Source organism: Heloderma suspectum, chromosome 2, assembly GCF_057233095.1.
Source record: "Heloderma suspectum isolate Gila_16-S chromosome 2, 16-S_ref, whole genome shotgun sequence".
Taxonomy (NCBI): Eukaryota; Metazoa; Chordata; class Lepidosauria; order Squamata; family Helodermatidae; genus Heloderma; species Heloderma suspectum.
The window spans coordinates 405032588-405319366 of record NC_139459.1 but is presented as its reverse complement, the minus strand read 5'-3'; the positions used below and the strand labels follow the sequence as shown (position 1 = coordinate 405319366).

Genomic DNA, 286779 nt, shown 5'->3' with positions numbered 1-286779 from the left:
CAGATCTCTCTCGCAGTGAGCAAATGCAGGATTTGTCTCCAATATATCCAGTATCCCCCCCCTTCCATCGCTATCACTGATGGGAGACTGCTGGGTTCCGTTCAGCACTAATTTGGCAACAGGAGTTGCCATTCCCCAAAGTTCCCTCCCTCCCTCCCTCCCTCCACCTCCTCCTCCTCCTCCTCTCAGAACTCCTCAGTGCTGGTCTGATTTGCTTTGGATCACATGGAGGCACCCCCAAAGCACCCCGATTCATTTCAGTATTCGGATTTGGCACCAAAGCAATGTACAGCATAAATCATTACAACTTATGGCAGCGGGTTCCACAAAGTTTAATTTTGTGCTATTCGAGCCAGTCCTTTCCTTTGAAAGGCTGGCCTTGATGCTTATTAACCCAGCAAGCCTCCATGTCCACCACTCCCTGTTTACTCTGTAACTGAACTGAGAAGATGCCTGCAGCTGTAATCGGAAACTCGCTTGCCAAGTAATAAATCCTGCTCAACTCAAATGGACGTGCTTCGAAATGAACCTTCATAGGAACGCAGTGCAGCGGTTACCTACGGGTCGCAACAGGGTGTAGGCTTTCCAGAGGGCTGAAGGCATTTTACATCTCAAGGGAAACCTCTCTCAAATCACTTGTGGCCCTCTTAAAAACTATATCTCCAGTCTCACGGGGTCATCCAGTGCCCACCGTTTCAGTTGTCTGAAATTAGACTCAGTTGCTACATGGAATTAGACTCAGCTTGCGTCTGGCCCATTCTTCTCTGTCCCCACCTGTGGGATTTTGTAGATGCCCAACACGGTTGAAATCTGGATGGAGATGTCAGAGTCGGATCCCTCAATGACAGCCACTGGGTGATTCTGCCTTCCACATTTGTAGTTGGGAACATTCGCGTGCCCAACAGAGAGCAGGCTGAATGAGGCATCTGAAGTCATCCGTTCATCAAAATAGTTCTCATGGATGTTGTAGCCCAGGGTGATGTTCGGTAAGAGGCTGGGATTCTGGTTGATCTCTCGAATGGCAAAGAAGAAGGACAGGATCCCCCAGTAAAAACTGAATACTTTACTGAAAAAATATACAAGGGAAATTTCCATAACATAATCATATCTGAGACAGATAAAAGGGAGGACTTCTTCGCACAGCTCAGAGTTAAACTACGGAATTTGCTGCCACCAGATGTGGTGATGGCCACCAACTTGGATGGCTTTTTTATAAGATTAGACAAATTCACAAATGGTAACACTATCAATAGTTAGTGATGTTAGAATAGTTAACCAGTAATGGGAGGTTACTGTGCCCGGTGGAAGGAGAGGAACAACCAGTTGAGTCTGCCTCCCTCCTTATCTCCTTTCATAGTGTATAACCCAGATTCAGTCACGAAAAGACCTGCCAGTTTGAAGACCAGAAGCGAAGGCTATCCCACGTTGGTCCAACCTCCACAAAGCCAGGAAATGGGAGGCTAAGGCCGATGCCTTATCTGACATGCCCCGTGATTAGACTTGATGTTGTGCAATGTCAGAAATTGTGCTTGCTTACAACTTACACTCCATGCACCTGCACTTTTCCTGGGTCATTCACTGCGAAATCCAGATTGGGAGTATGGAGTGCCTGGGACCAGCAAAGATGCTCCACATGGTCGTGGTCCTGTATTGCCTGATGAAGCATCTGAGCCTTACGGTATTGCCAGAGGAATCCTACTGTGAGGCGCCTCACACCTTTGTTCTGTGTGTTGGCCCATGCCTCAACATTCCAGCACTCTGCATTATGAGACTCCCATAGACATTCATTATACAAATAAAAATATTTTTTTAAATCAGCAAATTGAATTTTTAAAAAAGGAATTCCATTCCACCAACTACAATAAAAAGGGAATTGGAACACATCAGTCCATAAAGTAAATAACTTATCCTTTTTCCAAAATCATGGCACAAATGGTAGCCAACACATGTTTTCAAGAAGACTTTTGCATGACTGAGGGTTTTTTCCCTCTTTTTTCTGTTAATTGCCCTTTCTCCCTCGATCTTTTACCAATCTTCCAAACTTGTTCAGGTTATGTAACAGAGACATTTCCACAACAATTGGTGAAACCTCTCAAATTTTGTTAAGTTTACAATGACCCACCCACCTCTTCTCTACTCTTCTCTTCCCATGCTGTTCAGTATCTATATGAAGCTGTTGGGGGAGGTCATTAGGCGTTTTGGGGTGGGTTGCCAGCAGTACGCTGATGATACTCAGCTCTATTTCTCCTTGTCATCAGAGTCACCTGAGGCAGTGAAGGTGCTGGACCAGTGCCTGGAGGCTATAACGGGCTGGATGAGGGCCAATAAAATGAAGCTAATCCTGACAAGACAGAAGCTCTGTGGATTGGGGGTTCCCAAGTCTGGAAAGTGGGTAGGCGACCTGTCCTGGATGGGGTTGCACTCCCCTTGAAGGAGCGGGTGCGTAGCTTGGGGGTCCTTCTAGATCCATCCCTGTCGCTGGAGCCCCAGGTAGACTCTGTGGCCTGGGTACACGTGGACAGCTTGGGCTGATCCACCAGCTACGGCCTTTCCTGGACAGGGATAACGTAGCCACAGTCGTACATGCGCTGGTAACTTCCCAATTAGACTACTGCAATGCACTTTACGTGGGGCTGCCCTTGAAGATGACTTGGAAGTTGCAGCTAGTGCAAAATGCAGCAGCTGGACTGCTGACCGGAACTCCTCATAAAAACCATGTAACACCAGCTTTAAAGGGATTGCACTGGCTGGCGATAATGCTTCTGGTCAGAATTCAAGGTTTTGGTGATGACATTTAAGCCCTAAGCAGCCTGGGACCTCGATATTTGAGGGAGTGCCTCACCCTATCTATGCCTGCCCAAGGACTGAGATCTGTTGGAGGGGCCCTCCTCTGCGTACCACCATTGCAAGACATGCACTATGGTGGGACGTGGGAGAGGGCCTTCTCTGCTGTGGCACCCCAGTTGTGGAAGGCCCTCCCCTTGGAGGCCCAATTGGTTCAGACATTGGTTTCATTTTGGTGCCAAGTAAAAACATGGCTTTTTACCAAAGCCTTTGAGGGCTAAAATGTATCCCCTAAAGTAGCACACTGTTTAACTATTTTATTGTTTAGATTTTAATTGGTATTCACTTGTCTAATGGTTTAATATGTTCTTAGGTGTTTAAATTATTTATTGTTCTATACTGCTTAAATTGGTTTTATCTGTACACTGCGTTGAGATCTTAATGATATAAGGCAGGATACAAATGTTTGGGGAATTAGATTTTAAATGTTTGGGGAATTTGATTTTAATTGGGGAAAACCAAGTAAAAACATGAACCTCTGTCCAATCAGGAAAAGCAGCTTCAGATAAGACGTTGGAAAGACAACTGCTTACGGGTGCTACTCTTCATATCTTTGGCTTATGTCACACGTGAGTAAAAGGAGTAAAAATGACAAGAAATATTGTGAGAAGCAAATAGAACAGAAAAACACTTCATGTTTAAAATAGCGACACAACAGATCTGTGGAAAGGAATGCAAAGGGAATTCTGTCCTGAAAACCTAAGGAAATGTGTTGGGTACCAGGGCTGACAAGGAGATGAAATATATATATATATATATATATATATATATATATATATATATATATCCTGCAAATCCTAGGTGAAAATTGGGTGGGGGGGAGAGACTAATAACTAATTGTTACCGTGTTTTGTTCCTGAGATCCATTCTTTTTGAAGCATCGCTTAAGAGCTCATAAGAAATCGTATATGAGATCCAGACCTGAGAACAAGTAGAACGATAACCCCGTCCTCATTATCTTCTCTACTCCTTTTGGAAAAGCTCGTCAATGTCCTGTCTTATGAGCAATGCTCCATAAACAATTCACGGAGCAATTTTTGAAATGTGGTTTACTTCCTACAACCAGTTTGCATTTTTATATGCGGTCTGTGCTCTTATAGCATATTTTGTGTTGAAGTAAAGATTGCTTGGAAACTTTGAAGTAGAAGATGAAAAGGCTCACCTGATCTAGATTCCGTTACAAAATAATTTCTGTGTCAATAATAAGATTCAAGATTACCCTGATTTCTGCTATGGTGTCATTTCCTTGATGGCATATTGTTCTTGGGAAATTATTTTATAATATTTATTTATTTCCGTTCCACCCAATAGCCAAAATTAGGTGGAAGTGGGTGCCTGGGTGTCATGGAACAGCTGAATACCGAAATTCAAGCTCACAGAATCCCTGGGCAAGGACAAATTTGTTGCACACACGATTTGGATATTTACCTTCCTCTACGCACTCTCTCCAAGGGGCAGTATAAAGCCAGACTGCTCACTTGAGGGGATGATATTAAAGGCAAAACTGAAGTACTTTGGCCACATCATGAGAAGACAGGAGACCCTGGAGAAGATGCTGATGCTAGGGAGAGTGGAGGCAAAAGGAAGAGGGGCCGACCAAGGGCAAGGTGGATGGATGATATTCTGGAGGTGATGGACTCGACCTTGGGGGAGCTGGGGGTGGCGACGGCTGACAGGAAGCTCTGGTGTGGGCTGGTCCATGAAGACACGAAGAGTCAGAAGTGAATGAACAAATAAACAACAACAACACCCTCCACCTGCAAAGACAGAGATCCTGGGCCCGTGGAACTTTAAGGAAACTTCTTTCCATATAAGCCATAAGCATATTTTAAAGTGCAGATTCTTAAAGCCTTTCTAAATACGGGAAAAATAAGCTTGTATAAATACTGCTGCAGTGTGTGAACAACTTTCATATGCCTGTCCCAGAAAAAAACATTCCATATCCCCATTCAGTCTTAACTCACAAGAACACAAGAACTTCCGGTAAGGAGCCAGGTCGTTCTGGCAGTGACTTGCGGGGATCTGCAGGTCGCTTCTTTCAAACAGCTGTGAAAAGGTTGAGAAACTTTTTTCCCCCCCCTGGAAAATAAAGGGGAAGCCTGCAGTACCATCTGGATGAAATTTTAGAAGAACAGCTACCTTTAGGGAGGATGCAAAGGAGCTCATAACTGAGGTCAGTCACCGGAGATAAACACCTACTGAAACGCTGTTTTGAAACTCTTGATTAATTAGGAGAATATAAGGAGGACGTGCTCCAATCTTAGATAGTATTTGGAAACTTAAAGTACCAGCAAGCACCACTTACACAGCAAAAAGCGAAAGTATGGCAGTTGTATAAATCTAACCTGAATTAAAATCAAGGAGTTGAAGACTTTTACAAAGTGAATTTAGCTCAAGAGGTTCTTTCAAAAGAAGAAAAAAAGAAAGAATACTAAGACTGTTTGCATTTTGAATAAGTATTACAATCTAATTAACTTTCTATTTCTTTAAATCATTGTTTGAAGGTTTTAATGTTTGAATTTATATGGCTGAAAGCTATGTTTTTGTCCAGTTCCCTTTACCTTTTGCATGACCTTGAGAAAGTGACGAAGCCAAAATAAATAAATCTTTGGCAGAAAGCCTCGAATAGGTTGGAACAATATCATAGGGATGGCGGAGAATTTCTCCACGAATCTCGGGGAGGCCGAATGCCAACGCATTTGGCCCCCCGAAAAAGTTGGTGAAATTCTCCGCCACCCCCCCGCCACCCCCCCGGGTTGGGACTTACCTCCCTCGAATGTCCCTCTCGGCGGTGGGTCCCGGTGGGAGTTCGGGGGCGGTTCGGCGGGGACGGGGGCGGCGGCCAGTCTTCCGACCGGCTGCCGCCACCACCATTACAAAATAAAGTAAAAAAAAAACACCACCCGTGATAGGCTACGTAACGATTTACGTAGCCTATCATGGCTAGATTTCCAAAGTCAGCCGTGATAGGCTACGTAAATCATTACGTAGCCTATCGTGGGTGCCCATGGGCGCCGCCATTTGCATACGCGCTTTTTTTTTTTTCAAAGTCACCCATGATAGGCTACGTAACGATTTACGTAGCCTATCACAGCTGACTTTGGAAATCTAGCCATGATAGGCTAAGTAAATCGTTACGTAGCCTATCACGGGTGGGGTTTTTTTTTCACTTTTGTATTTCGCAGCCAGGGAGACGGGGCGCTTCTCCCCGGCCTGAATTTTGGCCGGGCGAGGTGGGGCGCCTCCCTCCCTGGCCTGAACTTCGGGGGGAGAACCGAAGCGCCTCCCCCCCACCGCGAAGCAAGCTGTGGGACCAGGTAAGTGCCTTTCGTACATCCCTACAATATCAACTGAATAAAGAAGGAGTATTGCTGACACCTGTTGGATGCTAAAAGACCAGCAGTTTATGAAAAATCTTTCTTCTTTTCATATTCCTTTTTTAAAAAATCTCTTTTTCTCTTTTTGATACTGAGAGAGATCTCTTTTGGCATTGGAGATCAACAACTTAGTGGATACCCAGATGGACTAATTTATAAAGGAAGTAATGAAGAAGATAATTGAATGAGTGCTATTAATTTGGATAAACCAGCAAAGGATATCAGAACAACTCATAGTAGAGCAAATACCTGGAAGATGCCTACAGAACAATTAAGTAGAAATATGAAATCCAGGAAAGGCTCCCTAAAAGAGATTCCAACGGGAGCTGCAAAATTATCAGTGAAAGCAACAGCTATAAGCAAGGAAGAGGTACCTGAGCAGAAGCAAGATATACAAAAGATGGCCTTGGATGAACAAACACAGAATATTATAGATGCTATAAGCAAAAAGATGGAGGCTTTTGAACTATGCATAGAACAAAGGATGGGCACTTTTGAACAACGTATAGAAAAATGGATGGAAAGGCAAGTGTTGGAAGCAAAGGGGAAGATCAAAGACACGAAGGAAGAATTGAGACAAGAATTTAAGAAATTAGATGATGCATTAAATCAAAGAACAGAAGAATTTAAAATAATGACAAACAGAGTGGAAGTACTAGAAAATAATGCAGAAATTGTAACTACGGAGTTAGAACGTGAGCAGGATGCCTTAGCTTGGCTTGAGCTTAAAGACAAGGAACACTCATTATGTCTTAGAGGGGTGGTGGAAAGTTATGGCAGTGCAGAACCTGATCTCAGAACTGAATTGGTAAAGACTATAGCAGCCTTTTTGAGTAAAGATAAAGAAGAGAAAACCATGGAAATGGAAATGGAAATGGAAATGGAAATAGATTGAGCTATTGGGACTAACAGATAAACACATAAAAGAGAAGGGGGAACCCTCCTTCTCTACATGATAATGGCTGCAAGGTTATTGTATGCACAAAAGTGGAAGAATGAAACAATGCAAACTGGTAGCGAGTGGATCAAGAAAATGATGGAGCTGGGAGATGGCAGAACTTACTATTCTAATTAAAGAAGGGTCAAGAACTAAATTTACGTTAGATTTAGAAACCTTTTCTAGAATTTGTACAAGAAAAAGAGGAAAATGATATCTGTGCATGTGGATTTTGAACTTTGAGATGGTTGATTCTCTTTTTTCTGTTCTTGTTAAAATTAGGAGAAAGGGGATAATGTTTGTAAACTCAATGTATGATATACAACTAAGATAAGAACTAGAGAATAATAATAATAATAAGCATTGGTTGTGTAAGGGGAGCCAAAGGTAGATATCTTACAGTCTTAAGAGATATTTTAGTGTATGTGTATTGTTGTTGTGTTTCTGTTGTTGTTGATGTTGTGTTGTGTTTTTCTTTTTTTTAAATAAAAAAATATTATATCTAAAAAAACATACACACAAGAACACAGGAACAACACCAAGGGTCCACCTAGTCCAGCATTCCGATCTCTCCGTGTCCAACCAGCAGTCGGCTGGAAACCCACATGATGAACGAAAAGAGAAGGTTCCCGAAACACAGTCCATACGAATGACAAAGCACGGAACCAAACAGTTATACAGTGGGCATCATGGAGATAGTAGAATATGAATACAACGTGTTCGTTATCAGACAACCACGACAATTCCTCTGGTAGGTGGAACAGTTGCTATTATTTACTGACAAGACCTCTGGAATACATCCCATTCATTCCTACATCAAAACCAACTTCAAACCAAAAATTCCTCCATTAAAGCTACATCAGAATTTGTTGAGTTTCTTTTGTTTTTCTTATCACCCCAAACAAAGTGGTAATGAAAGTAACATTAAGAGCATCTGTCTATGGTTTCCAACGCAAAAATAACTCAACTTCACGTTACTGACCCTGAATGCGGGAGACAAAACGAATCTCTCCCCACAGTGTTCACTGGGGTTCTATTGCTTTTTCCTACTGCCCCACAAAGAGCTCCAAGGAAGGAATGTTGCAGAACCCAGAGTCAGAGAGACCACGGAGTGAAGGAAAAAGAGATTCTTCTTTATTTAACGCGCGGGCTTAAGGCTGGAATCATTTCCAAAGAGCCAGAAGCCCCGATTTACATTAGCACATTGTTTTTATAGACATTGTGACACATAGGAAACGGCTCCTCCTCCCCCTCCCGTGTGGGGTTGCAGTCCTCAACATTTCTTCTCCTAGCACCATTGTTTATAATACAAGAACTGGGTTATAGGGTAGCCGTGATAAGGAGAGAACAGAAGAGAACAGCAGAGAACAAGATATACAATTGTATGACCTTTGACAAGATAAGGAATTCCTGTGTCTCGTCAGCTTACAACAATATATTCAAGGGAGAAAGAGCTCAGCAAGAACATGAAGCATGAGACTGCATGAGGCTACTTAGACTGACCCCCGATATGGCTGCTACATTCCCCCGTTAAATGCATAATTTCATTACAATTATAGCATTTCTGATAACCATACAAAGCTTTTTGTGACATACATATTACTTAGCCTCTTGTTGGGCTATTAGAGCGTAGAGGGCAGCAGTTTTACTAGCTGAGACATAAAACAGATTGGTTAAACAGCGCATAAGACAAGGAACGCAGAGACATAACAGAACTTGTATGAACAACACTGGTAGAATTAGGATGAACAATGCTTCAAGCCAGCTAAGATCTGGAAGCCAAGGGGCTAACTAATTGAGCTAATTTTTTTGTCTTATTGCTTTGTTAGCTACTATATTGTGCAGCTTGTTGATTTGTTCATCTACAGCATTGCTATTATCAGTTAAGTTAAAACAACAGAGCTTTTAGTGCGTCTCACAACTTAAATGATGTAGAAGGAAGAGGTAATCTATACCAGCTCTATTTTCTAGAACTGCACCTCTTAGATCACGCAACTCTTTATTTAACAATGACAATGCTCGTGAGGTGGCATTTATGCTTTTGGCTAAGCTGCAAGCTAACCAGTTGATCTCCAGACCATTAGCCAAGGCTAAACCTGGAACCCCAACTAGTGACATTGTTAAGGCCAGTTTTTCTGAGTCAGAATATAACTGCACATGACTATTACAATTTTTAGTTAGTTGGAGTGCTCGAGGCTGCCGTCGACAGATTTTCTCAGGCTACAGGGGAAGAATTGGCACCAGTTCAATTGGCGGCTGAGGCAACATGGGTGGTTATTAGACAAGTTGGCAGGAATGAATGACCAAGTGCGGGAACTACATGTCTAAAACCATCCATGAGGCAAAAGTATGTGGACATCATTAAAAGATATGTTTTGAATTTTATTACAGTGGAAGGGGGCTAGGGATAGCTTTGTATTTTCTGGAAAATTTTTGACAATTAAGCATTCGTGCACACGTAGCATTTGTTTCAGCAACGATGGGGGTGCATAGAGTGAACTCTGTAGGGGGTAGGATCTTTGCAACCATGCCCCAATTGGCATTCTGGGAATAAGTTAAACTTACACCATAAACTCTTAACATGGTATCTTTTTGAATTTTCCCAGGATGTCTACAGACAGGTATTAGGCAAGAGCTAATAAGCCTGTTTGCAGGTATACCTCTTGGCAAACAAAAATGTTTTACTCTTGTGATGTTAGCCAGGTGAAGCCAGTAATTATCAGCAAATCGCTGGGACAAACTTTCTCTTTCAGGGGCTGGCCCCCCTTTTTGCACCTTATTAAGGAGACACAATGCAACACTACTAACACTACAACACACATGTTTGATCTTCTTTGGGATCTGACCGTACGCTGGGCAGCTATTCACCTGGCAAGCTGCAGTAGGGTCTAGTCCCCTTCTTCAATTCTCCAGTTGCAGGTCTGACCGTACGCCGGGGGACAGTCTCCCAGTGTGTCCACAGTAAGGTCTAGCCTGAGTCTTCTTACTGCTTTTTCAGAATGATTTTTAAAGGATTTTTGAAAAGGAAAGAAATCCTTTCAAAGGATTTTTAGGATTTTTGTTCATAGTCTACTCTCCCGCTCTCGCTCTCTTGACTCGTGTCCAATGTATCTAGGGTTTAACTCCAGCTGCTTTCATAGCTGCGGGGGTGGAAAGTATGACAGTTGTCAGTCCTCTCCATCTGGGAGTCAAAGGGTTATTTTTCTCTCTTTAACTCATACTTTAACTCTTGGTTGGAAAGGATGAACTTCTGTGATGGGAATTGGGGCTTATTTTCTAAGACAAAGCGACACTGGGCTTGAAGAACTTTGCTCAGTGTTTGGACTTCTTGTTTAAGGCTAACGTTTGCTTGCTCTTGATGCCACTCTAGTGTCAATCATGAAGTCAATGTCACGGCCCCTCTCAAGCTGTCTCCCTCTTCACCTATTCTGGCCCCTTTGGTTTTCTCTTTTGTGTATTTGATTTATTTTATTTGGGCATTCATGCCACTAATGTCCATCTTGTCCACACTGGGCACACTGGTTCTTTTTTAAGAATCTTCTGCCTCTGCCGGGTCTTCTTTTTTTCTTTCGTCCACGTCTTCTTGGGCCTCTGGGTTGAGGGGGGTATACTGGCGATAGGCATTTGAAAGACACTCTAAGTAGGCTCTGGGGCCTCAGTGGCACCTTGCAGCACTTTAGACACTTTGGTCATATTAACTGACTTCTTCATACCTGCTTTTATGGCTTCTAACAGCAGGGTTTGATACTGGGTGAGGTGCTCCAGCCCCACTTGTGTTTTGGGATTTCAGCAGGGGGGGGGGGTTACTTACAAGGAGACTTTATTGGGTAACTTACAGCACACAGGCGTACTTAATGGTTGGATCAGACACCTTCTCTGAACCACGAGCTATTGGGCTAAATGGGTTATTTATACCATACATGTTACCCATGAGGCAGCACAACACTAGCAAGCATTTTCAGCATAGGCTAGAAGTGTTTGGTTCTCAGGCACAGCTTCCTGTAAACAACTTCGCTTCCCAAAGTGCTTGATAACACTTTTATTCATTAGTATGGGAAGAGAAATTTCTCTCTCTTTCTTTTTTCTTACTGATCTGCCTGTATTGCAGAACATGTTTCAAACTTTTTACACAAAACTTTCTGCTCCATGCACCAGCCTTGTCTCTTTATTTGTCTTTTTCAAGTTAAACTCACTTACTTAAACCTTTCTGCCTTACACTAGTCCCAATGACACACATTAGGGATAGGCTCTTCTTCTCCTTCTAGTTACATTTTCTTCATCTTAAAGAACTATTACATTATTGTGGCTACTTTACCCCAGGTAATAAGCTCCAGGCACAATCAGCTGCTTTTAATTTACCCTGGGGGCAACTATGGCCACGCTTCTTTTCTACAAATGTTTTTTTTTCTTTGCCTCTTGCCTTTTCTTTTTTCTTTTTTTCTCTCTTCTCTATCTGTCTGCTACTTTCTCTATTCCTTCTTTTTTACTTGCTTTTGTCTTTCTTTCCTTGTCATCCATCGGGAACCACACTTAGTATCATTTGGAGTTGCAACTAACACTAATCTGCAAATATCACATATATTTTATGATATTTAAGAAATCATAAAATATATACAACAAACTTTTTCTGCAATTTAACACAATGAATGGAAAACACTTCTTGCATGGTAAGGCATGATGGAGCAGATCCAGCAATCATACTGCTCTTCTGGCTGAAAGCTCAGGGCCCATTAAAATTAAGGGATGGGCATACCCACACACGCAAAGAGTTCTAGGTCACCATTTTTGAATCGGCAACTCCATGCTGCATGAGTTCTGGCAGAAGGAAATCTAAAAGTCACAGATCAAACTCAGCCTGCTGTACACTGAGCTGACTACAAACACAGACACACGGTCCACAGCGATGAGAGTTCAAGTTTATCAAAAGCTTCACAGCACTGTCCATGGCAAGTCTTTGACAATTTAAAATTTTAGTCCATGTGCAGAGTGTCTCTAAAAAGCCCAGACATTGATGGAGGCAACCAGAGAAGGCTCTGGGCAAAGAAGATGCGATGTTTCCAGCAAAGGCTCTCCACTTCTGCATCAGTTTAAGAAGGGGAAATGTGGCCCTACACCCCTTCTGACAGACAAGGGCCTTCAACTTTTTAGCAAGGCCTCTGTCTAAACAGAGCGGCACAGCTCAGCTCTTTAGCCGTGACGCTTTAACCTGGGCAACTCTTCTGTAAATTTTATTTTACTTCTGTCAGGTTCTCACAGACATTTTAAAAACTTACTCTTTTTTTTCTCTTCTAACCTGGTACACGAAAGCACTGAAACACTGAGTGCCGAAACTCAGGACGCTGGGGGGTGATGGGCATCGCCTTATACTTGCATTTTTCAGGCAGCCATTAATCTTCGGGGAGGCGGTGGGGTGATTTGCAGGACTTCAGAGGCAAGCTTCCCAGTTTGTTTGTATTTGTAAATCCCAAGCTTAAAACAGGACACGATGAGGTGCAGGGCAGCCAAATCTTTGCTTTGGCAGGGGCAACAAATAACTCGGGTCAGCTTTCTTCGCTGGGGTCTCAAACAGGAAAACAGTCTTAATTTAAAGTTGTAACATCACTGACAGCGTCAGCCAGCCAGCTACACAGATCTCATTGTTTTTTAAGACAGTTGCTCCAATATCTTCTTTTCTTCTCAATCAGGTTGGGTCTCCCAGCTTACACAGTTTATTGCAGCTTTTAGGAGCACGGTAGTAGCGCGATTTTGGCTTGGCCAGGAACATGCTGTCTGGTTTCTCGGTCTCTTCAGCACACACACTCAGGCAGCGTAACACTGGACACTCAAATCAGTGGGATTTCTTCATTGCAGGGAATCCCACGGCAAAAGCTGAATGGTTATGCTCTTCAGAAATCATATAGCCGGTGGTCAGTAGCTACAGGCTCTATGCAATTCTAACACAGTTCAAAGCTAAACACGGCTACCTTGACAGAGATCTTCAACGTGGTCTCTCCGCTTCATTCTGCCTTGGGCCAGTCTTATGGCACACTTTCCACTCGAAGAGGGGTCTAGCCTGTGCTCTGGGGGCTGATTCTTCACCTTTATTTCTATTTTGCCTTCATCTTCTGGGTCTTCATTTTCAGTTTCCATTTCTTAGGGATTTCATCTCAATTAGGCGAGGTGATGAAGTTGCACAACTCAGAACGCTGTGGGCAATTTTCCTGCCCCCCCCCCCTCGGCGCGCTAGGCTAACAGCTACTTCTTCGGCCTCACACTCTCACGCTCCCACGCTTCGTCAAAAGCCAGGCTGTCCTGCAACATTTCTCTAATTAACAGCCTCAGATCTTGTTTTTTTTTTTTCCTCTCAGCTCGACCTTGAGCTTTTTGCTGTTTTCTCTCTCTGTTCTGACTCTTTTAAAAAAACCTTTTTCCTTCTTTGTTTGACATACATCCCAAGGGGGTGCAAGGTTTGCTTCCCCCACCACCCATAGCCTCCCTCCTAAATTGAAGACAGACACAATTAGGGAATGGGAATTGGTCAGTGAGGAAGGGGTCTCACTGGCCGACACAAGAGGATTTTTCACACCACGCACTTTGCTACTGGCCTGGGCACCTGGACGGTCAATGGTATGCGTCGGAAACCACAGTAGCCACTCGCACAATCATCATTCTCTCCACTGCATCCATATGTCCCTGCCACCCACTTTTCCCACTTTTTACCAGAGCGGAAAGCGGCTTCCCCAGCTTCCCCAGCTTCCTACTGAGTACTGGCGTGCTGGGTACTGGCGCCCGCTCGGGGGTGTGATCAGGCCCCCCTTCTACCCGCAAGGAGTAGGTTCTTTTGCATACGTGTACCACCAACACTGGCCTTCTTCATGAGGCGGGGCCCTCTTTTTTTCTGCCCAGTGGCCTTTCTCCCTAAAGGCAGGTCCCTCTTTTTCCCATATACTTGCCTTTCTCCTGAAGGCTTCCAATGTGGGTTTCAACTCAATTGCAGCTGCGATACAGGCAGGGCTCAAGTTCCTTCCTCCGCTTCCCAAGGTTCTCTTGCTGCTCGCTACCGTTTGGGCGATCCCGGCGCAGGCCTTCTCCCATTCACTCGACAAAAAGGTCGGTGGCGCCAAGAAAGGGAGGCATGCGCCGAGCTCGTCTTCCCGGTGCGGCGATCAAGAGCAGGCAACTGCCACCTGTCTGGCTCAGAGCCTGCCACATCCGAGTCACGGCACCATTTATGTTGCAGAACCCAGCGTCAGAGAGACCACGGAGTGAAGGAAAAAGAGATTCTTTATTTAACGTGCGGGCTTAAGGCTGGAATCATTTCCAAAGAGCCAGAAGCCCCGAAATACATCAGCACATTGTTTTTATAGACATTGTGACACATAGGAAACGGCTCCTCCTCCCCCTCCCGCGTGGGGTTGCAGTCCTCAACATTTCTCCTCCTAGCACCATTGTTTATAATACAAGAACTGGGTTATAGGGTAGCCGTGATAAGGAGAGAACAGAAGAGAACAGCAGAGAACAAGATATACAATTGTATGACCTTTGACAAGATAAGGAATTCCTGTGTCTCGTCAGCTTACAACAATATATTCGAGGGAGAAAGAGCTCAGCAAGAACATGAAGCATGAGACTGCATGAGGCTACTTAGTCTGACCCCCGATATGGCTGCTACAGGAAAAGAAACATTGACCGCATCTGTGTGTTATTTCCGATGGAAAGGAAACCTTGCTAATCCACGCTAACCTTAAATGAGGGAGACCAAGCAAAGTCTCACAGACAAGTGTGTGGGGGGGATATCCATGGCGACTGGTTTAGTTCACTCTCCACTTTGCTGTGGTTTTTACTGGAGAAGAATCTGCTCCATCTGGGGACACATGGAAGTCGAAAGCCTGCATTACCCCAAAGCCAGCCTGGGGTCTCAGCAGGTCACACAGGAGTATACCGTGAATTGTTTTGGTGGCTACCGGGAGGAGTCTCATCCAGGTCATCGCTTAGAGAGCCTGTTCCCTCCCACCCACTCCCTCCCACTCTCGCCTTGTTCCACCCTTTCTGCCTTCTCTGGCCAGTGTGTGTTAGTGCCCACCTCCCCAACCCATGCCCGACTCGCTCCCCCATTTTTTTATTTATTTTCCTCTAAAACCCCAGGAGCGCATTAGCAACTGCTACCGAACAAATGCACTATTTCTCAAGAGATATTTCGCAATAGCGCTATAGTGCTACAGGGGTATAGCTACTCCCGTTCAATGTGCAAAATGGTGGAAACGTCTGGGAAACACAGGCAGGGAAAACACTGGGGAAACACCCCTTGACAGGCCAGGTGAAAAGCACCCCCCTGGGCAGAGCGATCCTGCCAGAGTGAATGCAGATGGCTGGTGCACATTGCAACAGGAGCGCAGACAAGCTGAATTAAGGAAAGGAATCGGACTAAGAATAGTCTCAGAAAAAAAGAGGGTTTTGGCACAAAACTCCATGGCAGCTGTGGGATGGCCACAAAGTCTTGTGACCTGAACAACCTCCAAATGCAGCAAACGCACAATAAATCGCTCATGGAGACATCCCCTGGGATATACACTATGACAGGAGGGGAGGGGAGAGAGGGAGACTTGACTGGCTGTCAGTCTCCTCCCTCCAGGCTCACTGCAGGTAAGTATTTGGTGCAATGGGATGCTTCCAAACACATTCCCCAGCAACAGGTGTACATAGGCTTACTGCCTCTGCTAAAGGAGGTAGCACAAAGCCCTCAGGGCTGGTAGCTGTGCATAGCCTTCTCCTCCAGGAATTGGTCTAAACCCTTTTAGAGCCATCCAAATTGGTGGCCATCACTTCTTGCGGTAGCAAATTCTGTGGTTTAACTATGCGCTGTGTGAAGGAGTCCTTCCTCTTCTGGCCATCCATGGTCCCTTCATATCAGCTCACTCCTACTTTACTACAGCATAGCTGCAGCTCAAACGCATTCAGCAACACCGACCATCTTACCTGGCAGCTCTGTGTTGGGGGGCGGGGGTGAGGAGGAGCGGCATCTGCTCACAGGGCTTTCAAGAAAAGTGGGCCTTTCTTCTGTCCGTCGAAGCTGTGGCAGAAAGATCCGATTGCCCTATAATAGGTCACTACATTTTCCCAAAGAAACCTGGCCAGCTGCAGCACATGAAATGGCAGGCTGGGAACCAGATGGGGCTTTACTTTTGATGCACCTGCAAAATCTTCCCACAAAAGCAACAGTGGAAAGGCTTTTCGCCTAAGGAAGGCAGCAGATGATGGGGGAAATCCCTAGCAAATAAAGCATAATTGTAACTAATGAAATCACAAGAGAGCAAAGGAGCTGAAAGTCACTCTACCACCATCGCTGCATAATGACTTACTCGAAAAGATGGCTGCTAGAAGGCGGCTCCTCGAAATTGCTTCCACGTGAAAAAGCCTGCATTTCTGCAGAGATGACCCCACCAATGGAGAGTTCTCCTGGCCTGTAATAACTGACTGGGCTCCTTCCACCCCTTTCCAACGTCAAGGGACATTTGGCCTGGAGTGTCCCACAGGCCGCCTGGGGCAGCAGCAGCAGCAGCAGCCAGAGAAGAATCATTCTGGGAACGCCTGGCACAGCCTCCGCCGTAGCGTCTGCTCCTCCCCACGAATTAGAAGAAGAGATAGAAGACACCAAAGCCCCCTTGCAGGAACAAGGCTTTGTGGCTTCCCAGGATAGATGGAGCCCAGCCAGCCAAGGTGTCGCAGCTGAAGGGGATAACAGGAAGTCAGCCTCAGGCCCACACAGGCCTCCTCACCTGCCCTGAGCCTCCCCCCAAGCGCTCAGTGGCACAGGAGGCATTTACGCACCAGTCCTTTGCGCCTGGATGCCTGACTTCAGCTCATGTTGCTCTTGAATCTGATCTTTATGCCAAAAGCAAACTTAGAGGTGGGGGAGGAGGTGATGAGCCTCGAGCTTTCATGAGAATAATAATAATTACAAATAATTATAAGAGCATCACCTCCGCAACATCCTGAGGTCTCTATGCACTTTCATGCACAGCTGGAGAAAACGTATTCATGAAAATTCACCTTTGGGGCTCCATCTTCTCATGGGATTACTGAGGGGGCAGACAAGCTTGACAAAGTACTCATGAAAAGACACATTGACAAGAGCCAGGATCAAGATATCCGTTCGGGATACATAGTGCTATAAGGTGGAGGGTCTGGTCAGGAGAGGGTTAATGGGCTGAAAGGTCCCAACCTGCTGCCCTCCGTTGTGTTGGACTGCAGATCCCACAATCCCCAGTGGTCAGGCTGCCTTGGCCATGACCACAGGGTGAAACCTTTCAGCCAGTCAAGGCGGCCTGAGCGCCATAGCAGAAGAGGCGAAGAGGGAGCCTGCAGGGCACAAGGGTCCAGGGTATTTTTATTTATTTTTATTTATTTCATTTCTATACCACCCAATAGCCGAAGCTCTCTGGGCGGTTCACAAAAATTAAAACCAAACAACACACAATAAAACAATGTAAAATATATAGAACATTAAAACCACAATATAACAATACAACCACAATAAAACCCAGCAGCAGTGCAGGAGTTTAAAATACAGATTTAAAACAGCAAAGATAAAAATTTAGAAAGCTAAAATGCTCAAATGCCTGGGAAAAAAGCATGAGGAAGAAGCTCCAGGGCAGGAGCGTCTTCCTCACGGTGGCTCATTCCTGGCCCGCCCAGCCACTCGCTCCCATGCCGGGCGGGGCTGCCCCTCTGGCTCCACCTCCTGCAGGCCTCTTTCCCATCCCTGTAACTCTTTGTGCAACTTTCATTTAGCTCTCGGTTGGCCAGTTTCCAAGTTGACCAAAGGCTCTCGGTTCCCAGCTACTGATTCAAATGTCTTGCAACCCAAGGTAGTCAGTCTGAAATCCACCCCCTCAATTGCCCTTGCCAGCCCAGATCGGGAGCCCTGTAACTGGGCTTCTTGCTCCGTCTGAACTCCTTCTCGGTGATGGTCTGTCAGGGTTCCCCTTCTGACCTGGACCCCCTGAGCAACTCCCAAAGGATCTCTTGCCTCTCAAAGAGTCCCGCCTTCCTTCTCTGAACTTCCCCTCTCCAATGATGTGAGATTTAGGCTGGAGGCACGTGGTGATTGATACTCTAGACACAGGGCTGAACCGCAACACTGTTTATTGTCTCTCTTTGAAAGTCTCCAGTCTGTGGATTGTCTGCTATCATGGCATTTTTGACTGGCTATCTTCTGTTATTGTAGCACGTGGCCTATTTCTACCCCATCCACAGAGTGCTACCCTGTTGGTACTTCTGGACCTCTCAGTGGCTTTCAGTACCATTGGCCATGGTACCCTTCTGGATCTTTTATCTGGACTGGGCTTGGGAGGCACAGTTTTAAAGTGGTTCCAGTCCTTTCTGGAGGAGTGGTCTCAGGAGGTAGTGCTGGGGGACTTCAGTTCCAACCCATGGCCATTAGCCTGTGGGGTGCTGCAAAGTTCTGTCTTGTCCCCAAAGCTTTTTAACTTCTAGATGAAACCATTGGGGAAAGTCATCAGGAGGTTTGGGCTGAAATGTCATCATTATGCGGATGATACTCAGCTCTACCTCTCGTTTTCATCCCCACATCCCAGGGAGGCTGTGGAACTCTTGAACCAGTGTCTGGGGGCTGTTTTGGGATGGATGAGGGTGAACAAGCTCAGACTTAGTACAGACAAGATGGAGGTGCTGTGGGTTGGGAAACCAGCTGCTTTGGATGGAGGTTTACAGCTGGTCTTAGACGGGGTTGCCCTCCCCCTGAAAGACCAAGTGCGCAATCTGGGAGCCCTCCTGGACTCTGGGCTAACTGGGGAAGCCTAGGTGGCTGCAGTGTCCAGGAGTGCTTTTTCCAGCTTGGGCTGGTACGCCAACTGCGGCCCTGTCTGGGGAGGACAGACCTTGCCTCAGTTATCCACGCACTAGTCACAGCCAGGCTGGACTGCTGTAATGTGCTCTACATGAGGCTGCCTTTGAAAACAATTCAGAAACTCCAGCTTGTGCAGAATGTGGCCGCCCAAATCTTGCGGGGGGGGGGGGAGACGATTCGATCATATAATGCCTATACTGCACCAGCTGCACTGGTTACCAGTGCATTTCTGAGCCCAATTCAAAGTGCTGGTTTTGACCTTTAAAGTCTTAAATGGTTTGGGACCAAGTTACTTGAAGGACTGCCTACACCCATATCAGCCTGCCCACACTTCAAGATCAGAAAGAGAGGCCCTTCTCCTCTGCCCACCCATGAGAGCAGTCAGGTGGGTGACCACACATGAGAGGGCCTTCTCTGCAGTGGCCCCACACCTTTGGAACAAGCTGCCATTGTGGGCCCGTCATGCTCCGTCATTGCAGACTTTCAAGAACACCATGAAAACATCTTATTTTACATTGGCCTTCTATTGATATGACGGCTATTGTTGCTGTTGCTGCTTTTAACATCATTGTTGGCTTCTGTTGCTTTATTGTTTTTATATTTTTATCACTTTAATTATTTTAATTGTTTCTATGTATTTTACTGTTGTAAGCCACCTTGAAGGGGTTCTGCCCTGAAAGGCGGCCAAGAAATATTTCAGAAAATAAATAAATAAATAAATAAATAAATAAAATTTAAAAAATAGATTTGTGGGGAAATTGGATTCCACTTTCACAATCTTGGAAAGTTCAAACTGTGTACTTTCCAGAAGAGAGAACACCGTCTCAGTAGCAGCACTCACCCTCTGGAAAACCCTCCGCCATGCCGTTCAGGGGGCAGAAAATGTGGCACGTTTCAAACAGTTATCCTAAGAAAGCCAATTGTGATTCTGACCAAAAAAAAGTTTTTTGGAAGTAACTTTCAAGCATTTTTCTCTAGTTTTGAATTAACCTTTATTTTGTACAGTTAGTAATTATAGTAATATTTTTCTTCTGTTCCTTTTAGGAACAGTTTGCTTTCCCATTAAACCTTTCCTGGAACTCCCTCCAAATCTCACAAAATACCAACCCAAATCACGCCTCCACATCACGGGGGGACTGGGGGTGGCTCTTAGCCCTTGCAAGCTACAAGTGGAATTGCAATTGAGTTTCCACATTTCAGCAGGTATTGAACTTTTCCTGTGTGTATATCCTGTCACATTCCATACATATTACTGTGCTAGTAAGAAAGAAGTCTAATTCACCTGAGCGGCCATGTTTTTAAAACTCCTCTCCCCTCCCACCGGATTTTTTTTTTTAATCACTCAGTTATTGTATTTGTGCTATAACACTTCTGTTTTAAAGAGTATTTGCCCAATTTATGTCATGGCTTGTGTGTGCATGTGGGTGTGTGAGAATGTGTGTGTTTTTTTACACATAATTGAATGTCTAAATGTAGACTAGCAGTATATTATCTTTAAAAAGGGACATTATCTGAAACATCCATGGGGGTGGGGGTGAGGCAGAAACTTACTAAAGGACACCCCTACAAATCAATTCCAAAAGAATCAGATGCCCTCTTTAGTTTTGGTTGTTAGATGCTCCTTTGTATTCAGATTAGGCCTCAGTACAATAATGTAGCACTTGGGAAGAAAGATGCAGCCCAGTAACCCAGCACTGGAGGCCAAGATGGAGAAGACCTGCACGGCCACCATGTATTTCCCCTTCGTGCTCAGGTAGGTGGGCACAAACGACACTCACATGCTGAGGAGACCAGCATTCTGAAGGTGATCAGCTTGGTTTCATTGAAGGCCCCGGGCAGCTTCCTGGCAAGGAAAGCCACCGTGAAGCAGATGGCAGCCAAGAAGCCCATGTAGCCAAGGGCAGCATAAAACATGGCGACAGACCCTTCACTGCATTGCAGGATGATCTCTCCAGGTTGGGAATGCATGTCAGAGTCAGGGAATGGGGGAGAGAGGCCCAGCCAGATGGTGCAGATGACAACTTGGACAGTGGAACAGGAAATGACAATGGCATTGGCCAAACTCTTCCCCAGCCATCCCCTCACCCAGTTCACTGGCTTTGTGGCCAGGAAGGCCAGCACCACAGTGATCGTTTTGGCCAACAGCGAAGAGATGGCAACCAAGAAGATGATGCTGAAGGCTGTTTGTCGGAGGATGCAGGTAGCTGCCCTTGGCCTCCCAATGAAGAGGAAGGAGGACAAGAAGGAAAGCAGGAGAGAGACGAGGAGAATCTAGGAGAGGCCCCGGTTCTTGGCTTTGACTATTGGGGTTTCGAGGAATTTAAGGAAGATTCCTAACACAAATCCCATGCTTAAGGACAAGAACAGGGCAAAGGAAGCAAGGATGATCCCCAGATACTCTTCATAGGACAGGAAGGTTATAACCTTGGGGATACATTCATCTCAGTCCTGGTTTGGATGCTGATCATCCGGACACTTGCTGCAATGATCTGCATCTGAAAAGAACAAGAGTAACATTGCTTTTCAATGTTCATAATTGTCGTTGTTCTATGATATTCCATCCAATATATTTTCAGGTGAGCTTATACCCGAGAAGAAGAAGAATGAAGTGGGCATTGGAGCAGAAGCAGGGAGAGGTTGGGAACTGAGAGTTTGTAGTAGGACTGTGATGTGGTGGAGGATGTGTTCACTGAAGAATCTCTGAAGACCATAGGATACTATTGGGCTGGACAGAGCAATAAAGCAAATCAGCATAAGGCAGCATTTCTCTGTTGTTCAAACTGCAGTGGGGTGGTCAGTACCCTAACCCGCATTGCTTAGGAGGACAAGGGTCAGAAACAATATTCTTTATTAAATGTGAATCCTACACTTCCTCCAATGTGCTTTGGGTGGGTGGTAAACATGCAGCTATCCCATTTTAACCCAGCAACACCTCTGTGAGATCGCTGGGGTGAGAAATAGTTTCTGGCCTAAAGTCACCCACTCCTACGATCTTCAGTGAGGATGGATGAGAACCCAGTTCTCCCGAATCCAAGACCTACACTGGGGCTACTTCTTCATCCTGCTAATGGGTTCAAAGGAAAGGAATCAGGGATCAAGTACCAACTTCCTATCAGAATCAGGAACTCTGTATGAATTGTAGCATCCTCAACCTGCCTCACTAGTTTAAGAATTATTTTGTTAGAGGAATAGATGTTGGAAGGCCAATCTAAGTAGAAGTGGGGATTTATTATCTGAGTAGTAAGTGGGAAGTAACTCCATGGCAGTGTTTTTCAAGACTTTATCTTGAGTGATTCATTTTCCCATCACCACCTGTGCCAGGAAAAGTTACAGAGCAACCTCGGCTATACCCTTTTCCTTTCCTTTCCTTTCCTTTCCTTTCCTTTCCTTTCCTTTCCTTTCCTTTCCTTTTTGTTTGTTGTGTTTCTTGTCGATTTCCAGTTATACATGCCCACACACCTTAAAGGGGGCGCAGAGATAATTATACATACAGTATCTCTAAGCTGCCTTTCTATAAAATATACAAAGAAATTAAAACAAACCAAGAGTTTTACAGGATTGTTAGCCATAAGAACAACTTCCCACATTTCTTAACAATTAGCTCTTTGTAGGTTTGATTTATGATTTTCTTTTCTTCTTTTTGCAGATATGTTGTAAGGCACATACTCACTTCATGTGGGGCACAGACAGGGCTGCTGTGCCGCTCCATTCGCCTGTGTGAGCAAGCCACATTTTGTGTTCCATGTCTTTAAGCAAAGGTGTATTAAACCATTGCTGAGTCCTGACGGTGCATGTGAAATTCTCATCTTCCCAAAGCAGAGAAACCATGTCAACAGGATGGAGAAGATGCTCTTCAGAGGTGACTGTGGGGTTGTGGAAAACTCCAGGAAAATCATTGGGGGCCAGCCACTTCTCTTTCTTTGTAGAGCAGCCTTCCCCAACCTGGCACCCTCCAGATGTGTCGGACTGCAACTCCAAGCATTCCTAAGCATTGGCCATGCTGCCTCTGGTCTCTTCGGAGATTTGAACCATAAAAATGTTGCCAGCGTCAATTTGGACAATGGCGGGGGGGGGGTCATTGCTGTTTGTTTTTCAGCAGCTCTTTCTCCCTCAGATTCCACCATTTCTCTTGAAATTTCCAAGGTATCTAAAACGATCCTTTCTTTCTGGAACCTGAGAATTTCATAAAGATTGCTCAACCTGTTTTGATTCTATACAGGTTATAGAAACCACCACCAAACATCACTGAACATGGAGGAATACTCAGTTTCCTGAAGGGCCTTAACAGGGCCATTCTGCTGTGACACCAATAATACACAAACCAAGAAACGATCCAAGTTCAGGGATTCCTCTAAAATACCTTCACAGAAAATGTCTGGGTGCATCTTTGCCCTCCTCCCCAGGGGCTGCATTCTCCTCTGGAGTCACCCACCTTCCTGGGTGGAGATGGTCCCTTCCACGCAGGGAGCACAGTTGTAGCAGCAAATGGGTTCTCCTTCCTTAACCACCTTCTTGAATCCAGGGCGACAGCTTTCCACGCACCTGGAACAGGGCAGGGGCTGAACACAGAGACAAGGAGCATCAAGGAAAAAGTGTCAGGACTCATTCGTCTACAGAAATGAGAGACAGGGTTGGAAACAACCCGACATGGCCTCTAGCCAGAGGTTAAACTTGAGGCCTGTTACCGGGTCTGCGTGAGTGCTGGCATGGGAAGAGGTCCTTATTTCTTTCATTTCTATACTGCCCATTAGCCGAAGCTCTCTGGGCACTGTTCTAGACAAAGCTTAAATGATAATATACCATAACATAGTAAATAATAATAATTTAAAAAAAAAACATAAGTTTAAGACAGGACCAAAATAAAAGTAGTAAGCAAGATGAAAGCCAGCAGCGGAGCAAAGATTTAAAAATGCACTGACTCCCTTTTTGAAACAGAATGGCTGGAAAGCCTGGGAGAATGCAAAGGTCTTTGCCTGGTGCCAAAAAGACCACAATGTGGGCAGCAGGAGAGCTTCTCGGGTGGGTGGGGGTGTCATTCCCCCACCTGGGTGCCACCACTGAAAAGGTCCATTCCTTAGTAGCCACCTTCCTCACTGCATTTGGCGCAGGCACCCTTAGAAGGACCTCTGAGGATGATCTCAGCATCCGGGGCAGGAGGTGTGGAAGGAGACGAGGCTTCAGTTAACCTGGGCCACATCTACATGGCACCGATTTCATTGTTTGCTCGGTAGGAGCTGCAATTAGTGCTGTGAATTTACAGCTGGGGCAGGAGATGGAGGGTTAATGCGGACTTGCCAAGGCAGGGAGACAGAGAGCGCAGCGCTGGGGAGGGGGGTGCATGACTAGCATGGAGGACTGAGCAGGTGCTGAGAGCTGAGAGCGTGCAGCTGGGGAGGAGAGAGCAGGACGAGGTCTCTTCACTGCCCAATCCACAGCCCCCCCCCACAAACACAGGCTCAACGAAGTGCTTCTGAGTCCCTGTTCATGAAAATCCTCCGCCCTGACACCTCCCTTCGCAACTGTGCAGCTTGCCAGCTTCAAATCCACAGGCCTCCAGCATGTCCCAGCTGCGTTCCTTTGTAGCCAAATGTCTCCACTCTTAAGCTCCATGCTTCAAGTTGCAGACGCAGCGACGTGGAACTGAAGGCAATGAGTTACTCCCCATGTTTGCCCCTCTGCTCTATCCCTGACCCAGGCCACGTCCCCCCCCATCAGCACAGCTTCCACCAGCCCGCTTCTTCGTGCCTCTGTAACTGCGCAGCTGCGAAGGAGGGACAGGGAGGGGCAAAAAGGCGGCACATAGTGACGCCATCATGAAGGATGCTGCGATTTCAATCCGAGGAAGGGACAAAAAGCTCAACCCCTGCAGCGAACCTGAAGCAAATGAAAACTTCGCACCAAAGGGACTCTGGGAAAACCCGGCGTTCTCCGTGAAAACCACGATTCGGCTGCGAAGAGGAGACTGCATCATCTGGCGCAAAGCTCTTCCATTCTAAGCAGACCGGGGCAAATGGCTCATGTCGATGGGGCCCTGGACCCAGCCTCTGGGGGCTGTGGGGGTTAATGCCAGTACTCCGAATCTGGCCCAGAAGAGGACTGGCAGCCGGTGCAGATGGAACAGACATGGTGTCACATGATCACGCTGGCCAGGCCCCGTTAACAGTCTCGCTGCCCTAGTTTGGACAGCTGGGGGTTCCATTTCCAAAACCAGCCCCACATACAACACACTGTGCTAATCCAAATGAGTGTTTCCCATGGATAATTGTAGCTGGGCTGTCTCTGTCCAGCTCAGATCGTAGCTGGTATATCAGCCTAAGCTATGTACCTATTCCTGCATACATTCGTTGCTGGCGAACATGGGCAGGAGAGTACTGTTGCACTCCTGCCCGCTTGTGGCTTTCCCCTGGGCAGCCGGTGGGCCACTCTGTGAACAGGATGCTGGGCTCAATGGACCCTTGGTCTGATCCAGCATCAGGGCTCCTCTTACGTTCTGAAGCTGAAGAAAGGTGCCCTGTGCCATCCAGGCCACCTGCACCTCAAGTAGGGCTGATGGAGAAACCTCTCCGGGGGGTTAACGTTTGCCAAGCTTTGGGCAGCTCCCCACCCCCACCCTCAGACTTAGGCTCACCTCCCCCCGAGCTGGCCCAACCCGACCCCATCAAGTCAGACCAGCTCTCAGATTTTCCGTCTGACTTTTTTGATAAACACCAATGACCAGTAATGACAGGAGGAACCTTGCCTTTTTCCTTGTCCATGAAAGCATGCCTGAGCAAAGCTAGGCTAAGGCAGGGAAACTGAAAGCCCCTGTGGACTTGCTAATATCCTTGAATTCCAGAGGAGTCCCATATGAAAGGTAAAATTGCATTACACCATTGAAGCTAGAACTTCATGCCACCAGGCAGCTTTGGGTCAGGTGAATGCTATTTGGATCATGCAAGCGTATTCCAGCCTAGAGCGATCTTCCCAGGTATGATTATGTCATTGGTCCTTGCGCAACAGCGGGAATTTCCCAACTTTTTGCTCACCCTCAAATATCCCTTGGGACATTTGTAATGATTCTGAAAGAAAGAAAGAAAGAAAGAAAGAAAGAAAGAAAGAAAGAAAGAAAGAAAGAAAGGGCTCTGTTTAGGAGGTACATCAGCTGGCCCTTTCTCACAATACCTATCACAGGCTTGTGCTCAGTCTCAGAACATGGCGACAGACCCTTCGTTGCATTGCAGGATGATCTCTCCAGGTTGGGAGTGCATGTCAGAGTCAGGGAATGGGGGAGAGAGGCCCAGCCAGATGGTGCAGATGACACCTTGGACACCGGAACAGGAAATGACAATGGAGTAGGGATGGCAGAGAATTCCACCACGGATCTCAGTGAGGCCGAATGCCAGTGCATTCAATCCCCTGAAATCTGTGGCGGAATGGCCTGCCCCCCCCCACGGATCCCCCCCAGGATGAGACTAACCTGGGGAGGATCTTCCAGGTGGTGGCGGCTCTGGCGGTCTTCCGACCGGCTGCAGCCACCACCATTTGCAGGTTGTTGTTTTTTTACCCAGACGTGATAGGCTACGTAAGTTTTTACTAGGGATGTACGAAAGTCACTTACCTGGTCCCGCAGCTTGCTTCGCGGTGGGGGGGAGGCGCTTCGGTTCTCCCCCCGAAGTTCAGGCCGGGGGGGAAGCACCCCGCCTCGCCCGGCCAAAATTCAGGCCGGGGGGAGAGACGCCCCGCCTCGCCCGGCCAAAATTCAGACCGGAGAGAAGTGCCCCGTCTCCCCGGCCACGAAATAAAGAAGTGAATTTACGTATCACGGCTGACTTTGGGAAAAAAAAAGCGCGTACGCAAATGCAAATTTGCATTCCTTGTTTGGGCCCGGGTAGTCTACGTAAAGATTTACGTAGACTACGGTGAAAATAAGGGCAACGCAAAGAGCGTTGCCCTTATTTTCGCCATAGTCTACGTAAATCTTTACGTAGACTACCCGGGCCCAAATAAGGAACGGAAATCGCGGCGCCCATGGGTGCCGCCATTTGCGTACGCGCTTTTTTTTTTTCAAAGTCACCCGTGATAGGCTACGTAACGATTTACGTAGCCTATCACGGCTGACTTTGGAAATCTAGCTGTGATAGGCTACGTAAATCGTTACGTAGCCTATCACGGGGGTGTGTTTTTTTTTTAATTCACTTTGTAATGGCGGCGGCGGCAGCTGGTCGGAAGACCGGCCACCACCACCACCCCCGCTGAACCGCTGTCGAACCACCGCCGGGACCTGCCGCCAAGAGGGACATTCAAGGGAGGTAAGTCCCATCCCGGGGAGGGGGCGGGGGGCTGGCGGAGAATTTCACAGCCAATTTCGGGGGGCCGAATGCGTTGGCATTCGGCCTCCCCGAGATTTGTGGAGAAATTCTCCGCCATCCCTAGTTTTTACGTAGCCTAAAACGTCTGGGTAAAAAAAAAAAAAAAAGGCGTACGCAAATGGCGGCGGCTACGGCTGCCACCATTTGCGTTCCTTATTTTGGGCCGTCTTAGTGTACGTAAATATTTACGTAGACTAAGACGGCGAAAATAAGGGGAACGCAAATAGCGTCCGCTACGCTATTTGCGTTCCCCTTATTTTCGCCGTCTTAGTCTACATAAATATTTAGGTAGATTATGAAGGCAAAAATAAGGAACGCAAATGGCGGCAGCCGTAGCCGCCACCATTTGCGTACGCAGTTTGTTTTTGTTTTTTTTCCCCAGAGCCCTCCACGGCCGGAAATCCGGCTGTGAACGGCTCTGGCCTGGCTGGGCCTGGCCGGCTGCTCCGTGGAGCTGCTGCAGAGCACAGCCAGCCGTGGAGGATTCTGGGGGGGAGGAATGGAGCGCCTCCCCCCCCATTGAGGATTCCGGGGGGAGGGACGGAATGCCTCCCCACCACCACCATCAACATAATCCGCGAAAGGTAAGTGACTTTCGTACATCCCTACAATGGAGTTGGCCAAACTCTTCCCCAGCCATCTCTTCATCTTGTTCCCTGGCTTTGTGGCCAGGAAGGCCAGCACTACAGTGATGGTTTTGGCCAACAGAGAAGAGATGGCAACTGAGAAGATGACGCTGAAGGCTGTTTGTTGGAGGATGCAGGTGGCTTTCCTTGGTCTCCCAATGAAGAGGAAGGAGGATAGGAAGGAAAGCAGGAGGGAGACGAGGAGAATGTAGGAGAGGTCCCAGTTGTTGGCTTTGACTAGTGGAGTTTTGAGGAATTTAATGAAGATTCCCAGTACAAATCCCGTGGCTAAGGACAAGAATAGGGCAAAGGAAGCCAGGATGATCCCCAGATAGTCTTCATAGGAGAGGAAGGTTATAACCTCGGGGATACATAGATCTCGGTCCTGGTTTGGATGCTGATCCTCTGGACACTTGCTGCAATGATCTGCATCTGAAAAGAACAAGAGTAACATTGCTTTCTGTTTAATGACCAAGTAGCAATGGTAAGAACAGACCATGGACGAAGGTGAAAGAAGAAAGTGCAAACGCTGGGTTGCAGTTCAACCTCAAAAAAACCAAGATTATGGCAACCAGCTTGATTGATAACTGGCAAATCGAGGGAGAAAACGTGGAGGCAGTGACAGACTGTCTTTCTAGGTGCAAAGATTCATAGAATCATAGAATAGTAGGGTTGGAAGGGGCCTACAAGGCCATCGAGTCCAACCCCCTGCTCAATGCAGGAATCCAAGTCAGAGCATCCCTGACAAATGGCTGTCCAGCCTCATCTTGAAGGCCTCCAGTGTGGGAGAGCCCACCACCTCCCCAGGTAATTGGTTCCATTGTCGTATTGCTCTGACACTCAGGATTTTTTTCCTGATGTTCAGCCGGAATCTGGCTTCCTGTAACTTGAGCCCATTATTCCGTGTCCTGCACTCTGGAATGATCAAGAAGAGATCCTGGCCTTCTTCTCTGTGACAACCTTTCAAGTACTTGAAGAGTGCTATCATATCTCCCCTCAGTCTTCTCTTCTCAAGGCTAAACATGCCCAGTTCTTTCAGTCTCTCTTCATAGGGCTTTGTTTCCAGTCCCCTGATCATCTTTGTTGCCCTTCTCTGAACCCTCTCCAGTTTGTCTGCATCCTTCTTAAAGTGTGGTGCCCAGACTTTAAGATTGCTGCAGAGACTGACTATAGCCAGGAAATCAGAAGACGTTTACTTCTTGGGAGGAGAGCAATGACAAATCTTGATAAAATAGTGAAGAGCAGAGACATCACACTGACAACAAAGTTCCGCATAGTTCAAGCAATGGTCTTCCCCGTAGTAACCTATGGCTGCGAGAGCTGGACCATAAGGAAGGCTGAGCAAAGGAAGATAGATGCTTTTGAACTGTGGTGCTGGAGGAAAATTCTGAGAGTGCCTTGGACTGCAAGAAGATCAAACCAGTCTATACTCCAGGAAATAAAGCCAGACTGCTCACTTGAGGGAAGGATATTAAAGGCAAAACAGAAGTACTTTGGCCACATCATGAGAAGACAGGATACCCTGGAGAAGATGCTGATGCTAGGGAAAGTGGAAGGCAAAAGGAAGAGGGGCTGACCAAGGGCAAGATGGATGGACCATGAAGGGCTGGTCCATGAAGTCACAAAGAGTCGGAAGCGACTGAATGAATAAACAACAACAACTGGGGGAGTCAGAGGGGGAGGTCTCCTCTGTGGAGCTGGAGGGTGTGTCACTCCCTCTGTTTCCTGACAGTGTTGTGCTGGTTTAGAAGAGGAGCTCTTGAGAGTTGGTGGGGCAGCACGCAGATCCAGGAGAAAGGGAGCACCATCATCCCAAAGAAAAAGAAATGCAAGAAAGCCAAGTGGCTGTCTGATGAGGCTTTACAAGTAGCTGAGGAAAGAAGGGAAGTGAAAAGCAAGGGAAAAGGGGAAGATATATCCAACTGAATGTAGAGTTCCAGAGAATAGCAAGGACAGACAAGAAGGCCTTTTTAAATGAACCATGCAAAGGAATAGAAGAAAACAACAGAATAGGAAAGACTAGAGATCACTTCAAGAAGGCGAGATGGCTGTCTGCTGAGACACTGGAAGCAGCCCAAGAAAGAAGGAAAGCAAAAGGCAACAGTGATTGGGGGAGATATGCCCAATTAAATGCAAAATTCCAGAGGTTAGCCAGAAGAGATAAGGAATTATTTTTAAACAAGCAATGCGCGGAAGCAGAAGAAGAGAAGAGAATAGGAAGGACAAGAGACCTCTTCCAGAAAATTAGAAACATCAGAGGTAAATTCCAGGCAAAAATGGGTATGATCAAAAACAAAGATGGCAAGGACCTAACAGAAGCAGAAGAGATCAAGAAAAGGTGGCAAGAATATACGGAAGATCTGTACAGGAAGGATAATAAGATCGGGGATAGATTTGACGGTGTGGTCAGTGAGCTAGAGCCAGACCTCCTGAAGAGTGAGGTTGAATGGGCCTTAAGAAGCATCGCTAATAACAAGGCAGCAGGAGATGACGGTATCCCAGCTGAACTGTTTAAAATCTTACAAGACGATGCTGTCAAGGTGATGCATGCCATATGCCAGCAAATTTGGAAAACACAAGAATGGCCAACAGATTGGAAAAAATCAACTTACCATACCAAAAAACGGAAGCACCAAAGAATGTTCAAACAGTGGCAATAATTTCACATGCCAGTAAGGTAATGCTCAAGATCTTGCAAGGTAGACTCCAGCAATTCATAGAATCATAGAATAGTAGGGTTGGAAGGGGCCTACAAGGCCATCGCATCCAACCCCCTGCTCAATGCAGGAATCCAAGTCAGAGCATCCCTGACAGATGGCTGTCCAGCCTCGTCTTGAAGGCCTCCAGTGTGGGAGAGCCCACCACCTCCCTAGGTCATTGGTTCCATTGTCGTATTGCTCTCACAGTCAGAAAGTTTTTCCTGATGTTCAGCTGGAATCTGGCATCCTGTCACTTGAGCCCATTATTCCATGCCCTGCACTCTGGGATGATCAAGAAGAGATCCTGGCCTTCTTCTCTGTGACAACCTTCCAAGTACTTGAAGAGTGCTATCATATCTCCGCTCAGTCTTCTCTTCTCAAGGCTAAACATGCCCAGTTCTTTCAGCCTCTCTTCATAGGGTTTTGTTTCCAGTCCCCTGATCATCTTTGTTGCCCTCCTCTGAACCCTCTCCAGTTTGTAGGGATGGCGGAGAATTTCTCCCCGAAACTTCGGGGGGCTGAGCGCCAACGTGTTTGGCCCCCTGAAGAAGTTTCGGGGAGAAATTCTCCGCCCCCCGCCCGCCCCCCGCACCCCCCCTGGGACGGGACTCACCTTTCCCGAATGTCCCTCCCGGCAGCGGGTCCCGGCGGTGGTTCGTCGGGTCTTCATCAGGGGTGGGAGCGGCAGCCGGTCTTTCGACCGGCTGCCGCCGCCGCCATTCCAATAAAAGTAAAAAAAAAAAAACGCCCCCGTGATAGGCTACGTGACGATTAACGTAGCCTATCACGGCTAGATTTGCAAAGTCAGCCGTGATAGGCTACGTAAATCGTCACGTAGCCTATCACGGGTGACTTAAAAAAAAAAAAAAAGCGCGTACGGCTAATGGCGGGCCCCATAGGGAGCCGCCATTCACGTTCCTTATTTGGTCGCTGTAGTCTACGTAAAGATTTACGTAGACTACAGCGACCAAATAAGGAACGCGAATGGCGGCTCCCTATGGGGGCCGCCATTTGCGTACGCGCTTTTTTTTTTTTAAAGTCACCCGTGATAGGCTACGTGACGATTTACATAGCCTATCACGGCTGACTTTGCAGATCTAGCTGTGATAGGCTACGTTAATCGTCATGTAGCCTATCACGGGGGCGTTTTGTTTTTTTTTTACTTTTTATTTTGTGGCCGGGCGAGGCGAGGCGCCTCCTCCCCGGCCTGAATTTCGGCCGGGCGAGGCGGGAAGCCTCCCCCCCCCGGCCTGAATTTCGGCTGGGCGAGGCGGGAAGCCTCCCCCCCCCGGCCTGAACTTCGCGGGGAGAGCAGCGAAGCGCCTCCCCCCCACCGCAAAAAGCTGCGAGACCAGGTAAGTGGCTTTCGTGCACTCCTACCAGTTTGTCTGCATCCTTCTTAAAGTGTGGTGCCCAGAACTGGACACAGTACTCCAGATGAAGCCTAACCAGTGCTGAGTAGAGGGGAACTAGTACTTCCCGGGATTTGGAATTCATGGAACAGAATTGCCAGATGTACAAGCTGGGTTTAGAAAAGGCAGAGGAACTAGAGAACAAATTGCCAATATCCGCTGGAGAATGGAGAAAGCCAGGGAGTTTCAGTAAAACATCTATTTCTGTTTTATTGACTATTCTAAAGCCTTTGACTGTGTGGATCATAAAAAATTGTGGCAAGTTCTTGGTGGGATGGGGATACCAAGTCATCTTGTCTGCCTCCTGAGGAATCTGTATAACAACCAAGTAGCAACGGTAAGAACAGACCACGGAACAACAGACTGGTTTCAGATTGGGAAAGGAGTATGGCAGGGCTGTATACTCTCACCCTACCTATTCAACCTGTACGCAGAACACATCATGCGACGTGCTGGGCTTGATGAAGCCAAGGCTGGAGTGAAAATTGCTAGAGGAAACATTAACTATCTCAGATGTGCAGATGATACCACTTCGATGGCTGAAAGCGAGGAGGAGCTGAGGAACCTCATGACGAAGGTGAAAGAAGAAAGTGCAAACACTGGGTTGCAGTTAAACCTCAGAAAAAACAAGATTATGGCTACCAGCTTGATGGATAACTGGCAAATCGAGGGAGAAAACATGGAGGCAGTGACAGACTTTGTCTTTCTAGGTGCAAAGATTCCTGCAGACACTGACTGCAGTCAGGAAATCAGAAGACGTTTACTTCTTGGGAGGAGAGCAATGACAAATCTGGATAAAATAGTGAAGAGCAGAGACAGAACACTAACAACAAAGGTCCGCATAGTTAAAGCAATGGTCTTCCCCATGGTAACCTATGGCTGCGAGAGCTGGACCATAAGGAAGGCTTAGCGAAAGAAGATAGATGCTTTTGAACTGTGGTTCTGGAGGAAAATTCTGAGAGTGCCTTGGACTGCAAGAAGTTCAGTCCAGTCCATACTCCAGGAAATAAAGCCAGACTGCTCACTTGAGGGTAGGATATGAAAGGCAAAACTGAAGTACTTTGGCCACGTAATGAGAAGACAAGATACCCTGGAGAAGATGCAAAGTCAGGAGTTAGTTGACCGATTCTCATGCTTTGACTTGGATTCCTACATTGAGCAGCGGATTGGACTCGATGACCCCTTCCAACCCTACTATTCTATGACCTGTTCTCATGAAACACACTTCATTGGAAAGCCACTCATATTCCAGAAATAACAACAGTTTTCACTATAATTCAAAGTCAGGAGGTTTTTTAATGTGTATAAATCTTCTTTAAAAAATGGGGGGTGGGTGGGTGACGCTTGTGGAAAATGCAGGCCCTCAGCAGGGGGGCAAGGATTTACCCGCACATGTTCTCTGAAGTTTCTTGTGAAGGCAGTTTCAAACTTGGAGCCTTTCTTGTTTTGCCTAATTTGTTTCGTAAGGGAAGTTCCAGATACAAGCTTGGAGGATGGACTGTGTCGGGGGCGGGCAGTGGATGGGGCAGGATCAGCACCACCAGCAGACAGAATACCCAAGTCGCATGACTGACCACAGCATTAGTCAGGGTTCAGTAACACCCAGGGATGCCCCCCTCCATGAAGCGAAAGCGAGCTCTTCGGAAGAAAATCGCATCCCATTTATTGTGGACTGCCACCCTCCTGCCCCCACTCAACACAAGATAATGGAAGAGAGTTCGCCTGTTATCTCCTACTGTGCTCCTTTAATGGGAGCCATTAATCCTCCATCCCGCATTGCATTCAGAAAACCACCCAATCTGCATAAATGGTTAGTTCCAGCTCCACTTAAACAAGCTATTTGCAACCCAGGATTTCACCAGTGCAAACCAGTGCATTACATTACCTGCAGTTACCTCCAGGTAACCACTTCTTTCAGGAGCACAGTTATTAACAAAACCTATTGCACTAGGCAATCATTGAACTTACTGCATTTGTCTAATCAGCATTAGATGAATGTGGTCTATTGGACTGAATGTAAAAAAAGAAAAGAAAAAGGATACAACATGCAATATGTAGGGAAATATTGTAGATATTTCATATATGCAGGTCACTGTTTTGCAGTGGCTCCATTCCTTCCTGGAGGGGCGGACCCAGAAGGTGGTGCTGGGGGACTCCTGTTCGACCCCCTGGCCATTGGCCTGTGGGTTTCCTCTGGCTTCTGTTGTGTCCCCCATGCTGTTTAACATACACATGAAACCATTGGGAGAAGCTCTCTGGAGTTTGGGGGTTCGGTGTCACCAGTATGCTGGTGACACCCAACCCTGCTTTGCTTTTCCATCTAATGCCAAGGAAGCTGTTGGGGTGCTGAACCAGTGTCTGTCGGCGGTAATGGACTGGATGAGGGCAAACAAACTGAGGCTTAATCCAGACAAGACAGAGGTGCTCCTGGCCAGTCAAAAGGTCAATCAGGGAATAGGGAACCCGTCACTTCCAATACAGAGCCATGCCCTTCAGGCTGATGTCTTCTCCAAGGATGTTCACCAAAGTCCTGGTAGCCATGGCTGCCTGTTTGACATTTGCTGTACCTGTATTTGGACAAAATCCTGATCCATTCCCCATCCAGAGAGGAGGTGGAGGGGGATGTTTGAACCTTTCTGGCAGCTCAGCAGTTCATGGTAAACATAGAGAAGAATTTGTTCAACCCAGCCCAAAGACTGGAGAACCTGGGAGTCATTGTGGCTGTACTGTTTCCTGGATGTTTTCTGGCTGTGGAAAGACAGGAGAAAATACTAGGGGTGGTCTGTGCAGTACAGAAGGTGAAGACCTGCTCTTCCTAGCTCACTGCCCAGGTCTTCTTGTAGTCAGCCAGGATCTAGTGTCTTGGTCTCATCTCCACACTAGATGATTGCAGCGATGGCTGCTCCCATTCCAAGATGGCATTACAACCTGGTCACTGAAGTGGGTTCCCTTTCCTTGCCCTCAGGATGGACATGGTGGCTCTCCACAGGAAGAATAGCCCAGTGGACCAGCCTGGCAGTGCCAACCCATCTCGTCATCACCATGGATGCCAGTTTGATAGGCTGGAGGGCTGATCTGGGACAGCTTACAATGCAAGGTCTGTGGTCTCAGCCAGAGACCCAGGAAAGCATCCATCTATGATAGCTGAGGGCCACCAAGTTGTCCCTGCTGTTCATTGAGGAGCACACAGGGGGCAAACACGTGCCGATTCGTCCTGACAGCATGTCAGCAAAAGCTTGTATAGAGAAGCAGGGTGGCATGAAGTTGTGGAAGCTCAGCAGGGAGGACACTGAGATTCTGCTGGGGACAGAGCTTCACCTCCAGTCCATCTCGGAAGTTAATCTAGCATAAAAACATAAGCCCTGAAGTGGGGTCAGAGCAACATTCCATCTAGTCCATGCATCATTTTGTACAACTCTCTCATGTCTCTGCTTGCTAACATTTTCTCTAAGCGAAACAGTCACAGATGCTGTGACGTTTCCTCCTCATAGGAGAGTTGTGCCAGCCCTTTGACTATTTTGATTGCCCCTTGCTGCACTTTTCCCAACTCTACAATAAATGGTTCTTGGTGCGATGATCAGAACTGTACACATTTTTCTAACTGTAGTCACGCCGTAGATTTGTATCAGGGGAATATGATCTCGGCAGTTTCATTTTCAATTCCTTTCCTTATTATGCCAAACATGCAATTTGCCTTTTTCACAGCATCAACACTCTGAGTTTACATTTTCTTTGCGTAGTCCACCAATTTCTGATTGCATTGTGAAATGTTGTGCACGCCCTTTTCTGCACTTTTCCCAGCTCTGCAATATCCCTTTGTAGGTGTGGTGACCAGAACTGTACACAGTATTCTGAGTGTGGTCACACCATAGGTTTGTATGAAGGCAGTACAATGGGGTCAGTTTTGCTTTTGATTCCTTTCCTAGTTATGTCTAACCTGGAATTTGCCTTTTTCACTGCAGCCACACATTGGGTTGACAACTTCATCAGAGTGCCCACCACAACCCCAAGTTCTCTTTCTTGGTCAGGCACCATCAGCTCCAGTGTCTACCAACAGGGCTCTTCCTGGGCATTCCAGCCATGGTGCAACAGAGCAGGGAGGGGGCCTAGGCATGAGGACATTCATTGCATTCTGGAATTCTGACAGGGTGGGTTAGAGAAGGGACTTGGCACAAGGACCTTGAGGAGACAGGGGACCGTCCTGAACAAAGTCTTGGGTTGCAAGAGACAAAATTCCCTGACATTTAACCCTGATGTGAAATGGTTCCTAAGGGGCTGGATACGGGTGATCCAATTCATGCAGAATGCCTGATTCCGGCTGGGAACTGGTGCTTCATGAGCCATGATGAGGCCCCTTCGAATTCTAGAAGGATAAAAAGGTAGCTCTAGTGAATGTCTTGGGTTGGTTGAGACCTGCATTCTGATCCCTCCTCATCAAGGGGTTTTGGACTGGGTGTCTTTAGACCAGCCATTATTTCTCACCAAAATAATCTTACAGAATTATTGCTAAGGTAAAATGCTAGCTGCCAAATGTTGAACATTCAATTCGAGCACCTTGGAGGAAGTGTAGAATTCAGATTTAATAAATAACGTTGTTTCTGCCACTGTCCTCTTAAATGAAGTGGGTTCAACTTATCTCCCACCTCACTGTGATTTGAACAACACAAAAACACTGCCTTATACTGAGTCACTTCACCAGTGTGTCCAGCCCGCTCTTACCTTTGGTCCCTGGGAGAGGTTCTTCAATGAACTTGTCTTCCCCCTACGCCATCATTTCTCTCTCTCTCTCTCTCTCTCTCTGACTCTCTCTCTCCCCACTCCATAAACCCACTCCATAAACCACACTCCATAAACCACTGGCTCTTCCAGCTCCTGACTGTTTTGGCTCTTGGGTAAAAGATCTCAATCCAAAAGATATCTTTGACAAAATGTTAAAAAAGAGAGACAGTTATGGATGTAGAAAAGTGATGTTACTCCTGTTCTTTGCAGATGCAGACCATTGCAACAAGTGTCCAGATGATAAGCATCCAAACCAGGACCGAGATGAATGTATCCCAAAGGTTATAACCTTCCTGTCTTATGAAGAATATTTGGGGATCATTCTGGCTTCCTTTGCCCTATTCTTGTCCTTTACCACCAGCTTTGTGTTAGGAATCTTCATAAAATTCCTTGAAACTGCAATAGTCAAAGCCAACAACCGGGACCTCTCCTACGTTCTCCTCATCTCCCTCCTGCTTTCCTTCTTGTCCTCCTTCCTCTTCATTGGCTGGCCAAGTAGAGTGACCTGCCTTCTCTGACAAACAGCCTTCAGCAGCATCTTCTCTGTTGCTGTCTCTTCACTGTTGGCCAAAACAATCACTGTGGTGCTGGCCTTCCTGGCCACAAAGCCAGGGAATAGGGTGAGGAGATGGCTGGGGAAGAGTTTGGCCAACTGCATTGTCATATCCTGTTCCAGTGTCCAAGTTGTCATCTGCACCATCTGGCTGGCCATCTCTCCCCCATTCCCTGACTCTGACATGCACTCCCAACATGGACAGATCGTCCTGCAATGCAATGAAGGGTCTGTCTCCATGTTCTATGCTGCCCTTGGCTACATGGGCTTCCTGGCTGCCATCTGCTTCACGGTGGCTTTCCTAGCCAGGAAGCTGCCTGGAGCCTTCAATGAAGCCAAGCTGATCACCTTCAGCATGCTGGTCTTCTGCAGCGTGTGGATGTCCTTTGTGCCCACGTATCTGAGCACCAAGGGGAAATACATGGTGGCCGTGCAGATCTTCTCCATCTTGGCCTCCAGTGCTGGGTTACTGGGCTGCATCTTTCTCCCCAAGTGTTACATTATTGTACTGAGGCCAAATCTGAATACGAAGGAGCATCTAACAACGAAAACTAAAAAGGGCATCTGATTCTGTTAGAATCGTGTTGTGGGGGTGTCATTAGCAAGCAACTGCCTCCCCCTACCCCTGTTGGTGTTTCAGATAATATTTAATCTCTCCTCTGGGAAACCTGTATCTCTGGCTGCTTTACTGGTTCTTCACCCTGGGTGATGGTTGTTTATTTCTGATCTAAAAATGCATCGAGATTATATAACTAGGCAATCCGTCTTTTATGCATAAGTGCGTTAAACTGGCCTTGTGTGTCCAATGAATTATATCAGGGGTACCCAACGTGCTGCCCAGTGGTGTCATGCTGTCCTCAGGCAGCTCCAATGGTACCCGTGAAGGGCTCCCCTATGTGGCACCTGTGGGCACCCATGAAATCCCCCCCCATTTCTTAAAATATATTGTCATGGATTTGTATATATGTATAACAGTTAATACATATGAAATACATACAGCATTCTACCAGTTATACATATGCTTCAGCAAAAGTGGATCCCATATCCAAATAAGTATCCATTTCACAGTGGTGTCTATATGCTACCCATTCAAATATTGAAAGAGTTATCATGTCCACAAACAACTGAATTTTAGGAGGTCACTGTTTATCCTTCCAATGTTGTAAGACCTTTTAGGTGTCAAAAGGGTGCTTAGAAACCATTTATGCTGACCGTGTCTTAATTTTAGGAGTGAACAAAAGTCACTTACCTGGTCTCGCAGCTTGATTCGCGGTGCGGGGGAGGCACTTCGCTGCTCCCCCCGAAGTTCAGGCCGGGGGGGGGAGGCTTCCCTCCTCGCCCAGCTGAAATTCAGGCCGGGGGGAAGGCTTCCCGCCTCGCCCGGCCGAAATTCAGGCCGGGGAGGAGGCGCCTTGCCTCGCCCGGCCGCGAAATAAAAAGTAAAAAAAAAAAAAAACGCCCCAGTGATAGGCTACGTGACGATTTACGTAGCCTATCACGGCTAGATCTGCAAAGCCAGCCGTGATAGGCTACGTTAATCGTCACGTAGCTTATCACGGGTGACTTAAAAAAAAAAAGCGCGTACGCAAGTGGCGGCCCCCATAGGGAGCCGCCATTCGCGTTCCTTATTTGGTCGCTGTAGTCTACGTAAAGATTTACGTAGACTACGGCGAAAATAAGGGCAACGCAAATAGCGTTGCCCTTATTTTCGCCGTAGTCTACGTAATCTTTAGTACAGTGACCAAATAAGGAACGGGAATGGCGGCTCCCTATGGGGGCCGCCATTATCCGTACGCGCTTTTTTTTTTTTTTTAAGTCACCCGTGATAGGCTACGTCACGATTTACATAGCCTATCACGGCTGACTTTGCAAATCTAGCCGTGATAGGCTACGTTAATCATCACGTAGCCTGTCACGGGGGCGTTTTTTGTTTTTTTTAGTTTTATTGGAATGGCAGCGGCGGCAGCCGGTCGAAAGATCGGCTGCCGCCCCCACCCCTGACGAAGACCCGACGAACCGCCACCGGGACCCGCCGCCGGGAGGGACATTCGGCAAAGGTAAGTCCCGTCCCGGGAGGGGGTGCGGGGGTGGGGAGGGGCGGAGAATTTCTCCCCGAAACTTGTTCGGGGGGCCGAACACGTTGGCACTCAGCCCCCCGAAGTTTCGGGGAGAAATTCTCCGCCAACCCTAGTGTTAAACCAAGATTTTCAAACATAATGAAGCATCTTCAATCATACTGCTGTCGCTAAAGATGGTATTGTTAATAATACTTCAATGAGAGCAAAAAGGGGTTTTCTACCGTTAATAAATAAAATAATTTTAAAATATTGTATATTTCATCTTTATCTTTTTTTTAAAAAAAAAAAGTCTTTTGTGTGTGTTTTATAATGTACATAATATATTGGTACAGTAGTACATGTATATCATTGAGATGATCAGGGGACTGGAAGCAAAGCCTGATGAGAAGAGACCGAAGGAACTGGGCATGTTTAGCCTGGAGAAGAGAAGACTGAGGGGAGACAGGATAGCGCTCTTCAAGGACTTGAAAGGTTGTCCTAGAGAGGAAGGCCAGGATCTCTTCTTGATCATCCCAGAGTGCAGGACACGGAATAATGGGCTCAAGTTACAGGAAGCCACATTCCAGCTGAACATCAGGAGAAACTTCCTGAGTAATCTGACAATGGAATAGGGATGTACGAAAGTCACTTACCTTTTTGCAGAACCTTTCATGGTGGGAGGGGGAGGTGCTCCATCCCTCCCCCCAGAATCCTCAATGGGGGGGGAGGTGATCCGGTCCTCCCCCCCGGAATCCTCGATGGCTGGCTCCGGGCCATCCGCAGCCAGATTTCCGGCTGTGGACGGGCTGCTGCGGACGCAAATGGTGATAGGCTATGTAAGAATTTATGTAGCCTATCACGGCTAACCCCCCCCCAATAAATGCGTTCCTTATTTTTGTCCATCTTAATCTACGTAAATATTTATGTAGGCTAAAACAGCAAATCGAAAAGGACATTTTAAGGACATTTAGAATTTAAGGACATTTTCCTGCAAAAATACCCACAATGGCAATAACATGTTCAGAACTTTCTTCTTTGACGCCAGAAGCCTTTCCAGGAAACATAGAATTCTGGATTCAATTTCTCGAAATGTACTCGTCTTAACAGTGATCCAAAACGGGATCATTTAAATCTGCATTTTAAATCTCTGTATTGCGGCTAGGTTTTATTCTGGTAGTGCTGTGGTTTTAAGCTTTCATATTTATATTGTTTTATGCTGTGTTTTATGTTTTTAATTTTTGTGAACCGCCCAGAGAGCTTCGGCTATAGGGCAGTATAGAAATGAAATAAAAAATAAATAAATAAATAAACGGAAGTCAGAAGCACAACAGCCAATCACAGTTCATGGTTTGTGTGTGTCAGGGCTAGCGGGGTGTGCGTGGAATATTCTTATTCCAGGGTCAAATAGTCAATTTGAACATTAAACCAAGGCGTAAGTGCACTCCAGTGCTGGAATTTGGCATACACAACCTTTCAAAGAGCAAACAGATATGTGCTGGAAAGTGATGGTGCAGGTGACTGGATGTGTTTGTACAATAGAGCGCTCCCTCGAGCTGCAGCCTCTTCACTACATCTTCACTCCTCTTCAATACAGCCCGCACTACGTCTTGCGGAATTTGCCACCAAAAGGTGTAGTGATGGCCACCAAGCTGAATGGCTTTAATTGGGGATTAGACATATTCACGGAGGAGAAGGTTATCAGTGGCTATAAGCTACCTCCGGTATCAGATGCAGTAGGTCTGTATACACCAGTTGCTGGGGAACATGGGCAGGAGGATGCTGTTGCACTCCTGTCCTGCTCCATTGTGTGAAGCTGGTTGGCCACAGAGTAAGGAGAAATTTGGACTAGATGGCGTTTTGGTCTGATCCAGTATGGCTCTTCTTATGTTCCTGTGGGTTGGTACCTCAGTGCTATATAGGATGAAATGCTTGAAAAATTGATGAACCAAATTGTATATTTAGCCATGGAGTGGACTCTGCAATTTCCCCCCTCTCCCCCAACCCCTGGCCAGTGTCTCCTGTTCAGGGATGGAAGACTCTCACCATGCACTATGGAGAGAGAGTAGAGAGGTATTTGAATGATAACCAGCTGCAGTTTTTAATTTTACCAGAACTCAGGTTTATCAGAACTCCATTCCTTTTCTAAAAAAATAGTAATTATTTTAACACGTTTTTTATTCTTTTAGTCTATCTGCTGTTCACTGCTCTGAAATCTTTGGATATGGAGATATATATATATATATATATATATATATATATATACACACATACATACATACATACATACACATACACCCACACACACACACACACATACACAAGCAAACAAATAAAAAAATAACAGCTTCCTCTCCATATGAATACTTTGCTTTTATCCAGCACAGCTTGCCTTAAGTTATTATGTTATGTTCTCTTCCTCTTATGATATGCTCTGCAACTTCTTTGCGATTTCTGCCCTGTTCCCTTGGTTTGAAGACTTTGATAAGAACAGTGGGCTGTGGTCCATGGTTTTCTAAGTCACTTTGTCTCAGCTTTAGCCCCCAGTTGCCTACAGGTTAGAATATATATATTATTTTAAACACAACAGCACTGAATTACATAGAATCATAGAATAGTAGGGCTGGAAGGGGCCTACAAGGCCATCGAGTCCAACCCCCTGCTCAGTCCGGGAATCCAAGTCAGAGCATCCCAGACAGAAGGCTGTCCAGCCTCCTCTTGAACTCCTCCAGTGTGGGAGAGCCCACCGCCTCCCTAGGTGATTGGTTCCATTGTCGTATTGCTCTGACAGTCAGGACGTTTTTCCTGATGTTCAGCTGGAATCTGGCTTCCTGCCACTTGAGCCCATGATTCCGTGTTCTGCACTCTGGGATGATTGAGAAGAGATCCCGGCCTTTCTCTCTGGGACAACCTTTCAAGTCCTTGAAGACTGCTATCCTATCTCCCCTCAGTCTTCTTTTCTCAAGGCTAAACGTGCCCAGTTCTTTCAGTCTCTCTTCATCGGGCTTGGTTTCCAGTCCCCTGATCATCTTTGTTGCCCTCCTCTGAACCCTCTCCCGCTTGTCTGCATCCTTCTTAAGGTGCGGTGCCCAGAACTGGACACAGTACTCCAGATGAGGCCTAACCAGTGCTGAGGAGAGGGGAACTAGTACTTCCCGGGATTTGGAAGCGATGCTTCTATTAATGCAGCCCAAAATAGCATTGGCCTTTTTTGCAGCCACATCACATTTGCAGCCACATCACATCACATCACGGCTGGTCTCCTGGCTGTCCTTGCAGCCGTGATAGGCTACGTAAGAATTACCCCCCAAAAAAACCCGAGCGTACGCAAATGGCAGCGGCTACGGCAGCTGCCATTTGCATTCCCTATTTTTCGCCAATTAATCTTATGTAAATATTAATGTAAGATAAATACATGGGGGGGGCTATATAGCGTCTACGCTATTTGCGTTCCCCTTATTTTCGCCATCTTAGTCTACGTAAATGTTTACATAGACTAAGACGTGCCAAAATAAGGAACGCAAATGGTGGCGGCCATGGGCGCCGCCATTTGCGTACGCGCATTGTTGTTTTTTTAAGTCAGCCGTGATAGGCTATGTAAACATTTACATAGCCTATCACGGCTGACTGCAGGGACGCAAATGGCTGCGGCTACGGCCGCCGCCATTTGCGTCCCTGCTAGCCAGCGGCCGGATGTCCCTGTGGAGCGGAGCTGGCCGGCCAGAATTTCAGGGGGAGGGACGGAGCGCCTCCCCCCCACCTCGAATCAATTTCGCTAAAAGGTAAGTGACTTTCGTACATCCCTAGAAGGAACAGCAGGCATTACAAAGACAGCAATTCACATGACTTGCCCATCCACTGTTTTGCCTGAAAAACACAATGGGTAAGTTCCCCCCTACTCTAACCTTGTCTGCAGGGGGGTTAGTAGACTCCCCCTTCCCATAGGAATGAATGGCAGCCATATGCTTATAGTTGAGAAAGCAAAGAGGGGTACTCAGTTTTTCAGTGTTCTCTCAGAATATGGCCTGAATATTTTATTTATCATAAAATTAAGATAATAATGAAATGTGTTGCAGAGAATCTATTTGTTAAGAGGTATAATCTGGCCCCATTTCAGAAATATATAATGAAGAATGAAGACACGGAATAATGGGCTCAAGTGACAGGAAGCCAGATTCTGGCTGAACATCAAGAGAAACGTCCTGACTGTTAGACCAATACGACAATGGAACCCATGACCTAGGGAGGTGGTGGGCTCTCCCACACTGGAGGCCTTCAAGACGAGGCTGGACAGCCTTCTGTCAGGGATGCTCTGACTTGGATTCCTGCACTGAGCGGGGGGTTGGACTCGACGGCCTTAGGCCCCTTCCAACCCTACTATTCTGTGATTCTATGATTCTATATGAATAGTTGAATTATAGAAGCTGCCACATTTTATACTGATATCCACCAATGGAGCCCCCAGGCGAGGAGGTACAATCTTGTGTGAGCAGAAGAAATAGAGAAGCACTATAGGGTCCACCTTGTAATAGATGGGAGCACCCTCCATCACAACAACTAGCATTTCTCAAGTCATTGTTAATAATACTATTAATGGATGAATGGATTATTATCACATTTATATTCTGCCTTTTTTCCTCCAAAGAACCCAAGGCAGCTTACATAATCCCTCTCCACTCCATTTTATCATCACAGCCCTGTGAGGTAGGTTAGGCTGAGTGTCAGTGACTGCCCCCAAATCACCCACTGAGTTTCATGGCTAAGTAGGGAACCCAGATCTCATGAGTCCTAGTCCAACACTCTAACTGCTACACCACACCACACTATACCATATTATGAGGTTTGAAGGAACAGGACTGTCTTCTAATTAGGGATATACGAAACTCTTACCTGGCTCCACGCCGGGCAATCCACGGTGGGGGGGAGGCGCTCTGTCCCTCCCCCCGGAATCCTCCCCAGCTGGCTCCATGGAGCCGCGACTCCGCAGAGCCACCGGCCGGGGCTGCCCGCAGCCGGACATCCAGCCGCTGGGCTGCACAGGGATGCAAATGGCGGCTGCCGTAGCCGCCGCCATTTGCGTCCGTGTCTTTAGTCATGATAGGCTATGTAAATATATGTGTAGCCTATCACGGCTAAAGGCATGGATGCAAATGACAGCGGCTACGGCGGCCGCCATTTGTGTTCCTTTCTATTGCCGTGGTAGGCTACGTATATATTTATGTAGTCTATCACGGCAAAAGACAGGGACGCAAATGGCAGCTGCTATGCCATTTGCATCTCTGCCCTGTGCCATGATAGGCTACGTAGATACTTATGTAGCCTGTCACAGCTTGCCAGGGATGCAAATGGCAGCCGGCATAGTGGCCGCCATTTGTGACTGCAGCCCAGCAGCGGCTGGAGCCGCCGGAGCTGCCAGGTAGGCTCCGTTTTGTGGGGCTTTCGCAGGGTGGTGGGGTGGGTTGCTCCATTCTGCCATGGATTCCGGGGGGGCAAATTCACTGGAATTCAGCCTCCCTGGGACCCGTGGCGGAATTCTCTAACATCCCTACTTCTAATTTTACATATAGTTTGGTCTGTGTATTAACAGGTTAATTCCTTTGCTGTGGTTGCTAAAACCAAAAGGTCAATAGTTCAAGCAGTCAAGGGTGGCAGGTGCCAATAAGGAAGAGGAAATTTGGTTTGGCTAAAAGACAGGGGCCTTGCTCAGCTCTTTGGAACTGAAATGTCTGTCCTCAAGGGGGGGGGGGTTCAGTTCTGCAAGATGCAAGAGCATTTCCCAAAATGTGTGAAGAGCTCAGCAGAAGAAACTAAGGGTAAAGGTGAATCCTCCTGATTAGTCTATGAAAAGAGCACAGGCTAGCTTTAACATATAAAAAAGTTGAGAGAAAAAGGTAGGTTTTAGACAGAGGAAGGTTGGAAGGAAAGAAGAGTTAGAAAGAGAGAGAAAAAAACCAGAGAGCTGCTGGTGACAAACTGAATGCTTAGAAAAGCTTAGAACTCCGACAGTAAGATATTGCTGGAAAGAACTTAGAGAAAATAGAGACCTAGACTAATCAGGCTAGCTGGATGCATTTGACCCTGATTATTTTCTTACCCTTTTGCTCTTTCAGTTTTGGTGTGTGTGTGCTATAACTATTCAGATGATGATGATGATAGAATAATAATATCTTTTTACTAAACTTTTAAAGTTTTGTTCTATAAACATTGTGGTCTCCATTTTGGTGGGTTAACCACACCTGAATGCCAAACCCCACACTGTCTAAAAATATGTATAAGAGACCCAGAGGGTTTTAAAGCTGTTTGGTGGGGGCAACCAGGGAAATAAAGAGTTGCACCTGGTGGGAGAGGAAAGTCTTATTGGAAGGCAAGGGCAAACAGGAGGGGTGCAATCTATTCGGCCTGGTCTCTTTTCCACACATCAGTCAGGGCATAGCTGTTTCTGTGACATGGGCTAACAAATATTTGAACTTGGACCTGAAACAAAATATAACTTTAATATCTTCCTTTCTTTACCAGGTCAGTTACGCTTTTGTTTCTCAAGTTCAGAATGATAAAGCTCAGTTCCCTTTTTTCTATCCAATACTCCCCAAAGGAAAAAAAAAAAAAACATACCCAAAGATTGTCAAACTGTTCCTTCATTTCAGGTGGACGTTGATAGGACTCATTGCTCCAGACACTGACAATGGGGATAGATTCATGAGGAGCTTGATGCCTGAGCTCATCAGGAGTGGTCTTTGTGTTGTTTTCACACAAAGAATCTCAAGAATGTTTTCAGACAAAATACAGATCCATCAGGCTTCATTTTGCAGGTCAGGTCAGGTCAATGTTTTTGTTTATGGTGCAGAAAAGAATTCCTTCATCAATGGGATATATCTTATACAAAGGCACAGTGATTACTTTAAAAAATACAATGCAGGCACAGTCTGGATCACAACCGCTGTGTGGGACTTCACCTTGGAGTTGATGCGTCATGAAATACCTTTGGAGTCCATTCATGGTATATTTTCCTTCCTTATCCAGTAAAAAAAAGGACAAGATATGATGATTTTTGGCCATTTTACAATTTCATTGAGAAGTTTGTGGAGAAAGCATTTAATTGTTCATACTCAAAGTATGCATTTTCTGTGAAAGACTGGACAAGATGCACAGAGAAGGAGAACCTGGAGGTCCTGCCCAAAAAGGGCCTGAAGAGAATCCTATCTGCAGACAGCTACATCATTTACAACACCATCCAGGCTGTGGCCCGTGCCTTGGATGCCGCTTATTCCTCCAGATCCAAGAGGAGGGGGGTGGAGGGGGGAGGCAGGCTGGATGTTCAGAGGCTGCAGCCATGGCAGGTATTCCCTTTCCCATCTCAGATGTCCCTGCTGAACATGGTGATCGATTGTACTATTCCAGCATAATTGCCTTGGATTTAGCATCTGAGAAAATGTCAAATGCAGTGGTATGGGGAAAAGCTGTGTATTTATGGGATGAACTCGGAGGACACAGCCCATCTGGTCAAAGCCCCCATCACTGCCCAATTCCTCTGTGTCTGCATTGGACCTTTGCCCATGCTCTGCCACTTGAGTCAGCCATCTTGCTGCCTCTTGTCTGCTCCTTCCTGTCTTTTGACTGTGCTGCTACATTGGCACCTCCCTGGATCCACTGTGACATTTCCCCTCCCTCCCCCAAGTGCCCTCTTTTGTCTGTGGGAGTCTGTATAAGCAGGTGAGGAATCTATGGGCCTTGGTTTAAATACATCGGACATTCTTTTGCCTGTGGGAGGGTGTGTGCTGCTGGAGCCTTTAAAGAGCCTTTCTGGTTGGCTCATGTGATAGGACTGAAGATCATTATTCATTATTATAGATCCAGTCCTCTGATCAACAAAGATGATCAGAGGACTGGAAACAAAGCCCTATGAAGAGAGACTGAAAGAACTGGGCATGTTTAGCCTTGAGAAGAGAAGACTGAGGGGAGATATGATAGCGCTCTTCAAGTCCTTGAAAGGTTGTCACAGAGAAGAAGGCCAGGATCTCTTCTTGATCATCCCAGAGTGCAGGACACGGAATAATGGGCTCAAGTTACGGGAAGCCAGATTCCGGCTGAACATCAGGAAAAACATCGTGACTGTTAGAGCAATACGACAATGGAACCAATTACATAGGGAGGTGGTGGGCTCTCCCACACTGGAGGCCTTCAAGACGAGGCTGGACAGCCACCTGTCAGGGATGCTCTGACTTGGATTCCTGCATTGAGCAGGGGGTTGGACTCGATGGCCTTGTAGGCCCCTTACAACCCTACTATTCTATGATTCTATGATACTTGAAAGGTTGTCACAGAGAGGAAGGCCAGGATCTCTTCTTGATCATCCCAGAGTGCAGGACACGGAATAATGGGCTCAAGTGACAGGAAGCCAGATTCCGGCTGAACATCAGGAAAAACATCGTGACTGTTAGAGCAATACGACAATGGAACCAATTACATAGGGAGGTGGTGGGCTCTCCCACACTGGAGGCCTTCAAGACGAGGCTGGACAGCCACCTGTCAGGGATGCTCTGACTTGGATTCCTGCATTGAGCAGGGGGTTGGACTCGATGGCCTTGTAGGCCCCTTACAACCCTACTATTCTATGATTCTATGATTCTATGATACTTGAAAGGTTGTCACAGAGAGGAAGGCCAGGATCTCTTCTTGATCATCCCAGAGTGCAGGACACGGAATAATGGGCTCAAGTGACAGGAAGCCAGATTCCGGCTGAACATCAGGAAAAACTTCCTGACTGTTAGAGCAATATGACAATGGAACCAATTACCTGGGGAGGTGGTGGGCTCTCCCACACTGGAGGCCTTCAAGACGAGGCTGGACAGCCACCTGTCAGGGATGCTCTGACTTGGATTCCTGCATTGAGCAGGGGGTTGGACTCGATGGCCTTGTAGGCCCCTTACAACCCTACTATTCTATGATTCTATGATACTTGAAAGGTTGTCACAGAGAGGAAGGCCAGGATCTCTTCTTGATCATCCCAGAGTGCAGGACACGGAATAATGGGCTCAAGTGACAGGAAGCCAGATTCCGGCTGAACATCAGGAAAAACATCGTGACTGTTAGAGCAATACGACAATGGAACCAATTACATAGGGAGGTGGTGGGCTCTCCCACACTGGAGGCCTTCAAGACGAGGCTGGACAGCCACCTGTCAGGGATGCTCTGACTTGGATTCCTGCATTGAGCAGGGGGTTGGACTCGATGGCCTTGTAGGCCCCTTACAACCCTACTATTCTATGATTCTATGATTCTATGATACTTGAAAGGTTGTCACAGAGAGGAAGGCCAGGATCTCTTCTTGATCATCCCAGAGTGCAGGACACGGAATAATGGGCTCAAGTGACAGGAAGCCAGATTCCGGCTGAACATCAGGAAAAACTTCCTGACTGTTAGAGCAATATGACAATGGAACCAATTACCTGGGGAGGTGGTGGGCTCTCCCACACTGGAGGCCTTCAAGACGAGGCTGGACAGCCATCTGTCAGGGATGCTCTGACTTGGATTCCTGCATTGAGCAGGGGGTTGGACTCGATGGCCTTGTAGGCCCCTTCCAACCCTACTATTCTATGATTCTATGATTACAAGTTTGTGTACCTGCTTCGTACTCTGCCAACTGGCCTTTTTCTTGATTCTTGTCTATTAAACGTACTTTTTTTCACTGTATATAGCAGTGGTTCTTGTATCTGTTTTTATAGAGAGCAGATACAAGTACAGAAAGGAAAGGAAAGGAAAGGAAAGGAAAGGAAAGGAAAGGAAAGGAAAGGAAAGGAAAGGAAAGGAAAGGAAAGGAAAGGAAAGGAAAGCAGGCAGTCCAGGGAGCACTTTTCATCAGTGTGTACAATTTGATGATTCCTGGGCCAAGATATTCAATTGTCTGCCAAGCACATATGAAAAAAATAATATTTACAGCACAGTCTTATGCAGGTCTACTCAGATGTCCCATTAAGTTCAGTTGGACATACTCCCAGCTAAGTTTGTATAGTGACTTGTTTTGGAATAAATCCCATTGAATTCAATGGAGCTTATTTCTGAGTAGACATGAAGGCATGCACACTGCATACTGGACAACGGACTTTTGTTTTGGCCTTCTAATAGTGCTCAAAATGTACCCCAGGCAGTGGCCAGTTGTTTCAGTTTATTTCTGTGCTGATATTTGGCCAAAAAAGTGGCTCAAATCAAGATACAAATACAGTATTCAGACAATACAATAAATACACGTTTAAAGTGGAGATATCACAATAACCATTTAAAAGTAAACACACACACACACACACACACACCCTAAAGCTCAAACACACATTCTTCATGTCCCAAAGTGAAAACCAGTTGGCAACAAAGCCAAAGGAGAGCTGGAACCATGGCTGCTCCCAGGCAGGAACATGGACCAGACTGAGCAGGTGACAAGAGCGTCTCTCCCCTGAAGCACAGCCAGGCTCAAATCAGGCCCAATTTGGAGAATTCTCCTTAGGATGCAAACCGAAGTTTGTGTCCAATGTTTATGTCTTAATGCAGACAGAGGGGTGATTCAGGAATGAAACCAGGTCCCTTGTGAAGATTAGGGCAACACATGCAGCCACTTCAGTCTGGAACCAGTCCTGGGTCACTGGACATGTTTTTCTGTTTACTAAATGCCGGTGTTTCCTCTACCATTCTAGCTTGACTCTTTCCTGAGAAACCCCCAGTATTACAATACTTCCTTCATGGATGGAATGTATTTGGATGACAATGGAGACCTGACAGCTAGGGGTGTACGAAACCCCGCTTACCTGGCTCCACCAGGTTCTGCTGGTGGGGGGGAGGAGATCCGTCCCTCCCCCCGGAATCCTCGCTGGGGGGGGATTCCGCGGAGCCACCAGCTGGCTCTGCCAGCAGCCAGACATCCGGCCGCTGGCTAGCAAGGACACAAATGGCGGCGGCCATAGCCACCGCCGTTTGCATCCCTGAATTCAGCCATGATAGGCTACATAAAGACTTATGTAGCCTATCACGTCTGGGTTAAAAAAAAAAAATGTGTTCCTTGTTTTTGGCCATCTTAGTCTACGTAAATATTTACGTAGACTAAGACGAAGACAAGAAAGGGGAATGCAAATAGAGTAGCGGATGCTATTTGTGTTCCCCTTTATTTTCACCATCTTACTCTACGTAAATATTTACGTAGACTAAGACGGCGAAAATAAGGGGGAACACAAATAGCGTCCGCTACACTACTTGCGTTCCCCCTTATTTTCACCATCTTAGTCTACGTAAATATTTACGTAGACTAAGACGGCCAAAAATAAGGAACGCAAATGGCGGCGTCTGTAGCCACCGCCTTTTGCGTACACTTTTTTTTTTTTTAACCCAGACGTGATAGGCTACGTTAGTCTTTACGTAGCCTATCACGAATGGGGGGGGGGGAACAGACTGCAAATGGCGGCGGTGGCGGCAGCCGATTGGAAGACCAGCCGCCGCCACACCCACCACCGAACCCACCGCTGGAGCCACCGCCATCCAGAACATCTGCCCCAGGTAAGTCTCGTCCCGGGGGGGATCCGCGGGGGAGTGGCAGGCCGTTCCGCCACGGAGTTCGGGGGGGCGAATGCACTGGCATTCGGCCTCACCGAGATCCGTGGCGGAATTCTCTGACATCCCTACTGACAGCTGACTTTGACATTGTGAATTGGGTGGTGTTTCCCAACTGGACTGTTGTTTGAGAGAAATTTGGGAGTATAGAAAGAAAAGGATCCCCAGACCAAAAGTTCTCCATTGACTAGGATGCCACTGTGTGGCCCAAACGGCTCAAAAAGGTGGGGAAAATCATTTCTTGCATCTCATTGTACTGACCATCTCCTAAGCTCTCATAACTGTAATGTGGTCTGCATGGGACCATCTTTGAAGAGTCCCTTTGAAGACTGTCTTTGAAGAGCACTTTGTTGTTAGGCACATAGGAAGGTGTTTTATAGTGTGAAAGAACGAGAACAAAGGTAGACCACTTCTCAGGATGCTGGGAAATAATTTTTGTATTCCGAGCTCGATGTGTTTCATCCCAGCTTTATTTTAGGCCCTTCAGCAGAGGCTAGAAGACAAACAATATAATAAATCAAATGTTTCACACAGAAACATCCAAAGTAGAAACTCAGCTAGGGAGTAGGGATGTACAAAAGTCATTTACCTTTTCGAAGGTGACATTCGCGGTGGGGGGGGGGAGGCACTCCGTCCCTCCCCCCGAAATTCTCTCCAGCCGGCTCCGCTCCACAGAGATTCCATGGAGCCACCTGCTGGGGCTGCCCACAGCTGGACAGCCGGCCACTGGGCAGCCTGCAGGGACGCAAATGGCAGCTGCGGTAGCCGCTGCCATTTGCGTCCCTGTATTTTGCCATGATACGCTACATAAATATTTACGTAGCCTATCACAGAAAAAAAAAACAGCCAACGCAAATGGCAGTGGCTATGGTGGCCGCCATTTCCGTTCCTTTTTTTTTTTTTTGCCGTGATAGGTTACATAAATATTTACATAACCATTTGCGCCCCTCTTTTGTCGTAATAGGCTTTGTAAATATTTCTGTAGCCTATCACACGGGGAAAAAAAGGGAACGCATATGGCGGCCGCCATCGCCGCCGCCATTTGCGTTCCCTTAGATTTGCCGTGATTGGCTATAGAAATACTTACTTAGCCTATCACGGCTTCCACAGGGATGCAAATGACGTCCCTGCATTAGCCGTGATTTATTTATTTATTTATTATTAAATTTATTGATCGCCCATTTGGCTGGTCACCCAGCCACTCTGGGCGATGTACAACATACAATAAAAACAGTTTAAAACAATAAAATTCTACAATAAAAACATTTTCTAAAATACCCTAACCCACCCCAAATGCCTGCCTGAACAACCACGTTTTTAATGCACGACGGAAGCTCATTAAAGAGGGGGCATGACGGAGTTCCCTAGGGAGGGAGTTCCACAGAGTGGGGGCCACCACAGAAAAGGCCCTCTCCCTCGTCCCCACCAGTCTAGCTGTCCTGGCTGATGGCACAGACAGAAGGCCATCCGAGGCTGATCTTGTTAAGCGGCCTGTCTGGTGCTGCTGGAGGCGCTCCTTAAGATAGGCTGGGCCGGAACCATATAGGGTTTTAAAGGTCAAAACCAACACCTTGAATTTGGCCCAGAAAACAACTGGTAACCAGTGCAACTCCTTCAGCACTGGAGTGATGTGATCTCGCCGGCGGCTGCCTTTAATCAGGTGAGCCGCCGCGTTCTGTACCAGCTGCAGTTTCCGAACCGTCTTCAAGGGTAACCCCATGTAGAGTGCATTACAGTAGTCTAAACGAGAGGAGACCAGGGCATGTACTACCGATGGGAGCCAATGGTCGGGAAGGAAGGGGCGCAGCCGCCGTATCAGATGGAGTTGATACAGCGCTGTCCGGCTCACAGCTGACACCTGAGCCTCCATGGACAGCTGGGAGTCCAAAATGACCCCCAGGCTGCGGACCTGGTCTTTCAAGGGTAGCCGTACCCCATTCAACACCAGGTCGACATCCCCCAGCCTCCTCTTGTCTCCCACCAAAAGTACCTCAGTCTTGTCAGGGTTCAGCTTCAGCTTATTCCTCCCCATCCAGCCACTCACCATCTCCAGACATTTGGACAGGGATTCTACGGCCAACCTTGGTGAAGATTTGAACGAGAGGTAGAGCTGCGTGTCATCCACATATTGATGACACTGCACCCCAAACCTCCTGATGATAGCCCCCATAGGCTTCACATAGATGTTAAATAGCATCGGGGAGAGGATGGAACCCTGTGGCACCCCACAAGTAAGTGGCCACGGGTCCGAAACCTCCTCTCCCAGTGCTACCCTCTGGTACCTGCTGGAGAGGAAGGACCGGAACCACCGCAATACGGTCTCCCCAATGCCCAACCCCTCCAGGCGGTCCAGGAGGATACCGTGGTCAACGGTATCGAAAGCCGCTGAGAGGTCGAGGAGAACAAGGAAGGAGCATTCACCCCTATCCAGAGCCCTCCTCATATCATCTACCAAGGTGACCAAGGCCGTTTCTGTCCCATGCCCAGGCCTGAAGCCCGACTGAAATGGGTCTAGATAATCAGTTTCTTCCAAGTGTGCCTTCAACTGCACCGCCACCACCCACTCAATCACCTTGCCCAAAAATGGCAGATTTGAGACTGGGCGAAAGTTGTTCAGAACTTGAGGATCCAAGGAGGGCTTCTTTAAGAGCGGTCTTATCACTGCCTCCTTGAGGGCTGATGACATCGCTCCCTCCTCAAGGGAGGCGTTCACCACCGCCCTGATCCCCTCACCCAGTCTCCCTCTGCAGCCCATAATGAGCCAAGATGGGCAAGGATCAAGTAAGCAGGTGGTCGATGGGCAAGGATCAAGTAAGTAAGATGGGCAAGGATCAAGTAAGCAAGGATCAGGAGGAAGAAGCTGGAACCGATCCCACAAAACCGGTTTGCCACAGGCCGCCTCTTGCTCACTAACTGTATCCACAGCGTGCAGAGTAACACACCTAATCTGATCAATTTTATCTGCAAAGTGCCTTGCCAAAGCCTCACAGGAGACCTTAGAATGCTCCAGTGGTTCCGGAGCCACAGGACCGACCAGGCTCCGGACCACTTGGAACAGCCTCCTGGGGCAGCACTCTGCAGACGCGATGGAGGCAGCATAATATTCCTTTTTTGCTGCCTTCACCGCCACGTGATAGGCTGAAGATACAGCTCTAGCCCATGTCTGATCGTCTTTGGAGCGAGACTTCCGCCACTGGCGCTCTAGCCGTCTCACCTCCTGTTTCAGAGCTCGTAACCGCGGATTGAACCATGGTGCAGTCCGAGCCTTGTTCAGGGGGAGAGGGCATTTCGGAGCCACCCGATCTAATGCCCCAGCGATTGCGGCATTCCAGCCACCCACCAGGGTCTCGATCGAGTGGCCGTTAGCGTGCTCCAGAGAATCCACAAGCGTGTTCAGGAATCCATTTGGATCCATAAGACGCCTGGGGCAGACCATTTTAATGGGTCCTCCACCCCTGCGGAGGGGCTGTGGAACCGAGAAGTCCAACGTCACCAGATAGTGATCTGACCATGACAAAGGGGTGGTGGATATACCCCCGACTTCCAGATCACTCCCCGCTTCTCCAGAAACAAACACAAGGTCTAGTGCATGACCGGCTACATGGGTGGGCCCAGTTAGAGTATGGTGCAGCTCCCAGGAGGCCATGGTCTCCATAAAGTCCCGAGGGGCTCCTGTGAGGATGGCCTCCGAATGTACGTTGAAGTCCCCCAACACCAGTAAGTTAGGGGACTGTACACGCACATCAGAGACCACCTCAAGCACCTCGGCCAGGGAGTCAGTCGTGCAGCGGGATGGACGGTACACGAGCAGAATCCCCAGACTGCCCTTCGGGCCCAACCTCCAGTACATGCACTCAGCAACCTTGGTCTCCCGGAGAGGGGGTCTGGTGAAGACCAAGGACTCTAGGTAGATAACAGCCGCTCCCCCTCCCCGATCCCCAGCCCTCGGCTGCTGTGCATACGAAAATCCAGCTGGACACATGGCTGCAAGGGTTGGAGCTGCAGCCTCGGCCAGCCAGGTCTCCGTAATACATGCCAGGTCTGCACCCTCATCCAGGATCATGTCATGGATGAGGGAGGTTTTCTGGGTAACAGACCTGGCATTGCAGAGCAGCAAACGAAGGCCAGAAGATGGGGTCACGCCTCCCCCAGCCATCCTTTGGCTCTGGGCAGGCCCGGAGCAGGGGACAGATACTACACATCTCTCCCTTGTTCCCCTTACCTGGCATGGCCTGCCCCTAGCGCTCTGCCAGTGCCTGCCGCCCAGCCTCGGTATCTTCTGGCACCCAACACTACCCCCACTGCCTCCATCAGGTGGACACATGCCCCCTCACTCCTGCCTATCAGGCAGGCTACCCACCCCTAAAACCACAACAAAATCCCCCAGGAAACACACACACACAAAACAATTAAAAATCCCCTTAAAAATAATGCCAGGCCAGAGCCCACAGGGAAGGCCAGGTGGTGGTGATGGTGGTGGTGGTGGCGGCGGCAGTGGCGGTGGCGGCAGCAGCCACAGGCCCAGCAGCAGAAGGCACACCTCTTCCCTGGGGGTGGTGGTGGCCTGTCCTGCAGGCCCTGGCTCTCCCAGGCCACCTCAGCCATCCAGCTTATGTAGCCCCTCCAGGGAGGGCAGGTGGAGCAGCACAGCTGGCTCGGTACCTGGGGGCCTGGTCCTGCAGGGACTGGCGGTCTGTCAGGCAGAAGTCCACAAGGAAGGCCTGGTGGTGGTGGCAGCGGCAGCAGCAGCAGCAGGCCCAGCAGCAGCAGGCCTTCCCTGGAGACTTAAATACGTAAGTATTTATGTAGCCTATCATGGCTATATGGAAGAAGTGAATGGCAGCCGCAGACGCGGCCGCCATTCACAAGTCAGCGTGGACAGCAGTAGGTAGGTGCTCCATTCTGGGCCCATTTCACAGGGTGGGGGGCTTCGTTCTGCCACGGATTTCGGGGGGGCAAATGCACTGGCATTCAGCCTCACCGAGATCCATGGCGGAATTCTCTGACATCCCTACTAGGGAGGTAGTTGAATCATTGAACAATTGAGTTAAAGGAATACTAAAGAAGGATAAGAAGATGGTGGAGAAGAATTGTTATCTGTCCTTGATACAGAAGATATAAGACAGATACCTGTGCCTGAACTGATGTTTTCAGGAAGGGAGTCTGAGGAACTGAAGCAAATAGTGCTGACAAAAAATGAACTTCTCAAACTTATTGACAAATTGAAAGTAAATAAATCACTGGGCCCAGATAGTATCCATCCTAGAGTTCTTAAAGAACTCAGACATGAAATTGCTGATCTTCTAATGAAAATATGCAACATGTCCCTAAGATCAGCCCCTGTACCAAAGGACTGGCAGATGGCCAATATAACACCAGTTTTTTTAAAAAGGGATCCAAGGAGGATCCAGGAAATTACAGGCCTGTTAGTGTTAACGTCTGTTCCGGGTAAATTGGTTGAAAGCATTATTAAAGATAAAATTAGTAAGTATATAGGAGGACAAGACCTACAGAAAGAGAATCAACATGGCTTCCACAAAATCCTGTCTCACTAACCGTTTAGAGTTCCTTGAGTGTGAATAAACATGTAGACAGGGGTGTTCCAGTAGACATGTTTACTTTAGGGATGTCAGAGAATTCCGCCACGGATCTCGGTGAGGCCAAATGCCAGTGCATCTGGCCCCCCAAAATCCATGGCGGAACAAAGCCCCCACCCCAGAAAAGGCGCGCGAAACGGAGCACTTACCAGCTGCCGTCCACACTGACTTGCGAATGTCAGCCGCGCTGCGGCCACCATTTCCTTCCTCATCATAGCTGTGATAGGCTACGTAAATACTTACGTAGCCTATCACGGCTAATGCAGGGACACCATTTGCATCCCTGCAGAGGCCATGATAGGGTACATAAGTATTTACGTAGCCTATCATGGCAAGCTAAAAAAAAAAAAAACAGCATACGCAAATGGCGGCAGCTACGGCGGCTGCCATTTGCGTTCCCTTTTTTCTCTGTTTTAACCTACATAAATATTTACGTAAGCTATTACGGTGAAAAAAGGGGAACACAAATAGCGTAGTGGGCGCTATTTGCGTTCCTCTTTTTTTTTGCCGTAATACCTTACGTAAATATTTACATAGGCTAAAACAGCGAAAAAAAGGGAAGGCAAATGGCGGCCGCTGTAGCTGCCGCCATTTGCATACGCTGTTTTGGGGGGGGTTGCCTGCAGGCTGCCCAGCGGCCGAATGTCCGGCTGTGGGTGGCCCCGGCCGACTGCTCCACAGAATCTTCGTGGAGCAGAGCCGGCTGGATTAGGATTTTGGTGGGAGGTGCGGCGCGCCTCCCCCCCTCCGCAAATCACCCCGTCAAAAAGGTAAGTGACTTTCGTACATCCCTAGTTTACTTGAATTTCTAAAAGGCTTTTGACAAAGTCCCTCACCAAAGACTCATGAGCAAACTTAGCAGTCATGGAATAAGAGAAGTCCTCTTATGGATCAGTCACTAGGGATGGGCGGACAGCTTACCTGCCATTCCGGGGGTGGTGTCCACAGCGGGGGGAGGTTATCTGTCCCTCCCCCCAAATCCTGGCTGGCTGGCTCCACTCCACAGCGATTTCACGGAGCCACCAGCTGGCTCCGAAGCGCCAGCAATACTGCTGCCATTGCCGTATCGCTGGCTGGGCCGCTTAACAAGATCAGCCTCGGATGGCCTTCTCTCTGTCCCATCAGCCAGGACAGCTAGACTGGTGGGGACGAGGGAGAGGGCCTTTTCTGTGGTGGCCCCCACTCTGTGGAACTCCCTCCCTAGGGAACTCCGTCATGCCCCCTCTTTAATGAGCTTCCTTCGTGCATTAAAAACGTGGTTGTTCAGGCAGGCATTTGGGGTGGGTTAGGGTATTTTAAAAAAAAATTATGGTAGAATTTTATTGTTTTAAATTGTTTTATGGTATGTTGTACATCGCCCAGAGTGGCTGGGTGACCAGCCAGATGGGCGATCAATAAATTTAATAATAGATAGATAAATAAATAAATAAATAAATAATTGACTGCAGATGCAAATGGCGTCCACTACGCCATTTGTGGCCATAAAGGTCTTAAGGTAAATGCATCCGTAAATGGCGTACTGGATGCCATTTGCATCCAACAACGGTCCCCCCTCAGCCAGCGATACAGCAATGGCGGCTGTATCGCTGGCACTCCGGAGCCAGCTGGCAGCTCCTCAGGATCTCCGTTACGAGGATCCAGCTCCGGATGGGTCCTCAGGGAGGCGGAGGTGAGTGGTGCCATTCCGCCACAGACTCTGGGGGGGGCCTCATTGGGGTCTGTGGCGGAATTCTCCACCATCCCTATCAGTCACTGGTTAAAGATAGGGATGGACGAAAGTCCCTTACCTGTTCTCGAAGCTTGCTTCGCGGTGGGGGGGAGGCGCTTCGGTTCTCCCCCCGAAGTTCAGGCGAGGGGGGGGAGGCGCCCCGCCTCGCCCGGCCGAAATTCAGGCCGTGGGGAGGCACCCCATCCCTTGCCGGTGAAATTCAGGCCGGGTAGGAGTGCCCCGTCTACCCGGCCGCGAAAAAAAGTAAAAAAACAACAACACACACACACGTGATAGGCTACGTAACGATTTACGTAGCCTATCACAGCTAGATTTCCAAAGTCAGCCGTGATAGGCTATGTAAATCATCACATAGCCTATCACGGGTGACTTTGGGGGGGAAAAAAAGTGCGTACGCAAATGGCGGCTCCCATGGGGACCGCCATTTGCGTTCCTTATTTTGACACGTCTAGTCTACATAAAGATTTACATAGACTACGGCGAAAATAAGGGCAACGCAAATGGCATTCCCTTATTTTCGCTGTAGTCTACGTAAATCTTTACGTAGACTAGACGTGCCAAAATAAGGAACGCAAATGGCGGCGCCCATGGGCCGCTGCCATTTGTGTACGCACTTTTTTTTTTTCCAAAGTCACCCGTGATAGGCTACGTGACGATTTACGTAGCCTATCACGGCTGACTTTGGAAATCTAGCCATGATAGGCTACGTAAATCGTTATGTAGCCTATCACAGGTGTGGTTTTGTTTTGTTTTTACTTTACTTTTTTTTTTGCAATGGCAGCGGCGGCAGCCGGTCGGGAGACCAGCCGCAGCCCCCGCCCCCGACGAAACGCCGCTGAAACGCCGCCGGGACCCGCCGCCGAGAGGGACATTTGGCAACGGTAAGTCCCATCCCGGGGGGGGCGGGGGGCCAGCAGAGAATTTCCCCACCAATTTCGGGGGGCCGAATGCGTTGGCATTCGGCCTCCCGAAGATTTGTGGAGAAATTCTCCGCCATCCCTAGAACTTAAAGAACAAAAAGCAGAGAGTAGGAATAAATAGTAAATGTTCTCAATGCTGGCTTGCTATGGTCCATGGGGTCACGAAGAGTCGGACATGATTTAACGACTGAAAAACAAGAAATAGTAGGGTCCCACAGGGATCGGTATTGGGACCAATGCTTTCAACTTCTTCATAAATGATCTGTAACTAGGAGTGAGCAGTGAATTGGCCTTGTTTACTGATGACTAGGGATGTACGAATTGTGTACGTTCCATGCCCCTTGACTTCCGCAGTTTGCAGCCAGTGCTCTGTACCGTCGTTCACAAGCCCCCGGAATTCTCCTCTTTTTTTCCGCTCTGAAAATTACAAAGATAAATCCATACCAGCAGCCGTAATTCTGCATAACTTCCGTAAGAAAGGCTATTTTTCATAGATATATATGTATTTTTTCCCCTGCCCTGAGACATGCAGTGATTACTTTCAGCCAAAACACTTCCTCCTCCTCGGGGCTTCCCAAAACAAGGCTGCCCTAGGTGTGCCTGAGCGATGCACCCTTTGTTTAAAGCAACGCTGTTGAAAGAAAGAAAGAAAGAAAGAAAGAAAGAAAGAAAGAAAGAAAGAAAGAAAGAACCTTTTAAAATGACCATGCCAGTCTGGAGCCCTGCACGAGTATTATTCCCCCTGCTAGGCTTTCTATTTCCACATCCAGCCTTGTTGGTGACATGATAAGGCTAAAATGGAGAGGAGAACCAACGCTGTGCATGTCTACTCAGAAGTAAGTCTTACTGAGTTCGATGCGACTTACTGCTACACATGTCAGCACCCCACTTGCCCCCAGCTCAGCTTTGTAATTCCACATCCAGCTCATTAGCAAACCTCCTGTTAGTTATCTCACTGGGTGACTTTGGGCTGGACTCTAAACACTAGATCATACTTCTGTTATGAAACTCATGAAGAAAAAGAGACAGTATAATGGAAAGTTCTTTCTGAAGCAGTCACACTTCACTTGTACGAATGCAGCATGAAGGGAAAGATCAGCAACCTTCTCTTTGTTTGAATAAAAAGCACACTCTGCACATGCTCAGGGAATGGACAAAATGAGGAATAAACATACCAGGGAATATGAAGAACTATATTCTTCTAGTGTGGCTCAGGAGTGCCTAGTTACACCTTAAAGTGTTACCCCACTACATGTACTGTCCCTTAAGCCTCTTCCCCACAACATCCCCCCCAATATACACATATAAAAGATGCAGAGCCCAAGAAAATCCTTTCCAGCCCAACTTCTATTATGATTTTCTCTTCAACACCACTCCATAAGCCATGAGGCCCCTTGGAACTAGAAGGAATTAGAGGGATGAAAAAGTGGCTCCATTGAAGGAGTTGTATTAGAGAGACCTGAGTTCTAATCCCTCCTCATTAGGGATGGCGGAGAATTCCACCACGGATTTCAGTGAGACCAAATGCACTGGCATTCGGCCCCCCAAAACCCGTAGCAGAATGGCCTCCCACCCCCCGCCAGCCCGCGGAATCCCCCCAGAATGAAACTTACCTGGGGCTCTGGCGGTGGCGGCGGAGGCAGCTGGTCTTTCAGCCAACTGCTGCGGCTGCCATTTGCATCCTGCCAAGCTGCCGTGATAGGCTACGTAAGAATTTACGTAGCCTATCACAGTAAAGGCAGCCACGCAAATGGTGGCCACTATGCCATTTGCGTGGCTGCCTTTACCGTGATAGGCTACATAAATACATACGTAGCCTATCATGGAAAGAGGAGCGGCAGAAACAGCATAGCGGCCACTGTTTGCATCCCTACTCTTTGCCGTGATAGGCTACATAAATATTTATGTAGCCTATCACGGCAGCCTGGCAAGACGCAAATGGTGGCCGCTATAGCATCTGCCATTTGTGTCTGCAGCAGCCTGGCCGTGGCCAGAACTCCAGCTATGGATGGCCCTAGCCGGCAGCTCCGCAGAGCCGCAGTGGAGTGGAGCCGGCCAGGGAGGATTCCAGGGGGAGGGACGGAGCACCTCCCCCCCCCACCGTGAATCACACCTACGAAAAGGTAAGTGACTTTCGTACATCCCTACTCCTCATCAAGGAGCTTAGGGCTGGCTGTCTTCTTTAGCCCAGAGATTGTTCTCATTCAAACAATCTCGGAGAGTTATTGCTAGGATAAAATGGGATAGCCACAAGTTTACCACCCACCAAAATCCCCTCGGAAGAAGTGTAGGATTCAAATTTAATTAGGAATATTGTTTCTGCCTTTTTCCTCTTAAAAAAATATGGATTCAGCTTACATACCATCCCATTGTGATTTGAACAACACATAAATGCTGCCTTATACTCATTCACCTCACTGGACCGTCCAGCCCAATCCTATCCTACGGTCCCTGGCAGAGTTTCTTCAGTGTCCTTCCCACTCTTGCAGGACCTATTTAGGTGCAGATGAGCAGGAGTGGTGAGGTTTCTGCAAAAGAAGCAGGAAGTCCTCACAACCCCGAATATCTTTCAAGGAATGTAAAGAACAGAGACTGTTCTGGATGTATTAAGTAGATGTAACTACTTTGCTTTCCAGATGCAGATTATTGCAGCAAGTGTCCGGATGATCAGCATCCAAACAAGGAGCGAGATGAATGTGTCCCCAAGGTTACAACTTTCCTGTCCTATGAAGAGTATCTGGGGATCATCCTGGCTTCCTTTGCCCTATTCTTGTCCTTAACAACCAGCTTTGTGTTAGGAATCTTCATTAAATTCTTAGAAAGTCCACTACTCAAAGCCAACAACCGGGACCTCTCCTACATTCTTCTTGTCTCCCTCCTGCTTTCCTTCCTGTCCTCCCTCCTCTTCATTGGCCAGCCAAGGAAAGTGACTTGCTTCATCCGACAAACAGCCTTCAGCATCATCTTCTCAGCTGCCGTCTCTTCACTGTTGGCCAAAACGATCACTGTGGTGCTGGCCTTCCTGGCCACAAAGCCAGGGAACAGGGCGAGGGGGTGGCTGCGGAAGAGTTTGGCCAACACCATTGCCATATCCTGTTCCACTGTCCAAGTTGCCATCTGCACCACCTGGCTGGGCATCTCTCCCCCATTCCCAGATTCTGACATGGACTTCCAGCCTGGACAGATAGTCATGCAATGCAACGAAGGGTCTTTCGCCATGTTCTATGCTGCCCTTGGCTACATGGGCTTCCTGGCTGCCATCTGCTTCACGGTGGCTTTCCTTGCCAGGAAGCTGCCTGGTGCCTTCAGTGAAGCCAAGCTGATCACCTTCAGCATGCTGGTCTTCTGCAGTGTTTGGGTGTCCTTTGTGCCCACCTACCTGAGTACCAAGGGGAAATACATGGTGGCCGTGCAGGTCTTCTCCATCTTGGCCTCCAGTGCTGGGTTACTGGCCTGCATTTTTATTCCCAAATGCTACATTATTATTCTGAGGCCTGATCTAAATACAAAGGAGCATCTCCTGATGAAAACCGAATTATAAATCTGATTTTTATTGTTAAAGAACACCCCAATGTTCTGCTATTTTTGACCAGGTAGTCTGTGCTTGGCAAAAGAGGCTTCATTCCATCTTTGGAAAAGCACCAGAGAAATGTGTTTTTTTTGCCAGTTTTATCCTGTTAGCTATGGTTTTATTTTTAATACTCGCTGTTTTTAACTCTTTTGATATTTTAGCAATGTAAAACACTGTGACGGCCCTTTTAAGGGCTGAAAGGCCAAATAAAAATGTTTCTATATGTAACCTTGCCAACTGGCTAACAAAGTTCACACATTAGTTTGAATATCTTGTATTTGGGGCTCTAAAATAATAAAGTTTCTTCTAGAAATGTATCCAGCAAATCAAATATCGAAAGGGACATTTTATCACAAATTTCTGAACATCAGTAACTTGCAACATGTATAAAGCAACATTACAGGTCCAATTTCTTCAGTATCCCTCCACGAGTACCCTACATACAAACTGAAGTGTGTGTGTGTGTGTGTGTGTGAGTGTGTATGAAATCCACCAGAGGAACAAAAGAAAAATACACAACACAGTTTAGACACCCTCAGTTCAATGTAAGTCCGCTTTCCGCCCTTGGGGAGGAGGGCTCCTCTTCCTGTTAATGGAGCTTGTCCCTTTATTCTGTAAAATTAGGGACAAATCTCAGCCAGTAAATCCCAGGCCTCAAGGCTTACTCACTTACGTGGTGTTTCTTCTACTGCTCGCTTGGGTGACTGAGGTATCCCCCACCCTGCCTGCCACCTCCTTACAGGTGATGATGTGGCAACAGCTTCAACAGGATTACATTCTCCTCCACTAAACACTGATGTCCCGACCATTATCAATGAACCCTTGCAAAGGTAGTGTAACATTATACTAGGGCTATGCATCACTTTGGTCTGAATTCGAAGTGGGTCTGGAGCAGTCTGAAGCAGTCCGAAGCAGGTCAGAGAGATCCGAAGTGCTTTGGATCACTTCAGACAATTCTGAAGCTCAGACAGCCTGTCTGAGCAAATGTAACACCTTGCCTGGGAAGGGAGGAGGAGAGGAGGGGTTGGGAAGTGGGGACTGAGCTTTGGGAAGTCACATCTAGGTGCTAATAGGGCTGAACCTTTTACCCAACAGTTTGTTTCCTTGCTTTGTACATTTTGTTCTTTGGCTCCCCCACCCTTCTCAATTACTATTCCTTACTATCTGTATTCTTACAAAACACCAAAGAATGCAAAACAACAACAACATTTTCTTTTCTGTTAGGCTTTAGTGTTATTCCCTTTCCCCTCACCCCTTAGCTTGTTGGTAGTTTTTTCTTTCTGTATCTGCTTTGGGTTTCGGTTTGTCTCTGTGTGTGTGCTCTGTGTGAGCGCACCATACACATTATTGTGCACAAGCAAACAGTATGTGGCCAAAACAGTACATACATAGTCCAATATATACTGTGGGGCAAAGCATGACACAATACACATAAGATGAAGCATCATCACTTTTGCTAATTTCCCAAGACACATTGCCTGTCGTTTGTTTTCCCTTGTGTACATCAAATGACCATAAGAAGAATATGGTCAGGCTAGGCTGTATTATGTTTTTAATGTTTGCTTCATCTTATTCTTCCGGGGGGAAAGGACTGCCAAAACGATCAGGGGGCTGGAACAACTCCTATAAAAGGCTTCAGTGTTTGGGCTATTTAACTTAGAAGAAAGGCAACTAAGGGGGAAGGTTTATAAAATTATATGGGGTAGAGAAGGTGCAGCAGTGCAATTAATAAATGAGCCCCATTGAGTTCTGACTTTTCCAGGTAATGTGTATTGCACTTTGCAGCCAAAGAGATCTTTAACTTTTCTTTCTTCCCTTCATGAGAACCTCAGGTCAGTGGCAGATTCAGGACAGACAAAAGGAAAGTACTTTTGCACTTCAAAACGAACAAACAAACAAACAAAAACCCTACACCAGAGATTAGGGATAGGGCCTTCTCTGCTGCGGCACCCTGGTTGTGGAATGCCCTTCCCTTGGAGGCTAGGTGCTAGGTGCAGGTAAATTTTGATTTTTTCAACAAAAAGTCTCAAAGCAAAGAGCTATAACTTTTCACGTGTTGTACAGAAGGGTCCCAGCAGCACCTCAGTCACCTCTGCCTCTGCCAAGACCCCGAAGATGCTTCATATTGGGCTAGCTTTGCCATACAGTGTGGTGTTAAATTTAAATGATGTATGTTAATGTGTGTAGTGCTTTGCCCACTGTATTTTGAAATGTGGACTTGCGTGTAGTTCTTTGCCACATGCTGTTTGCTTGACCACAACAGAAGCACATGCACGCATGCACGCACACACGCACGCACACACACACACACACGCAGAAGAAAAGCAAATACAGAACTATCTACAAGCACAGGGTTTTTATTTTATTTCTGGGGTGTGTGTGTGCAGGAATTGAGATGGGCCAGTGGGGAGGGGAGAGACAAGAACAAGGAAAGGAAACCAAAGTACTTTTTAAATGTTTTTGGTTTTTTAAATAAAGAATCTAGAAAAGAAAGAAAGGGAATAGTTGAATTGAGGAGGACTGGGTGGGAAAGAAGAAGAATAACAAAGCTGCAGTACAACACACACACACACACACACCACAGATCTACCCAAGTAACCAACTCTAACCAGCTCTCTTTCACACAATGGAACAAAGGTAGACTGATCTCCAATATATACAGTATCTCACACACACATACACACACACACACACACACCATTGTCACTGACTGGAGACTGCTGGGTTTCATTCAGCCCTAATTTGGCAACTAGAGTTGCCATTTGCCAAAGCTCCCTCCCTCGTCTTCCTCCTCTCTAGGGATGGCAGAGAATTCCGCCACGGATCTCGGTGAGGCCGAATGCCAGTGCATTCGGCCCCCCGAAATCTGTGGCAGAACCGCCTGCCACCCCCCCGCCACCCCCCCGCAGATCCCCCCCGGGACGAGACTTACCTGGGGCGGATCTTTTGGGCGGCAGCAGCTCCAGCAGCGGCTTCAGCGGCAGTGGCGGCGGCGGCTGGTCTTCCGACCGGCTGCTGCCACCGCCATTTGCAGTTTGGGGGGGGGTGTTTTTTTTAACAAGACGTGATAGGCTACGTAAAGATTTATGTAGCCTATCATGGCTGGGTAAAACCAAAACAAGAACGCATACGCAAATGGCGGCAGCTACAGCCGCCACCATTTGCATTCCTTATTTTTGGCTGTCTTAGTCTACGTAAATATTTACGTAGATTAAGACAGCCAAAAATAAGGAACGCAAATGGCAGCAGCCATAGCCACCGCCATTTGCGTACGCAGGGTTTTTTTTGTTTTTTTTCCCAGAGCTCTCCGCGGCCAGAAATCCAGCTGCGGACAGCTCTGGCCTGGTCTGGGCCTGGCCGGCTGCTCCGCGGAGCTGCCACGGAGCACAGCCGGCCGTGGAGGATTCCAGGGGGGAGGAACAGATCGCCTCCCCCCCGTCGAGGATTTCGATCCCATTGACCATGGTAGCCTTCTGGGACGATTGTCTGAGCCAGGAGTGGGAGGCACAGCATTGCAGTGGGTTCATTCCTACTTGGATGGTCAGCGCCAGAAGGTGGTGCTTGGGGAATATTGCTCGGTCCCATGGATTCTCCAGTATGGAGTTCCACAGGGGTCATTTCTGTCCCTCATGCTACTTAACATCTACATGAAACCATGGAGTGTGGTCATCTGGAGTTTTGGGGAGCTTTGTCATCAGTACGCTGATGACACACAGCTCTATTTCTCCGTTTCATCTTCTTCAGGTGAGGCTGTGGATGTGCTAAATCAGTGCCTGGCTGTGACAATGGACTGGATGAGAGCTAATAAACTGAAACTCAATCCAGACAAGACTGAGATGCTGTCAGTGGGTGGTTCTGCTGACTGGATGGAGGGTGCTCAAACTGTTCTGGTTGGGATTTCGCTCCCCCTGAAGGAGCAGGTTCGTAGCTTGGGGGTCCTCCTGGAGCCATCTTTGTCACTTGAGGCTCAGGTGGCCTCAGTGGCATGGAGTGCCTTCTGCCATCTTTGGTTGGTGGCCCAGCTACATCCCTATCTGGACAGGGATGACCTGGCTTCAGTTGCCTCTGCTCTTGTTAGATTACTGCAATGCACTCTATGCGGGGCTAGGGATGTACCAAACCCCGATTACCTGGCTCTGCCAGGTTCCACTGGGGGGGAGGCGCTCCGTCCCTCCCCCTGGAATCCTCACCGGGGGGGAGGCGCTATGCAGCCCCCCCTCGGAATCCTGGCAGGCAGGCTCTGCTCTACGGGGATTCCGCAGAGCCGCTGGCCGACTCTGCCACCAGCCGGAGATCCGGCTGCTGGCTAGCAGGGACATAAATGGTGGCGGCCATAGCCGCCGTCGTTTGCATCCCTGTATTCATATGCTTTTTTTTGTTGTTGTTTTTTAACCCAGACATGATAGGCTACGTAAGTCTTTACGTAGCCTATCACGAATAGGGGGGGGGGGGAAGACTGCAAATGGCGGCGGCGGCAGCCGGTCGGAAGACCACCTGCCACCGCCGCCAAAGCCCCCATCTAGAGCTGCCGCTGCCCGGAACATCCGCCCCAGGTAAGTCTCGTCCTGGGGGGGATCTGCGGGGGGCGGAGGGTGGCAGGCCGTTCTGCCACAGAGTTCGGGGGGCCGAATGCACTGGCATTCCATGTGGTGGAATTCTCTGACATCCCTATGTGGGGTTGCCTTTGAAGATGGTTCAGAAGCTGCAGCTCATGCAAAATGTGGCAGCCAGATTGCTAATGGGGACCAGAAGGACCAAACATATATGACCGACTCTGGCCCGCTTGGACCGGCTGCCTGCATGTTTCCGAGCCTGACTCAAGATGCTGGTCTTAACCTATAAAGCCTTACATGGCCTGGGACCACAATACCTGATGGAGCGCCTCTCCTGAGATGAAACTATCCATAGACTACTCTCAACATCTGAGGTCCTCCTCCGGCTGCCTACACCGAGGGAAGCTTGGAAGATGGCAACAATGGAGAGGGCCTTCTTGCTGGTGGCCCCCAAATTATGGAATTATCTCCCCGATGAGGCCCACCTCGCGCCAACTTTGTTATCTTTTCCATGCTAGGTTAAGACCTTTCTCTTCTCCCAGACATTTGGCAGTATATGATAAGTTTTAATCGACCCTGGAACGTCTTATGGTTATGGTTGTTTTTGAGATTGTTTGTTTGAAGTTGTTTTAGATATAAGTTTCTTTTGTTATATTGCCTGTTCATATGTTTTTTATGTAAATGGTTTTAATCTCTGTATACTGTGTTTTTAATGTTTGTAATCTTTGTAAACCACCCAGAAAGCTTTGTCTATTGGGTGGTATAGAAATTAGGGATGTACAAAAGTCACTTACCTTTTCGAAGGGTGACATTCGTGGGGGGGGAGGCGCTCTGTCCCTCCCCCCGAAATTCTGGCTGGGGGGGAGGTGCTCCGTCCCTCCCCCCCGAATCCTGGCCTGCCGGCTCTGCTCTGCAGGGATTCTGCGGAGCCACCGGCCGGCTCCGCCAGCGGCCGGACATCTGGCCGCTGGCTAGCAGGGATGCAAATGGCGGCGGCCATAGCCGGCGCCATTTGCGTCCCTGCAGTCAGCCGTGATAGGCTACGTAAATGTTTACGTAGCCTATCACGGCTGATTTAAAAGAAAAAGAAAACAACGCACGTACGCAAATTAAGGCATTCCTTATTTTGGCACGCCGTAGTCTACGTAAACATTTATGTAGACTAAGACGGCGAAAATAAGGGGAAAGCAAATTGTGTAGACACTACACTATTTGCGTTCCCCTTATTTTCGTCGTCTTAGTCTACGTAAATGTTTACGTAGACTAAGACGTGCCAAAATAAGGAACGCCTTAATTTGCGTACGCACGTTTTTTTTCCTTTTAAATCGGCCGTGATAGGCTACGTAAACATTTACGTAGCCTATCACGGTGTTTTTTAAAAATCTAGCCGTGATAGGCTACGTAAATCTTTACGTCGTAGCCTATCACTTTTTTTGTTTTGTTTCATTTTGTTTTTAACTGGAAATGGCAGCGGCGGCAGCCGGTCAGAAGACCAACCGCTGCAGCCGCCGCCGCCGAACCGCCGCCGAACCGCCGCCAGAGCCGCCGCCACCAGGAAGATCCGCCCAAGGTAAGTCCCATCCCGGGGGAGCGGGGGGGCAGGCCGTTCCACCACCGATTTCAGGGGGGGGCAGAATTCTCTGACATCCCTAATAGAAATGTAATAAAATAATAGTAATAACAACAAGAACAACAGCAACAACAACTTCCTTTTTACCAGTTCCCACATTTCAGTGAAGTTTCTTCTTTTGAAGTAAGTTGTGACTCTGTTGGATTTACTTGGCAATTTCCCACTGAAATATACATTTAATCTGATAGCACTGTGGTCACTGGTTCCAATTAGTATTTTTATTATTCTTGAATAGATTTATATGCTGTTCAGCATATTTAAACATATCTCTAAGCGGTTCACAAAACATTTAAAATACACTAAAATACAATTAAAATTCATACTAAGTTCTAAGACATTAATAAAACATTCAAACCAATTAAAACCAATACAGCACCAAATTACAAACAGACCAGGCTGTTTTCTTTACCCAGGGAAGGGCTGGGTAAAGAAATGGGACTTTCATTGCCCCCCAAGGCATGACACAGTTGGTGCCGCCTGAATACTGTGGGGGAGGTAATTCCATAAGGGGTGCCACCACAGAGCAGGCCCGCTTCCTGGTTGCTGCAAGATGCCAATCCGCAGGTCGTGGTACAACCAGCAAGACCCCCTCTGATGCTCTTAATGATCACACAGGTCTGTCTTGGGGAAGGCGACCTGTCAGGTAACCTGGTCCCAAGCTGCACAGGGCTTTATATGCTAATAACAAGACTTTGTACTCGGCCAAGAAGCTAACAGGTAGCCAGAGCAGCTGCTTCAACACCACTCTAATGTGGTCAGGTGCTCCTCTCAGCAGCCTGTCTGCTGCATTCTGCCCCAGCGGCAGCTTCCAGACCAAGCATGAGCGAATCACCACATAAAATGTGGGGATGGATGGACTCACCTGCGCCCAGCTTTGTTGGGAGTTTGACGAGCAGCTGCAGCCGCCTGCCCCTGGTCAGGGTGCTGCGCGAGCTTTGTTATGGTCCGGCAAGTGCCCGCTGCTGCCGGGCTGCCCACCCTCCTACAGAACCACCATTTACGCAACATGACAGGCATGCATTCACCATTCACACCAATGCTGTCATGCACCTGGGCCCTTTACGCCCATTTGTGCAACATTGCCTACCCAGAAGCGCTCGAGCTGCTGTTGTTGAGCACAATGGTGGCTCACTAGGAAGCAGCTGCTGGGTGCTTGCCGAACCACCAGGCGCTCGCAGAGCAGGTCCACGAACGCCCCGCGATAGGCTACACAAATTATCTTTACGTAGGTATTTGCGTAGTCTACCGCGTGAAAAAAAAGGGACACAAATGGCGCAGTGGATGCCATTTGTGGCCGTAAAGCTGTTAGATTAACCTAAATTAACCAGCTCTACCTCTCATTCAAATCTTCACCAGGGTTCGCTGTAGAAGCCCTGTCCAAATGTCTGGAGACGGTGAGTGCCTGGATGGGGAGGAATAAGCTGAAGCTGAACCCTGACAAGACCGAGGTACTTTTGGTGGGAGATAAGAGGAGGCTGGGGATGTTGACCTGGTGTTGAATGGGGTATGGCTACCCTTGGAAGACCAGGTCTGCAGCCTGGGGGTCATCTTAGACTCCCAGCTGTCCATGGAGGCTTAGGTTCAGCTGTGAGCCGGACTGTGCTGTATCAACTCCATCTGATTCGGCGGCTGCACCCCTACCTTCCCAACCATCTGCTCTCTTTGGCCCTGGTCTCCTTTCATCTAGACTACTGTAATGCACTCTATGTGGGGTTACCCTTGAAGACGGTTCGGAAGCTGCAGCTGGTGCAGAACGCAGCAGCTCGCCTGGGTAAAGGCAGCCACCTGCATGATTGCATCACTCCAGTGCTGAAGGAGTTGCAGTGGCTACCAGTTGTTTTCTGGGCCAAATTCAAGGTGTTGGTTTTGACCTTTAAAACCCTATATGGTTCCAGCCCAGCCTATCTCAAGGAGTACCTCCAGCAGCACCAGATAGGCCACTCAACAAGATCAGCCTCAGATGGCCTCCTCTCTGTGCCATCAGCCAGGACAGCTAGACTGGTGGGGACGAGGGAGAGGGCCTTTTCTGTGGTGGCCCCCACTCTGTGGAACTCCCTCCCTAGGGATCTCCGCCATGCCCCCTCTTTAATGAGCTTCCGCCATGCATTAAAAATGTGCTTGTTCAGGCAGGCAATTGGGGTGGGTTAGGGTATTTTTAGAAATACAATGTTTTTAATGTAGAATTTTATTGTTTTAAACTGTTTTTATTATTGTATGAGTGACCAGCCAGATGGGCAATTAATAAATTAAATAAATACGTGCAGCTGTTAATGGCTGCATTTACGTTAACCTAACAGCATTACAGCCGCAAATGACTCAGTGGACACCATTTGTGTCGGGAGTTAGCCCAGCGATATGGCACGGCAATGGTGGCTGGCTGTATCGCCAGCAATGTGGACCAATGTGGGCCAAATTCAAGGTGTTGGTTTTGACCTTTAAAACCCTATATGGTTCCAGCCCAGCCTATCTCAAGGAGTACCTCCAGCAGCACCAGACAGGCTGCTCAACAAGATCAGCCTCAGATGGCCTCCTCTCTGTGCCATCAGCCAGGACAGCTAGGCTGGTGAGGACAAGGGAAAGAGTCTTCTCTGTGGTGGCCCCCACTCTGTGGAACTCCCTCCCTAGGGAACTCCGCCATGCCCCCTCTTTCATGAGCTTCCACACTGTGGCTCTGCAGGATCGCTGCATGGAGGAGCCGGCCCGGACAGATTCCGGAGGAAGGTGGAGGTGAGTGCCCCATTCCGCCACGGACTCCGGAGACTGGATTCTTTGGAATCCAGCCTCATTGGGGTCCATGGCAGAATTCTCCGCCATCCCTAGACAACACCCACATCTCGTACAAAGTCCTGGGAAGCACCACTTAAAATTAGATGCAGGAATGCCTCCCCTTTGGTCAGTTCCGTGACTGTTTTAGGGCACAGTCATTTACAGCATCAAGGACTTTAACCTCTGTTGTGACTGGTGTAATTTTTATTTATTTATTTATTTATTTATTTATTTATTTATTTATTTCATCTCTAATTGATGTTGCACATTATTGCAACATTTCATCACCTGAATGCCTCTGGCTTTCATTTTTCATCTCAAGAATATCCTGAGCATTCTGGTTTGGGGGATGACAGCATGTCTCCAGTAGTAAACGCTGCGTTGCCCTTATTTTCGCTGTAGTCTACGTAAAGATTTACGTAGACTACAGCGACCAAATAAGGAATGCAAATGGCAGCTCCCTATGGGGGCCGCCATTTGCGTACGCGCTTTTTTTTTTTTAAAGTCACCCGTGATAGGCTACGTGACGATTAACGTAGCCTATCACGGCTGACTTTGCAGATCTAGCCGTGATAGGCTACGTTAATCGTCACGTAGCCTATCAGGGGGCGTTTTTTTTAAAAAAAAAAAAACTTTGGAGTTCGCGGCCGGGCGAGGCGGGAAGCCTCCTCCCCGGCCTGAATTTTGGCCGGGCGGGAAGCCTCCCCCCTGGCCTGAATTTCGGCCAGGCGAGGCAGGAAGCCTCCCCCCCGGCCTGAACTTCACAGGGGGAGCAGCGAAGCGCCTCCTCCCCACCGCGAAAAGCTTCGAGGACAGGTAAGTGACTTTCGTCCACCCCTAGCTCAAGTTCATAGATCAGGCTTAGCTTGTCCCAAAATGTTTCCCAGTGCCTAACAAATCTGAACCCCTCCTGCCTACCCCACCATCTCACCCATTTATTGAGACTCCTCAGCTTCATCTGTGTAGCTGGCCCTGCATGTGGAACAGGTAGCATTTCAGAGAAAACCACCTCAGTGCTCCTGGATTTCAGTCTTCTACCTAGTAACCTAAATTTGGCTTGCAGGACCTCACAACTACATCTCCCCGCATTATTTGTACCATGACAACTGACTCCACCACAGCACTACCTACAAAGCTGTTTTGATGGTGTGTGATATCCACAGCCTTTGTACCAGGCAGGCAATTTACCATGCTGTCTGCACATTCATCAGAAGCACAGCTGTCTATATGTCTAATTCTTGAATCTTCCATTACCACCAGCCACCCACCCCTCAGCAGAAAATCTTCAATGTGAGAGGATACTTGTTCATCTTCTGTGGAATGGGTCCCTTCTAAGGGATCATTTCCCTTTTCCTCAGAATAACACCCTCCTTCCCCGAGACCCGCATTCTCCGTGACAGCAGAGGAGCGGTCACCCTGGGAGTGGGACCCAGCTAATGGGTCCCTGGAGGTCTCATCCACCCACCTCTCTGCCTCTCTTAGCTTCTCCAGGTCAGCAACCTTGGCCTTGAGGGAAGGGCGCTTGTTCCCTGGGAGCCAGCACACACCCACAACTTCTGCTAGCAGGCAGGTAGTCATACATGCAGCACTCAGTGCAATACACTGGAGAGCCCCCGCCCCCTGGCTGGCTTTCTACCCTCATAGCTAGTCTTTGTTGTTGTTGTTGGGTTTGTTTACCTGGAAAACTAAGTTATTTACTAGGTTTGTTTGTTTGTTTGTTTGTTTACTAGGTCTATTTACTTTGGTCTGTTCCAGCAGTGCACTTCTTTTGTCAAATACTTTTCTGTTCTTTAATTGGTAGTAGTTTGTTGGTTTTATGTATTAGTATATTGTATTTGGTCTGCTTGCTGCTAAGGCTTCATGTACTTTTTTTATGTTTAAGTTCATTTTGCTGTTAAGAAGTTTGCTGACCCCTCAACAGAATACGGAGCTTCAATCATGAGTTTGCACAAATACGTTTTTCTCCAGCCATGCACTCACACTTGGAGCCACATGGAGTCTGTGATGTTTTTTTGTTTTTTTTTTTTCCAGAAGTGATGCTGCTTCTCCCTGTAATTATCAAAATCATAGTGATTCATTTTACTCTTGCTAAAGCTCAAGGGTCCCCAACACACCCACGTTTGCCTGGGAGCCCGGTGACATCGACTTCAGTATCAAGAGCAGCATGACGCAACATATTAAATGGACCCTGAAGAACTTTGTGAAAAACGTTGGTGCCTAAATGACCCTTGTGCCACTGAGAGCCTGGGGTGAAGTTTAGGTCAGCTGAGGGGAGGCAGGTGAGTGGGTGTCTCTGCCAGAGTCAGGTTTCTTATTATTCCCTTTGTACCTGAAGCCATGGCTGGACTCCCTCCTTGTGAGTGAGGGCCCTTCAGACAGCTGAGGGCATCAGTGTCGATTACAAGGGCGAAGTTGGTTATGAGTTCCCAGTGCCTTACTCACAGTTGCCTTTTTCCATCATTGTGCCAAGAAGGCTTCAGGAACACACGTCAGAAGCATCGGTCTGTGTGCGGGACGATGGACGTGAGGGAGTCTGCTGAGGAGAAGTGGGTGTCGAGGGGACTGCAGGGTGTTGCAGGCCCCAGTCCATTAAACCCGGATGCCTCACCTTGTCTCTCTCCTCACTCACCTTTTACTGGCAGTAGACATGGGGGGACTTGCGAACAGGAGTAGAAGGCCAAAGGATTGGGGGTAGGGGTGACAGGGACAGGGACAGAGCGAAAGCAAGAAAGAGGTGGGTCTTCACATTCGGTACCCACGTGGTTGTCTACTCCCCCAACCCCTGGCTCATCTTAGAGGAGTTGGGGGAGTGGGTTCATTCTCCCTCCTGCCCCCTTCCTGTGAAGTAACACAGGACGTGGGGTGTGGTGCCTTCTGCTGCACACGCAATGGCCCAATTCAAGGGCTTCCCCCCTTCTTTTTGAGGGGAAACGTTTGTGCCTTGATGTGTGCGGTGGAGGGGACCTTGGCCCTGCTCTTCTCCCACCATGCAGCACCATGGACAGGTGGGTGAGTAAGTGTACGGACCAGCCCTTTGTGGCCACCAGGTCACGGCCCCACAAAGCCAGAATGCCCTTGCCTCTCACTGACTGGAATGGGTACTCTATCCCAGTCTCAGACTGTGTGTACACCCCTCCCCACCTCTTCTTCCATGTCTGAGCTCCTCTTGGGCAGTATTTGCCAACGTAAGGAGAACCCTAATGCCAGCCGGCAGGAGGCCGCTGCCCCGGGCCCTGCAGCTGTGCCATCGTCCATCTGGGTCAGCTCACCCCACTTCCCAGAGTGGAGGTGAGTTCCAGGGGTGCAGTGCTTGGCCAGGTTCGACTTCCTTTGCAAGGAGGGCACTGCAGGCTCCTTGCTGTTTCAACATGTTTGGCTTTATTTGCAAACGTTCAGGCTGGAGGCAGCTTCAGCACTCCAGCAGACATCCAGATCCACTGCCCCACATCTGATCTCCATGGAGGCATCCACCTTCCCCCCACCCAAATGCCTCTAGGGCTTGCAGCTCAGCATTCTTTGTCTCCTCCCCCCCCCCGCCTTCTCGCAAAAATGCTTCTATTGTTTTCCACCTCTGGGGAGGTGGAATCAGGATGGGTCACCTCCTCCAATTGTCTCCACCTGGGGCATGGTGCACCTCGATGAGCCACGCCCCCTCGCGTGGCCCGGACCTGCTTGGTGAACCTCCCCGCTCATCCCACCCCTGCCAGCCGATCTGCCTGGCTCTGTGCGCTGAGGACTCCGGCAGTCAAGCCCTGGTGCACACAAGGGGTTGACCGCCAGCGTCCTCGGCACGCATGCCCCAAGCACTCTACCCATCTCTCCTCCTGCCGAGGAGGAGACGGCCAAAGCGGCTGGGGTGCCAAGGCCTCGTCCTGGCCCTGCCAGCTGTTAAGGGCTTCCTTGAGAGATGGCAGGGCAGGATGAGGACTTGGCATCACGCACGCCCCAGCCACTCTTGCCATCTCCTCCTTGGAAGGAGGAGATCACGAGAGTGGTTGGGGCCCATGCAGCGACAGCTCTGGGCTGTTCCCAGCAGCTCCAGGGCACTCGTTGGCCAGGCCCATCAGTGCCCCATGGCTCGGTGAGCAGGGGCCAGGGAGCCAGGCACGGGGGAGTCTGCTAACCTCCCGGATAAAGGCAGGAAGTCCTGCCACCTCGATAGATAGATAGATAGATAGATAGATAGATAGATAGATAGATAGCAGCATTAGCATTAAAGAACTACAGAACAAAAAACAACATTAAAAGTTCAATGGAACAAAACCGTCCTTCACCTCCCCCAGAAGGGAGATCCACAGTTGGGGTGCTGCTACTGAAGAGAACCTCTCCCAAGTACCTGCCAACCAAACTTCTCTAGATGGCGGGATGTATAATGTATAACAGGCCCTCCGATGGTGCTTGCCAAATCTGGGCAACTTCATACGTAAAACTGTGCCCTGCATTTTGCGCCAAGAGAAGATCCTGGACCTGCTTCAGGGGTAGCCCCATGCAGATGCAACCATGGATCACTGTTGCCAAGTCAATTGTGTGAACACACTCCTCGCCACTGCAGCCACCTGAAGATGAAGGGACAGTGTAGGAGCCAGGAGCCCTCCCAAGCAGGGATGTTGCAGGAGTCCAAGACGGGGGTGGAGTTTGGTGGACTTCTCCCTGCTCAGCATCCCGGACCATGCTTGATGCCAAGCCACCGTCCGTCACTGGACTCGTTCGCCAGGCACTTGGTGCCAACAGGGAAGAAGGGAGACTTTTCTGTGCAACGACCAGCAGAAGGTAATTTCAGTGCCTGCTCGTTGTGCATCTCCCTTCTTCCCTGTTGGCACCCAGCAGGGAGAAGAAGGGAGGTTTTACGTACAATGACAGACAGCGGGATATTCCAGCAGCACCCATCATTGGGCATAAAAGTTTCTCTTCTTCTCTCTGCTGGGAAGAAGGGAGACTTTTCTGCACAATGACCAGCAGCGGCAGGACGGGCAGCACCACAGCTCCTTCCTTCCCTCTCTGCCACTACTGCCTTCCATGGCAGCTTGCTAAGGGGACAGGCAGCCCCGTGGCCCTTGTCAGGCGCTCTTGTGGCCCTTGTCAGGCACTCACCAGGCTGTCCAGCTGCTCACGCTGCAGGGCGAGCATGGCAAGCATGGCGAGCAGCACTGGCAGATGAGCGAGCACCCAGTGAAACCAGACAGAGGTGAGTCCATCCATCCCTATTCCCAAGCTATGAACCTGGTCCTTCAGGGGGAGCGCAACCCCTCCCAGAAGAAGCTGAACCCCAGTCCCTGAGCCAGGCCTTCCACTGACTGACAACACCCCTGTGTTGTCTGGGTTTTGCCACATCTGGTTCTCCCCCATCCAGCCCATGATCGAGCCCAGGAAATATTCAGGGCCTTTGAGTGCTGCCTTGGTGTTTGGTGACTGAGACAGGACCATGGTTGCCCTGGAAGGAGCCATGACATCCTGAGATGCTGCACCATGGGAGGGTGGCTTGTATGACTGTCCAGAGTCAGTTCAGGGGAAGCCAACACCACCTTCAAGGCAATCTCCAGCAAGAAGATCATTGGTAAGCTGGGAAGGTGGTGCACAAAGAGACCCCCTGCCTCAGCCTTCTCCAACCTGGTGTCCTCCAGTTGTGTTGGACTGACCAGGCTGGGAATGATGGGAGTTGCAATCCAACACATCTGGACGGCACCTGGTTGGGGAAGGCTTCCCTCTCTTGTATGTTAAGGGCCCTTTGCCCTCCAACTCATGACCCCATATTCCCTAAAAGATCCTGGCTCTTCTGAACGTACTTTTTCACAGACAGTTAGCCGAGCTCAGTGACCCCTCGGTAATCCATGTCAGAGTAGGAGACACACTTGGGGATTTCTGCAAGCATGTTTTCCCCTGCTGCGCATGAAGCCGCACAGAGAGTTCAGGATGTTGCAGAGGTGATGTTGCTCTGTTTCTCGTGATCAAACCATCATGATTGCTTCTTCTTCTCCCCAAAGCTCCAGGGCCCCCCCACCCCCAAAGGTTGCCTTTGACATAAACATCAGAATCCAGAGCAACATGAGGCGACGTCTCGCATGCGAGCCTGAACGGGCAGGGACATAAGTCATTCCTGTGCCACTCAGGGCTTGGGAGGATGTTTAGGGCAGGTGTGGAGGACTGTGGGGGTGTGAGGCTGGCTTCCTCTCCTCCCCTTCAGGTGTGAAGCCTGGGCTGGCTGGGCTCCATCTGTGCTGGGAAGCCACGGAAGCCTCAGTCTTGTGAGGGGCTTGGCTTCCCCTAACAATTCTTCTAATTCGTTCAGGGGAGCTAGGCGGAGGCTGTGCCAGGAGGACCCAGGATGATCCTGCTCTTGCTGCTGCTGCCCCAGGCCACCGGTGGGATGCTCAAGGCCAAATGCCCCCTGACGTTGGAAAGGGGCACCATACACTCGCTGACTTTTTATAGCCCAGGAGACATCCCCGTTAGTGCGATCGTCTCTGCAACACATCCAGATTTTTCCGAGGCAGAAATTTTCAGCAAGCCACCCTCTGGCAGCCATCGTGACGGGCAAGTCATTACGTGGTGATGGAGTGTGCATTTAGTTCAGTCTATACTGGTTTCATCAGCTCCAATTATCCCTAAACTATCAGGGATTTCCCCTGTTGCGTGGGGCTTGCTTCAGGCAACTGGAAGAGAAGCACCCACTTTTCTTGGAAGCCCTGTGAAAAAAATGCAGGAGGCCTGTGGCTGAGATGATTCTGTCTTACTCTTCCAAGTACAACAAGCCAGACCACCCCCCACTTCCATACCCCAGCCCATTGAGGCGATCAGTGTTGTGTGATGCATTTCTGCTGCTTCTATTCTGGAGTAAATTAAGATCTGTAATTGGAGATAAGAATGGAGAACTAGGCATGCTGGAGCACAGTGAAATTACCCAAACTTTTATTCAGAGCTAGGTTTGCCACATCCCCATTCCTGTCTCTGACTGGTTTTTTGTTCATTTGAATGGGGGAAGTGCACTTTAAAAAAAAGTTGTAAGTTTTTAAAAGTGCCCACTTTGCAAATCAAAATTCGGGGATGTGTGAAGATTTTCAGAGAACATGAGCTCTGATTCACTTTTGGGCTTGCGAATAGGGCATTTTTGAGTGTTTTGCAGACCGAAATGAAATTCTCATACATCCTAAGTTGTTGGGCAGTGCACAGACCAGAGATGACAACAGGGTTCCTCTCCCACGCTCCTCACCAAGCCCCTTTAGCCTCCAGGGCTGGGGCAGGGCTTGGGGAAGGGCCCAGGGAAGCTGTCGAAGCCCCTGCAGTCTGGATGGGGAACTCCTGCAGGCTGGATGAGACCCATCTGCCAGGGGCTGCCTGGCGCCATTCAATTTGAATCAGAGAGCAGCAAATGTTCCCAGTCATGTAATGACGCTTTTGAATATTTGCTCTTATCGTATCAACCTAAGGGAGTTGAGCTGGGTCAGACCAAAGGTGTCTTTATTCCAGCATTCTGTCCCCACAGTGGCCAGCCAGATGCCCTGCTGGGAACCCACAAGCAGGACATGCTGTCTTTGATAGCGGAGGTAATATAGAGCCATCATGGCTAGTCACCACTGATAGCATTATCTTCTGTGAATTTTTTTACAGACCTCCAAGTTAGTGGCCATCACCACATTTTGCAGTGGGGAATCCCATAGTTTAACTGTGTGCTGTGTGAAAAAGTCCTTCCTCTTATCTGTCCTGAATCTCCCACCAGTCAGCTTCATGGGAGTACCCCTTTGGGTTTTAGTATTATGAGAGGGAGCAAAATGTCTCCCTCTCCACATTCTCCCCACCATGCATAATTTTGTACAACTCTATCATGTCTCCCTTCACCCTCCTTTTTTCCAAGTTAAACAATCACAGCTGCTGTAACCTTCCCTCATAGGGGAGATGCTCCAGCCCCTTGATCATTTCAGTTGCTCTTTTCTGTAATTTTTCCAGCTCTACGATCTCCCTTTTTAGGTGTGGTGACCAGTACTGTACACAGCATTCCAAGTGTGGTCGCACCATAGATTTGTATAACAGCAGTATGATGTTGGCAATTTTATTCTCAGTCCCTTTTCTAATTACACCCTACATGGAATTTGCCTCTTTGATGTCAGCCGCACACTGTGCTGTCATTTTCACTGAGCTGCCCAGCACATTTCCGATCGCTCTTTGAAAAGCTGTTCATGCCCAGTCCCAGCACTGGAAGGAGCCTATGCCCTGGCGTTGTTTTCAAAGTGATTATGACTATTGATCTGGATTTATTATTTATCATATGGCACATTTACATCTCATTACAATAAAAACATAGAGCATAATAAATATGAAATGTAAAATATAAAGTATAGACAGGAATATTACAAATGTATGCCTAGGTTACAGATATAGTTTTTCACTTCTGTTGTCACAGCCAGGAAATCTCCATTGTAGGCTCGGTTTTGACACTCTGTCACTATATGTTGGATAGTTTGTTTTTCAACCCCAGAATCACAGTTGATGATGTTGTTTTGCCCCATTTATAAAGGGCATCTGCACATCTACCATGACCCGCGCGAATTCGGTTCAAGGTTGTCCATATCGCACAGGCTGGTCAAATCCAGGTGGTTTTTCCAAGATGCAGGGCAAGCTTCGGCATTGCGGAGGGCAATTTCCGAGCCACTGTTGTTTCCACATGTGGATCTTGAAATCATCTTCTAGAAGAGCTTTAGCGGTAGAAATGGCTGGATGTCTAGATCTTAACCTGTTTCGCTCCAAGTAGGTTACGTCATTTAATATTGGTAGCTGGAGATTGTTAATAATCTTCCGGTATTCTTGAAGAAGGGTGCTCTTTTGTCTTGCATCCAGAGGTGGTATATGGCTCAAAACAGGCAGCCAGTATGTGGGAGTAGATCGTATCATCCCACTAGGGATGGATGAAAGTCCCTTACCTGGCCCCGCAGCTGTTTTCGGTGGGGGAGGAGGTGCTCCGTTTCTCCCCCCAAAATTCTTGGCAGGTGGGGAGGCGCCCCGCCCCTCCCCGCCAAAATTCTGGCCGGGGGGGAGGCACCCCATCCCTCCCTGTCGAAGTTCTGGCCGGGGGGGAGCGCCCCGTCTCCCCGGCCGCGAAAGAAAAAAGTAAAGTGTAAAAAAAAAAAAGTGATAGGCTACGTAAAGATTTACTTTACTATCACGGCTGACTTTGAAAAAAAAAAAAGCACGTACTCCCAATGCAGCATTGCCCTTATTTTCGCCATAGTCTATGTAAATGTTTACATAGACTGCCCGTGCCCAAATAAGGAACGCACATGGCGGCGCCCATGGGCGCTGCCATTTGCGTACACGCTTTTTTTTTTTCAAAAAAAACTTAGAAAATCTAGCCGTGATAGGCTATGTAAATCTTTACGTAGCCTATCACATTTTTTTTTTTTTACACTTTACTTGGAAATGGCGGTGGCGGCACCGAAATGCCGCCGAAACGCCGCCGGGACCCGCCACCGCGAGGGACATTCGGCCACGGTAAGTCCCATCCCGGGGGTGTTGGAGAATTTCCCCACCAATTTCGGGGGGCCGAATGCGTTGGCATTCGGCCTCCCGGAGATTCGTGGAGAAATTCTCCAACATCCCTACATCCCACTAACAGTACTCATTGACTCATGCAGTTGTGTATCTAGCTTTCTCATGTGTGGACTATTAAGCCACACTGGGGCACAGTACTCTGCTGCTGAGTAAACCAGGCTGAGTGCGGTCGTTCTCAGCGTATTCACTGTCGAGCCCCAGCTAGTGCCGCATAGTTTGTGTAGAATGTTATTTCTCCTTCTCAGTTTGGCAGCAGTCTTCATCAAGTGTTTTTTATAGGAAAGTGTCCTATCCATTGTGACCCCTTTGGGATGCATGTTGTGATTGAGCCGGTTTCCCTTAAATTGAACACTGAGCTCTCTGCCTGCTGATCTATTACAAAGGTGGAAGCATGTTACTTCCGTCTTTGTTGGATTGGGCTGTAACCTCCACTTACAGAAATATTTATCCAGCATGTCTAGATCAGAAGTGCGGACATCTTCAGTTGTCTCAAAGGATTAATGTTGTGTGGCTATAGCCCAATCATCCGCGTAGCCAAACTTCCTCGACTTTGTGTGTGGTATGTCAGCTATGTATAGATTGAAAAGGAGAGGTGCAAGAACCGAGCCTTGTGGTAGTCCGTTGTTTAAAGTTTTAGGGATGCTAGTATCCTCTCCTATAGTCACAGAGAAAGTTCTTCCAGCAAGCATATTATCAATAAGTCGGGTAGTTTTTAGGCACGAGGTTCCTTGTATTAATTTATAAGGTAGTTCCTGTCTCCACACTGTATCATATGCTGCACTTAAATCTATAAAAGCAACTGATGTTTTTTTGCTTTGCCTGATATCTGGCTGCTTCTATATAGGTTGTTAGTGAAAGCACTTGGTCAGTGCAGCTTCGTGCGGGGCGAAATCCAGCTTGTTCCAGTGGAATTATCTGGCGTATCTTCTGGCTGATTATGTTATGCAGAAGCCTTTCGAGAAGCTTATAGACAGTGCTTAGCAGGGCGATTGGTCGATATTTCTTTGGTTGGTCATTTGTTTGACCAACCAAAGAACTATCTGGAAAGAAGGATATTTCATCCACCTCCCCTCCAACCTCCCCCAACATAGACACACCATTCACTGGGACTGGTTGTTGTGCTTCTGGAGTTTTGGATCAGTGCTAGCTTGAGTAAAGTTCTGGAAACTGAATAGAGAGCTCTATATTTCCTAGAAAGGCTTCTGGGATCAAAGAAGCAAGAGCTGAATATGTTATTTCCATTGTATATTGTTGCAGGGAAGTACTCAGAGATTACTCGAGCATCCTGTCCTTCCTGTTTGCCATTCAGGAGATCAACCAGAACCCCAGGCTCTTACCCAACCTCACCCTGGGCTACATCCTCTATGACCACTATTTCGATGCAAGAGTGACTTCTGAAGCCTTGCTAGACCTGCTCTCTCCTGGGCTAGCAAACATTCCCAACTACCAGTGTGGAAGCCAGAATCACCCACTGGCTGTTCTCGAAGGATCTCCCTCTGATATCTCCATCCAGATTTCAACCCTGTTGGGCATCTACAAAATCCCACAGGTGAGGATAGAGATCAGTTGGCCATACACAGGTTATGTCTAAGTCCTGACCTTCGGAGGCAGGCAGGTGCCAACGTGGTGTTGCTTTTGGCACCTCCTGAAGACGTCGTTATTCCGAAGAGCTTTTCCTGAACGACCAGCCATGGTTTATTATCACGTTGCATTGATATCCAAAGACAGGGTCCGCATGGAAGGAGGTACTATCATGTGTGAGATGTTGGGCATCTACAAAACCCTACAGGTGAGATCAGTGGGGTGTACACCAGCTGAGACTCAATGAGGCCTCAGAATGTTATTCATCATAAAATTAAGACCATCTGTTCCATCATCATGAAATGCAGGACAGAGACTCTTCCTGTTAAGTATAACCTGGCCAGTTTTCAGAAATACCAGATGAAGAAGGTCTGACTTAGAAAAGCTTGCCCATGCTGTACTGATGTTCACTGACAGGGACTCAATGGGAGGAGGTACAATCCTGTGTGGGCAGAGCGAGTGGGGAAGCTTTGTCCCCAGCAAAGGGCCCTCCTTGCAATAGATGGGACGCCTCCCTCTTCTCCAGTCATTCTTGATAATTTGGGGTAACTATTATTTGAACTTTGATATTTTTTTTAAAAAAATACTTTTTATTTTATTTTTGTCTTTATAAATGAAATGAACAGTACCAACAACCTAATCGGTAACTAGAGTTTCCCAACAATACAATATTCTTAGGAGGACACAGCAATAACAAAAAGTCGAAGAAAGGGGAAAAAAATATTTAAAAGGATTAAATTTAAACTCCAATACACACAGACTTCAAATCCCATTCTACTTAAAAATTATACCTATAACACTGGCAATATTACAATTCAATACAGCATAAATAATCAACCTTACATTTCAATATCGTATCATCAGTCTTATAGCAAGGAAGCAGGCCTACAATTCATTTCCAGTAACCATATGTTGCCCTTCAGTTAACATATAATAGTAAAGCTTAACAATTTAACCAGCCAAAAATATTACTAATCAAAGTCTCATAATAATGATAATAAAAATAATAATAATAATAAAGGGAGGAGTTTAAAAAGGGTAAATAATAATAATAACAACAAATCACTAAGAAATTTTATGTTATATAATACTAAAGCTTAAAAGCAACCTTACAAACAATCAGTAATATATTTTGTACGAGATATATAAATGAGTGTGCACATTTCTATACACCCTCAAACAGTATATTTAAGTACAGTATATCATATCCATTTTAAAGAGAAAGGGGTTTTTTTTAAAAGGAGAAAAATGAGAGAAAATAAATGGATATATGTATAAGCAATTATCTCTGGCCTAGCCTGAATCATACAGACTAAACATAGCCAGTTAACAAAACATGTTTGTAGATTCCAGTTCATGGGGCTGGAACAGAAATCTCACGTATTTTTGCATTTAGCCACTCCTCTGCCATTTCATGATTTAGGAACTTATTCATCTGACCTTCAGAAACAATGCAAAATGTAGCAGGATATTTTAAGTGAGATTGTAAATTTATTTGTTATGCCAGATTTTTTGCCTTGATGAATTGCCTTCTTTTATCAGCAACTTCTTTGGTGTAATCCAGAAATAACATAACTTTATCTTGTTTCCAAAAAAGATTTCTGCCCCCTCTTGCCAAATGCAGGATATAATTTTTTGTGAAGATTCTTACAAATTGGACTATAATCGTATAACCAGTCCCTTTGGCATTTCGCACACAGAATGCCTGCTCAATATCAAGTAAATAATCCGATGGCACAGGGAGTATCTCATGCAAAAGCTTATCTACAAAAGTAGACAAATTTACATCATTAGGCAAATCTTTAATACCAATGATACGTATGTTTGCCCTGCACGTAAAAGCCTCCAGTTGGGAAATTCTGACAGAAAAATTGTTGAAAAAAACTTGTGTTGCAGTTTCGTTCACTGCCACCCAATCTTCCAGCTGATTAACCTTCACTTCCATTTTTTGCCAAGAAGTATTAATTAAATCCACAGCCCCTTGCAGGGAAGTGATGGAATTTTCAATTGTATCCAGCCTCTTACAGCAAATTGCGAAGACAAGGTTTTTATCAGAGTAAGTAACTCTCCTCTATCTGCTCTTGCCTCCCCTTTTAATTCCAGGGGAGAGATGAAAAGGTTTTTCAACCTTTTAAAAAGCTGTTTGAGATAGCGTCCTGAGGAGACTCCACGGAATGCTGCCAGGGCAACATTGGCTCCAACCGGAAGTTCCATTTGAACTTTGATCTAAAGCACAATCAAACATTTATCTCTTCCTTTCCTTGACAGGTCAGTCATAGTTTAATTTCTCGTGTTCTGAACGATAAAGTTCAGTTCCCTTTTTTCTATCCGATGGTCCCCAAAGACCAAACCCAGTACCAGGCGATTGTCAAACTGCTCCTGCATTTCCGATGGACGTGGGTTGGCCTCTTTGCTGCAGACACTGACAATGGAGAGAGGTTCATGATGACCCTGACACCTGTATTACTAAGGAATGGGGTGTGTGTTGTTTTCTCACAAAGCATCACAGGACTGAATACGAACTTAATCGAGTTCCCTCGCGCTTCATTCGGCAAGTGGAGACTGGTGAATGTCTATGTTTATTGTGCAGAGACTCTGTCCTTCTCAGCTGGAATATCCATTATACAACAATACATTGACTTTGATGTTGAACCCATTCCAGGGAAAGTCTGGATCACAACAGCTTTGTGGGACATCACCACGGAGTTGGAACTGCATTTTCAGTCTTCTGAGCACATCCATGGTATTTTTTCCTTCTTGGTCCAGAGAAATAAAAAGCCCCAGTATCGTGATATTCTAAATCTTTCTTCTGATATTGAGTATTTTCTGTCCATGTGGTTTAACGCTTCCTATTCAAAGCATGCACTATCTGTGAAAGGCTGGAAAAGGTTGACACGGAATGAAAACTTGGAGGCAATGCCCCAAGAGGACATAGAAAGGAACCTGTCTCTAGACAGCTACGTCATGTACAACACTGTCCAGGCTGTGGCCCGTGCCTTGGATGCTGCTTGTCCATCGAGATCCAAGAGGAGGGTGGTGGAGAGGGGAGACAGGCTGGACGTTCAGAGCATACAGCCATGGCAGGTATTCCCTTTCCCATCACAGGTTTCTCTTTTGAATATTGCGATCAGTTGTACAGTTCTGGCATAGTTGTCTTGGAATTAGGCTCTGAGAAAATGCCCAATGTAATAATCGGGTGAAAAGTTGTGTATTTATGGAGCAAATCCAGTCTGGAACTCCCTGTGCTTGTCTCTCTGGACACAGAGGACACAGTCCGTCTGCTAATTGCCCCACACTGGCTCAGCTCACCATGTCTGCGCTGGGTCGTTCCCTCAGCTCCCCCACTGGAGTCAGCTGTCCATAAGTTTATGGGCACATCCTGCCAATCGCCTTTTAAAAAAAAAATGGCCATTGGCAGGATGTGCCCATAGACGTATATGCATAATAGAGCTGTGAATCTTGCATCTATGTCTATGGGCGCATCCTGCCGATGGCCATTAAAAAAAAAAAAAAAGTGATCAGCAGGATTTGCCCATAGACGTATACGCAAAATAGAGCCGTGAATCTTGCATATAAGCCTATGGACACATAGACTTAGACGCATGATTCATGGCTCTATTTGCATCTAAGTCTATGGGCACATCCCACCGATGGCCTTTAAAAAAAAAAAAGACATGGTGATGGGCAGAGAGGAGGCGAACGGCTCTGGCTGGCAAGAAGCAGCCTAGTGCCGTTCCGCCTCCAGTCCTCCTGGAGTGGAGGTCAGTGGTCCCGATCCGCTTCAGATTCCTGAGGCCAGCTTCCAAAGAATCTGGCCTCATTTGAATCTGCAGCGGATTTCTCTGTCATCCCTAGTTGCAGATAGTGCGAAGAGAGCTACTTTGTAACTGACAAATGTGTCTATGTCTGCCAGCAGCCATGTGGTCTTAAGATCATCAGATAAGCCTTCTGGAGAGGTCTGAAAAGGGAGAATGAACTTAACCCTCAGTGAATTATATAATGCACTACATCTTCCATTTGGCCTAATCCACATACACAGAACCAAACTTTTGCTGGCTTTTTAGAAAATCTGCCGGCCAGGTATACAGTGGGCATCAGTTGAAATCTGAGCTGAGTAAAAGCTCGCCTTACAGGGAAGAAGGTTAATTCCCGCAGAGAGGTGGCCCTTTCATGGTCTAGCTTGATTTTGGCATACCAAATAGAAGACTTACACTTCTTTACATATTCAGTATCTCTCTTAGCATCTTCAACAAAGATTATATCCCGGATCTTAGGAACAGATGCATCTTGCATCATCATTACTGGGGAGATCAAATAGAGCAGTGTTATAGCGGTGTTTTAATTAAAGTGTTTCTTGTATCTGTTTTTATATAGAACAGATAATCCTTTTTTTCTCAAAAATGATTTGATGATGCCTGAGACAAGACATTCAGTTCCTTCCAAGGCACATACTAATGTTTACAGCCCTATGCATGTTTACTCATAGAATCATAAGGGGCCTACAAGGCCATCGAGTCCAACCCCCTGCTCAGTGCAGGAATCCAAGTCAGAGCATCCCTGACAGGTGGCTGTCCAGCCTCGTCTTGAGTGCCTCCAGCGTGGGAGAGCCCACCGCCTCCCTAGGTCATGAGTTCCATTGTCCTATTGCTCTAACAGTCAGGAAGTTTTTTCTGATGCTCAGCCGGATGTTGCATTAAGCACATCAGAACAGCCCTGATGCTGGATCAGACCAAAGGAGGTCCAACAGTGCTCAGTCAGCTGCCCCAATGAGAAGCCCCCAAGTAAGACAGGAGTGCAACAGCACCGCCTCACTCCTGTTCCCCAGCATACTGCCTTTGATCCTGGAGGTAGCACAGAACCATAGAGCCCAATGCATCCCAGCAGCCACTAGCAGCACAGTGCAGTTGCCAGGACGGCAGAGAACCAGGTGGTGGGTGGTACGCTAAATCATCTGGAGCCTGCTCCTTATTAGCTGTTGCTCTGAGGGCCAGTAACATCTTGGCTAGCAGCCCCCCCACCCCTTGCCAATTAACGTCTCCTGGACATTTGAGGTGGGTGTATTTCTGTTGGCTGGGGGCCAATATTTTATACTGGAATTTGAATATGTGCCTGGGAAATCCTCTAGTTAAGGGCTGGAGGAACGGGGGCGCCCCTATTAATGTGGTTATGTGTATGGGGAGTTATGGTATTGGGGGATTAATGGGACAGTCCAGGAAAAAGAGGGGTTAGACACCTTGCGCCTACCCCCCTTCTGGTTTTACTTCCGACCAGATGGCCCTGGCAGCCTTACCAGTCTGCCCTCGGGTCTGGTGGTGGTGCTGCTGAATGCCAGGTCAGTCCAAAACAAAATCTCCCTCATCCATGACGTAACTGTGGATGAGAGGGCCAACCTGATGTGTATTACTGATACCTGGGTCAGCGAAATGGGAGGGGCTAGTCTCTCCCTGCTGGGCCCTCCTGGATATTTAGTGCAGCACCATCATAGAACTGAGGGTCAGGGAGTGAGCATTGCTGTGGTCTACAGGAATTCTACCTCCCTCTCTAGGCTTCCTTTTATTTTGGTGCCAGTTTTGAGGGTTTGCACTTTGTACTATAACAGGGACAGACTAGGGATTAAGCTGATGTACTACCCACCAGTATCCCTGCCTGAACTGATGGAGGTGGACTTGGTGTTGAGGACTCCTAGGATGATGGTTCTAGGGGATCTCAACTTCCAGGCTGAGATCACCAGATCTGGGTGGCTCAGGAGTCCATGACCGCCATGACAACCATAGGGCTCTCCGAACCTGCTATCGGTCCCACACATTGTCACGATCCTTCGTCCTCCCACTTCGCAATCAACACACTCCAGGATACCAGGCTTCAGGCTCACTACTTTATTAGTTACTGACTAGCTTCCTTACAAATGCAAATTCTAGGAAACCCTCAGACAGCAGTGAAAACAGCTGATCCACACATTTATGAATATCAACAGAGGAGCTGAAGTGGAAGTTAGAGAAGTTGCCAGCAGTCTGAACAAGAACTTCTCAGCCAGGCTAGGTTTAGAGCGATGCCCCTCCCTAAGGTGGCTCCCTCCTATGGAGGTTTTCACATGTAGCCAACTTGATGGAGTGTCTGAGCTCCGCCTCTAACTTTTCCTGCATCACTCCATGATGGACCCTAGCATCCCTCAAGTCACACCCCACACTCTCCTCTTCCCCAGAAATCTGGGTTCTCATGGAGGAGGAAAGGGAGGGTGTTTAGACTGAGCCATCTGTGCACCAAGGTGTTGGGAAGAAGGCCTTGTCATATCTGAGCTCACTAGGGAGGGAGCCTCCCCCTGTTCTGGCTGTTCCCATTCTGAATCTGAGCTGCTAGACATCTCCACACACTCAGATTCATTCCTGACACACATATCGGAGGACAGATGCTTGATTTGTTTTGGTTTTTTGACTGGGCGTAAGGATGATTATCTGAAAGTGTGGAATCCCCTTGTCACGGTCGGATAATTTCCTATTCAGGTTTAGACCTTGAGCAGCTTTTCCCATCTGCAAGGGTGGGGGACCTATGAAAATGGTCAATACCAACAGATTCCAGAAGCTCTGGGCGGTTTCCTGCTGATATGGCTGGTGGCCTTGTCAAAGCCCTGGCCAGTCTGGAGAACATGGAGATGACTCAGGCAGTTGACATGATCATGCCCAAATGCCCTCTCCCTTTGAGCAGAGCTGGGCAGGTCCTTGGAATGCACCTGAGCTGAGGACAATGAAGCAAGAGGGAAGATGGCTAGGATGCAGGTGGAGGAAGATGTGCGCTGAGTCTGACCCAACATAGCTTAGAGTTCACTATCAAGCCTACTCTGTGGCAGTGAGGGGAGCAAAGAGGGAGTTCTTCAGTGTTGTCCAGCAGAGCTCTCTTGAGTGGTTCACGGCCTATTGCGATCTGGAACAAACATTAATAAAGGCCTTATCTTAAACCAAAGTCAATACACAAAGCAAAATGGGTTTAAGAGAACTTACAAAGTGCAAGACTAGGATGCAACTACCATTAATAAAATTAGATACAATAACAAATCTGTAATACAAAGTGTAAAAAGCAGGTATAACAATTTAATTATATGACAAACCATATAAAATTGTACCAAAATGGAAAATCGACAGTCCCAAAACTTATTTAACATTCCTGATTCGAAATACTCATATTGTAGGTTATACTAATACTATCAACCTGTCCCAGACACGTTTCAACCCCAAGGTTGAACCACTTGGGGAGGTTATCTGGAGATGTGGGCTGAGGTGTCACCAATGTGGAGATGACACCCAGCTCTAACTCTCCTTTTCAATTAATCCGGGTGAGGCAGTGGGTGTTCTGAATTGGTGGCTGAGTGCACTAATAGACTGGATGAGGCCCAATAAAGTGTGACTCAATCCAGGAAAGATGGAGGTACTGTAAGTGGGTAGTTCTTCTGCCTGGATGAGTGATGTTCAACCTATTCTAGACGGGGTTGCATTCCCCCAAAGGATCAGGTTCATAGTTCTTTGATCCAGCACTGTCATTGGAGGCACAGGTGACCTCGGTGCCACAAAGCACCTTTTATCAGCTTAGGCTGATATACCAGCGACATTCTTATCTTGGTATAGATTAGGGGTGTATGAAACCCCCTTACCTTGCATCTGCTGGGGGGGGTTGGGGGTGATCCGGTCCTCCCCCCGAGAATCCTCCTGGCCGGCTCCGCTCTGTGGCAAGTCTGCGGAGCCGGCTGGCTGCTGTCAGACTTCCAGCCACAGCTGGTCTCTGGACACGAATGGCGTCCGGCCTAGCGGATGCCATTTGCGTCCCTTCCCCTTCCGTGATAGGCTACGTAAAGCTTTACGTAGCCTATCACAGGAAGGGGAAGGGACGCAAATGCCGTAGCTAGGCCAGACACCATTCACATCCGAAGACCAGTCTCGGATGGACCCGGCCAGATCTGGAGCTGGCGGTGCCAGCCTGCCAGGTAGGATCCGGCTGGGTCGGACTTTGGGGGGGTGGCAGGGTGGGGTGGTCCATTCCTCCATGGACTCTGGGAGTTATTTAACATTCCCACACGGAATCCGTGGCACAATTATATATAGATAGCCTAGCCACAGTTATCCACGCTCTGGCAATCTCTTATTTGGATTATTGCAATGCATTATACGTGTGGCTGACTTTGAAACTGAGCCAGAAACTTCAGCTGATCCAAAATAGGGCAGTGACACAGTTAACCGGGACCGGTCGATACAATATTATGCAAATGCTCTGTGAACTGCAAGGCTTCCAGTCCATTTCCAGGCCCAATTGAAAATACTAATTCTTTGAATTGGGTAGCAATTCCGGTATGAACTTTTAAAGCCCTAAAAGGCTTAAAGGCAGGTTACCTGAGGGATCGTATCCTCCCATATATCATACAGTTCTAGAAGAGTTGCCTTGGAATGTCATTGGAAGTACAGGTGCCCTGGAAGAACAAAGCACCTTTTATCAGCTTAGGCTGATATACCTGCTTCACCCCGATCTCCACAGAGCTAGCCTAGCTAAAGTTATGCACACTCTGGTACCCTCTAGATGATCAAAATAGGGCAACAACACAGTTGTCTGGGACCGGTCAATACGATGATATCATGCAAGTGCTCTGTGAACTGCATGGCTTCCACTCCATTTCCAGGCCCAATTGAAAATATTAATTCTTTGAATTGGGTAGCAATTCTGGTTGCATGTTGCATGATGTGTTCTGCATACAGGTTGAATAGGTAGGGTGAGAGTATACAACCCTGCCGTACTCTTTCCCCAATCTTAAACCAGTCCGTTGTTCCGTGGTCTGTTCTTACCATTGCTACTTGGTCGTTATACAGATTCCTCATGAGGCAGACAAGATGACTTGGTATCCCCATACCACCAAGAACTTGCCACAATTTGTTATATCCACACAGTCAAAGGCTTTAGAGTAGTCAATAAAACAGAAATAGATGTTTTTCTGAAACTCTCTGGCTTTCTCCATTATAGAACTGTGGTCACTGTTTCCAAATGGTTTGACAACACTCACATCTCACACTAGGTCCTGGGGGGCACCACTTAGGATTAAATCCAGGGTTGCCTCCTCTGATCAATTCCATGACCACCTCTTCTCGTGCACAGTCATTTAGTGCATTGGGGAAAAAATCACCTCTCTGTCATGGCTGGAACATGCATTTATCCAGTCGAGGTGGGGGTAATTGAAATCACCCATTATTACAAAACTTACTCATTTGGAGGCCTCCCTGATTTCATTTTCCATCTCAAGATCATTTTGACTGTTTTGGTCTGGGGGATGATAGCATGTCCCCAGTACTAAATTACTTTTAGAGCCTGGTTTTGTCACCCAAAGTGCTTCTGTGGAGGAGTCTGCCCTTTTTTAGGATTTCTAGTCTGGTTTACACTATGCCTTCACTGATGAACAGAGCAACACCTCCTCCAGGATGCCATTTCCGGCCCTTCTTATTGAGTTTATATCCATATATACCCATATCCCACTGGTTCTCTCCATTCCACCAGGTTTCCATGATGCCCAATATATCTGAGTTCTCCTTTAAAACCAGGAAGTTCAACTCTCCGGTCTTGGCTGGAAGGCTTTTAGCATTAGCATAGGAACACCTGTACATGGTGTCCTTCCCCAGATATCTGTGACATGGGCATCTTCTGCTATGCACCCTTCGGCCTCTTTGACTGGCTATCATGTTTCACCATATGCCCCTGGCCTATTTTCTCCCTATCTCCATTTGGGCAACTGGAAATATTTTCCTCTTCATCACCTAGGGATAATTCAACTATCCCTAGTTAGCACTGGAAGCACTGGATGCTTCCCAGCTGTCAGCTTTCCTCCAGGGTTCAGGTTAAAAGCTGCTCTGCCTGCCACAGTTTGGCTGTTAAGTGCCAGCAGTCTGGTTCCATTTTGGTTCAAATCGAGCCCATCCCTCCTTGTACAGGCCCAGATTGTCCCAAAATGTGTCCTAGTGCCTAACAATTCTGAACCCCTGCTCCGTCCCCCACTGTCTCATCCATGCATGGCCCTGCATGTGGAACAGGTGGCATTTCCAAGAAAGCCACCTTGGAGGTCCTGGATTTCAACCTCCTACCTAGCAACCTAAATTTGGCTTCCAGGACCTCAAGGCTACAGTTCCTCACATCATCTGGACCAACATGGGGGACGACCACTGACATTACACGCATCCTGTCTGCAAAGCTATCTGTATGGCACGTGACATATGCAACTGTCACACCAGGCAGGCAATTTACCATGCAGTGCACATGCCCATCACAAACCCAGCCATCTATGTGTGTCCCAAAACCACAAGCCCCCACCCCCCGGAGGTACACCCTCAGTGCAAGAATCTATTTGTTCATGTTCCAAGGATTGGGTCCCTTCTAAGGGATCAGTTCCCTCTTCCGGAAAATGATGCCCTCCTTCCCCGAAACCCCCATTCTCCGTGACAGCAGAGGAGTGGTCACCCAGGAATTGGGACACTACTGTTAGGTCCCTGAAGGTCTTGTCCACCAACATTTTTTCCCTGTTTACTCAGCGCTGCTGCTTCCTCTGCCATTCTAGCTTGACCCTTTCCTGAGAACCCCCCAGTTTTACAATACTTCCATCATGGACGGAGCTTATTTGGATGAGAACGGAGACCTGGCAGCTGACCTGGACATTGTGAACTGGATGGTGTTTCCCAATTGGACCTTTGATAGAGACATATTTGGGAGTATAAAAAGACGGGGATCCGGAGACCTCGGCTTCACCGTTGATGAGGATGCCATTGTCTGGCCCACGCGGTTCAACAAGGTGGGGAAAATCTTTTGGTTTTTTCATAGGATCATAGAATAGTAGGGTTGGACCATCAAGTCCAGCCCCCTGCTCAATGCTCAATGCATTTTCTCATTGAGTTGACCATCTCCTAAGCTCTAATACATTTAATGTGCTCTAAACGGGACTGCCTTTCAAGGTTCCGTTCATAGGAATATGAGAAGCTGCCTCGCACTGAGTCAGACCCTGCCTTGCTCCATCCAGGCCAGTATGGCTGACACTGACCGGCAGCAGTGGCTCTCGGGGGTTTCAGGCAGGATTCTTGCCTGCCCTACGGAGATGTCAGGGATTGAAGGTGGGACCTTCTGCATGAAAAGGAGGGGCTTTATCACTGAACGATGCACCCAGACTGTTGCCCACATCCGACAACAGGGCGCATGTGACTGTCATGTTTCGAAGCTTCACTGTCTAACAGTGCATTTCAAGGCACAATATGTGATAGTGCTGTTTTGTTTTGTTTTTAAACTTATGAAACTCTAAATTACTTGGGCCCGGGTCGACTGAAGAACTGCTTTCTGCCATACAAACCTGCCTGTGTTTCAAGATTTTACATTATGTGTTATTTATTTATTTATGTATGTATGTATGTATGTATTTTCATTATTGCATTTTTATACTGCTGCCCAATAGGAAAAGCTCTCTGAGTGGTTCACAAAACTTGAAGCCACAAGATACGATGATTTTTAAACAGAATATATTCCTTGGTTGTGTAGAAAGGCGGAGTATATGTTTAAACAAATGAAAATCAAATAGTTGTTTAAATACCATACATGGAGCAAAATGATATCGTTCCCGCCCATTTGTTTGTTTATTTATTTTGTTGCACTACAAGAAAAATGGTCCTCAAGGCAATTGGTTCTGGGATAAAAACACTGGGGTTATGAATGCCGGATGGCACAATGGGAGAGATGCTCAGGGATAGGCTGGGAAAGACAGTTGTTTCTGGTAGGGCCTGACATGGACATTGCTGGCAGATGGAGAACCTGAAGTTTGAACCACAGCAATCAGGCAAAGGCAGGAGATCAAAGGTCAGGCTCCTAATGGGCATTCGAGAGAGAGAGAGAGAGAGAGAGAGAGAGAGAGAGAGAGAGAGAGAGATGCATGCATTGGTGTTATTATCAGATGCATCATCGTCGTCATACAGCCGTTAAGTCGTGTCCGACTCTTCGTGACCCCATGGACCATAGCACGCCAGGCCTTCCTGTCCTCCGCTCTCTCCCGGAGTGTGCTCAAGTCCATATTCATTGCATCGGTGATGCTATCTAGCCATCTCATCCTCTGCCGTCCCCTTCTCCTTTGGCCTTCAGTCTTTCCCAGCATCAGGGTCTTTTACACAGAGTTTTCTCTTCGCATTAGGTGGCCAAAATATTTCAGCTTCAGCTTCAGGATCTGTCCTTCCAATAAGCACTCAGGGTTGATTTCCTTTAGGATTAACTGATTTGACCTCCTTGCAGTCCAGGGGACTCATAAGAGTCTTCTCCAGCACCACAGTTAAAAAGCATCAATTCTTTGGCGCTCAGCCTTCCTTATAGTCCAGCTCTCACAGCCATACATTACTACTGGGAAAACCCATAGCTTTGATTAGACGGACCTTTGTCGGCAAGGTGATGTCTCTGCTTCTTACTATGCTGTCTAGGTTTGCCGTAGCTTTCCTCCCAAGGAGCAAGCGTCTTGTAATTTCATGGCTACAGTCACCGTCTGCGGTGATCTTGGAGCCCAAGAAAGTAAAATCTGTCACTGCTTCCATTTCTTCCCCTTCTATATGCCAGGAAGTGATGGGGCCAGATGCCATGATCTTCGTTTTTTGAATGTTGAGTTTCAAACCAGCTTTTGTACTCTCCTCTTTCACCCTCAACAAGAGGCTCTTGAGATCCTCTTCGCTTTCTGCCATTAGGGTGGTATCGTCTGCATATCGGAGGTTGTTGATAATTCTCCTGGCAATCTTAATTCCGACCTCTGATTCATCCAACCCGGCATTTCTCATGATGTACTCTGCATATAAGTGAAATAAGCAGGGCAACAATATGCAGCCTTGTCGTACTCCTTTCCCAATTTTGAACCACTCGATTGCTCCATGTCTGGTTCTTACTGTTGCTTCTTGACCCTCGTACAGGTTTCTCAGAGGACAGGTAAGGTGGTCTGGTACTCCCATCTCTTTCAGAATTTGCCAGAGTTTGTGGTGATCCACACAATCAAAGGCTTTAGCGTAATCAATGAAGCAGAAATAGACGTTTTTCTGGAATTCTCTTGCTTTCTCCATGATCCAGCGAAAGTTGGCGATTTGATCTCTAGTTCCTCTGCCTCTTCGAAACCCAGCTTGTACTTCCAGTAGTTCTCGGTTCGCATACTGCTGAAGCCTAGCTTGTAGGATTTTGAGCATCACCTTGCTGGCATGTGAAATGAGCGCAATTGTGCGGTAGTTTGAACACTCTTTGGCGTTGCCCTTCTTTGGAATTGGAATGTAAACTGACCCTTTCCAGTCTTGTGGCCATTGTTGAGTGTTCCAAATTTGTTGGCCTATTGAATGCAGCACTTTAACAGCATCATCTTTTAGGATTTGAAATAGCTCAGTTGGAATACTGTCATCTCCGCTAGCTTTGTTGTTACTAATGCTTCCTAAGGCCCACTTGACTTCACTCTCTAGGATGTCCGGCTCAAGTTCAGTGACTGCACTCTCATGGCTATCAGGGACATTCAGATCTTTCCTGTGTAGTTCTTCTGTGTATTCTTTCCACCTCTTCTTAATCTCATCTGCTTCTGTTAGGTCCCTGCCTTCTTTGTCCTTTATCATGCCCGTCTTTGCACAAAACATTCCCTTGAGATCTCCAATTTTCTTGAAGAGATCTCTAGTCTTTCCCATTCTGTTGTTTTCCTTGATTACTTTGCATTGTTCATTTAAGAAGGCCTTCTCGTCTCTCCTTGCTATTCTCTGGAACTCTGCATTCAGTTGGATAGATCTTCCCCTTTCTCCCTTGCTTTTCGCTTCCCTTCTTTCCTCAGCTACTTGGAAAGCCTCATCAGACAGCCACTTGGCTTTCTTGCATTTCGTTTTCTTTGGGATGGATTTCGTTGCTGCCTCCTGAACAATGTTACAGACCTCCATCCATAGTTCCTCAGGCACTCTAATCCCTGAAATCTATTCCTCACCTCCACTGTATATTCATCAGGGATATGATTTAGGTCATACCTGAATGGTTTAGTGGTTTTCCCTACTTTCTTCAATTTAAGCCGAAATTTTGCAACCAGCAGCTCATGATCTGAGCTACAGTCAGCTCCAGGTCTTGTTTTTACTGACTGTATGGAGCTTCTCCATCTTTGGCTGCAAAGGACATAATCAATCTGATTTCGATATTGACCATCTGGTGACGTCCATGTGTAGAGTCGCCTCTTGTGCTGTTGGAAAAGAGTGTTTGCTATGATCAGCGTGTTCTCTTGGCAAAACTCTATTAGCTTTTGTCCTGCTTCATTTTGTACGCCAAGGCCATGCCTGCCTGTTATCCCGGTGATTTCTTGACTTCCTACTTTAGCATTCCAATCCCCTATGATGAAGAGGACATCTTTTTTTGGTGTTAGTTCTAGAAGATGTTGTAGGTCCATTCCTTATTTGGTCGCTGTAGTCTACGTAAATGTTTACGTAGACTACGGCGAAAATAAGGGCAACGCAAATAGCAAATAGCATTGCCCTTATTTTCGCCGTAGTCTACGTAAACATTTACGTAGACTACAGCGACCAAATAAGGAACGCGAATGGCGGCTCCCTATGGGGGCCGCCATTATCCGTACGCGCTTTTTTTTTTTTAAGTCACCCGTGATAGGCTACGTGACGATTAACGTAGCCTATCATGGCTGACTTTGCAGATCTAGCCGTGATAGGCTACGTTAATCGTCACGTAGCCTATCACGGGGGCGTTTTTGTTTTTGTTTTTAAACTTTGGAGTTCGCGGCCGGGCGAGGCGGGAAGCCTCCCCCCCGGCCTGAATTTCGGCCGGGCGAGGCGGGAAGCCTCCCCCCCCCCGGCCTGAACTTCGCGGGGGGAGCAACGAAGCGCCTCCCCCCCACCGCGAACAAGCTTCGACGACAGGTAAGTGACTTTCGTCCACCCCTAGTAATTTTAAAAGCCATTTTCGAGTCCAACCCCCTGCTCAATGCAGGAATCCATGTCAGAGCTTCCCTGACAGATGGCTGTCCAGCCTCGTCTTGAACGCCTCCAGTGTGGGAGAGCCCACCTCCTCCCTAGGTAATTGGCTCCATTGTCGTATTGCTCTAACAGTCAGGACGTTTCTCCTGATGTTCAGCCGGAATCTGGCTTCCTGTCACTTGAGCCCATTATTCCGTGTCCTGCACTCTGGGATGATCGAGAAGAGATCCTGGCCTTCCTCTCTGGGACAACCTTTCAAGTACTTGAAGAGCGCTATCATTATCTCCCCTCAGTCTTCTCTTCTCTAGGCTAAACATGCCCAATTCTTTCAGTCTCTCCTCATAGGGCTTTTTTTCCAGTCCCCTGAACATCTTTGTTGTCCTCCTCTGAACCCTCTCCAGTTTGTCTGCATCCTTCTTAAAGTGTGGTGCCCAGAACTGGACACAGTACTCCAGATGAGGCCTAACCAGTGCTGAGTAGAGGGGAACTAGTACTTCCTGGGATTTGGAAGCTATGCTTCTATGAATGCAGACCAAAATAGCATTTGCCTTTTTTGCAGCCGCATCACATTGTTGGCTCATATTCAGCTTGTGATCGACAACAATTCCAAGATCCTTCTCACTTGTAGTTAGGGGTGGACGAAAGTCACTTACCTTTTCTCGCAGCTTGTTCGCGGTGGGGGGGAGCGCTTCGCTGCTCCCCCCGTGAAGTTCAGGCCGGGGGGGAGGCTTCCCGCCTCGCCCAGCCGAAATTCAGGCCGGGGAGGAGGCTTCTCGCCTCGCCCGGCCGAAATTCAGGCCGGGGAGGAGGCGCCTCGCCTCGCCCGGCCGCGAACGCGGAAGTAAAAAAAAAAAAAAAAAAAGCCCCCTGATAGGCTACGTGATGATTCACGTAGCCTATCACGGCTAGATCTGCAAAGTCAGCCGTGATAGGCTACGTGAATCGTCACGTAGCCTATCAGGGGACGTTTTTGTTTTTGTTTTCTTTTATTGCAATGGCGGGGGCGGCAGCCGGTCGAAAGACTGGCTGCCGCTCCCGCCCCGCTCGAACACCCGACAAACCGCCAGCCAGACCCGCCGCCAGGAGGGACATTCAGGGAAGGTAAGTCCCGTCCCGGGGGGGGGCGGGGAGGTGCGGAGGATTTCTCCCCGAAACTTGTTTGGGGGGCCGAACATGTTGGCGCTCGGCCCCCCGAAGTTTCGGGAAGAAATTCTCTGCCATCCCTACTTGTAGTGGTGTTGAGCCATGTATCCCCCATCTTGTAAGTGTGCCTTTGGTTTCTTTTTCCTAGGTGCCTCCAAAGCAAGTGGGTGGGTAGGGTCCCTGCACAGCTCTACTTTCCATACATAAATTGGCCCTAACACCTTTTCCTTAATGGTTCTTGTTTCTGTGATTAGCCCCTGCCCCATTCCCGGTGCGTGGAAAGCTGTCACCCTGGATTCATGAAAGTAGTTAAGGAAGGAGGGCCAGTTTGCTGCTATGACTGTGCTCCCTGCGGGGAAGGCACCATCTCCATTCAGGAAGGTGGGTGACTCTTTTGGAAAATACAGGTCATGGGAAGGAGGGCAAAGATTTATCCACACGTGTTCTCTGAATATTTTTCTTAAGGCAGTTTTAAACTTGGATCCTTAATTGTTTGTTTGTTTGTTTGTTTGTTTTTTCATAAGTTAAGTTGCAAGGTATAACCTTGGAGGATGGACTGGACATCTGAATCTGCAGATTCAGAACTCTTAGTCCAAATGGCCTTAATCTGGAGGACAATTCATAAGGATTATATCAGCCATACCTCTGTTTTTTCTCCCAAGGAATTGTCGTCTCCAGGCATATATTTATTTCCAAATATATATTTTTTAAAATCTTCTGTTGTTAGTCTCTCTCTCTGAAACTACAACTACATCAACTTCAAGGCAGACCAAATATCCATATAAGTATCTATTTGCAATTGGCAAATATATTGTTGTTGTTGTTGTTGTTGTTCAGTCGTTAAGTCGTGTCCGACTCCTCGTGACCCCACGGACCATAGCACGCCAGGCCTTCCTGTCCTCCACTCTCTATACCACCCATTTAAATGTTGAAAGCATTGTTAGGTCTTTAATCCATTGCATTATAGGAGGTGAGCATTTATCCTTCCAAAGTTGTAATATCTGTTTTTTAGCTGGCAAAAGGGCGCAGAGAGTCCATTTTGCTGACCATGCATTAACTTCCAGGAAGCAGGTAGATGGTTTAGGAAGACATGTTAGTAAATATTTAAGAGTGTTCCAATACAAGGTTTATCTGTATAATAACCTCCTCTCCCAAAGAGGCAACTATTGTGCATTGCCAAAATGTATGATTAAAAGGAACATTCTCTGTGTTACACCTCTAGCAATTAGCCAACGTAGATAAACCCTTATTAAAGAGATGTTGTTGCATCCAGTAGACATGGAACATGAGTTTTTGCTGAAGAAGGCATAGCCTGAGATCCATAGATGCTTCAGATACAGATGCTAAAGTAGTAATCCATTGATTAGGCACAATGAGACAGTCTAGTTCCCTATTCCATTCCTGCTAATTTCATTAAAGCTAGTACGATAAGCACATTTTGCACACTTGCACAAATCCACATTAGTTCATGCAAATTAGCACTAATGTGAATTAGCACATTTGTGCAAGTGCACATTAGCACGCATCCCCCCAAAAGTGAAAAGTCAGTCGGCAAGTCCACAGAATCCATGTGACCCAGATAAAGCCAGTCTGTGTGGAATCTTCCTGTTGGATTCAAGGAAATCCAAACTCATTTGAATCAGTTGCAGATTTCTCTGACATCTCTACTTCTTGATGCCACTTCCCATGCTTTAGATGTGGGTGAGAGGGCACGTAGGTCAATTTGCTCTGGTCTGGGCAGAAGTTTCCTCACATGCTTGGGTGCAAGAGACAGTGTCCGCTGGGTATGCCTTACAGTTATTCTGGAACCCTCAGGACAGATTAATTTCCTCAACCAGGTCTTGCAACCCAGTCAAGCATCCTGCAATTTGGAGGGACATCCAGTACTCAGTAGACATCGAGTCCTTTCCCCAGTGCGATGGTGCTCCAGGTTCTATTTGGTGCTTTTCTTAGTGCCAACAAGGAATGGGCATTTTAAAGCTATTTTGGACCTAGATTGGCTTAACAAAATGCTTCTCCAGAAGCACTTCTGAATGGAGATGCTCCACTCTTTTGTGGTGACCAACTTGGAATGGGATTCTCTGGTGTCGATGAACTTGTCCAAAATTTACCTACATCCTGTTTTGAAACATCGACAGGAGGTTTTTGAGGTTTGTGTGTATCAGCTCGCATTTCCAATACAGGGCCATGGGCTTTGGGCTGATGTCCACCCCAAGGGTGTTCACCAAAGTCCTGGTGGCTCTGGTATTTGGAGAAAATACTAGGGGTGGTCCATGCTGTACAGAAGGTGAAGGGACAGGCCTGCACTCCCTAGCTCACTGCCCATGTCTTCTGGTATCCAGCCAGGATCTAGTATCTTGGTCTTGTCACCACACAAGACAACTGCAGAGATTGCTGCTCCCCTTCCAGGATGACATGATGACCAGGTCACTGAAGTGGATTCCTCTTCCTTGCACTCAGAATTGAAATGGTGGCTCTCAGCAGGGAGAATAGCCCAGTGGACCAGCCTGGCAGTGTCAACCCATCTAGTCATCACCATGGATGCCGGTTTGATAGGCTGGAGGAATGATTTGGGAGAGCTTACAGTGCAAGGTCTGTGGTCTCAGCCAGAGACCCAAGAAAGCATCCCTCTATGATAGCTGAGGGCCATCAAGTTGTCCCTGCTGTTCTTTAGGGAGCGCATAGGGGGCAAACATGTGCTGATTTGTACTGACAGCATGTCAGCAAAAGCTTGTATAAAGAAGCAGGGTGGCATGAAGTTGTGGAAGTTCAACAGGGAGGCCACTGAGATTCTGCTGGGGGCAGAGCTTCACCTCCAGTCCATCTCAGCAGTTCATCTAGCATAAAAACATAAGGACATAGGAAGAGCCCTGACACAGGATCAGAGCAAGAGTCCATGTAGTCCAGCATTCTGTTCACATAGTGGCCAACCAGCTGCCCACGGGAAACCCACAAGCAGGACACTAGTGCAACAGCACCCTCCCGGTCTTGTTCCTCAGCAAAAGGTGTACGTAGGCACACTGCCTCTGATACTGGAGGTAGCATATAGCCATCAGGACTTGTAGCTTTCGATAGGCTTCTCCTCCATGAATGTGTTGAATCCCCTTTTAAAACCATCTTAATTCGTGGCCATCATTGCATCTTTTGGAAGAGAATTCCATAGTTCGACTCTGCACTGTGTGAAGTCCTTCCCTTTCTTTATCTGTTCTGAATCTCCCACCAAGCAGCTTCATGGGATGACCCTTTTGGGTTCTAGCATCATGAGAGAGGGAGAAAAATATCTCCCTATCCACTTTCTCCAGACAATGCATCATTTTGTACAACCCTATCATGTCTCCCCATGTTCACCTTTTCTCTGACCTACACAGTTGCAGATGTTCTAACCATTCCTCGTAGAGGAGTTGCTTCATCCCATTGATCATTTCAGTAGCCCTTTTCTGCACTTTTCCCAACTCTACAATATATTTTTTGGTTTTTGGAATTTGCCTTTTTCACAGCATCAACACTCTGGGTTTACATTGTCATCGATCTCCCCACCACATTTCTGATTGCTCTTTGAAAGGATGTGAGTGCCCTTTTCTGCACTCTCCCCAACTCTACGATATCCTTTTGTAGGTGCAGTGACCAGAACTATACACAGCATTCCCAGTGTGGTTGCACCATAGATTTCTATGATATGGGCAGTTTTACTTTTGATTCCTTTCCTAATTATGTCTAATTATGTCCACCAATAGAGCACTTGCAGGGCATTCCTGTCCTGGTGCACCAGGGCAGAGAGGGTTCCTAGGCATGACAACATTCATTGCATTCTGGAATTCTTACAGGCTGGGTTAGATAAGGGACTTAGCACAAGGACCTTGAGGAGACAGGTGACTGTCCTGAAAGAAGTCTTGGGTTGTACTTGTAAGAGACAAAATTCCCTGACATTTAACCCTGATGTGAAATGGTTCCTAAGGGGCTGGGGGGGGGCGTTATTTTATCTGCCAACTATTCATGGCCCCTTCATGGATCACTGCCTTGTTGCGGCAAAGGGGCTTGCGTAGCTCAGTGAAGCCATAAGCTATGCCATGCAGGGCCACCCAAGACGGACAGGTCATGGTAGAGAGTTCTGACAAAATGTGGTCCACTGGAGAAGGAAATGGCAACCCACTCCAGTATTCCTGCCAAGAAAACCAGGGATGTACGAAAGTGACTTACCTTTTCGAAGGGTGGCATTCATGGTGGGGGGGAGGTGCTCCGTCCCTCCCCCCAAAATTCTCTCCAGCCAGCTCTGCTCTGAGGCAACTCCGTGGAGCCGTCGGCTGGGGCTGCCCGCAGCTGGACATCCGGCCGCTGGGTAGCCTGCACAGGGACGCAAATGGTGGCCGCCGTAGCCGCCACCATTTCTGTTCCTTTTTTTTTTTTTGCCATGATAGGCTACATAAATACTTACAGAGCCTATCACGGCCTCCACAGGGATGCAAATGGCTTCCTAAGTGCTTCGTTTCAGACACAGCAGGTAAGTGCTCTGTTTCACATGCCTTTCGCGTGGTGGGGGGCAGGGGGCTTCATTCCACCACAGATTTTGGGGGGCCGAATGCACTGGCATTTGGCCTCACTGAGATCCGTGGAGGAATTCTCTGACATCCCTAAGAAAACCCAATGGAACGTATCACAAGGCTAAAAGATATGACATCGGAAGATGAGCCCCTCAGGTCGGAAGGTGTCCAATATACTACTGGGGAAGAGCAGAGGGAATTTCCAAATAGCGCCAGAAAGAGTGAAGCGGCTGGGCCAAAGCCGAAAGGACACTCAGCTGTGGATGTGTCTGGTGGTGAAAAGAAAGTCCGATGCTGTATTGTTTAGGAACACTTCGTGACCCCAGGGACCATAGCACGCCAAGCCTTCCTGTCCTCCGCTCTCTCCCGGAGTGTGCTCAAGTTCATATTCATTGCATCCGTGATGCTATCTAGCCATCTCATCCTCTGCCATCCCCTTCTCCTTTGGCCTTCCATCTTTCCCAGCATCAGGGTCTTTTCCAGGGAGTTTTCTCTTCGCATTAGGTGGCCAAAATATTTGAGCTTCAGCTTCAGTATCTGTCCTTCAAATGAGCAGTCAGGGTTGATTTCCTTTAGGATTGATTGATTTGACCTCCTTGCAGTCCAGGGGACTCGGAAGAGTCTTCTCCAGCACCACAGTTCGAAGGCATCAATTCTTTGGCATTCAGCCTTCCTTATAGTCCAGCTCTCACAGCCATACGTTACTACTGGGAAAACCCATAGCTTTGATTAGACGGACCTTTGTCGGCAAGGTGATGTCTCTGCTTCTTACTATGCTGTCTAGGTTTGCCATAGCTTTCCTCCCAAGGAGCAAGCGTCTTGTAATTTCATGGCTACAGTCACCGTCTGCGGTGATCTTGGAGCCCAAGAAAATAAAATCTGTCACTGCTTCCATTTCTTCCCCTTCTATATGCCAGGAAGTGATGGGGCCAGATGCCATGATCTTCGTTTTTTTAACGTTGAGTTTCAAACCAGCTTTTGCACTCTCCACTTTCACCTTCAACAAGAGGCTCATGAGATCCTCTTCGCTTTCCGCCATTAGGGTGGTATCGTCTGCGTATCTGAGGTTGTTGATAATTCTCCCGGCAATCTTAATTCCGACCTGTGATTCATCCAGCCCGGCGTGTCTCATGAAGTACTCTGCATATAAGTTAAATAAGCAGGGCGACAATATGCAGCCTTGTCGTACTCCTTTCCCAATTTTGAACCACTCGATTGTTCCATGTCTGGTTCTTACTGTTGCTTCTTGACCGTCGTATAGGGAAGAACAAATCCCTTACCTGGCTCCGCACAGGGGCATCCGCGGTGGGGGGGAGGCGCTCTGTCCCTCCCCCCAGTATCCTCAACGGGGGGAGGCGCTCCGTCCCTCCCGCCAGAATCCTGCTTGGCCAGCTCCGTCGTGGGCAGCCCTGCAGGGACGCAAATGGCGGCTGTCGTAGCCGCCGCCATTTGCGTCTCTGTATTGAGCCGTGATAGGCTACACAAATATTTACGTAGCCTATCATGGCAGGGGGAAAAACCCCAGCGTACGCAAATGGCGGTAGCCGCCGCCATTTGCGTTTGCTGGGGTTCCCCCCCCCCCCCGCCATGATAGGCTACGTAAATACCTTTGTAGCCTATCACGGCCTCCGCAGGGACACAAATGGCGTCCCTGCATTAGCCGTGATAGGCTACATAAGTATTTACATAGCCTATCATGGCTAGGAAGAAGAGGAAGCGAATGGCGGCCAGGACGGCCGCATTCGCAAAGCAGCCTGGATGGGAGCAGGTAAGTGCTCCATTTCATGTGCCTTTTGTGGGGTGGGGGCGGCGGAGACTTCGTCCCACGCGCCTTTCATGGGGTGGGGGGGCAGGGGCTTCATTCCGCAATGGATTTCGGGGGATCTGTCGCAGAATTCTCTGACATCCCTACCCTCATACAGGTTTTTCAGGAGACAGGTAAGGTGATCTGGTACCTCCATCTCTTTCAGAATTTGCCACAGTTTGTTGTGATTCACACCTTCAAAGGCTTTGGCCTAGTCAATAAAGCAGAAATAGAGGTTTTTCTGGAATTCTCTTGCTTTCTCCATGATGCAGCGAATGTTGGCGATTTGATCTCTAGTTCCTCTGCCTCTTCGAAACCCAGCTCGTACTTCTGGTAGTTCTCAGTTCACATACTGCTGAAGCCTAGCTTGTAGGATTTTGAGCATAGCCTTGCTGGCATGTTAAATGAGTGCAATTTAGGGATGGAGGAGAATTCCGCCACGGATTTCAGTGAGGCCAAATGCGCTGGCATTCGGACCCCTGAAACCCGTGGCTGAACGGCCTCCCACCCCCCGCCACCCTGCGGAATCCCCCCGGGACGAAGTTTACCTGGGGCAGATGTGGAGGTGGTGGCGGCTCCGGCGGGGGCTGGTGTCTCGGCTGGCTGCTGCGGCTGCAAATGGCAGCCATCGTAGCAGCTGCCATTTGCGTCCTTCCAGGCTGCCATGATAGGCTATGTAAGTATTTACGTAGCCAACCGCAGCAAAGAGCAGGGGTGCAAACGGTGGGTCTGCCGCGGAGCCGGCCGGGGAGAATTCCAGGGGGAGGGACAGAGCACCTCCCTTCCACCATGGATGCCCCAGTGCAGAACCAGGTAGGTGTTTCGTACATCCCTAGTGCAATTGAACGGTAGTTTGAACACTCTAAGGCCCACTTGACTTCACTCTCTAGGATGTCCGGCTCAAGTTCAGTGACCGCACTATCATGGCTATCAGGGACATTCAGATCTTTCCTGTATAGTTCTTCTGTGTATTCTTTCCGCCATTTGCATCCTGGTCTTTGCCATGATAGGCTACGTAAGTATTTACATAGCCTATCATGGCAAGCCAAGCAAAAAAATAAAAGAATGGCGTACACAAATGGTGGCGGCGACAGCGGCCACCATTTGTGTTCCCTATTTTTTGCCGTTTTATCCTACGTAAAAATTTACATAAGCTATTAGGGCGGGGGGGAAAGGAACGCAAATAGCGCCCACTACACTATTTGCGTTCCCCTTTTTTTTGCTGTAATAGCCTACATAAATGTAATAGCCTACGTAATAGCCGCCGCCATTTGCGTACACGGTTTTTTTGCGGGGGGTTGCCCAGCCGTGATAGGCTACGTAAATACTTACATAGCCTATCATGGCAGCCTGGCTGTATGCAAATTGCAGCTGCTACGGCGGCCGCCATTTGCATCCGCAGCAGCCCTTCCTCAGCCAGAACTCCAGCTGTGGACGGCCCTGGCCATCCGCTCCGCAGAGCCATCGTGGAGCTTAGCCGGCCGGGCAGGATTCTGGGGGGGAGGACCGGATTGCCTCTCCCCCGTCGAGGATTCCTGGAGGACGGACGGAGCGCCTTCCCCCCCACTGTGAATCAGTTCTGCGAAAATGTAAGTGGCTTTCGTACATCCCTACTTATTGCTAGGTGCCAAATGTTTACCATCTACCTGGAGCACCTTGGAGGAAGTGTAGAATTCAAATTTAATAAAGAATATTGTTTCGGACCCTTGTCCTCTTAAACAATGTGGGTTCAACTTACCTACCACCCTCCTGTGGTTCGAACACAAAAACTCTGGCTTATACTGATTCACTTTCCAGTGCATCCAGAACAATCCTATCCTGTGGTCCCTGGCAACGGTTCTTCAGTGAATATGTCTTCCCTGCTCCTCACTGCCCCAAAACAAATTGTCAGTTCCCAGCCTCTTCCACCCCCACACCCCTCCATCAACCACACATGGCTCTTCTAACTCCTGGCTCCTTTGGCTCTTGGGTATGTATAAACTCTCACTTCAAGAAATTATCTTTGACAAAATGTAAAAGAAAGAAGACTGTTATGGATGTCGAAAAGTGATGTTACTCTTGTTTTTTGCAGATGCAGACCACTGTAACAAGTGTCCAAAAGATCAGCTTCCAAACAAGGACCATGATGAATGTATCCCAAAGATTATAAGCTTCCTGTCCTATGAAGAATACTTGGGCATCACCTTGGCTTCCTTTGCCCTATTCTTGTCCGTAACCACCAGCTTTGGGCTAGGAATCTTCATTAAATTCCAAGAAACCCCAATAGTCAAAGCCAACAACCGGGACCTCTCCTACATTCTCCTCATCTCCCTCCTGCTTTCCTTCTTGTCCTCCTTCCTCTTCATTGGACAGCCAAGTAAAACCACATGCATCCTCCGACAAACAGCTTTCAGTATCATCTTCTCTGTTGCTGTCTCTTCACTGTTGGCCAAAACAATCACTGTGGTACTGGCCTTCCTGGCCACAAAGCCAGGGAACAGACTGAGGAGATGGCTGGGGAAGAATTTAGCCAACTCCATTGTGATTTCCTGTTCCAGTGTCCAAGTTGTCATCTGCACCATCTGGCTGGCCATCTCTCCCCCGTTCCCTGACTCTGACATGCACTCCCAGCATGGACAGATCCTTCTGCAATGTAATGAAGGGTCTGTCACCATGTTCTATAGTGCCCTTGGCTACATGGGCTTCCTGGCTGCCATCTGCTTCACAGTGGCTTTCCTAGCCAGGAAGCTGCCTGGGGCCTTCAATGAGGCCAAGCTGATCACCTTCAGCATGCTGGTCTTCTGCAGCGTGTGGGTGTCCTTTGTGCCCACCTACCTGAGCACCAAGGGGAAATACATGGTGGCCGTGCAGGTCTTCTCCATCTTGGCCTCCAGTGCTGGCTTGCTGGGCTGCATCTTCCTTCCCAAGTGCTACATTATTTTACTGAGGCCTGAGCTGAATACAAAGGAGCATCTAACAACAAAAACTAAAGAGGGCATCTGATTCTTTTGGGATTGTTTTGTAGGGGTGTCATTTAGCTAACATCTGCGTCACCCCACCCCTGTTGTTGTTTCAGAAAATATCCAATAATTCTTCAGGGAAACCTATATCTCTGGCTGCTTTGCTGGTCCTTGGCACTAGGTTATTGTTGAATACTTCAGATCTAAAAATCATCCAGGATATATAAATGGGTCATCCCTCTTTTATACATACATGCTTTTGAACTGGCTTTGTATGTCTAATGAATTATATCCATGGATGTCATGCACCTGCTGGCACCTCCACTGGTGCCCATGAAGGGGTCTTCAATGTGGCTCCCATGGGCACCCACAAAATCCCCCCCCCATTTTTTAACATATGTTCACGGATTTGTATATACCCGTAACAATGAATATATATGAAATTTTTCTTTCATCTTTCTAGTAATTATGCATAGGCTTCAACAAAAGTGGATCCAATACCCAAATCAGTATCCATTTGCTATTTGCGCTGCCCTTATTTTTGCCGTAGTCTATGTAAAACTTTACGTAGACTACCCAGGCCCAAATAAGGAACGCAGATGGCGGCGCCCATGGGCGCCGCCATTTGCGTACACGCTTTTCTTTTCTTTTTGCCAAAGTCACCCGTGATAGGCTACGTAATGATTAACGTAGCCTATCACAGCTGACTTTGGAAATCTAGCCGTGATAGGCTACATTAATCGTTACGTAGCCTATCACGGGTGTGTGTGGTTTTTTTTCATTCACTTTGTAATGGCGGCAGCGGCCGCCAGTCGGAAGACCGGCCGCCACCCCTGCCCCCGCCAAAACGCCACCGAAACGCCACCGGGTTCCGCCGCCGAGAGGGACATTCAAGGGAGGTAAGTCCCATCCCGGGGCGGGGGGGGGCGGAGAATTTTACCAACAATTTCAGGGGGCCGAATGCGTTGGCATTCGGCCTCTCCGAGATTCATGGAGAAATTCACGGCCATCCCTACGATATACACTAACAACATATAATTACAAACAACATTGAACTATCAGACATAACTAAAGACACATCCAGGACCGATTAAAACGCACCATGCGCTGCCAAATGCCTGGGGAAAGTGAGAGGTCTTAACCTGGCGCTGAAAAGATAACAATGTTGGTGCCAGGTAGACCTCATCAGGGAGCTTGTTCCACAGATGGGGGCCACCACTGAGAAGGCCCTCTTCCTTGTTGACACCTTCTGAGCTTCCCTTGGAGGACACACTCAGAGGAGGACCTTAGGTGCTGAACATAGTGTATGGGTAGGTTCATTTTGGGAGAGGCGCTCTGTCAGGTATTGTGGTCCCACGCCATGTAGGGCTTCATAGGTTAAAACCAGCACCTTGAATTCAGCTTGGAAGCATATGGGCAGCCAGCACAAGCAGGCCAGAGTCGGTCTTATATGTTCGAACCTTCTAGTCCCTGTTAACAATCTGGCTGCTGCATTTTGCACAAGCTGCAGATTCCAAACTGTCTTCAAAGGCAGCCCCATGTAGAGCTCAGTGCAGTAATCTAACTTGGAGGTTACCAGAGCGTAGACAACTGAAGCTCGATTATCCCTGTCCAGATAGGGTCGTAGCTGGGCCACCAACCAAAGTTGGTAGAAGGCACTCCGTGCCACTGAGGCCACCCCAGGAGGTTCCAGGAGGACCCCCAAGATACGGACCTGCTCCTTCAGAGGTCGTGCAACCCCATCCAGAACAGGTTGAACACCCTCTATCCGGTCAGCAGAACCACCCACCAACAGCATCTCAGTCTTGTCTGGATTGAGTTTCAATTTATTAGCCCTCATCCAGTCCATTATCTCAGCCAGGCACTGATTCAGCACATCCACAGCCTCACTTGAAGAAGATGAAAAGGAGAAATGGAGCTGCGTGTCATCAGCATACTGATGACAACACACTCCAAAACTCTGGATGACCACACTCAGTGGTTTCATGTAGATGTTGAGCAGCATGGGGGACAAAACTGGAATATATAGAATTTGAGGTCCTGGCAGCCCCCATGGAGGGAACTCCACCTGCCAAATTCAGACAGTTTGGCCCAGTCGTTTTTGTGATAGGAGTTAAAAATGGATGTTTTCAACAAAAACTCTCAAAAGCAAAGAGCTATATCTTTTCACTGTTTCTGCAGAAGTGCATGAAATGTGGGGACCACTCAGCCCCCATGGAGGGGATTCCACTTGCCAAATTGCAGACAGTTTGGCCCAGTAGTTTGAATACTAGGCAGTGTTGAAATGTTCTGTTCTCGGAAACTCATGCCAAAAGTCTTAAAGGGATGATCAGAGAAGTTAGGTGTTTAAGCAGTGATTAGGAGGAGGTCACTATCCCTAATCTCTGCTGTAGGTTTCGTTGTAGTGCAAAATAAATGACCCCTTTCCCCTAGTACTACTCGGAATCACAGTCAATGACCTCAGGCTCTCTTTGCCTGAATTGCCTGGGAAAACACTGGCTGGTTGGCAGGAAACAAACAAAGACAGCAATCCTGCCAGGTGGGCACATTGACTTGAACTTCCCCCACCCCATCTCCTCCATGGTGGCCTGCCTGAGCCTCTTCAGGGTGAGAGATGGAGAGCTTGCAGGACTTCCGGCACCACCAGCCTTCTGCATGCCCCTGTTGCCTGTGTGCTGGGACGTGGGGCTCTTCCCCGAGCAAGACTGATTGGTGCTGCCTCCTCAAGTGCAGGAGCAGGCTGCTGGCGGTGTAGTGCCCTGGCTTTCCCCCCCTGCTCAGAGACGCCTTGCAGAGGCGGCACATGGCAGTGCTGGGATCCACTCCCACCTCAAAGCGGTCCCATGCGATGCTGCCCTGACGTTTCGGTGGAGACAGAGACTGCCTGCCTTGAGTCGCAGGGGTCACCACGCAAGCAGAAGGAACCATGGAAGAAGGGTCGGGTGCTGGAGCCTCTGCCTGATGCTCATCCTCCCCAACATCCTGGAGGATCTCCTCCTCTTGACCTCCACCATGCTGAGGACATCAGACACCTCTGACGTAAGGTCCTCCAGCGGCTCCCCTCTTCCACGAGCAGGAAGCCCTCCCCTTTGCCTCGTAAAGGTGCTCGCTTTGCCACACAGTGCAGTATTGTATTATTTAAATAATGGCTCTTAATGTGTGTGCAGTGCTTTGCCCAAGGGTTTTGGAAATATGGGCTGTGTACTGCCTTGCCCCACACCGTTTGCTTGTCCACACAGCACAAGCACGTGCGCGCGCGCACACAATAGCAAAAGAAAAGCAAACGCTGAACTACCTACAAGCAAAGGGGGGGGGACTAACTAGAATCCTAACAAAAGAGAAAAGGGTTTTTTATTTCTTTAGGAGAAAGAGATCAATGAGAAGGGAAGGAATACAGGAACTGAGAAGGTGGGTGGAGGGGAGCCAAGGACAAGGATGAGACTCCCTCCATCCCTCCCTCCCTCTCTCTCTCTCTCTCTCTCTTCTAGACAGAATGAAAGTAAGGGCAAACTAATGGTTGAGAGAGAATTGAGAAAGTGGGGGAGGGGGAGCTGAAGAATGAGGCAAAGCAACTAAAGCGGAATTTTCCATTTTTTTAAATGAACAAACAAGAAGAATGAAAAGTAACACCTATCACAGAAGGGTGCAGGGGCGGGGAGATTAAGAACCAGGAAGGAAACTCAAACTAAGTACTAAATGTCTGGTTTTTAAAATGAAGAATCTACTAAAGAAAGAAAGAGAATAGCTGAGAAGGCTGGGTAGGAAAGAAAGTCCAACGAACACACGAACACGCGAACACGCGAACACGCGAACACCCCCCCCCCCAGATTTAAACAAATAACTTCAGAGCCCTCTCCAGTGGCACCACCAGATCTCTCACGTGCCATGAGCAAATGCAGGGTTTTTCTCCAACATAGCCAGTATTCTCCACCCACCCACCGTCACTGATTGGAGACTGCTGGGCTCCATTCAGCCCTAATTTAGCAACTACGGTTGCCATTCCCCAAAGCTCCCTGCCTCCTCCTCCTCCCAGATCTCTCTCAAGTTGATACATTTGGAGCTGCTCAGAAGGCATCAGAAGAGCTATGAATCTCGGAGGTGGACCAAGGCACCTTGTTGATGAGCCGCTTCACTTCGGGGTACCTCGGCGCTGTTCTGATCCACCTCGTATCACTCCGGGACACCTCTGAAGCAGCCTGCTTCCCTTCTTTATCTGGGATTCGAACTGAAGCAGTGCACAGCCCTAACTGGTGATCACGCCGCAGTGGTTGTGGTTTGCAAAGTGCCTATCTGCCTCTGCGCTGTTTCCCAGGCGAGGCATTGGAGTCTCTTTCTCTGAAGCTTTCACAAGCGTGGTGCCCCATTTCTTCTCCAAGTACTCCTCTATATTATAATAAGTTGTTTGGGTCCCATGGGGGCAGGTAGGTGCTGTACAGTCGCCCTTATTCACTTTGAGTGAGAACCCTCATCGAAGAATACACAGTCTGAACTTTTCAGTATTGTCCCAAGCTTCCCAACAAATCCCTCAGGCGAGAGATGGGAGTCATCACAGAAGTGTACAAAATTATGCCTGGTGCGGAGAAAGTGGATAGGGAGACATTTTTCTCCCTCTCTCATAATGCTAGAACCCAGTGGGGTCAGAAGAGATGTTCCCTGAAAAGACAGGGACTCAGAAGGAGTGCTAGACTGAGCCAGAGGGTCTCTTGTGAGAAAAAGTCTACTTGCGCCTAGAGGGGTTCCTCACAAGGAGGACCTTTTCAGCTGCAGTCATTAACAGCTCACAGCTGAAGCTGGGGTTGGCACTGATAGCCTCTGCAGGAAAACAGTAGTCTAAGGTTGGGGGAATTGCTGGAAACAGCATCAGCCAGGCTTTCTGAACCCTTTACTCTGGATGGCTTCTGTGGCTGAGTCCTGGAGTGAGTACTTCTGGGCTGGGCTCAGGCTCTCTTCCAGCCTTCTCCTTGTCTGCTCTGTTTCCTTGAGACCTTGTTGCTTGTTAGCAGGACTGGATTCTGACCCACCTCCTGCCTGCTCCTTGTCTGCTTGTTTTCTTGTTGCCTGTTACATGCACTTTTTGTTTATTTATCTATTTAAAATATTTCTTGGCCACACTTTAGGGCAAAAGCCCTTCCAGCAATGAAATACATGAAACTGGTATGATGTAAAAAAAAAAAAAAGATAAAAAGATAAAAACACAGTAAAAGCAGTAAGAATACAATGAAACCACATACAACCAAAAACAAAAGCAGCAATAAAAATAGCAACAACAGCAATCATGTCAGCAGAAAGACAGAGTAACAAAAAAAAATGTTTTCAAGGCCATCTTAATGGTCTGCAATGTTGGGGCAGGGGCAAACTTCAATGGCAACTTATTCCAGAGGTGTGGGGCTACTGCAGATAAGATGTAGAATCATTTGTTGTTGTTCAGTCGTTCAGTCGTGTCCGACTCTTCGTGACCCCATGGACCATAGCACGCCACGCCTTCCTGTCCTCCGCTCTCTCCCGGAGCGTGCTCAAGTCCATATTCATTGCATCCGTGATGCTATCTAGCCATCTCATCCTCTGCCGTCCCCTTCTCCTTTGGCCTTCAGTCTTTCCCAGCATCAGGGTCTTTTCCAGGGAGTTTTCTCTTCGCATTAGGTGGCCAAAATATTGGAGCTTCAGCTTCAGTATCTGTCCTTCCAATGAGCACTCAGGGTTGATTTCCTTTAGGATGCACTGATTTGACCTCCTGGCAGTCCAGGGAACTCATAAGAGTCTTCTCCAGCACCACAGTTCGAAAGCATCAATTCTTCGGCGCTCAGCCTTCCTTATAGTCCAGCTCTCACACCCATACATTACTACTGGGAAAACCATAGCTTTGATTAGACGGACCTTTGTCGGCAAGGTGACGTCTCTGCTTCTTACTATGCTGTCTAGGTTGGCCATAGCTTTCCTCCCAAGGAGCAAGCGTCTTTTAATTTCATGGCTACAGTCACCGTCTGCGGTGATCTTGGAGCCCAAGAAAGTAAAATCTGTCACTGCTTCCATTTCTTCCCCTTCTATAAGCCAGGAAGCGATGGGGCCAGATGCCATGATCTTCGTTTTTTGAATGTTGAGTTTCAAACCAGCTTTTGCACTCTCCTCTTTCACCCTCAACAAGAGGCTCTTGAGATCCTCTTCGCTTTCTGCCATTAGGGTGGTATCGTCTGCATATTGGAGGTTGTTGATAATTCTCCCAGCAATCTTAATTCCGACCTCTGATTCATCCAACCCGGCCTTTCTCATGATGTACTCTGCATAGAAGTTAAATAAGCAGGGTGACAATATGCAGCCTTGTTGTACTCCTTTCCCAATTTTGAACCACTCGGTTGTTCCATGTCTGGTTCTTACTGTTGCTTCTTGACCCTCGTACAGGTTTCTCAGGAGACAGATAAGGTGGTCTGGTACTCCCATCACTTTAAGAATTTGCCACAGTTTGTTGTGATCCACACAATCAAAGGCTTTAGCGTAGTCAATGAAGCAGAACTAGACGTTTTTCTGGAATTCTCTTGCTTTCTCCATGATCCAGCGAAGGTTGGCGATTTGATCTCTAGTTCCTCTGCCTCTTCGAAACCCAGCTTGTACTTCCGGTAGTTCTCGGTTCGCATACTGCTGAAGCCTAGCTTGTAGGATTTTGAGCATCACCTTGCTGGCATGTGAAATGAGCGCAATTGTGCGGTAGTTTGAACACTCTTTGACGTTGCCCTTCTTTGGAATTGGAATGTAAACTGACCTTTTCCAGTCTTGCGGCCATTGTTGAGTGTTCCAAATTTGTTGGCATATTGAATGCAGCACTTTAACAGCATCATCTTTTAGGATTTTAAATAGCTCGGCTGGAATACTGTCATCTCCGCTAGCTTTGTTGTTAGTAATGCTTCCTAAGGCCCATTTGACTTCACTCTCGAGGATGTCCGGCTCAAGTTCAGTGACCGCACTATCATGGCTTTCAGGGACATTCAGATCTTTCCTGTGTAGTTCTTCTGTGTATTCTTTCCACCTGTTCTTAACCTCATCTGCTTCTGTTAGGTCCCTGCCTTCTTTGTCCTTTATCATGCCCGTCTTTGCACAAAACGTTCCCTTGAGATCTCCAATTTTCTTGAAGAGATCTCTAGTCTTTCCCATTCTGTTGTTTTCCTCAATTTCTTTGCATTGTTCATTTAAGAAGGCCTTCTTGTCTCTCCTTGCTATTTTCTGGAACTCTGCATTCAGTTGGATATATCTTCCCCGTTCTCCCTTGCTTTTCGCTGCCCTTCTTTCTTCAGCTACTTGTAAAGCCTCATCAGACAGCCACTTGGCTTTCTTGCATTTCTTTTTCTTGGGGATGGATTGAGTTGCTGCCTCCTGAACAATGTCAAGGGATTCTTGCCCACAGTAGTAGATATGATGGTCACCTGAATTAAATTCGCCCATGCCTGTCCATTTTAGTTTGCTGATTCCCAAGATGTCAATGTTCAGACTTGCCATCTCATGTTTGACCACCTCTAGCTTACCTTGATTCATTGATCTGACATTCCAGGTTCCTAAACAATATTGTTCTTTACAGCATCGGATTTTCTTTTCACCACCAGACACATCCACAGCTGAGTGTCCTTTTGGCTTTGGCCCAGCCGCTTCACTCTTTCTGGCGCTACTTGGAAATACCCCCTGCTCTTCCCCAGTAGTATATTGGACACATAGAATCATAGAATCATAGAATAGTAAGGTTGGAAGGGGCCTACAAGGCCATCGAGTCCAACCCCCTGCTCAATGCAGGAATCCAAGTCAGAGCATCCCTGACAAATGGCTGTCCAGCCTCGTCTTGAAGGCCTCCAGTGTGGGAGAGCCTACCACCTCCCCAGGTAATTGGTTCCATTGTCGTATTGCTCTGACACTCAGGACATTTTTCCTGATGTTCAGCCGGAATCTGGCTTCCTGTCACTTGAGCCCATGATTCCGTGTCCTGCACTCTGGGATGATCAAGAAGAGATCCTGGCCTTCTTCTCTGTGACAACCTTTCAAGTACTTGAAGAGTGCTATCATATCTCCCCTCACCTTCCAACCTGAGGGGCTCACCTTCCAGCGTCATCTCTTTTAGCCTTGTGATACGTTCCATGGGGTTTTCTTGGCAAGGATACTGGAGTGGGTTGCCATTTCCTTCTCCAGTGGACCACATTTTGTCAGAACTCTCTGCCATGACCTGTCAGTCTTGGGTGGCACTGCACGGCATAGCTTATGGCTTCACTGAGTTACGCAAGCCCCTTCGCCACAACAAGGCAGTGATCCATGAAGGGGTGTAGAATCATATGTAGAATGATTGAATGTAGAATGTAGAATCATAGAATCATAGAATAGTAGGGTTGGAAGGGGCCTATAAGACCATTGAGTCCAACCCCTGCTCAATGCAGGAATCCAAGTCAGAGCATCCCTGACAGATGGCTGTCCAGCCTCGTCTTGAATGCCTCCAGTGGGGAAGAGCCCACCACCACCCTAGGTCATTGGTTCCATTCTCTTCTTGCTCTAACAGTCAGGACGTTTGTCCTGATGTTCAGCCGGAATCCGAATTCCTGTCACTCGAGCCCATTATTCCATGTTCTGCACTCTGGGATGATATTGAAGAGTTCCTGGCCTTCCTATCTGTGACAACCTTTCAAGTGGTTACCTCTCCGCAGTTTGAGAAGATCCCATTGATAAGCACTCTTTGAGTCCAATTCTGTAGCCAACTGTGGATCCACCGGATCATTGCATCATCTAGCCCACTTTGAGCTAGTTTGCTCATCAGGAGATCATGGGGCACTTTGTCGAAAGCTTTGCTGAAGACGAGGTATATTATGTCCACAGCATTCCCACAGTCCACAAGGGAGGTGACCTGCTCCGAAAATGAAATCAGATTCGTCTGGCAGGATTTGTTCTTGACAAATCCATATTGGCTTCAAGTAATCGCTGCATTGCTTTCAAAGTGCTTAACATTGGCCCTCCTCCAATCATCTGGCACTTCACCCGTCCTCCATGATTTCTGAAAGTTAATAATGGTTCTGAGAGTTCTTCTGCCAGCTCCTTTACTACTCTAGGATGCAGTTCATCTGACCCTGGAGATTTGAACTCATTCAAAGTAATTAGGTGTTCCTCGACCATATGCCTATCGATCTCAAGCTGCAGTCCTGCCTCTTCATCCTGTACTTCACCTTTGCCAGGGGGCTCCTAGACCGTCTTTCATGTTGTCATCCACCTAACTGCTCCCACAGGTGAACTAATGAGAAGGGGCTCTCTTGCTGATCTTACATTGCAGGCAGGCTGATATGGGCAAAGGCAGTCCTTATCAAGTAATATGGTCCCAAACAGTATAACTCCCTTACCACCACTTTCTGGGACTGCTCCTCCAAGAAGGATTGGAACCACTTTAAAACCAAGCACATCCAGATAAACAATCCAGCATGAAACTATGGGCAATGGTATCAAAATCTGCTGAGGGACCCAGAAGTACCAACAGGCTTGAACTCCCCCCATCCATTCCTTGGCGCAAGTAATCAACTAGTAATCAACAAGTAATCAAGAAGGATCTCTTCTTGATCATCCCAGAGTGCAGGACACGGAATCATGGGCTCAAGTTACAGGAAGTCAGATTCCGGCTGAACATCAGGAAAAACTTCCTGACTGTAAGAGCAATACGACAATGGAACCAATTACCTGGGGAGGTGGTGGGCTCTCCCACACTGGAGGTCTTCAAGACGAGGCTGGACAGCCATTTGTCAGGGATGCTCTGACTTGGATTCCTGCATTGAGCAGGGGGTTGGACTCGATGGCCTTGTGGGCCCCTTCCAACCCTACTATTCTATGATTCTATGATTCTAGGACAACCAAGGCCATTTCTGTCCCATAACCAGGTCTGTAACCACATTGGAATGGATCTAAGTAATCAGTATCATCCAACGTGTCTTGGAGTTGTGAGGCCACCACATGTTGCCCAGGAATGGCAGATTGTATACAGGGCTGCAGTTGTCCGAAACCACAGGGCCTAGATTTGGTTTCTTCAACAAGGGCCTCACCGCTGCTTCTTTCAAAGCTGTGGGAACATCACCGTCCCTCAAGGAGGCATCAAACAGTTATCCACCCCAGCTCTGGTAGGTTTCACTAGCCAGGATGGACAAGGATCTAAAGAACAAGTAGTAGGCCTCAGTCCTCCAAGCAGTTTGTCCACATCCTCAGGTTGCATAAGCCAAAAAAATATCCATAAGGAGAATGCAGAGAAGCTGAACAAATTCTTTACGTTAGTCTTCCCTGCAGAAGATGCAGGAGAGATACCTCTGCCTGAAGGGATGTTTTCAGGAAGGGAGTCAGGAACTGAGGCATATGGGGCCAAAAATCCTAATTTCAAGTATACACTGATGGGGTCTGAGCCCCATCAGTGGAAGTCAAACCCTCCTGCGATAATAAGTCTTCGGTGGCTTCCCAATTCAGATGGAGTTCATCCAGAGATTCATATCTGAAGGGAATGACAGTAAGTAAACCTTATAACTGCATGGTCCTCCTCACCTGCCCAACATTTCACTCAAGCTCTCCTTGGCACAGGAAGTATTTATGAGCTGCTCCTTTCAGAATTAAATGCAAAACATCACTTCATGATGCTCTCTCTGTTCTGGAGTTTATGTCCTTGTTTTCAAAGGGGATCTTTGGAAAGATCCCTTGACATCTGGCAAGAAGAAGAAATCGCCATGGATTTCATAGTGCTTTTGGCAAATACTTCCCAAGAGAAGGACTGATGTAAAAAGAGAGACCTGCGGGGAGGAAGGGAACAATTGGGCAAATTTGTGCAAATTCCAACTGAAATTTGCACAAATCTCAGCTGAAATTTGCACCAATCTCTGTTTGTGCAAATTGTGCATGACAAAAAGTATGTTAAAAGTCACCAGAACTTGGGGAAACCATGTGGCTCAGGTCACAAAAGGAAGCTGAGTCTGGTCACCCCCAAAAGGGCTGGATTTCATGGCGACAGGTATCCATAGACTCAGGGCCATTGGGAGGTGTCACCCGCTGCTTCCAAGGAATAATTTCAAGCCAAGGAGGAGACCTACCTGTCCCCACCCATTGGCCACAGAAAGAGCAGTTTCAGGGAGCTCGCTCCCCTCTCCCTGCAAGAAAGAACTCTTGGCTCCACTGGGCCGTTGCCCTGCTGGCACTGCAGAAGGGGAAAGGCTGCTGTGGGCCCCTCCACTGGCAAAAAGAACAACAGCCTCGTCCAAGGAAGAACCCCAGAGAGGGAGATCAGCCTGGCTGGCTTACAGGTCACCATTTTGTTCTGACCTTGAAAAATGGATCTCCCTCCCCTTCCTGACAGCACAGTGAGCTCTTCTCCAAATCTGCACAACACATTTCTAGAAGAGGAAACAAGAGGAAGGCTCCTGAAGTAAATGGAAGAAGTTGTGTTTTTAATTCATTTGTTTTGTCTTAAGTTGTACTTGTGTTTTTGTTTGTAATCTGTATTGTATAGTTATCCGCCTCGAGTGCCATTTTTGGCAAAAAGATACAAACAAACCACCCCCAAATTGGAAGACTCTAGTGATCAGGGTGTGTTCGCTGGAGTATGTGTGTTCCAAGTGTTTTGCCCTACACCCCCCTCTTTCTCTCTCTCTCTCTCTCTCTCTCATTCACACACGTACACACACCATCCTTTTTGCTTTGACTCCTGTTCTGGCTCCTACTGCCAGCAGGAAAAGAATAAGGAGAGAGAGGGTGTTCACATCTGATCTCAAAATGCACCCAGAATCTTATTTATTCATATATCACACACACACATACACACACACACACACAAGCCATGACATAAACTCTGGAATTACTCCTCTGCTGTAGCACAAAGAAAAGTATTGATTTTTTTTTTAAGACTATTCAGGGGGAAAAGTTTTCAAAAACATGATTAATTGTTCCACATCCTTGCCTGCCCACTAGTGTGGATGGAACATAACAGGATATTCACATAGAAAAAACTCAATACCTCCTGTAGTGTGGGAACTTGTACTTGCGTAGAACCTTTCACTTGTAGCTTACAAGCTCTAGGAGCCACCCATCTAGCAGTACTATCCGTCTTGGGGTTATGTGGGCATTGGGAAAAAGAGGTTATTTGGGGATGTCCAAAAGGGCATAATATACAGCAACTAGAACCCCATAAAATTATAAACATTAGTCCTTAGGGTGACAGAATATTGGATCCCAGTTTGCAAGATTTGGAGGGAACATTAGGGAAGGCTTAATCAGAAAGGGTATGGTTCCTAAAAGAAACACAAGGGGGGAAAGTTACTGAAAATGTAAATGTAAAAAAAAAAAAAAGGGTTTAGTTCAAAATTAGAAGGAAATACTTCAAAGCTATTTCTGAGAAACATTTTTATTAGAATCACAATTGGCTTTGTTAGGATAACTTTAGTGTTTATATTTTTTTGAAAATGGGTTATTTGCATCTTTGACCCCAACGGCCAAGGATCCACCTGAAGCCTACACAGATGAGCCTTCTCCTATTGAGTCTGCTGTCTCCTCCTACCTCCATCTAAAGCCTGGGAGGAAATGCAGACTTTGTGGCTTCAATATCAAGCCAGCTTCCTCCTCACCGTACCCTAGCCTCCCCCCCCCCTTAAAACCCAGCCTGAGGAAAAGTTCTGGAGAACTAAGAAGCTTTGTGACATTTTGATGGGCCCTAATAAACATACTGCCAGGCTGGAAATGTTGGCATTATTTCTAGTAGACCAACACACCTCTTCCACTGCTTTTTAGTTGGCTTTGTGTCTCATGGATTATATCTTGCCCTGATCCAGGAAGCTCTGCAAGATCTGGTGGAAGAAGCTGAGGAAGTCATTGAGGACAAGAGCTCTGAGCCGTACACGGGCTCCCCCGCCCCCACCCCCCTGCCCGCCCACCACACACACACACTAGGCACACACTGTTCATCTGCTTCAGAGGAGATGTTTTGAATCAGAATCTCAGCACAGGCTGATCCACACAGTGGTGTGCAGCCAGGCTGTTACTAGAGTCACACTCGCCACTGATGACCAGATAAAGAAGAAGGGCTTCCCAGGGGCAGAAGGGACATCTGCTTTATGACTCTGCGGAAGTCCCTCCCTAGGGAACTCCGCCATGCCCCCACTTTAATGAGCTTCCGCCATGCATTAAAAACGTGGTTGTTCAGGCAGGCATTTGGGGTGGGTTAGGGTATTTTAGAAAACGTTTTTATTGTAGAATTTTATTGTTTTAAACTGCTTTATCACTGCCTTGTTGTGGCGAAGGGGCTTGCGTAACTCAGTGAAGCCATAAGCTATGCCGTGCAGGGCCACCCAAGACGGACAGGTCATGGCAGAGGGTTCTGACAAAATGTGGTCCACTGGAGAAGGAAATGGCAACCCACTCCAGTATTCTTGCCAAGAAAACCCCATGGAACGTATCACAAGGCTAAAAGATATGACGCCGGAAGATGAGCCCCTCAGGTCGGAAGGTGTCCAATATGCTACTGGGGAAGAGCAGAGAGTATTTCCAAGTAGCGCCAGAAAGAGTGAAGCGGCTGGGCCAAACCCGAAAGGACACTCAGCTGTGGATGTGTCTGGCGGTGAAAAGAAAATCCGATGCTGTAAAGAACAATATTGTTTAGGAACCTGGAATGTCAGATCAATGAATCAAGGTAAGCTGGAGGTGGTCAAACATGAGATGGCAAGATTGAACATCGACATCTTGGGAATCAGTGAACTAAAATGGACAGGCATGGGCGAATTTAATTCAGGTGACCATCATATCTACTATTGTGGGCAAGAATCCCTTAGAAGAAATGGAGTAGCACTCATAGTCAACAAAAGGGTGGGAAAAGCAGTACTGGGGTACAATCTCAAAAATGATAGAATGATCTCAGTACGAATCCAAGGCAAACCATTCAACATCACAGTAATTCAAGTCTATGCCCCAACCACTGAGGCCGAAGAAGCTGAGGTTGATCGCTTCTATGAAGACCTACAACACCTTCTAGAACTAACACCAAAAAAAGATGTCCTCTTCATCATAGGGGATTGGAATGCTAAAGTAGGAAGTCAAGAAATCACCGGGATAACAGGCAGGCATGGCCTTGGTGTACAAAATGAAGCAGGACAAAAGCTAATAGAGTTTTGCCAAGAGAACATGCTGATCATAGCAAACACTCTTTTCCAACAGCACAAGAGGCGACTCTACACATGGACGTCACCAGATGGTCAATATCGAAATCAGATTGATTATGTCCTTTGCAGCCAAAGATGGAGAAGCTCCATACAGTCAGTAAAAACAAGACCTGGAGCTGACTATGGCTCAGATCATGAGCTGCTTCTTGCAAAATTTCGGCTTAAATTGAAGATCGTCGGGAAAACCACTAAACCGTTCAGGTATGACCTCAGTCATATCCCTTCTGAATATACAGTGGAGGTGAGGAATAGATTTCAGGGATTAGACCTGATAGACAGAGTGCCTGAGGAACTATGGACGGAGGTCCGTAACATTGTTCAGGAGGCAGCAACAAAATCCGTCCCAAAGAAAAAGAAATGCAAGAAAGCCAAGTGGCTGTCTGATGAGGCTTTACAAGTAGCTCACAAAAGAAGGGAAGCGAAAAGCAAGGGAGAAAGGGGAAGATATACCCAACTGAATGCAGAGTTCCAGAGAATAGCAAGGAGAGACAAGAAGGCCTTCTTAAATGAACAATGCAAAGAAATCGAGGAAAACAACAGAATGGGGAAGACTAGAGATCTCTTCAAGAAAATTGGAGATCTCAAGGGAACGTTTTGTGCAAAGACGGGCATGATAAAGGACAAAGAAGGCAGGGACCTAACAGAAGCAGATGAGATTAAGAAGAGGTGGCAAGAATACACAGAAGAACTATACAGGAAAGATCTGAATGTCCCTGATAGCCATGATAGTGCGGTCACTGAACTTGAGCCGGACATCCTAGAGAGTGAAGTCAAGTGGGCCTTAGGAAGCATTAGTAACAACAAAGCTAGCGGAGATGACAGTATTCCAGCCGAGCTATTTAAAATCCTAAAAGATGATGCTGTTAAAGTGCTGCATTCAATATGCCAACAAATCTGGAACACTCAACAGTGGCCACAAGACTGGAAAAGGTCAGTTTACATTCCAATTCCAAAGAAGGGCAACGCCAAAGAGTGTTCAAACTACCGCACAATTGCGCTCATTTCACATGCCAGCAAGGTGATGCTCAAAATCCTACAAGCTAGGCTTCAGCAGTATGCGAACCGAGAACTACCGGAAGTACAAGCTGGGTTTAGAAGAGGCAGAGGAACTAGAGATCAAATCGCCAACATTCGCTGCATCATGGAGAAAGCAAGAGAATTCCAGAAAAACGTCTATTTCTGCTTCATTGACTACGCTAAAGCCTTTGATTGTGTGGATCACAACAAACTGTGGCAAATTCTGAAAGTGATGGGAATACCAGACCACCTTACCCGTCTCCTGAGAAACCTGTACGAGGGTCAAGAAGCAACAGTAAGAACCAGACATGGAACAACCGATTGGTTCAAAATTGGGAAAGGAGTACGACAAGGCTGCATATTGTCGCCCTGCTTATTTAACTTATATGCAGAGTACATCATGAGAAATGCCGGGTTGGATGAATCACAGGTCGGAATTAAGATTGCCGGGAGAATTATCAACAACCTCCGATATGCAGACGATACCACCCTAATGGCAGAAAGCGAAGAGGATCTCAAGAGCCTCTTGTTGAGGGTGAAAGAGGAGAGTGCAAAAGCTGGTTTGAAACTCAACATTCAAAAAACGAAGATCATGTCATCTGGCCCTATCACTTCCTGGCATATAGAAGGGGAAGAAATGGAAGCAGTGACAGATTTTACTTTCTTGGGCTCCAAGATCACCGCAGACGGTGACTGTAGCCATGAAATTAAAAGACGCTTGCTCCTTGGGAGGAAAGCTATGGCCAACCTAGACAGCATAGTAAGAAGCAGAGACATCACCTTGCCGACAAAGGTCCGTCTAATCAAAGCGATGGTTTTCCCAGTAGTAATGTATGGCTGTGAGAGCTGGACTATAAGGAAGGCTGAGCGCCGAAGAATTGATGCTTTCGAACTGTGGTGCTGGAGAAGACTCTTATGAGTCCCCTGGACTGCAAGGAGGTCAAATCAGTCCATCCTAAAGGAAATCAACCCTGAGTGCTCATTGGAAGGACAGATAATGAAGCTGAAGCTCCAATATTTTGGCCACCTAATGCGAAGAGAAAACTCCCTGGAAAAGACCCTGATGCTAGGAAAGACTGAAGGCAAAAGGAGAAGGGGACGGCAGAGGATGAGATGGCTAGATAGCATCATGGATGCAATGAATATGAACTTGAGCACGCTCTGGGAGACAGCGCAGGACAGGAAGGCCTGGCGTGCTATGGTCCATGGGGTCACGAAGAGTCGGACACGACTGAACGACTGAACAACAATTATACGCTGTACATCACTCAGAGTGGCTGGGTGACCAGCCAGATGGGCGATTAATAAATTTAATAATAAATAATAATAAATAAAATGATCTCACTGTATAATTTACTCCAGACAGTATTATTCTGGATTGTTTTGTCTTCTTGCTTTAAATAGCTTGTTCTTGCTAATAAAATCTTTAGCCTTCATCCATTAGTGTGTTCACTGTATTCTGAATCCTTAAAAAGAACTGTTTCCCTTTTGGCAAAACTACATCACACTAAACAATATCAAAATATATCAACTCTTCAGGATCCTTCCTACAGACCAGTCGGTGGCCGGTTTTCACTGGACAACAAATAATTAGCGATCATTTAGTGCTTGTGGTTTGCAAAGTGCTTTTCTGTCTTTGCAGTGTTTACCAGGGGAACTGCTGGATTCTCTTTCTCCCTCTCTCATAATACTAGAACCCAGTGGGGTCATCCCATTAAGCTGTTTGGTGGGAGATGCAGGACAGATCAAAGGGAGGACTTCTTCACACGGAGCAGTTAAACTGTGGAATTTGCTACCACAGGATGTAGTGTTGGCCACCAATTTGGAAGGCTTTAAAAGGGGGTTAGGCAAATTCCTGGAGGGAAAGGCTATCCATGACTACTAGTCCTGATGGCTCTGTGCTCCCTCCCATATCAGAGGCAGTACACACATGGATGATATTCTGGAGGTGAGGGACTCGACCCTGGGGGAGCTGGGGGTGGCGACGGCCGACAGGAAGCTCTGGCGTGGGCTGGTCCAGGAAGTCACAAAGAGTCAGAAGCAACTGACTGAATAAACAACAAACACCTAAGTACACCAGTTGCTGGGGAACATGGGTGTGAGGGTGCTGTTGCTCTCATGTCCTGCCTGCAGGTTTCCAGTGGGGTTTGGGGTGGTTTGGGGTCCCTTTTTTTTTTAAGCCTTTCCTCAATACCTTGGCTTTGCACTGCTGATCTTTGGATTAACTTGCCTGCCTCAGTTTCCATTTCCTGTGCTACGGATTGTAGCAAAACATGGAGAGTGTTGTAAGGCTGGCAGCTCTGGCTCTGGGGACCCCTTGGCTTTGCCACACCCTCCACCCTTCTGAAGAAAGTTGCTGTGAAACCCACTGAGAATCCTGCGGGCAAGTTGGTCTTCCACATCCTGACCGAAAGGGGACATCCATCCCACACAACCCAAGTTCCTCCTTGGCCAGCTCCGCCTGAGTCCCTCATACAGGCAACATGGAGCCCATAGTCACAGGTAGGAGGGCTGTGTCACGTTTCCAGAGTGTGAGAACTTGCAGGTTCAAAGGTCCAAGAGTTCCAAGGTGGTCAGCACAAACAGGGCTCAGGCAAAAGGCGAGGTCACAGCAGTCATATTGCCCCTGACACTGGAAGTAGCACAGAGCCATCAGGACTAGCAGCCATCGATAGCCTTTTCCTCCATGAACTTGTCCAACCCTCTTTTAAAGCCATCCAAACTGGAGGCCATCACTACATCTTGAGGGAGTGAATTCCATAGTTTAACTATGCACTGTGTGAAGAAGTCCTGCCTTTGATCTGTCCTGAATCTCCCAACAATCAGCTTCATGGGATGTCCGCAGTGGGTCCTAGTATGATGACAGAGGGAGAAAAATCTCTCCCTATCCACGTTCTCCATACTGTGCATAATTCTGTACACCTCTATCATGTCTCCCCTGACCCTCCTGTTTTCCAGGCTGAACACTCCCAGCTGTCGTAATCTTCCCTCACAGGGGAGATGCTCCAGCCCCTGGACCATTTTAGTGGCCCTTTTCTGAACTTTTTCCAGCTCTACATGTAAGCGGATTCCCTCCATAGCCGCCATGAAGTCCAATCCCTATGCTTGCACACTCTGCTGTACTGAAAGGCACTGCTTTTCCCGAGGCACACACCGCTCTGTGGCAATAACACACCCTAATTGCACCTGCCTTGATGTCACACCGCTGCGAAGTCCTCTTTTGCCTCCATGGATGTTGGGGTGACGACCACAGCCAATGCCAGCCCACAGACTTCTGAGGGGTCCAGCATGGAGCGAGAGTGCCGCCCAGGTAGGCTCCCCGTCTGCACAGCCCAGGGAGCTGGGGCAGGGGTGCCTACCCTGAGGGAGGTGCCTGTGACCATGAACCCAAGGCCCCCTTTTGCACAGACCCTTTACACTGTTTGTTTCCCCACCTCTGGAAGGCCCCAGCATCCCAACCCACACAGCCACGCTGTCCCCTGCCCACGCCTGGCAGTGGCCCGTAACCGGAGGCCGGGTCGCTCTGCAGCTAAGACCTGGATCGGCGGCTGCGACACACCCCTTCCGACGAGAACAGGCTGCTCCGTGTGTCCGAGTGGGACACCCACGTGGGTGAAGGAAGTGCTGGGGGCACAGCAGCAGAGGAGCCCGAGTGCACGAGGGACAGACGTGCGCTCCTGGCTGCAATCGGCAGGCAGCCGGACCTGCTTGAGACTGGTGGGGAAACTCGTCGGGGAGGCTGGGGAGGTCAGGGTGACTTGAGCCGCCCACCGACACAGAGGGGGGACCCCTGACCTGGGCATCGAGGAGGAGGAGGCCGCAGCATTGCCTCCCCCCAGGCAGCGGGTGATCTCCAGCCCTCCGTGCAGCTGCTGTGCTGCCACTGCCTGCCCCCCCCAGGAGTCCCTTCCTCCCCAGCCGCCCTGCGTGCACATCAGGAAATACTCGGAGGCCGTGATTTCTTGTCCGAGAAACGTGTTTTCCCTTATTTAGAAGGGGAACGGGGAAATTTACAGGCAGCATAGGGGGGACTGAAGGGGCTACGTCCAAAGGGTAGAAGGATGGGGGACGACAGGAAGCTGGGGGTGTTTACATAGGTGGGGGGCAGGGCGGAATGCAGCTCAGGGCGGGGGTCCCGCAGGGCCTGCTGGTCCTGGGACTGCCTCACCTATGCCTGCCCCTCCTCAAGGCCGCCACCCCGTCTGCAACAGCGGTCACTGGGGGAAGGAGGGGGAGGCTGGCTACAGCCTGGCTTCCCCGCGCTTTCTCAGGGCAGTGCGACCCTGAGCACCTCTGCAGTGCCCGTGGGGGTCTCTGGGACTGGAGGGATGTTGTGGGGGGCTGCCAAGTGCCCAGAGGTGCTGTGTCTGCCACCAGAGAGCTGGAAACAAATGGAGACGGGGAAGGCTGGACCCAGCGTGACCCGTGTGTGTGTGTGCGTGTGCGCGTGCGCGCATGCATCTGGGTGTGCCCTGCCCTCCCCTTCTATATAGCTGGAAAGAGTTCCAGAGTGGTGGAATCTCAGGCTCTGACTCTGCAAGCCACCCCCCTCCCTCGCTTACTTCTTTTCCATTCAGTTCCCAGTCTCAGAGAAGCAGCATCTGCCACAGTGAAGTGGGAGAGCAGACTAACTCCCTGCAAGTAGAAACTTAGCACATCAGGGAGAAAGGTTGTCCTTCAAACTGTGGCATAAGAAGAGCCCTGCTGGATCAGACCAAAAGGCCCCTCTAGCTCAGCAGGCCGTCTGGGCTCTTTATCTTCCAAATAAAGTCTGGAAAATTAAGGTTCAGTGTGGCATTACACACACTTAATGGGTGGAATATGGCCCAAAAGAGAGAGAGAATTATTTATCTTCTGTTACAAAAATACAAAGATTTACATAAATGCACAATGACAACAACACTAAATAGGAACTTTTAAAAAGAAGTGAAACCTAAATAGGCCCTCTGAACAGCAGCAGCAAAAGTAGTTTCTTATGACTGCAGGAAAAGGCTCTAGGAGAATTAACATCCATTTCGTGATGCCTGTTCAGGAACAAGACAAACTGGTCCCGGCGTGCTTCACAGGGTTCCCAAGGCTGTGCACAACCCCATGAACAAAGTGGTGAGTTCAGTGGGAGTGCAAAACGCCACGTCTCTTGCATAAGAATACAAGGAGAGCCGCGCTGGATCAGACCACAGGCCAGCCCAGTTTGCCACAGTGGGCAACCAGAGGCCCCAGTGGGAAGCTCAGGCAGGGTGTGAATCCAGTAACACCCTCCCGCTCGTGTTCCCCAGAAAATGCAGGTACTATATAGCCTCCATGACTACTTTCCTATCTGCAGGAAGGGGTTTTTTTCCATGGAGGGGAGCTTTTTTTTTTTTAAGTGACCCACCAGCTGAAGTGGTACAGTCCATTCTACCACAGTAGGAGGACTCTACCACCTCATCCTCTCCTCATCCCTCCCTAGAAAACTAGAGTGGGAATTCAGTTTGAATGCACAAAATCCAAATATTTTAACCTTGACTCATCAGGGGGTATTGGGGGCGGGAGTGGGGGTGGGGGAACTGGGCCATAGCACAGCCTGCTTTGGACCTTGACCCCCAGGGCATGTGGCACGAGAGATGGGCTATCTCCTGCTAAACTGCTCCCTCCCACGCCCTCCTGGCACCCTGTCAAAAACGCTGCTATGCTGATTGGTACTGGGGCTGTGCACCACTTCGGTCCGAATCCCGAATCCCGAATCCTACTGCTTTGGAGGTGCCTTGGCATGATCCGAAGCGGATCAGAACAGCACCAAGGCACCCCGAAGTGAAGTGGCTCATTGCTGAGGCGCCTCAGTCTGCCTTGGGGGGGAGGGGGGAGGAGGAGGGAGGTTTGGCGAATGGCAACTCTAGTTGGCAAATTGGGGCTGAACGGAACCCAGCAGTCTCCAGTCAGTGACAGGTGGAGGAGGGAGGGGAATACTGGGTATACTGGAGAAAAAAGCCTGCGTTTGCTCAGAGAGAGAGAGAGAGATCTGGAGCTTCATAGTTATTTGGCTAGAACTGTGTGTGGGGGGGACCCTTCCCCACCTAGCCTTTCTCCCTTTCTTTCTTCAAGATTATTTCTTTAAAAACCCACAACATTTAGTACCTCCTGCAGGCTCTCACCCCCCCCCCCCGCCCCTGCCTTTCTGAATTATTCAACCATCTCATTTGTTTTCTCTGTCTTGCTAGTTTATTTTTTAAATAAAGCAAGAAATATTGAAATAGTTGAGTTTTTCCTTGCCTGGCCTTTTCATAGAATAGTATAGAATAGTAGGGTTGGAAGGGGCTCTCCCTGCCCTCCCCGTCCCGCCGCCATTCTCAGGTCAATTATTTCTTTGTGGTGTTCTGGCTAGATCTGTGTTTAAAAACCACAAAAAATATATAGAAAAAGTATTACCCTTTCCTTGTTCTTGGCTCTCCCCCCACCAGCCCTTTCAATTCCTGTATTCCTCCCCCTCCCCTTTTTGGAACTATATCTGGAATATAATCCCTTTGCTTCTAGATAGTTCTGTGTTTGCTTTTCTTTTGGTGTGTCTGTGTGTGTGCTTGTTTTGCATTCAGGCAAAGCACGACGTCCACATTTCAAGATACAGTGGGTGAAGCACTGCACACACATCGACATCTATTATTTCCGCAAGATGCTACACTGTGTGGCAAAGCCAGCCAGCCCAACATGAGGCCTCTTCGGGGTCTGGGCAGGGACAGCGGAGTGCGGAGGCAAGTTGCAGCGCCCGCCTGGCAGGGCTGCTGTGTTTGCGTCCTGCCTCGGCCAGACAAGAGACCACTGTTGTTGTTCTTCGATCAAGTCCATGTGAAGCTGAAAAGGAACGTAGGACTAGGGGAGAGGAAACCTGCAGCAGAGATTAGGGATCGTGACCTCCTCTGAATCACTGCTTAAGCACCGAATGCCTCTGATTACCCCTTTCTGTCCTTTGGTTTGAGTTCCTGAACTACTGGGCCAAACTGTCTGAAATCTGGGAGGTGAAATTTCCTCCATGGGGGGCTAACAGGTCGCCAAATTTCATATATTCATCGTGAAAACCAAAGACGTTACGGCCTTTTCTACTTTCCAGTGCAAGCCAATGGGAAAACTTTTTTTCCACCTGCAGGCTGGCTGGAAAGCAGAGTACCCCTGAGCATGTGCAGGGTGCATAATTCACAGCCAGTGCATGTGCCTCTGGGATTAAGGGCAGGGGGCCCTGGCAGGCTCTTGCCCGACACCTTTCCTTGTAGGAATTTGGATCAGCCAGCGCCACTCTGAGCCCTCCTGCCTTGCTGTGTCCAGCCAGAGCCTGCCGGCAACTGGTGATGTCGGCCTCAATCTATTAGCAGATTGGGCAGAATGGGAGGCGAAGGGGGGCTGTCCGGAAAAGCCACGGGGCTGGGAGGGGGCGGCAGGAGGGAGCAAGATGGGGCAGAGAAATTCTGTGCAAAAGGAGCGTGTTTGTTCGCTCAGCAAACTCTTGCATGGCCTCCTTCCTGAGACGCCTGAGGACGCTCAGACAGAGTCCTGCCAACCTTCATTCCTGCCCCTGGGAGATTAAAATCCGGATGCTCTCTGACCCCCCCCCCTCCCTCCACACACACCTTCTGCCTGATCATTTGCTGGGCAGCATAAAAACAGTACACTGAAAGTGATCAAAGGTGGATCAGGTCCTCTTTTCTTGGTTTCATTCTTAGTCGCAGCCCCTTAACCTGCCCTGGGCGCCATCAGGACCACCAACACGGCGAACCCCCATTTCCCCCGGAGGCACAAACACAAGGACACAAGAAGAGCCCCAGAGCTGGACCAGACCCAGGGACCCCTCGTCCAGCACTCTGTTCCCACTGTGGCTGACCAGAGGCCCCATGGGAAGCCCACAAGCAGGACACAAGCGCCAGGGACCCTCCCATCCATGTTCCCCAGCAAGTGGTGCTGAGCGCTGTGCTGCCTCGGATCCTGGCCGCCATCTCAGGACAGCAGGTGCTTTACACTGAGCCCCCCCCCCCCGATCGTAGTAGCCCTTGACAGCAGCGGCCATCCCGAGGCACGTGGGGGCCAGTTCCTAGTGTGACTCCGTGCTGCCGTGGGAAGGAGCCCTCCCCTTCGTCTGTCCTGAGTCTCCCACCTTCAGCGTCATGGGACGACCCATTGGGTCCTGGGATCATGGAGAAGGGCCCTGGCTCAGGGGCTGAGCACCTGCATGGCACGCAGAGGCTTCATCCCCGGAAGCATCTGCAGCTGGGGCTGGGCAAGACCCCCCAGCCCTGTGAGCCCCTCCCAGACCCCAGAGACCATCCTGCGGTGGAAGGGCCGAGGCTTCAGTCGGGCACCAGGCAGCTTCCTCCGTTCCACTTCTCAAGGGGCCCATTTTGCCACCGTTCCGTTCCATGCTGAGTCCGGGCCGGTCTCACCCTGGGAGCCTCCTGCTCTTCAGCCATTTCTGGGCCAGTCCCACCTGGCTGCTTCCCTCGGCCCGCTTGCACAGCCCGGTCCCTCTATTGCTCACCTGTGATGTGGCATCGGGGCTTATTTAATCTGAGCCCCAGGCTGGAAACACTTTTCCAAACTAGCATTCACCTCAGGATCAAGCATGTGTTGGTAATACAAAAGTGCCCCTGAGCATGTGCAGAGAGTATTCACTTCCCTCTGGAGTAGCCTCAACAAGCTCATGCACAACTATGGGATGGGTGGAGGATGTTGGTTTTCCCAAGGAAGCCAGAACTGCTTGGCCCAGGCCTGGGGTGGGGGAGCAGGTCGGGTGCCGGCCTGGCCTGGCCTGGCCTTTCCACTCACCCCGGTCTGCACGCTCGCTCTGTGCTGGGGTTTTCCAGGCCTGGCTGGTCACCAGATGTGGCCTTTGTGAGTTTGTCGAGGTTTCTGTTTTGCGGGGACTTTCGTCGAGTCGAGACTTGAGCTGCGCCAATCACAGGCTCTGGGACAGCCCTGGTCATCAGTTGCTGGGCAGGGAAGACCTCGCCTTTGCAAATCCGTCCCTTGAACGGGGTCTTTACAGGCTCCCCTGAACTTCTTGGACTCCTGCAGGCTGGGGAGACTCACGCTGGGGAGGGGGGAGGAGACCACGAATGAGCCACTGCCAAGCCGCCCCCCCCCCCATTTCTCTGGGCCAGGGATTTTCACGTGTCCTGCTTCGGGCATGAAACAAGCAGGGGTGAAACCCACTGAAGGTCTCCCACTGACAGGCCCCCAGAGCAGATTCGGGGGGCATGCAGGGGTCTGCAGGGGAAGAGGAGAAAGTCTTGGTGTGCCAGCAGAAGCCCCTTGTGCAAAATCGGATCCTGCCCCAAGAGTCGCGGGGGTCCTGCAGGGCTCACAGATCGATTGGGGTCCGTATCGGCCTGGCTGCTTCCTCAGAGGCATGAGGGGTCTCCTCGGATGGCAGCGAGGGGTCTACACGCACATAGGCACATGGAGACAAACAGCAGCCCCCAGAACAGGCTCTCCTTGGTTGGGGGCAGTGGAGGTGCAAAGCGGCCGGGGGAGGCTGGATGGCCTGCCTGGCCCAGGGCTCCTTCTTGCATCTTTGAACAGAACCTCAGAAGGGCCCAGATGCTGCTCAGGCCCTGAGGGCCCATCCAGTCCAGAACCCTCTTTCCCACAGCGGCCAACCAGGCGACCCTGGGGAGCTCACAGGGAGGGTCACATCCAGGGGGCAGCAGGGAATGGGTGGCGCTTGGAGGGTCTTCAGTGGTGGCCCCCCAGCTGCAGAATGCCTTGCTTCCCCACCGAGGGAGGGGCTGCAGCTCAGTGGTAGAACACCAGCTTTGCAGGCAGAAGGCCCCATCCCAGCCCCAGGCAAAGACCCTTTTATTTCCCAGGGCCTTTTAAATCTCACTTACTTTGGCTTGTTTGTTTTTTTGCCTGCTGTCACTTGGGGGTTCATGCTGCATTTCGCTTTTATACTTCTGTGTTTTAATGTAATGTGATAAGTTTTGAAATATTGAAAATTTGTTTTATTCCTTGTCCTCAGCTGGCTGAGAGCTCTGTGATAGGCCTGTCCTGCCCTGATTCATGGAGGTTCCCAAGCGCAGCTGCTCCATTGGAGGCCAAGGGGCCCAGGCTCAATCCTGGCAAACGCAGTTCAAAGGGCCTCCGGGAAGCAGGGATGGGAAACGTCCCCCCTTCCGCTGGGCATCAGAAATGGCCGCCCAGGAGCTTCTCCGCAGCTTTTCAGGCCTTGGGCTGGTGGGTGACTTGGTCCGGCTGTGCTGTTCCCCAGTAGACCCCCACACAGAAACCCCTCCCACAGGGCTTGGGGGGGCGTCCAGATCCGTCCCAAGGGGTCCCATCCCAGTAGGACAAGCAGGTGGGGGCAGCCGGAGGGAGCAGCCCCAGAGTGGGAGCAAGGAAGAGCCGCTTTGGGTGGGGGGGGGGAGACAGAGCCTGCCTGCCAGACCCTTCAAGGAGCAGAGAGAAGTCCGGACCCATTGGTGAGAGGAGCCCCACTTCTCCTCCCCACACACCCCCGGCCCCAATCCCAGGTCACGGGGCCTGCTGGGCATCTCAGGGCTGCTCGTCGCCAAAGATCATCAGACCAGCCGGCCGACTGACACTCTGCTCGAGATGTGGCTTCCGCCTGGAGCCTCCTCGGCTGCAGCCCCCCTGGCTGGGTGGAAGGAGGAGGTGGGGGGGCTCCTTAATTCACCCCCCTCCAACACAGACACAGAGAGAGAGAGAGAGAGAGAGAGAGAGAGATGCAGAGCCTCCTCTGCCTCCAAACCTCTCTCCTCGTAGAAGATGAACCAGCTGTGCTTCTGCTGGAGACGGATGACGCGGCTGAGGAGCGAATTCTCACTGGTGCTTCGCTCGCGAATTCTCACTGGTGCTTCGCTCGTGAATTCTCACTGGTGCTTCGCTCGCCCTCTCCGGGACTTCAGAGAAACATCGCTGCCCCCCTTCCCCATCACAGACCCCAAAGTTTCCCTCTGGGGCTGGAAGCTGATTTTCTCTCCCGTCCTTGTGGGGCTGCAGCCATGGGGCCAGCTTGGGCTCTGCCGGGGACGATGGTGCTGCTGATGGGGCCGTCCTTGGTCCCTGGGGCTGGAGGAAGGAAGTAGCCCCCAGGTAAGGGAGGAGATGGGTGAAGGGGGGTGTAGAAAGACCCCTCCTGATGCCCCTCACCATCCCAATGGGACCCCCGTGAACACAAAGGCAGGTGGTCCATGGGGAGAGAAAAGGGGGCAAGAGGGACCCAGGGAGCCTCCAAGGCCCAGGGAGGGTGGGTGGAAAAGTGAAGCGGGGCCCCCAGGGTCCTCACCCACCCACCCCACCCACCGCTCCTGCCTCCCCCCATTGCCTCTGGAGCTGCCTCGAGAGGAGTCGGGCACTGGAGGTCTGTCACCCCCAAGGAGGCCCCCTTGGAAGGGGGGGAGTGAAAGAGGAAGAACAGAACAGGGCAGGACAGGGGCAGAGAGGAGCTGGAGGGGTCTGTGCTGAAACGGCGCACTGCTCACACTGTCCTTGCTGGATCAGGCCAAGAAGGCCCTTCCAGCTCCCCCCCTTCTCCAAGTGTGGCCCCCCACGTGGCCCCCGCAGGCTTACAGAGCCACTGCCAGCTGCCCTTCCCCCCTCCAGAGTCCACAGTCGAAGTCCAGCTGCAGCCAACAGTTCCAGCCGGGAGGTGCAGTGATGAGGGACGTCTGCACCTGCTGAACCTCTGTCTGGCCTGCAGCTCTTAAGGGCAGAAGAGCCCTGCCAGGAAAGGGATGGTGGCCCCAACCCTTCTCCCTTTCACGCCCTTCCAAACTCCCCTCTGCCTCCCCCCCATCCCAAAATGGGCAGAGCCCAGAGTGAGGGAGTTGTGGGCTGGAGGGTGGAACCCCCCTGCAGGGTCTGCCGGTGGTGGTCCTGGGAAGGCACTGCTTAACCCCCCTCCCCACTCTGCTGCCCTCGGATGGGGTGGTGTCAGGGCCAGTACTTTTGGGCCTGAATTGTTGTGTTGGGTCCTGACTGCAGGCTGGGAATTCGGCTGAGGGAGTAACTGACATCAGCCCTGCAGTGTTGCCCAGTGCTGTTGTCCTTACGCTGCAGTTGGGGGAGACAGCTGTCTAGGACAGCCCTGCAGTGCAGATCAGTGTTATTATGCGTCTGCCAGACTGGAGGGGCCTTTGGCTGTGCGAGAAGGGCGTGGGGCAGCCCTGCGGTGTAGTCCACTGCTGGGGCGGAGGCTGGTGGGGTCCCTCAGCCAAAGCTCCTCTTACAAAAGTGCCCTCAGCTTGCAGCACAGGCCCCCCACTTCACTGGCAGCCCCTCAGCCCCCTCCCGAGTCCAAATCAAGCCCTGAGCTGCAGGCAGAATCTTCTTCCTCCATGGACTTTTCAGTGTTCAAAAGCAAAACAGGAATGAATTGTTTTCGCGTAAAAGGGGACCTGAGCGAGGGGGGTGGGGGGCTCCTCCCTCTGCTGCTGCATTATTTTCTGTGGGGAGAGGGAGCGACGTTCTGGGCATCGTCCCCTTCTGCCCCGCCAGAGAAGGAATCATGGAATAAGGTCTACTCAAACTGGTCCTTGGAGGGACGTGTCCCGGGCCACCCAAGACATTTTGTTGCCTGAGGGGAACCAGAAAATCCCCCCCCCGGCTGTGCTCGGTGCGCCCCGCCTCCCCATGCACACACTGTCACACACTCCCCAGATGTCCGGTCCAAATTCCAGCTTCCCCATGAAGCTCCTGGGATCCCCTTGGCCCAATCGCAACCTCTCAGCCTGACCTACCTCACAGGGTTGTTGCGACGATAAAAATGGGGGGGGGAGGATTTGTACACCACCTTTTGTTCCTGGAGAAAAGGTGGAATATAAATATAATCACATAAAGTTCAAAGTAGCTGCAGTTGAAAGAACATGATTCTGACAATATGCCATAAATAGTTCAAAACAAGCCACCCAAGTGTGCAAAGTGACCATGTGTGCATTGCACGGCTGCTTATGATGCGCACGCAGGGACACCCATGCACAAAGATGAGATGCATCAAGCGATTCTTAATAGCCCAGATGGAATTTGTCAGTTAGATGGTATATAAAGCTAAGGAAGCAATGCATTAAAATACCGGACTTTGAGATTAAATTTACATAGACCTCGGGAAGGCAGCTAAGGCTGCAATCCTGTGCACGCTGACCTGGCAGAAAGCCCAATTGCTCAGGCATCAGGAGTTTTAGGCGTCAGGAGTTTTAAGGGCGATGCAGTCGTGAGAGGCCCCCCCCCCATCTCAGCTAAGAGTGTGCAAATCAGCTTTATGAGTTTGCTTTTTAAATAAAAGCATCAAATGATGGGGGCATATTTGCAAGAGGAGGACAAGGGTCTGGCCATTTGCAGCTCCAGACCCTCACTTCCTAAAGGCACATTAAATCTAATAGGGGTGACCAAAAGGAGTAAATATACTAAGAGTAATACTAAAGTTTATATAACCCAAAATTAAGTTTCAGACAGCTGTGCAACTTTTTAAACATGCATGCGACTGGGTTAATAAGGACACTATTTTGTTTTTTAAATACGTGAATGCCTCCTGCTCCCTTTACAGTAGCATTTCTCTTGGAAATGAATTAAGCAAACACAGAAACAACGGTGGTGTTGGGGACTTAGAAGAACAAAGATGCAGCAGGAGGAGAGAGTTGCAGCAGACATTTATTTGTCCGAAGCTGAATGTCAGACAGCGATTATTTTTGCTCTCTGGAGAAGGAAGGACACTAGTTGAGGGCGCCAGTCGCTTATTCTTAAGGTGTTCTCTTACGTCGCCTCTCCCTTCATGCTTCCGTGTGCTTCTTTGCCCTGCTGGGGCCCTCCGGATGGCTTGGACTTCAACTCCCATCAGCCCCAGCCAGCATGGCCAATGGTCAGGGATACTGGGAGCTGTAGTCCAAAACACCAGGAGGGCACCAGGTTGGGGGAGGCGAGGGTCCACCAGGGCTTCTGTCTGTGTTGGGTTTTTCTGCTGCTGCTGGTTGATTTGGGTTGCATTGTGTGAGATTATTTATAGTGTATCTATACACACAGAGAGAGGGAGAGATAAAGGTTTTCCCTAAAAGGTGCATTAAAAACGTTTAAGGAAATAAATAAAAATATGGGATGATATGGCTTGAAAGGGGGGTTAGTCAAAGCATGGAGGAGAAGCTTAGCAGTGGCCACTAGTCATCACGGCTATTTGCTCCCTCCCATCTCAGAAGCAGCATGCAGGGGAAGGTGGGTGGGAGAGGGGGCGATTCCTCTCCTGCTCTGCCTGTGGGGCATCTGGCCAGCCACTGTGTGAACAGGATGCTGGACTAGAAAGGGCTTTGGTCTGATCCAGCATCAGGGCTCTTCTCATGTCCTTAGTGTTGCATTTTCCTTCCTCTCCTCTTCTCTGCAGCCCCTCCCCCATGGCCCACGATCTACTCCGGAGGGTCCCCAACTAGTGTCCCCAACCCCCTGGAGAGTCATGGATGATGTTTTGTCATGTGTGTCGGGGGGAGACACTAGTTGGATACTCCCCCCCCCACATATCCCACATCATAAGGGGATGTGTAAAAGCCAGAACGAAACAGGTTAGAATGGACCCTTTATTTTTTAAAAAAAAACACCATGCCCCAAATAGTGGCCTGTGTCAGAGGCACTTGGGGAGAATATTTTTTGCCGTTACAGGCAATAGTCCATATTCAGAAAAACGGCCCAGGACAGCAACTTGTAAGTGCGCCAGATCAGCCAAACTCACCAGTCACACATCGCTATATGGGACTGATAGACAGTCACAAAATGTCCATAGGAACCGTGTTTCTGCAGCCGCTCCAGGCAACAGACGGCACTCCAGAAAAATAGGCCGGAACGGCGCCTCCCAAGCAAGCCAAATGCACCAAATCCACCACATCCACCACTCAGACGTGACTCCATGGGAGGGATGGAATAAGCCGTTGAACCTCAGCAGAAACCTTATTCTAGCCTCTGATCAGAGGAATGGTCCATATTCCTAAGAACCACCAGGAATGATAAGTTCCAAGTGAGCCAACCCTGTATGGGACAGATGCAAGAAGCCAGAAACCCTCCACAGAAACCACGTTCTGGTACCAGGGAATAAATGGCCCATCACACCTAACTGCTGAGTGAACCAACCCAACCAAAATAACCAGGGACACACACTGGATGGAAAACCTCCACACAAACCAGGTTCTAGGATTTGTTCCAGGCAATAAATATTATTCTGGGAAAATGGGCCAGAATGCAAATTTCCTAGTTAGCCAAACTAAATTCCCCCACGACAAAAAATCAGAACACATCCTCAGGAACCACATTCTGAGATCTGTTGCAGGCAACTTAACATATTCTTGAAAAATGGTCTGGAATGCCAATTTCCCAGATGGTGAAACCAACCAAATTCAAACATTGGACACTGACTGAAATTATCTATGATTTAAATAAGGGTATTTGGGGCAATAGGCCATTGAGGAGGTCAGATTGCCGGTTCCCGATGCATCCTTGCCCAGAAATTGACATACAGTATTGAATCCAATGGGAGTACGTAGCCTAAAAGGCTCAGGTTTAAAGCCTCCCAAGCCATTTAACTTTCCACTATCTGACTTACACACGCAGGGAAAGATTAAGGAGACATGTTGGACTTGTTTTCTGGGGTTTAATAGACACATTTAATCTGATGATGTCAAATGCTACTTAGTAAGGCCAAGCGTTAAAGGCAAATTTCTGTAAATGTTTGAGTGTTTTGATTCTGTTATATTACTGCAATAGCCATTAAAGGTGGCTTTTCAGTCTGACAACGAGTGGTTTTTCTGGACGTCTTGTGGCTTATTGTATCGATCCCATCCAGTCTGGTGGGCCTTGTGAGTTTGGTTGATTTGACTGACTTGGAAGTTGCCGTTCCGGGCTGTTTTGAAGAAGATGGCCCGGAACGGCAAGTTAAACGTGGATTTCTTTGAACAGGGATTGTTGCCCAGAATGGATACTAGAACGTGGTTGCTGTGAATGTTAACAGCTGCCACTATTTTTGGCATTGTTTTTTTTTCTCCTAATCCAGGGCCCTTTCTGGCCGGTTGTGGCTTTCACATCGTCCCCGTTGTCAGTGTGCCTGGGGCTTCACAGAGCACAAGCGGGGAGGTCCCTGCGCCAAGGAGCTTCCAGTCCCAAACTGGGCCTGGGGAAACAGCAGAGGGAGGGGAGGGGAGGCCAGGGGGGCACAAAGTGGGGGAAAGGTGCCTGTTCCAGCTGGAGGTGCTTCAGCTCGGCCAGAGGCTCACGAGAGGAAGGACAAGGGTGCCCAGTGTTGTCCTGCCCTCGCCTGTGTCCCGGGAGGGGCTTTGCTTCTGCCGAGTTGCAGCAGCAGTAAAATCCCGGAATTCTTGAGGCCGTTTTCTGCTTCAGAACATTAGGATACCTGAAGAGCCCCGAGGCTGGATCAGGCGCATGGTGCGTCCAGTCCAGCGTTCCGTTCACACTGTGGCCACCCAGCTGCCCGCGGAACCCACCAGCAGGGCCTGAGCACGGCAGCACCTCCCACCCATGCTCCCCGGCACGTGCCGCACACGGGCTCGCTGCCTCTGGTCCCGGGGGTGTTCTGACGACCTCAGACGTGCCTTCCTGAACCACAGGTGTGTAGGTCTCTGGGTTAAAAACCTCTAGGGGTAACAGCCCTCGCTTTGGTGTCTCCCACGGGCTGAGGGCGCTGAAGGGTGGGCGCAGGTTCCTGCCCACAAATGGGCTGGCCGGAGTTGGTGGATGTGGGGGGCAGCATGGTCTCCCTGACGGCCCCTCCCCTCCCTCCGCAGCCCTCCAGTTCCTGCACTGGGACAAGCAGCGGCAGCCCCTGCAAGGGTGGTGTGCGGCTGAGGGGCGGGGCGAGGGGGGCGAGGGGCCTCCCAGGAGCTCTCGCCCCCCTGACCCTCCTCTCCCTCCCCCCCCGCTGCCCCTCCCCAGGGCATTTCCTGTACCAGGCCAAGGCCGAGTGCCGCTACGCCAATGGGATGGGCCAGCAGCCGCAGGCGCGCTACTTCGACAGGTACGTCTACGACCAGCAGCAGTTTCTGCGCTTCGACAGCGACCGCGGGGTCTACAAGGCCCTCACGCCGCTGGGGGAACCCGACGCCACGTACTGGAATGGCCAGAGGGAGCTTCTGCAGGCCAAGCGGGCCGCGGTGGAGAACTTCTGCTGGCACAACTACGACAAGATCTATGGGCCTTTCACCCACGCGCGGCGGGGTGAGTGGGGAGCCCGGGCAGGGCCGGCAGGCAGCAGGAGGGAAGAGGAGGGGGTCTCTTGGAAGCATCTCTGTGGGGGGCAGCCCTCTCTCAGGCTGCAGGGAAGACTCCTGTGAGGAAAGCCCCCCCTCCCCGAAAGATCAAAGGCGGGCGTGGGAAGGGGAGGCAGAGGCGGGGTCGCTGGGTGGGTGGGAAGGGTCCCTCCCTCCCTCCCTCCCTTGCCCTTTCCCTGCTCTGCAGTTACTTGGGCCGTCTCTCCATGTGGGGGGCACCTGTAAGCCCCCCCAATACACAGATCTGCACACAAGCCGGCTCAGAACCCCCCCTGGAGGCCCCCTCCCCACGGGCCGCACGGCCGGGCAAGAGCCACCACTTGCCGCATGGCACCCTCAAGGGGACCCTGACAGCCCCCACCCCACCCCCAAGAACACAGACAAGTGCAGGATCCACCAGGGTCCCTGGGAAGGGCCTCCTGCCTGGACCGTTTCACCGTATAAGGGGGTGAAAAACACATTTTCCCTCTTTCTCCCCCACTCATCTCTCTCTGACCTGGAACTCGTGACACCACAGCCCACCGTGGCTTCATTGAACCGTGGGGGCTGTTGCATCCTGCCACGTGCCCAGGGCACCATTTTTGCACAGTGCCCGTGGGAGGCTAGCTTGCCGTGGCTTGCTATGACATACGAACCCAGGCAGCACGGGTTGTTTGAGGGTTAGGCGACCGTCCAGTAGCCCTGAAACAAGCCAGGGCTTACTCCCTTGGGGCCAGGGCCTAGAGAACAGGCATTTCCTCCCGGAACGCCCTTGCCGGCCAGAGATTCCCCGTGGCTGTTCCAGATGGTAAAGTAGCTTCCTCATGCCAGAAGCAAAGCCAAGCCCCACCTCTGTGTGTCGATGTGGCCTCATAGCTAATGTGATCTTCTGATGTGGAGCGGCATAGAAATATTGTAAATAAATAAATAAATAAATAAATAATCTCCTCTCCCATAAATTTGAGCTCACAGTCTCAACTCTTAGAAGATTCCCATAAGATTAAGAGCATAAGCAGAGCCCTGCTGGATCCGACCAAGGTCCATCTAGTCCCCCATTCTGTTCACACAGTGGCCAACCAGCTGTCGACCAGGAACCCACAAGCAGGGCATGAGTGCAGCAGCACCCTCCCGCCCATGTTCCCCAGCAACTGGTGTACATAGCTCGCTGCTCCTGGTACTGGAGGTAGCACATAGCCATCAGGGCTAGAAGCCATGGATAACCTTTTCCTCCAGGAATTTGTCCAACCCCCTTTTAAAGCCATCCAAATTGGCGGCCATCACTACATCCTGTGGTAGCAAATTCCATAGTTTTAACTATGCACTGTGTGAAGAAGTCCTGCCTTTGGTCTGTCCTGCATCTCCCACCAGTCAGCTTCGTAGGATGACCCCGGGTTCCAGTAATTCGAGAGATGCTGCAGCCCCTTGATCATCTCAGTTGCCCTTTTCTGCACTTTTTCCAGCTCTACAATACCTTTTTTTAGGTGTGGTGACCAGAACTGTACACAGTATTCCAAGTGTGGTCGCACCATAGTTTTGAATGTGGCAGTATGATCTTGGCAGTTTTATTCCTTTTCTAATTGTGCCTAACATGGAGTTTGCCTTTTTTTACAGCGGCCGCACACAGGGTTGACATCATTGAGCTCTCCACCACAACCCCACGATCTCTTTCCTGGTCAGTCACCGCTAGCTCAGATCCCATCAGGTTATACTTGACGCTGGGATTTTTTGCCCCAACATGCATCACTTTACACTTGCTTACATTGAACCGCATTTGCCATTTGGATGCCCTTTCTCCCAGTTTGGAGAGATCCTTTTGGAGCTCTTCACATTCCCTTTTTGTTTTAACCTCCTTAAATAATTTGGTGTCATCGGCAAACTTGGCCACTTCACTGCTCACTCCTAATTCCAGATCATTGATGAACAGGTTGAGAAGCATTGGTCCGAATACAGATCCCTGTGGGATGCTGCTATTTGCTTCCCTCCCTTGGGAGAATGTACCATTTATTCCTACTCTCTGCTTTCTGTTCTTTAACCAGTGAGTGATCCATAAGAGGACCTCTCCTCTTATTCCATGCCTGCCAAGTTTGCTCAGGAGTCTTTGGTGGGGGACTTTGTCAAAAGCCTTTTGGAAGTCCAAGTAAACAATGTCTACCAGATCACCCCTGTCTGCATGTTTATTTACACTCTCAAAGAGATCGAAAAGCTTGGTGAGACAGGACTTACCAACCGTGCGGAAGCTGGGTCAATTCTTTCTCAGCAGGGCTTGTCCTTCTGTACGCTTACTAATTTTATCATTAATAATGCCTTCAACCAATTTGCCTGAAACAGACGTTAAGTTAAGCGGCCTGTAATTTCCCAATCCCCCCTGGATCCCTTTTTGAAAACTGGTGTTACATTGGCCAACTTCCGGTCCTCTGGTATAGAGGCTGAACTTTGGGACAGGTTGCATATTTTGGTCAGAAGATTAGTAATGTCATATTTGAGTTCTTTGAGCACTCTAGGATGGATACCATCTGGGCCCGGTGATCTCTTTGCTTTCAGTGTATCAATCAGGGCGAGGACATCATCCTTTGTCACCACCATTTGCCTCCGTTCCTCAGACTCCCTTCCCGAAAACATCAGTTCCGGCAAGACTTCCATTTTCTGAAGAATGCTCTCTTTTCTCTAGTAGCTTCGTTCGCGCTGCTCGTGAACCATGCTGGAGACCTCTTGGACTTGGTGCTCCTTTCCTAACCTGTGCTACACATGTTAGCTGGGCTTCTATTATTGTGGCTTTAAACCTCCAAGCATTCTGAAGGGATCTAATCCTCTTGACTGCCCCTTTCAGCGTCCTTTTCACCAGTTCCCTCATTTTAGAGAGGTTTCCTCTTTTGAAGTCAAATGTGACTGTGCTGGGCTTCCTGGGCAATTTTCCACTTAAATATACATTCAGTCTGAGAGCCCTGTGATCACTGTTTCCAATTGGTTCAGCAACATTTACATCTCACACTAGGTCCTGGGCGACGCCACTTAGGATTAAATCCAAGGTCGCCTCCCCTCTGGTCGGTTCCATGACCAACTGTTCTAGAGTTTAGGGCGTCGAGAAGCGTAACGTCCCTGTCGCGGCCGGAACATGCATTTATCCAGTCAATGTGGAGCTGATTGAAGTCGCCCATTATTACAACACTTCCATGTTTGGAGGCCTCCCTGAGTTGCTTTCCATTTAAGGGCCACTCCGAGCATTGTGGTCTGGGGGACAACAGCATGTTCCTAGCGCGACATCAGTTTTGGAGCCTGGTGTTGTCACCCACGGCGCCTCTGGGGAAGAGCCAGCCCTTTGAGGTGCTGGACGCTATGCCCGTTGACGTACAGGGCAACCCCTCCCCAGTACGCCCTTCCCCGTCCTTCCGATAGAGCTCATATCCAGCGATGACCGCATCCCACTGGTTCTCTCTGCTCCACCAGGGTTCTGCAATGCCCACAGTATCCAGGTTTTCCTTTAAAAGCGAGCACTCCAACTCTCCCGCTTGGCTCAAGCCTGCTAGCATTTGCATCGAAACACCTACACGCAGTGTCCCTCCCCAGATGCCTCTGGTGTGTGCATCGCTTGCTGTGGGACTTTGGCCGCTCTGATTGGCTATTATGTTCTGCCACGTACTCCTGGCCTATTTCCTCCCCTCCTACATTTGGGCAATTGGACACATTTTCAACTTCATCCCTTTGGGATGATTTAACCCGAACCAGATGCTTCCCAGCTCTGGTCGGCTTCCCCCAGGGTTTAGTTGAAGAGCTGCTCTGCCACCCTTCTAATGTTTAGCGCCAGCGGTCTGGCTCCATTTTGGTTCAAGTGGAGCCCATCCCTCCTGTACAGGCCCAGCTTGTCCCAAAACGTTCCCCAGGCCCTAACAAATCTGAGCCCCTCCTCCCTGCACCACCATCTCCCCCATGCATTGAGGCTCCTCAGCTTTGTCTGTCTAGCTGGCCCTGCGCGTGGAACAGGTAGCATTTCCGAGAAAGCCACCTTGGGGATCCTGGGTTTCACCCTCCTACCTAGCAACCTAGATCTGGCTTCCAGGACCTCACGACTACATTTTCTCGCATCATTCGTACCAACATGGACCACAGCCACTGACTCTGCCCCAGCACCATCTCCTAGGGTATCTAGAGGACTCGTGACATCCGCAACCTTCGCACCAGGCAGACAATTCACCATGCGGTCCACATGCCCATCACAAACCCAGTTGTCTAAGTGTCTAATCATTGAATCTCCCGCTACCACAACCCCCCTCCCCCAGGAGGCACATCCTTGGTGCGAGAGGATACTTGTTCGTCTTCCGAGGAATGGCTCCCTTCCACGGGATCATTTCCCTCGTCCTCGGAATGACGCCCTCCTTCCCCTGGACCCGCATTCTCCGTGACAGCAGAGGAGCGGTCACCCTGGGAGTGGGACAGCTGATGGGTCCCTGAAGGTCTCATCCACCCACCTCTCTGCCTCTCTTAGCTTCTCCAGGTCAGCAACCTTGGCCTTGAGGGAGCACACTTGTTCCCTGAGGGCCAGCAGCTGGTTACACCGAGCACACGCCCAGGACGCCCATCCAGCAGGCAGATAGTCGTACGTGTGGCACTCGGAGCAGTGCCCTGGATAGCCCCCACATACCAAAACATGCCAAGAAGGCTTCAACAGGAAGGCTTCTTTCAGGCTAGATACGTCCTGAAGTTTACCTTCGAGAAATCAACACTTTCCTCAACCTTTCTGTATTAAACCTCAGTAAATAAATATTTCTAAACATCTGTATACCACACTTTTTAGTGATCATGCCTTGCACAATATTATTTGCTCATTAATGGGTAAGTCAGAACAGTGCCCCTTTGGCCCTGAGTGAGGCGTACACACGGCCCGCAACCCCCCACCCACCCGCCGGGACGGGACTTACCTTGGGCGGATCTTCCTGGCGGCGGCGGCGGCGGCTCCAGCGGCAGCTGCGGCGGCGGTGCGGCAGCTGCGGCGGCTGGTCTTCCGACCGGCTGCTGCCACCGCCATTTCCAGGTTAAAAAAAACAACAACAACATGATAGGCTACGAAAAGATTTACATAGCCTATCACGGCTGACTTAAAAAAAAAAAAAAAAGCACGTACGCTATTTGTAGACACCATGCTATTTGCGTTCCCCTTATTTTCGCCATCTTAGTCTAAGTAAATGTTTACGTAAATGCGCCTCCAGCAACACCAGACAGGCCGCATAACAAGATCAGCCTCGGATGGCCTTCTCTCTGTCCCATCAGCCAGGACAGCTAGACTGGTGGGGACGAGGGAGAGGGCCTTTTCTGTGGTGGCCCCCACTCTGTGGAACTCCCTCCCTAGGGAACTCCGTCATGCCCCCTCTTTAATGAGCTTCCGTCATGCATTAAAAACGTGGTTGTTCAGGCAGGCATTTGGGGTGGGTTAGGGTATTTTAAAAAAAAAATTATGGTAGAATTTTATTGTTTTAAATTGTTTTATGGTGTGTTGTACATCGCCCAGAGTGGCTGGGTGACCAGCCAGATGGGCGATTAATAAATTTAATAATAAATAAATAAATAAATAAATAAGACGTGCCAAAATAAGGAATGCAAATGGTGGCAGCCATGGCTGCCGCCATTTGCGTACGCGTGTGTTTTGGGGTTTTTTTGTTTTTAAATAAGCCGTGATAGGCTATGTAAACAATATCACAGGATATGTAACAATATTGTTACATATTGATATGTAACAATATCAGGAATTTGTATTATCCACCATTCCAAATTTTCAATCACGAATCATTCAGCATTTTCAATAGTGCTTCTGCTGGCGTTTCATAGCTAGACAGGCTTTCTTGCTTTGAGGGAGGAGAGTTAAGCATTTATCCCTAGATGCCCTAGCAATTCCGATACAGCAAAATCAGCCTTTGCCTTAAAATCTGTGACAGTCCCACCTGCCAACACCTGTGAGGCCTGATAGATACCTGCAGCCTCCCTGTGCAGTGCAGCTTCCCTCTGAAGAAGGCCAGGTGCTGGGGAAGCCAGAGGGAAGGGCTGCGACCTCCCTGCCCCATTTTGGACCTCCCAGAGCGTGTCTGGGTGGCTGCAGAGGGAAAGAGTTTGCTGCTGTTGGTCTCCTCCATTTTCTGGATCTTTCTCAGCTTCTCCTGTTTCCTCCCCTCCCTCCCCCCACCATGACGTCCTTCTTCTTCCCTTCCAGTTAAGCCCACAGTCTCCATCTCCCCCACCAAGGACAACCCCCTCTCCCCCCACACCCTGCTGCTCTGCACTGCGGCCAGTTTCTATCCCCTGGAGATCGAGATCAAGTGGCTGAAGAACGGGCAAGAGGAGAAGGAAGGGGTCGCCTATGGGGAAGAGCTCCGGAACGGAGACTGGACGTACCAGACACAGGTGATGCTGGAGACGACACCCGAGCGGGGAGACGTCTACACCTGCCAGGTGGAGCACCCCAGCCTGGAGACGCCCATCATGGTGCAGTGGGGTACGAGCCTCCCTCCCCCTTTCCCCTGGAGACCCAATCCTGCAAAGAGGGTGGGAATTCCACATTCCTGTGTCACTCCTGACCTGCTCGAGAGGCTGAAAAAGAGGTCCCAGCACTTCTCAGGAGGTGCCCCATTCTGATGCATGTGAGCAAAAGCCAAAGTCTGGAGCTCCATGGGAGATCATTGCACCCACGACTTCCATCCAGCAGGCAGATCATCTTGCATGTGGCACTCGGTGCAATACACTGGATAGCCCCCGCCCCCCTGCCAGCTTTCTACATTCATAACTGGTTTTTTAGTTGGGTACGTTTTCCCTGGAAAACTTAGTTGTTTACTACAAGAAGGTGGGGAAATTATTTATAGTTATTTATTTACGTTACTTACTGTGAGTATGGAATAGGGAGGAAAGAGTTCACTGCTTTGGCTTCGTCGCACTGTTGCTAAACTCACACAGTTGCTTAACTCGCTTGTTTGCTGAAGCCTTGTCCCTGGGGCTGAGACGCTTCGTCCCTGGGGCTCCTCGCGCAGGGAGAGCTTGCTCCTTCACACGCATCCCTCCCTAAAGAGACAGGCCCAACTGCGGCTGCAGTGAATCTGATTGGAGGGCCTCGTTTGAAAAGCAAGGGAGGCTGTGTGCAAACTCCTGATCAGCCCTGGCTTCCAGTGGCTGGGAATGTAGGCAGTTGCCCCCCAGGGAATGATGATTCCTATCTAGCAAGGAGGACCATTAACAATATTGAATGGGAGACCTGTTGAGGGGAGATCCTCTGTATCGTCGTTGGAGGGGACAGCAGACAAAGGGGAGGCGATTTGGGGAGGCTGTGGGTTGCGAGGTCTGGATACTTTTCTCTGTGTTTTTTGAAACTTAATTGATATGCTGAACTCTTAAACTTGCTTTATTTAATGAACTGCTCTTTCAGGCCTAAGCATGAGCCTAAACTGATCCCAAACGGAAGCTGGCCTGCACTGTTTCCTGCTTGAAGCACACTCTTCCATTGCTTACTTTGTAAAAAACTTAATTGATATGCTGTGTAAATTCAGTCCTGCTTAACTTCAGAAAGGAAGGAAAGGAAAGGTTCCTCCTGTGCAAGTCATTGCTGACCCCTAGAGGGACGCCGCTTGCGCTGGCGTTTTCGTGGCAGACTGTAGTGGGCTGGTTTGCCCTGGCCTTCCCCAGACGTGACCACCTTTCCCCCAGCAAGCTGGGTCCTCATTTTACTGACCTCGGAAGGATGGAGGGCTGAGTCGACCTGAGCCGGCTACCCAAGACCCAGCTTCCGCTGGGATCGACCTCAGGTCGTGGGGAGAGTTTCGGTTGCAATACTGCCACCTACCACTCTGTGCCACACGAGGCTCGACTTAACTTCAGAACCAGCACTAAATGGGTCTGAAGCACCCCGGTGGGTAACCCAGCCAATTTCAACAGACAGACATTACTACAGACAAAATTGTAGATTGAAATCTATGTAAGGCTTTATTTCAGGAAAATACAAAATATAAAGCAAGTGGCAGGGTGGTTATATGAGCGTTAGAAACTTTCTCTATAATTACAGGGAAAGAAAGCAACACAAATAGAATATTAATTAAAGGAATTGCAGTTGCCAAAGCTGGTATTACGAATTTGGCTGATAGGGTAACGGCTTGAGCTTCTCGCCTTGTTATGCCTCCTCCGTCCAACTTTCTCCTGTTCACTGCTTGCGGTTTAAAGCTAAACTAAAACTAAACTTAACTAAAAGGTGTTAACTCTCCCACTACTTCCTCCTGCACTTGACTTGAATATGAACACTATGCTAGAGCATTACTAAGTTCCTCGAGGCCTGTGAAGAATGGAGGTGGAAGTTAGCGTGAAAGGAAAAGCCCAAGACTTGGAAATAATTCTAAGTCCCACCTTCAGACACAACTCCCGAGAATCAAGCTCAGAAATAATTCTAAGTTCTGCTTTCAGAAAATACTCTTAGTCCTTAGTTCAGAAAATATTCTAAGTTCCAAATAATAAGAGTCTCAGGAGGCCCACAGTGACCCAAATCCTCGGGCCTGGTGGCGAGGCAGAAAGAGCGCAGTGAAGCAGCAGCAGGAACAGCAGCGGGGATGGGCTCTCCCTGCCTGTCCTTCTGTACCCTCGCTCTGGTCAAAGGTGGGGCCCGAGGAGCAATGACAGACTCCTCTCCCCATCAAAATGGGGCGTGTGTGGTTGGACCACCTGCTCACCAATCAGAGGTCCGGGGCCTCCTCTGTCTCCCACAGTTTCAGGTGTTTGGGAAACATCTCTGGCACAACTGCAAATGGGTTACTTTGAAATGTCCCCAAACGTGGCCCGCAGCCCGCCACCTGGGCATGTGACCTCGACTGACACATTTCTCCCTGGTGCATCTCCTTTGATGCCACGGCCACCTTTGCCCGTCTTTGGCCATCTCCGCCCAAACACCTCCTGCCAGCTGTCGCTCGTGCGCAGGGCTACAGCTCCGCCGCCCGACTCGCCTCAAGGAAGGCCGCTCTCGTGTCAGCAGGTGTGCACCGCGAGATGCCGAAGCAGCCCTTCTCCTCCTCTTAGTGGGCCCCTGAGCAGGCTCCGTTCTGCCGCTCATCTCACTCACGCGCTCTGCCAGCGCTCCGTGGCCTGGAGCAAACCCTGTGAAGCCACCTGTGAAGACAGCTGCATTTCCCCGCCTTCCTTCAAAGACAGTCCTGCCAAACCTTAAGAGTCTTAGCTAGTGAGATAAAATCCAGCAGCACAGAATCAGACCTCAAGGTCTTTTTGCCCAGGGGCCAAGAGCCTGGAATAGAAGACTGATTCGTAAATCCGAGTCTGGGGTCTTTCAGGGGCTCTTCTTGTAGGTCTCCCCAAACCCTCACTCAGGTCATTCAGCCATCCCAGATCAAATGGGCCACCCCAGTCTTTGTCAGCAATGCTATTTGACCCTTTCAGTGCCAGATTAACACCCTGTACTCTTAAACTTGCTTTACTGAATGCAAGAGACTGAGGAGAGGGCAGCAGCGTGGGCTGAAAAAGGCCCTCCCTGTGTGTAGCGCATGGAACGGATCCCCCTTTCGAAAGCTGGAGGCTGAGAGGCCAGACCTGCCCCGATCCTGCTGCTCACGTGAGGCTCCCCTTCTCCTCCTCCCACAGAGCCACGGAGGTCGGACTCTGCCAGGAGCAAAGTGTGGACGGGGGTCGTGGGGGCCGTGCTGGGCGTGGTCTTTGTGGCCGTGGGACTCGCCCTCCACCTGAAGAGCAAGAAAGGTAATCGTGTGTGTGTGTGGGGGGGGAGAAGTGGTGGCACCAGAGGAACTTTGTGGCGAAGGGATGAATGAATTTTGGATGCGGGTTGCCTGCCTCGTCCACATCCTCATCCCCCAGCAGAAGCTGCCCAGGATAAGGTTTTCTAGCATCCCCCTGCAGAAGGCCCTTCTAAAAGCTCCATGGGGCCTGTTCCAAGGGGAGAGGGAGAGCACCCCCCTCCAAGCACAGTGGCTTAGAGGTTGAGCTCTGAATCGGGAAGCCCCCAGGTGGAATCTCACCTCTGCCATGAACTCACAGGTGGCCTTAGGCAAGCCGCTCTCTCTCAGCCTCCGTCCTCCCACCTGCAGCATGGGGGACTACCTGACAGGGTGGAGGTGGTTGTCGTAAGGACGACAGCTGGGCAGTGCATGTGAAGCGCTTCGCATAGTTCAAAGCGCTGTGGAAATGGGAAGTGTTCTTGTTGCACAAAATGCTAGTTTCGCCCCCTGGAGGCTAGTCCAATTTGCCCCAAAGAGGAGAGTCAACTTCAGGCTGGGTCCAACTCGATTTTATTGTTTGCAAACAGTTCGACAGAGGAGCTCACGCTCAAAGCAGAGTCGGCCCTGGGCAACCTCCGCGCTGCAGTTTTATCACTTAGCTTGCATTCCTCAGCCAGCGTGTCACTTTTGATTGGTTGCCAGTGGTTTGCCTAGCAACCTTATCTTAGGGTTACTGTCTGCTCATTCCAGGCATGCGCAGCTCTTACAGTACTATGTGCTGCTTAAGACACATACAATGGCTTTTAGCCTGTGACCCCAGGAAGGGGGTCCTTGTGCTTCAGCGCCATCCCATCCGCCAGGACAACAGGACCCTCTGAGGAGGGTTTGCTTGGAAAGATCCCCCTCAAGCAGAGTCAGGTCAGCTGCTGGGTCGGGAAGGCAGGCTGCGTCTTGCCACAATCCCGGGTCTCAGCTGGGCAGAGAAAAGAGGCAGGAGGGGTTTGTGCCTTGAGGGGCAGCTCATGGTGGAGGGAAGGAGGGTCTCGCTTTCCTCCTCCCCTAAGCAGCACCCCCCCTCCATGGATGTAACTGTGTCTCCGTCTCTCTCTCCTTTTAGCAACGCCCATCCAACCACCTGCAGGTAAGGTCTCCGCACCTCTCCCCCAATTCCTTGTGTTCATTTTCATCCTGCCCTTTCAAAAGCATTTGTCCAGGGTAGTTTCCAAGTGTTTCAAAAAGACCCCGCAAAGCTGGCATCCAGACTGCAGCCGCCCTGCTAGTCTCTTGCAGGCGAAACAACCAGGAGTCTTGTGACACTTTGAAGAGTTTACAGATTTCTCGTGGCAGAACCTTTTATGGGCAGATGCCAGATAGGCTGTCCTCAGTGTGTGTGCTTATTTGTTTATTCTGAATAAAATAAAATCTCTTGAGTGGATTACATATAACAGTATTAAAATCACAGCTTAAAATACACCATAAAAACAATTGCAGCTACAACAGGAAGAACAATACAAAAACAGGAAATGGAGCAGCGTCATGAATAATTCCGATTATTACAGGCCAGATTAATTGCAAGCCTGTTGACGGATGTAGATGGATTCAGAGGGGGGAAATCCACTCAGAGGGGCCCAAAGAGATCAAAATGCAAGGTGCTTTCAATATAAGCACAGTGACAACTCACAAATTGAGATAATTTAGCCTTCCTAGTTTTGCTATGCTAATTTAACACTTCCAAAAGGGGAGGTACCTCCTTCGTCCCAATTAAGTCCTAAAAGGATAGAATCAAACTTGCGGGTCATTCTAAGATAGCCACTTCATTCTGGAGCCTGTCCAAATATTGTCTGTCAAAAATGTCGACCTTTGGGTCAGCAGCAGAGCATCCGAGGAGGCTGATGGGGTGGGGTCCCCCTCACTGGGCTGCAGCCCCCTGCCCTGCATAGCCTGCCAGTCTGGAAGGTCCGTCAGTCACTCAGAGTGGGCTGGTGGTGGCATGTGAGGGCTGCAGTGGGGAGGGGGGAGATGGGAAAGCCCCTGGGCAAGTCAACATTCCCATCCCTCCCCTCTTCTTGCACATCATCCAAACATGCTTTTTCCTATTCGTTTATGTGTTTTACTGTACGTTTTCATTTTTCCCTCCCAGCACTCATCAGCTAGTCCGTCCAGCTTCGAGCCCCAACATGGAAAATAACTCTTTTGAAAGCTGCTGGAGCTCTTTCCTTCCTGGAAGATGCAAAACTGGAGGGGGTGAAAAAGAGAGCCTGCCGCCTGGACCTCCTCCTGCCGCCACCTCCAGCACTGGCTGCCTTCTCCTGTGTCTCTGAATGTGTTTCTGGGGCTTTCTTTTGGGGGGGTGGGGTGGAGTGGGATTCGTCCTGCCAAGTGCTGAGAAGATCCCTCTCCTTCCCTGGATTTCTGATCAGGAGCAGAGAACGGGTCAGAGTCCATTCCTCACCTGGCAGGACCCCTCAGATGACCCCCTTCCCAAGCGGGGGGAGACTCGCTCCGGGGTCAGCTGTCTGCATCCAGCCGGAGCTGCTGCGTCTGCATTGCAGGCGGTTCTGAGCAGCATCCCTGGGACCCGCCAGCAGATTCCGGTCTGTGCTGCTTCACCGCTGATTAGAACTGCTGCTGCCTGCTGCTGGAAGTCACAAGGCTTAGTCGAAAGGCACTGAAAAAACTCTCCGCCTTGTACTGTTAGGGGAGGGGCCGTAGCTGCGTGGTAGAGCCCTTGCCTAGCGTGCAGAAGGCCCCAGGTTGAGTCTCCAGCAGCGTTTCCAGGCCGGGCCAGGAGCTGGCAGCCTGGGCCCCTCGGATGTCTCGGACTCTGACTCCCGCCGCCCCCGAGCACTGGCCATGCTGGCTGGGGCTGGTGGGATTGTAGTCCAACGCATCTGGAGGGCAGCGCATTGCCTCCCCCGGTGCAGACACTGCTGAGCGAGGTGGACCAGGGGCCTGACTGCGCACGGCCGCATATCTGCGTTAGGCCCGTCCTGTCGCCCGTGTGATAAATGCGGTTAAGCCTACAGGCGTTAAATACCAGTGGGAAATGAATCTGGAATGTTTTTCTTTCAGGTTTGTGCTAATAGTTTGCTGTGATACATTATTGCAGATCCATCCTCACCGTTGTATCCTCACAACAACAACAACACTAAACCATTCAGGTATGACCTAAATCATATCCCTGATGAATATACAGTGGAGGTGAGGAATAGATTTCAGGGATTAGACCTGATAGACAGAGTGCCTGAGGAACTATGGACGGAGGTCCGTAACATTGTTCAGGAGGCAGCAACTCAATCCATCCCAAAGAAAAAGAAATGCAAGAAAGCCAAGTGGCTGTCTGATGAGGCTTTACAAGTAGCTGACGAAAGAAGGGAAGCGAAAAGCAAGGGAGAAAGGGGAAGACATACCCAACTGAATGCAGAGTTCCAGAGAATAGCAAGGAGAGACAAGAAGGCCTTCTTAAATGAACAATGCAAAGAAATCGAGGAAAACAACAGAATGGGAAAGACTAGAGATCTCTTCAAGAAAATTGGAGATCTCAAGGGAACATTTTGCGCAAAGACGGGCATGATAAAGGACAAAGAAGGCAGGGACCTAACAGAAGCAGATGAGATTAAGAAGAGGTGGCAAGAATACACAGAAGAACTATACAGGAAAGATCTGAATGTCCCTGATAGCCATGAGAGTGCGCTCACTGAACTTGAGCGGACATCCTCGAGAGTGAAGTCAAGTGGGCCTTAGGAAGCATTAGTAACAACAAAGCTAGCGGAGATGACAGTATTCCAGCCGAGCTATTTAAAATCCTAAAAGATGATGCTGTTAAAGTGCTGCATTCAATATGCCAACAAATCTGGAACACTCAACAGTGGCCACAAGACTGGAAAAGGTCAGTTTACATTCTAATTCCAAAGAAGGGCAACGCCAAAGAGTGTTCAAACTACCGCACAATTGCGCTCAATTGCCCACAGATACCAGTAATCCATTTGTCCTGGATATTTTCTTCCAGGACTAGTCTCAAATCTCCCGAAGTGGATTGATCAAAGGATCCTATGTTTGGCCAAGTATGTGCTGTCACTGGCCATCCTTCACTACACAAAATGGACATGCTCCTCTTTGACAAACCAACAGTACCAGATAAAGTATTCCAGATTCTCACCATTACATCCAAAGGCGACCCCGAAGGAACGCTACATTTGTTCCCCATTCTTCAGGTTAATAATTCGTAATACACATATTTCAGTCACAATATGAATGACAATTAGGATTATTAATAGGAATAGTCACTGAGGCGCCAATCTGAACAGAATCCACTCACCCTTTAGGACCTGGCCTTATTGAAGTCCCTCTGTCCCTCCATCTCCTCCAAGTTACCCTCAGGTGAACTCACCTAGTGCTGGCTGGGTCTTTGACCGAGTTTGGAAACAGAAGAACGATGAGCTGACTGGTCCTGCCATGGTCACCAATTGTGGCAAGAGGGGCAAAGGCCCCTAGGTATTCGATGGCCAGCTGATGTTCCAATAGATCAACTAGACACGGGTAAGCTTCTGGATCAAAAATGCATTTATTTGCTTGAGCAAAGGCAGAAGTTCTCAAGGAGAAGATTAGCCCTGAATATGGGGCGGTTTGTACCTTTATACTGTGCAGTAAAGAAGTCGCTTTGAAACAGAAGATCGCAGTTTCTAGGCAGTTTGCAGATGTTATCTCACAAGCATCAGGCTGTGGTTAACAAGTCACTTAAGCATAACACTTCTTAGAAAAGCTTCAAATTGTTGGGGCAGTCTCTGGCACATAAACAATCCCATCAGCCTCAGCTAAGGTTATACAGCAAACAAACATGGAATCACTTTGGTCAAGCTAGAAATCGCTTCCAATCAAGTTAGTGGTCGGTTTTGGTGACAGTTCTGCTCAGCGTCTAAAGAGGTTACCTAAATCCGTGGGCCTGGTGGCACAGCAGAAAAAGGGGAATGGAGCAGCAGCAGCGGGGACAAAAGCACCCCCCCAGAGCCCCCATTCCCTGGGCTTTTATACCCCTGCTCTGGTCAAAGGTGGGGCCTAAGGAGCTATGAGACAATCAGCCTCCAATAGGAAATGGGGTGCACGTGGTTAGAGCATTTGCTCATTAGTCAGAAACAAGGTGTCCCATCTACCTCCCATAATTCCATGTGTCTGGGGAATGTGTCTGGCACCATTACAAACGGGCTACTTTGAAATGTCCCAACATATGACTGAAAGTCTACCATCTGGGCATGCTATCTTGATTGATGCATTGCTCTTCCGTATATCTTCTTTGACCTCCCTGTCATCTTTGGCCATTTTGGGTCATATCCTCCCAGACACCTCCTCCTAGTTGTCGCTCGTGCTCAGGGCTACACTTCCCCACCCAACTCGCATCGAGTCGGGACATCCTCTTAGCAGCAGGGGTGCACCACGAGAAGTCAAAACAGCCCTTTTCCTCCTCTCAGGGGGCCTCTGAGCAGGCTCCGATCTGCTGTTCCTCTCACTGGGACACCCTGCCAGCACGTCGGGGCCTTGAGCAAGCTCTGTGAAGCCGCCTGCAAAAACTGCTCAACTTTTTCCCCTTCTTCAAAGACAGTCCTGCAAAATCTCAGTTAGAGTCTCAGTTAGTGAAATAACATCATTTACTATAGAATCAAACTTCACGGTCTTCTTGCCTAGGGGTCAAGAGTCTGGAATATAAAGCTGGTTACGAGTCTGGGGTCTTCTAGGGGATCTTCTTGTAGGCCTCTCCCAGATTAAATCAGCCAACTTCTTGTTCAGTCATTCAGTCGTGTCTGACTCTTCATGACACCACGGACCATAGCACGCCAGGCCTTCCTGTCCTGCGCTCTCTCCCGGAGTGTGCTCAAGTCCATATTCATTGCATCGGTGATGCTATCTAGCCATCTCATCCTCTGCCGTCCCCTTCTCCTTTTGCCTTCAGTCTTTCCCAGCATCAGCGTCTTTTCCAGAGAGTTTTCTCTTCGCATTAGGTGGCCAAAATATTGGAGCTTCAGCTTCAGTCTCTGTCCTTCCAATGAGCACTCAGGGTTGATTTCCTTTAGGATGCACTGATTTGACCTCCTGGCAGTCCAGGGAACTCATAAGAGTCTTCTCCAGCACCACAGTTCGAAAGCATCAATTCTTCGGCGCTCAGCCTTCCTTATAGTCCAGCTCTCACACCCATACATTACTACTGGGAAAACCATAGCTTTGATTAGACGGACCTTTGTCGGCAAGGTGATGTCTCTGCTTCTTAGGTTTGTCATAGCTTTCCTCCCAAGGAGCAAGCGTCTTTTAATTTCATGGCTACAGTCACCGTCTGCGGTGATCTTGGAGCCCAAGAAAGTAAAATCTGTCACTGCTTCCATTTCTTCCCCTTCTATAAGCCAGGAAGCGATGGGGCCAGATGCCATGATCTTCGTTTTTTGAATGTTGAGTTTCAAACCAGCTTTTGCACTCTCCTCTTTCACCCTCAACAAGAGGCTCTTGAGATCCTCTTCACTTTCTGCCATTAGGGTGGTATCATCTGCATATCGGAGGTTGTTGATAATTCTCCTGGCAATCTTAATTCCGACCTCTGATTCATCCAACCCAGCATTTCTCGTGATGTACTCTGCATATAAGTTAAATAAGCAGGGTGACAATATGCAGCCTTGTCGTACTCCTTTCCCAATTTTGAACCACTCAGTTGTTCCATGTCTGGTTCTTGCTGTTGCTTCTTGACCCTCGTACAGGTTTCTCAGGAGACAGGTAAGGTGGTTTGGTACTCCCATCACTTTAAGAATTTGCCACAGTTTGTTGTGATCCACACAATCAAAGGCTTTAGCGTAGTCAATGAAGCAGAACTAGACGTTTTTCTGGAATTCTCTTGCTTTCTCCATGATGCAGCGAATGTTGGCGATTTGATCTCTAGTTCCTCTGCCTCTTCGAAACCCAGCTTGTACTTCCGGTAGTTCTCGGTTCGCATACTGCTGAAGCCTAGCTTGTAGGATTTTGAGCATCACCTTGCTGGCATGTGAAATGAGCGCAATGGTGCGGTAGTTTGAACACTCTTTGGCGTTGCCCTTCTTTGGAATTGGAATGTAAACTGACCTTTTCTAGTCTTGCAGCCATTGTTGAGTGTTCCAAATTTGTTGGCATATTGAATGCAGCACTTTAACAGCATCATCTTTTAGGATTTTAAATAGCTCAGCTGGAAGACTGTCATCTCCGCTAGCTTTGTTGTTAGTAATGCTTCCTAAGGCCCACTTGACTTCACTCTCGAGGATGTCCGGCTCAAGTTCAGTGACCGCACTATCATGGCTATCAGGGACATTCAGATCTTTCCTGTATCGTTCTTCTGTGTATTCTTGCCACCTCTTCTTAATCTCATCTGCTTCTGTTAGGTCCCTGCCTTCTTTGTCCTTTATCATGCCCGTCTTTGCACAAAACGTTCCCTTGAGATCTCCGATTTTCTTGAAGAGATCTCTAGTCTTTCCCATTCTGTTGTTTTCCTCGATTTCTTTGCATTGTTCATTTAAGAAGGCCTTCTTGTCTCTCCTTGCTATTCTCTGGAACTCTGCGTTCAGTTGGATATATCTTCCCCTTTCTCCTTTGCTTTTCGCTTCCCTTCTTTCCTCAGCTACTTGGAAAGCCTCATCAGACAGCCACTTGGCTTTCTTGCATTTCTGTTTCTTTGGGATGGAGTTGCTGGTCTAATACCTTGAATCTATTCCTCACCTCCACTGTATATTCATAAGGGATATGATTGAGGTCATACCTGAATGGTTTAGTGGTTTTCCCTACGTTCTTCAATTTCAGCCGAAATTGTGCAACAAGAAGCTCATGATCTGAGCCACAGTCAGCTCCAGGTCTTGTTTTTACTGACTGTATGGAGCTTCTCCATCTTTGGCTGCAAAGGACATAATCAATCTGATTTCGATATTGACCATCTGGTGATGTCCATGTGTAGAGTCGCCTCTTGTGCTGTTGGAAAAGAGTGTTTGCTATGATCAGCGTGTTCTCTTGGCAAAACTCTATTAGCTTTTGTTCTGCTTCATTTTGTACAACAAGGCCATGCCTTCCTGTTATCCCGGTGATTTCTTGACTTCCTACTTTAGCATTCCAATCCCCTATGATGAAGAGGACATCTTTTGTTGGTGTTAGTTCTAGAAGTTGTTGTAGGTCTTCATAGAACCGATCAACCTCAGCTTCTTCGGCCTCAGTGGTTGGGGCATAGACATGAATGACTGTGATGTTGAATGGTTTGCCTTGGATTCGTACTGAGATCATTCTATCGTTTTTGAGATCGTACCCCAGTACTGCTTTTCCCACCCTTTTGTTGACTATGAGTGCTACTCCATTTCTTCTAAGGGATTCTTGCCCACAGTAGTAGATATGATGGTCACCTGAATTAAATTCGCCCATGCCTGTCCATTTGAGTTCGCTGATTCCCAAGATGTCGATGTTCAGTCTTGCTATCTCATGTTTGACCACCTCCAGCTTACCTTGATTCATTGATCTTACGTTCCAGGTTCCTAGACAATATTGTTCTTTACAGCATCAGATTTTCTTTTCACCACCAGACACATCCACAGCTGAGTGTCCTTTCGGCTTTGGCCCAGCCGCTTCACTCTTTCTGGCGCTACTTGGAAATTCCCTCTGCTCTTCCCCAGTAGTATATTGGACACCTTCTGACCTGAGGGGCTCATCTTCCGGCGTCATCTCTTTTAGCCTTGTGATACGTTCCATGGGGTTTTCTTGGCAAGAATACTGAGTGGGTTGCCATTTCCTTCTCCAGTGGACCACATTTTGTCAGAAGTCTCTGCCATGACCTGTCCGTCTTGGGTGGCCCTGCACGGCATAGCTTATGGCTTCACTGAGTTATGCAAGCCCCTTCACTACAACAAGGCAGTGATCCATGAAGGGGTAGCCAACTTCTACTCTTTGCTAACCCTTTTTAGCACCAGATTAACACAAGGGGCTGGAGGGATGGGGTGTATGTCAGAGTGGACCGAACCAGGGTCTCCCATAGCCTGCCTCCCTGCAGGCTCCCCTCTTGGCAGCATCCTCTGGAGAAAAGCTCACCAGAAGTGCAGGAGATGCTCTTTGGCCCACACTCATCACCTGCCCTGGCATCAGCCAAGAGCTCCTTGAACAGCCAGGGAGCCGGGCAGATGTCCAAACTCTAGTTTGGCCCCAACAAGCTTTTTGTGAAGCCACATAGGCTTTTTCTGTTGTCTTCCACCTTTTTTTCTTGTTGGAATTGTTTGTAATTGTGCCTTTAGAAAAGATTCATATAATCAAAGCTATGGTTTTCCCAGTAGCAACATATGGCTGTGAGAGCTGGACTATAAGGAAGGCTGAGCGCCAAAGAATGGATGCTTTCGAACTGTGGTGCTGGAGAAGACTCTTACGAGTCCCCTGGACTGCAAGGAGGTCAGATCAGTCAATCCTGAAGGAAATCAACCCTGAGTGCTCATTGGAAGGACACAGACTGAAGCTGAAGCTCAAATATTTTGGCCACCTAATGAGAAGAGAAAACTCCCTGGAAAAGACCCTGATGCTGGGAAAGATTGAAGGCAAAAGGAGAAGGGGACGGCAGAGGATGAGATGGCTAGATAGCATCACCAATGCAATGAATATGGACTTGAGCACGCTCCGGGAGAGAGCGCAGGACAGGAAGGCCTGGCGTGCTATGGTCCATGGGGTCATGAAGAGTCGGACACAATGACTGAACAAAAATGCGAAGAGAAAACTCACTGGAAAAGATTGTGATGCTGGGAAAAACTGAAGGCAAAAGGAGAAAGGGATGGCAGAGGATGAGATGGTAGATAGCATCACTGATGCAATGAATATGGACTTGAGCACACTCTGGGAGAGAGCGCAGGACAGGAAGGCCTGGCGTGCTGTGTTCCATGGGGTCACGAAGAGTCGGACATGACTGAATGACTGAACAACAACAACAACAACCCATCTTGGACTCCCTTTCTCACTACAGTCGCTTGCCATGGGATCTTACTTCTCTTGTTTTCATAGAATCATAGAATCATAGAATAGTAGGGTTGGAAGGGGCCTACAAGGCCATCGAGTCCAACCCCCTGCTCAATGCAGGAATCCAAGTCAGAGCATCCCTGACAGATGGCTGTCCAGGCTCATCTTGAAATAAACGTTCTGAGTTTATTAAAATCAGCTTTCCTAAAATCCAGGGTATGCGTTTGGCTACACTCAGCTTTTGCTTCCTTTAGAACCAAGAACTCAAGTATAGCATGGTCACTTTCCCCCAAAGTTCCTGTAACTGCTACTTTACCCACTAAGTCATCTCTGTTGGTTAGGATCAAGTCAAGGAGAGCCAATCCACTAGTTCCTTCCTCTACTTTCTGTAGGAGCTTCCTGGAGGGGCCATGTTTTGCAGAATTTGTCTCCCAACAAATGTTGGGGAAATTGAAGTCCCCCATTGCTACTACATCATGCTTCCTTGAAACATCGGCTATTTGCTTTTCAAAAGTTTCATCCTCGTCTTCTCCTTGATTGGGTGGCCGGTAGTAGACTCCAACCACCATGTTCCTTTTATTCTTTGCTGCATTTATTTTAACCCTGATGCTCTTGATGGGGCTACCAAGCTCATCCTCCTGCATTTCTGTGCAGAGATAATTATTTTTCACATCTAGTTTTACACCTCCCTTTCTGTCAATCATGTTCTTTTTGAACAAGTATCTATTGCGATGATTTGTGACTAAATTTCTGAAACTGAGCCTTTTGTATTAACTATATGTTCCAATAATATACCTTCAATTTAAGGGTAGCTTAAAAAAAAAAGGTGACCCACCAGCTAAAGTGGTACAGTCCATTCTACACATCAGGACGACTCTATCACCTCATCCTCTCCTCACCCATCCCTAGAAAATTAGAGTGGGAATTCAGTTTAAATGCACAAAATTCAAATATTTTAACCGTGACTCATCAGGAGGTATTGGGGGTGGGACTGCGGGGGGAAATGAACAAAGGTGCAACCTGCTTTGCGCCTCAACCCCCAGGACTTGTGGCAGGAGAGATGGGGTTATCTCCTGCTAAACTCCTTCCTCCCATGCCCTCCTGGTAACCTGTCAAAAATGCTGCTATACTGATTTGTACTAGGGCTGTGCACCACTTTGGTCCGAATCCCGAATCCCGAAGTGAAGCGGGCTGCTTTGGAGGTTCCTCGGTGTGATCCGAAGCAGATCAGAACAGCACTGAGGCACCCCGAAGCTAAGCGACTCATTGCTGAGGCACCTCAGTCCACTTCAGAGATTCAGAGCTCTTTGATGCCTTCTGAAGCCCAGAATGCCTGTCTCCAAAATGTATGAACTTGAGAAAGAACAGGGAGGGGGAGAGGAGGGGGAGGGAAGGAGCTTTGGCGAACGGCAACTCTAGTTGCCAAATTAGGGCTGAATGGATCCCAGCATTCTCCAGTCAGTGAGAGAGGTGGAGGAGCGAGGGGAATACTGGGTATATTGGAGAAAAAAGCCTGCGTTTGCTCATTGAGAGCGAGAGGGGGAGAGAGAGAGGGGGAGAGAGAGAGAAATCTGGAGCTTTGTAGTTCTTTGGCTACATCTGGCGGGGGGTTGTTGGACCCTTTCCAACCCAGCTCTTCCCTCGCTTTCTTCTAGAATATTTCTTTAAAAACCAAAAACCTTTAGTACCTCTTGGCTTGTTGTTTGTCTCCCCCCCCCCCGCCTTTCTGAATTATTCAACCATCTATTTGTTTTCTCTGTCTGCCTTGATTCTTTATTTAAAAAGCAAGAAATTTTGAAATAGTTGGGTTTTTCCTTGCCTGGCCATATTCTTTGGCCCTCATTCTCCCCCCCCCCCCCGCCGCCATCCTGTTCTAAGTCAACTATTTCTTCGTAGTGTTCTGACTAGATCCTTTCTTAAAAGACACAAACATATATAGAAAAAGTATTTCCCTTTCCTTGTCCTTGGCTCTCCCCCCACCCGCCCTTCTCAGTTCCTGTATTCCTTCCCTTCCCATTCTGGAACTCTGCTTGGAATATAAACCCCTTGCTTCTGAGTAGTTCTGTATTCACTTCCCTTTTGCTCTGGTGTGTCTGTGTGTGCGCGCCTGTTGTGTTCAAGCAAAGCGCTGGGCCCACATTTCAGAACACAGTGGGTGAAGCACTGCACACACATCAACAGCTCTTGTTTCAGTAACATACGACACCGTGTGGCATTGATTCCTGGTGGTGAAGGCTGAGGAGGGGACCCCCCCGCAGGATTTGCTGGCGGTGTTCCTGGGAAGGGGATTTTTACACCCCCTCCCCACTCCACGGCCCCCTCCCCTGAGTGGGACGGGGTGATGGCAGGGCCGGCCCAAGACATTTTCTTGAGGTGCTGTGTTACGTCCAGATTGCAGATTGGGGTTAGGCTGAGGGAGCAACTTACAACAACCCTGCAGTGTTGTCCAGTGCTGTTTTCCTACCCTGCAGGTTGGGGGAGAGAGTTGTGTGGGACAACCCTGCAGTGCAGACCAGTGGTATTATACATTTTCCAGAATGGAGGGGCCTTGGCCATGAAAGAAGGGCGTAGGGCAGCCCTGCAGTGTAGTCCACTGCTGGGGCTGGTTGGGACCATCAGCCAAAACGCCTCTTATGAGATAAATAATAAATAAATAAATATAAATAAATAAATAAATAAATTATGAGACAGGGCTCAGGTCCGCCCGCTTCACTGGCAGCCCCTCCAGCCCCTCCTAAGTCTCTATCAAGCGCTGAACTGCAGGCAGAAGCTTCTTCCTCCGTGGACTTTTCAAAGTTCACAAACAAAACATGAGTGATTTTTTTCCCACATAAAAGCGGACCTGGGCAGGGACGGACAGACGACGACACTCTTCCTTTCGCTGCTACCTTATTTTTTTGTGTGGAGGGGGCGCACACCCTGTTCCCAGTGATGGCAATGTTCTGGGCATCTTTCCCTTCTGTTCTCCCGGAGAAGAAAACGTGAAATAAGGTCTACTCAAACTGGGAATTGCAGGGATGTGCCCAGGGCCGCCCAAGACATTTTGCTGCCTGAGGGGAACCAGAGAATCCCCCCCAGCTGTGCTCTGTGTGCCCCCGCCTCCCAATGCACACACTGTCACACACTACTCAGATGTCAGATCCAAATTCCAGCTTCCCCATGAAGCTCCTGGGATCCCCTTGGCCCAATGACAACCTCTCAACCTAGCCTACCTCACAGGATTGTTGTGAGGATAAAAATGGGGGTGGGGGGGGAGGATTTGTACACCATCTTTAGTTCCAGGAGAAAAGGTGGAATATGAATGTAATCACACAAAGTTAAGAGTAGCTGTAGTTCCAAAAACATTGTTCTGACAATATGGAGGGAGATGAGGGGTGTCCTAGCTGGGTCTAGCTGCTGGTGCGGAGAAAATTTGGGGAACTGCCAGGAATAAGTTTGGGCATCAGGACTTTTAGGGGCGATGCAGTCATGGTTTCCCACCTCCTAGCTGAGCAGAGCAGAGCAGAGCAGAGGAAGCTGCTCCAGCTGGTCCAGGGACTACAGAAGAAAGCAAGATCCCAGAGAGCGAGCGACCAGAGGGAGCGCACAGGGGGAGCAAACAGGAGTTGGCCAGGGGAGTTCGGCAGGGGAGGTCAAGGGGGAGGCCCCTAACATTTCTTTTTAAAATTATTTGTCTTGTAACACACACTTCCACACCAGTGGGACTCTGCTTTTATCCTCTAGTGAGTGGAGGAGCAGGCTAGTCTAGAACAACCAGAAAGTTAGACATAAAAAGGGAAAAGAGGCCATGGAAGGACAAGACTCTCCAGTGGTGGCGACCTGCAAGGCGTGTGCCATGTTCATTCTTTTTGACTGAAGGCGCTGAAAGGTGGGTGCAGGCTTCTTTCCCTGAAAGGGATTGGCTAAAATGATTTGAAGCTGGGTAGGTGGGGAGGGGGCAATATGACGGACCCCCCGGGGGGGGGCTTGGAGGCTCATCTGTCCATTTCTCCCTTTTTTCTGTGGCTCAGTGAGGGCTAGTGACTTGAAATTTTAAAATGAATCCTGGGAGCCTGGTCCCGCTGAAGGTGCCAGAGCGGCCGGAGCTGGGCACGGCCTGGCCAAGGGAGGAACACACTGTGCAAACCCAACTCAGGGTCTACCCCGTGGTGCGGAGGGAGGGAGGGAGGCGGCGGCCCTCCCCACCCCACTTTTCCTCACTATCTCGGGGGCCCTTTCTCCCCCTGCAGCCCCCCCAGTTCCTGGTCCAGTGGAAGTCCGAGTGCCGCTTCAGCCACGGGACGGGGCGGCAGGCGCAGGTGCGCCTCCTTCTCAGGTATGTCCACGACCGGCAGGACATCGTCCGCTTCGACAGCGACCGCGGGGACTTCGAGGCCCTCACACCGCTGGGGGAGCCCAACGCCGAGGGATGGATCAGCCAGAAGGGCTACGTGCAGCACAGGAGGGCTGCCGCGGAGAGCTTCTGCCGGCGCAACTACCAGACGGCAGAGGTCAGGCGCATGATCGGCAGGAGAAGTGAGTCTGTCCTGGAGCGGGGAGGGACGGGGAGCAGCAGGACGGATGGAGGGGCAGGGGACCCCCTTCTCCCAGCCCCGCCCCAGAGCCCCCTGTGGGTTCCCTTTGGAACTGCAACCCAATCTCCCCCCACCCCACGCACTCAGTCCCGACAGCAGCAGCCGTGAATAACAGCCCTCGTAACATCAGAATAATAACAATGGGGCAACGGCGTCTCTTTCCTCCAGTACCTCCTACAAAGGCTCCAGGTGCTAGAAAAGGGCTTAATAAACAATATTTCCCTCCAATGCATGAAAGTATATCTAATACTACATGAATTCGCCAGAAAAAGAGGCTGCCCTCAGGCACAAAAACACATTCCGCGACAACAGTGATGCTGATTATCCTCAAGACATCCCAGTAGGGCGAGCGGTGCACTCCTTGACACATGAGCCGCGTGTGCACAGATGGAACACATCTTGAGCCTGACAGGTGAGCAGCCAAACAAGGGTCTGTCTACGCACGCTGCACATGCATGGGATGTAGCATGTGAGCCCCCGTAGTTCACCCACTCAAGAACCCCGCCCAGGCACTCCTCACAGCAAAACACAGCACCTTCAGTACATCCAGGATGCAATCCTAGGCCTATCTGGGCAGGAAGAAAGCCCTGCAGCGTGGCAGGTTTGGGAGTGCTCGGAGCTGCAGGCCTTCTTCCTTTCTAAACATGCCTGGATTCCACCCCACATTTTCATCTTCTATCCTGCAGTATTGTCTACTGTATCCGTGGAGGTTCTCCCTTTTTCTAAGCGAATCAGGGTGATATTCTCTGCCATTCTTTTGTCTATTTATCTTACAGTTTTATAGGTAAACTCTGGAAGAGAAAGACGGACTGTGGTATTATTGATATTTAGGCAGCAATCCTGTACCCACTTTCCTGGGAGTATTCCCCACTGAACACACTGGGACTAGCTTCTCAGTAGACATGCATTTGATGGCACTGTTAATGACTGAAATACAATCAAGTAAGAGATTATTTATTTCCTTTTTTTTTTTTTGGAATGCTGGATGTTGTACAACTTTTTTCTGCCTAAACATGCTAGGATTGCACCTCACCCTTTCATCATCCCTCCTGCAATATTGTCTACTTTATCCTTGGAGGATTTTTCCTTATTCCAAATAAATTGGGATTATATCCTCAGCTATGCTTTTGCCTTTTTATTTTCCAGTTTCAACATTTAGGCAGCAATCCAGTACCCACTTTCCTGGGAGTGGCCCCATCGGACACAGTGGGACATAACTATGAGTAGGCATGCATTGGATTGCACTGTTAATGACTGAAATACGGCCAAAGAAGACAGAAAATTATTTCTTTCCTATTAAAAGAAATACAAATATTGACACAAATGCAGAAATGACAACAACACTAAATGCAACTAAAAAAGAAATCACACCTAAATATCCCCTCTGAACAGGGACACCAAACTTAGCGACTCAAGACAGTAGTGAAAGGTCTTTATAAGAATGAATATCCATTCTGGAATGTCTCTTCACAAATGAAACCAAAAGTGCCAACATGTGTCATAGGGTTCCCAATCTTGGAAATGAGCAAAAGGGGCGAATTCTGCCTTGGATGCAAAATGCCGTATCCTTTGAAGCCGTTCCTTGGCTCTTTATCCTTCAGTTCTATGAAATGAGTCCATTTCTCAAGTAATTCAAGTTATTTTCAAAAAGTCTTGTCTTCAAGGTTAAAGAAAAAGCAGATGTCACAGTATTTCAAAAGACACACATATAGCTAAAGATAATAGAAGATGGGTAAAAAATACCAGACCAGAGTGTCAATCCTGTGCCCACTTACCTGGGAGGAAGCCCCTTTGAACTCAGTGGGGCTTACTTCTGAGTCGAAATGGATAAGATTGCAGTGCAGGGCAAATATTCTAAGATCATGGGAATCGATATATGAAAAGGTTCTCAGAGCAGCTTACAAATGATCCGAAAACAAAGCTGCCCTGCCCAGAGGCTTACAATCTAGAGAGACATGACACAAAAGGAAAAACAGAGAAAAGGATGGGGAGGGAAGAGGAAAAACCTCAGCAGACTTCCTTGCACATCCCACTTGTTTTAGCCCTCATGGCCCCTCAGGAGCATCCCAAAAACCAGTCGCTGGGGTGTAATCATAAAAAGCAATGGGGCTGCTCCCCCAACTTAACCCATTTTGAATCTGAGCACTGCAAATCCTGTTCTGTCTTGGTTTCTCTGTGTTGCTCACAAACGTCCTTCTTCTTTCCTTCCAGCTTCCCCCACAGTCACCATCTCCCCCACCAAGGAAGACCCCACCTCCCCCCACACCCTGCTGCTTTGCACCATGACAGGATTTTACCCCCTGGAGATTGAGATCAAGTGGCTGAAGAACGGGCAGGAGGAGAAGGAAGGGGTCAGCTATGGGGAGGAGCTCCGGAACGGAGACTAGACGTACCAGACGCAGGTGATGCTGGAGACGACACCTGAGCGGGGAGACGTCTACACCTGCCAGGTGGAGCACGCCAGCCTGGAGACGCCCATCACCGTGCAGTGGGGTATGAGCCCCCCTCCCTCCCACTTTTCCTGCAAAACGGGTGGGAATTTCCCATTCCTGTGTCAACCCTGAGCTGGTCAGGATGCAGAAAGGCCCCCACACTCTGGTCTGTTCTCAAGGGTGTTCGTGGTGAGAGCTATGAGTTTTGAGCTGTGCCTTGTTGGTGATCATATATAGTCATGGTGCCTGAATATCACTCTAGCTGATATTACTAGATATCACTCTGTTGCGCTCCTGTCCTGCTTGTGGGCTCCCCACTGGGGCCTCTGGTTGGCCACTGTGGGAACAGGATGCTTCTCCTTCCACACAGACATGGACGTCAGACTCTGCCAGGAGCAAAGTGTGGACGGGGGCCGTGGGGGCTGTGCTGGGCATGGTCTTTGTGGCCGTGGGACTCTTCCTCTACCTGAAGAGCAAGAAAGGTAATTGAGTGTGTGTCCATCTGTGTATGTGAGAGAGAAATGGACCACCTGGAGGGGTTGGGCATTGGAGACACCGTATTGCGGTGGTTCCGGTCCTTCCTCTCCGGCAGGTACCAGAGGGTAGCACTGGGAGAGGAGGTTTCGGACCCATGGCCGCTCACTTGTGGGGTGCCACAGGGTTCCATCCTCTCCCCGATGCTATTTAACATCTATGTGAAGCCGCTGGGGGCTATCATCAGGAGGTTTGGGGTGCGGTGTCATCAGTATGCGGATGACACACAGCTCTACCTCTCGTTCAAATCTTCACCAAGGTTGGCCGTAGAATGTAGCAGCCATATCGGGGGTCAGACTAAGTAGCCTCATGCAGTCTCATGCTTCATGTTCTTGCTGAGCTCTTTCTCCCTTGAATATATTGTTGTAAGCTGACGAGACACAGGAATTCCTTATCTTGTCAAAGGTCATACAATTGTATATCTTGTTCTCTGCTGTTCTCTTCTGTTCTCTGCTTATCACAGCTACCCTATAACCCAGTTCTTGTATTATAAACAATGGTGCTAGGAGAAGAAATGTTGAGGACTGCAACCCCACGCGGGAGGGGGAGGAGGAGCTGTTTCATATGTGTCACAATGTCTATAAAAGCAATGTGCTAATGTAAATCGGGGCTCCTGGCTCTTTGGAAATGATTCCAGCCTTAAGCCCGCGCGTTAAATAAAGAATCTCTTTTTCCTTCACTCCGTGGTCTCTCTGACTCTGGGTTCTGCAACATAAATGGTGCCGTGACTCGGATGCGGCAGGCTCTGAGCCAGACAGGTGGCAGTTGCCTGCTCTTGATCGCCACACCGGGAAGACGAGCTCGGCGCATGCCTCCCTTTCTTGGCGCCACCGACCTTTTTGTCGAGTGAATGGGAGAAGGCCTGCACCGGGATCGCCCAAACGGCAGCAAGCAGCAAGAGAACCTTGGGAAGCGGAGGAAGGAACTTGAGCCCTGCCTGTATCGCAGCTGCAATTGCGTTGAAACCCACATTGGAAGCCTTCAGGAGAAAGGCAAGTATATGGGAAAAAGAGGGCCCCGCCTTTAGGGAGAAAGGCCACTGGGCAGAAAAAAAGAGGGCCCCGCCTCATGAAGAAGGCCAGTGTTGGTGGTACACGTATACAAAAGAACCTACTCCTTGCGGGTAGAAGGGGGGCCTGATCACACCCCCGAGTGGGCGCCAGTACCCAGCACGCCAGTACTCAGTAGGAAGCTGAGGAAGCTGGGGAAGCCGCTTTCCGCTCTGGTAAACAGTGGGAAAAGTGGGTGGCAGGGACAGATGGATGCAGTGGAGAGATTGATGATTGTGCGAGTGGCTACTGCGGTTTCTGACGCATACCGTTGACCGTCCGGGTGCCCAGGCCAGTAGCAAAGTGCGTGGTGTGTAAAATCCTCTTGTGTCGGCCAGTGAGACCCCTTACTCACTGACCAATTCCCATTCCCTAATTGTGTCTGTCTTCAATTTAGGAGGGAGGCTATGGGTGGTGGGGGAAGCAAACCTTGCACCCCCTTGGGATGTATGTCAAACAAAGAAGGAAAAAGGTTTTTTTTAAAAGATTCAGAATAGAGAGAGAAAACAGCAAAAAGCTCAAGGTCGAGCTGAGAGGAAAAAGAGAACAAGATCTGAGGCTGTTAATTAGAGAAATGTTGCAGGACAGCCTGGCTTTTGACGAAGCGTGGGAGCGTGAGAGTGTGAGGCCGAAGAAGTAGCTGTTAGCCTAGCGCGCTGAGAGGGGGGGGGCAGGAAAATTGCCCACAACGTTCTGAGTTGTGCAACATCATCACCTCGCCTAATTGAGATGAAATCCCTAAGGAATGGAAACTGAAAATGAAGACCCAGAAGATGAAGGCAAAATAGAAATAAAGGTGAAGAATCAGCCCCCAGAGCACAGGCTAGACCCCTCTTCGAGTGGAAAGTGTGCCATAAGACTGGCCCAAGGCAGAATGAAGCGGAGAGACCACGTTGAAGATCTCTGTCAAGGTAACCGTGTTTAGCTTTGAACTGTGTTAGAATTGCATAGAGCCTGTAGCTACTGACCGTCGGCTATATGATTTCTGAAGAGCGTAACCATTCAGCTTTTGCCGTGGGATTCCCTGCAATGAAGAAATCTCACTGATTTGAGTGTCCAGTGTTACACTGCCTGAGTGTGTGTGCTGAAGAGACCGAGAAACCAGACAGCATGTTCCTGGCCAAGCCAAAATCGCGCTACTACCATGCTCCTGGAAGCTGCAATAAACTGTGTAAGCTGGGAGACCCAACCTGATTGAGAAGAAAAGAAGATATTGGAGCAACTGTCTTAAAAAACAATGAGATCTGTGTAGCTGGCTGGCTGACGCTGTCAGTGATGTTACAACTTTAAATTAAGACTGTTTTCCTGTTTGAGACCCCAGCGAAGAAAGCCGACCCGAGTTATTTGTTGCCCGTGCCAAAGCAAAGAGTTATTTGTTGCCCTGCACCTCACCGTGTCCTGTTTTTAGCTTGGGATTTACAAATACAAACAAACTGAGAAGCTTGCCTCTGAAGTCCTGCAAATCACCTCACCGCCTCCCGGAAGATTAATGGCTGCCTGAAAAATGCAAGTATAAGGCGATGCCCATCACCCCCCAGCGTCCTGAGTTTCGGCACTCAGTGTTTCAGTGCTTTCGTGTACCAGGTTAGAAGAGGAAAAAAAAGAGTAAGTTTTTAAAATGTCTGTGAGAACCTGACAGAAATAAAATAAAATTTACAGAAGAGTTGCCCAAGTTAAAGCGTCACGGCTAGAGCGCTGAGCTGTGCCGCTCTGTTTAGACAGAGGCCTTGCTAAAAAGTTAAAGGCCCTTGTCTGTCAGAAGGGGTGTAGGGCCACACTTTCCCTTTTTAAACTGATTCAAAAGTGGAGAGCCTTTGCTGGAAACATCGCATCTTCTTTGCCCAGAGCCTTCTCCGTTTGCCTCCATCATCATCTGGGCTTTTTAGAGACACTCTGCACATGGACTAAAATTTTAAATTGTCAAAGACATCCATGGACAGTGCTGTGAAGCTTTTGATAAACTTGAACTCTCATCGCTGTGGACCGTGTGTCTGTGTTTGTAGTCAGCTCAGTGTACAGCAGGCTGAGTTTGATCTGTGACTTTTAGATTTCCTTCTGCCAGAACTCATGCAGCATAGAGTTGCCGATGCAAAAATGGTGACCTAGAACTCTTTGCGTGTGTGGGTATGCCCGTCCCTTGATTTTAATGGGCCCTGAGCTTTCAGCCAGAAGAGCAGTATAATTGCTGGATCTGCTCCATCATGCCTTACCATGCAAAAAGTGTTTTCCATTCATTGTGTTAAATTGCAGAAAAAGTTTGTTGTGTATATTTTATGATTTCTTAAATATCATAAAATATATGTGATATTTGCAGATTAGTGTTAGTTGCAACTCCAAATGATACTAAGTGTGGTTCCCGATGGATGACAAGGAAAGAAAGACAAAAGCAAGTAAAAAAGAAGGAATAGAGAAAGTAGCAGACAGATAGAGAAGAGAGGAAAAAAAAGAAAGAAAAGGCAAGAGGCAAAGAAAAAACATTTGTAAAAAAGAAGCGTGGCCATAGTTGCCCCAGGGTAAATTAAAAGCAGCTGATTGTGCCTGGAGCTTATTACCTGGGGTAAAGTAGCCACAATAATGTAATAGTTCTTTAAGATGAAGAAAATGTAACTAGAAGGAGAAGAAGAGCCTATCCCAAATGTGTGTCATTGGGACTAGTGTAAGGCAGAAAGGTTTTGTAGCAGCCATATCGGGGGTCAGACTAAGTAGCCTCATGCAGTCTCATGCTTCATGTTCTTGCTGAGCTCTTTCTCCCTTGAATATATTGTTGTAAGCTGACGAGACACAGGAATTCCTTATCTTGTCAAAGGTCATACAATTGTATATCTTGTTCTCTGCTGTTCTCTTCTGTTCTCTCCTTATCATGGCTACCCTATAACCCAGTTCTTGTATTATAAACAATGGTGCTAGGAGGAAAAATGTTGAGGATTGCAACCCCACGCGGGAGGGGGAGGAGGAGCCGTTTCCTATGTGTCACAATGTCTATAAAACCAATGTGCTAATGTAAATCGGGGCTTCTGGCTCTTTGGAAACGATTCCAGCCTTAAGCCCGCGCGTTAAATAAAGAATCTCTTTTTCCTTCACTCCGTGGTCTCTCTGACTCTGGGTTCTGCAACATAAATGGTGCCGTGACTCGGATGTGGCAGGCTCTGAGCCAGACAGGTTTTGATAAAACCTGCTCTTGATCGCCTGCACCGGGAAGACGAGCTCGGCGCATGCCTCCCTTTCTTGGCGCCACCGACCTTTTTGTCGAGTGAATGGGAGAAGGCCTGCACCGGGATCGCCCAAACGGCAGCGAGCGGCAAGAGAACCTTGGGAAGCGGAGGAAGGAACTTGAGCCCTGCCTGTATCACAGCTACAATTGAGTTGAAACCCACACTGGACGCCTTCAGGAGAAAGGCAAGTATATGGGAAAAAGAGGGCCCCGCCTTTAGGGAGAAAGGCCACTGGGCAGAAAAAAAGAGGGCCCCGCCTCATGAAGAAGGCCAGTGTTGGTGGTACACGTATGCAAAAGAACCTACTCCTTGCGGGTAGAAGGGGGGCCTGATCACACCCCCGAGCGGGCGCCAGTACCCAGCACGCCAGTACTCAGTAGGAAGCTGAGGAAGCTGGGGAAGCCGTTTTCCGCTCTGATAAAAAGTGGGAAAAGTGGGTGGCAGGGACATATGGATGTAGTGGAGAGATTGATGATTGTGTGAGTGGCTACTGCGGTTTCTGACGCATACCGTTGACCGTCCGGGTGCCCAGGCCAGTAGCAAAGTGCGTGGTGTGAAAAATCCTCTTGTGTCGGCCAGTGAGACCCCTTCCTCACTGACCAATTCCCCTTCCCTAATTGTGTCTGTCTTCAATTTAGGAGGGAGGCTATGGGTGGTGGGGGAAGCAAACCTTGCACCCCCTTGAGATGTATGTCAAACAAAGAAGGAAAAAGGTTTTTTTTAAAAGATTCAGAATAGAGAGAGAAAACAGCAAAAAGCTCAAGGTCGAGCTGAGAGGAAAAAAAAACAAGATCTGAGGCTGTTAATTAGAAAAATGTTGCAGGACAGTCTGGCTTTTAACAAAGCGTGGGAGCGTGGGAGTGTAAGGCCGAAGAAGTAGCTGTTAGCCTAGCGCGCTGAGAGGGGGGGCAGGAAAATTGCCCACAACGTTCTGAGTTGTGCAACATCATCACCTCGCCTAATTGAGATGAAATCCCTAAGAAATGGAAACTGAAAATGAAGACCCAAAAGATGAAGGCAAAATAGAAATAAAGGTGAAGAATCAGCCCCCAGAGCACAGGCTAGACCCCTCTTCGAGTGGAAAGTGTGCCATAAGACTGGCCCAAAGCAGAATGAAGCGGAGAGACCACGTTGAAGATCTCTGTCAAGGTAGCCGTGTTTAGCTTTGAACTGTGTTAGAATTGCATAGAGCCTGTAGCTACTGACCATCAGCTATATGATTTCTGAAGAGCGTAACCATTAAGCTTTTGCCGTGGGATTCCCTGCAATGAAGAAATCTCACTGATTCGAGTGTCCAGTGTTACACTGCCTAAGTGTGTGTGCTAAAGAGACCGAGAAACCAGACAGCATGTTCCTGGCCAAGCCAAAATCACGCTACTGCCATGCTCCTGAAAGCTGCAATAAACTGTGTAAGCTGAGAGACCCAACCTGATTGAGAAGAAGATATTGGAGCAACTGTCTTAAAAAACAATGAGATCTGTGTAGCTGGCTGGCTGACGCTGTCAGTGATGTTACAACTTTAAATTAAGACTGTTTTCCTGTTTGAGACCCCAGCGAAGAAAGCTGACCTGAGTTATTTGTTGCCTGTGCCAAAGCAAGAATTTGGCTGCCCTGTACCTCATCGTGTCCTGTTTTGAGCTTGGGATTTACAAATACAGACAAACTGAGAAGCTTGCCTCTGAAGTCCTGCAAATCACCTCACCGCCTCCCGGAAGATTAATGGCTGCCTGAAAAATGCAAGTATAAGGCGATGCCCATCACCCCCCAGCGTCCTGAGTTTCGGCACTCAGTGTTTCAGTGCTTTCGTGTACCAGGTTAGAAGAGAAAAAAAAAGAGTAAGTTTTTAAAATGTCTGTGAGAGAACCTGACAGAAGTAAAATAAAATTTACAGAGGAGTTGCCCAGGTTAAAGTGTCACGGCTAGAGAGCTGAGCTGTGCCGCTCTGTTTAGACAGAGGCCTTGCTAAAAAGTTAAAGGCCCTTGTCTGTCAAAAGGGGTGTAGGGCCACACTTTCCCTTTTTAAACTGATGCAAAAGTAGAGAGCCTTTGCTGGAAACATCGCATCTTCATTGCCCAGAGCCGTCTCTGTTTGCTTCCATCAATGTCTGGGCTTTTTAGAGACACTCTGCACATGAACTAAAATTTTAAATTGTCAAAGACTTGCCATAGACAGTGCTGTGAAGCTTTTGATAAACTTGAACTCTCATCGCTGTGGACCGTGTGTCTATGTTTGTAGTCAGCTCAGTGTACAGCAGGCTGAGTTTGATTTATAACTTTTAAATTTCCTTCTGCTAAAACTCATGCAGCATAGAGTTGCCGATGCAAAAATGGTGACCTAGAACTCTTTGTGTGTGTGGGTATGCCTTTCCCTTGATTTTGATGAGCCCTGAGCTTTCAGCCAGAAGAGCAGTATAATTGCTGGATCTGCTCCATCATGCCTTACCATGCAAGAAGTGTTTTCCATTCATTGTGTTAAATTGCAGAAAAAGTTTGTTGTGTATATTTTATGATTTCTTAAATATCATAAAGTATATGTGATATTTGCAGATTAGTGTTAGTTGCAACTCCAAATGATACTAAGTGTGGTTCCCAAGGGATGACGAAGAGAAAAGACAAAAGCAAGTAGAAAAGAAGGAATAGAGAAAGTAGAAGACAGATAGAGAGAAAAAAGAAGAAGAAAGAAAAGGCAAGAGGCAAAGAAAAAACATTTATAAAAAAGAAAAGAAAAGTGGCCATAGTTGCCCCCAGGGTAAATTAAAAGCAGCTGATTGTGCCTGGAGCTTATTACCTGGGGTAAAGTAGCCACAATAATGTAATAGTTCTTTAAAATGAAGAAGATGTAGCTAGAGGGAGAGGAGGGGCCTATCCCAAATGTGTGTCGTTGGGACTAGTGTAAGGCAGAAAAGTTTAAGTAAGTTTAACTTGAAAAAGACAAATAAAGAGACAAGGCTGGTGCATGGAGCAGAAAGTTTTGTATAAAAAGTTTGAAACATGATCTGCAATACAGGCAGATCAGCAAAGAAAAAGAAAGCAAAAAAAAGAGAAAAAATTTGTCTTCCCATACTAATAAATAAAAAGTGTTATCAAGCACTTTGGGAAGCGAAGTTGTTTACAGGAAGCTGTGCCTGAGAACCAAACACTTCTAGCCTATGCTGAAAATGCTTGCTAGTGTCATGGGTAACATGTATGGTATAAAAACCCATTTAGCCCAATAGCTCGTAGTTCAAAGAAGCTGTCTGATCCAACCATTAAGTACGCCTGTGTGCTGTAAGTTACCCAATAAAGCCTCCTTGTAAGTACCCCCCCCCCGCTGGAATCCCAAAACACAAGTGGGGCTAGAGCGCCTCACCCAGTATCAAACCCTGCTGTTAGAAGCCATGAAAGCAGGTATGGAGAAGTCAATTAATATGACCAAAGTGTCTAAAGTGCTGCAAGGTGCCACCGAGGCCCCAGAGCGTACTTGGAGCGTCTTTCAAATGCCTATCACCAGTATACCCCCCTCCCTCAGCCCAGAGGCCCAAAAAGACGTGGACGAAAGAAAAAAAAAGAAGACCCGGCAGAGGCAGAAGATTCTTAAAAAAGAACCAGTGTGCCCAGTGTGGACAAGATGGACATTAGTGGCATGAATGCCCAAATAAAATAAATCAAATACACAAAAGCGAAAACCAAAGGGGCCAGAATGGGCGAAGAGAGAGACAGCTTGAGAGGGGCCGTGACATTGACTGTGAGGGGCCGTGACATTGACTTCATAATTGACACTGGAGTGGCATCAAAAGCAAGCAAACCTTAGCCTTAAACAAGAAGTTCAAACACTGAGCAAAGTTCTTCAAGCCCAGCGTCGCTTTGTCTTAAAAAAATAAGCCATTCCCATCACAGAAGTTCATCCTTTCCAACCAAGAGTTAAAGTATGAGTTAAAGAGGGAAAAATAACCCTTTGACTCCCAGATGGAGAGGACTGAAAACTGTCATACTTTCCACCCCCACAGCTATGAAAGTAGCTGGAGTTAAACCCTAGATACATTGGACACGAGTCAAGAGAGCGAGAGGGGGAAAGTAGACTGTAAACAGAAATCCTAAAAATCCTTTAAAAATCATTCTGAAAAAGCAGTAAGAAGACTCAGGCTAGACCTTACTGTGGACACACCAGGAAACTGTCCCCCTGCCTACGGTCAGACCTGCAACTGGAGAATTGAAGAAGGGGACTAGACCCTACTGCAGCTTGCCAGGTGAATAGCTGCCCAGCGTACGGTCAGATCCCAAAGAAGATCAAACATGCGTGTTGTAGTGTTAGTAGTGTTGCATTGTGTTTCCTTAATAAGGTGCAAAAAGGGGGGTCTGCCCCTGGAAAAAGAAGTTTGTCCCAGTGATTTGCTGATAATTACTGGCTTCACCTGGCTAACATCACGAGAGTAAAACATTTTTGTTTGCCAAGAGGTATACCTGCAAACAGGCTTATTAGCTCTTGCTTAATACCTGTCTGTAGACATCCTGGGAAAATTCAAAAAGATACCATGTTAAGAGTTTATGGTGTAAGTTTAACTTATTCCCAAAATGCTAATTGGGGCGTGGTTGCAAAGATCCTACCCCCTACAGAGTTCACTCTACGCACCCCCATCATTGCTGAAACAAATGCTACGTGTGCACAAATGCTTAATTGTCAAAATTTTTTCCAGAAAATACAAAGCTATCCCTGGCCCCCTTCCACTGTAATAAAATTCAAAACATATATTCTAATGATGCCCACATACTTTTGCCTCATGGATGGTTTTAGACATGTAATTCCCGCACTTGGTCATTCATTCCTGCCAACTTGTCTGATAACCACCCATGTTGCCTCAGCCGCCAATTGAACTGGTGCCAATTCTTCCCCTGTAGCCTGAAAAAATCCGTCAACGGCAGCCTCGAGCACTCCAACTAACTAAAAATTGTAATAGTCATGTGCAGTTATATTCTGACTCAGAAAAATTGGCCTTAGCAATGTCACTAGTTGGGGTTCCAAGTTTAGCCGTGGCTGATGGTCTGGAAATCAACCGGTTAGCTTGCAGCTTAGCCAAATGCATAAATGCCACCTCACGAGCATTGTCATTGTTAAATAAAAAGCTGCGTGATCTAAAAGGTGCAGTTCTAGAAAACAGAGCTGGTATAGATTACCTCTTCCTTCTTCATCATTTAAGTTGTGAGACACACCAAAAGCTCTGTTGTTTTAACTTAACTAATAATGGCAATGCTGTAGATGAACAGATCAACAAGCTGCACAATATAGTAGCTAACAAAACAATAAGACAAAACAATTAGCTCAATTAGTTAACCCCTTGGCTTCCAGATCTTAGCTGGCTTAAAAGCATTGTTCATCCTAATTCTACCAGTATTGTTCATAAAAGTTCTGTTATGTCTCTGCATTCCTTGTCTTATGCGCTGTTTAACCAATCTGTTTTATGTCTCAGCTAGTAAAACTGCTGCCCTCTATGCTCTAATAGCCCAACAAGAGGCTAAGTAATATGTATGTCACAAAAAGCTTTGTATAGTTATCAGAAATGCTATAATTGTAATGAAATTATGCATTTAAGGGGGGAATGTAGCAGCCATATCGGGGGTCAGACTAAGTAGCCTCATGCAGTCTCATGCTTCATGTTCTTGCTGAGCTCTTTCTCCCTTGAATATATTGTTGTAAGCTGACGAGACACAGGAATTCCTTATCTTGTCAAAGGTCATACAATTGTATATCTTGTTCTCTGCTGTTCTCTTCTGTTCTCTCCTTATCATGGCTACCCTATAACCCAGTTCTTGTATTATAAACAATGGTGCTAGGAGGAAAAATGTTGAGGATTGCAACCCCATGCGGGAGGGGGAGGAGGAGCCGTTTCATATGTGTCACAATGTCTATAAAACCAATGTGCTAATGGAAATCGGGGCTTCTGGCTCTTTGGAAACGATTCCAGCCTTAAGCCCGCGCGTTAAATAAAGAATCTCTTTTTCCTTCACTCCGTGGTCTCTCTGACTCTGGGTTCTGCAACAGTTTAAGGAAGTGAGTTTAACTTGAAAAAGACAAATAAAGAGACAAGGCTGGTGCATGGAGCAGAAAGTTTTGTGTAAAAAGTTTGAAACATGTTCTGCAATACAGGCAGATCAGCAAGAAAAAAGAAAGAGAGAGAAATTTCTCTTCCCATACTAATGAATAAAAGTGTTATCAAGCACTTTGGGAAGCGAAGTTGTTTACAGGAAGCTGTGCCTGAGAACCAAACACTTCTAGCCTATGCTGAAAATGCTTGCTAGTGTTGTGCTGCCTCATGGGTAACATGTATGGTATAAAAACCCATTTAGCCCAATAGTTTGTGGTTCAGAGAAGCTGTTGGATCCAACCATTAAGTACGCCTGTGTGCTGTAAGTTACCCAATAAAGTCTCCTTGTAAGTAACCCCCCCCCCCCCGCTGGAATCCCAAAACACAAGTGGGGATTCCATTTAAACCCTACTGTTAGAAGCCATGAAATCAGGTATGAAGAAGTCAGTTAATATAACCAAAGTGTCTAAAGTGCTGCAAGGTGGCACCAAGGCCCCCACAGCGTACTTGGAGCGTCTTTCAGATGCCTATCGCCAGTACACCCCCCTCGACCCAGAGGCCCAAGAAAACGTGGACGAAAGAAGAAAAGAAGAAGACCCGGCAGAGGCAGAAGATTCTTAAAAAAGAACCAGTGTGCCCAGTGTAGACAAGATGGACATTAGTGGCATGAATGCCCAAATAAAATAAATCAAATACACAAAGGAGAAAACCAAAGGGGCCAGAATGGGCGAAGAGGGAGACAGCTTGAGAGGGGCCGTGACATTGACTTCATAATTGACATTGGAGCAGCTTCAAGAGCAAGCAAACGTTAGCCTTAAACAAGAAGTCCAAACACTGAGCGAAGTTCTTCAAGCCCAGCGTCGCTTTGTCTTAGAAAATAAGCCCCCAATTCCCATCACAGAAGTTCATCCTTTCCAACCAAGAGTTCAAGTATGGGTTAAAGAGGGGAAAATAACCCTTTGACTCCTAGATGGAGAGGACTGAGAACTGTCATACTTTCCACCCCCGCAGCTATGAAAGCAGCTGGAGTTAAACCCTGGATACATTGGACATGAGTCAAGAGAGCGCGAGGGGGAGAGTAGACTGTAAACAGAAATCCTGAAAATCCTTTAAAAATCATTCTGAAAAAGCAGTAAGAAGACTCAGGCTAGACCTTACTGTGGACACACCGGGAGACTGTCCCCCTGCGTACGGTCAGACCTGCAACTGGAGAATTGAAGAAAGGGACTAGACCCTACTGCAGCTTGCCAGGTGAATAGCTGCCCGGCGTACGGTCAGATCCCAAAGAAGATCAAACATGCGTGTTGTAGTGTTAGTAGTGTTGCATTGTGTCTCCTTAATAAGGTGCAAAAAGGGGGGTCTGCCCCTGGAAAGAAAAGTTTGTCCCAGTGATTTGCTGATAATTACTGGCTTCACCTGGCTAACATCACGAGAGTAAAACATTTTTGTTTGCCAAGAGGTATACCTGCAAACAGGCTTATTAGCTCTTGCCTAATACCTGTCTGTAGACATCCTGGGAAAATTCAAAAAGATACCATGTTAAGAGTTTATGGTGTAAGTTTAACTTATTCCCAAAATGCTAATTGGGGCGTGGTTGCAAAGATCCTACCCCCTACAGAGTTCACTCTACGCACCCCCATCGTTGCTGAAACAAATGCTACGTGTGCACGAATGCTTAATTGTCAAAAATTTTCCAGAAAATATAAAGCTATCCCTGGCCCCCTTCCACTGTAATAAAATTCAAAACATATCTTTTAATAATGCCCACATACTTTTGCCTCATGGATGGTTTTAGACATGTAGTTCCCGCACTTGGTCATTCATTCCTGCCAACTTGTCTAATAACCACCCATGTTGCCTCAGCCGCCAATTGAACTGGTGCCAATTCTTCCCCTGTAGCCCGAGAAAATCCATCAACGGCAGCCTCGAGCACTCCAACTAACCAAAAATTGTAATAGTCATGTGCAGTTATATTCTGACTCAAAAAAATTGGCCTTAGCAATGTCACTGGTTAGGGTTCCAGGTTTAGCCTTGGCTAATGGTCTAAAGATCAACCTCACGAGCATTGTCATTGTTAAATAAAGAGTTGCGTGATCTAAGAGGTGCAGTTCTAGAAAATAGAGCTGGTATAGATTACCTCTTCCTTCTTCATCATTTAAGTTGTGAGACACACCAAAAGCTCTGTTGTTTTAACTTAACTGATAATGTAAATATCAGTTTACAAAACAATAGGACAAAACAATTAGCTCAATTAGTTGACCCTTTGGCTTCCAGATCTTAGCTAGCTTGAAGCATTGTTCATCCTAATTCTACCAGTGTTGTTCATAGAGATACTGTTATGTCTCTGCGTTCCTTGTCTTATGAGCTGTATAACCAATCTGTTTTATGTCTCAGCTAGTAAAACTGCTGCCCTCTACGCTCCAATAGCCCAACAAGAGGCTAAGTAATATGTATGTCACAAAAAGCTTTGTATAGTTATCAGAAATGCTATAATTGTAATGAAATTATGCATTTAAGGGGGGAATGTAGCAGCCATATCGGGGGTCAGACTAAGTAGCCTCATGCAGTCTCATGCTTCATGTTCTTGCTGAGCTCTTTCTCCCTTGAATATATTGTTGTAAGCTGACGAGACACAGGAATTCCTTATCTTGTCAAAGGTCATACAATTGTATATCTTGTTCTCTGTTGTTCTCTTCTGTTCTCTCCTTATCATGGCTACCCTATAACCCAGTTCTTGTATTATAAACAATGGTGCTAGGAGGAGAAATGTTGAGGACTGCAACCCCACACGGGAGGGGGAGGAGGAGCCGTTTCATATGTGTCACAGTGTCTATAAAAACAATGTGCTAATGTAAATCGGGGCTTCTGGCTCTTTGGAAATGATTCCAGCCTTAAGCCCGCGCGTTAAATAAAGAATCTCTTTTTCCTTCACTCCGTGCCGTGGTCTCTCTGACTCTGGGTTCTGCAACAGAATCCCTGTCCAAATGTCTGGAGATGGTGAGTGGCTGGATAGGGAGGAACAAGCTGAACCCTGACAAGACCAAGGTACTTTTGGTAGGAGACAAGAGGAGGCTGGGGGATGTTGACCTGGTGTTGAATGGGGTACGGCTACCCTTGAAAGACCAGGACTGCAGCCTGGGGGTCATTTTAGACTCCCAGCTGTCCATGGAGGCTCAGGTGTCAGCTGTGAGCCAGGCAGCGCTGTACCAACTCCATCTGATACGGCAGCTGCACCCCTTCCTTCCTGACCATCTGCTCCCATCGGTAGTACATGCCCTGGTCTCCTCTTGTTTAGACTACCATAATGCGCTCCACATGGGGTTACCCTTGAAGACGGTTCGGAAGCTGCAGCTGGTACAAAATTAAAGGCAGCCACCGGTGAGATCACATCACTCCAGTGCTGAAGGAGTTGCACTGGTTACAAGTTGTTTTCCAGGCCAAATTCAAGGTGCTGGTTTTGACCTTTAAAACCCTATATGGTTCCGGCCCAGCCTATCTCAAGGTGCGCCTCCAGCAACACCAGATTCCAGCTGAACATCAGGAGAAACTTCCTGACTGTTAGAGCAATACGACACTGGAACCCATTCCCTGGGGAGGTGGAGGCATTCTCCCAGGCTGGAGGCATTCAAGATGGGGCTGGACAGCCATCTGTCGGGGATGCTCTGACTTGGATTCCTGCACTGAGAAGGGAGTTGGACTTGATGGCCTTGTAGGCCCCTTCCAACCCTACTGTTCTATGATTCTGTGATTCTATGAATCTCCAGCAGCATCTCCAGGCAGAGCTAGGAACCCCCACCCCCCTCTGCCTGACTCCTTAGAGAGCAGCTGCCCATCAGCCTCGAGCACAGGTAGGGAACTTGGTGCCTGCCTGATTTTCCCTCCCCTGTATTATACAAACTAAGAAAGAAATTACAACCAAACCTAAAGTACATCATTACACAGTCACGGCACAGTCTGAAGTACTACATAGATCAAATCCATAGTCTTAAAAATAAATGCACAGTCTTGTACCCATCTGTGTCCAGTTGTCTTATCGAACTCCGCCACAGGGAAACATGGGTAAGTGGAGGAGGAAAAAGAGGGAAGGACTGATTGAAATATGTGATGAAAGGGAACCATGCATACCCCATCCAACTTGTCTGTACTGGACAACCCACACACAACTTGGCTGTGTTGCATAAATTTCTCTGGCAAGGCAATTTCCCACACTCTCGCCATCCGCTTTTGCAGAGACGTTTTTGACTATGATTTCCATACTCCCCGAGCATTGCCCATGGTGGCCGGGGCATATGGGAGCTGTAGTCCAGAAGAACTATCGGGTGCATCCACAGTTGGCTACAGAATCGGACTCAAAGAGTGCTTATGAATGGGACCTTCTCCAACTGGGGAGAGCTAACGAGTGGGGTACCGCAGGGCTCAGTCCTGGGCCCGGTGCTCTTCAACATTTCTATGAATGACTTGGAGGAGGAGGTGCAGGGAATGCTGATCCAATTTGCAGATGACACCAAACTGGGTGGGATAGCTAATGCCATGGAAGACAGAAACAAAATTCAAAGTAATCTTGATAGGCTGGAGCGCTGGGCAGAAAACAAATGACATTTAATAGGGATAAATGCCAAGTTCTGCACCTAGGAAAAACAAACCAAAGGCATAGTTATAAGATGGGCAATACTTGGCTCAACAATACTATAAGTGAGAAGGATCTTGGAATTCTTGTCGATCACAAGCTGAATATGAGCCAACAATGTGGTGTGGCTGCAAAAAAGGCCAGTGCTATTTTGGGCTGCATTACATTAATGTAGCGAAACCAGGAAGACTATATTATTGCAATCTTGTTGCTCATCCACAAGTTTACAACTAAGTGACTGTTACAATTCATCTTGTGGTGAATTGTTGCTTGTGGTTGTCTTGTATGCATTTCAGCTTTGCACAGGAACATCACAAGCTGATCCCTCATTTTGAAACTTTTGTAAGCTACCTTGGACAAATGTTTTTAGAAAAGCAGGATAACAATAAACACAAGCAATTGGGTAATTGCAGGGAAACCTCAGTTAGCTTGTGGTTGGCTAATAAGAATCACCTTAGCTTTGCTAAAGGTTTTGGGGTATAATATCACGGGAGCTACAGTTGCCTGTTGTGTTGGTCCAGCTTCGTTTGGCCCTTTCCCTTGTCTGCTGGGATTTGCTGGTCTCCTGTTCTCTCAAAACCCGTGCCTTGGTGGGCTTCTTTACACGGAGCTTTTTCTTGCTATTGGGGAAGTTTGTGGGCCCTTTAGATGACGTCGTGAACCTCCAGGGCGTCTCCTGCACTAAATGACTTTTGTTCCATTTTTAAATAGATTGCAGATTATGAGCTATCAAATTACCCCGCTTGAGTTCCACTTGAGTTCCCTCTGTGAAAAAGGAAAAGCTACAAGAAGAGGAGTGAGACCAAGGAGACATATAGAAGACTCAGATAAGGGGAGAAGGAGGGGGGAAGAGGAGGGGGAAAGGAAGCCTGTGTAAAGGGAGTCAGTTGTGATCCTGCATTTGGAACAGAAGCAGAAAGCCCCCTTTTAAATGCGGGATTTTAGGCTGGTGTAGAGATGCTCAGTGGCAGCATTGTTGTTTGGCCTTCTAAGTAGTGTTTCCAGAGATTGGTCAGTTTCCTTGTATGCTATTCCCTTTCCCTTTTTGTGAATAGTTTTGCCACCTATTATGACTGAATTATTATTATTGTTACTGTTATTAACATCGCTATACCTCCCCAAAGCCAGAGTTCTCTGGGTGGTTTACAAAGGTTAAAACATTAAAATACAATATGCAAAATTGTATATATTTTGCAATAGGCAAAATTTAAAATATAAAAAACACACAGACAGTATACACAAAGGCAACTTATATCTAAAAACTAGGGCTGTGCACCGCTTCGGCCCGTGGCCCGAACCCCAAGTCAAAGCAGGCTGCTTCGGGTCCCTTTGAGCCCCTTCTGAGGCGAAGTGGAGGGGGCATGAAGCGACCCAGAGCAGGTCAATGTCAGGGTGGATACTGAGCCCATAGAGCCCCAGAGTAGTTCTGATTCTGAGGAGGACCAACCACCTGTGGGAGAGCAGCTTGCGCATCTCTCACAGGCACAGCGGCAGGGAGAGCTTCCTCCTGCCTGCATTCTTGAGAGAGATAGTGACCCTAGCAGTGAGAGAGCGAGGGATGGGATCTTGCTGGACGCTCGGCAGAGACGGAGGGAGTGGCGCCTGATGGAGGGCGCCGAGAGGCGGCGCTCGGCCCACTTGGCGCTAAAACAACAGTCACGTCGCGAGGATCCCCGGGTAAGAGGGAGGACCTCTCCATAGCCCATAAGTTCAGAGTTTTCCCGCTCTTCCCCTTCAAATGAGGACCAACTGCCTTACCCGGAGCTTACGCTACTCTGCTAAGTACCCCAGTGTGTTTCCTCACTTAGTCGCTGGTGATTGGCATCTGAAAGAGTCATTAGGTTGTGAAGGAATAAAGCCTTAGAAAGGATCCCTTTCATCTGTGTCATGAGTTGGCTACTGGAGGGGACTTAAAGAGGGACCTAGGGCGCTCCTGACAGTCGGGGGCTCCCCGGAGCACTCAGTGTGCCTCAGAGCTTCGGCACCCCAGGCCCAGCTGCCCCAGGTCCTTACCTGAGCCGCTGCCACCCCCGCCTCCGCCGCCGCCAACTCCTGAGGCCTGGCTGCGCATGCTGACTCTTATTGCAGGGAGTCGCCATTTTTAAAATGGCAGCTTCCAGGAAGTTTTAAAAATGGCGGCCCCTGCAATAAGAGCCGGGGCGCGCGGCCAGGCCTCAGGAGTTGGCGGCGGCGGAGGCGGTGAGGATGGCAGCGAGCATGGCAGCGGAGGCGGATGTGGTGGCGAGGGTGGCAGCGGAGGTAGTGATGATGGTGGCAAGAGCGATGGTGAGGACGGCGGCAGAGAAGGCGGAGGAGGAGGCGGCGGCAAAGTAAGGAGGTTTGCACGGGGTTATCGGGGGGAGGATGGAAGAGAAGTTGGGGACCCCAGAGACCCCACCCCTTCTGGTCTCTTCTCCCTACCCTACTGCTTGGGAAGGTGGTGTTCCAAACATCAGGATACTCTGTGGGACAGAGGGAGCTGAGAAATTAGATGGTGCAGGGCTCTCTGAGGGGTTCATCACACAGGGGTAGAAATCCAGCTCAGTACCAGGGCTTTGTCCATCCGGTTTCATCCCGGGATTAGATCGAGCTCCTTTACACAGTTGTTTCTGTCTCATTATATTCCGTTCCTCACCTTTTCACGGGGGGCTACTTTCCCGCGAAAAGCCACGACACTCACTGGGATCGCAGATGATCGGTGGTTTGGTTGCGACTGACACACAGTGCGGGCGGACAACAACCTCCACCAAACTGCCCGATCCCCGCCTCCGCAGGCACCGGCTTCCCGGCGAATGGCGGAAATGGTGGCATGCCAGCCATTCTGCGTAGCAGAGGGAGCAGCTGAAGTCAGGAGCAAAGTTGGCGCATTGCATTTAGTTGCAGCATGGGGGCAAGCCAGCAGCTCAGTGTACCAGCATGCCCGCCACCCCGACGTCACTGCTGTCGCCATCATGACCGCGCCCCCAGCACCCCCAAACTGAAAGAATACTGCATTTTTTCCATTTGGGGATAACACGGGATAGGCAGGGGGAAGCAGCGGGAGAATCACTGGAGGATTAGGATGTCATGTAATGGACCCGCAAACTTCCGTGAGTGGCCAATCGTGAATGTGCAATAAATTGCAGGTGTGGAGATGCCCTGAATAAGAGATGAGGCAGGGAGAGGTGCGGGGGCTGAAGTGGAGCAGTTTGAAGAATGCCCCTGCTGGATCAGCCAAAAAGGTCAATCCAGTCCAGCCGTCATATGCCAACTTTGGCTGCCTCCCAGGTGGCCGCTCCTGGAAGCCTACAAGGCAAGTGCCAGCCACCATTGGAGAAGGGCTCTTGTTGCCTTGAAGAGCTGCATGGGAGGCAGATGTTCACCAGAGGAAGGAGCCTTGTCTGCTCCTCTCGGATTGGAGAGCAATCGTTCGATCTCTGCCTGTGGCAGATGCAGGTGTTCAAGGCAGAGGAGCCCTGCCAGAGAGAAGCAGATGGCTGTAGCGAGGGTGGGAGTGGGCCATGTTTAGCTCCCAAGCAGGCAGTGGCAGAGCAGACAGATCCATCTCTGTGCTGGTCCTCCTCTTGAGAAAAGATCGCTCAAAGCGGCTGAAATGCCCTTCCTTCTGTACACTCACGCCGCCTGTTTGCCTGTCTTTGGCATCAGACCCCAAACTGGCTGTCCTCTTTGACATTTCTAAATATGCTCTATGGAACTGGTTTCCTGTTCCCACCCCCCAGTGCCAAGGGAGAACAGGACACCCCTTTCTCCCTGCTCTTTGCGACCCAGGAATGACTCCATGTGAAAGGTGAATCTTCCGTAGCTTTGCAACTTTAAAACGATAGTCCGGCCCAATGCGAATTCCAGTGGAGAGGCTGTCCGTGGAGACCTTGTGGCAGCTGGAAGGGGGCTGGTACATGGTCAGAGGTACTTTCTCCATAACCTAGCCATAGTATTGAAAACTGGCACCTTAGCTGAATCCTGCCGAAGTCTTTGCACAAATTAAATTACGGGGAGGAGGAGACAAGAGCTTGCACAAAATGAGAAGGAGGTAGAAGAGACTTGCAAAAAACAAAAATGATGAAGAATTGCTGAAGGATGGGGAAATGGGGAGGGATGCTTTTGTGGAGGGCAACAGGATGTATGTGATCTGGCTGTTGTCTTCTTTCAGCAGGCGCAGTCAGTGCTGAATCTTCAAAAAAGGAAATGCCAATTTTAATCTCTGTAAAATAGATTCCGTCACTATGTGGGGAGGGACAGGCTGTAATTGTGCAGTAGCGAGAGAAAGCATTCTGCATATGCTCAGAGGCACCCTTTCTTTCACTGTTCTTTTTGCTAACATTGGTGAAATGTAAGTAAATTCCCAGTCACTCTAAACGTGCACGCACTTGCACATGTGAATTTGTGTCATGGGCCTGTGCCCTGGATCTTTTAAGTTCCTACTGGCACCCCTGCGCCTGCGAATGTGTTTTTTCACAAAGGGGTTGCAAAGCTCAGCTGCCTCCTCGGAATAGGAGCCACACCTGGGAATTTTCTCAAACAGGTTTCTCTCAAGCAGGGTTTCTCCAGCTGTGCCTGAAGCCGCACCAAGAGTTCAGGATGTGGCAGAGGTGATGTTCCTTCTCCTTATAATTAACAAAACCATGGAGATGTATTCTTGTTCTTCTCGCCAAAGCTCCAGGGGTTTCCCCCCAGGATTGCCTTTGACATAAACATCAGTCAAGAGCCAAATGAGGTGACGTCTTGCTTGTGAGCCTGAAAGGACAGGAGCATAAATACCGCCTGTGCCAGGCACGGCTTGGGCTGAGCTTTAGGGCAGGAGTGGAGGACGGCATAGGAGTGGGGTTTGCTCCTTATCATCCCCTTCAGACCTGACGCTGTGGCTGGCTGGGCTCCCTTCGTGTTAGGAAGTCCATGGAAGCTACGGTCTTGCATTGTGCCAGGTGAACCCCAGATGATTCTGCTCTTGCTGCTGCTGCTGCTGCCCCAGGCGGCCTGTGGGATGCCGGAGGCCAGATGCCCCTTGACGTTGGGAAGGGGTACCATAGACCCAATCAATTACTACAGGCCAGGAGACCTCCTCCTTAGCGGGGTCGTCTCTGCATCAATATTGTTTTTTTCGGAGACAGGCATTTTCCGCAAGCCTCCTCCTGGCAGCCTTCTTTCCAGGCAAGTCATTCTGGGATGATGGAGTCACTGCCACGTCCCCTCTCCCGATTTCATGAGCTCCAATTGTCCCTGAGTTGCCAGGGGTTTCCCCACTGCCTGGCGCCTGTCCCAGGCAAAGAGCTTGTCCTGTGCCGCCTCTGGGGAAGGCTTTGGGGATGGGGGAGCGTCAACAGTAAAGCCCCATCCAGGGTGCAGCCTGCCGTTTCGTGCCCCGCAGCTGGTCAGGGTCCTTCTGAAAAGCGTAGCGAGGTATGATAGGGCCATCAGGTCTTTCCGCCGCAACGTTAATGTACAGGACAAGCATCCGTTTTCCCTGTATGCCCTGTGAACCGACACTGCAGGCCTGTGGCTGAAACGGTTCTTTCTTGGTCTCCGGAGTACAAAAGGCCAGAACACTACTCCCCCTCAACTGCCCCCCCTTCCTAGTAAGATTGACAATGTTGCTGAATGAAACCTGCCCCGAGACACACAAGCCATCGACTGGAATTGGCTGCTGGGTTTCTGGCTTGGGTCTCGGACCAGTGTCAGCATGAGCACAGTTCTAGAAACAGCATCTGGAGCTCTATGCTGTCTGGAAAGGCCTGTGGGGTAAAAGACGCAAGACCTGAATTGTAGCAGCCATATCAGGGGTCAGACTAAGTAGCCTCATGCAGTCTCATGCTTCATGTTCTTGCTCAGCTCTTGCTCTCTGAAATATATGTTTGTAAGCTGACAGACGCAGGAATGTCTTATCTAGTTAGCAAGGCTAAGGTCAGAATGGTGTACATCATGTTCTCTGCTGTTATCTGCTTATCGTGGCTACCCTATAACCCAGTTCCTGGGCTATAAACAATGGTGCTAGAAGTGGAAATGTTGAGGACTGCAACCCCACTCGGGAGGGAGAGGAGGAGCCGTTTCATATGTGTCACAATGTCTATAAAAACAATTTGCTGATGTATTTCGGGGCTTTTGGCTCTTTGGAAGTGATTCCAGCCTTAAGCCCGCGCGTTAAATAAATAACTCTTTTTCCTTCACTCTGTGGTCTCTCTGACTCTGAGTTCTGCAACAGAATGTGTTTCTTCAATTGTATATTTTTTCAGGGAAGTAACGAGATTTTACTGGATGATCCTGTCCTTCATGTTTGCCACCCAGGAGATCAACCAGAATTCCAGGATGTTCCCCAACCTCACCCTGGGCTACAGCATCCATGACAACTATTTCGATGCCAGAATGACTTCTGACGCCTTGCTAGACTTGCTGTCTCTTGGGCAGGCAAATGTTCCCAACTACAAATGTGGAAGGCAGAATCACCCCGTGGCTGTCATTGAGGGATCCGACTCTGACATCTCCATGCAGCTTTCAACCATGTTGGGCATCTACAAAATCCCGCAGGTGAGGATAGAGTGGGGTGGCCATACACTGGCTGAGTCCAGTCCCGCTTTGCAATTCCTCCAGAGAGCTGGGAAGGTGGCAGTGGACGTGGGGCAGAGTTTGTGAGAGTGTTGAGAGTGATTTGAGGGAGGATTCAGCCGAGGTTCAAACTGCCTTCAAGCCACCCCCTGTTGCAAATCTTCAATAACTGTGCAGTGCATTCCACTGCAGGTTTACGTGGAAGTAAGTTGTACTGAGTTATCAAGCAAGACTTACTCCTTCAGACGTGTGTCCAGGATTGCAGCCACAGGGATCTTCTGTCCATTTTATTTTTAAACAACCAAAAGGGAGGGATGGACAATGGGGCTTGCAGGGTCATTAAAGAGCAGAACCAGCCTTTCGAAGGAAACCACTACTTCACATACAGCATAGTTAGTTAAACTGTGGAACTCACTGCCACGAGATGTGGTGGCAGCCACCCACATGGATGGCTTTAAAAGGGGTTTAGAGAAATTCAGGGAGGATAAAGCTATCGATAAGAACATAAGGCGAGCCATGCTGCTGGCCAAGGGTCCATCTAGTCCAGCATTCTGTCCACACAGTGGCCAACCAGCTGCTCCCTCCAAAACCCACAACCAGCTGCTCCCACGCAGGACACGAGCAGAACTGCACCCCCACGCCGATGTTCTCCAGCTCCTGGTCTACATGGGCATACTGCCTCTGATACTGGAGGTAGCATTAGACATCAGGACTAGTAGCCACCGACAGCCTCCTCCTCCAGGAATTAGTGCAACCCCAATTTAAAGCCATCCAAAGCAGTGGCCATCGCTACGTCTTGCCGTCGTGAATTCCAGAGCTAACTACGTGGCGTGTGAAGAATTCCTCCCTTTTCTCTGTCCTGAATCTACCACAAGTCAGCTTCAAGGGATGACCCTGGGTTCTAGTGTTATGAGAGAGGGGAGAAATATAGCTACTAGTCTTGATGGGTATATGTTGCCTCCACTATCACAGGCAGTATGCCTGTGTACACCAGTTGTTGGGGAACATGGGCGGGATGGTGCCCTTGCACTCATGTCCTGCTTGTGCATTCCTAGTCGACATCTGGGTGGCCACTGTGTGCACAGAATGTTGGACTAGATGAGCCTTTGGGATGAGCAATGGGGGGGGGTTCTTCTATTTCAGGCAAAATAGTGGAGGGGGGAGGGGTGGGCTTCACCTGGATTTCCAAGTGCCATCTTAGAATCCCTGCCCTTCCTCCCTTTGTGTCAAAACACTGATTCTCGGCAGTCTCTCCCTCTGCGCATAAGGGGATTGGAACTCCCTTTTCGTGTAGGCTGGGCCACTGAATGGCTGGCAGAATGGATAAGTTCAAGATCTTCATAAATGACCTGGAATTCAGAGTGAGCAGGGAAGTGGCCAAGTTTGCCGGTGATACCAAAATATTTAGGGTGTTTAAAATAATAGGGTTTGTGAAGAGCTCCAAAAGGATCTCTCCAAACTGGGAGAATGGGCAGCCAAATGGCAGATGTGGTTCAATTTAAGCAAGTGTAAAGTGAAGCACATTGGGGCAAAAGATCCGGGAGAAATTTTGGGAGGAGAAGGCTATCAATGGCTACTCGTATTGATGGTGATGTGCTACCTCCACTATCAGAGGCAGTAGGCCTATGTAGAATCATAGAAAAGTAGGGTTGGAAGGGGCCTACGAGACCATCGAGTCCATCCCCCTGCTCAAGGCAGGAATTCAAGTCAGAGCATCCCTGACAAGAGGCTGTCCAGCCTCATCTTGAGTGCCTCCAGTGTGGGAGAGCCCACCGCCTCCCTAGGTCATTATCATATTGCTCTAACAGTCAGGAAGTTTCTCTTGATGTTCAGGTGGAATCTGGCTTCCTGTCACTTGAGCCCTTTCTTCTGTGTCCTGCATTCTGGGATGATCAAGAAGAGATCCTGGCCTTCCTCTCTGTGACAACCTTTCAAGTCCTTGAAAAGCACTATCCTATCTCCCCTCAGGCTTCTCTTCTCAAGGCTAAACATGCCCAGTTCTTTCAGTCTCTCCTCATAGGGCTTTGTTTCCAGGCACCTGATCATCTTTGTTGCCCTCCTCTGAACCCTCTCCAGTTTGTCTGCATACTTCTTCAAGTGTGGTGCCCAGAATTGGACACAGTACTCCAGATGAGGCCTAACTATTGCTGAGTAGAGGGGAACTGGTACTTCCCGGGATTTGGAAGCTACGCTTCTATTAATGTAGCCCAAAATAGCATTGGCCATTTTTGCAGACACATCACATTGTTGGCTCATATTCAGCTTGTGATCGACAACAATTCCAAGATCCTTCTCGCTTGTCATGTTGTTGAGCCACGTATCCCCCATCTTGTAACTGTGCATTTGGTTTCTTTTTCCTAGGTGCAGAACTTGGCATTTATCCCTATTAAATGTCATTCTGTTGTTTTCTGCCCAGTGCTCCAGTCTATCCAGATCACTTTGAATTCTCTTTCAGTCTTCCAGGGTATTAGCTATCCCACCCAATTTTGTGTCATTTGCAAATTTGATCAGCATTCCCTGCACCTGCTCCTCCAAATCATTCATCAAAATGTTGAAGAGCCCTGGGCCCAGGACAGAGCCCTGCGGTACCCCACTCTATACCTCTCCCCAGTTTGAGAAGATCCCATTGAGAAGCACTCTTGGAGTCCGATGCTGTAGCCATCTGTGGATCCACCTGATAGTTGTTTCATCTAACCCATCGTTTGCTCATCAGGAGATCATGGGGCACTTTGTCGAAAGCGTTGTTAAAGTCGAGGTAGAAACATAGAATCATAGAATACTAGAATAGTAGGGTTGGAAGGGGCCTACAAGGCCATCGAGTCCAACCCCCTGATCAAGGCAGGAATCCAAGTCAGAGCATCCCTGACAAATGGCTGTCCAGCCTCGTCTTGAAGGCCTCCAGTGTGGGAGAGCCTACCACCTCCCCAGGAAATTGGTTTCATTGTCGTATTGCTCTTACAGTCAGGAAGTTTTTCCTGATGTTCAGCCGGAATCTGGCTTCCTGTAACTTGAGCCCATGATTCCGTGTCCTGCACTCTGGGATGATCAAAAAGAGATCCTGGCCTTCTTCTCTGTGACAACCTTTCAAGTACTTGAAGAGTGCTATCCTATCTCCCCTCAGTCTTCTCTTCTCAAGGCTAAACATGCCCAGTTCTTTCAGTCTGTCTTCATAGGGCTTTGTTTCCAGTCCCCTGATCATCTTTGTTGCCCTCCTCTGAACCCTCTCCAGTTTGTCTGCATCCTTCTTAAAGTGTGGTGCCCAGAACTGGACACAGTACTCCAGATGAGGCCTAACCAGTGCTGAATAGAGGCGAACTAGTACTTCTCCAGTCTATCCAGATCACTTTGAATTTTGTTTCTGTCTTCCAAAGTATTAGCTATCCCACCCAATTTGGTGTCATCTGCAAATTGGATCAGCATTCCCTGCACCTCCTCCTCCAAATCATTCATAAAAACGTTGAAGAGCACTGGGCCCAGGACTCAGCCCTGCGGTACCCCACTCGTTACCTCTCCCCAGTTTGAGAAGGTCCCATTGAGAAGCACTCTTTTAGTCCGATTCTGTAGCCAACTGTGGATCCACCGGATCGTTCATCTAGCCCACTTTGAGCTAGTTTGCTCATCAGGAGATCATGGGGCACTTTGTCAAAAGCTTTGCTGAAGTCGAGGTATATGATGTCTACAGCATTGCCATGGACCACAAGGGAGGTTAATTGATCAAAAAATGAGATCAGTTTTGTCTGGCAGGACTTGTTTTTGACAAATCCATGTTGGCTTCGAGTAATCACAGCATTGTTGTCAAGGTGCTTCCAGATGGATTGCTTGATCATCTGCTCCAGAATTTTCCCAGGCACTGATGTCAGACTGACTGGTCCGTAGTTCCCAAGGTCCTCCTTTTTACCCTATTTGAAGAGAGGGACAACGTTAACCCTCCTCCAGTCATCTGGCACTTCCCCCGTCCTCCATGATTTCTCCAAGAGAATAGACAGTGGTTCTGAGAGTTCTTCTGCCAGTTCCTTTATTATTCTAAGATGCAGTTCATCTGGCCCTGGAGATTTGAGCTCATTCCAAGTAATGAGGTGTTCCTTGACCATATGCCTTTTGGGAGAAGACTGAGCCAGAGTAGGAATTGAGCACCTCTGCCTTTTCTTTGTCATCTGTTATCGTTTTGCCATCCTTATTTAATAGCTGAACCACCATTTCTTTCCTCTGCCTTTTACTCTGCACGGAGCTGAAGAAAGCCTTTTTGTTGCTTTTAGCATCCCTCGCTAACCTCAGCTCGTTCTCAGCTTTAGCCTTCCTGACACCATCCCTGCAATTCTGTGCCACCTGCCTGTACTCTTCCTTTGTAGCTTGGCCTTCTTTCCACTTCCTATATGTGTCCTTTTTTGTTTTCAGGTCATCCCTAAGCTTTTTGTGAAGCCACATTGGCTTCTTCTGTTGTCTTCCACCTTTCCTTCTTTTGGAATTGCTTGTGATTGTGCCTTGAGAATTTCCTTTTTTAAAAGCTCCCACCCATCTTGGACTCCTTTTCTCGCTAGTGTCGCTTGCCACGGGACCTTACTGATCATTGTTCTGAGTTTATGAAAATCAGCTTTCCTAAAATCCAGGGTACGCGTTTGACTACACTCAGCTTTTGCTTCCCTTAGAACCAAGAACTCAAGTACAACATGGTCGCTTTCCCCCAGAGTTCCTGTAACTGCTACTTTCTCCACTAAGTCATCTCTGTTGGTTAGGATCAAGTCAAGGATAGCCAATCCTCTAGTTCCTTCCTCTACTTTCTGTAGGAGGAAGTTATCCGCCGCACAAGTCAGTAATTTCCTGGAGGGGCCATGTTTTGCAGAATTTGTCTCCCAACAAATATCAGGGAAATTGAAGTCCCCCATTACTACTACATCATGCTTCCTTAAAACATTGGCTATTTGCTTTTCAAAAGTTTCATCCTTGTCTTCTCCTTGATTGGGTGGCCGGTAGTAGACTCCAACCACCAGGTTCCTTTTATTCTTTGCTCCATTTATTTCAACCTAGATGCTCTCGATGGGGCTACCAAGCTCCTCCTCCTGTATTTCTGTGCAGAGGTATGTATTTTTCACATACCATGCAACCCCACCTCCCTTTCTGTTCCTCCTGTTCTTTTTGAACAAGTGATATCCTTCAATTGCTGTATTCCAGTCATGACAGTCATCCCACCAAGTCTCAGTTATACCTGTCAAGTCATAATTTCCCTCTTGTATTAAGAGTTCAAGTTCATTCTGTTTGTTTCCCTTACTCTGGGCATTAGTATATAGACATCGAAGACCATGTGCTTCATAGTCCGGCTTTCTTCCTACATGTGTCTGAAGACTATTACTGGGCGCTATCAGCGCTGTTCTCTCTGTTGCAGTGCATGCACCTACGTCCATTGTTACCCCCAACATTACATATCCCTTCCCCGTAGGATTCAGTTTAAAGCCCTCCTGATGAAGTTCTTCATGCTGTGGCCAAACACATTCTTCCCAGCCTTTGTGAGGTGCAACCCATCCCTAGCCAACAGCCCATCTTCCAGGAAGTATAGCCCATGGTCCCAGAATCCAAATCTCTCTCATTGGCACCACCTTCGTAGCCAGTCATTCACCCGGAGTATTTTTCGTTCCCTTTCTATCCCTCTTCTAACTACTGGAAGGATGGATGAGAAAACCTCTGGGCCCCAGAGTTCTTGAGTTTCCTTCCCAAAGCTTCAAAGTCTGACGTGATCTCTTTGTAGCTCCGCTTGGCGGTATCATTTGTTCCCACATGGATGAGAAGAAAGGGATACCTGTCAGTGGGCTTTATGAGCGCAGGCAACCTTTCAGTCACGTCTCTAATCTGTCCTCCCGGGAGACAACATACCTGGCCAGTCCACGGGTCTTCGCGACATACTTGGGTCTCGATCCCACGCAGCAAGGAGTCTCCCACTACTACCACGCTTCTCTTCTTCTTCTTGTAGGCCTGGGTTTCATTGCCTCTGCTTGACTGACCTTCAGCCTCTTGCTCACTCTCATGCAGGTTCCCCTGTGATTCTTCCTCTGCAGGCTGTCCTCCAGTCTCATCCGCAAGTACCTGGAATCGGTTCCACAGCTCCACTGCTTCCACTGGTGCAGAGTGGCGTCTAGTTCTTCTCCTAACTGTCACCGTTTTCCAAGGAGTATCCTCTACTCCATTTTTCTTCACCTCAGCATTTCCCACTGCCTCATCTTGCTGTTGCTCTTCAAGCTTCTGGTCTTCCCTTTGCTGCTGTAGTTCTCCCATTCTGTCCAAGAACTCTTCGTGTTCTCTTATTCCCCAGAGGGTCAACAGTCGCCGCTCCAGTCCACTTACTTTTTCTAAGTCCCTGTGACAGCCTTTCAAATCCTTGAAGAGTGCTGTCATATCTCCCCTCAGGCTTCTCTTCTCAAGGTGAAACATGCCCAGTTCTTTCAGTCTCTCTTCATAGGGCTTTGTTTCCAGTCCGCGATCATCTTTGTTGCCCTCCTCTGAACCCTCTCCAGTTTGTCCTTCTTAAAGTGTGGTGCCCAGAACTGGACACAGTACTCCAGATGAGGCCTAACCAGTGCTGAGTAGAGGGCAACTAGTTTCTTTTTCCTAGGTGCAGAATTTGGCATTTATCCCTATTAAATGTCATTCTGTTGTTTTCTGCCCAGTGCTCCAGTCTATCAAGATCACTTTGAATTCTCTTTCGGTCTTCCAGGGTATTAGCTATCCTGCCCAATTTTGTGTCATTTGCAAATTTGATCAGCATTCCCTGCACCTCCTCCTCCAAGTCATTCATAAAAAGGTTGAAGAGCACTGGGCCCAGGATTGAGCCCTGCGGTACCACACTCATTAACTCTCCCCAGTTTGGGAAGGTCCCATTGATCAGCACTCTTGGAGTCCAATTCTGTAGCCAACTGTGGATCCACTGGATTATTGTTTCATCTAGCCCACTTTGAGCTAGTTTGCTCATCAGGAGATCATGGGGCACTTTGTCGAAAGCTTTGCTGAAGTCGAGGGATATGATGTCTACAGCATTCCCACGGTCCACAAGGGAGGTTACTTGATCCAAAAATGAGATCAGATTTGTCTGGCAGAACTTGTTCTTGCGAAGTCCATGTTGGCTTCAAGCAATAATCTTGGGGTCTTGTTGTCAGGGGCAGAGGTGGGCAAGCAGCGCTGGGGCTAGCAGCACTGGCAGGCAAGCTGGCTCTCCCTGAGTCTGGACAGGGCATCCTGGTGTGGCAGGGGGACAGAGTGCGGAGGGAGTCGCGGTGCCCAGAGGTCCCTGTCTGACGGGGCTGGCGCAGGCAGCAGCAGGAGCGCTCTTGCCAGAGGAGCTGCATCCCCTCCTGCGGTGGAAGAGGGGAGCCCGCTAATGGACGTTAGGTCAGTTGTGTCTGATGTCCTCAGCGTCGTGCAGGGTCAAGAGGAGAAGATCCTCCAGGGTGTGGGGGAGGAGGGGCAGCAGGCAGAGCCTCCAGCACCCGATCCCTCTTCCATGGTTCCCCTGCTCATGGGATGACCCCGAGACTCAAGGCAGGCAGTCTCTGTCTCCACAGAAACGTCAGGGCAGCATCGCGTGGGACCGCTTTGTGGTGGCAGTGGATCCCAGCACTGTCATCTGCCCCCAGGGCAAGGCGTCTCTGAGCAGGGGGAAACAGCCAGGGCACGACAGCGCCAGCAGCCCACTCCTGCACTTAAGGGGGCAGGGCCAACTGGTCTTGCTCGGGGAAGAGGCCCCCACGTCCCAGCAGGCCGGCAGCAGGGCAAGCAGAAGGCTGGTAGTGCTGGAACTCCTGCAAGCACTCCGTCTCTCACCCCCAAAAGGCTTCGTCAGGCCATGGAGGAGATGGGGTGTTGGAAGTATGGGTCCACCAGGTGGAGGTTTCCAGCGCCCAGCCAGGTCACCAGCTGCATATATAAATCTAAACTGGAGAATGATGTGCACTTTGCTACACTCTCCATTCCTTCGGTTCACTTGCATCATTTTTTAAATTAAAAACTGCCTGAAATTTGTCAGGTGTGGTGTGGCTAAAAAACAAATGTTATTAAAATGTAAAATAAATATAAAATATTTATTTTGGGTGAGCTAAGAGAAAGCACATTAGCACAAAAACTACTCTGCCAGCCTGCCTGCCAGCCTGTTTTCCCAGGTAATATGTATTCCAAGTTCAGCCAAAGAGAGCCTGAGGTCATCCACCGTGAAGCTGAATGGAACAGGGGAGAGGGGTTATTTTGCACTTCGAAGAAACCTACAGAAGAGATTAGGGATAGTGTCCTCATCCGCTTCAACACCTAACTTCTCTGATTATTATCCCTTCTGAGTTTGGTTTGAGTTTCTGAAAACACCCCATTTTACCTGTACGTAGCACAGAAACTGGCGGACCAAACTGTCTGAAATCTGATGGATGGGAGCCCCACCATTGAGGCAGAGAGGTCTCCAAATGTCATGCATCTCTGTGCAACCAGTGAAAAGTTATAGGTAGGGATGAGCGGATTCCCTACCTGTTCTTTGGCTTGGGAATCTGCCCACAGGGGGAGGCGATCCGTCCCTCCCCCTAGAATCCTCCTTGGCCGGCTCCACTCCGTGGCGATTCTGCGGAGCCGCTGGCCGGCTCCGAAGTGCCAGCGATACGGTTGTGGCCCTGTTTTTTCCCATGATAGGCTACGCAAATAGTTGCCTAGCCTATCACATGAAAAAAAAGCAGGGACGCAAACGGCGTCCATTACGCTATTTGTGGCCGTAAAGGTCTTAGTTTAAGCTAAATGCAGCCATTTACAGCTGCATTTACCTTAAATTAAGACTTTTACAGCCCCAAATGGTGTACTGGATGCCATTTGTGTCCACAGTCAATACCCCGCAGCCAGCGATACGGCATGGTGGCTGCATCGCTGGTGCTCCGGAGCTGGAGGGTCCAGCCGAAGAGGATTCCGCAGGGAGGCATAGGTAAGTGCTCCGTTCCACCACGGACTCATTGGGGTCCATGGCGGAATTCTCCGCCATCCCTCGTTATAGCTCTTTGCTTTGAGATTATTTGTTGAATGTATCAAAAAAAATCTACCTGTGCCTAGCACAGAAACTACCAGGCCAGACTCTCTGAAAATTGGCAGGTGGCATCTCCTCCATGGGGGCTGACAGTTTCCCAAATTTCATGCACCTCTGTGCAACCAGTGAACAGTTATAGCTCTTTGCTTTGAGAGTTTTTGTTAAAAAGTCATATTTTAACTCTGCCTAGCACAGAAACTAATTGGCCAAACTGTCTGAAGTTTGGCAGGTACAATTCCCTCCGTTGGGGCTTCTAGGTCCCCAAATTCCATGTCTTTATCATGAAAACGTAAAGGTTATGGCCGTTTGCATTTTCCAGTGCAAGCCAATGGGAAAACGTCATATCAGAATGATTCGGATATCTGAAGCGAATCGGATTGGGTCTGAATCAGTCTGAAGTAAAGTGGGGTTGTGTCAGAAAGTCCGAGTCAGCATCTGAAGCAAAGGGGGGGCCACACACAGCCCTATTATGTACACCAGTTGCTGGGGAACATGGGCTGGAGGGTGCTCTTGCATTTGTGTCCTGCTTGTGGGTTCCTGGTTGACAGCTGGCTGGCGACTGTGTGAACAGACTGCTGGACTACTTGGACCCTTGGTCTGATCCAGCAGGGCTCTTCTTATGTTCTTATGATTTTAAGTTCTCCCCAAATACCATGTTGTCTGCTGAGGTCTTAGCTGACTCCCCTCCTGATCGGGGCATCTCAGGGGGCATCTTAGTTTTTCGGTGTTCTGTTGCAATGAGGCCTCAAAATGTCATTGCTCATAAAATTAAGACAATCTTGAAGTGCAGTACAGCAAATCTATCTGTTAAGAGATGTAATTTGGCCGGATTTCAGAATATCCAATGAAGAATGGCTGAGTTATAGGAGCTTGCCCATTTTGCCTTGATGTGCACCAACAGGGACCCTGTGGGAGGAACTGGAGTTGTGCGTGAGCAGAGCAAGCAGGAAACACTGTCCCTAGGAAAGTGTCTTCCTTGCAATGGATGGGACACCTCCCTCCATCAGAGTTTTCTTGCTGACAGCCATGAGGCAATTAATTGCAAGTAATGGGAAGACAGCCCAGATGCTGACAATACCTTTGTGGAAAGAAAATCTGGGACATAGCAAGAAATGAAAAGTTGACACAGAAGTTAAGAGTGTACTGAGGAATAAAGAAAAGAGACACCTTCAAGAAGGATTGGGAAAAATATATAGAATTTTTAATGAAAAAATAGTTGAATGGAACAACTTTGGTAGAAGCGTATAGAAATATGTGGGACTCATGAAAATAAGAAGATAATAAAGGAATAAAACAGGATGAATTAATACATTACCCTGGAATAGAAACGGAAAACAAAGGAGGGGAGAAGAAGAATCCTGAAACTGTCCAAACAGGGACAGGGGGAAGATTTTGAATTAATATTAATGAGGTTTTTGTCTTTTGAAAAATAAATTTATTTTTTTAAAAAAATCCAGCATACCGCCAGTCATTATGAATAATTGTGGGCTATCAAATCTTTGGGCTTTGAACTGAAACAAAATACAGGAGTAATCTCTTCCTTTCCTTGCCAGGTCAGTTATGCTCTTTTCCCTCATGTTCTGAAAGATAAAGCTCAGTTCCCCTTTTTCTATCCGATGGTCCCCAAAGACAAAAAGCTGTTCCCAAGGATTGTCAAACTGCTCCTGCATTTCAGATGGACGTTGGTTGGTCTCGTCGCTCCAGACACCGACAACGGAGAGAGGTTCATGAGGACTTTGACGCCTGAGCTCATTAGGAATGGTGTTTGCGTTGTTTTCACACAAAGTCTGTCAAGGATGTTTTCAGACAAGGTAGAGATCCACCAGCACTTGTTTCGCAGGTCAGGACATGTCAGTGTTTTTGTTTATGGAGCAGAGAATAGTGCCTTCATAAATGGAATATACATTATACAAAACCGTATTGATAGCCTCATGAAGCACAATGCAGGGAAAGTCTGGATCACAACCGCTGCGTGGGACTTCACCTTTCAGTTGAGGACTCATATACCTTCCCAGAACATCCACGGCCTATTTTCCTTCCTTATCCAGCCCCACAAAAGGTTAAAATACAACGATTTTTGGTACTTTTCCTCTTTTCTTGAGCAGTTTGTGAAGAAAGCTTTTAGTTGCTCCTATTCAACTCACACCTTGTCTGTGAAAGGGTGGACAAGATGCAGACAGCATGAGGAACTGGAGGCTTTGCCCCAAAAGAATACTGAAGAAATCTTGTCTATAGACAGCTATGTCATTTACAACACAATGCAAGCTGTGGCCCGTGCCTTGGATGCTGCTTCTTCGTCCAGATCCAAGAGGAGGGTGGTGGAGGGTAGAGGCAGGATGGACGTCCACAGGCTGCAGCCATGGCAGGTATTCCCTTTCCCACCACAGGTATCCCTGCTAAACATGACGATCAATTGCACAATCCCAGAATCGTTGTCTGGGACTTAGACTCTGACGAAATACCAATGCAGTAGTGAGGTGAAATGTTGTGTATTGATGGAGCAGACCCAGTTGAGAAATTCCCTGTGGTGGTCCAGCTTCTTGCCCTCAGCCCATGGGGTCATAGTCCCCTCATTGGTGCAACCCCTCTGTGTCTGCACTGGCCCATTCCCCATGCTCCAGCTCCAGAGTCAGCCACCTTGCTGGCTCTGTCCGGCCCTTCGCGCCCACGGATTGGGCTGCTTCTTTGCCACCTACCTGGCTCCGCTGTGACATCTCCCTCCCTCTGCCGAGCTTCATCTTTTGTTCACAGGCGTCTGTATAACAGGGTGGGGGATCTATTTCTGAAGCGGAATATGCACAACGGTGTGTGGAATTGCTACGAATGCATTGTGGTTTTTTTGTCGATGTGACTAGTTCTGTGTGTTTGCTGTGAGATAACTGTGAGGGATGGGATGCACTCTCGGAACCGAAGGAAGGCTGCCACGAGAGGGTCGGCTGGGTACTGGAAGCAGCCAGGGTAGCTTAGCAGGGATCCCTTCATCTTGGTGTTACTGGTGTCAGTGGCAGGCATGGGGGAAGGTGGGAGTAGTGGCAAGCCCAGGTCAGAAACTAAGGGTGAGGTCATCGACACCAGGGGGTTATAGCAGACCAGGGCCTGATTTGTTTGGGAGAGAGACCCTGGGGGAATGAGAAACCCACCAGCTTTAGGCCTGCTGCACTCACCATGCCTCCCATTTAGGTAAGTATGAAACTTTGATACTTCAAAGAGAGCTTCGGCTATTGGGCGGTATAGAAATTAAATAAATAAATAAATAAATAAATAAATACTGACTGTTCGAGTGAGAGGAACCTAGGTGCTACCATGTTAACAATATGCTTGCTATTATTTTCATTATATTTTAAGTGATTATAACTTGTGTGTATTTAGGGAAGTTTGTAATCTGCCTCATCTGAGCTAAAGCTTGTTATTCTCTTAAACTGTCTGAGCAATAGATATATGTATATTATCTAATAGCAGTGTGGTGTAGTGGTGAGGGTGTTGGACTGGGAGCCGGGAGATCCAGGTTCTAGTCCCCACTTGGCCATGGAAGCTCACTGGGTGACTTTGGGCCAGTTACAGATTCTCAGCCCAACCTACCTCACAGGGTTGTTGTTGTGAGGATAAAATGGAGAGGAGGAGGATTATGTATGCCGCCTTGGGTTCCTTGGAGGAAAAAAGGTGGGATATGAATGCAATACGTACATACATACATAAATTTTGTGTTGTCTGGCTTGAAAGAAGTTTTAGATGCCACTACCCATACATTGATTCTTGAAGCCCAAAACACTTGGTAAAGTTTTGTAGATCTATAACTGAGTGGGGTTGTCAAGCTGTTGTAATCTCCCTTGATCTCATGAATCTCAGATGCACCCGTTCAGGTTTGGGAAACAAGCTACTCAAGACGGTGCAAGAAGAAATTACTCCTCTAATTGGCCAGGTTAGGAAAGGTAGCACTGAGTCCAAGAGGTCACCTGCATGGTTAGTGAGCTGTGTCAAGGGAGGTAATAGAGAAAAGAGGGCTTCCTTCAGCAAATAGAAGTCTTGCCTAAGTGAGGAAATCACAAGGGAGCAGAGGCTTGCACAAAGGTGATGCAAGTGGACAATAAGAGTTGCAAAAAGCATTTTGAAGAGCACATCGCTAAAAATATTAATTCCAACAATAAAGAATTCTTTAAATATATCAGAAGCAGGAAACCACAATTGCAGAGAAGCTGAATGAATTCTTCACATTGGCACTCATTGCAGAAGATATAGGACAGATACGTGTACCTGAACTGATGGATGTTTTCAGGAAGGGAGTCTGAGGCAAATAGTTGTGACAAAAGATGAAACTGACAATTTGAAAGCAAATAATACACTGGCCTCATGGATCACTGCCTTGTTGTGGCGAAGGGGCTTGCGTAACTCAGTGAAGCCATAAGCTATGCCGTGCAGGGCCACCCAAGACGGACAGGTCATGGCGGAGAGTCCTGGCAAAATGTGATCCACTGGAGAAGGAAATGGCAACCCACTCAGTATTCTTGCCAAGAAAACCCCATGGAACGTATCACAAGGCTAAAAGAGATGACACCGGAAGATGAGCCCCTCAGGTCGGAAGGTGTCCAATATACTACTGGGGAAGAGCAGAGGGAATTTCCAAGTAGCGCCAGAAAGAGTGAAGTGGCTGGGCCAAAGCCGAAAGGACACTCAGCTGTGGATGTGTCTGGTGGTGAAAAGAAATTTCTCTCTCATCAAAGGGGGATGCCTGAATTCCAGGATCGGGGGGGAGATAACAAACTTCATTCAAAACGAGAATGCAAGACGTCCCTGGTGGAATGAGGCCTTGACCCCATCCTGCAAAAGGGGGCAACTTTCATGGATGCGTTTTCCTCAAGTTGGTCACCACCTCAACAGTCAGGAAGGGATTGTTGTTGTTGTTGTTGTTGTTGTTCAGTCGTGTCCGACTCTTCATGACCCCATGGACCATAGCTCGCCAGGCCTTCCTGTCCTGCGCTCTCTCCCGGAGCGTGCTCAAGTTCATATTCATTGCATCGGTGATGCTATCTAGCCATCTCATCCTCTGCCGTCCCCTTCTCCTTTGGCCTTCAGTCTTTCCCAGCATCAGGGACTTTTCCAGAGAGTTTTCTCTTCTCATTAGGTGGCCAAAATATTTCAGCTTCAGCTTCAGTATCTGTCCTTCCAATGAGCACTCAGGGTTGAGTTCCTTTAGGATTGACTGATTTGACCTCCTGGCAGTCTAGGGGACTCATAAGAGCCTTCTCCAGCACCACAGTTCGAAAGCATCAATTCTTTGGCACTCAGCCTTCCTTATAGTCCAGCTCTCACAGCCATACATTACTCCTGGGAAAACCATAGCTTTGATTAGACGGACCTTTGTCGGCAAGGTGATGTCTCTGTTTCTTACTATGCTGTCTAGGTTTGCCATAGCTTTCCTCCCAAGGAGCAAGCGTCTTGTAATTTCATGGCTACAGTCACCATCTGCGGTGATCTTGGAGCCCAAGAAAATAAAATCTGTCACTGCTTCCATTTCTTCCCCTTCTATATGCCAGGAAGTGATGGGGCCAGATGCCATGATCTTCGTTTTTGTAATGTTGAGTTTCAAACCAGCTTTTGCACTCTCACTTTCACCCTCACCCTCAACAAGAGGCCTTTGAGATCCTCTTCGCTTTCTGCCATTAAGGTGGTATTGTCTGCGTATCTGAGGTTGTTGATCATTCTCCCGGCAATCTTAATTCCGACCTGTGATTCATCCAACCCAGCGTTTCTCATGATGTTCTCTGCATATAAGTTAAATAAGCAGGGTGACAATATGCAGCCTTGTTGTACTCCTTTCCCAATTTTGAACCAATCGGTTGTTCCATGTCTGGTTCTTACTGTTGCTTCTTGACCCTCGTACAGTTTTCTCAGGAGACAAGTAAGGTGGTCTGGTACTCCCATCTCTTTAAGGATTTGCCACAGTTTGTTGTGATCCACACAATCAAAGGCTTTAGCATAGTCAATGAAGCAGAAATAGACATTTGTCTGGCATTCTCTTGCTTTCTCCATGATACAGCGAATGTTGGCGATTTGATCTCTAGTTCCTCTGCCTCTTCGAAACCCAGCTTGCACTTCCGGTAGTTCTCGGTTCACATACTGCTTCCCCTTTCTCCCTTGCTTTTTGCTTCCCTTCTTTCCTCAGCTACTTGTAAAGCCTCCTCAGACAGCCACTTGGCTTTCTTGCATTTCTTTTTCTTTGGGATGGATTTTCTTGCTGCCTCCTGAACAATGTTACGGACCTCCGTCCATAGTTTATTTATTTATTTATTTCATTTCTATACCACCCAATAGCCAAAGCTCTCTGGGCAGTTCTCAAAAATTAAATCCAAACAACACACAATAAAACAATTTAAAATATACAGAACATTAAAACCACAATATAACAATACAACCACAATAAAACCTAGCAGCATTGCAGAAGTTTAAAATACAAATTTAAAACAGCAAAGTTAAAAATGTAGAAGACTAAAATGCTAAAATGCCTGGGAAAATAAAAAGGTCTTCACCTGGCGCTGAAAGGAATACAATGTAGGCGCCAGGCGAACCTCACTAGGGAGCTCATTCCAGAGCCGGGGTGCCACAGCAGAAAAAGCCCTCCTCCTAGTAGCCACCCGCCTCACTTCCTTTGGCAGGGGCTCACGGAGAAGGGCCGCTGATGATGATCTTAAGGTCTGGGCAGGTACATATGGGAGGAGGCGATCCTTCAGGTAACCTGGCCCCAAGCCGTTAAGGGCTTTGAATGTTAACACCAGCACTTTGAATCGGGCCCGGAAATGGACTGGCAGCCAGTGCAGCTGGAAAAGTACTGGCGTAATATGAGCTCGCAGGCCAGTCCCTTTTAACAATCTTGCTGCCCTATTTTGGACCGGCTGAAGTTTCCGGACCATTTTCAAAGGCAGCCCCACGTATAACGCATTGCAGTAATCCAGACGAGAAGTTATCAGAGCATGGATAACTGTAGCTAGGCTCTCTCTGTCCAGATAAGGCCGTAGTTGGTATACCAGCCTAAGCTGATAAAAAGTGCCACTCCGTGCCACTGAGTTCACCTGTGCCTCAAGTGACAGTTCTGGATCCAAGAGCACCCCCAAACTACGAACCTGATCCTTTAGGGGGAGTGCAACCCCCTCCAGAACAGGTTGAATATCACCTAGCCGGGCAGATGAACCACCCACTAACAGTACCTCCGTCTTGTCTGGATTGAGTTTCAGTTTGTTAGCCCTCATCCAGTCCATTACCGGCCCAGGCACTGATTCAGAACAGTCACTGCCTCACCTGGTTTTGATGTAAAAGAGAGGTAGAGCTGGGTGTCATCTGCATATTGATGGCACCTCAGCCCACACCTCCGGATAACCTCCCCCAGCGGTTTCATGTAGATGTTAAACAGCATGGGGGATAAAATAGAGCCCTGTGGAACCCCATGGCACAATTGCTATGGCACAGAGCAATAATCCCCCAGCACCACCTTCTGGAATCGGCCATCCAAGTAGGAGCAGAACCACTGTAGTGCAGTGCCTCCTACTCCCAACCCAGACAACCTATCCAGAAGGATACCATGGTCGATGGTATCGAAAGCCGCTGAGAGGTCCAGGAGAATCAACAGGGTCGCACTCCCCCTGTCCCTCTCCCGGCAGAGGTCATCCCACAGGGCGACCAAGGCAGTTTCCGTTCCAAAACCAGGCCTGAAGCCCGATTGAAATGGATCTAGATAATCTGTTTCATTCAAGAGTGCCTGGACTGTCCTGCAACCACCCGCTCAAGCACCTTGCCCAGGAAGGGGATGTTGGCCACTGGCCTATAATTGTTAACATCCTCTGGGTCCAGGTTAGGCTTTTTCAGGAGTGGTCTAATTACTGCCTCTTTTAAAGCAGCAGGCACCACTCCCTCTCGCAAGGAGGAATTTACAACCTCCTGGACCCAGCCGGACAACCCCTCCTTGTTTGATTTAATAAGCCATGAAGGGCAAGGGTCAAGCACACAAGTGGTCGATCGGACTTGGCCAAGCACCTTGTCCGCATCCTCAGGCCTCAGTAACTGAAACTCATCCAATAAAACTGGGCCAGACGGTGCTCTGAACGCCTCTACCAATGGAACTGCATGAATGGTGGTGTCCAATTCATGACGAATCTGAGCGACTTTATCCTCAAAGTGCCGTGCAAACTCGTCACAGCGTGCTACCGAGGGTTCCACCGTCTCTCTCCCTGGCCCAGAGTGTAACAGGCCACGAACCACTCGGAAAAGCTCCACTGGACGACACTGAGAAGATGCAATGCTGGTGGAAAAGAACTGTCTCTTTGCCACCCTCACCGCCACAGAGTAGGCTCAATAGTGGGCTCTTACCTGTGTTCGGTCAGACTCAGCACGAGTTTTCCTTCACCTGCGTTCTAGCCGTCTCCCCTCCTGCTTCATTGCCCTCAGCTCAGGTGTATACCAAGGAGCTGGCCGGGCTCTGCTCAGAGGGAGAGGGCGCTTGGGTGCGATCGTGTCAACCGCCCGAGTCATCTCTGCATTCCACAGAGCGACCTGGGCTTCGACAGGAGCACCAGCCATACCAGCAGGAAAATCCCCCAGAGCCCTCTGGAATCCATCGGAATCCATTAATCTCCGGGGGCAGAGCATTTTAATAGGTCCCCCACCCTTGCAGAGGGGAAAGGCCGCCAGGAGTCTAAACCTCAGCAGGAAGTGATCAGACCATGACAAAGGGACAGATGTTAATTCCTCCACTTTCAGATCACCATTTATTATTTATTTATTTATTATTGCATTTATATCCCGCCTTTTTTCCTCTTGCAAGGAACCCAAGGTGGCTTACATTATCCTCCTCCTCTCCATTTTATCCTCACAACAACAACCCTGTGAGGTACGTTGGGCTGAGAATGTGTGACTGGCCCAAAGTCACCCAGTGAGCTTCCATGGCCAAGTGGGGACTAGAACCCGGATCTCCCAGCTCCCAGTCCAACACTCTTGCCACTACACCACACACTATCCTCCTGCCCAGTCGAGAAAACCAGATCAAGCGTGTGTCCTTTTATATGCGTTGGGCCGATGACATGTTGGGACAGCCCCATGGTTTTCATGGCGGCCATGAAGTCCTGAGCCGCCCCGGATACAGTGGCCTTGGCATGGAAGTTGAGATCCCCCAGGACCATCATCCTAGGGGTCCTCAACACCAAGTCCGAGACCACCTCCGTCAGCTCAGGCAGGGAGTCTGATGGGCAGCGGGGTGGGCGGTACACCAACAGAATCCCCAATCTGTCCCGGGTACCCAACACAAGGTACAAACACTCAAGATCTGCACTCGAATGAGCAGGAAGCCTGGAGAGGGAGATTGAATTCCTATAGACCACGGCAACCCCCCCTCCCCAACCCTCATGTCTGTGTTGGTGCTGCACCGAGTACCCAGGAGGGCACAGCTGGGAGAGAGTGACCCCTCCCAGTTCCCCCACCCAGGTCTCAGTAATACATGCCAGGTCAGCCCCCTCATCCACAATCACATGATGGTTCCTCAGGCACTCTGTCTATCAGGTCTAATACCTTGAATCTATTCCTCATCTCCACTGTATATTCATAAGGGATATGATTTAGGTCATACCTGAATGCTTTAGTGGTTTTCCCGACGTTCTTCAATTTAAGCCGGAATTTTGCAACAAGAAGCTCATGATCTGAGCCACAGTCAGCTCCAGGTCTTGTTTTTACTGACTGTATAGAGCTTCTCCATCTTTGGCTGCAAAGGACATAATCAATCTGATTTCGATATTGACCATCTGGTGATGTCCATGTGTAGAGTCGCCTCTTGTGCTCTTGGAAAAGAGTGTTTGCTATGATCAGCATGTTCTCTTGGCAGAACTCTATTAGCTTTTGTCCTGCTGCATTTTGTACAACAAGGCCATGCCTGCCTGTTATCCCGGTGATTTCTTGACTTCCTACTTTAGCATTCCAATCCCCTATGATGAAGAGGACATCTTTTGTTGGTGTTAGTTCTAGAAGGTGTTGTAGGTCTTCATAGAACCGATCACCCTCAGCTTCTTCGGCCTCAGTGGTTGGGGCATAGACTTGAATTACTGTGATGTTGAATGGTTTGCCTTGGATTCGTACTGAGATCATTCTATCGTTTTGGAGATTGTACCCCAGTACTGCTTTTCCCACCTTTTTGTTGACTATGAGTGTTACTGCATTTCTTCTAAGGGATTCTTGCCCACGGTAGTAGATATGATGGTCACCTGAATTAAATTCGCCCATGCCTGTCCATTTGAGTTCGCTGATTCCCAAGATGTCGATGTTCAATCTTGCCATCTCATGTTTGACCACCTCCAGCTTACCTTGATTCATTGATCTGACATTCCAGGTTCCTAGACAATATTGTTCTTTACAGCATCAGATTTTCTTTTCACCACCAGACACATCCACAGCTGAGTGTCCTTTCGGGTTTGGCCCAGCCGCTTCACTCTTTCTGGCGCTAGTATAGCTAGTACTAGCTTTTCTAGTGCTAGTATTCTGGCACTCTTTCCCCAGTAGTATATTGGACACCTTCCGACCTGAGGGGCTCATCTTCCGGCGTAATCTCTTTTAGCCTTGTGATACATTCCATGGGGTTTTCTTGGCAAGAATACTGGAGTGGGTTGCCATTTCCTTCTCCAGTGGACCACATTTTGTCAGAAGTCTCTGCCATGACCTGTCCGTCTTGGGTGGCCCTGCACGGCATAGCTTATGGCTTCACTGAGTTACGCAAGCCCCTTCGCCACAACAAGGCAGTGATCCATGAAGGGGAATGTTTATGTGTAATGGAATAGCATTTAGCTTTAGCTTCTCTGACTCTTTACACAGAGAGAGGGGAGGTTCAGGAATGGAACCATGTCCCTTGTATAGGTTAAGAAGACACACACAGGCCCTTGATTCTGGAACCAGTCCTGAGTCATGGGAGATTCAAGCATGAAATCGGAAGAACTGAAATATCGAGTGTGGTTTCCCCTTCACTAAATGCTGGTGTTTCCTCTGCCATTGTAGCTTCATCCTTTCCTGAGAAACTCCCAGTTTTACAATGGTTCCATCCTGGATGGAGCTTATTTGGATGAGAACGGAGACCTGGCTGCTGACTTTGACATCATGAATTGGGTGGTGTTTCCAAACAGGTCGATCATTCGAGAGAAATTTGGGAGTATAGAAAGATGGGGATCCCCAGACCAAAAGTTCACTATCAACCAGAGTGCCATCGTGTGGCCCAAACGGATCAACAAGGTGGGGAAAATCATTTGACTATCTCCTTGAACTGAGATTTGCTAAACTCTGTAATCTGCTATGCTCTGCTGAGCTCCACCTGGGCCTGCCTTTGAAAAGTGCTCGGAAGTTTCACACAGTTCGTGGGCTGTTCCCGATTCTGATTTAGAGCCCTTCTCTAATCACTTGCATAGGAAGCTGCCCTTGGTCCATCTGACCCAGTACCGTCAACACTGACTGGCAGCAGTGGCTGTCCAGGGTTTCAGACAGGAGTTTTTCCTGCCCCACCTTGTGATGCCAGGGATGGAACCTGGGACCTTCCACATGCAAAGCAGGGACTCTTCCACTGAATGATACACCCAGACTGGTATCCAGGACTGACTGCAAGAAGCATGTACCCCCATGTTACAACAGCTTCACTGGCTACTGGTCCATTCCCAGACACAACTCAACAGAGTTCTGGTAATGACATAGAGGCCCGAATGACTTCGGACGAGATTGTCTGAAGACCACCATCCCATACAAAACTTCCTGTGGTTGAAGATCTTTGGGAGAGGCCTTTGTCTCTGTCTGACAGTACCAGAGGCAAGTAAGCCTATGTACACTAGTTGCTGGGGAACATGGGCGGGAGGGTGCTGTAGCACTCATGCCCTGCTTGTGGGTTCCTGGTTGACAGCTGGTTGGCCACTGTGTGAACAGAATGTTGGACCAGGTGGGCCTGTGGTAAAGAATTGTAATTTGATGCCATTGTATGTGCCTTAAGCAGGCGTAGCATTGTAAAGAGCTGCGCATGCGTGAAATGAGCAGACAGTAACCCTAAGATAAGGTTGCTAGGCAAACCGCTGGCAACCAATCAAAAGTAACATGCTGGCTGAGGAATGCAAGCTAAGCAATAAAACTGTAGCGCGGGGGTTGCCTGGGGTCTACTCTGCTTTTGAGCATGAGCTCCTTTGTCAAACTGTTTGCAAACAAGAAAATCGAGTTGGACCCAGCCTGAAGTTGACTCTCCTCTTTGGGGCAAATTGGACTAGCCTCCAAGGGGCAAAACTAGCATTTTGTGCAACAGGCCCTTGGTGTGATCCAGCATTAGTCCTCTTCTGATGTTCTTAATCCTTATATCCTGCTAACACCTGAAGCACATTTGGCAGGATGGGAGAGAGGGCCTTTTCTGTGGCTGCACCAGGCACCGGAACTCCCTTTTGGGAAGGCCCATTTTGCCCCTTCTCTGATGTGTTAGCAGGCTGTTTTGTGGTAGGCCAGGCACTGCGAGCTCATCAGAACATAAGCAGAGTAGTGCTGGATCAGAACAAGGTCCATCTAGTGCAGCATTCTGTAGCCATCCCACAGAAGGGAGTTGCCATCCCACACGTCTGGAGGTCACCAGTTTGGGGAAGCTTACTATTGGTATAATGCATGCAGGCAACAGAGATTGCACTGGAGAATTGTGTTTTCCTGCCCCTGTGCTGAAGTGGTCTATTCGTTTGTATACTTTATGGCTCCTTCACATGGACCTTTTATCCTGCTATTGAGATTGTTCACTCACAGAAGTTTGCGGGTCCTTTTCATGATGTCATCAACCTCCTGGGCACATCCAGAGGTATTTCCTGGTTATTCCATCTCAAAAAAGTTCTGGAAATAATGATCTGGAAGATGGGCTGTTGGCAAGGGATGGGTTGCACCTCACAAAGGCTGGGAAGAATGTGTTTGGCCACCGCATGAAGAACTTCATCAGGAGGGCTTTAAACTGAATCCTGCGGGGAAAGGAGATGTAAAGTTGGGGGCAACAATGGACGAAGGCTCATGCAACGCAACGCGGAGAACAGCTCTAATAGTGCCCAATAATAGTCTTCAGACACATGTAGGAAGAAAGCCAGACTATGAAGCACATGGTCTTCGATGTCTATATACTAATGCCCAGAGTATGGGAAACAAACAGAACCAACTTGAACTCTTCATACAACTGGGAAATTATGACTTGATAGGTGTAACTGAGACATGGTGGGATGACTCTCATGACTGGAATACAGCAAGTGAAGGATATTTCCCCGATATTTGTTGGGAGACAAATTCTGCAAAACATGGCCCCTCCAGGAAATTCCTGACTTGTGTGGCGGATAACTTCCTCCTACAGAAAGTAGAGGAAGGAACTAGAGGATTGTCTATCCTTGACTTGATCCTAACTAACAGAGATGACTTAGTGGATAAAGTAGCAGTTACAGGAACTCTGGGGGAAAGCGACCATGTTGTACTTGAGTTCTTGGTTCTAAGGGAACCAAAAGCCAAGTGTAGTCAAATGCGTACCCTGGATTTTAGGAAAGCTGATTTTAATAAACTCAGAACAATGATCAGTAAGGTCCCATGGCAAGCGACACTAACAGGAAAAGGAGTCCAGGATGGGTGGGAGCTTTTAAAAAAGGAAATTCTCAAGGCACAATCACGAACAATTCCAACAAGAAGAAAAGGTGGAAGACAACAGAAGAAGCCAATGTGGCTTCACAAAAAGCTTAGGGATGACCTGAAAACAAAAAAGGACACATCTAGGAAGTGGAAAGAAGGCCAAGTAACAAAGGAAGAGTACAGGCAGGTAGCACAGGATTGCAGGGATGGCGTCAGGAAGGCTAAAGCTGAGAACGAGCTGAGGTTAGGAAGGGATGCTAAAAGCAAAATGATAACAGATGTCAAAGAAAAGGCAGAGGTGCTCAATTCCTACTTTGGCTCAGTCTTCTCCCAAAAGAGGGTCTATGACCCCCTGGCAATGGTGAAATACAGGCTGAAGGGGCAAGATTGCAGCTTGAGATCAATAGGCATATGGTCAAGGAACACCTAATTACTTTGAATGAGTTCAAATCTCCAGGGCCAGATGAACTGCACCCTAGAGTAATCAAGGAACTGGCAGAAGAACTCTCAGAACCACTGTCTATTCTCTTTGAGAAATCATGGAGGACAGGTGAAGTGCCAGATGACTGGAGGAGGGCTAATGTTGTCCCTATCTTCAAAAAAGGGTAAGAAGGAGGAACCTGAGAACTACAGACCAGTCAGTCTGACATCAATCCCAGGGAAAATTCTGGAGCAGATGATAAAGCGATCGATCTGGAAGCACCTTGAAAACAATGCAGTGATGACTCAAAGCCAAAATGGATTTGTCAAGAACAAGTCCTGCCAGACGAATCCAATCTCATTTTTTGATCAATTAACCTCCCTTGTGGACCATGGGAATGCTGTAGACATCATATACCTTGACTTCAGCAAAGCTTTCGACAAAGTGCCCCATGATATCCTGATGAGCAAACTAGCTCAAAGTGGGCTAGATGAAATATCAATCCGGAAGATCCACAGTTGGCTACAGAGTTGGACTCCAAGAGTGCTTATCAATGGTATCTTCTCCAACAGGGGAGAAGTAACGAGTGGGGTACCGCAGGGCTGAGTCCTGGGCCCAGTGCTCTTCAACATTTGTATTAATGACTTGGAGGAGGAGGTGCAGGGAATGCTGATCAGATTTGCAGATGACACAAAATTGGGTGGGATAGCTAACACTTTGGAAGACAGGAATCACATTCAAAGTGATCTTGATAGATTGGCGCGCTGGGCAGAAAACAACAGAATGACAGTTAATAGGGATAAATGCCAAGTTCTGCACCTAGGAAAAAGAAACCAAATGCACAGTTACAAGATGGGGAATACGTGGTTCAACAACGCTACAAGTGAGAAGGACCTTGGAATTGTTGTAGTTCACAAACTGAATATGAGTCAACAATGTGATGTGGCTGCCAAAAAGGCCAATGCAATTTTGGGCTGCATTAATAGAAGCATAGCTTCCAAATCCCGGGAAGTACTAGTTCCCCTCAACTCAGCACTGGTTAGGCCTCATCTGGAGTACTGTGTCCAGTTCTGGGCACCACACTTGAAGAAGGATGCAGACAAACTGGAGAGGGTTCAGAGGAGGGCAACAAAGCTGATCAGGGGACTGGAAACAAAGCCCTATGAAGAGAGACTGAAAGAACTGGGCATGTTTAGCCTTGAGAAGAGAAGACTGAGGAGAGATAGGATAGTGCTTTTCAAGGACTTGAAAAGTTATCACAGAGAGGAAGGCCAGGATCTCTTCTTGATCCTCCCAGAGTGCAGGACACGGAATCATGGGCTCAAGTGACAGGAAGCCAGATTCCGGCTGAACATCAGGAAAAAAACGTCCTATTAGAGCAATAGGACAATGGAACCCATTACCTAGGGAGGTGGTGGGCTCTCCCACACTGGAGGCATTCAGGACAAGGCTGGACAGCCACCTGTCAGGGATGCTCTGACTTGGATTCCTGCATCGAGCAGATGGTTGGACTCGATGGCCTTGTAGGCCCCTTCCAACCCTACTATTCTATAATTCTCTGCTTCTATGTTCTATTTATCTTAATTCGGATGGTTATGCTGTAAACACAGCCACTAGATTTCACTGTCTCATTGAGTTCTATGGAACCTTGAAAATTAACAGCTTCCCCTCTCTGCAATCATGTCATCGCTGCCTGGGAGCCTGCTGTAAATGTAGAAAGGCTTCACAATGGCAGGACTGCGTGTTTTTACGTTAATGGAAAGGCAGCCTTAGTCTGCAATCCTAGATACACCTGGCTGGGAACAAGACCATTGAACTTAATGGGACTTGCTTCTGAGTTGACATGCATAGAATTCTACTGCTAATGAACTTCTGCATAGGACTAGGAAAATGTATGACCATTTAATAAAGTACTGTATATGAAGCAGACCATATTTGACAGGTGCTTTAAGGCATATGGGCTTTCTCAATAAGCATTTTAAATAGAATTTTAAATAGCATAGGAACAAAAGAAGAGCCCTGCTGGATCAGTCCCAGGGTCCATCTGTTCCAGCATTCTGTTCACACAGTGGCCGACCAGCTGTTGACCAGAAACCCACAAGCAGGGTATGAATACAAAATCACCCTCCCGCCTATGTCCCCCAGTGACTGATGTACTGCCTCTGAAACTGGAGGGAGCACATAGCCATCAGGACTAGTAGCCATTGATAGCCTTGTCCTCCATGAATTTCTCTAACCCCTTTTACAGCCATCCAAATTGGTGCCCCTCACTACATCTTGTGGTAGCGAATTCCATAGTTTGACTATGTGCTGTGTGAAGAAGCCTTTCCTTTTATCTGTCCCGAATCTCCCACAAATCAGCTTCATGGGATGACCCCAGGTTCTAGTATTATGAGAGAGGGAGAAGACCCCCGAAAGGCTTAAGACAACCAGAAGGGTTAACACACCCAGATAACTGGTGTGTTAACCATTGCTATGACTTCATTCATTGGCTAAAAGCACTGAAAGGTGGGAGCAGGCTAGATTCTCACAAACTGAACAGGCAGAATAGTGGCTGCATGTTTTGACTCATATCTCGTGATCTTCAAGGGCTAGAGACTAGCTTTTTTAAAATGCAAGCTGGAATCCTGGAGATTATGGCTCATTGGCCGGGGGGGGACTGCCCCCCTGCCCTTACTGCAGATACCTACCTGTCCCAGTCCTGGCACTCCCAGACAGTGGCACTCTTTCAATATCAAGACACAGGTCTTTCCCCAGCTATGCATCAAAAGATTTGCCTTCAAACAGGAACTTGGTAGTTAAATCAAGTATTCATTTAACCAATACCCTCCGTGTGCTTGGCCTTTTACAAAGTAGACGAAGCCTCCAAGTCCCTGGCCTAAGGAGAATACAGTCCAAAACTGGACCCAGAGGAAACAAGAGAGGAAGTGGATCACCCAGGGGTAAATGGGGGACCAATATGCTGTTGTTCCAGTCGCAAGTGCTTAGGTTTGGTTACCGGGCTGAAGTGAAACCAAGTGAAACCTGGGGCCAAAGGTCTTCCTGGGTCCTTTCCAATTCTGTGTCTCCTTTCCATACATCAAATCCTCCTATGCATTTTCTTGACATGCCTTCTCTTTCTGCATAGCCCCTACCTCATTCCAGGTGTGTGGAAAGCTGTCGCCCTGGATTCATGAAGGTGGTTCAGAAAGGAAAGCCAGCTTGCTGCTATGACTGTATTTCCTGTGCAGAAGGGACCATCTCCATCCAGGAAGGTGGGTGACTCCAGAGGAAAATGCAGTCAATGGGGAGGAGGGGAGAGATCTGCCCAGAGAGCTTCAGCTATTGGGCAGTGTAGAAATGAAATGAAATGAGATAAATAAATAAATAAATAAATCTTTTTGGAGATGGGTTTCTTAAAAGCATTTGAAAACTTGGATCCTTTCTTGCAATCTTCATAATTTTTCCACAAAGTGAGTTGCAAGAAACAACCTTGGAGGATGGACTGTGGTGGGGCAGCAGTGAGCTGGTCCGCATGTAACAGCTAAACATGGGTTGCTTGACCTACAGTTAGTGGAGGCTGCATGGCAGTGAATGAGTGCGATGCCAATGCCTTCTGCATGCTTGTCACTTCTGCTTTCTGAAAAAAGCCAGGAACACATAATTTATGGGTTGTTGCCTTGATGTGTGAACCTGAGAAGTCTGGTTTGTTTTGGGGTCAAACAACCCAGCATTAACCCAGCAATCGGCCATGGTTTGTTGTTGCATTACATCTGGGCTGACCAAGTGACCCTAGAGGCCAGGCTATGTAAGGGACCCTGAGGTATATCACAGTCTTCTTAAACAATCTCGGTTCAATTTACCTGCTGCCCCACTGCCATTAGAGCAACATGTAAAAGCTGCCTTATACTGATTCATATCCTTGGTCTATCTATGTCACTAATGCCAACAGTCCTTGGCAGAGGTTCTTCTCTGTCTCAGGAATTGGCCCTCCCATGTTTTAGCCTGAGATCCTGTTTAGGTGCTGATGTCCAGGAGTGAACCTGGGATATCTGCAAGCCAAACATCTCTTCTACCAATTAATATTGCCCCCATCACCACCCTCCTATGAATTGTCATTTCCTGACCTCTGCCTCTCCCCTGCCCCCTGACCTGGCTTTTGGATATAAGCTGGAAAATGTCCTTGATGGAATGTAAAAGAATAAAGACAGTTATGGATCCATAAAGTAGATGTAACTCTTGTTCTTCCCAGATTCAGACCGTTGCAGCAAGTGTCCTCACCATCGGCATCCAAACAAGGACCAAGATGAATGTATGCCAAAAGTTATAACCTTCCTCTCCTATGAAGAACATTTGGGGATCATCCTGGTTTCCTTTGCCTTATTCTTGTCCTTAACCACTGGCTTTGTGTTAGGAATCTTCCTTAAATTCTTAGAAACACCAGTAGTCAAAGCGAACAACCGGGACCTCTCCTACATTCTCCTTGTTTCCCTCCTACTTTCCTTCTCATCTTCCTTCCTCTTCATTGGCCACCCAAGGAAATCAACCTGCCTCCTCCGACAAACGGCCTTCAGCATCATCTTCTCAGTTGCCATCTCTTCTCTCTTGGCCAAAACAGTCACTGTGGTTCTGGCCTTCCTGGCCACAAAGCCAGGCAACAGGGTGAGGGGATGGCTGGGGAAAAGTTTGGCCAACTCCATTGTCATTTCCTGCTCCAGTGTCCAATTTGTCATCTGCACCATCTGGCTGGGCATCTCTCCCCCATTCCCGGACTCCGACATGCATTCCCAGCCTGGAGAGATTGTCCTGCAATGCAACGAAGGGTCTGTCTCCATGTTTTACATTGCTCTTGGCTACATGGGTTTCCTGGCTGCCGTCTGCTTCACGGCGGCTTTCCTAGCCAGGAAGCTGCCTGGGGCCTTCAACGAAGCCAAGCTGATCACCTTCAGCATGCTGGTCTTCTGCAGTGTTTGGGTGTCCTTTGTGCCCACCTACCTGAGCACCAAGGGGAAATACATGGTGGCCGTGCAGGTCTTCTCCATCTTGGCTTCCAGTGCTGGGTTACTGGGCTGCATCTTTCTCCCCAGGTGCTACATTATTGTACTGAGGCCTGATCTGAATACAAAAGAGCATCTGATGATGAAAATTAAAGATGGTGTCTGATTGATATGGAACTGTTTTTCAGAGGTGTCATTTAGCAAGCATCTGTCCGTCCCCCCCCGATATTTCAGATCATGCCTGACTATTTTTCATGTGAATCTCTATCTCCGCATACTTTGCTGGATGTTGAAATTGAATGATTGTAACAATTAAATAAAAAGTATAAACATTTATGTCTTCTAAGGAGCCCCAGGAAGTGTACACGTTCATCCTCCTCTTGTCCATTTTGTCCTCACAGCAACCCTGTGAGATAGTTTAGCCTGAGAGTCAGTGACTGGCCCAAAGCCACTCAGTGAGTTTCATAGTTGAGTGGAGATTTGAACCCAGATCTCCACAGTCCTAGTCCAACACTAACCACTACACCCCAGTGCCTGTACATTTCTGATCTAAAACTGCACCCAGACTTTTTTTTACATACAAGCCATAGCATAATAAAATCACATCCTCTTATCAAGTCCATTCAGTTATACACAATCATCCCCCACCCAAATTTATCTAAAGTGCTATGTGATTAAATGGTATTTTGTTCTGTTGTTTAATTGCTGAATCCTAGAGTCATAGAATAGTAGGGTTGGAAGGCACCTATAAGACCATCGAAGAACCCCCTGCTCAATGCAGGAATCTAAGTCAAAGCCTCTGTGTTGATTATTAATGTCTGACCCAGCTGACCCAGCCAGATCTGTATCCCATGCCTCATGCCGATGACTTCCTGGAACAACAGCTGAGGGGGGGGCAAGTACATTACCAGGATTGACGTGACCAAAGGGTACTGGGAAATGTCCCTTGATGACGACCCTGCTCTGAAGTTTGTGTTTGTGACCCATTTGGGCCTCTACCAGTTCACAGGTCTCCCGTTCGGTGTGAAGGGTGAGCTATCCACCTTTCAGAGACTTATAAATGGGCTGTTGAATGGATTTGGGGCTTTTGCCTGTGCGTATTTAGATGATGTGGCCATTTTTAGTCAAACCTGGGACTTTCACCTAGACCAAATTTGCCAGGTGTTCTGGTGGATTCAAGAAGCAGGACTAATAGTTAAGGCCTCTAAGTGTCCGTTTGGCCTGGGGGAGGTTACTTATTTGGGCCATCGTGTAGGAGAGGGCACTATCAAACCCCTCGATGCAAAGATTGCCCCCATTCAGGATTGTTCAGTGCCCAAGACCAAGAAAGATTTGCAATCTTTTGGGGGCTTGGCTGGGTATTATTGGCAGTTCCTTCCCCATTTCAGTAATGTGGCCACCCATCTGACAGATTTGTGTAAGAAGAAACAGCCCATGCAGGTGCAGTGGTCTGAATCGTGTCAATGGGCTTTTGATCTGCTTAAGGCTAAGCTGGTGGACTATCTGATCCTGCAGGCACCTGATTTTGAAGCCCCTTTTGTAATTCAGTCAGATGCTTTGGAGGCAGGGTTGGGGGCGGTGCTGCTGCAAGAGGGGCTTCATCAAGAACTTCACCCTGATGTCTATCTGAGCAAAAAACTTACAAACTGACCACTCCCCCTTGTGCTGGCTGGACTGGGTAAAAGGTTCTAACCAGAAGTTATTGCTCTGGAGTTTAGCCCTGCCGGATTATGATTTTGCTGATACTCACATCCAGGGCAAGAAGAGTATATTGGCAGATGGCCTCTCCTATGCTCATGGATGAGCCCAGAAGGTCTGAGCAAGAGGCTCATTCAGTCACTGGTGGTTTATGAGCTGAGGTATTTTTAATCAATCTGTATTGACTGTATGGAGGGTTTCTTTTTGAGGGAAAATGCTCTGTTGTTTTCTTTTATGAGTTTTAGCTATAGGAGCCTTCAGGAGTGGAAAAGAGATGGAGAATCTGTGTTATGTATCCTGAGATTCCATCTTCCCAAAGCGGGGGGGATGTCAAGAATGAAGTCCTGCTCTCTACCATGGGAATAGGCTGGGCAGTCACGCCCAAGGTAACCACCTGGAGTTTGTTGTTATCTAGCCGCTCCCTGGCCCTCTGCTCAAGGCCAAGCTCAGTCCATGCTAATTGGGGAAGAAATAATAGATGGGTTTGGTGGGAAGATCCTACCTCCTCTGAGGTGAGGGTGGTCTGCCCAGGGGCTGAGCTTTGATTGGTGACACAAAGTCTGCCCTGAGTTGCTAGGCCCGGGCTTTAAATAGGGGGCTGAGGAAGAGGTGGGTCATCTTCCTTTGCCTGATGGTTCCTGGATGTGTTGATGGCTAGAAACTATCCTGGAAGGCCCATACTCTGGTATGTATAGGACAGACTGGCTAGCTTTGTTCTTTTGCTTGGGGGTGCGTACAAAGGCTCTCGGCATGTTTGGTTTGTTGTAATCTTGCTTGTAATTTCCTGTACAACCTACCACCTCTCCGCTTCTCTTCCCACTTGTCCCTTTCCCTCCAATAAACTTTTATAGAATCATAGAATCATAGAATAGTAGGGTTGGAAGGGGCCTACAAGGCCATCGAGTCCAACCCCCTGCTCAATGCAGGAATCCAAGTCAGAGCATCCCTGACAAATGGCTGTCCAGCCTCATCTTGAAGGCCTCCAGTGTGGGAGAGCCCACCACCTCCCCAGGTAATTGGGTCCATTGTCGTATTGCTCTGACACTCAGGAAGTTTTTCCTGATGTTCAGCCGGAATCTGGCTTCCTGTCACTTGAGCCCATTATTCCGTGTCCTGCACTCTGGGATGATCAAGAAGAGATCCTGGCCTTCCTCTCTGTGACAACCTTTCAAGTACTTGAAGAGTGCTATCATATCTCCCTTCAGTCTTCTCTTCTCAAGGCTAAACATGCCCAGTTCTTTCAGTCTCTCTTCATAGGGCTTTGTTTCCAGTCCCCTGATCAGCTTTGTTGCCCTCCTCTGAACCCTCTCCAGTTTGTCTGCATCCTTCTTAAAGTGTGGTGCCCAGAACTGGACACAGTACTCCAGATGGGGCCTAACCAGTGCTGAGTAGAGGGGAACTGGTACTTCCCGGGATTTGGAAGCGATGCTTCTATTAATGCAGCCCAAAAGAGCATTGGCCTTTTTTGCAGCCACATCACATTGTTGGCTCATATGCAGCTTGTGATCGACAACAATTCCAAGATCCTTCTTGCTTGTAGTGTGGTTGAGCCACGTATCCCCCATCTTGTAACTGTGCCTTTGGTTTCTTTTTCCTAGGTGCAGAACTTGGCATTGATCCCTATTAAATGTCATTCTGTTGTTTTCTGCCCAGCGCTCCAGTCTATCCAGATCACTTTGAATTTTGTTTCTGTCTTCCAAAGTATTAGCTATCCCGCCCCATTTTGTGTCATCTGCAAATTGGATCAGCATTCCCTGCACCTCCTCCTCCAAGTCATTCATAAAAATGTTGAAGAGCACTGGGCCCAGGACTGAGCCCTGCGGTACCCCACTCGTTACCTCTCCCCAGTTTGAGAAGGTCCCATTGATAAGCACTCTTTGAGTCCGATTCTGTAGCCAACTGTGGATCCACCGGATCATTGTTTCATCTAGCCTACTTTGAGCTAGTTTGCTCATCAGGATATCATGGGGCACTTTGTCGAAAGCTTTGCTGAAGTCGAGGTATATGATGTCTACAGCATTCCCACGGTCTACAAGGGAGGTGACTTGATCAAAAAATGAGATCAGATTTGTCTGGCAGGACTTGTTTTTGACAAATCCATGTTGGCTTCGAGTAATCACGGCATTGTTGTTAAGGTGCTTCCAGATGGATTGCTTTATCATCTGCTCCAGAATTTTCCCAGGGATTGATGTCAGACTGACTGGTCTGTAGTTCCCAGGTTCCTCCTTTTTACCCTGTTTGAAGATAGGGACAACGTTAGCCCTCGTGCAGTCATACGTTCCCTCCTATATTAAGAGTTCTTCGTTCTGTTTGTTTCCCATACTCTGGGCATTAGTATATAGACATCGAAGACCATGTGCTTCATAGTCTGGCTTTCTTCCTACATGTGTCTGAAGACTATTATTGGGCGCTATCAGAGCTGTTCAATCTGTTGCAGTGCATGCACCTACGTCCACTGTTACCCCCAACATTACATCTCCCTTCCCCGTAGGATTCAGTTTAAAGCCCTCCTGATGAAGTTCTTCATGCTGTGGCCAAACACAGTCTTCCCAGTCTTTGTGAGGTGCAACCCGTCCCTAGCCAACAGCCCATCTTCCAGGAAGTACAGCCCGTGGTCCCAGAATCCAAATCTCTCTCATCGGCACCACTTTCGTAGCCAGTCATTCACCTGGAGTATTTTTCGTTCCCTTTCTATCCCTCTTCTAACTACTAGAAGGATGGATGAGAAAACTATCTGGGCCCCAAAGTTCTTGAGTTTCCTTCCCAAAGCTTCAAAGTCTGACGTGATCTCTTCGTAGCTCCGCTTGGCGGTATCATTTGTTCCCACATGGATGAGAAGAAAGGGATACCTCTCAGTGGGCTTTATGAGTGCAGACAACCTTTCAGTCATGTCTCTAATCTGTCCTCCCGGGAGACAACATACCTGATGAGTCCACGGGTCTTCGCGACATACTTGGGTCTCGATCCCACGCAGCAAGGAGTCTCCCACTACTACCACTCTTCTCTTCTTCTTCTTGTAGGCCTGGGTTTCATCGCCTCTGCTTGACTGACCTTTAGCCTCCTTCTCACTCTCATGCAGGTTCCCCTGTGATTCTTCCTCTGCAGGCTGTCCTCTAGTCTCATCTGCAAGTACCTGGAATCAGTTCCACAGCTCCACTGCTTCCACCGGTGCAGAGTGGCGTCTAGTTCTTCTTCTCCTGTCACCCTTTTCCAAGGAGTATCCTCTACTCCATTTTTCTTCACCTCAGCATTTCCCACTGCCTCATCTTGCTGTTGCTCTTCAAGCTTCTGGTCTTCCCTTTGCTGCTGTAGTTCCCCCATTCTGTCCAAGAACTCTTCATGTTCTCTTATTCCCCAGAGGGTCGACAGTCGCCGCTCCAGTCCGCTTACTTTTTCCTCCAGCAGCGTGATCAACTTGCACTTGTTGCAGGTGTAGGCCAAGTTGTCCTCAGGCAAGAAAACAAACATTGCACACACCTTGCAGGTCACCACCACTGGAGAGTCCTGTCCTTCCATTGCCTCTTTTCCCTTTTTGTGTCTAGCTTTGTGATTGTTCTAGACTAGCCTGTGCCTGCTCCTCTACTCACTAGAGGTTAAAAGCAGAGTCCCACTGGTGTGAAAGTGTGTGATACAAGACAAATAAATGGAAAAAAGTTAGTTAAAAAAATTTAAAAAAATGAAAAAAATGTTAGGAGCCTCCCCCTTGACCTCCCCTGCCGAACTCCCCTGGCCAACTCCTGTTTGCTCCCCCTGTTTGCTCCCCCTGTTCGCTCGCTCTGGTCGCTCGCTCTCTGGGAGCTTGCTTGCTTCTGTAGTCCCTGGACCAGCTGGAGCAGCTTCCTCTGCTCTGCTCTGCTCTGCTCTGCTCAGCTGGGAGGCGGGAAACAGACTGAATTTTCTCCAACTTTAAGTTGGTGTGGTGTGTTCTGCACAACTTCAGTGCTAATTTCAGTTCCTATTGGCCTGGGTGGAAGGCTACTGGATTATTGTGGGGATTTGTGGCCAGGTTTGGCCTGTCCTACCTTGCAGGGTTGTTGGGACCAGTCTCAGCAATCCTTCACATGGTGTTTTCTGTGTTTAAAAATGACTTTACCCTAGTGTTATGAAGTATCTCTCTTTTGAGTGAACAGTACTGACTCCATTTTGAGACACAGCCAAAAAGCCAGGTGTCTTTATCCCCAGCCTCAGCAAAGGTGGGAGAAAGGCTCAGGAATGGGGTTGAGAGCACCCTGCAAGACTGGATCAAGCAATTCAGTTTCTAATGGACTGCTTAAAATGCATTCCCCAAAGGCAAAGGTGGGGGTCAAAATTCAGCAGAACATGAATGTGCTGAATCAGAAGAGTGATATCTGGTAGATTACCCCGCCAACTACATGCAGTATGCTCCCATTGTTGAACTCCAGCCTTGACACCTGTCTTTAAGACAGTCATTAACATGCAAGGTCATCTTTTGTTGAAAGAGTGAGAGATAGAAAGTGGGACTTTTGTTTCCAGCAAGTCCAGCCGGTGGTCCAGCACCCTCTTTTGTTATATGGGATGGAAGGCCAACTCAGTCTTTCCCCCATAGCAAGTAGCACCATTTCCAGTGCCTATGAGCAGTGTCTGGCTCATCAGAGTTGTGATGCCACCGCCTTTCTCTGAAGTGTATAAGAAGCCTCCTGTTGGGGCAGTCCCAAGTCCCCCGTCTTCCCAGAGTTGTGGGGCTCTGAAATCACTGGGTGCCTCACCCCTCCAGGGGTACGGTGCCCCACTGTTGCTGAAATCACTCAGAGTCACTCTTCCCAGAGGAAAGGCTCCATGCTGAAACCGCTGAAATTGCTACGCTCCTTGCTTGCCAGAGCAAGGTACAAACAGTGGGCGCTTTGCCTCCCCTATTCGAGGCCCCCTGCTTACCTTCCTCTTCACTTGAGACCAGGAATTGCAGAGCCACACTAGTTCCTGTCTGCAGGGAAGGGCTTCAGCCCAAGGAAAGGCATAATTGTTTTTAGAAGGTCTTACTACAAATTGTAGCCTCCACCCCCTCTTTCCCCTCTCTCTCTCTCTCTCTCTCTCTCTCTCTCTGTGTGTGCATGAAAAGTACTTTTAGGCCTGGAGCTCAGCTTCACCAAGAATGCAGCTTATTTCCCCACCAAAACATAACTTGGTGAAGGCTGGAGCATCCCCAGTTAGCCTTCAGTGTCAAATCCATTTGTTCAGCTAATTTCCCCAAAACTAGCTTATGCATCTGAATCTTTCTAAACCCTAGGGATGTTAGAGAATTCCGCCACGGGTCCCAGGAGGGCTGAATTCCAGTGGATTCGGCCCCCCGGAATCCATGGCGGAACGGAGCCCCCTGCCCCACCACCCCGTGAAAGCCCCACGAAATGGGGCCTACCCGGCTGCGGCTCCAGCGGTGGCAGCTCCAGCTGCTGCCAGGCTGCTGTGGCCACAAATGGTAGGGATGGATGAAAGTCCCTTACCTGGACCCGCAGCTTTTTTCGGGGTGGGGGTGAGGCGCTTCGTTTCTCCCCCTGAAAATTCTTGGCAGGTGGGGAGGCACCCCGCCCCTCCCCACCGAAATTCTGGCCGGGGGGGAGGCACCCCATCCCTCCCCACCAAAGTTCTGGCCAAGAGGGAGCGCCTCGTCTCCCCAGCTGCGAAAGAAAAAAGTAAAGTGTAAAAAAAAAAAAGTGATAGGCTACGTAAAGATTTACGTAGCCTATCACGGCTAGATTTTCAAAGTCAGCCGTGATAGGCTACGTAAATCTTTACGTAGCCTATCACTTTTTTTTTTTTTTAACTTGGAAATGGCGGCGGCGGCAGCAGCCGGTCGGAAGACCAGCCGCCACCGCCGCAGCCACCAAAACACCGCCAAACCGCCGCCGGGACCCGCCACTGCGAGGGACATTCGGCTACGGTAAGTCCCATCCCGTGGGGGGCAGGGGGCCGTTGGAGAATTTCCTCACCAATTTCGGGGGGCCGAATGCGTTGGCATTCGGCCTCCCGGAGATTCGTGGAGAAATTCTCCGACATCCCTAGCAAATGGCGGCCGTCGTAGCAGCCGCCATTTGCGTCCCTATGCCAGCCTGTGATAGCCTACGTATATATTTTCGTAGCCTATCATGGCTAAAGCAGGGACGCAAATGGCGTCCTCTATGCCATTTGCGTCCCTGCTTTAGCTGTGATAGGCTACGTAAATATTTACGTAGCCTGTCATGGGCTTGCGTAGGGACGCAAATGGTGTCCCCCACGCAGGACGCCATTTGCGTCTGAAGCAGCCCGGCAGCGGCTGGAGGCCCCGCTGTGGGTTGGCCCGGCCGGCAGCTCTGTGGCTTGGCTGTGGAGTGGGGCGGAGTGGGCCGGGCAGGATTCTGGGGGGAGGGGAATGGCTCGCCTCCCCCCCCGTCGAGGATTCCGGGGGGAGGAATGGATCACCTCCCCCCACCTGCAGAACCCGGCGAAGCCAGGTACACGGGCTTTCATACACCCCTAGTAAACCCCAATAAATGTGCCATTGTGGCATTATCCTCTCCAACAGTGTCTAAGTGTGGATCTCTTTGGGTGGGAATTGCCTTTTTAGCCATAGACGTTCTATTGCCCATGTCTGAAGACTCCTTATAAGCAAGTGTGTGAGTCTTGTTAGAACGTGCTGAGATTTGTACACGGGTCTAACTAGAGCACATCATGTAACAGTTCCCTGTTCTGGTGTCCAGGTTGTCATCTGCTCCATCTCGCTTGGCACCTCTCCACCATTCCCAGCTTCCATCATGTGCTCAGCCTGGAGAGATCATCCTGCAATGCAATGAAGGGTCCGTTGCCATGTTTTACACCATTGGCTACATGGGCTTCCTGGCTGCCATCTGCTTCATGGTGGCTTTCCTAGCCAGGAATCTGCCTGGCGCCTTCAATGAAGCCAAGCTGATCACCTTCAGAATGCTGGTCTTTTGCAGCGTTTGGGTGTCCTTTGTGCCCATCTACCTAAGCATGATGGGGAAATACATGGTGGCTATGCAGGTCTTCTCCATCTTGGCCTCCAGTGCTGGGTTACTGGGCTGCATCTGTATTCCCAAGTGCTACATTGTTATACTGAGGCCTGTTCTGAATACAAAGGAGTATCTCATGACAAAAACTGAAGGATAAATCTGATACATATCATTATCAAACAGCCCAATATTTTGCTATTTTTTAATCTGGTGTTCTGCACTGGGAAAAAGAGGCTCCATTCCAGCTTGGGAAATGTCCTGTAGATGCTACCCTGCTAGCTAGAGTCTTTGTTTTAATGGTTTTATTCTGGCTTTTAATGCTCTCTGTGTTTAACCTCTTTGGGAATATACCATTGCTAAATGCCTTGGGGTCCATTTCAGGGCCCAAAGATGGTATCAAATTGTTTCTCTGTCGAGGCAGAACTGTATACGTGACATGGGGTCATCCCCCCTCCCTGGCGCCACCCTAGAAGAGTCAACCGGCGAAAGCTTTCAGCAGCCTGCTAACTTTTACCTTCCTGTTTGAACTGGAAGGAAGAAGAATTCTCAGTCCTGCTTACTCCCAAAGCAACACCTCTTAAGCCATTAAACAGCCCATCTTGGTTTCAGTGAGCCAGCAGAAACAAGATTTGTGGCCGCTGTTTGCATTTTTAGAGTGAGGCTCAGATTTGCGGCACATCTGCAGCATCCCAAAAGCCCAATAGTTTGGACTCTTTTGACAGTAAGCAGCCTGTGACCTGGCTCACCTATCACAGTGGCAATTCCTGGGTTATTTAACCCAGGATTTGCGGTCAAGAGTGGAGCGCGCAAGCCGCACCCTTTTTTTCCCTGCTTTAAGTCAACAGCCCAGGAATGCCCTGGAGAGCATTATCCAGGGTTATTTCATGACCTGTGAACTTGGGAAGTCTAAGTTACCCCAACAACAGACCATGGTCCCCCCAGAGTTGGCTCTTCCATCCTTCCACTTCGAGGCTACAACTCTGGCTGCTTCCCTGGGACGGGACCACTTTGGGACAGATCCAGATACCATCACACCAAAAAGGGCTAGAGAGTCTGGCTATGACTCTACAAGAGTTAGCAATGGAAAGAGCCCTCAGGAGCCCCTGGCCCACCCTTGGTTGTGACTCTTTGGTGTGTGGGCAGAGGAGGCTTCTCTCAAGGGACCCCTGTTGCTCTCCCAGGTTCAAATATTTCATTATGGCTCCCAGCGTGCAAAAAACAGAGTGTGCAGAAGACAGAGGTGAGGCAGTCCCTGCCTGGAGTGCACAAGAGAAGGGAAGGAGGAGATCCAGAAGACATCAGGGGTTAACAAAGTGGGTCTCCCCTGCTTCACTTTGGCTGGGTCAGAGGGAGGGCTGGCAGTTCCCCCCAGGGAACCTGAGTTGGGAGTTGGAACTCTTTCTGTCTCCTCCTTGGGATGCAACCTGGAGCTCTTTCACCAGGCAACAACCCAGTCAGCACCGGGTGGGGGGTTCCCATGGGCTGAGCCTGCTCGATACTGTCTACCCCCACAACCCCTCTAGGGGCCAAGACTAGGTTAAACTGGGTGCGTCTCACCCACGCCCCCCATATTGTCCTGTCCATCCCCAGTGAAGAAGGGGTGGCTCCAGAACGTGGCTCCCACAAAAATATCCTTGGGAATGGAGCATGGGATTCCATGAGTGGTGTCGGTATCTCCTGGACCCGAGCTGGTCAGGGCTGACACAGGGCTATGGACCTTGCATCTCCTTTCCAGGATGATTTCTTTATGGGACATGGAAGAGAAATGCATTCACTCTCTTCCTCCCACCCAGTTTCCCCTTCTGACAGCCTAGGTGGGCTGCAGCTCAGGTGGGGCTAACCCTAACATGTTCCAGAGAGGAAGCCTCCAATTCACTGATTTATGTTGGGGTTGTGGTGGTTAGACACTGTTAGTCTGCTATCCCTCATGGAATAGCACTTTTGAGGTGCTCAGCAGCTCTGGTGACCTGGCATTGGGGCTAGCAGGGGTTGTGGCGGGGGACAGACAGGGCTCCCCTCACTGTCAAGTCTCAGTCTTGCTTGACTACTGGGGGTTTGCAGCCCCACATGCCCCCCAGAGTCCTCTCCTTCCAGTCTTGCAGGTTGCAGCCTCTGGCTACATCCACCTGATGGTATCCACTGCTACGTCCACCTCCCGCTGGGGGTATCCGTCCTGCCTGGGACCCCTTTGGGCCAGATCCAGACTCCATCATCCTCTCAAGGGCATGCAAAGCTTTGGGTCTCCTCTGCTGAAATGAGCCTCAGGAGCTTCTGAGGACACGCTTAGAAGCATGTGCTCTAAGCGTCGCTGGTGCACATGACACACATGGAAGCAGAGCAAAGCCTACCCAGGATCTCCTGGGGGGGTGCCGCTGCCCCTGATGTCCAGCAAGGCCCAAAGGCCAGGGTGGGGCCTGCGGAGCAGAGTGCTACACCTTTCCAGCCTCACATGCCTTCTTTGGGTGGCAGAACTGGTCTCAACTGGGCCCCTTGTGCTGCTGCCTCCAGAGGCTGTGCAGGTCCCCCGTCTGTCTTTGAGGGAGCTGAGATGTCTGCAGGAGGACCAGGCAAAAGGGGCTTCCCGCTCTCCTCGGCTCCCGCCTGTGTCTGAGCTGGTGCTGGAACCCCCACTCTCCACTGCTTGAGCGGTTCTCTGGGTCTCTTTCCCCTGGAACAGTCTGGACAGCACAGGGCCCTTTTCCTCTTGGCAGAGCGTCTTAGGGCTCCAGAGCCACCCACACCCCTTTGAAGGAGCCAGAACGGCAGCCGGCAGCTGAAGGGGCTTCCCTGGGCACCCCCACCTGTGCCTGGGGCTGCTGCTCCTGCTGGGTGCTGAGCTGGGGCATGGGAGATGGGCACCTGCCTGGGAGGGTCCCTCTGAGAAGAGGAGGGGGTACATAAGAACATATGAATGAAGCCAGGATCCGAAAGGATAATCTTGCTCATATGGTTCATATGAAGGTGTCCCATGAGTAAAGGCCAGGCCAAGCTCACCTGCCCACACCTGGCCCCTGGCAAGAGTGAGGAGCTGCAACGGTGAGTTCTCACAATCGTGCTTTTCTCCAGGTGCATGGAGAGTTCAGGTGGCTGCAGAGGTGGTGCAACGTCTTCCACATGTAATTATCAAAATCATAGTGATCTGTTCATCTTCGCCCAAACCTGAAGACATTTGTCCAGATCTCCCCTTGGGGTCCTCTGACATCAACATCAGATTCAAGAGCAGCATGAGGGGAGGTCTTGCTTCCAGGTGCAAAACAACTGACGCTTAAGTGTCTCCGGTGCCACCGAGAGCTTGCGGGGAGGTTCAAGTCAGGTGAGGAGGACTCTGCGGGTGTGAGATTGACCTGCTATCATCCTCTGCAGATGTGAAGCTTTGGCTGGTCGGGCTCCATCTGCACTGGGAAAGCCAACGAAGGCTTTCTCTCGCAAGGGGGCTTTGGCTGCTTCTTCTCATTCTTCCAGTGGGTTGAGAGGAGCAAGACGGAGGCTGTGCCGGGTGTAGCCAGGATGGTTCTGCTCTTGCTGCTGCTGCTGCCCCAGGCAACCTGTGGGGAGCTTGAGGCCAAATGCCCCCTGACGTTGGGAAGGGATACAGAAGGCCCATTGAGTCATTACAGGCCAGGAGGCCTCCTCATTAGCGGGGCCCTCTCTGCAACGTATGCTAGATTTCACCCATACACGTTCTACAGCCCTCCCTCTACCAGAATTTACCGGAAAGCCATTATGTCTGTGATGGAGCTACTGCTGTTGCGCTCGCTACGCATTTCATGAGCTCCAGTCATCCGTAAGTGCCACTTATCTGCTACCTGATAAATCACTGTCCGATTTTGCTTTTGGGGAGCCATCAACTTGAAGGGAGAATTCAGTGTCCAGCCTGCTGGTTCATTTTTAAAAGCGTCGTAACGTATTCCAGGACAATTCAATTTAGGTCAATTACAGTAGGGATGTACGAAAGTCACTCACTGTTTCAATTCGTGTCTTCCGCGGTGGGGGGGAGGCGCTCCGCACCTCCCCCCGAAATCCTAACTCTGCGGAGCCGCTGGCCGGGGGCATTCGCAGGTGTGTGAAGCCTGCGGACGCAAATGGCGGCGGCTATGGCGGCCGCCATTTGCATTCTTGTCTTTCGCCGTGATAGGCTATGTAAATATTTATGGAACCTATCTCAGCAAAAAAACAGGGACGCAAATGGCGGCAGCTACAGCGGCCACCATTTGCGTTCCCTTTTTTTGCTGTGATAGGCTACGTAAATATTTACGTAGCCTATCACGGCCTCCGCAGGGACGCAAATGGCGTCCCCACGTTAGCCGTGATAGGCTACATAAGTATTTATGTAGCCTATCACAGCAAAAATGGAGAGGCGAATGGCGGCTGCAGACGCAGCTGCCATTCGCAAAGCAGCACGAATGGCACCAGGTAAGTGCTCCATTTTGCGCGCCTTTCGCAGGGTGGTGGGGTGGGGGGCTTCATTCCACCACAGATTTCGGGCGGAATGCATTCGGCCTCCCTGGGATCCGTGGCGGAATTCTCTGACATCCCTTATATGTACTCTGCATATAAGTTATATAAGCAGGGTGACAATATGCAGCCTTGTCGTACTCCTTTCCCAATTTTGAACCACTCAGTTGTTCCATGTCTGGTTCTTACTGTTGCTTCTTGACCCTCGTACAGGTTTCTCAGGAGATAGGTAAGGTGGTCTGGTACTCCCATCACTTTAAGAATTTGCCACAGTTTGTTGTGATCCACACAATCAAAGGCTTTAGCGTAGTCAATGAAGCAGAAATAGATGTTTTTCTGGAATTCTCTTGCTTTCTCCATGATCCAGTGAACGTTGGCGATTTGATCTCTAGTTCCTCTGCCTCTTCGAAACCCAGCTTGTACTTCCGGTAGTTCTCGGTTCGCATACTGCTGAAGCCTAGCTTGTAGGATTTTGAGCATAACCTTGCTGGCATGTGAAATGAGCGCAATTGTGCGGTAGTTTGAGCACTCTTTGGCGTTGCCCTTCTTTGGAATTGGAATGTAAACTGACCTTTTCCAGTCTTGCGGCCATTGTTGAGTGTTCCAGATTTGTTGGCATATTGACTGCAGCACTTTAACAGCATCATCTTTTAGGATCTTAAATAGCTCAGCTGGAAGACTGTCATCTCCGCTAGCTTTGTTGTTAGTAATGCTTCCTAAGGCCCACTTGACTTCACTCTCTAGGATGTTCCGCTCCAGTTCAGTGACCGCACTATCATGGCTATCAGGGACATTCAGATCTTTCCTGTATAGTTCTTCTGTGTATTCTTTCCACCTCTTCTTAATCTCATCTGCTTCTGTTAGGTCCCTGCCTTCTTTGTCCTGTTTCTTGGCCACATTCAATACTGCTGGGAAAGTGGGATCAACTTGCTCAGAACTTGCTTCCTTTATGAAGACTCAGGAGATGCTCCTAAACTTAGGAAACTTTCATTTTTTTGTTTACCATCACTATGAAGCCTGAACATTTCATTTGCCATAAAGTTAAAACTATTTGTTCAATTGATTGGAAGTATGGCACAGATAATTTCCAGTCAATAGCTGTTATCTGGTCAGATTTCTGAAATATCCAATGAAGAATTTAATTTTGTTTCTGAAACAAACCAAACCACCCTTCTTGTCCTTTCTTTGTCAGGTCACTTATGCTTTTGTTTCTCATGTTCTGAGTGATAAAACTCAGTTCCCTTTTTTCTACCAAACGGTCCCCAAAGAAGGAGCCCAGTACCCGGGGATTGTCAAACTGCTCCTGCATTTCAGATGGACGTGGGTTGGTCTCATTGCTGCAGACAACGACAATGGAGAGAGATGCATGAGGACCTTGACACATGAGCTCATCGGGAATGGTGTTTGTGTTGCTTCCTCACAAAGCATCGCGGGACTGAATGCGGACCAAATGGTGATTCTCCAGTTTCCAGTGCACAAGTGGAGACAAGTCAATGACTTTGTTTACTGTGCAGAGACCTCTGCCTTTGTAAAAGGAATACACATTTTGCAAAGAATTATTGTATTGTTCATAAAACCAATTGTGGGGCACGTCTGGATTGCAACAGCTTTGTGGGACATCGCCTTGGAGTTAAAATATACTGATTTGTATGTCCAACATATTCATGGTATATTTTCCTTTTTTATAAAAACAAACAAAAGGCCAAACAAAAAGGATTTTTCACACTTTTACAACTCTTACAAATCAGGCAGTTCATGGAGAAGGCCTTTAGTTGTTCATATTCAAAGCATGCATTATCAATGAAAGGCTGGATGAGATGCACACAGATGGAGGAACTGGAGGCCCTATCGCAAGAGGACAAGGAGAGAATCCTTTCTGCGGACAGCTACATCATTTACAACACTGTCCAGGCTGTGGCCCGTGCCCTGGATGCCACTTATTCATCCAGAGCCAAGAGGAGGGGGGTGGAGGGTGGAGACAGGCTGGACATTCAAAGGCTACAGCCATGGCAGGTACTCTCAGTTCATAGAATCATAGAAGAGTAGGGCTGGAAGGGGCCTACAAGGCCATTGAGTCCAACCCCCTGCTCAGTGCAGGAATCCAAGTCAGAGCATCCCTGACAGGTGGCTGTCCAGCCTCGTCTTGAACGCCTCCAGCGTGGGAGAGCCCACCACCTCCCTAGGTTATTGTTGCATTGCTCTAACAGTCAAGACGTTTTTCCTGATGTTCAGCAAGAATCTGGCTTCCTGTCACTTGAGTCTATTATTCCATGTCCTGCATTCTGGGATGATGGAGAAGAGATCCTGGCCTTCCTCTCTGGGACAACCTTTCAAGTCCTTGAAGAGCGCTATCCTGTCTCCCCTCAGTCTCCTCCTCTCAAGGCTAAACATGCCCAGTTCTTTCAGTCTCTCCTCGTAGGGCTTTGTTTCCAGTCCCCTGCTCATCTTTGTTGCCCTCCTCTGAACTCTCTCCAGTTTGTCTGCATCCTTCTTCAAGTGTGGTGCCCAGAACTGGACACAGTACTCCAGATGAGGCCTAACCAGTGCTGAGTAGAGGGGAACTGGTACTTCCTGGGATTTGGAAGCTATGCTTCTGTTAATGCAGCCCCAAATAGCATTTGCCTTTTCTGCAGCCACATCACATTTTTGGATCACATTCAGCTTGTGATCTACAACAGTTCCACCACAGATATCTCTGTTGAACATGACGATCAATTGTAGCATTCCAGCCTTGGATTTAGAATCTGAGAATAGAAGAAAATGTGGTGAAATGGTGGATATTTATGGAGCAAAACCAGATGTGCAACTCCGCATGCCGCTCCTTCTTTTGGCCTCTGTACACCAGCCACTGAAGACTTAGCCCATCTGGTCATAGCCCTATCATGCGTGCAACTCTCCTCTGCCTTCACTGGCCCATTCCACATACTCCTCCAGATTAGAGAAAACAACCCGCTCCTGTGAATGATTTGGATCTTCTGAATCTTCTGATTCACTTCAGACCTCTTTGATATAATAATTTCATTTTTTATAAAAAGAAAAAACCACCACCACCACCACATAAACATAAACACATAATACACATACACTAAAATATCTCTTAAGATTGTAAGATATCTACCTTTGGCTCCCCTTACACAACAAATGCTTATTATTATTACTTCAGACCTCTTTGGACCTGATCCGATACAGTTTGGATTGAGATCTGAATTGTGAATTGGATATCTGAATTTTAAGTTTTCCCACTGACTTGCATTGGAAAATGGAAATGACCATTTTCCCCCCCAGTTTTAATGATAAATACATGGAATTTGGGGACTTGGCAGCCCCTGTGGAACTAACTGAAGCTGCCATGTTCAGACAGTATCACACAGTAGTTTTTATGCTAGGCACTGTAGTTTGCATGTCCAGTATAGTCGTGGTATATTTTCCTTTTTTATAAAAACAAACATCCTTTTTTATAAAAACAAACAAAAAGTCAAACTGGCCAGCACAAAAACTACTTGACGAAACTGTCTGAAATTTGGTTGGCTCAGTCACCTCCATAGGGGATGCCAGATGCCCACATTTCATCCAGTTCTGTTGAATCACTGAAGAAACATAGCTCTTTGTTTTGAGATATTTCCTTGACAAAAGCAAACTTTTCCTGTGTCTGGCACCAAAAGTGCTGTGCAAAACTGTCTGAAATTTGGCAGCTTCAGTTACCTGCATAGGGGCTGCCAGATCCCCAGATTCCATGTATCTGTCATGAAAACTGAAAAAGCTATAGTTGTAAGTCAATGGGAAAAAGTGAAATCCAAATAATTCAGAGATTTAAATCTCAGGTCTGAATCCGAAGTGAATTGGATGACATCTGAATAGGTCTGAAGTGAATCAGGGCTGATTCAGAAGGTCTGAAGCGGCCTCTGAAACAAATCAAAGGGTCCGTGCACAGCCCAAATAAATAATAATAAAATAATAAATAATTAGACATAACCTGTTGTGTAATCTGGGCCTGGTCTTACCCAGTAAACTATGTTCTTGTTTTCTGTAATCTGGCAGAGGATGTGGAATGGACCAGTGCAGACGCAAAGGATTTCACCCATCATGAAATGGGTGACCAGATGGGCTGAGTCTTCAGAGGCCAAAAGGGGGCCAAAAGAGGGAGCAGCACAGGGAGTTCCGCAGATCCTTTTGCTCCAGAAATATCCAACATTTCACCAGATATTCAAATGCCTGAAAGTCTTAACCTGGTGCCAAAAAGATGAGTCTGGAACCAGCCCTGAGCGATAGGAGGATTGAGTGTGAAACAGGCAGAACTGAGATACTGAGTGTGGTTTCTTGTTTCCTTGGTGCTGGTGTTTTCTCTACCATTCTAGCTTCACCCATTCCTGAGAAACCCCCATTTTTATAATACCTCCATGGATGGAATATATTTGGACAAGGACGGAGGGCTGGCAGCTGACTTTGACATCATGAACTGGGTGAAGTTTCCCAATAGCTCTGTTCTTAGAGTGAAATTTGGGAGTATGGAAAGATGTGGATCCGCAGGCCTCAAGTTCACCATTGACCAGGATGCCGTTGTATGGCCCAAATGGCTCAACCAGGTGGGGACGATGTAATAGGATCAGGTCAGCCTTCCCTAATCCAGGTGGATTGCCTTCGAACACAGGCTGCAGGTTCCTTGGGACTGAAACTATTGATCCGTTTATATAGGACCACCAGCCTTTATGGTGCTTTATGGACTAGAAGAGAACAGGTCCCTTAAAATTGGGCACAACAGAAACAAGAGAGGAAGGGGAGGAGAAGCCCCAGGGAGAGCAAACTGAACAGAACCCGGCAGGTCTTTCAGTCGGAAGTGTTTAGACTTGGTTATGGGCTTCATGTTCAATCTGACAGGCCCTGTTGGGTCCTTTCACTTCTGTCTCTCATTTCTGTAGAGAAATTGGTCCGACACGTTTTCCTTGATGGTCCTTGTCTCTGTGCTTAGTCCCTGCCTCTTTCCAGGTGCGTGGAGAGCTGTCAGCCTGGATTCAGGAAGGTGGTTCAGGAAGGAAAGCCAGGCTGCTGCTATGACTGCCATCCCTGTGCGGAAGGGACCATCTCCACCCAGGAAGGTGAGTGACTCCGGAGGAAAATGCAGCCCCTGGGGAGGAGGGCAAAGGTTTACCTGAAAGTATTCTTAAAGCCATTTCCAAACTTAGATCATTTCCTGCAATATCCCGAAGTTATTTCTCACAGTGGGGCCCAAGAAATGACCTTGGACTTTGCATCTCCCAACACGCAGCTACGTGGGATGACCCCCAGTCGAGCACAGGTGGAGGCACAGCTGAAAGTGTTGGATGTGGATGATGGGAGTTTTTGTTCACCTCCCCCACATCAGATCCCCCAAGAGAGACAGCCAGCACAGTTAAGATGCTTGCAGAGCCCAAGTCCAGCTTCCTGTGCATCATCCTCCGTCACAGTCACATTGCGGTCTACCCTTCCCTTAAGCTGTGGGAGCATGGGAATGAGGCATTGCGGGTCATGGAGCTGTAATGTCCCTCGCAAGAGAGGTGATCCTTGGCATCCTGCTGAAGACTAAGAAGGCGTTCTCTCAGAATGCTCCTGGATCCATTCCCCTATCCAGCCCCCCAATCTTACAACGATATCATAGAATCATAGAATCATAGAATAGTAGGGTTGGAAGGGGCCTACAAGGCCATCGAGTCCAACCCCCTACTCAATGCAGGAATCCAAGTCAGAGCATCCCTGACAGATGGCTGTCCAGCCTCGTCTTGAAGGCCTCCAGTGTGGGAGAGTCCACCACCTCCCCAGGTAATTGGTTCCATTGTCGTATTGCTCTAACACTCAGGAAGTTTTTCCTGATGTTCAGCCAGCATTTGGCTTCCTGTCACTTGAGCCCATTATTCCGTGTCCTGCACTCTGGGATGATCAAAAAGACATCCTGGCCCTCCTCTCTGTGACAACCTTTCAAGTACTTGAAGAGCGCTATCCTATCTCCCCTCAGTCTTCTCTTCTCAAGGCTAAACATGCCCAGTTCTTTCAGTCTCTCTTCATAGGGCTTTGTTTCCAGTCCCCTGATCAACTTTGTTGCCCCCCTCTGAACCCTCTCCAGTTTGTCTGCATCCTTCTTCAAGTGTGGTGCCCAGAACTGGACACAGTACTCCAGATGAGGCCTAACCAGTGCTGACTAGAGGGGAACTAGTACTTCCCGGGATTTGGAAGCGATGCTTCTATGAATGCAGCCCAAAAGAGCATTTGCCTTTTTTGCAGCCACATCACATTGTTGGCTCATATTCAGCTTGTGATCGACAACAATTCCAAGATCCTTCTCGCTTGTAGTGTGGTTGAGCCACGTATCCCCCATCTTGTAACTGTGCATTTGGTTTCTTTTTCCTAGGTGCAGAACTTGGCATTTACCCCTATTTAATGACATTCTGTTGTTTTCTGCCCAGCGCTCCAGTCTATCCAGATCACTTTGAATTTTGTTTCTGTCTTCCAAAGTATTAGCTATCCTGCCCAATTTTGTGTCATCTGCAAATTGGATCAGCATTTCCTGCACCTCCTCCTCCAAGTCATTCATAAAAATGTTGAAGAGCACTGGGCCCAGGACTGAGCCCTGCGGTACCCCACTCGTTACCTCTCCCCAGCTTGAGAAGGTCCCATTGAGAAGCACTCTTTGAGTCCAATTCTGTAGCCAACTGTGGATCCATCGGATTGTTGTTTCATCTAGCCCACTTTGAGCTAGTTTGCTCATCAGGATATCATGGGGCACTTTGTCGAAAGCTTTGCTGAAGTCGAGGTATATGATGTCTACAGCATTCCCACAGTCCACAAGGGAGGTTACTTGATCAATGAGATCAGATTTGTCTGGCAGGATTTGTTTTTGACAAATCCATGTTGGCTACGAGTAATCACGGCATTGTTGTCAAGGTGCTTCCAGATAGATTGCTTTATGATCTGCTCCAGAATTTTCCCAGCGATTGATGTCAGACTGACTGGTCTGTAGTTCCCAGGTTCCTCCTTTTTACCCTTTTTGAAGATAGGGACAACGTTAGCCCTCCTCCAGTCATCTGGCACTTTCCCTGTCCTCCATGATTTCTCAAAGAGAATAGACAGCGGTTCTGAGAGTTCTTCTGCCAGTTCCTTTATGACTCTAGGATGCAGTTCATCTGGCCCTGGAGATTTGAACTCATTCAAAGTAATTAAGTGTTCCTTGACCATATGCCTATCGATCTCAAGCTGCAATCCTGCCCCTTCAGCCTATACTTCGCCTTTGCCAGGGGGATCATAGACCCTCTTTTGCGAGAAGACTGAGCCAAAGTAGGAATTGAGCACCTCTGCCTTTTCTTTGTCATCTGTTATTGTTTTGCCATCCTTATTTAATAGCTGAACCACAATTTCTTTCCTCTGCCTTTTACTATGCAAGTAGCTGAAGAAAGCCTTTTTGTTGTTTTTAGCATCCCTCGCTAACCTCAGCTCATTCTCAGCTTTAGCCTTCCTGACGCCATCCCTGCAATCCTGTGCTACCTGCCTGTACTCTTCCTTTGTTACTTGGCCTTCTTTCCACTTCCTAGATGTGTCCTTTTTTGTTTTCAGGTCATCCCTAAGCTTTTTGTGAAGCCACATTGGCTTCTTCTGTTGTCTTCCACCTTTTCTTCTTGTTGGAATTGTTCGTGATTGTGCCTTGAGAATTTCCTTTTTTAAAAGCTCCCACCCATCCTGGACTCCTTTTCCTGTTAGTGTCGCTTGCCATGGGACCTTACTGATCATTGTTCTGAGTTTATGAAAATCAGCTTTCCTAAAATCCAGGGTACGCATTTGACTACACTTGGCTTTTGGTTCCCTTAGAACCAAGAACTCAAGTACAACATGGTCGCTTTCCCCCAGAGTTCCTGTAACTGCTACTTTATCCACTAAGTCATCTCTGTTAGTTAGGATCAAGTCAAGGATAGACAATCCTCTAGTTCCTTCCTCTACTTTCTGTAGGAGGAAGTTATCCGCCACACAAGTCAGGAATTTCCTGGAGGGGCCATGTTTTGCAGAATTTGTCTCCCAACAAATATCGGGGAAATGGAAGTCTCCCATTACTACTACATCATGCTTCCTTGAAACATTGGCTATTTGCTTTTCAAAAGTTTTATCCTTGTCTTCTCCTTGATTGGGTGGCCGGTAGTAGACTCCGACCACCAGGTTCCTTTTATTCTTTGCTCCATTTATTTCAACCCAGATGCTCTCGATGGGGCTACCAAGCTCCTCCTCCTGTATTTCTGTGCAGAGATATGCATTTTTCACATACAGTGCAACCCCACCTCCCTTTCTGTTCCTCCTGTTCTTTTTGAACAAGTTATATCCTTCACTTGCTGTATTCCAGTCATGAGAGTCATCCCACCAAGTCTCAGTTATACCTATCAGGTCATAATTTCCCTCTTGTATTAAGAGTTCAAGTTCGTTCTGTTTGTTTCCCATACTCTGGGCATTAGTATATAGACATCGAAGACCATGTGCTTCATAGTCTGGCTTTCTTCCTACATGTGTCTGAAGACTATTATTGGGCGCTATCAGAGCTGTTCTCTCCGTTGCAGTGCATGCGCCTACGTCCACTGTTACCCCCAACATTACATCTCCCTTCCCCGTAGGATTCAGTTTAAAGCCCTCCTGATGAAGTTCTTCATGCTGTGGCCAAACACATTCTTCCCAGCCTTTGTGAGGTGCTATAACTGGGTTAAAGGAGGGGTGTGGAACTCAGTTATGTTGGAGAGCTGGACAACCTCCCGGCCAGGCCTGCCCAGACTGAATGACCAGAGCATTCAGTCTGGGCAGGGGCGGAGTTCGTCAGCAACAGGCGGAGGGAGAGGCACCCTGTGGGTTGTCTGATGGCCTCCCTCACTCCTTCCTTCTCCTTCCAGTGTCGTGGAGACATGGCCTAACACTTCTCTGCTATCCGACCTGCTGCCTCTGATCGTATCGCACTTTCACACTTCTGCATATGGTCCTTTCTGTTTTCTTCTTAAAGGGACCAGGTCTTTCAAATATGGCATCCAGCAGGGCTACAGAATGGTTGAACTCATTCGGTGCCATGTTTAGACTGAAATACCCCCCCCAACACATACACATATACACACGGATTAATAGCAGGGCTGAGTGGAGGAGTCTGGGCCCCTGATCAGACAGCCCTGGATCCAATCAACATTAGAAATTATTGTTTGAACTGCTGCATGTGTTGTTCACTGGCAAGCCAGTGAGGAAGTCTCCATTTTATTAGGGGTGTACGAAACCCCACTTACCTCCATCCGCTGGAGTCCGCGGGAGGGGGGAGGCGATCCGTCCCTCCCCCCCGGAATCCTCCCCGGCCGGCTCCACTCCACAGCAAGGCCGGGGAGCCACCAGCCAGGGCCAGCCACAGCCGGACTTCTGTTCCGGCCGCTGCCAGGCTGCAGCCGCAAATGGCAGCCACTACGCCAGCCGCCATTTGCGTCCCTGCCAGTCCGTGACAGGCTACATAAGTATTTATGTAGCCTATCACGGCTAAAGCGGGGATGCAAATGGTGTAGCGGCCGTCATTTGCATCCCCGCTTTAGCCGTGATAGGCTACGTAAATACTTACGTAGCCTATCACAGCTAAAGCAGCGACGCAAATGGCGTCCTGCGTAGGGGACGCCATTCGCGGCCGCATAGCGGAGCGGCAGGGAGCAGCAGCTGGATCCAGACCTGCCAGAGGCAGGTGGTATCCGGTTTGCGGGGACTTTGCGGGGTGGTGTTGGGGAGCAGTCCATTCCACCACTGGAGTCCATAGCGGAATTCTCCGCCATCCCTACATTTTATTCTCAGGCTTAGCAGAAGAGAAGAGAGCACGTAACTAGCAGTGAGATGGATTTCCTTATTACATCCCTATTCCACCTTTCCTCCACTGTGAACGCAAGGTGGCTACACGTGGTTCCCAGGTGGTCTCCCCTCCAAGCACTGACCAGACTGAGAGCTGCTGAGCTTCAGTGAGGGGGCTGCCTCATGTGCCTTCAGACCATGCCCTGAAACCATTGGAATCACCATCATAGTATTTTATAAAAAGCTGTTTGTATGAGACTGTGTGTGTGTGCGTGTGTGCGTGCGTGCCCCCCCACACACGTTTTGCTGCTTGCTGGCAGCGGCCAGACACAGACACCACCTCAGCTCGCCTCAGGTTAGGGATGCGTGATCCCACCCCCATTTGGGTTCTCGGGGAGCCCATTCAGCCCCTGCCCCTGCTCACCAGTCCTTGGGCTGCCCTTGAGCCCCTGACTGCCTTGAGAGAGCAGCTCCCAATCACCCTGGCAGCCTCATGGAGTTCCATGGTTGCCATTTTTTGAAAAATAAAATGGCAATCGCAAAAATGTGAATTTTTGCAAATGTGCACATTTGTATATGTGCAAAAATGTGTGTTTTTGCAAAATGTGCATTCTCGGACATACGCAGATGTGCGCATTTGAAAATGCGCATTTTGCATATGCAAATGTGCACATACACAAATATGCGCATAGGCAACATTGTGCATTTTTGCAATTGCCATTTTGTTTTTCAAAAAATGGCGACCATAGAGCTCGACGAGGCTGCCAGGGTGAGTGTGGGGCGGGCTGCTCGCCAAGCGTGGGCAGGGGGCAAGCAGGGGCTTGGTGAGCAGGACTCAGGGTGTGGGTAGGTGTGGTTCCACTGGATTTCCGGATGGAATCGGACGCCCACGCCATCCCTACCTCAGACTCAAGCATCCCCCCAAAAGGTACTTATCACTCATTTACTGTCACACCTTTTCTGTTGTTATTGCTGCTAGTTTTACAATGCAATCCTATACATATCTACTCAGAAGTAAGCTCCATTGAGTTCAGTGGAACTTAGTCCCAGGTAAGTGTGTGTAGGGCTGCAGCCTAACCATCTGTACCAGTTGGAAGTTAAATTCTGTGGTAGTTTCAGTCCTGTAATGTGTGTAGATTTTTTTTTCTGCATTTAAGAAAACTTGGCAACTTAATGTTTTTAACTGGGTTGACTATACCCTGTGGTGAGTGTATGTATGCTTTGTTGGTCTCTTCCTGCTGCTCTGTGAAATGGCCTGTGAAGACAGAATTGGGGGTGGTGGCTAGGGATGTCAGAGGGATCCATTTGGGGGGTGTAGCTCAGTCAGCTTTTTCTGGATGCCCCCCCCAGCCGACATCTGTCGGCTGACAGACAGAAGGGGATGATGGTTGTGTGGTGGCAGCTCACCCCCTGCTACCGCTGCCATGCTGCTGCGTGACCCTCATCTGTTGCTCTCTGCCAAGGCCAACAGGAAAGAAAAAGGAAGGAGGAGGGATGAGGAAAAAAATTAAGATTGCACCTTACGTCTGTCAGCAGGGCTGATGGAACAGTCCCACTTCCCCCTCTCATCTCCCTCAGCACAGCCTGCTGGAATGGAATTTGTGGGCCACCTTTCAGGGTAGAACTTCCACAAGGTGGCATACAGGATTTTAAAAAGTATATGAATAGGCCATTTTTGAAAAATAAAAACTCTTCTTCCTCTGTGTGTGTGTGTGTGTGTGGCTGAGTATTGTACATGGTTACAGACACTCATCTTCTTATTTTTTAAAATATATATTTAAAAATAATCTGTTTATTTATTTACTTAGTTTAGAATATTTTTATCCTCAGCCGAAAAGGCTCCTGGAGCAGCTCACAAATCATTAGTAAACGAAGACAGCTCCTGCCCACAGGCTTACGATCTAAAAAGGCCTGAAACACAAGGAAAGAGGACTGGGAAGGGATGAGGAAAAAGCAGTGTGCAATCCTAGGGTGTGCAAGGGAGACTCCTAGGGTGTCACGAACTCGGCATGCTTGGCTCTGCCTCTGCTGACCTACTGTCTGCCCTACCAGTCAGACTGTGCACAAGCAGCCACTGGCAGCAGGGCCACACCCCAGACATCATCTCAGTCCTGGCCGATGTGCTGGGTGGATCAGCGCATCAGCAGAGAGCCAGATTCACTGCATTTGCTGTGCTGCTTCCCCCATTTGGGGAAACCTTCTGCTCAACAAAACTGCCCCAACTAAGCCGGAAGTTGAAGAAATACTCTGGCCACCGGCTCATCTGCGGATGCTTCCCCAGCGGGGACAGCGCCTCATGGGAAAGCCCTTGGGCTTTGCGCACTGCACAGTGTCCCCGTGCGGACAACATACGGCAAGCAAAACACACTCAGACAGGACTGGGAGGAGCCTCCCGCATCCCCGGCTGTTATCACCGGTCACCGATCAGAGATAACGGAAGGGGTCCTGCTGCCCCCGGTGGAATTCATGAAGGTTTCATGGTCTGGGTGGGGAACATCCATGGGCCACATTAGGCCTGCGGACTGGAGGTTCCCCAGCTGTTGTTTGAAGTCACGTTTGAACACAGGGGTGTGCGTTGTTAACATGGGAGCATGGCCTTCATGAAATGAATCTGTGCTGACAATCACACCATAACAAATATCTTTGATGGGATGTAAACAACAGCAACAAAGTTTGGCAAGGATGCAAGGGAGATATTCTTCTTCTTCTTTCCAGATTCAGACCATTGCATCAAGTGTCCAGACAATCAGCATCCAAACACAGACCGAGTTCAGTGTATCCCCAAGTTGAAAACCTTCCTGACATATGAAGAACCTTTGGGGGTCACCCTGGCTTCCTTTGCCCTATGCTTGTCCTTAACCACAGGCTTTGTGTTAGGGATCTTCATAAAATACCTCAAAACTCCAGTAGTCAAAGCCAACAACCGGGTCGTCTCCTACATTCTCCTCATCTCCCTCCTGCTTTCCTTCTTGTCCTCCTTCCTCTTCATTGGCCAGCCAAGGAAAGTGACCTGCCTTCTCCAACAAATGGCCTTCAGCATCATCTTCTCGGTGGCCATCTCTTCCATCTTGGCAAAAACAATCACTGTGGTGCTGGCCTTCCTGGCAACAAAGCCAGGCAACAGGGTGAGGGGATGGCTGGGGAAGAGTTTGGCCACCTCTATTGTCATTTCCTGTTCCACTGTCCAAGTTGTCATCTGCACCATCTGGCTGGGCATCTCTCCCCCATTCCCAGACTCTGACATGCACTCCCAGCCTGGACAGATCCTACTCCAATGCAACGAAAGGTGTGTTGCCAGGTTCTATAGTGCTCTTGGCTACATGGGCTTCCTGGCTGCCATCTGCTTCACGGTGGCTTTCCTAGCCAGGAAGCTGCCTGGCGCCTTCAATGAAGCCGAGCTGATCACCTTCAGCATGCTGGTCTTCTGCAGTGTTTGGGTGTCCTTTGTGCCCACCTACCTGAGCACCAAGGGGAAATACATGGTGGCCGTGCAGGTCTTCTCCATCTTGGCCTCCAGTGCTGGCTTACTGGGCTGCGTCTTTCTTCCCAAGTGCTACATGATTGTACTGAGGCCTGATCTGAATACAAAGGAGCATCTCATCATGAAAACAAAAGGATAAATTGGATTCTTGTTGTTATCAAACAACCCAATATTCTGCTCTTTTTTATAGCATAGTCTGTGCTTGGCAAAGGAGGCTTTATTCCAATTTCAGAAAAGCACAGGAGAAAAACGTTTTGCCATTTTAATTCTACTAGCTATGCTTTTTGTTTCAACATTATATTGTGGCTTTTAATGCTCTCTGTTTTGATTTTACCACTGTAAAACAGCTTTGGGTTCTTTTTCAGGGCCAAAAAGCAGTCTTGAAATGTTTCTATTAATAAACAAAATAGGTCATAGAAACCAGACCTGGACTTCAAGGCAGAAATGTTTATGTCCCATGTGGTCGTTGCCCCTCTCTGGGTCCAGAGGACAGCCCTAGATGTGTCAGCAGGTAAATGCTTTCAGCAGCTGTTTATTTTTACCTTCCCATTTAAATTCTGGGTTAAATTGCTCTCCCATGTTCAAATATCTCTTTATGAGCCACAGTGTGCAAAAACCAGAGTGTTCACAAGACGGGGTGGGGCAGTCCCTACTCAGTGCCGAGGGCACTGCTGTGCTTGGAATGACCTTCAGGAATCGCTTGCCAAGAGCGGATCCGTCAGTGACAATGTTGAGGATGATGTCTGGAACCATGAGTGGCAGTAGTGAAACCACCATGGCAGCAAACAGTTGACGATTCACCATTGAACAGCAAGGCATTGCAGTGTTGCAAACCTTGACATGGCTGCTGGTATAAAGCCTCTCAATGCTGGTTGCAGGACACGTGCCAACAGGCACATTCTGCCTCCTGCACCTGGGCTGGTTTGAGATACTTACCGATGCAAGGCTGGCCAGAGCTTCACCGTCGTCAAAAGGCCGATGGGTTGCCTGCAAATGCAGACTTGCCTAGGTGGGCACAGCAGCATCCAGGTGGGGGTGGGGGGTTGCAAATCGTCTTCTCTATGGGCTGGAGGGGCAGAATTAGGACAGCGGTGTGAGGCACGCCTTGACTCGCAGTTCACCTGCCAGGTACTGTTACCAGTAAGTTGTTTGACATCTAGGCATGTTAGAAATGCATGGAATATATAAATGTCATTTTGTTAAATTTAACAGCTGGAGACTTCCTTTCTGAGCAATAACTAAAGTTCGACTGGGTTACTTTTAACTGTATGTGTCTCTTAGTCCTTTCATGATTTGTGTATGCATCGTATGTTACCAGCATATCTTTGTACTTTGGCATGGACATGTGTTTATAAAGGTCTACAGAGACTTTTTTTGTGTTCATATTTCATTTTGCTCGAATTTGTAATTAATTATGTTTGTTTAATTATGCTTTACATATTTTGATACTAAAAATAAAAATGTATAGTACGTTGTTATAGAAGATAGCCCAGTTCCTTAAAAGAAAGAGAAAAAAACCTTTATGGACATAAATAAACTCCGGACTTTGAATTATAGTGAAACCGATTGTTATTTGTTGAATCTGCATGTCAAGAGCTGTCCAATAAAACTTGTTTCATGAAAACTGGTCAATGAGAAGGCAGTCAAACAGGGAAGACCAACTAACTCCTGAATTTCATCTATCTGTCTGTCTGTCTGTCTGTCTATCTATCTATCTATCTATCTATCTATCTAATCTATCTATTCTATCTATTCTATACAATTCTAAGATAAATATGCCCCATGACCATAAGATTGGCTATTGTACCCAATTACTGAAAAGATCTCACAGGAGACCTTTCAGGCATAAAAGAAGCAGTTGTAGCATGTCACACTATCTCCTTGACATACAAAAGTCTCCTGGGGCATTTCCATTGCACTCCACCCCTTGACAAGCATAACTTTCTTTATGCTTTATCATGTTTTCTTGTCTTGCTTTGCCAGATAATATTTTGCACTTTTAGATGCAGCTGCTTAACCTTAACATATAAGATACGTATCGGTAGAGTATACAAAGTTTTTGACCGAACCTTAGCCAATTGGTCAGCAGCCTAATTGTACAGAACTTCAGGTGTTCTTGAAGTATGTCTGTCTATGTGTCCAACAGATACTCCAATGCACTGGACTCATTGACTGATTGGCTTCCATATCTCTTGATAAAGGATAATTGTGTATACAAACCCCACTTTGTTTCCACTTGGGGAACCAGGTTGTCAATCCTTTATATACCACTCAGGAGTCAGTGTATGTATAAATAGCATTGGACTGCTGGTCTATAGCTTGTTCGATTACCATTAACCTTGCCATGAGTTCAGCATGTTGGCTGGACTTCCTTTTCCCAGCCCTGGAGAGTGAGACTTGCGTCTTAGGATTAAGGGCTGCTGCTGCTTGCCATGTCCTCACATTGCCCTGGTACTGGGCTGATCCATCTGTGAACCAGGTTTCATTGTGAGTCACCTGGGCATATAGTGGGGCCTGATGCACTGGGGATGTCCCTTCATCTGGAGGGCTTTAAACTGAATGCTACGGGGAAGGGAAATGTAAAGTTGGGGGACAACAATGGACGATGGCTCATGCACCACAACAGGGAGAACAGCTCTAATAGCGCCCAATAATAGTCTATTATTGACTATTAATCTATTTGTCACCTCCACTGTATATTCATAAGGGATATGATTTAGGTCATACCTGAATGGTTTAGTGGTTTTCCCTACGTTCTTCAATTTAAGCCGAAATTTTGCGATAAGAAGCTCATGATCTGAGCCACAGTCAGCTCCAGGTCTTGTTTTGACTGACTGTAGAGCTTCTCCATCTTTGGCTGCAAAGTACATAATCAATCTGATTTCGATATTGACCATCTGGTGATGTCCATGTGTAGAGTTTTCGGGCGCTACTTGGAAATTCCCTCTGCTCTTCCCCAGTAGTATATTGGACACCTTCCGATCTGAGGGGCTCATCTTCCGGCGTCATATCTTTTAGCCTTGTGAATAAACACAATGCCATGCTTCAGCAAAGGAGATCGTTACCTTGTCATGGTGCTGGAGCTGGAGCACATCAATGACATCATGAGCTAAAACGTGAAGGGACACCCAAGACGGGAAGGTCATGGCAGAGAGGTCAGACTAAATACGATCCCTGGGGAAGGAAACGGCAACACACCCCAGTATTCTTGCCATGAAAACTAAATGGATCAGTACAACCAGAGATATGTCGGTATACCATCGGAAGATGGGACTCTCAGGTCGGAAGATGGTCAAAATGCTACTGGGGAGGAACAGAGGATAAGTTCAACTAGCCCCAGATGTGATGACACAGCTAGCTCAAAGCCGAAAGAATGGCTAGCAGCCGATGGTGCTGGTGGTGAACGACGAATCCGATGTTCTAAAGATCAACACACCATAGGAACCTGGAATGTAAGATCTATGAGCCAGGGCAAATTGGATGTGGTTATTGGGGAGATGCCAAGATTAAATATAGACATTTTGGGTGTCAGTGAACTGAAATGGACTAGAATGGGCCACTTCACATCAAATGACCACCAGATCTACTACCGTGGACAAGAGGACCACAGAAGAAATGGAGTAGCCTTCATAATTAATAATACAGTGGCTAAAGCAGTGCTTGGATACAATCCAAAAAATGACAGAACGATCTCAATTCGAATTCAGGGTAAGCCATTTAACATCACAGTGATCCAAATATACGCCCCAACCACAGATGCTGAAGAAGCAGAAGTAGATCAGTTCTATGAGGATCTGCAGCACCTACTGGATAGTACACCAAACAAAGATGTTATTTTCATTACAGGAGACTGGAATGCTAAGGTGGGTAGTCAAACGACACCTGGAATAATTACAGGCAAGCATGGTCTGGGAGAACAAAAGGAAGCAAGACATAGGCTGATAGAATTTTGCCAAGACAACTCACTGTGCATAACAAACACTCTCTTCCAACAACCTAAGAGACGACTTTATACATGGACTTCACCAGACAGTCGACACCGAAATCAGACTGACTACATCCTTTGTAGCCAAAGGTGGCGGACATCTATGCAGTTGGTGAAAACCAGACCTGGAGCTGATTGTAGTTCAGATCACGAACTTCTTATTGCACAATTTAGAATCAGACTCAAGGGAATAGGAAAGACCCACAGATCAGTTAGATATGAGCTCACTAATATTCCTCATGAATATGCAGTGGAGGTGAAGAATAGATTTAAGGGACTAGATCTAGTAGATAGGGTCCCGGAAGAACTATGGACAGAAGTTCACAACATTGTTCAGGAGGCGGCAACAAAAAACGTCCCAAAGAAAAAGAAAACCAAGAAGGCAAGATGGCTGTCTGCTGAGACACTGGAAGCAGCCCAAGAAAGAAGGAAAGCAAAAGGCAACAGTGATCGGGGGGGATATGCCCATTTAAATGCAAAATTCCAGAGGTTAGCCAGAAGAGATATGGAATTATTTTTAAACAAGCAATGCGCGGAAGTGGAAGAAGAGAAGAGAATAGGAAGGACAAGAGACCTCTTCCAGAAAATTAGAAACATTGGAGGTAAATTCCAGGCAAAAATGGGTATGATCAAGAACAAAGATGGCAAGGACCTAACAGAAGCAGAAGAGATCAAGAAAAGGTGGCAAGAATATACGGAAGATCTGTATAGGAAGGATAATAATATCGGGGAGAGATTTAACTGTGTGGTCAGTGAGCTAGAGCCAGACATCCTGAAGAGTGAGGTTGAATGGGCCTTAAGAAGCATTGCTAATAACAAGGCAGCAGGAGATGACGGTATCCCAGCTGAACTGTTTAAAATCTTGCAAGATGATGCTGTCAAGGGGATGCATGCCATATGCCAGCAAATTTGGAAAACACAAGAATGGCCAACAGATTGGAAAAAATCAACTTATATCCTTATACCAAAAAAGGGAAGCACCAAAGAATGTTCAAACTATCGAACAGTGGCACTTATTTCACATGCCAGTAAGGTAATGCTCAAGATCTTGCAAGGTAGACTCCAGCAATTCATGGAACGAGAATTGCCAGATGTACAAGCTGGGTTTAGAAAAGGCAGAGGAACTAGAGACCAAATTGCCAATATCCGCTGGATAATGGAGAAAGCCAGGGAGTTTCAGAAAAACATCTATTTCTGTTTTATTGACTATTCTAAAGCCTTTGACTGTGTGGATCATCACAAATTGTGGCAAGTTCTTGGTGGTATGGGGATACCAAGTCATCTTGTCTGCCTCCTGAGGAATCTGTATAACGTCCAAGTAGCAACAGTAAGAACAGACCACGGATCAATGGACTGGTTTAAGATTGGGAAAGGAGTAAGGCAGGGTTGTATACTCTCACCCTACCTATTCACCCTGTATGCAGAACACATCATGCGACGTGCTGGGCTTGATGAAGCCAAGGCTGGAGTGAAAATCGCTGGAAGAAACATTAACAATCTCAGATATGCAGATGATACCACTTTGATGACTGAAAGCGAGGAGGAGCTGAGGAACCTCATGACGAAGGTGAAAGAAGAAAGTGCAGAAGCTGGGTTGCAGTTAAACCTCAAAAAAACCAAGATGATGGCAACCAGCTTGATTGAGAACTGGAAATAGAGGGAGAAAACGTGGAGGCAGTGACAGACTTTGTCTTTCTAGGCGCAAAGATTCCTGCAGATGCTGACTGCAGCCAGGAAATCAGAAGGCGTTTACTTCTTGGGAGGAGAGCAATGACAAATCTTGATAAAATAGTGAAGAGCAGAGACAGCACACTGACAACAAAGGTCCGCATAGTGAAAGCAATGGTCTTCCCCGTAGTAACCTATGGCTGCGAGAGCTGGACCATAAGGAAGGCTGTGCGAAGGAAGATAGATGCTTTTGAACTGTGGTGCTGGAGGAAAATTCTGAGAGTGCCTTGGACTGCAAGAAGATCAAACCAGTCCATACTCCAGGAAATCAAGCCAGACTGCTCACTTGAGGGAAGGATATGAAAGGCAAAACTGAAGTCCTTTGGCCACATCATGAGAAGACAGGACACCCTGGAGAAGATGCTGATGCTAGGGAAAGTGGAAGGCAAAAGGAAGAGGGGCCGACCAAGGGCAAGGTGGATGGATGATATTCTGGAGGTGACGGACTCGACCTTGGGGGAGCTGGGGGTGGCGACGGCCGACAGGAAGCTCTGGGGTGGGCTGGTCCATGAAGTCAGGAAGAGTCGGAAGCGACTGAACGAATAAACAACAACAACTGGGGGAGGCAGAGGGGGAGGCCTCCTCTGTGGGGCTGGAGGGTGCGTCACTCCCTCCGTTTCCTGACAATGCTGTGCTGGTTTAGGAGAGGAGAGTTGGTGGGGCAGCACGCAGATCCAGGAGAAAGGGAGCACCATCAGACCCCTGGGGCCATTTTGGGAGGGGCACGTCCCAGGGAACTCGGGCCAGCTGGCATCCAGCCCCTGTCTGGTCTAACCCAGGAGACCCACTGCCCTCCCCTCAAGGAGGAACTCCAAAAACTGCTGGCTTCCTCTGGGCCCAGGGGTCCTGGCTCCCCCCTCCCTCTGCTCTATTCCCATGATAGTCACCCCGCTCTGGCATGAACTGCACGGGGAACTTGCAGATGGAGGTGGCCATTTCACGGCTTGAAGCCCGGCGGCCCGTGGTGGGCCCTCTCTTCCTGCATGGGGATGACTGAGTTTGGCTTCCCAAGGCTGCAGAGGTTGCCCTCCTGCCGCTTTCTCCCAGCTCCACGGGGTTTGGGAGGCAACCTACCAGTGGGCAGAGGGACGGGGTCTTGGGTCCTTAACAGAGGGACAGTGGAGGGGGTCTCTCTGGGGTCTGACTCAGCGTCGGCCCTGCAAGCTATGTCTGAGGATGCAAGCTCACAACACTGAGAACAACATAATGTCATATATCAGCAAGGTTGTGCAAATCTCCCCGACTCTCTCGGTTCCCTTAAGTCACCTTGCAAGGCTGGACTGCGACACCCGGAGGGCTGGATGGGCCCCCCTGATTTATGGGGTTAGCATGACGTTTCCCTTTTCTTCTCCCCCGCTTTTTCCTCGCAGCGCTCATCAGCGAGTTCTTCCAGCTCTGGGTCCCCCACGGGAAATAATCCTTCTGACGGCCAGTGGAGCTCTTTCCCTGACTTCTTTCCTTGGCAGATGCAAAACAGAAGGGGTGGAAAAGCCGTGGACAGGAAAGAGGCGACCCCCTTCCCAAGTGGCTGAGGGGTTCCCTCCGGGGTCAGCTGTCTGCAGGGCCGGCCCAAGACGTTTTGCTGCCCGAGGCAGAAGAGCAAATGGCGCCCCTTCCCTGGGCCCACGGGTGGCGCTCCATTGCTCTCCCTGGGAATAAACACACAAAAATAAATAAATAAATAAATAAATAAATAAATAAATAAATGGCAATTTGCTGTCCTTTCATGCCACCCTAAATCAGCGGCCCAAAGAGGCCCCTCACGCCGCCTGTTGATAGGGCTGGCACCGCATTCTTAAAGCAGGGTACTTTGGGCCACCCTGAATCCCTGCCCCAGAAGTCTGAAATGGGACCCCTCACGACTTCCTGTAGTGCAAGTATAGGTACACGGATGCAAACTGAAGTTGTTGCCCAGACTGGCTGTTGCTTCTGCTCTTATAACCCATTTGGACTTGGGCACTGGCCAGCCGTCTACCAAACATTGTAGCTGAGAACGGTGGGGGCGGGTTGCATTTGGCAGTTCTGCTCACTGTAGAAATTATTGTCCAAGAATTGACAGTGCAGCCCAACGTGTGTTTCCTCAGAAGTCACAGCTCCCTTGCTTTCCGTGGGGCTTCCTCCGAGGCTGGTGTGCACAGCGCAGGTTCAAGAGGAGCTGCCTGGAGGCTGCGGATGTCTGGGGCTGGGGGAGTGGAGTTGCCTTCCTCCCTTCAAGCGAGGCGTCTGCATCTACTACATGGAGGAATGCAAGGGAGCGTGTGCAGTCAGGATTCTACCCCCTTCTCAGTAAGGTGTCGCGCCCGCTCTGACTGTCCGATTCCCTGCCCAGTGAGTGCAAAGCCACTCGAAGTCAGACAGGAGCTTATTTTTAAATGTTACAGAATGATTCCACTGGATGAATATTCAACTGAATTATACTGTTTGATTTATATCCCCATTTTTAAAATAAAATAATGTTAACTCTATCTGTGTTTAAGCTCTTTTGCATTGATGCGGCCCCCACCCCCATGAGACCCTGGGCTCCTCTCTCCCAAAACGAAGACTGCAATCCTACACCCAATTACCTGAGAGTAACCCCATTAAACTCAATGAGGGTTCCCTCTAAACAGATATGTATAAGCCTGAGTTAACTACAGCCTGCGTTCTCGGTGAATGGCTGGAGGCCAGCTCCGGTGGAGCAGGAGACACGCCTCGGCCCCTTGGCCAAGGTTGCACAGGGGGGGGGGAGCTGGGAGAGATTCTTTAGCATGAGCTCCAAATTGCCCCAGTGTCGTATATGCAGAACACAACTTCCAGAGGGGTTTCATCTTAGAGGGACATGCACACCACTGGGCCTGTAACCAGGGGGGCCTGTGCCCCTCCCAATTATCTCTGCCCCCCTAAGTCTTATTTTTGCAAATAGTTAAAAGAACAGTTTGCGGTTTTGTCTTTGAAAGGCCTGCAAATGAGATGAACTGCCCCCTGGTTTTGTGGCGCCCCCTCCCCAAACTTTTAGGCTGGCTATGGGCCTGCACCCCACAGCAAAGATGTGTCCCAGCTGCTAGGAGAAAGGTGGGGGTGGCTAAAGGAGAGAGAAAAGCAAGCGCCCCTTTGGGACCCCCGGAGTGTCCTCCCTCCCTGTCCTCTCCAAACCACTTGCAGGGACGGGGCAGGGAACTGGGCCATGACATTCCAGAAGCCTCTGACACCCTCTTTGCAAAAAAAAGCGGCGCGCCTCCCCTCATGGCCTGCGGAGGATGGGGTGGGTTGCGCTAGCCAGGCTTTAGGGCCAGGACGCCCTTCCTAGGGCTGGCAGCTCAAGGGAGGAAATGGGAGCAGAGCCCCAAGCAGAGGGAAGCCGCTAGGGGGCGGTGCTGGCTTTTTGCACCCCCTCCAAGTCGAGTCCTCCTTCCTCCTGGAGGAGCGGGGACCTCCTGGGGGAGCCTCACTTTGCGCGATGGAAGGAACAGCATCACTAACAGCTGATTCTGATGCAGCCAGGCGGGGTGGAGGTGGGGTGGGAGGGCGTGGTGTAGCCAGCCTAAAGTTTGGGGGGGCTGCCAAAAAGTAGGGGACAGTTCATCCGGTTTGCAGGCCTTTCAAGTCAGTTGTAGATTTTTTTAAAATTATTTGTTTGTGAAACAAATTAGGGGGCAGAGAAAAGTTAGGGATTCTGCTGTTTTGCAGAACCGCCTGGCCTTAGACATGCTTACAGCGGCCCAGGACAGGATTTGCGCCATGCTGCAGCAGGAATGCTGCCTGTATATTCCTGACAAGCCGCGCGTGATAAATCAGTGTCAGGGCTCTGTACGCGCAAAGTGAGAAGATACATCACCTAGAAAGGGAGTCCCTCTTTGGCCTGATTTCAGACTAGTTTCAAGGAATCAGGGTGTGTATGTGTGGAAGCGAGTGGTTGCAATAATTTTGACTGTTATTGGCAGCTTTACAGCTTTGCGTGCCTGCTCATATGGCTGTCGTATTATAAAGTATACATTCCAGTAGCTATCAATCCCCTGGTGATCAAACGGCAGGGCAAAGAAGATCCGACCCTCTGGGTAAGAAGAGATTGTGACGCGCAGACTGGTATCATCCTTTGATCCTCTGGCGGTGGAATGCATTGGCCCCAGGCCTGTAACCATGTCACCTGTCGTTCTGGTGGGGCCTAGAGATCCATGATGCTTGCTTAGGTTCATTAGTAGTGTAATTCCCTTGCTAGTGGGCCTCTGAGCATGTGAGAAGAGTCAAAGGCCGATAGGGCAGCCTCAAGCACATTCCATACTAACGAGTGGAGCGTCTTATCAAGATGTGCCTGGGAAGTGAAGCTGTGTTTGGGCTGAGCTGCAGGTGTCTGCTGGGAGAGTTTCCTTCTGACCAAGCACTGCTGGCCTATTATGGGAAGGTTGTAGACGAATGCTAATTAATGCTTGCTGCTGTCATGCTGCCTCACTGCTGACATGTATGGTATAAAACCCATTTTACCCCACGGCTCTGGGTTCAGAGAAGCTGTCTGATCCAACCATTGGGTATGCCTGCGTGCTGACTCAATAAAGTCTCCTTGTAAGCAAACCTGGATCTGATTTATCACTATCGTGGCACCTCTAAATTAAGAGTTTGAAGCCTACTGCAGGGGCAATACACGCCCATACTGTCTGGGAGCAGTCAGATCAATATCCATCTTTTCTGCTGGTTCTTGAAAGACATAAAAAAAAAACCCTTGAAACGCTTCTCTGCATTTTCTCTGTGCCCATGGAACACGCTTAAAAGGTCCTGGACAGGATTGCCTGCTTTCGTCATATCGAGCTCAATAGCTTGGAGAGCTTGCGTCACAGATTCCTGCCCTGCCCTGCCCTGCCCTGCGCCTCACCTGTGTGGCTGGAAGTGAAAGTGGAGACGGAGAGGGCAGGCACAGCCCCCGTTGCTGCTCTCGGAATGACATCGTGATTGGAATCTGGGGGTCGTGGACTAGCTGAAGTTGCCAGATCATTTTCAAAGGCAGCCCCATGTACAATGCATTGCAGTAATCCGGACGAGAGGTACCAGAGCCTGGATAACTGTAGCCAGGCTGTCACTGCCCAGATAAGGACGTAGTCGGCTATTGCTCCTGTTGCAGGAAATCACAAGATTTAGCTGAGCGGCATTGAAAAATTAACCATGTACCTTTAGGGATGGGGCTGTAGTCTGTGGTAGAGCCCTGGTTTGGAAGGCAAAGTCCCAGACTGACGCTCCAGCAGCATCTCCAGGGAGGGTGGGCGAAGAGTTGGCAACCTGGTGCCCTCCAGCCTGCAGACCTCCCAGTGTTTTGGACTACAACTCGTATAATAGCCAGCCAGCACAGCCACTGGGGATGATGGGACTTGTAGCCCATCACATCTTGAGGGTGCCAGGCTTTGGAAGGGCGCATGTTTCCAAAGTTTAGATCACGGATCCCTTTTCACTTTGATCAGAGGGGAAGAGTTTCCCGTTTCCATATTCGAGGCAAACGTTCGAATACACACAGTGCCTTTCGGTGGAGAGCTGCGTGTGTGTCCTGGAGCAAAACAGGACTGGTCTTTGGGGAAAGGTGGGGAGCTCGGAGAGTTTGAGCCCCTGTCTGGTGGAGCTGGAGGGGGAGGTCTACTCTGTGGAGCCGGAGGGTCTGTCTGAAAGAAAATGCGTTTCCTGGCAGTGCTGCGCTGCTTGAGGAGAGGAGCCCGGAGGGGTTCGCAGGGCAGCGCGCAGGTCTAGGAGGACGCAGCCACGGTCGGGCTCCTGGCCATTTTGAGAGGGACGCATCCCAGGGAACCCGGGGATAAGCTGGCATCCCGCTCCGCCCTGTTCTAACCCAGCGGACCCGCTCCCCCCCCTTCCAGAGGAAGCCCAGAAGCTCTCCGGGCTTCCTCGGGGCCCAGGAGTCCTGCCTTCCCGCTCTCGCTGCTGCGCGCCGCAACGGTCACCCCGCTCTGCCAAGCGCTGCGGGGAGGACTGGCAGACGGAGGCTTGAAGCCCGGCAGCCCGTGGCGGGCCCTCCTCTCCCCGGGTCGCCTCTTGATTTGGCTCCCCGAGTTTGGCAAGGTGGCGCCCCCCGCTTCCTCCCAGTTCCGTGGGGTTCCGTAGGCGGAGGACGGGGTCTTGGGTCCCTCGCGGAGGGGCGGGTCTCGCTGCGGTCTGACTCCGCGCCGGCCCTGCAAGCTACAGCCGAGGGTCTTCGCTCGCAACACGGAGAAGGACACGAAATCGTATCGCGCGCGTCGGCAAATTCGCGGGGATCTCCCCGACTCTCTCCGCCTGCTCAGCCGCCTTGTAAGGTTCTTTTTTGGGGGGGGGACACATTCACGGAGATTTGCCCACATTTACAGGCTTGGAACAGGGCGCTGGGGGCGCTGATGGGATGAGGGAGCTCAGCGGCAGCAGCAGGTCGCCGTGGAGGGAGGCCACGAGCACGAACCCCAGCAGGAATTGCTCCCAAAGGGAGCTCTGAAAAGGGGGTGGAGGGAGTGCCTCCCACCTTCCGCGGGGGAAGTGTCAAAGGGGGGGCATTGACGGCGGTCACTTCAGGGCGTAATAGCGAGGGGCTGGCACTGCCAGGGGGGACTTATTGCCCCCCTCCTTTGGCGCTCCTTTTCAGAGCAATTACTCTCTCGACCTTATTTTCCTCTTTGTCAGTGCTTCTGAACTGCACAAATGGCTTCGTAGTTTCTCGTAGTATTATTCCCCCCCGGCTTCATAGGAGATAATCCTCTGTGCAGTCTCGCCATCTCTGTTTCTAGCGCTGCGCACTGCTCCGGAGCGGAATCCGAACTGGCGCGCTTCACGGGGGCTTCGTAGAGCTCGGAGGCGGGTCAAAATAGCCCCGAGGTGGTTCTAAGTGAAGGGGGTCACCCCCGAAGCGCCTCCGTGCACCTCGGAGATTCGGCCATTCTGAAGCCCAGACAGCTTGTCTCCAAAATGTATCAACTTGCGATAGATCAGGGAGGGGGCGAGGAGGAGGAGGGAGGGGAGAAATGGTGAGCCTGGGGAACTGGCAACTCTGCTGCGAGAGAGAGTTGGAGAGAGAGAGAGAGAGAGAGAGAGAGAGAGTTGGCTGGCTAGATCTGTGTGGTCAATCATAGAATAGTAGGGTTGGAGGGGCCTACAAGGCCATCGAGTCCAGCCCCCTGCTCAGTGCAGGAATCCAAGGCAGAGCATCCCTGGCAGGTGGCTGTCCAGCCTCGCCTGGGATGCGTCCGCCACTCTGCCTACACTGCGCTGCAACCATTCCACTCTGCCACTGCGCTGCAGCCCCTCCCCTAAAAGGAAATGGTGATGATTTGTTTCAATGCTATTTGGCTAAACCGTGTGTTTTTCTGCTACTCAAGAAACAGGAAACTGCAGTTTGAATGAGCAGGCCATCCACTGAGAGTGGAACCCACTTGCGTGTCTCAGGGATGCTGGACAAGGCTCTGACCATTTTTCTGCTCCTGATCAAAAATCCAGGGAAGAATAAGGATGAACGCCACCCCCTCTAAATTATCAGAAGCAGGAAAAGGCAGCCAGTGCTGGGAAGTCGTAGCAGGAGGAGCTCCAGGCTGCAGATTCTCTTTTCTCTTTTTCACCCCCTCCAGCTTTTCATCATCCAGGGAAAGAAGTAGCTAATCAAAGAGCTGTTTTCCAGAGCTGGGAGGACTAGCTGGTGAGTGCTGGGAGGGAAAAGGCAGGAGAAAAGAAGATGAAAATGTATAGTAAAACACATAAATAAATAGGAAAGTACATATTTAAGTGGCATGAAGAAGAGGGGACCGACGGGAATGTTGACTAGCCCAGGGGCTTTCTCACTCACCCCCTTCCCACTTCAGCCCCTCACACACCAGCACCAGCCCACTCAGAATGACTGCTGGACCTTCCAGAAGGGCATCCTGTGCAGGGCAGGGGGCTGCAGCCGAGTGAGGGGGACCCCCACACTGTCGGCCGCCTTGAATGCTCTTCCGCTGACCCAAAAGTCGATACACTTTGACAGACTGACTCTAAAGGGAGGCTGGAGAATGAAATGGCTGCATTAGAATTATCAGCAAGTTGGATTCTATTCATTAGAGCTTCATTGGGATGAAGGATGTATCTCCCCCTATGGAAGTGTTAAATTAACATGGCAAAACTAGGAAGGCTGTTTGACCTTTGGAGAGGTAACGAGTGGGGTACTGCAGGGCTCAGTCCTGGGCCCAGTGCTCTTCAACATTTTTATGAATGACTTGGAGGAGGAGGTGCAGGGAATGCTGATCCAATTTGCAGATGACACAAAATTGGGCGGGATAGCTAATACTTTGAAAGACAGAAACAAAATTCAAAGTGATCTGGATAGACTGGAGCGCTGGGCAGAAAACAACAGAATGACCTTTAATAGGGATAAATGCCAAGTTCTGCACCTAGGAAAAAGAAACCAAATGCACACTTACAAGATGGGGGATACATGGCTCAACAACACTACAAGCGAGAAAGATCTTGGAATTGTTGTCGATCACAAGCTGAATATGAGCCAACAATGTGATGCGGCTGCAAAAAAGGCCAATGCTCTTTTGGGCTGCATTCATAGAAGCATAGCTTCCAAATCCTATGAAGTACTAGTTCCCCTCTACTCAGCACTGGTTAGGCCTCATCTGGAGTGCTGTGTCCAGTTCTGGGCACCACACTTGAAGAAGGATGCAGACAAACTGGAGAGGGTTCAGAGGAGGACAACGGAGATGATCAGGGGACTGGAAACAAAGCCCTACAAGGAGAGATTGAAAGAACTGGGCCTGTTCAGCCTGGAGAAGAGAAGACTGAGGGGAGATAGGATAGCGCTCTTCAAGTCCTTGAAAGGTTGCCCCAGAGAGGAAGGCCAGGATCTCTTCTCGATCATTCCAGAGTGCAGGACGCGGAATAATGGGCTCAAGTGACAGGAAGCCACATTCCGGCTGAACATCAGGAGAAGCTTCCTGACTGTTAGAGCAATACGACAATGGAAGCAATGACCTGGGGAGGCGGTGGGCTCTCCCACCCTGGTGGCATCCAAGACGAGGCTGGACAGCCATCTGTCAGGGATGCTGTGACCTGGATTCCTGCAATGAGCAGGAGATTGGACTCGATGGCCTTGTAGGCCCCTTCCAACCCTACTAGTCTATGATTCCAAGGCAGGGCAGGGCACGTGTGTGTGTGTGTGTGAACATGAGTGTTGCTTCTAACTGTGAGAGCCCGTGTGGTGTAGTGGCGAGAGTGTTGGACTGGGAGCCGGGAGATCCGGGTTGTGGTCCCCACTCAGCCCCAGAAGCTCACTGGGTGACTTTGGGCCCGTCACAGGCTTTCAGCCCAACCCACCTCACAGGGTTGTTGTTGTGAGGATAAAATGGAGACGAGGAGGATCATGTGTGCTGCCTTGGGTTCCTTAAGGAGGAAAAAGGGCGGGATAGAAATGTAATAAATAAATAAATAATAATAAAAAGCTGTTTATGAAGGCACGTAAAGTGGCAGGAGACCCAGCAAGGCAGCAGGAGAGACAGGCAGTCCTGTGGCACCTTAAAGACTGAGAAATGTATTGATGATGATATTATCACCCTCCTCTTACCCTGGCCTGCCCTTGCTTTAGCACCCCCTGTGAAAGGGGAGTGGCGCCCTCCAATGGGCAGGGGAGGAATGGCAATGGCGGGTGCGCTGCAGCGCATGTATTCACATATATGTCTGTGTCTGCGTGTTTCAGCGTGGATGCCAGGCTAGCGAAGGACACAGCCACTGCCTGGCATCCTCCCCATCTGCTGGAGGTGGGAGCCGCGCCAAGGCAGTGAGAGGGCGTGGACGGGGAGGGCCTTGCCCTGGCATTCCCTCCCCAGGGAGACGCAGGAGGCCCCCTCCCTCCTCTCCCTTTTGGGGGCTGGCTAAGGCTCTTCGAGCGCGGCGTTTATCACTCCTTGGAATCTACATCGCTTCAGGGCAAGGCGGGCGAAAGCGTTCCTTTTGCAACTTCCGAAACTGTGGTCTCGGCTTCGAAAGGGATGTGGAGCTCGTGAATGTTCCATGTGCTTCACACGGATTATACTGCTGTAATCCGTACAACCACTTTGCAAGGCAGATCCGTGTTATTATCCCCAGACGTGCCAGACGGGGAGTGGGGGTAAAGAGGGAGTGGCTGGCCTCAGACGTCAGAGGCGAGATTTGAACTGCGGACTTGCGCATTCATAGCTCGCTCTCTCTCTCTCTCTCTCTCTCTCTCAGCTACTTTGCTAGTTTATTTTGTTGCTAGGAGGATTGGTTTGGTCAAAAGGTGGATATCTGAATCGTGCTTTGGATCTGAATCCAAAGCAAAGCCGATGGGGTCCGAAGAGGTCCGAAGTGAAGCGGGGGGCGGGGTCTGTGCACAGCCCCAATTTGTGCAGGGCTGTACCACAACATGCATCCGAGTTTGCCTCTGCCGCTGCGGTCCTGCTCCCGTGTATGTCCTTCCGGGCGGCTCAGATGGCCGAGGCCGGGAGGCGGGACGACCGGCACGGCCTTTCACCTGGTCTTCCGTCTCAGCCGGGACTCAGTCACTGCAAAGGGCTCGGATGCCATGCATCAGAAGCCAGCTTCTGGGAGCGTGTTTCTTTCCACCTGCAGGCTGGCTGGGAAGCAGAGTGCCCCCGAGCATGTGCAGAGTGTGCACTATTCTGTGATCCCATGATTCCATTCTGTGATGCCTGTTCATGAATAAGGCCAACGGGTCCCAGCGTGCTCCAAAGGGCTCCCACGGCTGTGCACAGTCTCATGAGCGGACGAGGGTGGTGAGCTCAGCGTGAGGGCGAAACGCCGTGTCTCTTGCGTAAGACTGCCAAGCGACCCGTGCTGGATCAGACCACAGGCCCGCCCAGTTTGCCTGCCGCAGCGGGCAACCGGAGGCCCCAGTGGAAGCTCAGGCAGGACGAGAATTCAGTAGCACCCTCCCGCTTGTGTCCCCCGGAGGTGCAGCTGCCACAGAGCCACCACGGCCACTTTCCTATCTGCAGGAAGGTTTCGTTTTCTTCCCGGGGGGGGATTGTTATGGCTCCTCTTTCCAACGTGCTCCCGTTTACTGCCTGCGGTGCAAAACGGGCCGGGCTGCTCCCCGCTCGATCCTTCCTGCGAGCCCGAGTGGCGGGGGGCTCCCCTTGCTTGTGACGGCCATTCCTAGGGCCTCCCTCCCGGAGAAAATGGGGATGCAGGCCCCCGCTGCGGGGGGGGGAGGGTGCGCGCACATGGGTTCCAGGGGGCGGGCGGGGGGTGGAAGCTGGAGGGGCTTTGTGAGGAGGCTCCGCTCCGCTTTTTGCTGACCACCGTCGCTTGGATCGTGGCCAGTTTCTCTGTTTCACTTCCAGGAACGCCGAGTCTGGCTGGGTGCGCGGGGAAGCGAAACCTGAGCGCCTCCGCAGCGCCAGCGGGAGTTTCTGGGGAGAGAAGGATGCGGCTGGGGGCTGGGGGACGCCGAGCGCTCAGGTGCTGCTTCTGCCCCCAGAGAGCTGGAAACAAATGGACGGGGGGGGTGACTAGTCCCTGTGACCAGTGTGCATGAGTGCGTGTGTCTGCCCTGCCCTTGTACGTAGCTGGAAAGAGGTACAGAGTGCTGGAATCTCAGGATCTGACCCTGCACAGCCACCCCCCTCCCTCGCTCACTTCTCTTCCTTTGTGTTCACAGTCTTGGTGAAGCAGGATCTGCATCAGGGCAGGGCGTGAATCCAGTAGCACCCTCCCGCTTGTGTTCCCCAGAAATGCAGGTGCTACAGAGCCATCATGACTACTTTCCTATCTGCAGGAAGGTTGTTCTTTCCCCATGGAGGGGAGCTTAAAAACAACAACAGTGACCCACCAGCGGAAGTTTTTTTTTTGTGAACCGCCCAGAGAGCTTCAGCTATCGGGCGGTATAGAAATTAAATAAATAAATAAATAAGTGGTACAGTACATTCTCCCTAATTAGGAGGACTCAGCCACCTCATCCTCTCCTCACCCCACCCATCCCTAGAAAACTAGAGTGGGAATTCAGTTTGAATGCACAAAATTCAAATATTTTAACCTTGACTGATCAGGAGGTATCGGGGGTGGGAGTGGGGGCAACTGGACCATAGCACAGCCTTCTTTCGGCCTCGACCCCCAGGACGTGTGGCACGAGAGATGGGGCTATCTCCTGCCAAACTCCTCCCTCCCGCGCCCTCCTGGCACCCTGTCAAAAATGCTGCTATGCTGACTGACTTGTACTAGGGCTGTGCACCTCTTCAGTCCGAATCCCGAAGCAGGCTGCTTCGGAGGTGCCTTGGCGTGATCTGAAGTGGATCGGAACAGCACCGAGGCGCCCTGAAGTGAAGCAGCTTGTCCCGGCGGTGCCTCGGTCCACCTTGGAGATTCGGAGCTCTTCTGATGCCTTCTGAAGCCCAGACCGCCTGTCTCCGAAATGTATCAACTTGAGAAGGAACAGGGAGGGGGAGAGGAGGAGGAGGGAGGGAGTTTTGGTGAATGGCAACTCTAGTTGCCAAGTTAGCGCTGAACCCAGCAGTCTCCAGTCAGTGACAGCGGTGGAAGAAGGAGGGGAAAGTTGGATATACTGGAGAAAAAAGCCTATGTTTGCTTATTGAGAGAGAGAGAGAGAGAGAGAGAGATCTGGAGCTTTGTAGTTATTTGGCTAGATTTGGGGTGTTTCTGTGTGTTGAACCCTTTCCCACCCAGCCCTTCTCCCTCGCTTTCTTCTAGATTATTTCTTTAAAAACCAAAAATATTTAGTATCTCTTAGCTTGTTGTTTGGCTAAGAGAATTATTCAACCATCTTATTTGTTTTCTCTGTCTGTCTTCCTAGATTCTTTATTTAAAAGAAGCAAGAAATATTGAAACAGTTGGGGGTTTTCCTTGCCTGGGCTTGTTATTTGTCTCTCCCCCCGCCCCCTCACCGTGCTCAAGTCAACTATTTCTTCGTAGTGTTCTGGCTAGATACTTTTTCAAAAGACACAAAACATAGATAGAAAAAGTATTTTCCTTTCCTTGTTCTTGGCTCTCCCCCAACCTGCCCTCTCAGTTCCTGTATTCCTTCCCTTCCCATTTTGGAACTCTATATCTTTTCCCCTAAAAAAATAAAACAGAAACCCCTTGCTTGTAGGTAGTTCTGCATTCGCTTTCCTTTTGCTCTTGTGCGTCTTGTGCGTGCTTGTGTTGTGTTCAAGCAAAGCACAACATCCACATTTCAGAAAAACAAAGCACCACACACACCCCAGCATCTCTTATTCCAATAATATAATACTACGCTGTGTGGCAAAGCCAGCAAGCCCAATCTGAGGCCTCTTCAGGGTCTGGGCAGGGGCAGCGGTGGGCGAGGTGCCACTGGGACTAGCAGCGCTGGTAGGCAAGCTGGCTCTGCCCCAGTCCAGTTAGGGCGTCCTGGTGTAGCAGGACAGCAGAGTGTGGAGGCAAGTTGCAGTGCCCACCTGGCAGGGTTGCTGTGTTTGCGTCCTGCCTCGGCCAGACAAGAGACCACTGTTGTCCTTCCTTCAAGTCAATGTGAAGCTGAAAAGGACAGTAGGACTAGGGGAGAGGGGTTTGCACTTCAAAGAACCCTACAGCAGAGATTAGGGATCGTGACCTCCTCCTAGCCACGGTTTAAACGCCTAACTCCTCTGATTACCCCTTTCTGCCCTTTGGTTTGAGTTTCTGAACTACTGGGCCGATCTGTACGAAATTTCACAGGTGGTATCCCCTCCATGGGGGCTGACAGATCCCCAGATTTCATGCACCTCTGTGCAACCAGTGAAAAGTTACAGCTCTTTGCGTTGAGTTTTTGTTGAAAAAAATCGAATTTTACCTGCGTCTAGCACAAAAACTACTGGGCCAAATGGTCTGAACTTCGGCAGGTGGAATCCTCTCCATGGGAGCTGAGAGCTCCATGTATTTATCATGAAAACTGAACAATTTATGGCTGTTTCTATTTTCCAAAGCAAGTCAATGGGAAACTGTCATATCACAATGATTTGGATATCTGAATTGCGCTTCGGATCTGAATCCAAAACAAAGCCAATGGGGTCCGAAGTGAAGCGGGGGGCGGGGTCTGTGCACAGCCCCAATTTGTGCAGGGCTGTACCACAACATACATCCGAGTTTGCCTGTACTGCTGCAGTCCTGCTCCTCTGTATGTCCTTCAGGTCAGCTCAGATGGCAGAGGCCGGGCAGGCAGGACGACCGGCACGGCCTTTCACCTGGTCTTCCATCTCAGCCGGGGACTCAGTCATTGCAAAGGGCTCGGATGTTATGCATCAGAAGCCAGCTTCTGGGAGTGTGTTTCTTTCCACCTGCAGGCTGGCTGGGAAGCAGAGTACCCCTGAGCATATGCAGAGTGCACAATGTACAGCCGGTACATGTGCCTCTGGGATTCAGGGCAAGGGGCAGGGGCCCAGGGAGGCACCGTCCCTTGAATGGATTAGGATCAGCCAGGGCCAGTCTGAGTCCTCCTGCCTTGCAGAGTTCAGCCAGAGCCTGCCGGCAACTGGTGATGTCGGCCTCAATCTATCAGCGGATTGGGCGGGATGGGAGCCAAAAGGGGGCTATTCTCAGAAAAGGGGGGGCTGTCCGGAAAAGGCACTGGCCTGGGAGGGGGCGGCAGGAGGGAGCAAGATGCGGGAGGGAAATTCTGTGCAAAAGGAGCATGTGTGTTTGCTCAGCGAACTTCTGTGTTGCCTCCTGCCTGAGGGGGCTCAGACGGGGTCCGGCCAACCTTGATTCATGCCCCCCCAGAGATTAAAATCCTGATGCTCTCTGCCCCCCCCCCCACACACCCAGCCCCTGATCATGGGCTGAGCAGCATAAAAAGCACACGGAAAGTGATCAAAGGTGGATCAGGGCCTCTTTTCAGGACCACCAACACTGCGAATCCCCACTTCCCCCAGAGGCGCGAACATGAGAATATGCGAGCAGCTCTGAGCCTGGACCGGCCCCAGGGACCCCCTAGTCCAGCACTCTGTTCCCACTGCGGCCGACCAGAGGCCCCCCGCGAAGCCCGCAAGAGGACACGAGCGCCAGGGACCCTCCCGCGCCCGTTCCCCGGCAAGTGGTCCTGAGCGCTGTGCTGCCCCTGCCCCTGGCCGCCGTCACAGGGCAGCAGGTGCTTTGCACTGAGCCCCCCCTTGCAGTAGCCCTTGCCAGCAGCGGCCCTCCCTACGCGTGCAGGAGCCCTTCCTTCCCTCTCCCGCCATTCAGCGTCATGGGACGACCCCGTGGGTTAGGGGAGAGGGGCCCCGGCTCAGGGGCTGAGCACCTGCGGGGCACGCAAGGGCTGCACCCCGGAAGCGTCTGCAGGTGGGGCTGGGCGAGGCCTCCCCGCAAACCCTGAGAGCCCCCCCAGTCCGTGGAGATGGTTCTGTGCTGGAAGGGCCAGAGGCTTCAGTCGGGGGTCAGGCGGCTTCCTCCGTCCTCTTCGCAAGTGACCCATTTTGAAAGGGACCCATTTTGCCCCCGTTCGGTTCCGTGCTGAGTCCGGGCCGCGCCTCACCCTCGGAGCCTCCTGCTCTGCAGCCATGTCCGTGCCGGGCCCCTCCTGGCTGCTTCCCTCGGCCCGCTTGCGCAGCCTGGTCTCTCTGCTGCTCGGAGCCCAAGGCTGGAAAGTTTTCTAGACTAGCATTCACCTCTGGATCAAACATGTGGTGGTAATGCAAATATGCCCTGAGCATGTGCAGAGTGTATTCACTTCCCTCTGGAGCAGCCTCAACAAGCTCATGCACAACTGTGGGATAGGCTGAGGACGTTGGTTTTCCCAAGGAAGCCAGAACTGCTTGGCCCAGGCCTGGGTGGGGGAGCAGGTCAGGTGTCGACCTTGCCTGGCCTGGCCTGGCCCTCCCCAGCCCGGCCCGCTCGCTGCCTCTGCGCCGGGGCTTTCCAGGCCCGGCTGGTCACCGGATGCGGCTGTTGCGAGTTTGTCGAGGTTTCTGTTTCGCGGGGACTTTCATGAGTCGAGACTTGAGCTGCGCCAATCGCAGGCTCCGGGACGGCCCTGGTCATCGGTTGCTGGGCAGGGAAGACCTCGCCTTTGCAAATCCGTCCCTTGAACGGGGTCTTTACAGGCTGCCCTGAGCTTCTCGACTCCTGCGGGCTGGAGAGACTCTCTGGGGGAGGGGGGAGGAGACCACGAATGAGCCGCTGCCAAGGCCCCCCCCCCCCGTCTCTCTGGGCCAGGTGTTTCACGTGTCCTACTTCGGGCATGAGACAAGCAGAGGTGAAACCCACTGAAGGTTTTCCACTGACAGGCCCCCAGAGCAGATTTGGGGGGTCTGCGGGGGTCTGCAGGGGAAGAGGAGAAAGTCTTGTTGTGCCAGCAGAAGCCCCTTGCGCAAAATCGGATCCCGCCCCAAGAGTCGCGGGGCTCCTGCAGGGCTCACAGATCGATTGGGGTCCGTATCGGCCTGGCTGCTTCCTCAGAGGCATGAGGGGTCTCCTCGGCGGCGAGGGGTCTACACACACATAGGCACATGGAGAGAAATAGCAGCCCCCAGAACAGGCTCTTCTTGTTGGGGGCAGTGGAGGTGCAAAGCAGCCGGGGGGAGGCTGGACGGCCTGCCTGGCCCAGGGCTCCTTCTTGCATCATCGGACAGAACCTCAGAAGGGCCCAGATGCTGCTCAGGCCCCCGAGGGCCCATCCAGTCCAGCACCCTCTTTCCCACAGCGGCCAACCAGGCGCCCCTGGGGAGCTCACGGGGGGGTCGCATCCAGGGGGCAGCAGGGAATGGGTGGCGCTTGGAGGGTCTTTTCAGTGGTGGCCCCCCCAGTCGTGGAATGCCTTCCCCACCGAGGGAGGGGCTGCAGGTCAGCGGCAGAACACCTGCTTTGCAGGCAGAAGGCCCCATCCCAGCACCAGGCAAAGACCCTTTTATTTCCCGGGGCCTTTTAAATCTCACTTGCCTTGGCTTGTTTTTTTTGGCTCGCTGCCACTTGGGATTTATGCTGCATTTCACTGTTATACTTCGGTGTTTTAGTGTAATGTGATATGCTTTAATATATTGAAAATGTGCTTCATTCCTTGTCTTCCGAGAGCGCTGTGATAGGCCTGTCCTGCACTGATCCATGGGGGGTCCCAAGCGCAGGTGCCCCATTGGAGGCCAAGGGGCCCAATCCCGGCAAACCCAGTTCAAAGGGCCTCCGGGGAGCAGGGATGGGAACGTCCCCCCTTCCGCTGGGCATCAGAAACGGCCGCCCAGGAGCTTCTCCGCAGCTCTTCAGGTCTTGGGCTGTTCCCCAGCAGACCCCCACACAGAGACCCCTCCCACAAGGCTTGGGGGGGAGTCCGGGTCCATCCTGAGGGGTCCTGTCCCAGGAAGACCAGCAGGTGGGGGCGGCCGGAGGGAGCAGCCCCAGAGTGGGAGCAAGGAAGAGCCGCTTTGGGTGGGTGGAGACAGGGCCTGCCTGCCAGACCCCTCAAGGAGCGGAGGGAGCCCGGCCCCATCGGGAGAGGAGCCCCTTCCTCCCCCCCCCGGCCCCAATCCCAGGTCACGGGGCCTGCTGGGCATCTCCGGGCTGCTCGTCGCCAAAGCCCATCGGACCAGCCGGCCGACTGACGCTCCGCTCGAGACGCGGCTGCCTCCTGGAGCCCCTCGGCTGCAGCCCCCTGGCCTGGAAGGAGGAGGAACCGGGGGGGCTCCTTAACCCGCCCCCCCCCAGCCCAGACACAGAGGGAGAGAGAGACGCGGAGCCTCTCTGTCCCCCCTCCAGCAAACCTTCTCATACAGGGCGAACCGGCCGCGCTTCTGCCGGAGACGGATGACGCGGCTGAGGGCGAATTCTCACTGGTGCGTCTCCCGCCCCCTCCGGGACTAAGGAGAAACATCGCTGCCCCCCATCACAGACCCCAAAGTTTCCCTCTGGGGCTGGAAGCAGATTTCTCTCCCGTCCTTGTGGGGCTGCAGCCATGGGGCCGGCCTGGGCTCCCCTGGTGACGATGGTGCTGCTGCTGGGGCCGTCCTTGGTCCCTGGGGCTGGAGGGAGGAAGGCGCCCCCAGGTAAGGGGAGGAGATGGGCGAAGGGGGGAGGAGGAGGGGCTTGGAGAGAGACCCCCCCTTGTGCCCTTCACTATCCCAATGGGACCCCGTTAAGCCCAAAGGCAGGTGGTCCCTGGGGAGAGAAAAGGGGGCAAGAGGGACCCAGGGAGCCTCCGAGGCCCAGGGAGGGGTGGGTGGAAAGGCGAAGCGGGGCCCCCGGGATCCTCAGCCAGCCCCCCACTTCTGCCTCCGCCCATTGCCTCTGGAGCTGCCTCGAGAGGAGTCGGGCACTGGAGGGTCTGTCGCCCCCAAGCAGGACCCTTTGGAGCGGGGGCGGGGGGAGGGTGAAAGAGGAAGAACAGAGCAGGGCAGGACGGGGGCAGGGAGGAGCTGGTGGCGTCTGCGCTGAAACGGCGCACTGAGCACACTGTCCTTGCTGGATCCGGCCAAGAAGGTCTGTCTAGTTCTCCCCCTTTCTCCAAGCGTGGCCCCCACGTGGCCCCCGCAGGCTCACAAAGCCACTGCCAGCCGCCCTCCCCCCCCATGGGCAGAAGGGCTTTGTTGCCTTCAAGAGGTGGGGGGGCCTCCCCAGAGAGAAGCAGGGATGGGGGTGGGTGGGGGTTGACTGAACCAGCCCCTCCCATCGTCTGCCCCCCTCTGGGCTCCCCGCTTGGCAGCCTCCTCTTGAGCAAAGCTCACCAGAAGTGGGGAGATGCTCTTCCGCCCACGCTCACCGCCTGCCCTGGCATCAGCCGAGAGCCCTTGAGCAGCCAGGGGGACGGGCAGGAGCCCAGCCTGCACCCAGCAGTCCCAGCAGGGAGCTGCACTGATGAGGGATGTCTGCACCTGTTGCACTTCTGCCTGGCCCACAACTCTTAAGGGCAGAGGAGCCCTGCCAGGAAAGGGATGGTGGCCCCAGCCCTTCTCCCTGTCTCTGCCCTTCCAAACTCCCCCCCATCCCAATATGGGCAGAGTTCAGAGTGGGGGAGTCATGGGTTGGAGGGGGGACCCCCTGCAGGGCCTGCCGGTGGTGGTCCTGGGAAGGCACTGCTCAACCCCACTCCGCTGCCCTTGGATGGGGTGGTGTCAGGGCCAGTATTTTTGGGCCTGAATTGTTGTTATGTCTTGATTGCAGGCTGGGAGTTCGGCTGAGGGAGTAACTGACATCAACCCTGCAGTGTTGCCCAGTGTTGTTTTCCTTACACTGCAGGTTGGGGGAGAGAGTCGGGGAGGACAACCCTGCAGTGCAGACTAGTGTTATTATACGTCTTCCAGAATGGAGGGGCCTGTGGCCATGAGAGAAGGGTGTAGGGCAGCCCTGCAGTGTAGTCCACTGCTGGGACGGAGGCTGGTGGGGACCCTCAGCCAAAGCTCCTCTTACAAAACAGCCTCAGCTTGCAGCACAGCCCCTGCTTCACTGGCAGCCCCTCAGCCCCCTCCCGAGTCCAAATCAAGCCCTGAGCTGCAGGCAGAATCTTCTTCCTCCATGGACTTTTCAGTGTTCAAAAGCAAAACAGGGATGAATTGTTTTCGCGTAAAAGGGGACCTGAGCGAGGGGGGTGGGGGGCTCCTCCCTCTGCTGCTGCATTAATTCTGTGGGGAGAGGGAGCGACGTTCTGGGCATCTTCCCCTTCTGCCCCGCAAGAGAAGGAATCATGGAATAAGGTCTACTCAAACTGGTCCTTGGAGGGACGTGTCCCGGGCCACCCAAGACATTTTGCTGCCTGAGGGGAACCAGAAAATCTGCCCTGCCCCGTCTGTGCTCGGTGCGCCCCGCCTCCCCATGCACACACTGTCACACACTCCTCAGATGTCCGGTCCAAATTCCAGCTTCCCCATGAAGCTCCTGGGATCCCCTTGGCCCAATCGCAACCTCTCAGCCTGACCTACCACACAGGGTTGTTGTGAGGATAAAATGGGGGGGGGGAGGATTTGTACACCACCTTTTGTTCCTGGAGAAAAGGTGGAATATAAATGTAATCACATAAAGTTATGAGTAGCTGTGGTCGAAAAAACATGATTCTGACAAAATGCTATAAACAGTTCAAAACAAGCCACCCAGTGTGCAAAGTGACCATGTGTGCATTGCACGGCTGCTTATGATGCGCACGCAGGGACACCCATGCACAAAGATGAGATGCATCAAGCGATTCTTAATAGTCCTGATGGAATTTGTCAGTTGGATGGTATATAAAGCTAAGGAAGCAATGCATTAAAATACCGGACTTTGAGATTAAATTTACAGAGACCTCGGGAAGGCAGCTAAGGCCGCAATCCTGTGCACGCTGACCTGGCGGAAAGCCCAATTGTTCAGGCATCAGGAGTTTTAGGCATCAGGAGTTTTAAGGGCGATGCAGTCATGAGAGCCCCCCCCCCCCAGTTAAGAGTGTGCAAATCAGCTTTATGAGTTTGCTTTTTAAATAAAAGGTTCAAACGATGGGGGCATATTTGCAAGAGCAGGATAAGGGTCTGGCCATTCGCAGCTCCAGACCCTCATTTCCTGAAGGCACATTATATCTAAAAGGGTGACAAAAAAGGAGTAAATATAATAATACTAATGCTAACAATAAAGTTTATATAACCCAAAATTAAGTTTCAAACAGCTGTTCAACCTTTAACCATGCATGAGATTGGGTTGATAAGGACACTGTTTTATTTTTTAAATACGTGAATGCCTCCTGTTCCCTTTACAGTAACATTTCTCTTGGGAACGGATTAAGTGCACCCAGAAAGAAAGCTGGTGTTGGGGAATTAGAAGGACAGAAATGCAGCAGGAAGGGAGAGTTGCAGCAGACATTTATTCGTCAGAGGCTGAATGTCAAAGAGCGATTCTTTGCTCTTTGCTTGGAGAAGGACGGACGCTAGTTGAAAGTGCTAGTCTCTGATTTTTTGTGTTTTCTTATCTTGCCTCTTCCTTTGTGCTGCCGCGTGCTTCCATATCTTACCTGGGGCCCTTCGGATGGCTTGGACTTCAACTCCCATCAGCCCCAGCCAGCATGGCCAATGGTCAGAGATACTGGGAGTTGTAGTCCAAAACACCAGGAGGGCACCAGGTTGGGGGAGGCGAGGGTCCGCCAGGGCTTCTGTCTGTGTTGGGTTTTTCTGCTGCTGCTGGTTGATTTGGGTTGCATGGCCTTGTAGGCCCCTTCCAACCCTACTATTCTATGATTCTACTATTCTATAACGTATCTATACACACACAGAGAGGGAGAGATAAAGGTTTTCCCTAAAAGGTGCATTAAAAACATTTAAATAAGTAAATAAAAATATGGGATGATATGGCTTGAAAGGGGGGTTAGTCAAAGCATGGAGGAGAAGCTTAGCAGTGGCCGCTGGTCATCATGGCTATTTGCTGCCTCCCATCTCAGAAGCAGCATGCTGGGGAACATGGGCGGGAGGGGGCAATTCCTCTCCTGCTCTGCCTGTGGGGCATCTGGCCAGCCACTGCGTGAACAGGATGCTGGACTAGAAAGGGCTTTGGTCTGGTCCAGCATCAGGGCTCTTCTCATGTCCTTAGTGTTGCATTTTCCTTCCTCTCCTCTTCTCTGCAGCCCCCCCCCATAGCCCACAATCTACTCCGGAGGGTCCCCAACTAGTGTCCCCAACCCCCTGGAGAGTCATGGATGACGTTCTGTCATGTGTGTCGGGGGGAGACACTAGTTGGATACTCCCCCCCACATATCCCACATCATAAGGGGATGTGTAAAAGCCAGAACGAAACAGGCCGGAATGGCCCCTTTATTTTTTTAAAAAACCATGCCCCAAATAGCGGGAGAATATTTTTTGCCGTTACAGGCAATAGTCCATATTCAAGACAAACGGCCCAGGACGGCAACATCTAAGTGCGCCAGATCAACCAAACTCACCAGTCACACATCGCTATATGGGACTGATAGACAGTCACAAAATGTCCACAGAAACCGTGTTTCTGCAGCCACTCCAGGCAACAGACGGCACTCCGGAAAAATAGCCCGGAATGGCGCCTCCCAAGCAAGCCAAATCCACCAAATCCACCACTCAGATGTGACTCCATGGGAGGGATGGAATAAGCCGTTGAACCTCAGCAGAAACCTTATTCCGGCCTCTGATCAGAGGAATGGTCCATATTCCTAAGAACCACCAGGAACGATAAGTTGCAAGTGAGCCAAACAAAGCAAGTTCACCAGCTACACAGAACTGTTTGGGACTGATGCAAGAAGCCACAAACCCTCCACAGAAACCACGTTCTGGTACCAGGGAATAAATGGCCCGTCACACCAACTGCTGAGTGAACCAACCCGACCAAAATAACCAGGGACACACACTAGATGGAAAACCTCTACACAAACCAGGTTCTAGGATTTGTTCCAGGCAATAAATATTATTCTGGGAAAATGGCCCAGAATGCAAATTTCCTAGTTAGCCAAACTAAATTCCCCCACAACAAAAAAATCAGAACACATCCTCAGGAACCACATTCTGAGATCTGTTGCAGGCAACTTAACATATTCTTGAAAAATGGTCTGGAATGCCAATTTCCCAGATGGTGAAACCAACCAAATTCAAACATTGGACACTGACTGAAATTATCTATGATTTCAATAAGGGTATTTGGGGCAATGCAGGGCCGCGGTGGCGTAGTGGTTAAGATGCTGAACTGCAGACCGGAAGGTCGGAGGACAGCAGTTCGAGACCCAAGTGCCGCGTGATGGAGTGAGCTCCCGTCTTCAGTCCCAGCTCCTGCCAACCTAGCAGTTCGAAAGCAAGAAATTGCAAGTAGATAAATAGGTACCGCTTCAGTGGGAAAGGTAACAGCGTTCTGTGCACCTCGGTGTTCAGTCATGCCGGCCACATGACCACGGAAGCGTCTTTGGACAGCGCCGGCTCTTCGGCTTAGAAACGGGGATGAGTACCGCACCCTAGAGTCGGACACGACTGGTTGGGGACACCTTTACCTTTACCTTTTTTATTTGGGGCAATAGGCCATTGAGGAGGTCAGATTGCCGGTTCTGATGCGTCCTTGCCCAGAAATTGTCATACGGTATTGGATCCAATGGGAGTACGTAGCCTAAAAGGCTCAGGTTTAAAGCCTCCCAAGCCATGTAACTTTCCACTGTCTGACTTGCACACACAGGGAAAGATTAAGGAGACATGCTGGAATTGTTTTCTGGGGTAAATTAGACCAAAATAGTTGGTTGAACAGACAAATTTAATTTGACGATGTCAAATGCTACTTAGTAAGGCTAAGAGTTAAAGGCAAGTTTCTGTAAATGTTTGTGTGTTTCGATTCCGTTACATTCCTGCAATAGCCATTAAAGGTGGCTTTTCAGTCTGACAATGAGTGGTTTCTCTGGACGCTTTGTGGCTTATTGTATCGATCCCATCCAGTCTGGGCTGCCTGGTGAGTTTGGCCCGGAACGGCAACTGAAACTTGAGGAGGGATTGTTGCCCAGAATGGATACTGGAACGGGGTTGCTGTGGCTGTTTTGTGGCTTATTGGGCCGCCACCACGCAGTGATGTGTGACTGGTGAGTGGGGTCGATTTCGCTCATTCGGAAGCGGCCGTTCCGGGCTGTTCTGGGCATTACGAGATTAGTAGTAATATGGTGTTGGAAGGGTTTTCGTTCTAAAGTATTGTTCTCAAGAGTCTCTAACACCTGCCGCTACTTTTGGCATGGTTGTTTTTTTCCCCCAATCCAGGGCCCTTTCTGGCCGGTTGTGGCTTTCACACCGTCCCGTCGTCAGTGTGCCCGGGGCTTCACAGAGCACGAGCGGGGAGGTCCCTGCCCCAAGGAGCTTCCAGTCCGGAACTGGGCCTGGGGAAGCAGCAGAGGGAGGGGAGGGGAGGGGAGGGGAGGGGAGGCCGGGGGGGGGGGAGAGGCTCACGAGAGGAAGGACAGGAGTGCCTCTGGTCCCGGGGGCGGCGCACGGCCCCGTTCTTCTCCACCGGGGAGGCGCACAAAAGGGGCTCCCTGACGGCCCCAGACGTGCCTTCCTGAGCCGCAGGTGTGTCGGTCTCCGGGTTAAAAACTCTCGGGGCAGCAGCCCTCGCTGCGGCGCCCCCCGCGGGCTGAGGGCGGGCGCAGGTCCTGCCCCGCCGAGGGGCTGGCCGGAGTTGGTGGACGTGGGGGGCAGCGGGGTCTCCCTGACGGCCCCTCCCCGCCCCTCCCCCCGCAGCCCCCAGTTCCGGCACCGGGACAAGCAGCGGCAGCCCCTGCAAGGGCGGTGTGCGGCGGCGGGGCGGGGGCCTCCCGGGAGCTCTCCCCCCTGACCCTCCTGTCCCTCCCCCCCCGCCGCCCCTCCCCAGGGCATTTCCTGGCCCAGGCCAAGGCCGAGTGCCGCTTCGCCAACGGGACGGGCCGGCAGCCGCAGGCGCGCTTCCTCTACAGGTACGTCTACGACCGGCAGGAGCTCGTGCGCTTCGACAGCCACCGCGGGGTCTACGAGGCCCTCTCGCCGCTGGGGGAGCCGACAGCCGCGTATTGGAACGGCCAGAGGGAGGTTCTGCAGGACGCGCGGGCCGCGGTGGACTACTTCTGCTGGCACAACTACGCCATCGACGGGACCTTCGCCCACGCGCGGCGGGGTGAGTGGGGCCCGGGCAGGGCGGGCGGGCAGCAGGAGGGGAGAGGAGGGGTCTCTTGGGAGCGTCTCCGCGGGGGGGGCAGCCCTCTCTCAAGGGTGGCGGTGGTGGGAAGGGCGGAGCGAGGGAGGGAGCCGGGGAAGGGGAAGGGGAGGGAGAGGCGGGGTGGGTGAGTGGAAAGCCTCCCCCCCTCCCCCCTCCCCCTTTCCCTGCACCTGTAAGCCCCCCAATACACAGATCTGCGCACAAGCCGGCTTAGAACCGCCCCCCTTGAGGCCCCCTCCCCACGGACCCTGACAGCCCCACCCCACCCCCAAGAACACAGCCAAGTGCAGGATCCACCGGGGTCCCTGGGAAGGGCCTCCTGCCCGGACCGTTTCACCGTATAAGGGGGCGAAAAACACACTTTCCCTCTTTCTCCCCCGCTCATCTCTCTCTGACCTGGAACTTGTGAGACCGCAGCCCACCGTGGCTTCATTGAACCGTGGGGGCTGTTGCATCCCGCCACGTGCCCAGGGCACCATTTTTGCGCGGCGCCCGTGGGAGCCTAGCTTGCCGTGGCTTGCCGTCTCATGCGAACCCAGGCAGCAGGGGTTGTTTGAGGGTTAGGCGACCGTCCAGTAGCCCTGGAACAAGCCAGGGCGTACTCCCTTGGGGCCGTGGCCTAGAGAACGGGCATTTCCTCCCGGAACGCCCTTGCCGGCCAGAGGTTCCCCGTGGCTGTTCCAGATGGTAAAGTAGCTTCCTCATGCCAGAAGCAAGGCAAAGCCCCACCTCTTTCTGTCCATGTGGCCTCATAGCTAATGTGATCTTCTGATGTGGAGCGGCATAGAAATATTGTAAATAAATAAATAAATAATCTCCTCTCCCATAAATTTGAGCTCAACAGTCTCAACTCTTAGAAGATTCCCATAAGATTAAGAGCATAAGCAGAGCCCTGCTGGATCCAACCAAGGGTCCATCTAGTCCCCCATTCTGTTCACACAGTGGCCAACCAGCTGTCGACCAGGAACCCACAAGCAGGGCATGAGTGCAGCAGCACCCTCCCGCCCATGTCCCCCAGCAACTGGTGTACATAGCTCGCTGCTCCTGGTACTGGAGGTAGCACATAGCCCACATAGCCATGGATAGCCTTTTCCTCCAGGAATTTGTCCAACCCCCTTTTAAAGCCATCCAAATTGGCGGCCATCACTACATCCTGTGGTAGCAAATTCCATAGTTTTAACTATGCACTGTGTGAAGAAGTCCTGCCTTTGGTCTGTCCTGCATCTCCCACCAGTCAGCTTCGTAGGATGACCCCGGGTTCTAGTAATTTGAGAGATGCTGCAGCCCCTTGCCCTTTTCAGTTGCCCTTTTCTGCACTTTTTCCAGCTCTACAATACCTTTTTTTAGGTGTGGTGACCAGAACTGTACACAGTATTCCAAGTGTGGTCGCACCATAGTTTTGAATGTGGCAGTATGATCTTGGCAGTTTTATTCCTTTTCTAATTATGCCTAACATGGAGTTTGCCTTTTTTTACAGCGGCCGCACACTGGGTTGACATCACAGAGCTCTCCACCACACCCCCAAGATCTCTTTCCTGGTCGGTCACCGCTAGCTCAGATCCCATCAGGTTATACTTGTTGCTGGGATTTTTTGCCCCAACGTGCATCACTTTACACTTGCTTACATTGAACCGCATTTGCCATTTGGATGCCCTTTCCCCCAGTTTGGAGAGATCCTTCTGGAGCTCTTCACATTCCCTTTTTGTTTTAATCTCCCTAAATAATTTGGTGTCATCGGCAAACTTGGCCACTTCACTGCTCACTCCGAATTCCAGATCATTGATGAACAGGTTGAGAAGCATTGGTCCGAATACAGATCCCTGTGGGATGCTGCTATTTACTTCCCTCCCTTGGGAGAATGTACCATTTATTCCTACTCTCTGCTTTCTGTTCTTTAACCGGTGAGTGATCCATAAGAGGACCTCTCCTCTTATTCCATGCCTGCCAAGTATGCTCAGGAGTCTTTCGTGAGGGACTTCATCAAAAGCCTTTTGGAAGTCCAAGTAAACAATGTCTACCAGATCACCCCTGTCTGCATGTTTATTTACACTCTCAAAGAGATCGAAAAGCTTGGTGAGACAGGAATCACCAACCGTGCGGAAGCTGGGTCGATTCTTTCTCAGCAGGGCTTGTCCTTCTGTATGCTTACTAATTTTATCATTAATAATGCCTTCAACCAATTTGCCTGAAACAGACGTTAAGTTAAGCGGCCTGTAATTTCCCAATCCCCCCTGGATCCCTTTTTGAAAACTGGTGTTACACTGGCCAACTTCCAGGCCTCTGGTATAGAGGCTGAACTTTGGGACAGGTTGCATATTTTGGTCAGAAGATTAGTAATGTCATATTTGAGTTCTTTGAGCACTCTAGGATGGATTCCATCTGGGCCCAATGATCTCTTTGCTTTCAGTGTATCGATCAGGGTGAGAACTTCATCCTTTGTCACCACCATTTGCCTCCGTTCCTCAGACTCCCTTCCCGAAAACATCAGTTCCGGCAAGACTTCCATTTTCTGAAGAATGCTCTCTTTTCTCTAGTAGCTTCGTTCGCGCTGCTCGTGAACCATGCTGGAGACCTCTTGGACTTGGTGCTCCTTTCCTAACCTGTGCTACACATGTTAGCTGGGCTTCTATTATTGTGGCTTTAAACCTCCAAGCATTCTGAAGGGATCTAATCCTCTTGACTGCCCCTTTCAGCGTCCTTTTCACCGGTTCCCTCATTTTAGAGAGGTTTCCTCTTTTGAAGTCAAATGTGACTGTGCTGGGCTTCCTGGGCAATTTTCCACTTAAATATACATTCAGTCTGAGAGTCCTGTGATCACTGTTTCCAGTTGGTTCAGCAACATTTACATCTCACACTAGGTCCTGGGAGACGCCATTTAGGATTAAATCCAAGGTCGCCTCCCCTCTGGTCGGTTCCACGACCAACTGTTCTAGAGCACAATCATTTAGGGTGTCGAGAAGTGTAACGTCCCTGTCGCGGCCGGAACATGCATTTATCCAGTCAATGTGGAGCTGATTGAGGTTGCCCATTATTACAACAATTCCATGGTTGGAGCTCTCCCTGAGTTGCTTTCTATTTAAGGGCCAGTCTGAGCATTCTGGTCTGGGGGACAACAGCATGTTCCTAGCACGACATTAGTTTTGGAGCCTGGTGTTGTCACCCACGGCGCTTCTGGGGAAGAGCCAGCCCTTTCAGGTGCTCGACACTGTGCCCGTTGACGTACAGGCCCCCCTCCCCAGTATGCCCTTCCCCGTCCTTCCGATAGAGCTCATCCAGCGATGACCGCATCCCACTGGTTCTCTCTGCTCCACCAGGGTTCTGCAATGCCCACGGTATCCAGGTTTTCCTTTAAAAGCGAGCACTCCAACTCTCCCACTTGGCTCAAGCCTGCTAGCATTTGCATCGAAACACCTACACGCAGTGTCCCTCCCCAGATGCCTCTGGTGTGTGCATCGCTTGCTGTGGGACTTTGGCCGCTCTGATTGGCTATTATGTTCTGCCACGTACTCCTGGCCTATTTCCTCCCCTCCTACATTTGGGCAATTGGACACATTTTCAACTTCATCCCTTTGGGATGATTTAACCCGAAGCAGATGCTTCCCAGCTCTGGTCGGCTTCCCCCAGGGTTTAGTTGAAGCGCTGCTCTGCCCCCCTTCTAATGTTTAGCGCCAGCCGTCTGGCTCCATTTTGGTTCAAGTGGAGCCCATCCCTCCTGTACAGGCCCAGCTTGTCCCAAAACGTTCCCCAGGGCCTAACAAATCTGAGCCCCTCCTCCCTGCACCACCATCTCCCCCGTGCATTGAGACTCCTCAGCTTTGTCTGTCTAGCTGGCCCTGCGCGTGGAACAGGTAGCATTTCCGAGAAAGCCACCTTAGGGGTCCTGGGTTTCACCCTCCTACCTAGCAACCTAGATTTGGCTTCCAGGACCTCACGACTACATTTTCTTGCATCATTCGTACCAACATGGACCACAGCCACTGACTCTGCCCCAGCACCATCTCCTAGGGTATCTAGAGGGCTTGTGACATCCGCAATCTTCACACCAGGCAGACAGTTCACCATGCGGTCCACACGCCCATCACAAACCCAATTGTCTAAGTGTCTAATCATTGAATCTCCCGCTACCACAAGTCCCCCTCCCCCAGGAGGCACATCCTTGGTGCGAGAGGATACTTGTTCGTCTTCCGAGGATTGGCTCCCTTCCACGGGATCATTTCCCTCATCCTCAGAATGACGCCCTCCTTCCCCTAGACCCGCATTCTCCGTGACAGCAGAGGAGCGGTCACCCTGGGAGTGGGACAGCTGATAGGTCCCTGAAGGCCTCATCCACCCACCTCTCTGCCTCTCTTAGCTTCTCCAGGTCAGCAACCTTGGCCTTGAGGGAGCGCATTTGTTCCCTGAGGGCCAGCAGCTGGTTACACCGAGCACACGCCCAGGACGCCCATCCAGCAGGCAGATAGTCGTACGTGTGGCACTCGGAGCAGTGCCCTGGATAGCCCCCACATACCAAAACATGCCAAGAAGGCTTCAACAGGAAGGTTTCTTTCAGGCTAGATACGTCCTGAAGTTTACCTTCGAGAAATCAACACTTTCCTCAACCTTTCTGTATTAAACCTCAGTAAATAAATCTTTCTAAACATCTGTATATCACACTTGTTAGTGATCATGCCTTGCGCAATATTATTTGCTCATTAATGGGTAAGTAGGAACGGTGCCCCTTTGACCCTGAGTGAGGTGGTCTTACGCTCCTCATCCCTCCCATGATCTGGAACTAGGCGTGAGCAGGGAAGTGGCCCAAGTTTGCTGATGACACCAAATTATTTAGGTGGTTAAAACACAAAGGGGTTGTGAGGCACTCCAAAAAGATCTGTCCAGACTGGGAGAATGGGCGTCATTAAACATCAATATGACACCGCTGGGGGAGGTCCTCCAGAGAGGTGGACTGAGGGGTCGCCAGTCTGCAGTTGACCCCCAGCTCTCTCTCTGCTCTTCATCAAACCCGGTGAGGCAGTGGCTGTATGGAACCAGTGCCTGGCTGCGGAAATGGACTGGATGGGTGCCAGTAAACGGAGACCCAGTCCAGACAAGACGGAGGTACTGCTAGTGGGTGGTTCTTCCGCCCGGCCAGCTGATGCTCAGCCTGTTCTGGAGGGGGTTGCCCTCCCCCTAAAGAATGAGGATCATCGCTTGGGGGCGCCCTTGGACCCAGAAGAGTCAGTCGAGGAGCAGGTGGACTCGGGGCCACGGAGCACCTTTTATCAGCTGATATTCCAACTACGTCCCCATCTGGGCAGAGGCAGCATAGCTACAGTTATCCACGCTCTGATAATCGCTCGTCTGGATTGCTGCAGTGCGTTATACGTGGGGCTGCCTTTGGAAACAGACTGGAAGCTTCTGCTGGTCCAAGATAGGCAGCGAGACTGTTAATGGAGGCTGGCCAGCGTGGCCATATTATGCCAGTACTTTTCCATCTGCACCGGCTGTCAGCCCATGTCCGGGCCCAATTCAAAGTGCTGGTGTTAACATGCAAGGCCCAAAATGGCTTGGGGCCATGTTACCCGAGGGATCATCTCCTCCCATATACACCTGCCTGGACCCTAAGTTCAGCTTCAGCAGCCCTTGTCTGGGAGCCCCTGCCAAGGATGTGAGGTGGATGGCTACCAAGAAGAGGGCCTTTTCTGCTGTGGCACCCCAGTGGCGGAATGAGCTTCCCAGAGAGGTTCTCCTGGTGCCTGCACTGTGCTGTTTTTGGTGACAGGTGAAGGGCTTTTTATTTTCTCGGGCATTTTAGTTTTTCAGTTTCTGTTCTAAATCTGGGATTGTGTTTTAAATCTTCCCACTGTGGCTAGGTTTAATTTGTTTATTATACTGCAGTTTTAAACTTTAGAAGTTTAATATCCTGTTTTATTGCCTTCTATTTCACGGTTTTTAATTGTTGTGAACCGCCCAGAGAGCTTTGGCTCTTGGGAAGTATGAAAATGTAACTAACTAAATAAAGAAAATGGCAAATGCGGTTCAGTGTAAGGAAGCGTGAAGTGATGTGCCTTGGGGCAAGAAATCCCAGCTTCACGTTAGTGCGCAGCCACTGTGAAAAGGTAAATTCCATGTTAGGCATAATGAGAAAAGGAACTGAGAATAAAACTGCCAAGATCATACTGCCCCTCTACAAATCCATGGTGAGACCACACTTGGAATACCGTGTCCCGTTCGGGCCACCACACCTAAAAAACATATTGTAGAGCTGGAAAAAGTGCAGAAAAGGGCAACTGAAATGATCAAGGGGCTGGAGCATCTCTCCTACGAGGGAAGGTTACAGCAGCTGGGATTATTTAGCCTGGAAAAAAGGAAGGTGAGGGGAGACATAATAGAGGTGAACAAAGTCAAGCCTGGTGTGGAGAATGTAGGTAGGGAGACATTTTTCTCCCTCTCTCAAAATACGAGACCCCACTAGGGCCATCTCATGAAGCTGGATGGTGGGAGATTCAGGACAGAGAAAAGGAAGGCCTCCTTCACACAGCGCAGAGTTAAACTATGGAATTCGCTACGTCAAGATGTCATGATGGCCACCAGTTTCGATGTCTTTAAAAGGGGGTTGGACAAATTCCTGGAGGAGAAGGTTATCCATGGCTCCTAGTCCTGAGGGCTCTGTGTTACCTCCCATAGCAGAGGCAGTGAGCCCATGTGCACCAGTTGCTGGGGAACATGGGCAGGAGGGTGCTGTCGCACTCGTGTCCTGCTGGTGGGTTTCCCGAGGGGAGGTGGTGGGCCACTGTGCTTGGTCTGATCCAGCAGGGCTTGTCTTATGTTCTTGGTAACCCTTTTCATGTTGAGTGATGAGGTTAAACTCAGCAGTTGTTTTGCAGATATTATCCAGACAGCCTTATCAACTAGTTTCTAATATCAGTTTACCAAAATTGATTGTGAACCTGCTTCTGTTTTTGTGTGTCTTCTCTTTACTACAATCACTCCTTTTGTCTTATCCACCATTCCAAATTTTCGATCACGAATCATTCAGCATTTTCAATAGTGCTTCTGCTGGCTTTTCATAGCTAGACAGGCTTTCTTGCTTTGAGGGAGGAGAGTTAACCATTTATCCCTAGACGCCCTAGCAATTCCGATACAGCAAAATCAGCCTTTGCCTTAAAATCTGTGACAGTCCCACCTGCCAACACCTGTGAGGCCTGATAGATACCTGCAGCCTCCCTGTGCAGTGCAGCTTCCCTCTGAAGAAGGCCAGGTGCTGGGGAAGCGAGAGGGAAGGGCTGCGACCTCCCTGCCCCATTTTGGACTTCCCAGAGCGTGTCTGGGTGGCTGCAGAGGGAAAGAGTTTGCTGCTGTTGGTCTCCTCCATTTTCTGGATCTTTCTCAGCTTCTCCTGTTTCCTCCCCTCCCTCCCCCCACCATGACGTCCTTCTTCTTCCCTTCCAGTTAAGCCCACAGTCTCCATCTCCCCCACCAAGGACGACCCCCTCTCCCCCCACACCCTGCTGCTCTGCACTGCGGCCAGTTTCTATCCCCTGGAGATCGAGATCAAATGGCTGAAGAACGGGCAAGAGGAGAAGGAAGGGGTTGCCTATGGGGAAGAGCTCCGGAACGGAGACTGGACGTACCAGACCCAGGTGATGCTGGAGACGTCGCCCGAGCGGGGAGACATCTACACCTGCCAGGTGGAGCACCCCAGCCTGGAGATGCCCATCACGGTGCAGTGGGGTACGAGCCTCCCTCCCCCTTTCCCCTGGAGACCCAATCCTGCAAAGAGGGTGGGAATTCCACATTCCTGTGTCACTCCTGACCTGCTCGAGAGGCTGAAAGAGAGGCCCCAGCACTTCTCAGGAGGTGCCCCGTTCTGATGCATGTGAGCAAAAGCCAAAGTCTGGAGCTCCATGGGAGATCATTGCACCCACGACTTTCATCCAGCAGGCAGATGGTCTTGCATGTGGCACTCGGTGCAATACATTGGATAGCCCCCGCCCCCCTGACAGCTTTCTACATTCATAACTGGTTTTTTAGTTGGGTATGTTTTCCCTGGAAAACTTAGTTGTTTACTACAAGAAGGTGGGGAAATTATTTATAGTTATTTATTTACTTTACTTACTGTGAGTATGGAATAGGGAGGAAAGAGTTCACTGCTTTGGCTTCCTGGCACTGTTGCTAAACTCACACAGTTGCTTAACTCGTTTGTTTCCTGAAGTCTTGTCCCTGGGGCTGAGACGCTTCGTCCCTGGGGCTGCTCGCGCGGGGAGAGCTGGCTCCTTCACACGCATCCCTCCCTAAAGAGACAGGCCCAACTGCGGCTGCAGTGAATCTGATTGGAGGGCCTCGTTTGAAAAGCAAGGGAGGCTGTGTGTGAACTCCTGATCAGCCCTGGCTTCCAGGGGCTGGGAATGTAGGCAGTTGGCCCCCCAGGGAATGGTGATTCCTATCTAGGAAGGAGGACCATTAACAATATTGAATGGGAGACCTGTTGAGGGGAGATCCTCTGCTCAATGGGTCATTGGAGGGGACAGCAGACAAAGGGGAGGCGATTTGGGGAGGCTGTGGGTTGTGAGGTCTGGATACTTTTCTCTGTGTTTTTTGAAACTTAATTGATATGCTGAACTCTTAAACTTGCTTTATTTAATGAACTGCTCTTTAAGGCCTAAGCATGAGCCTAAACTGATCCCAAACGGAAGCTGGCCTGCACTTCTTCCTGCTTGAAGCACACTCTTCCACTGCTTACTTCGTCAAAAACTTAATTGATATGCTGTGTAAATTCAGTCCTGCTTAACTTCAGAAAGGAAGGAAAGGAAAGGTTCCTCCTGTGCAAGCACCGAGTCATTGCTGACCACTAGAGGGACGCCGCTTGCGCTGGCGTTTTCGTGGCAGACTGTAGTGGGCTGGTTTGCCCTGGCCTTCCCCAGGCGTGACCACCTTTCCCCCAGCAAGCTGGGTCCTCATTTTACCGACCTCGGAAGGATGGAGGGCTGAGGCGACCTGAGCCTGCTACCCAAGACCCAGCTTCCGCTGGGATCGAACTCAGGTCGTGGGGAGAGTTTCGGTTGCAATACTGCCGCCTACCACTCTGCGCCACACGAGGCTCGACTTAACTTCAGAACCAGCACTAAATGGGTCTGAAGCACCCCGGTGGGTAACCCAGCCAATTTCAACAGACAGACATTACTACAGACAAAATTGTAGATTGAAATCTATGTAAGGCTTTATTTCAGGAAAATACAAAATATAAAGCAAGTGGCAGGGTGGTTATATGAGCGCTAGAAACTTTCTCTATAATTACAGGGAAAGAAAGCAACACAAATAGAATATTAATTAAAGGAATTGCAGTTGCCAAGGATGGTATTACGAATATGGCTAATAGGGTAACGGCTTGAGCTTCTCGCCTTGTTATGCTTCCTCCGTCCAACTTTCTCCTGTTCACTGCTTGCGGTTTAAAGCTAAACTAAAACAAAACTAAACGTAACTAAAAGGTGTTAACTCTCCCGCTACTTCCTCCTGCACTTGACTTGGATATGAACACTATGCTAGAGCATTACTAAGTTCCTCAAGGCCTGTGAAGAATGGAGGTGGAAGTTAGCGTGAAAGTAAAAGCCCAAGACTTGGAAATAATTCTAAGCCCCACCTTCAGACACAACTCCCGATTATCAAGCTCAGAAATAATTCTAAGTTCTGCTTTCAGAAAATACTCTTAGTCCTTAGTTCAGAAAATATTCTAAGTTCCAAATAATAAGAGTCTCAGGAGGTCCACAGTGACCCACATCCTCGGGCCTGGTGGCGAGGCAGAAAGAGCGCAGTGAAGCAGCAGCAGGAACAGCAGCGGGGATGGGCTCTCCCTGCCTGTCCTTCTATACCCTCGCTCCGGTCAAAGGTGGGGCCCGAGGAGGGAGGACAGACTCCTCTTCCCATCAAAACAGGGCGTGTGTGGTTGGACCACCTGCTCACCAATCAGAGGTCCGGGGCCTCCTCTGTCTCCCACAATTTCAGGTGTTTGGGAAACATCTCTGGCACCGCTGCACATGGGTTACTTTGAAATGTCCCCAAACGTGGCCCGCAGCCCGCCACCTGGGCATGTTACCTGACTGACGCATTTCTCCCTGGTGCATCTCCTTTGATGCCACGGCCACCTTTGCCTGTCTTTGGCCATCTCCGCCCAAACACCTCCTGCCAGCTGTCGCTCGTGCGCAGGGCTACAGCTCCGCCGCCCGACTCGCCTCAAGGAAGGCCGCTCTCGTGTCAGCAGGTGTGCACCGCGAGATGCCGAAGCAGCCCTTCTCCTCCTCTTAGTGGGCCCCTGAGCAGGCTCCGTTCTGCCGCTCATCTCACTCACGCGCTCTGCCAGCGCTCCGTGGCCTGGAGCAAACCCTGTGAAGCCACCTGTGAAGACAGCTGCATTTCCCCGCCTTCCTTCAAAGACAGTCCTGCCAAACCTTAAGAGTCTTAGCTAGTGAGATAAAATCCAGCAGCACAGAATCAGACCTCAAGGTCTTTTTGCCCAGGGGCCAAGAGCCTGGAATAGAAGACTGATTCGTAAATCCGAGTCTGGGGTCTTTCAGGGGCTCTTCTTGTAGGTCTCCCCAAACCCTCACTCAGGTCATTCAGCCATCCCAGATCAAATTGGCCACCCCAGTCTTTGTTAGCAATGCTATCTGACACTTTCAGTATCAGATTAACATGCTGTTTGTTTTATTTTTATTTTATTTATTAAATTTGTTAGTTGCCCATCTGGCTGGTCACCCAGCCACTCTGGGCGATGTACAACATACAATAAAACAGTTTAAAACAATAAAATTCTACAATAAAAACATTTTCTAAAATACCCTAGTCCACCCCAAATGCCTGCCTGAACAACCACGTTTTTAATGCACGGCAGAAGCTCATTAAAGAGGGGGCATGACAGAGTTCCCTAGGGAGGGAGTTCCACAGAAAAGGCCCTCTCGCTCGCTGTACTCTTAAACTTGCTTTATTGAATGCAAGAGACTGAGGACAGGGCAAGCAGCGTGGGCTGAAAAAGGCCCTCCCTGTGTGTAGCGCATGGAACGGATCCCCCTTTCGAAAGCTGGGGGCTGAGAGGCCAGACCTGCCCCGATCCTGCTGCTCACGTGAGGCTCCCCTCCTCCTCCTCCCACAGAGCCACGGAGGTCGGACTCTGCCAGGAGCAAAGTGTGGACGGGGGTCGTGGGGGCCGTGCTGGGCGTGGTCTTTGTGGCCGTGGGACTCGCCCTCCACCTGAAGAGCAAGAAAGGTAATCGTGTGTGTGTGGGGGGGAGAAGTGGTGGCACCAAAGGAACTTTGTGGCGAAGGGATCAATGAATTTTGGATGCGGGTTGCCTGCCTCGTCCACATCCTCATCCCCCAGCAGAAGCTGCCCAGGATAAGGTTTTCTAGCATCCCCCTGCAGAAGGCCCTTCTAAAAGCTCCATGGGGCCTGTTCCAAGGGGAGAGGGAGAGCACCCCCCTCCAAGCACAGTGGCTTAGAGGTTGAGCTCTGAAACGGGAAGCCCCCAGGTGGAATCTCACCTCTGCCATGAACTCACAGGTGGCCTTAGGCAAGCCGCTCTCTCTCAGCCTCCGTCCTCCCACCTGCAGCATGGGGGACTACCTGACAGGGTGGAGGTGGTTGTCGTAAGGATGACAGCTGGGCAGTGCATGTGAAGCGCTTCGCATAGTTCAAAGCGCTGTGGAAATGGGAAGTGTTCTTGCAGCCTGTCCTGACTGGCGGCGGCACTCCAGGGCTCTGGGCAGAGAGAGAGGGGTCTCCCCCATCACTTGCTCGTGCCGGGCACCCTTCCTTCCCTGGAGATGCCAGGAAGGACCTGGGCAGAGGGACCCTCTGCATGCAGAGCAGGGGCTCGAACACTGCAGCCCCCTCCCCACAATGCGTATGCTGGAGTCGCACAGATCCTGCACCGGTGTTCAGGGGAGCCTGTGACCCCAGGAAGGGGGTCCTTGTGCTTCAGCGCCATCCCATCCGCCAGGACAGCAGGACCCTCTGAGGAGGGTTTGCTTGGAAAGATCCCCCTCAAGCAGAGTCAGGTCAGCTGCTGGGTCGGGAAGGCAGGCTGCGTTTTGCCACAATCCCGGGTCTCAGCTGGGCAGAGAAAAGAGGCAGGAGGGGTTTGTGCCTTGAGGGGCAGCTCATGGTGGAGGGAAGGAGGGTCTCGCTTCCATCCTCCCCTAAGCAGCACCCCCCCTCCATGGATGTAACTGTGTCTCCGTCTCTCTCTCCTTTTAGCAACGCCCATCCAACCACCTGCAGGTAAGGTCTCCGCACCTCTCCCCCAATTCCTTGTGTTCATTTTCATCCTGCCCTTTCAAAAGCATTTGTCCAGGGTAGTTTCCAGGTGTTTCAAAAAGACCCCGCAAAGCTGGCGTCCAGAGTGCAGCCGCCCTGCTAGTCTCTTGCAGCCGAAACAACCAGGAGTCTTGTGACAATTTGAAGTTTTCAGATTTCTTGTGGCAGAACCTTTTATGGGCAGATGCCAGATGGGCTATCCTCAGTGTGTGTGCTTATTTGTTTATTCTGAATAAAATAAAATCTCTTGAGTGGATTACATATAACAGTATTAAAATCACAGCTTAAAATACACCATAAAAACAATTGCAGCTACAACAGGAAGAACAATACAAAAACAGGAAATGGAGCAGCGTCATG

The 286779-nt window shown here is 49.2% G+C and overlaps 4 protein-coding genes and 1 pseudogene across 5 annotated transcripts in view; all 5 read left to right on the top strand.

Moving 5' to 3' along the window:
* Positions 1-74006: 74006 nt before the first annotated feature.
* On the top strand, positions 74007-116166 carry LOC146356738 (vomeronasal type-2 receptor 26-like). The gene is made up of 8 exons (XM_084830278.1): positions 74007-74111; positions 78119-78363; positions 82630-82921; positions 85222-86037; positions 93530-93760; positions 99317-99443; positions 107476-108378; positions 116117-116166. Exons 2-8 carry the CDS (start codon positions 78155-78157, stop codon positions 116164-116166), a joined length of 2628 nt encoding a protein of 875 aa, XP_084686404.1. The 5' UTR covers positions 74007-74111; positions 78119-78154.
* Positions 116167-134453: 18287 nt separating this feature from the next.
* On the top strand, positions 134454-167630 carry LOC146356737 (uncharacterized; annotated as a pseudogene). Its single transcript, XR_014787127.1, has 8 exons — positions 134454-134616; positions 140440-140721; positions 146950-147231; positions 150360-150473; positions 151569-151741; positions 152872-153045; positions 164494-164941; positions 167212-167630. The product of XR_014787127.1 is annotated as an uncharacterized LOC146356737 (transcript).
* Positions 167631-187467: 19837 nt separating this feature from the next.
* On the top strand, positions 187468-217837 carry LOC146356736 (vomeronasal type-2 receptor 26-like). Its single transcript, XM_084831977.1, has 5 exons — positions 187468-187627; positions 189141-189432; positions 209504-209734; positions 215659-215785; positions 216763-217837. Exons 1-5 carry the CDS (start codon positions 187623-187625, stop codon positions 217671-217673), a joined length of 1566 nt encoding a protein of 521 aa, XP_084688103.1. The 5' UTR covers positions 187468-187622; the 3' UTR covers positions 217674-217837.
* An 11298-nt stretch (positions 217838-229135) lies between these two features.
* On the top strand, positions 229136-244046 carry LOC146356735 (vomeronasal type-2 receptor 26-like). The gene is made up of 4 exons (XM_084830276.1): positions 229136-229203; positions 229438-229480; positions 235589-235715; positions 243142-244046. Exons 1-4 carry the CDS (start codon positions 229136-229138, stop codon positions 244044-244046), a joined length of 1143 nt encoding a protein of 380 aa, XP_084686402.1.
* A 23343-nt stretch (positions 244047-267389) lies between these two features.
* LOC146356734 (H-2 class II histocompatibility antigen, E-S beta chain-like) overlaps positions 267390-286779 on the top strand; it is a 21448-nt gene continuing 2058 nt past the window's right edge. The window contains exons 1-5 of the mRNA XM_084831954.1: positions 267390-267547; positions 273813-274091; positions 281562-281843; positions 285256-285369; positions 286360-286383. Coding sequence (XP_084688080.1) covers positions 267457-267547; positions 273813-274091; positions 281562-281843; positions 285256-285369; positions 286360-286383 — 790 coding nt within the window. The 5' untranslated portion in view covers positions 267390-267456. The remainder of the gene's footprint in view (positions 267548-273812; positions 274092-281561; positions 281844-285255; positions 285370-286359; positions 286384-286779) is intronic.

Bases quoted from the DNA above. Each gene is read 5' to 3' on its own strand.
- LOC146356738 (XM_084830278.1), top strand. From the start codon at position 78,155: ATGATCCTGCTCTTGCTGCTGCTGCCCCAGGCCACCGGTGGGATGCTC. The intron at 86,038-93,529 runs GTATTCCCTTTC...CTGCCATTCTAG, and splicing joins AGAGCATACAGCCATGGCAG to CTTGACCCTTTCCTGAGAAC. The intron at 99,444-107,475 runs GTGGGTGACTCT...TGTTTTTTGCAG, and splicing joins CACCATCTCCATTCAGGAAG to ATGCAGACCACTGTAACAAG.
- LOC146356736 (XM_084831977.1), top strand. The intron at 189,433-209,503 runs GTGAGGATAGAG...CTGCCATTGTAG, and splicing joins GCATCTACAAAATCCCGCAG to CTTCATCCTTTCCTGAGAAA. The intron at 209,735-215,658 runs GTGGGGAAAATC...CTTTCTGCATAG, and splicing joins GGCCCAAACGGATCAACAAG to CCCCTACCTCATTCCAGGTG.
- LOC146356735 (XM_084830276.1), top strand. From the start codon at position 229,136: ATGAGTAAAGGCCAGGCCAAGCTCACCTGCCCACACCTGGCCCCTGGC. The intron at 229,204-229,437 runs GTGAGTTCTCAC...CTGACGCTTAAG, and splicing joins AAGAGTGAGGAGCTGCAACG to TGTCTCCGGTGCCACCGAGA. The intron at 235,716-243,141 runs GTGAGTGACTCC...TCTTCTTTCCAG, and splicing joins GACCATCTCCACCCAGGAAG to ATTCAGACCATTGCATCAAG.